At 40.3% G+C, this 271,792-nt stretch overlaps 2 protein-coding genes across 5 annotated transcripts in view; one reads left to right on the forward strand and one right to left on the reverse strand.

Annotated features, from left to right (window-relative positions):
* The window catches only part of LOC126202874 (serine/threonine-protein kinase Tao), a 233,712-nt gene extending 218,217 nt beyond the window's left edge, over positions 1-15,495 (forward strand). For all 4 annotated transcript variants that reach the window (XM_049936910.1, XM_049936913.1, XM_049936911.1 and 1 more), the window contains 3 exons: positions 7,638-7,820; positions 7,998-8,116; positions 8,239-15,495. In XM_049936910.1, coding sequence (XP_049792867.1) covers positions 7,638-7,820; positions 7,998-8,116; positions 8,239-8,359 — 423 coding nt within the window. In that variant the 3' untranslated portion in view covers positions 8,360-15,495. The remainder of the gene's footprint in view (positions 1-7,637; positions 7,821-7,997; positions 8,117-8,238) is intronic.
* A 93,591-nt stretch (positions 15,496-109,086) lies between these two features.
* On the reverse strand, positions 109,087-235,129 carry LOC126203714 (ataxin-2). Its single transcript, XM_049938089.1, has 13 exons — positions 234,917-235,129; positions 234,538-234,640; positions 213,759-213,966; positions 213,167-213,291; positions 212,931-213,055; positions 212,140-212,714; positions 198,693-198,970; positions 185,132-185,264; positions 182,836-183,272; positions 172,126-172,276; positions 153,686-153,849; positions 132,942-133,590; positions 109,087-112,377 (listed from the first exon to the last, which is right to left on the reverse strand). The coding sequence occupies exons 1-13, from the start codon at positions 234,952-234,954 to the stop codon at positions 112,325-112,327; spliced, it is 3,039 nt and encodes a 1,012-aa protein (XP_049794046.1). The 5' UTR covers positions 234,955-235,129; the 3' UTR covers positions 109,087-112,324.
* Positions 235,130-271,792: the final 36,663 nt, after the last annotated feature.

A 271,792-nucleotide genomic window follows, 5' to 3' on the forward strand; every position in this document is an offset into this window, starting at 1 on the left:
CTGGCTCACAGTACAGTGTTGCACTGCTTAATAAGTTCTTCATTAATATGAAGAGTCAAATAAAAGGGACAACTGATCTGGAAGAAACAGGAAATAAACTGGTTAAACTTACAGATAGGGAACAAGACTTACTGGCTTTGCTCTCCCAGAAAGGTAATCCTGTTTTTAAAAAGGTTCCAGGAGCTATTTCTATTGGTGTTAAGACATGATAGAAATGAAAATCAGAGGGTAATGTCATACACAGGTATGTGCCCAGTTGTTGCTCCTGTGACATCAAAATCAACAACCTCAACACATATTCCACATATGAAAGCCCTTACAGCGTATGAAACTGAAGAAACAAAAAACTTACCTTTATCACAATGTCAGAGACTTGTATTGTGAAACAACTGGAATTGCAGAATCTTCAAATAGAGAATGAAAAGAAAAAGATATAAAAAGCTGCAGAGGACAAATCTACTCAAATATTGTATTCTTAAATGTTTTGTATTAGCATGTTCATTTCTTTATTATCTGAAAGAAAGAAATAAAAATGCAAGTTGTTCATTGTTGTTGCTCTCTTGTAATTAAACAACTATTACTTATAATTACATTACTTACATGTTGCTTATTACAGCTAAGTAAATCTGAGCACTTGCAGCCGCTTTAGTTCACCACAAACATTGTTTCCACTGCTCTCCAGCTGTCTGTTGGCAGGCTTGTCTTCATCAGGAATCTCACCTCCTTCTTCTTCTTCTTCTTCTTCTTCTTCAGTAGCAGCATATCTCCTGTCCTCCACTGAAAGTGGTATTTCGGGTGCTTAAAGATTTTGTGCAGTACAGCCCATGCTAATATTAGGTTGGGGACACACACTAAAACGTTTTATACATTTGTCAATATTCAGGAATCATTGCTTCAGTTAACCAAGGGCTCCTCTCCATTATTGCTCTCCCTCTGGTGTCCAGTAAATTGAATTAACACTGATCAGTATTTCCTGCTGGCTTAAGTGGAGTGATTAACCAAGGAGATATTTCATACCATGAATTGCCAAGTCAGCAAGTAAACATCCGCATTGTAGCCTGAAATTATATTTCTAATTGGACTACATCACCATATTGTAGCATGTGCATGCCATTCTGCACTTTAACTAGTAAATTTCTCACCAGCATCTACAATGGCCTGCACATTAACAGAAGGCATAACTTCCACAATTTGTGTGTTCATCACTATGTAATGCTGGTTTTCTAGCATTTATTTGGTTGCAATTTGGAGTCTGTATAACAGTTGGCATTTAAAATATTTTTTGCCATTCTAGCTTACCTGTGTTAATTTCCTGCACTTTAGACAGGAATCAAATCCAGTTGTGAGCTTCCAAAACTATCTGATCCATAATGTTGTTCACTGTTTTGCATGCTGTTGTCCAGTCGACTCCAAAACCCTTGGCCAAATTGGTCTGGAATCCCAACAAAGGATTTCCAACCATTTATGGGAAATCAGGGTTGCATCTTGTGTTTCATGGACGTACTGGTTTAAATTCCAAGTTAAAAAATCTAAATTTTCAATTTCAGAGTGAAACAGCCCTTTAGGTTTACTAACGTCCCTCCAAATCTGATAATATTTCTCACGTCTGACCGGCAGGAACATCATCACACCAGAGACTAACGAACAATGATGAAGAGCTAGCATACCTTACCACTGTCTAATGATTAGCCTGGATGTATCTTACAAGGAACCCTTTAAGTGTGAGATCGCATCTTCAATCTTTTAGTAAGGCTCATGCGAAAATGTTGTGTCAACAATTGTGACAGTAAAAATATTTTATGCTAATGACTCATCATGTACATCTGGAGGGTGACAGAAAATGAGTGTCCCTTTGGTGCAGAGATCAACCTTCTATGGGATATATGTATTATATGTATTACACTTCACAAAATTGACATCGTCAGCATTCAAGAAATGTTCGAAACGACTCATTAACTTGCACCATGAACACCAAATGAAAAATGCGTGCCACAGTGATTACAAAGGCTTGGACCACCAAGATCGCAGGTGTACTCCTTGGGAGTTAAAAACGATACAAGGTGTTCAACTAGGTATCCACTCTTAAAAGAATGTGTATAGAATCATATTGGTGTAACTGAGTGATGAGAGTTGATGGAATGTGACGACATGGAAACAGTCTATCATGGACATTACCATGAAACTGGTTGTCCTTTAAGGCGCAGCTGCAGATACTGCAATAATATGTTTTATAGGCACAGAAAAAACAAGCATCCAGAGGCTGAATTTGACCATTGGTTTCAGGTGGTACGAGTTGCAATGTCATTCACTTTTCAGGAGGGATAGTTTGCTTTAAAAGAGTATGATTTTTATACACAGACCAGGAATCAAGTCATGGCAAGTTGTTTTGATCATCTGTTGGCCAAAAGCAGTGCCCATGGCATAGTTCTAGTTCTCTTACGCCCATTTTCCCACTCTTGCTTGCTGTGACATAAATATTCCTTACTGCTCTTGCAAAATCGTGCACACAAGAATACTGTATTTACTCGAATCCAAGCCGCACCTGAAAAATGAGACTTTTTGCTTTGACCTGATAAGTGCCGTTCTCTTTGTTATAGGTGTTTACGTCACTCTAAGCTGAAACTGCATTATTTTAATGCGTCGTGCGTTATTTGACGCATTCTGACATTGAGTGGTGCCCAGTCCCCGCCCAGAGAAAACCCCCAACCTGGCCAGGAACCAAACATGGGGCCCTATCATCTAGAGGCAGCAACACTAGCCATTAGACCACGAGCTGCAGATACATCCCATCCTGGATTTTCCCTTGTTTGATTGTTTTTTACACCTTGGACAATGAATGTCCTCTACTATGTTTCACTGGAGATGGGATTTGTGCCTCTCTGCCCAACAAGGATGATGAACTACATAGCTCGACATCTATTTCAGTATTACTTTCACTTATTTAGCACATATCGTCATCATTGCAGTCCTCTTGTGCATTATCCACACAATCGAATGTATATGACACAACACATTCCACTAACTCATGTTACAGATAAGCAAATATTTCATATCCCACTTCTTTCTCCCTCCGCGAAATTCCTTGGGTTCTTTCTGGTGAAATCTAAACTGTAGCAACTACTGTTGTAGATATAATTCATTGTTTGCTCTGTTTATTGTTCCACTTTGTATCAACACCACCAGCACTGTTGTGAGTTACCTACCGACCAAGCAGTTCAACTATGCTCTGTAGCCTCATGCTGTGCTCACTATCAGGTACCCCCTCCCCCCCCCAGTCCCACCCCCATTGCCACCGCAGGGGGCTCGCCACGCTTTGGTGGGTTCATGCTTGGCTACCACGGGACCCCAGCCTTTGCAGCATCTTTTGCCTTCCATGGCGAATTCTATCCTCTAGCTATTCTTTTTTCCCAACGTTGGGGAAAATGTCTGGGATGTTGTTGGAAGTGTGTTCTGCATATTCAGTCCCTGATATCACAACAGTCTCTCCACTGTCTTTCGTTCCTTCTTTCTTTTTTTTCATTATCCTTCTCCTATCCTTCCTCCTTCCTTTGCTCCAGTGTTGAGGTTCCTCATTTTCTTCTTACTCCCTGTTCACTCGTGAAGGCTGGCCCATGCGTTTGACACGTAACAGGTGACGGGGTAACGTGCAATTCTCAGCCCCTGGTTGACATGTAAGTTTCGCACACACCCCCTGATAAAGGCCATTCTCAGGGAGGGGTGATTGCCTCAGCAGCTACCTTCCTAAATTGGCAGTTGGCCCTTCTGTCGGGTGCTCGGGAGGTCTTTTTTGCCATCATTGTCTATCAAACATAAACGAAATGAGGCAAATGATTCAAAGACCCTTCCAGCTGCACCACAGTGCTTCACTGTTTCTCGTACTGAAGACAGTCAACCCTTCGCAATGGTAAATTCATTTGTTATTCAGAAAGGTGTTGATCTAATTGCTGGCCCTGTGAAATTCTGCCCTCGCTTATGAAAAGGCACTTTGCTTTTGTAGACTACTTCTGATTCTCAAGTGCAACAACTGCTTGCAGCTTCGTTCCTGTATGGCTATCCTCATTGTGCCGAGGCCCATCAAATGCTGAATTCTTCCTGTGATGGCTGCTCAATGCCCTCACTGAGGCACAAATCCAAACATACCTCTCTGATCAGGGTGTCATTGCAGTTTATTGGGTGATGAAAAATTAGATGCATTCTTCGTGCCCACGGGTACGTTTTTCCTTACTTTTGGTGGAGTGGTTCTTCTGTCAAACATCAAAGCAGGCTTTGAGGTTATCACATTACAACCACACTCGAGAATCCTGTCGACACCCGGCCAAATGTGTAACCTGTGGTAAGGATGCGCATGAGGGCAATTGTCTGCCTCCTTTTCCCCACTGTATCAACTGCAATGGCTACCGTACTGCCTCCTACCAAGATCGTCCCATGTATCTCGATGAGCGGGCTGTCCAGGAGGCTGGGTGAATAAAAAAAAATGCCTTAGCTGGTCGCTCACAAGTTGTTGACTAGTTGGAAACCTACGTTCTTCCATCTGGCAACTACAGTACTGTTCAGTTACACCTCACTCCATGAAGGATGTGGCCATGCAGAGATGCGACGTCAAATTTAGCACCGCGGTTGTGAAATTGAACAGCATCGTGATAGCATCCCTATCTCCTCCTCCAGCTGTGCAACATGTCATCAAACTTTCGCAGAAGCTGATCAAGTACCGCTGTCTTATCAGTGACTTTTTTGTCAGCAAATATGCATGTTGTTTGCCTGTCATGTATGACCACTTATGCAATGCCTCCTCCTTCGATGACTCCTTTGATCGCCAGTATGGGGCATGTCCGTCTTCTCTGTTGCCTCCTGGAGTTCAGTTCTGGCTCTTGTTCCGGCAGCTTAACTTCACACTACCTGCCACTTTTCTGAGGGATGTGAACCCTTCAGCACCTTGGCTCTGTGCAGTGGCCTGTGTTCACCTTAGCCTTCATTTGCATCTTAAGGACACTACTCTTGCGTCACTCTATCATCTTCAGTTTCAGACTTTCACACTGTAGTGGCGACTTCTGCCACCGAATGTATCAGGATGACCAAATGTAGTGGGAAGACAGCAAATGTAGTGGATGGGTGCCAGGAATTGCCATATTAAAACTTGTCGAACTTTCAAATGATTTATTAGTTTCCACTACAGTGCCCTGTTCACCTCAGTCTGCGTCACAGTGTCCTACAATGCTGAGGCCATTGCCCCAGCGCAATGCGCTGCTGTGTGTTGGCCTTGTAGGACTGCGTCGTCAGGGCTGCACCTGCAACGGGCTCAGCGGTCTTCTTTCCCATTGACTCAGCACTGCTCTGCTGGGAGCCGCCGAGCAGCCTGCTGCTTCCTTCCTCACTGGGGTAGCTGAAATCGCGGCAACTGCAAGCGCCTGCGATCCGGCGCTCAAATCTGGCGGCCCTCATCTCGGGATGTCTCCGGCGTGTGTCGGGATCCGAGACGACTGCCCACGCGAGCTGAAGAGTGGCCTGCCGCTGGCTGGCTGTGGACCCCACGTCGGCCTCAGAGGGTCGAACCAACGACCCACAGTGGACTGGGACACTGGCGCCCCATCTGTTGCTGCATGTAGCCCGGCAGTGTGACACACCCCACCATCCAGGAGAGCTGCCACACTTGAATGAATCTAGTTAGAAACGCACACCTATTTATATGCGGCTGTGCGCCTCCGTTTCACTAAAATGCCGCTTTGTGTCACGTATGCGTAACATGCTAGGTTGGCCAGTGGCCCCCTTCTGCCTGTGAGTTGCGCCATGCAAACTGCTGGGTGTGCCGAATCTGGCAGTTCTACACCCCTGTGGCCTCTATTTGCCTTTGCAACTGCTGGTATGTGTAACTCACTGCAATCCGGCCCGCACATGGCTGTAACGTGTGCCGCTACAGCACAGAACTCTGCAATTGTACATTTGTGTACGCTGATAGTTCTCGGACTGACCGTAGTGTTAGGTGTACCTTCGTCAGTGGCACCTATGTTTTTCGATATCGGCTTCCGGAACACTGCTGAGTATTTACAGCAGAGCTCTTCACCCTGTATCAGGCCACACAGTAGATCCAGTGACAGGATTTTCAGTCGCATCATCTGCTCGCTCTCTCAGTGCCCTTCAAAACCTCTGTGTGCTGTACACTGTCCATCCCTTAGTGCTGTAGGGCAAGGAAAGCTGCCACGTGATCAGTCTTGAGGGAGCCCCTGTGATGTTTATGTCGGTTCCTCGCCACATCAGTCTGACAGCAAATGAGGTCTCTGATGCTGCTGCTGAGGCTGCAGTTCTCGTACCTCAGCCCGCTAGTTCTTACATTCCCTCCAGTGATCTCTGTATTGCTGTCTGCCAGCAGGTGGTGTCACTTTGGCATCATTACGGGTCCTCCCTTCTTGGGAAAACGTTCCAGGTTATTAAGCCTCTCCCAGTGGCTTTGACAACCTGCTCTCGGCCCTCTCGCCATGAGTGGATTATTTTAGCTAGGTTGCATATCGGGCACTGTCTTTTTATGCATGATGCTCCCCGACTATTTTGTGTTCATTGCCCTCAACCTTTGATGTTCTGCCATTTCCTGATGGCATGCCTTTTTTTACCCACTTATGTTCTCAGTTGTGCTTGCCATGTGAGTTACCGGCCATTTTAGCAAACGACGCGCGGGCTGTCAAGCATGTTTTACTTTTTATCCGTTGTAACAATATGGTGAAGGGCATTTAATCTTTAGTTAAGGACCTCTGTTTCTCTGTGGCATACTTTGTAGACCTTTCTTCATGTCCCTGTTTTCTCTTCCGTCGATTGGGATTAACATGTAATCGTTTGTAATGCCACTCTTTGTCTTCACATTCTACAGTTCTGACATGGGTGCATATGAACCTACTTGTTTTTGTACCTAAAACAAAGCAAAACACGACCTGTTGCTATTAGTAACTAATATTAGGCTGCATAGTAGTAAATATGTGGGGGTGTCGAATACCATAAACATCATCAGCCTTTTGCAATCTCACTGTCGAGGGTTCCTTGTCAGCATTAAAACTTGACTATACTCTTTATTGACTGCTTAAATCCAGCCTGTCCAGAAAAGCCTAGGTACATCTTGGCATAACACTTCCATGTGGTGAGTAGCAATCTATCATTTTCATAATATTGCTTATCTGTGATGATGAATACAGGCCATTGAGATTTAATATGGCTCTGAAACATATAATTTTGTATGGTTCATAATATTTTTGTTATTCCTTCCATGAGTATTGGCGGTAGCAAATATTTTCTTCTCCAGAAGTAAAGTACTTACAACATTTTCATCTTATATTTTTTAACTAAGCTAAAAGTTTCAGCTGTGGAAATTGACTTTGTTGAAATTTGTCTGTTGCTCCTCATCTGCTGTTTATGTGTGGGCATACTTAACAGTTAGGTATTTAAACACAATGTAGTATATATTTTGTGTCTTAATGGCGAGGACTCTTATTTTAGTGTGCGTGCACGTATTGGTACACATGCACGTGTTAATCAAATTTTAATTAAAGGTAGCAGTTTGTGCAGTTTTATTATACAATTCATAATGTTGGATATTTTCCTAACATATCAGTGTTTTGGCAATATACTTACCCAATGATGTAATTGGTTTGCTGCAGATTCGGCTTGATGAGTCTCAGGAGGTGGAATGCCACCATTTGAAAGAGCGTCTACACTATGAGCTGGAAATCCTAATGGCCTACCAGTCAAAGAATAAAATGCAAGCAGAGGCACAACGAAATAGAGAACGAAAGGAACTGGAAGATCGTGTGTCCGTACGACGAGCTTTACTTGAGCAAAAGGTTTGTAACTTCAACACTGAAATTAATTTTTCATCGCTTTCCTATGATGCATTGCTACGACAGGTCGTGTTTGAAACATTGGAAACAAGACAGACATATCTGTACAACACATCATGTAAACTGGTCAGAAATAAGTTTAGTAGGGAATGGGATAATAACTCTGTGTCTTCTTTTTAGATGGATGTGGAAACTAGACAGTTTGAGCAAGAAAGAGATGAAAGGATTAGGTTGTTGCATGAACGACATGAGAGGGAACTGGAACAGTTTGATGAGGAGTCTGCTCGACTTGGATTCAGGTGAACATTAGTATAATAACTGTCCAATATGTTCATTGGTTCTGAAACCCTTTAATTCTCCTCCATTTGTAATACAACAGCTTGTGATACTATTAACTAATTTATTTATTTTTAATTTACAGTGCTCTGGCAATAGCAGAGGCTCCAAAGGAAGCCTATCCTGATGAAGAAAGTCTTTCAGGTAGCATGTTGAGCCTTGCACACAGCAATAGTTCAACATCATTCCCACCTGGAAGTCTCTAGCATATGCTTGATCATTTCCCTTGATCATTCATAAATCCACCTAAGCTCCTATCTGCCACCCATTTAAGTACCCACCTTTGCCCTGTGCCAATTGGCTGTTAACAGCCAGCACAGGTAAATAATTTAATGAGCAAAAAATGGCAGTGGTATGAATTCAGAGAAATGCAAGCTCAGGTGTTGGATGTAGTTAAGAATTTGACTGACAGTCTCGTATTTCTTATAATAAGAAGCATTGACGGTTTCCCCGTGCTCTGCCAGTTTTACTCTTTGGAAATTGGTTATGAGACTATTTTATTACTTGTGTTTATTTAATTACTGGGCAGTAGCCTTGGCTATTGAAAGCTACTGAGCATTTTGATTATACAGACTGCATAGCTTGTAATGTTCTCTTATTCCAATTGCGCATTCAGTTTACAGCGCATTTGTTTGATAAATAATTATACAGACGTATTTGTACGATACCGACAGTGTGGTTGTCCTAAGTTTCATTGTGTCAATTATTATAAAAGCAGTGTAACATTCCATTTGTTCCAGTAATAGACTCACAAGTGCTTACAAAACTGAAGAAGTATAGCGGCTTCTATAATTTTTTAATTCTGTGAATTAAACGGTACTGTTCAGAAAGAATTTCTCTGTCACATGCTGATTAAGTGTATTGACACATTATGGGACTTTAGAATCAGCCTAAAATTGTGGAAGATACTGAACCACCATATCTGGTATGCAGTATTCTAAGTCAAAAATAAACAGAATTTGTGTCTTGTATTATTATATAGACTTCCTGTTTACCTTTTTCTTCTCTCCCTTTCCTTTACGTCTAAGGTAAACCAGAGGAAATCTTTTATTGTGCTTAAAAGAGTATGTGCAACATATGCATGTAAACAGCTTATGAGAGATTCTGGTATACCATTACTTCCAGTTATGGTACTATGATTAAGTCTCCTTTTTTTGTGAAATTAGTATTAATTTGTATTGTTCAGTTGTACAAATGGAATCCTGAATTGCATGTGAATCGAAATTTACGCGGTTGTATGTCATATTTGAAAGTAACAAAGAAGTTAACATAATGCAGATGCATTGTATTGGGGAAAGAAGCTTCAGTCGTTCAGCAGAGAGAGGTGGCAAGGAAAAATATGTAACTGGAGATTGTAATCATCTTTTTTAGAAAAAAAAAATTAATGTTAATTTCCCCCATAATGTTTCCCAAAAATGGTTTCTTATTGGACAACATAATATTGATGTAGATTTAGGCCCATGTTGTATTGAAACTTATTTAATTCTCCACTTTATTTGTTCAACGTTGACTGTTTTTAAAGCTTTGCATTAAAGTATCTTCCTGTAATGTAAGAAAGCTGTAGGGTTTGATGCATACCTGCAGAGTACTTGAAGGTGGATTAAATAGTTATATGAAGCATAATCAAAAAGAAATATCATTGAACACCCAGTAACACTATGATGAAAACCTTAAACTGGTGTAGCGGTGACAGAAAATTGTTGCTCGTAAAAGTCAACAGGATGTTGAAACAATAATGACAAATTTCTAAAAGCCTTTTTATTGCCAGTGGGCGTGCTGAAGTTGATGTAAAAATATTCAAATGTCACTAAGTTAGTTACCAACATTTTATCACTTTGTATTACCAATGTGTGATGATATCTTGTGCAAAGGTAGTATATTTGCAGAGCTCTTAAGTTTTATTTATTGTATCATTTTCCATGACACATAGCTTATCATAATTTTTTCTGTCTTCTGAAATGAAATGTAATCATTGAAATAACATACAGTGATTGACACATGCTAATATTTGAATGTTTTTCATATGTAGTCATTCACATAGCCACTTTGTGGCATAAATTCACTCAGCAAGACATATGCTGTCCTCATCTGCCATGTAAAGATGTACATAAGTAAATAAAGTACATAATTTTTAAATAGATTTTGGTGCTTACTACAATTTTTAACTATTGTTGGTTGTCTTGGGATCAACAATTTTACAGAAAGCTCAAAAATCCAGTCATTGTATTAATTTTCTGAGAGAATAAGTAAATTCAAATTTTGTATGTCTATTGTTTTATGCATATATCAAAACGTATGTGTTTCTATCCCTACAGCATGATCATATCCTTGAGCTTCGTATTTGGGAGACTTTTTTAGTGGGGGTGGGGTGACATCGTTTGTAATCAGCTATGAGTTGTGGCTGTATCTTTGCCACAGTTGCAATACCTGCCAAAAAATATTGTGGTTGACCTTCTAAAAGATGTGATCATAAGCATAAGGTTCATTTCCTAGCAGCCATGTGTTTGCTCAAATATAGTCTTTGATTATTTCATATAATTCCCTTATAATTCTGTTCATTTGATTGACACTTTTATTTGCGGACGAGCTGTGTAGTTTGTGTACAGTTTTTTTAATGTAGCTACTTAAAATGCATGCCCTCTTTTTCTTACTGATGCTAGTTATTCATGAGAACATTGCACTTGTCCCATTTGTCCAGGTGGAGCTATATCTCAAATTTCACAAGAACTGGGAAGATAGTGTGGCACTAACAAAACTGTTTGCTGGATAGACTTTTCTGTAAAAATATATACTTTCATTTATTGCATACATTTCATAAATTATCAAAATAATGTTTCCAGTTTATATAATTAAGCTTTGAAAAAGATTATCTGACAATGGACAACAAGTCTTCTGTAATTTTCTGGCTCTCTCGTATATTTGGATTCTTATAATGAAAAATGGCATACTTTTCTTCACTAAATTCTGTGTAATAGTTAAGGGACAATTCAGGGAACATGAATCACCAAAATATGGAAATACATTGTTGTACTTCATGTACAATTCATTATGAAAAAGTAACTCTATGTTTTGAATTGATCAGTGTTTGGTGTGCTTGTTCAGAATTCACATGTTGTCAATAGAGGATAATTCTTTTTCACTTCCAGAAGTGCATTTTAATTTTGTGGTGGTATTCTCACAATATTCACCTTCTTCTCTCCACCCAATTGCAACTGGCTGGTCTATGTACGCAACAGACTGGAGTTTTCTAATAGTTGTAACGTGGCTGGCAGGTAGTTTGTTTTCCAAGTAATTTTTCTGTCGTCTTCATTGGAGAAGTTCAAATACCTGAATATTTTATCCGTAGTAGAAATTTACAGAATACATTGCTTTGGGAAGAAAGTTAATATTGTCAAGGGTTTATCATAAAGTCTTGTACAGTACTGACATAATATTTTCACCATAGTATGCCAAAGTAAAATAGAAAACTAGAGCAAATTGTAAAACAATTGCATGCACTTATTAATTCAATTATAGGGCATTGAAAATATTGCACAAGAATAGGGCATTCTTAAGGCCAGTACTAGAATATTTCAAAGATTGAATAGGCTATTATTTTCAGACCAGGTTATTGTAATTAAGGCTTCCTGTTATTTTCTTAGTGTAAAATCATGCAGAAATGAGAGTTGTTAATTAGCATTACAAGTTTATTTAGATGGTTCCCTATATTTGAGCATTCAGACACAGTTTTGTTGTGTAACTGCTTTGAAACTGATAGTAAGAGGTCAACACAATATTGTTAGGTGGAACTTGGGTAAAAACTGAATAATTATTCACAACATTGTTTATTTTGGTGTAAACAAAAGTATTTTGTCTGGTCAACACATTTGGGATTAGATTGGGTTGTTGCTTCAATAACACCTTTGATGTTTTGTAAAGTTGTGGGAATTGTCAGTTTGACAGTTCCATATTTTTAGTGTATAAGTAAAACTGCCACCCTAGGTAAATATATCTGCAAAATCCTTTGTTCTAGGGTCTCTTGGTAAGAATTGTCATCTTTACAATTTTTAAAATTTGTTTAGAGAGAGATTGGAACAGTTAGGCAAAGTTCAGAATTCATCTTCAAATGTCTCCACATTTCTGTAAAATTGCATGTAAGAGATAGAGAAAATAATGAAAATCATATGCACTTTCAATTATTTTTCAGTGTGTGTCATTAGAATATTAGGCTGTTTGGTTTCATTATTGAGAAGATCCCATGTAAAAGTTTGTTAACAAAGGGAAACTCAATTAAAATGTGATGAAAAGAGCTGAGAGCATTTTTAATAAGAGATAGCAAGTACACATTTTCTGTTTGATACAAACTGCAGTGAATTGTGAAAATTATTCAGGTTCTCCTGTGGAGGATTTATACCTTTCCGCAAGGGAATGTCACAAGTTTAGTATTTCAGGTTACCTAGCAAACAGAAAGGAAAGCCTGAAGCATAAATTACATGCAGTGAAGAAGGATGTGCTTAAAAGATAAGAATAACTGTGTTATAGTGTACATTATTCTTGATTTTAGTAGGGAACACATTTTAGTTCTTTATATGTTTACATGACTGTAACAGTTTTTCCAGAACCATCTAATTACACTGAAGTTGTTAGGATTTGTTTGCACCATTTACTGCTTCTGGTTCCATTATTAAATCATTAAACACTGCTTAATAAGTTACAGAACACATGAATTTTAAATACCTTACAACAGTGCAGCAGTAAGTGAGCTAATTCTTGTTAGCTTACAGCATAAAATTGCTTGAACCTATAGCTGTAGTCTTCATTAATTTCAGATGTGAGCAGCATTTGAATTCTTCTTATCTTTATTCTGTACAGTGCTATATGATTTGAGACTGTTTTGTGTCTTATCTTTACTACTAGTTCCTAATGTTTCAGCAATTTTCCCCTCTATTTAAATATAATTTATGTAGTTTTACTGCAACATCCACCTGACTACTTTGTTTGCTACACTCTTGAATATCAGAAGCTAATTAATATTGAAATAGCGAGTACGTCACTCATTGCATAGAAAAGATAATTTCACTTCGTAGCTGTAAAAAGAAATGCCCTATTGCCAGAATTGAAGAAAATTTGATAAAACATTGCTGAAGTACTTTTTGTGTCAGCTCACTTACAGATAAAAGCACTTTCTTTGCGATTTCCCACTGAGACAGAACTAGAGACAGTGATTTTGTGTGTGTGTGTGGGGGGGGGGGGGGGGGGGGGTCAAAGGCATAAGTGTACAGCAGTCTTTTCAATTTGCCTGTCTGCGGCTCGATGTTTCGGCTACAAGATGAATAGCAGTCTGTCTTTTTCGTAATCTTGTTTCTTTTTTCAATCCTGGACTTCGCATTATTTGACTAATTTAATAGTGTTTTAGAAACATAATTTTCCAGTGTGTTATCGAGTAGCTCTCGTGGCTGTCAGTTTTACTAATTACACAGCTCTATGTTTCACACAACAATTATGAAACATAAGACTTGCAAAATATTTTTTTTCCAACCAACAAATATTCAGAATGAATTATTTTCTTTTGTCTACAGTCGCAGTTTTATTTTGTCTACTGACCTAGAGGCAAAAGTGTGACTATAGACTGAAGTTAATAATTAATTGTCTTTGTGTTGGTTGCTTTTCAGAAAGTATGTTGGGAATATGCCATATATTCAGCTAAAATTCTGCTGATGTAAAGATGCAGTGTTTTAAGATTGCAAACCATAATGCAGTAGTAAAATTTCATTACCAAAGAAGACAGTTTCGATAATTGTTACAAAAAATCAAGTTACATGAATACACTTCTTGATCCATGAGCTAATGTGATATAGTATACTGCCTTTGATTTATTTGGCACTGTATGTTGAATTGAGAATGAGGAATGTTACATAATTAAAAAAACTTGTAATGTGGTGTAATCTGTGATAATGTCACTTAAGTTTTATTGCCTGTGCGACACTATCTAGAAAAAGATCAAATAAACAGCAAGATATTAAATATCGTAATATAATTCTCTCATCATGATTGTAGATTTCCATTCAAAAGAAATATTTTAGGCAGATATTGGTGGAAATGATTTATTGCTTGTGTGCCGTATCATAGTGTGGTTGTGATGTTTTATCATACAGTGCTTCCACATTCGTCAACATATTATGCATGTGAAGTGTTGTAATTACATGTTGTGAGACAACTGTGACTCGAAGTAATTATGAGTTATTTCTATTGAACATGTTTGTCAGTCAAATTCAAAAAACTCATCCTCTGAGAATCTCCGGAACAATGTAAAGTATTAAGCTTTGTAATTCGTGAGCTCTTCATAGAACATATTGTTTTATACGAACATGTGATGCAGTTCCTTTTTAATAAAAAGGAATAGATAGGATTTATGATAAAATCATTTACACAATTTTCAGTATTTTAGCTGCTGAAGTCTAATATTTTTTGAGACCAGGGGAACATCATTTTTTGGATATTTCCTGGTTAAGACTGTTTGTCTTCTCATTATTTTGAATCACTCAATTGGGAAGGCAGCTGTATGGATAGTCATTAAAAGTAAAAGCTTGTACAGTTATTTAAACATTTGTGTTAGATGTAAATGTTTATTTTATTCAAAAGCATAACAAATCAAAAATGTACAGTCATCTATGCTTCCATTAAAGTTTTATTGTTATCTTATGGTTATGTTTATCAACAGTTGTAAATTTTCCCTTTAATACTGTTGGTGTCATTTCAGTTCTTCACTGAAAAATCCATTTGGTTACTTACTAAGAATGGACTATTGATATTTACATTCAACAAACTGAGTATGCTTTTTGATTAAATGAAAGTTCTTACTTAATCTTCTTTCATGAAAAATATTGCAAATAGATTTTGTTGTTTTCTATAGAATTCACCAAGAAAAGACGACAGATAAAGTGCTTAACGATTTCTCATTGTTACATGTCCAAAAAACTGCATTAAAGTAACCAGATTTTGTACAACAAGAGTTTGTAATATTTTAAAACCAAAAAATGTTACAGAGTGTGAGTAGTGCTAAAACCTTTTTGACTGTCACACATTGCAATGTCTTACACATCACTGTAATGTGAAGATGTCAGAATTAGAACTCAGATGAAAATAAAAGTCAAATCTTTTTTATTGTAAACTTTATTGTATAATTAATTCGTGTATAACTGTATTGCTACATATTACACAGTGATTAAAAAGATAGAGCCATGAGTGATTATTGTAAAGAAAGTTGTTTTTATGAGTTTTATGCTGTTTTATAAGCATCCAACAGTATCTCACGTTTTGAGCATGTGATCATTGTCTTGAAAGATATATATTAAAATTATAGAAAGCCAATGATAAATAAAAAATCATTTTTGTTTCTATATTTTGTTTGAAATTTAAAAGAAGCTTAAATAATTTCAGAACACGACTTGCATGTTGTTACTTGTTTACCACTGTGTCCTTTAAGCTTAAAATGTGAAAGATAGAGCCGACCATCCTGAGTGCATCTATTTTGCATTTGTGTCCTTTAAGCTTAAAATGTGAAAGATAGAGCCGACCATCCTGAGTGCATCTATTTTCCATTTGTGTCCTTTTATTTCTTATATTTTAGCTTATTGTTTGTGGTATTGACAGCTGTATTGTCCATTGACAGGAACATTATGTTAATACCAGAACTACAAATTTTGGTTTTACTGGCAGTGCTGTGAGCCCAGAGTAAGTAATATTACAAAAGCACTCAAAGCAAATTACTTGTTTCTGCCTTGACCAGAAAAGCCATCTCTCAACTAGTGTTTTCATCTGGCTGATGGAAAGCAACCCAAATTTCACAGTACTTATATTGGAAGAACTCTTGGTTTCTGTGGATGCTAACAATCATATTGTTAATTCACTCTTAATCGTAGCTCTGTTTTCATGGTCAACAGTACTCGAGATACCACAGATCTGCATGCTAACATGTGCCAAACTTTTCTCAATTTAAGCATGTAATAATGATTAAGAACTATATTGCAATAATAATAGACTTGCTGATCTTTCAACGTACACCACATAGATCTCCAGTGTAAGGGTTAAGAGCAAGAAATTTTTATTTTTAATGCAGCATTCTTTTCCTCACACAAATTTATTTGTAAAACATTAATGTTATGATCACTCTAGTACTACTAAAACCATAAGAGAGAATTTATTAATAATAATTGTATTAATTACTTATTCACAAGAAGAATATCTCTCTCGCTCTCGCTCCCTGTGTGTGTGTGTGGGGGGGGGGGGGGGGGTTCAGTATCAGTTATTGTGAATTAAGTGTTTCAGTGATATTAATGTTTGCACCCCCCTCTCCCCAGCCTCCTCCCCATTCACCCCTGCCCCTCCCCCCTTGCCTCCCCCACCAAAAAAAGAAGTAATCATATAACAGTTATTACTGGAAGAAAGTTACAGTAGTTGTTGCCTCTTTGTTGTTATTATAGTTACTTTTACAGTCAGACAAATTGATAGGAAGCTGTTTGATTTTTACACTTCTCCTTACTGTTGCATCATAGAGACCCCATAATCTTTCTGTAAGAAGAGTGAGTCTCCCTCAGTGTTGATGCTTTGGGATTCGCACAGTGTTTGTATGCAATGAAACAACCAATTCTGCCAAACCTACGAAAGATGACACAGTGGTTAAGGTTCTGACTCATGTTTGAAAGTAGTTGGATTCAAATTCCTCTCCAGTTATCCTGGTTTAGAGTTAAGTAGTTTCCTTAAATCACATTAGACAAATCCTTTCCACATCTTTGTTCATTCTGAACTTCTGATCCATCTCTAATGACATTATCTACAGCCTCATTATGGTTGATCATTTGACACATTATGAATATGTATAAAGTGAACCATTCTGAAACGTGGAGGATGAAATGTAAATGTTACATTTTTAGAAGATTATTAAAATTATATAATTTTCAAGGTTCTGAAGCACTTAACATATAGCTACAGATTTACGTTTCGACAATGAAACTAAAGAAAATGTATGAAATGCAGCTATTTAAATAACCTATAAAGCTATTTTACGTAATGAGTGGCAAAGCATCAACAGTGATACTTCTTGTAAAGATGTGTGTAAATATTTAAGAAATGTTTTCAAAAGTTCATTACTTTCAGCAAACAGTTTTTTATTGAGTCCTTGAGGTGCTATCACTTCATGAATGCAAAGATTAACATGGTTGTTCTTCTGGCTATAATATTTTGAAGCTGTTGTTCCCAAATCGGTTCTTCATTTACAATTTTGTTTCAGGCTGTGTGTTTCCCATGGAATACTATTGTTTTCATTATATTTACTGCAATCTTAAAATTACTATCCTTTCCAATTAAGTTTGATTTTAGTAGGTCATCCTCAGAATTTGCTGTTAATATCATGTCATCAGCACATAACAGTAGCCTTCATTATCACCACATAACGTACCTCTTATCAAGATGTTTTGTTCTTCTAGAAGTAGCACTTCTGTAATAATCTTTAACCTGTTGTTTAACATGCCTGAATATATTTCATAGGCAGTGTTTAACATACTGACACCTCTAAAATTGGGGTTTTGCTGTGCTCCCCCCCCCCCCCCCCCCCCCACACACACACACACACTCTCTCTCTCTCTCTCTCTCTCTCTCTCTCTCTCTCTCTCTCTTTAAGAAATATAACGACAACGCTTTTGCTGTAAACCAGTTTTCTGGAATTTTTGTGTTTAGCCAGCAGGTATTGGGCAGATATAAAATTCTTAGTTTAAGCAATAATCTAATGAGGACCTGTGTATTTCTTGCATTTTTGTATTTAATTACATCTTCAATCAGTTGCAAGGTAATTAAATTTGTGTTGACACAATCAGTTAGTCTATATTTTCATAGTGACTACTTGCCATTGGATTATACCATAGATTTGTGAAGTGTTCTGTCCATTGTTCCTGATTTATTACAGTTATCCATGCTGTATCTTCCCAGATATATTTAAGTGTCTTAATAATGAAACCCTGCCTGCCATATACATCATGTTGTACCTCTTGTAGAGATTTATTAGTGGGTTCATTTTATTTCTCATGAGTCTGTAGTTTCCTCTTGTTTGGTCACTGGGAGATTGCAGAAACAACTTGTATGCTCTCTGTTTTTCTTTTCATTATTTCTTCAGTTTCTTCATTCAAAATTTAAGCACATTTTTCCTTTGCCATTTAGATTGCTTTCCAACAGCATCACCTGTTGCTTTATTTATACAGTATTTGATGTTTTCCCATTCTGTGTTCATATAATTTTGTGTACATGTGTTTATTAAATAATTTTCAATCTCTGTTGATGGAGGTCTAAAGTTGAAGGATCGTTTAACAATCTTCCTTTAAAAATCCCCTCCCCCCCTTCGTCTGCAGACAATGAGTCCTCGAGTCTCTTCCACCTTGTTAATTGCGCTGTTTAGGCCATAACCAAAAAATTGTCACTGAAAATATCATGTCCTCTGAAAATGTTAATGTCTTGCACTAAAGAAGCAGCCTTCTCACTTGCTACAATATAATCTGTGATTGATATTGTGCTTTCACGTAATTAATAATTTTACTTGTCATTGGCTTATCACCCAGGGAAGATAAAAGAAAACTGAAAGCTATGCTACATCTACATAGATATCCATACTCTGAAAACCACTTTGAAGTGCCTGCAGAAGGTACCCAGCATTGTATTTCTTATTAGGATATCTTACCATCCATTTACATACCGATTGTGGTAAATAACACAATGAGGTTGATTTCTGGAACTGTTAAATCAACGCCCACGTACTGGTTACCGGTGCTATGTAATATCCTGCCCCCGGACCTGCGTAGAAAAGCGGCCCTACTGCACGAATTCGGAAAGATTGAGACAAAATCAGAACTACCAATTAAAGAAGAATTCTCACAACTGCGACACACTCGATTGAAATCAAGAAAGCCACCCATACGCACAGCTGAGCAGCTTCAAAATAATAACTATGACCACATGAAACAATGGAGACTAGATTGGAACCAAAAGACAAATGACCAACTACAGACCTGGTTTGAGAGCTACAACTGCAACATCTCTGGAATGGAACTAACACGGAAAACATGGCCCGCATTAAACCGAATACATACTGGACATGGCAGGTGTTGCGGATTCACTACACAAATGGGGAAGAGCGATGTCACCAGAATGCGACTGCGGTGCCCCTAGACAGACGATCCAACACATCCATGGTGAATGCTCCTTGCGAGCATATGCAGGGAACTGGTCCGACTTCCTGGAGGCATCCCCATCGGCTCTAGAATGGATCTCAAACCTCGATATAACCTTTTAACTGGCCAATATAAACATAAATTATATTCATGATTGTTATAAGATTTTAATGTCTTAACACTTGATGTATTAATGTTGCATGTATAGCCATACGCTAAATAAAATAATGTGGTAAATATGAGGTTTAATCTTAACCTGTGATCACTACAGGAGAGAGATGTACAAGGCTCAAGTATATTTCTAGATTCTTCACATAATATTGGTCCTTGGAACTCTGTAAAAGGACTTTTGCAGGGTTGCAATAATTGTCTGGAGAAACTCCGAATTTTGGAAAGACAGAATGTTTCTCTGACAGGTAAAATTATAGAGATTTTAATGCAAAGCTAACTGAATAAATTTCATGTACAAATTGAAACAATCCAGGTTTTAAATCTTTTCTGTAACAGTAAACTAATGAGATATTAAAATCATTACCTCACATATTCGCACACTCTGACGTTCAATGTTGAACTGTAATGTGATAACTCATCATTTTACCAAGCAGCACTGACCAATAAAAAAAGTACTGTGGGAAATGGAGGGTCACGGGGATCATTTCGACTTGTCCACTCACAGACTTAAGTTTGTTCATTGGCACAAATTCTTTGTGAGGTTTGAACTAGGTCTCTTACATGTAGTGGTTCAATGTACACCGATTAAAAAAGTGTTGCATCACCTCAGTTACAAGCTCTCCTGATCACTGATGCTGAATGTGTATATTGCTTCAATATTGCAGTCCCTCGGATTCCTCATAGGTGTCGCTCATCCCACGCAAAAAAGTAAACAACTGTGCACTCACAGTGCCTGTGTGACAGTGGGTAAGACTGTCACTCAGTTCCAGTCATAACATGAGGTAAGCAGTACACTACTTGTGTCATCTGTAGTTCCGCCACATCTAGAAGGTCAATTCAAGTTTGATTGTATCCACATTATGTTGTGTCAGGAAGGTCTCCCATCGAAGCAAGTTTCAATATGTCTCAAAGTCAACCAAAACAGTATTGTTCAGATGTAGAGGAGGTACAGAGATAGGAACTGTCAATGACTTGCCTCGTTGTCCCTACCCAAAGGCTACTACAGCAGCTGATACCACTACTTACAGATGTCAGCTGGGAGGAATCGTGAGAAAAATGCCACCCTGCCGCATAATGATTTTCGTGCAGGCAGAACATTTTGTTTTGACTAAAAGTGTAGTAAATAGGCTGCATGATGTGCAAGTTCACTCCTAATATCTGTGTCGAGGTCCAACTTTTGACACCTATACATAGTGCAGTGCAGTACAGATGGATCTGACAACATGGTGAACGGACTTGGCATCAAGTTCTATTTGTAGATGATATCCCCATGTGCCTTCACACATAATCATCAGAGACATTTGTCTGAATGTCTTAGACACATTGTCCAGTGAGTGCAGCAAGGTGATGGTTCCTGATGTTGTGGGATGGCATTATATGGGGCTGACATACATGACGTGGTCATTGAAGGCAGTCACACAGCTATATGATACAGTGATGACATCCTCTGATGCATACTGCAACCATATCGGCAGCATTTTGGAAAAATTCTCGTGCTCAGTATGCACATCTTGTGAATGTGTTTCTTCATCACAATGCAATCACTAGATTAGAATTGCCAGTATGTTCTCCAGATGTGGATCCTATCGAACATGCCTTGGATACGTTGAACAGGGCTGTTTTTTTGGCAAGAGGACCCAACAAATTGCTGTTGAGGAGTGGGACAATCTGGGCCAACAGTGCCTTGATATGTAGTGGACAATATTCCATGACGAATACAGGCATGTATCAATGCAAGAGGACGTGTTACTAAGTGTTAGAGGTACGGGTGTATGCTGCAATCTGGAACACAAATTCAGAAAGTCTAGATTATTATTCTACAACTTGCACTTTTTTGTTTTCATGAACAGTAACGAGAGCTGAAATGTTGATTTTGTATATCGCTATTCCATTTTTACATAAAGGGTCAGGAACTCCTAGAACTGTGGTGATGCAACACTTTTTTGATGTGTGTCGGTGACTGTGGTGAGTATGAAAGTGTTTATGTTGATAAAATGTTCCTCATCTATTGTACCATTTATACTGTGCATTATGTTGTTAACATAAGTAATTAATGTTATAGACCAATCACTATGAGAAAATGCAGCTTCTGACACTATTGAGGGAAACTGAAACTGGCAGTCTTAAGGGGCTCCGGAACGCCCTATACTTGCAATGTTAAAATAACGCTTATAAATTACATCTTTCCTCACAAAGTATTTGAGGTAGGAAGTTGAACTTTTCACAGATTATTTACTGGAATATGGGCTACAACTTAACACAGGGATTTTACAAAATTTTAGTTCAGTTATTAAAGATGATTTTTTTTTTCAATTGTAATGAAAATTCACAACATTTTTTTGCAATTTTTTATTTATATATTCAAAAATATACAGTTTTTTGGAAAAAGGCTGTGTTAAATTATGCAGAAGGTACTGTGTAACATTTACTGAAAGTTTGAAACAAATATGTTTGGAAGATCCTTAGAAAACATGTAATTAGTATGAGAAAATAAAAGTTTTGGGAATCGAGCGACAAAGATTGGATTAACTTTTTAGTGCATTCCAGGTCCATAGGATGGATTATCTTCATCCTCTGCAAACTCCTCCTCCAGCTTCCTCTTGCTTGTATTTCTAGACTCTTTACAGCCCTGTCTGCAGCCTGAAGGCGTTCCTTGTCTAAAGCAAGCATCGCTCGTACCATGTTAGAACCTATCTTCATTCCCATATTTCTAAATACCTTGCACCTTACAATGTTGCCATCATTGAAAGTCGCAACAGCATCATACACACCAAAGTGAAGTGTTTCTATTCCAACAAATACAGTCTTGGGGATTCTCGACCATATAACACTATTTACACTTTCATTGGGGTTTTGAGTTTTTCCGTGAATACACTTTTTCAACAGTTCAGGTGCTGCTAAGTCTCTGAAAATAGATTTTATCACCTCCATTATTGCATGAGGCAGACTATGCTTGTGAGTGTACACTTCACCAGTTAGCAATCCTTTGTTATATTTACACCAACTGTCTTCTTCTTTGGGACACAAGCTATGTTGGGGATTTTCATCGTCTTTATTGTTTACAGTAATAACACATACCTTTGGCTTTCCAACATTTCTCCTTTTCTTAAAAGCCTTCAGAGGATTTCTAATAACTTTACTTTTACTCATTATTATACTTCAACAAAACAGAGACTCAAGAAACAATTAATTACGAATATTTTCGAGATAACGACAGAGTAAATAAACATGAAACAATCGACAATCACACCAGCGATATATATTGAACCATCACAGGTTAGCCACAACACCTACTTTATCTCACATCACTAAAATGTACCTGATAAACACGGACGTTAATAATAACACCATTTGACAGCAGTTTAACAGCGCAACAGTGGGTCACGCCCATGTAGAACACATTTCAAAAAAAATTCAAAAATAGTTGTAGTCTTCGGAATTGAATAAATTATATATCTATTAAAAGGTAATAGTCTGCAGATTCAGAAAACGCAAAAAAGTAAAAATTGAACTTTTCATGATTTTGAGCCTTTCCGGAGCCCCTTAAAAGAATATATTTCTAGTAAAACTTTTACAGGTGAAACAAAGTGGTTTAGAGAGCAGATGGAGCACATTGACTTCCGTTCATCATTTTCTGTAGATCCCGTCAAGAGCAAGAACCTTCAAGGATATGAAAAATAATCAAAGTATATATTAAGAAAAGACGAAGACTGAAAGCCATATGAACTTAATCTGTGTTTCATATTATTATTCACATTTATGCCATCTAAATTCAATTGGTAAGGAAGTTGCTCCTTTGAAGGAAAAAAAAAAAAAAAAAAAGGTACTGCCTCCTTAGTTATACTCTGTAGCTGCTATTTATCTGCTATTAGTTGCATCATATTTATATGAACACAATGGTTTTTTTCAAATAAATTATTTACCCACATCTGTAAATACTGAATCTTGTGCATTGCTAATTGTCATGCATTTTATAATAAGCAGTGCTACTTGCCATTTAGAACTTTTCAATCTTTGATTCTAGGTATTCATATAATTTTTTGAAAGAGTGGCTGATGAGATGCGTGGTTTTGCTTGTTGGACTGGAACTTGTAGACTATCTTACCACCAGAGTGCATAACTCCATTATGAGCCCTCTGATTCTGATCATACCAACAAGATCATGAACCCTAATCTTCCTTTACTGCAGTTTTATTAGCCAGTTCCACAACACATGTGGATATTTGAAATGGTGGGTATAGGAAAAGGAAGAAATTTCACAGTAGTTCGTAGTTCATAGATTTTCCCCGGGCATAAAGAATAGTAAATATGGGATGACATCCAAGTACTTCCATGAGCTGTGTCATCAGCACCCTACCCCTTTTGATACAAATATTTTTGCCATTCTGCATGCTCATTCTTGTTTTTAGTTCTGTCTAGCTTACATTGCAGAGTTCCTTGTTAAAATTTGAACTCAACTTTTCTTTTCCTCCAGGCTTGTATGTCTCTGGTCTCTTCCGTGCTTCTGCCATATTTGCTTACTCAGTACCAATCTCATGTATGTTAACTTGTACACCTTACAACTTTAGACTTTATTTATGATGTGTCTCTCTTGAGTGGGTAGTGCATTCCCAACCAGCTCTTCTTTTACCACTGTCTCTGGAATAAATTGCCACAGCCGTACAAGTGAATAAACGAGCAGTGTACAAAGCCACCTACTTGGAATAGGGTTTGAAGATCTGTACTGTCCGTTTAAGCACTAATTAACGGAAATTTTTGTCAGGTAATGATGATCAAAACCAGAGACGGTAAATTATGTTTAGCTATGGCATATTACCCATTGTCAGATTTTCAATAGGAGAAGACTGAAACAGTAGGCTACCAATGGAAACTAATTCTTCATGCTGCAGCTGCATCTAAGAGATACCATTTGAAAAGTACTGAGATTGTGCATTGATTTGGTGATGCTTGACCTGCACTGCTATCTCTGTCTTCTGTCTTCCCCTTTACACAGACCTTGCAGTTAGTCAGGCTCTCTAAGCATATTTCTTGAAAGGCATTTGTAAAAGCAGAAACAAAAAAATGATCCCACATTAGACATCGTATTCCAGTAATTGAGTCATAGTGGTTAAGGCACTGGATTCTCATTTTGGTGGTATAGGAATCAAATTACTATTCATGTTTCAAATTTAGTTTTGCCTCGGTTTCCATGTATTGCTTAATGTGAATGTTGGAACTGTTCCTTTGAAGAAGATACAGCCACTCCCCAGTCTAGCTCAACTCTTACTTGTACTATGTTTTAATTACCTTGTTGGCAATGAGGTGATAAACCATAATGTTCACTCTTTTGCAGTTCACTGCTTCTGGAGGACATAATCAGTGATAGATAATGAATCAATTTTCCGTGTAAATATCTTTCTGCTGCTTCTCATTACAAAGTTTTAGCAAAACTAAATATAAAGGAGAAATGTTACTTTTATACTCCTTGTGACCTATAGGCTTTCATTTTGTCGGCTGTAAAATTGGGTGAAAGGAAAATTATCTGATTTGTTATTAATGCGCCATATCTCAGCCTGTCATTTCTGCACAGAAAGGGTACATTCGTACAAACAGACTAGCATTAGAGAAATAAACTAAAACATGAGATAGATAGCACCAAATACTCCATCTTGGTGTGCATAATATATTTACAACACAAATTACCAAAAACAGTTTTAAACCTTAAATGTTTGCAAGTAACTTAAGTGTGCTGATCAAGTTTCCCTCGCTATAGGTAGCAGAAAACTATTAGATAATTTCTGAAAAGCCTTGTGGTTCATTACTAGCCAGTCTTAACTCTTCTAGTCTTACAGACTGAACTATGGAGTGCAGAAATTTCAGAGAAATTTGTGTGTGCCTCCAGTTAATGCTTACCCCCATGGAAGGTGGGTCTTTCCAAATTGAATTATTCATATTCCATTTCTGATTATTTGTTATTATTATAAAAAATAATTAAATTTTTATTTAGTAAATCTTTTCTTAAATATTATCTCATTGTTTACGTATAGTTCTCAAAATACTTTGAAATAATCATCTTTTATAATCACATAACTGATTGTTTGTTTATAAGCTAAACTTTCTTGCAGGGGTGTTTATTTTACCAATTGCACATTATGATAAGACAAAATACTTATGGTTATTTCAGTAATCAACAAAAGTCAGCATGTTTTTTGCATCACCCATACAGTCAGCCTCAGAACCATAACAAACCACTACTATGTGTTACATACATTTAAACTGAACTTCAATCAATGATCTAAATGTATTAACATATTAGTGTATTATAATGTACAAAAATGGTCTTTTCCTATATTCTTATTTGACGCTCTGTTGTAAAATCATGTAGAAGCTTATACACTTGTATGTCTTCTGTTTCTAATGTTTGTTGGTGAAGCATTTCCAAAGGTCATAAGGTGCTGTATTAGTTTTGTAGATTCTTGATACCTTTGTGGCAACCAAAGAAAATGCAATTAACATCTTCCTCACGGCCACTTTCACATGAAGCTGATGCGATCATGTTGAGATGGTAGAGATGTTGCCGGAATTTCCCGTGACTGAATTGGAGTCATGCCATTGTCACTACAAAGTTTGTGATGTATCTGCAATTTTGGTACCCAGGATGTGACATAATGTCTCCTTTTAATTTCATAAGACCATTGGAGGTTTTCATTCCATCAGGCACTGATTATAGTCAGGATATGAAGATCATCAGGTGATACTTTATCAAAATTCACTGAACCAGTCCCACTTATTCTTCATATTGTAGTGCCCCCGAAAATGCTTTGTTTTCTGGTGCTCCTGCCCACCCACAACAACTTCTTTGTGCCTGGTAACAGTTTTACACTAGGAAAACTCATCTTTCTTCTCCTCCATTCACTCTGTTCCTGAGGAAATATGTGTGCCCGTACCATTTCTGCCTCAACATTTGCAACACAACTACCAACAAACTCTTGTGTATTCCCAGTAGTATGTAAAACAACAAAATGGTCTGCAGTTCCACACTGCACATGGCAAAAATCACCGACACATGCACTTCACAGTGCATCTAGCCCACAATACTCATTATTAACCCAGTGGGGCAGATACTACTGCATTTAAATCGCCCATGTTACTGTCCCCACCCTTACTTTGGTGCAGCTCATACACATTCCGTCTGGCACTACAACTACCCCAGACTCCCATAATTTGACACAATATCAGAGCTGGTACTTCTACATTACTTTTCTTAACTTCAACATCATCATCATCCTGTGCCTCACATAAATTCCCAGTACCTTGCCTTTTGTCACTGTCTACAACTCATTTAACTTTCCTGGACCGACTAGCTCAACTACATTAATGGTAGATAGCTCTTCTGCAGAAACAGGTAAACTGTTTACAAGCCCTTTCCCCTCCATTTCAGCTTCCTCCTCCTCCCTTCTTTCTGCTTCCTCTTTTTTTCCATAATCAACATATTCCTAACATCCCGATGTCCATTATCCATTCCTGATGCTCTCTCTGCATCTTCTCCCTATACTCTGGAGTTTTGTGATAAACTATTTGCTTTGCCTCAGTGTAAAGTGCTTCTAATCTGTTACTACACTCCACCTTTTCCACTTGCAATTTATCTACATCGCCTCTTAAAATTCTCAATACTTCTGCTGTGATAGTCCCTTGCAGTACTGAAAAACCCTGCTCCCTTTGGTGTTGACCATAACATGATTACCTCCTATCAGCTACACAAATATAAATGAGAAGGAAAAAAAAACACTTCAGCATATCACTATCCTGACACTACCCAATTCCTGACATGCTTAAATACTGAGCCATACTCCTTGCTGTGCAGAAAACAAAATCAAATTACTATCATATTTCTTACTGCATCTTAATAACACTGGCCTTATGGCTGCTCATATTTATTATTATACACAAAAACAATGGCTAAACTTAACATCACCTCCCGAATAACTACTCATGAAATGCCTTATATACTAATAGACAATGAACATTCTCATATTACCTATATCAACCAGATGAAATCTAACAGCAAGTTATGTCTCCTCAAAAAAATGCATTCCCCTGTCTTACTCTGAACGTACAAGTGTGATTCAATCCCTAATAAAAATACGTGAAAAAGACTGCACTCACGTCATAATGATTTGACAAAACTGGGCCCCTGTAGTAAAGTCATTCTTCATCCACAGATTGATTTGTTGTAGGCATTATTTTCTATCTCCAAACGGTTTGGTAGTAGGCTCAGAGATTCCCTCTTGACTGCATTCTGAAGGGTGCAGTGGTGGTGGACAAACTGTTAACAGTTAAGAATGACTTTTATTGACTTCAGTACATGACATAATGAGGTGACCGTGCACCTGTCTGATGCCGACGAGCGGGCGGCGACTTCTTGCTTGCTTTTGAGAGTTGGTACTCTTGTGTTGCTCACAGAAAGCCAGTGTTAGCAGCAGCCTTCAGAGGCCACAGCTGTTGACATCAGTGGCATACTATTTTCCTCAGCATTGAGGGGGCCCAGCAGCCCCTCACCCTACTTGCATCACCCCAGTGGCGCATGAATACAGCTGTGAACGGGATACGATTCACTGCTCTCTGGAGGCAGACTGCAGTTGGTGCTGTGACACTGAGGCCCCATAGGAACTCTGCATCAGCGGCAGCAGGATGGCATGTCAGCAGGGCTGTGGCACCTAATCCCTTGAAGGACTCAGTGCTGGTGGCAGTCACATCCCAGTCTTGGACTGGTGGCTGCAGTTGTCAATGCCCCGTCATCTCACTGTCCCATGTAGCTCTGACCTCTGAAGTCACATTGGTGCTGCTGGTTTCCGGTGACAAGAAGTGACCCCTTGCCTCAAAATTTAGACTTATTTAAGTGGTATGCATTTGTTTCACTGAAACTCAGCACCTACTCATGTCATCAACAACAAGAAACTTGCCCCAGTGTGATGACATCACCCTGCTTGCTATGCAGTTGCTGCTGTATGGTGCAGATTACTGGTGTGCTTAGCTACCCTTGCCTTGCAATCCTTTGCATGTCTCTTATTGTGACCCACACATCACCGCACAGGCGACTACTGGCTCACGGCTGTTAATGCAATGCTCCACATCAGCTTCTATGATACTTCTCATTACTTTTGCTCGTAAGCTCATTCAATCTGAAAGCTACTGAAACTTTCGCCACAAGATGCAAAACCATACCAAAACAACTCTAGACTAGATAATTACCAACTGTCTCTACCAGTCCATAGAACCTTTGGATGTAAGAATTTACAGAAGTGAAAGTATGAAAACCTTCAACAATTTTCTACCTTCAGGAAAATTGATGAAAATATATGAAGCAGATGATATAGATTTCTCTACTACTTCAAGATTGCTATTCCTCTCAAATTGAAACATATTAAATGAAAAGGATCTAAAAGAAAGCCATGGGTAACAACTGGCATAAAGATTTTCTCCAAAAGGAATAGAGGTCTTAAAAAAATAACAATCCCAGCCCCCCCCCCCCCCTCTCAAGTGAGACACATTAACAGTATGTCACAATCCTTAGAAAAGTTATAGCACAAGCCAAGTGAATGGCCATTGATGACTACATGGCAACAGGAGCAAAGACAGTAAAGCAAATCAGCTGCCTCATGAACATGGACACCCAACCCTGACTCTTAATCCACGAGAAGATGCAAATACACTCCTGGAAATGGAAAAAAGAACACATTGACACCGGTGTGTCAGACCCACCATACTTGCTCCGGACACTGCGAGAGGGCTGTACAAGCAATGATCACACGCACGGCACAGCGGACACACCAGGAACCGCGGTGTTGGCCGTCGAATGGCGCTAGCTGCGCAGCATTTGTGCACCGCCGCCGTCAGTGTCAGCCAGTTTGCCGTGGCGTACGGAGCTCCATCGCAGTCTTTAACACTGGTAGCATGCCGCGACAGCGTGGACGTGAACCGTATGTGCAGTTGACGGACTTTGAGCGAGGGCGTATAGTGGGCATGCGGGAGGCCGGGTGGACGTACCGCCGAATTGCTCAACACGTGGGGCGTGAGGTCTCCACAGTACATCGATGTTGTCGCCAGTGGTCGGCGGAAGGTGTACGTGCCCGTCGACCTGGGACCGGACCGCAGCGATGCACGGATGCACGCCAAGACCGTAGGATCCTACGCAGTGCCGTAGGGGACCGCACCGCCACTTCCCAGCAAATTAGGGACACTGTTGCTCCTGGGGTATCGTGGAGGACCATTCGCAACCGTCTCCATGAAGCTGGGCTACGGTCCTGCACACCGTTAGGCCGTCTTCCGCTCACGCCCCAACATCGTGCAGCCCGCCTCCAGTGGTGTCGCGACAGGTGTGAATGGAGGGACGAATGGAGACGTGTCGTCTTCAGCGATGAGAGTCGCTTCTGCCTTGGTGCCAATGATGGTCGTATGCGTGTTTGGCACCATGCAGGTGAGCGCCACAATCAGGACTGCATACGACCGAGGCACACAGGGCCAACACCCGGCATCATGGTGTGGGGAGCGATCTCCTACACTGGCCGTACACCACTGGTGATCGTCGAGGGGACACTGAATAGTGCACGGTACATCCAAACCGTCATCGAACCCATCGTTCTACCATTCCTAGACCGGCAAGGGAACTTGCTGTTCCAACAGGACAATGCATGTCCGCATGTATCCCGTGCCACCCAACGTGCTCTAGAAGGTGTAAGTCAACTACCCTGGCCAGCAAGATCTCCGGATCTGTCCCCCATTGAGCATGTTTGGGACTGGATGAAGCGTCGTCTCACGCGGTCTGCACGTCCAGCACGAACGCTGGTCCAACTGAGGCGCCAGGTGGAAATGGCATGGCAAGCCGTTCCACAGGACTACATCCAGCATCTCTACGATCGTCTCCATGGGAGAATAGCAGCCTGCATTGCTGCGAAAGGTGGATATACACTGTACTAGTGCCGACATTGTGCATGCTCTGTTGCCTGTGTCTATGTGCCTGTGGTTCTGTCAGTGTGATCATGTGATGTATCTGACCCCAGGAATGTGTCAATAAAGTTTCCCCTTCCTGGGACAATGAATTCACGGTGTTCTTATTTCAATTTCCAGGAGTGTATATTCAGAGACTAATATGAAAGCATCAACAAACCCATACCCAATAGACAAAATTAAATAAAAACTTCCATAGTCATATTCTTCTGTGAAGCTGTTGCTGAGAAAATTATATTAAGCACAAAGAAACTTAAAAACAAACTATAATGTGGAATTGATGACAGGTACAGTTCCTGACTGTATGAAAGTAACACAAGTTATCTGATCCTTAACAAATCTGAGAAAAATAATGTGGAAAAATACAAACCTATGCGATTATTAGCCATGTTTTGTGAATTTCTGGAGAGATTAATTTATCAAAAAATAATTTATTTTCTGGAAAGGAACAAACTCTGTTTTAATGTTCAGTGTGATTTCAGAAAGAATAAATCCATGACTGCTGTTGTATACAATTACATACATTCCACCCTAGGTGCTCTACACAAAAAACAAAAAGCAGTTGGGATTTTCCAACGTTTATCAAAAGCAATTGATGTCATCGGCCACAAAATTCTTGTAAGCAAACTGCAGTCCTATGACATTAGAGGTATCCCTCTGGACTGATTCAGCTCATACCTCTCAAACAGGAAACAGGAAGTAGCAATAAAACGAAAGGACACATCGAAAATTACTACTCTGATTGAGGAACTATTGCACATGATGTGCCCCCAAGGTTCAATATTTGGACTAATTCTGTTCCTTCTTCATATAAGCCAACTTACCATTAAACATCAGTGCCACTACCAGTATACTCTTTGCAAATGGTACCAGTGTCCTGCTTAACAGTGGAAATGACCATGAGCTCCATCCAGGAGGCCATAAGTGAAGATAGAGATGAGTTGGATGATTGGTTTGACAGAAATAACCTGATAATTAACACAAATACAACCACCTTCCCTGGCTTTTATCTGAGAATCAAGAAATATGTACAATGTGAAAATACATGGCTCTGAAATATCTCCCACATCAGGAACAAGATTTGTATCTTGGACAACTGAAACCATCAAACACACAGCAGGAAAACTAATAGAACGCTGAATAAAGTGTGCTAGTGCACACACTTATTTGCATATTGCACAAGCACAGAGACTGTTGACATTGTTTACCATGAAGAATTTCATTGTGTAATACAGTATTGTATCATATTCTTGGGAGAAGCTCCACATGCTTAGATATTTCCCTCAGGCAGAAGAGCTGTGGGAGTAATTAACAGTCCAAAGCCAACTGACAGCTGCAGACGCTTCTTCCAAAAATCACTCATTTCATCCCTTGGCAGTTTCTGCATATTAGAAATGTGTAAATTTGTAAAAGGTAACACTATAAATAGTGGTACTAGGCAGCAAATGAAACTCCATGTTCAAAGAATGCACAATTCAATTCGCCATTTAACCAAGGCATTCAACTTAAGAAGTCTACCAACAGAAATGAAAAATACATGAAGTCTCTGTCTGTTGAATAGTTACCTGTTTGATCACTTTTATGCTGTGCCTGGATTTTTGCTCCATACATGTGCAATGAAATATGAAATCAATTTCAGGAATGATTTTTGTAAAGTAATACACTAATGTAAAATATGCATAAAATTGTGTTTGTACCCTCAGTAACTATGCAAATCGTGTGCTTTATTTTAGGTGTGTGTGTGAGAGAGAGAGAGAGAGAGAGAGATGATCAACTCTAATAGCCTTGTAGTAAGTTGTAATTTGTAACTGAGTCAACAAAGTACTTATTTAGTACATGTATGAGTGAGATATGAAAGTATAATAACATCATAATAAATAGTAACTATGTAAAATCATGTATTGTAATTTCTCATAGCATCACCTCATGTCATCAACCACATGATACTATGACTCGTCCAATATCATAATGTGTGTTTAGTGCATTGCCATGCGCATGTCTTGTACAAGAATTATTCAAAGGACAAATGAATAAATAAATGAACAGGTGCTTTTTAATCTCTGTTTGTAAGTATGTAATGTAAATGACATGCATGTAATAAAAATACATGTGACCAGGACCACATCCTTGTATTTATGCCATTAATGAACTTATGGAATAGGTTTGAAAATAAAATATCAACAATAATGGTCATCTAGTACTAGGAACAGAAAGCTGGCTGAAACTAAAAGTGAATGGAAATGAAATTTACCTGATAAACAGAATACATACTGAAACTATAGGATAACACACATTGTGGCAAGCAGATACAGTTAATAAACAAGTATGTTGGTGCTCCGAATATCTCCAGTATTTCTGTAAGAGTCAATGATAAATCAGACCAGCCAGAACAAATGAAAGGGCATTCATGTGGCTGGAATATAGCTAGTTAATATATCCAGTTAACTGGCAAGTAAATCAGAGGTTCTGACTAATGTGCTACCTCAGGTATGTCTACAGTGCTACCATAGGAGGCAATGAGTATATGGATGAGGCGATCGTTTGCTGAAAGACTGTGAACACACATTGACACAGTATGTCCTATTAAACTTTACATACCAGCAAGATGGTGCAGTTGTTAGTACAATGGACTTGTATTTTGGAGGATGATAGTTCAAATCCACATATGACCATCCCGATCTAGGTTTTCCAGGAGTTCCCCAAACTGTTTCAAGCAAATGGCAGCATTTCTGAAGGGGCACAGCAAATTTTCTTACTCAACTTCCCTTAATTGGAACTTGTGATACATCTCTAATGACCTCATTGTCAATGGTATGTCAAACTCTGTACTTACTTACTTCCTTATACTTTACATATCTAAATCTACAAACTTATTCTGCAAGCCACCAAGTGGTGTATGGATGAGGGGACCTTGTACCACTACTAGTCATTTCCTTTCCTGTTCCACTCACAAATGGAACAAAGGAAAAATGACTGTCTATATGCCTTTGTATGAGCCGTAATTTCTCTCGTCTTGGCTTCACAGTCTTCATGTGCGGCGGCGGTAGAATCTTCCTGCAGTCAGCTGCAAATGCTTGTTCTCTAAATTTTCACAATCGTATTTTGCAAAAAGAACATGATCTTCCATCCAGGGTTTCCCATTTGAGATCATCAAGCATCTCCATAGTACTCGTGTATTGATCGAACATAACCATAACGAATCTACTAGTGCACCCTTGAATCACTTCAATTTCTTCTTTTAATCTGACCTGGTGGGGATTGTAAGCTCACAAACAGTATGCAAGAATAAGTCACATTAGTGTTTTATATACAGTCTCCTTCATAGGTGAGCTATGCTTTCCTAAAATTCTCTCAACAAACAAGTCGACCATTTGCCATCCCTACTACCATCCTTACATGTCCATTCCATTTCATACTGCTTTGAAAAACTCCTAGATATTTAATCAGTATGACGGTGTCAAGCAACACATTAGTAATACTGTATTAGATCATTACAGGATTGTTTTTCCCACTCACTTGTGTTAACGTACATACAGAGACAGGAAGTTTGTTTAGATTCGCAGATTCTTCTTGAAAAAGTTCATTATTTGAGAATATTGTATGTATTTATAACTGGAAAACTCCTCCTCTCCCCATGAATTATGTAACTTGTTGAGGTGGGAACACTGGTGTGTCTCAATGATACAGGCAACTGTAGGTGCAATGACAACAGAGGCCAGACCAGTCTGTGGTTTCTGAAGAGGGGCAACAATGTGGATGATTGACTGATGTGGTCTTTTAACATTAACCAATGTGGCCTTCCTATGCTGCGAACCCTGGGCATACACCTCAGCTGTATGGCTTACTGGTGATAGCATCCTCTTGGGAAAATATTCTGGAGATAAAAAATTCAACAATTCAGATGTGTGGATGGGGCTGCTCAGGAGCATTGTCATCAGGAAAGGAAAAAAACAAAAAAACACTGGCTTTCTTGTATGGGTTGGAATATTAGATCTTCTAATCATGTAGGTAGGTTAGACAATTTAAAAAGGGAAATGGATAGGTTGAAATTACAATGGGAATTAGTGAAGTGTGGGATTTCTGGTCAATTCAGTACTGGGTTTTCAACATGAAGTCAAATAGGTATACAACAGTAAGCCTAATAATAAATAAGAAAATAGGAATGTGGGAAAGCTACTATGAACAGTATAGTCAATGAATTGTAGCTAAGATACACACCTAGCCAACACACACATTGGTAGTAGGAGTCTGCATGCCAATTAGTACCACCGAGTATGAAGAGACTGAAAGAATATATGATAACAGAAATTATTTGGATATTTAAGGGAGACAAAAGTTAAATTGTGATAGATGGAGCTGGAATTTGAGAGTAAGAAAACAGTATGAGAACATGGACTGGGGGAAAGGAATGAAAGTGGAAGCTGCCTCACAGACTTCTGCAAAGGACATTATTCTGTGGCTTGGTTCTAAAAGGGCTAATGTCAAGAATATTAGTTTTAAGTTATAAGCTTCTGAATATTTTCTGACATCTATTAACAATATATTTGGAGCTATTTGTTAATATAATTATAGTAAATCAATTTAACTAAAGCTTATTTTTAAATAATAAATTTCTATAATTTTCAACTTCCAAATTAAAGGACTTACGATGACATTGGCCATTTTTAACATAATTAACTCTCTTAACTTATTTGACTTTGGATCTTTGGACATCAGGGTCAGGTACACAGAATAACCAGAAACAGATAATTGTAAGATAAATATTTCCTTGTACTCATTAATTAAACACTTTATTCATTCCTCAAGAACTTAATAACTGATAGCAACTGTTACGTGTTCCAGAAATCGCTTTTTATCACCATAAATCATGAAAACATTGTTTGATCCCGCAATTGGGGGGGGGGGGGGGGGACTGTTCATTCACATTTCTACATTTCTTAATATCAGACAAATAATTTGCATACACTATGGTTTATACTGTAAAAGGGGAGAGAAAAAATACATCACTCATTTCCCTCATCATCACCATCCTCATCCTCCCCTTCATAAAATATGTTTATCTCTTTCATCTGACTGTGTATTAGCTCTCAGGTGATTGATGAACTGCATGTAGAATGGACGACTGCTTACACTGATGTATGGAAGGAGGTCCCTTAAGTCCTTTAATTTATTTTCTGAAATGGGTATGATGGCATCAGAAATAGATGCAAGTTTTGGCATAGACTAGTGTCAAGTTTTCTTTCTGTTCAGATCTATCATCTTGAACGGTTCTTCTGAGGAGTAACTGTGTTTATAGGAGATAATTCCTAGCATACCTGACTGATACTTCATCCATTTTATCTTGTTCCTAACAATAGGATTCCCTTCTGTGTTAATTTTCTTGTGCAGATAATGACTTCTCATCAAGTCTTTAAAGTTGTAGAAGTCCTTTTGTTCCAGCTCTATTGCAGTTATTGGTGGTTTTCAGGGAACCTTGCATATTAATTTTGCACAGTCTCTTGGCTGTTCTATTTCAATAGTTGTTGTTTTCTTTGTCTTCTCAATGTCCAACTTCAAGAAACTTGTGGTTGCTTTCCAAACGTCTTCCCTGAATAATAAATTCTTCCTCTACTCTCAGAGACACAATGGCAATAAAAATATTTCCGTTTTGTCCAGTGCACGAATAGCTGTACAGGTGTACCTCAACAATTTCATCGGCCAGTTTCATCAAATAATCATACAGACAAGAAACTATTTCTTGGCCACGTCTTCCTGCCACTGTTTCATTCCAAATGTAACATACTGGAGAACATTCTCTATGTCTCTTTACATAGATGGTCATGTTGAAGGTCCAAAGTTATCTTTTGTAAAATGCCACACTACAGCATAGAAAAGGAGTGGGTAGACATTTCTGCAAATCAAAGGCCAGGGTTATTACAATGGAATTCTGTCAGCTTTCTTTTTATCACTGTCTTTCTGATCGTAAGTAGCCTGGGCTAAATCCAAATGTGGCTGTCATTCCATTTCAACCCTGCAATGTTCAGCACCATCAGTACAATTCTTGAGTAACAGTATGTATTTGTCACATTTTGCACAAGTGTCAGTCTTCAGTTTGTGGAAGCAGGTCACAAAAACTCTTCAATAACGTGCTTCACTTCTTGGCTTCATACCTTGGTTTGGCAAAATTCTTGATAGAGCTGGTATATTGCTGAAATACTCAAGTCTGCAGATAAATATTTTTTAGAAGAATGAGATCGAGAATAATGGCTGTCGTAGGAAGGAAACATGTTATTGTGTTCCTTTATTAAATCAGTGTCATCAGATGGAACTTTTGAATGATTAGAATGTTTACCACATCCATCTTCAGAACATACTCCTCCTTCAGAGCCCTGTCTTTTCTCCTCAATTATTCTTACCTTCTTTTGTGTTAAAGAAAATGTACTAAGAAACATATTCTGATGTGCTTCTATCTTAGTCTCCAATATAAAGAAAGTACTTCCTGGAATATTTTTGCCTGCTTGCAGTTCCTTCGTGGTTTGTTCCTTAAATGCTCCACATGTTTCTTTTCCTCAGACACATGATTCGCTATGAATTGATTTTGAGCTTCTCGGGACAATTTGTAATATTCTATGAACATTTTCTCTCTCTCATCGTCATTTACTTTTCCTCTGCAATTTTTCCTGCACTTGCTTGATGATTTCAGAACTTTAGCAGGTATAACTTTCCCTTTCGACATCATGTACTTGTTTCCTTCAGTTTTCAATTCTTTCCTCCAATTTTTCTCCCATAATTTTTCGTTTCTTTTTTCTTTTCTGGATGAATCCTGTGGATAACATTTCTTCCTCCCCCTTCCACTGAACTTTGTTGTTTCATTGCCAGACTGCTTTTGAATTAGACCAATTTCTTCAATCCTTTTAACTGTCTTTTGTACAGGTATATTCCCTCTGTCATTGCTTTCATCACGACTTTCGCCACCACTTGGAACATATTCATCAGAATCATCAAATACATCTTCATCAGAACTCAAAATCACGTCTGCCCCTAATGATGAACATGCATTTCCTTCTGGACTGGTACTGGAATGACCTTAAAAAAATAAAAATGAAATAAATTTAATAGGTGGTTGATAATATTTTAGAATGTCATGAAGTAGAGATACCAGCCAATGTATGGTCCTGTGTTGGAAAAATTAGGGATAAATGCTCCCGATGCCACTTTGTTTTAATAAACTTACCTTCAAGGCAAAGTGACAACTTCAGCATTGATATTTCAGGCGCATTTTGTTCCTCAGGCTCTTCCTTATCGCCTCTGTGAAACATGATGTTTGTACCTACCAAGACTGTCTAGACTCTTCACTAACAATGTGCTGGATGGTTAGGGGAATTGATAAAGGAACAACTCTTATTATTGCATATTGCTGCCAGATTTAAGTCCAATGTCACAGCACAGTTTCAGTTGTTGAAACTGTCAGCAAAAAAGGCCAATGTTGACATTGGCCCTTCTTACAACAAGTGTAAAGTAAGAGGGAAGGCCAATGTCAAGATTGGCCCTTTTATGCTGATTGGAGACTTGATAAAACACTTTGGGGCTTATATCTTAAAACCCCAGTATCTCTCATCCTACGTGGCTTAGACATTGGCCGTTTTAACATTGTGAAGAGCAGCGATAAAACCAGTTTGACAAATATTGACATTGTCCCTTTTAGAGCCAAGCCACAGAATTATTGCTAACACTTGGTTTAAGAATCAAGAAAGAAGGTTGCGTAAGTGAAAGATGCCTGAGGAGACTGAAATGTTTCAGATTAATTATATAATAGTAAGACAATAATTTGAAAACCAGATTTTAAACTCATTTTCAGGTGCAGGTGTAGACTTTGACCATAATTTACTGGTTATGAACTGCAGACTAAAACAGAAGAAACTACAAAAAGATAGGAAAATAAGGAGTTGAAATGTGGATGAAATGACTAAACCAGAGGTTATTGGCAGTTTCATAGGGAGCATGAGGTAACGTTAGATTGGAACAGGGGATGGAGAGAGGAGCAGGGGGGAGGGGGGGGGGGGGTGGAAGGAATATTAAAAAGTTCAAAATAAAATTATGTAACTCACTAACAGAAAAGTCATCTTTCAATATGGACAATGCTGATTTTAATATCTAAGATTATAGCTGTACCATTTAATTTGCCCACACAGCTGTATCTGCATATGATGAAGCCTGTTTCATTTTAAAAAATCCATTGTGAATTAATAAATAAAGATTGAAGATAGAAAATGAATGGGTAGTGGAACCACCAGTTCCTGTCAGATCACCAAAGTTGAGCACTGTCTGGACTGGCTAGCCTTAGGATGGGTTACCATCTGGGTCTGCTGATTGTTGTTGGCAAATTGAGTGCATTCAGCCCTTGTGAGGCCAGTTGAGGAGCTACTTGATTGAGAAGTAGCAGCTCCAATTATGAAAACTGACAAAGGCTATGGGAGTGGTGCGCTGACCACATGCACCTCCATATTCACATCCAGTGACACCAGTGGGCTGAGGATGACACAGTGACTGGTCATTACTATTGGGCCTTCAAGGTCTGTTAGGGTGGAGCTTTGGGAAATGAAACAGGGAATGCAGCAGAGCATCACATGAGTAAAAAGACAAGGCCTAGTGTAAATTCTTGGATAACTCAGGAGATATTTAATTTAACTGACCAAAGGAGAAAATATAAAAATGTAGCAAATGAAGAAGGGTATAGGAAAGAAAAATGTCTAAAGAATGAGATTAACAGAAAGTGCAAAATGGTTAAAAGGAATGGCTAGAGGACAAATGCAAGTTTATAAAAACAAGCATAACTATGGGAAAGGTAGATGCTGCCTACTGGAAAATAAAATAGACCTTTGGAGAAAAGAGAAGCAACTGTGTGAACATCATGAGGTCACATAGCAAGCCAAAACTAAGCAAAGAATGGAAAGGTAGAAGAAACGTATAGAGTGTCTATACAAGGGGAACAAACTTGAAGACAATTACACAAAAAAGGAGTAAGTAAAGATGAGATGAGACATAAGGTACAGCAAAACGAATTTGACAGAGCACTGAGAGATCTAAATGGAAACAGGCCCCCTGGAGCAGAGAACATTCCTTCAAAATTACTGAGCTCCATTGGGGAGCCAGCCATGGCAGAATTATTCTACCTGGTGTGCAAGAAATATGACAGGCAAAATATTCTCATACTACAAGAGGAATGTAATAATTCCAACACCAAAGAAGGCAAGTGCTGACAGGTGTGAATACTACTTAAACATTAGTTTAATAATAGATCATGGTTGCAAAATAATTATACAAATTATTTACAGAGAAACAAAGAGGTTAACCCTGGGGAATATTGATTTGGGTTCCAAAGAAATGTAGTAATATGTGAGGCTATACTGAATCTATAAGTTATCATGGAAGAATGGTTGAAGAAAGGCAAACCTATATTTATAGCATTAATTGTAGATTTAGAGAAAGCTTTTCAGAATGTGGACTGGAATACACTTTTTGAAATTTATAAGGCAGCAGAGATAAATGACAGTGACCAAAAAGTTGCCTACAACATGTACAGTAGTCAGGTTTCAGTTATAAGAATTAAAAGACATAGTTGAGAAGGCAATAAACAGGGTTATAACCTCTCCCCTATGTTATGCAGTATTTACATTAAGCAAACTGTGATGAAAATGAAGAAGAGATTTGGAAAGGGAATTAAAGTTCAGGAACAAGAAATAAAACCTTCAAGATTTGTCAGTGACATTGTAATTCTGTCAGAAATGAAAAATGACTTGGAAGGGCAGTTGAACTGAATTGCAAGTGTCTTGAAAGATGTGACAGATGAACATCAAAAAAAGTAAAAGTATAGTTTTGTTAGATGTAGGCATGATAAGACAATGTGGGAATCGTTACTAAGTGCCTTCACTAAAAACAACCTATAACAGATAGTTCAGAACCTCACCCATGATGGAAATAGATTAAATGGCAACAAACAGACTTGGCTTCTTTGAGGAAGTTTACATTGAGACTGGTTCAGTGACCATGGGGCAATTATAGCAACAATGAATGCAATACACAAAGAGCAACTAAAACAAGCAGAAAGATATACATCTTGAGCAAACTAGCCAGAGAAACAATAGTGTCATACCTCGATGAGGAACTTGAAACTTTTGACTCAGGACAGCGGCATGTAGAGGAACTGTGGCTCAAGTTTAAAATAATAATTGATCATGAACTGGATAGATATGTACCCAGTAGGTCAATTCGTAATGAGAGATATTCTTTATGGTATACAGTCACGACAAAGAAACTTCTAAAGAAACAGAGACTACTGTGGCAACAATGTAGGAAAAAAGAGACTGCTACTTACCATAAAGAAGACATGTCAAGTTGCAGGTGTGTGTGTGTGTGTGTGTGTGTGTGTGTGTGTGTGTGTGTGTGTGTGTGTGTGTGTGTGTGTGTGTGTGTGTGTGTGTGCGTGCGTGCGTGCGTGCGTGCGTGTTTCTCTCTTTACTGACAAAGGCTGTGGCCCCAAAAGCTACATGTGACTGTCTTTTAATCATGCCTGTCTAAAATGTAACATGTCTTCTTTACGGTAAGTTGCAATCTATCTTTTCTTACATTGTTGGTATTCCTACATGGAGTATCCATTGTTTGAGAGACCATGGTGTAATAGGTATAAAACAAAACACAGGGCTATAGATAGAGAGATGCTGAATGGAACACATTTGGCAGTAAAGAGGGCAATGTGTGAAGCCTTCAGCGGCTACTGTAGCAGAATATTGAATGATCTTTCACAAATCCCAAAGAAATTCTGGTCATACATAAAGGCTGTTAGTGGCACCAAAGTTAGTGTCCACTTATCCATGGATAAGACTGGAACTGAAGTTGAGAGTAGCAAAGTATAAGCAGAAATGTTTCACTCTGTTATCAAATGTTCCTTCACAAACGAAAACCCAGGAATATTGCCCCAGTTCAGTTTTTGTACCACTGAAAAGATGAGTGAAATAGGTATTAGTGTCAGTGGCATTGAGACACAGCTGAAATCGTTAAAATCGAACAAAACCATAGGATCTGATCGATTCCCTATCAGATTCTACACCATATTTGAACCTGAGTTATCCTTTATGTTAACTATAATGTAATGTAGATCCCTCAAAGCGAAACCTGTGTCCAGTAGGTAAAAGAAAGCACAGGTCACATGTGTCTACTAGAGGGGTAGTAGAAGTGACCCATAAAACTACAGTCCAATGTCCTTGACAATTATTTGTTGTGGAATCTTAGAAAATATTCTGAGCTCAAACATAATGAGAAGTCTTGAACAGAATGACCTCCTACATGTCAAAGTAAACCAGGTGGTGCTGAGAGAATTAGATTAGGAAATGAGACACTAAAAGTAATAGATGAGTTTTGTTATTAGCAGAGTAAAACAACTGATGATGGCTGAAGGAGTGAAAATATAAAATGTAGACTGTCCATAGCAAGAAAATAATTTCTAAAAAAGAGGAAGTTGTTTAACATCTAATATAAATTTAAGTTCTGGGGAGTCTTTTGAAGGAATTTGTATAGAGTGTAGCCATGAATGGAAGAGAAATGGTGGATGATAGGCAGTTGAGACAAGAGGAAAACAGAAGCTTTTGAAATGTGATGCCATAGAAGAACACTGAAGATTAAATGGGTAGATTGACTAACAAATTAAGAGGTACTGAATCAAATTGGGGAAAAATGAAATTTATGCCACAACTTTACTGAAAGAAGAGATCAGCTGATGTAGCCCATCATAATGCATCAAGAAATGTCAATTTGAAAATGGAAGGACTTGTGAGAGATATAAAGTGTAGAGGGAGACCAAGGCTTGAATATGCAGGTTCAAACCCAGAGAAAAACAGGGCTGCACATGGTAGACTAACATGGAGAGCTGTATCAGACCAGTCTTTAGACTGAGGACCACAACAGCAACCTCAACACTGGGAAAAATAATATGTTTTAGATATTTCACAGTGGAGGAAATGTCTTGCACTTTTGCTCTTCTGGCAAGTTAAAGTTTTATGCATCTCTCAACACTATAATGCTTTGCCAATCAGAACATGCTCAATTAATTGTGTATTGACCTTTCTGAGACTTGAATGAAGTATAAAGGAATCAAAGTCTGCATAGCTCAGGCATGTTGAGACATACACCATCATTCATTTAATTTATGCATCTCATAAAATATTTATTATTGTAGCATTATTAATTTATAAAAGCATTTTAGATCTACAATGATTTTTAGTAATGAAGAATTAGCTAACAACATACTAATCAATGAAGATTATGTAAAGAGCAGCAGAATTAATCTAGAACTAGTACTCTGGAATACAAAAACTGCATAGTTTCATTCAAATAAACAAATTTGAGAGCTACATATAGGTGGTTTACAAAGTTACAATAACATGCTGTTCACTGTTCTATACAGTCACAGTGACTATTCATCTAAGTGAAATTAGATTATTAATATATATTGCTTATCAAAAGCTATATAAAGTGAAGTAGATGCCTCATCCTATATGTGGTACCACAATGCTACCCTTGAAATTATAGAGGCTGATTATTTGAGATTTCCCCACTACTTTACTCAGTCTCAGCAATTCTGAGGCTGTGACTGAAATGGCTGAAAACCTTAATCTCTGGGAAAACTGGTGCAATTGAAACCTCATGAATCCATGTTGACAGTTACTAAGAAGCTGTCTAGATTCTAAGACGCAGACATGATGATGGCTGAACCTCTACTCCAAATTCTCACTGACACAGTTGGTGAGGGCATCACCACAATAAATACTAGGTTTGAGGAAGGGAATGAATGGCTTCTTCTCATCAGTCAATGAATTATCCCACTCCATAAGTGAAGTAATACAGCTTAATGATTTTCCTTAGCACTTGTAATGCCATATCAGAATCAGCTTCAATCCATTTTATCATGCCACTGTGTTGTGTTGTGTAACAGTTAATGTCAAAATTAGATTCCAAATAGAAAAAGGATATTGTAGACTTTGTTGCTTACAGAACTGAAGCTCCTACTGGTCTTCTCATCAGTTGATCACCAGCAGCAGTACGTTGGATCCTGGCTGGCATTAATAATAATTTGAGCTGATTGCTCCACCATTGGATGGATTATGTACTCTGTGGTAGCCTGGAGAATTCCTTCCCTCAGCATAGCATTAATAAGGCACCTTGTACCCCTTAAAATGTTTGATAGAATTCAAAAATTGTTGTGACATTCCCCTATTGCCTCCTCCTTTACTAATAAAACAGCATGTTTCTCTTGCTAACTGAAAGTGAGAAAATTAAACCATGGCAGGGCCAAATTTCCTGGCAGATTAAAATTGCATGGTGGACAGAGACTCAGACTCAGCACCTTTGCCATTTGCAGGCAAGTGCTCCCAAACACGGCTCATAACCCATCTTCACTGCTTTACTCCCACCAGTACTTCATCTCCTACCTTTGAAACTTTGCAGAAGCAAAATCAGATAATGGGAAGTCAAGGTAGGAATAGCAATGTTATCATGAAAATGATAGACTGCTACTCACCATAAAGACAATATGTTGAGTTTGTAGTCAAACTGGTCTGGCTACATGTTCTATGCACCAAGTGTAATTTCTGATACAAGGTGTTTTATCACACATTTTGTGACACCCTTTTTTCATTGTCATAAATTTTGTAGATATTTCTTATAAAAAAATTGTCTTCATTATTTTGATAAATGTAAATATCAGAGAGGTATGTAAGCATGGAGAAATTTAATCATATTTGACCAATGTGTTGTTATCTATGTATTTAACAGTCTATGGACTATCAGTGGGTGAAGTAAGTGAACTGCCGTGGCGTAGTTTGTCGAGAGAAGTTGGGGTATAAGTTGGGCGAGTGTTGCCAATTATGTCTAAATAACATTGTTAAAAAGCACCTTTGTATAATTGTGAACCACAAAAAAAAACATTTTTTTAATTTGTGAAATGATTTCAAGAACATATCAACAAAGTGAAAATTGAAACATATTCATTATTTAGATTAGAATTGATACAACAAGATCAAACCTGTGACCTCCTGCAAATCCAAATATTTTGTCAGTATTTTGCAGGAAAGTGAGAAAGAAGACCCAGAGACATGAACCACAAGAAACAATGCACAAGAATGTACCACCTAAGTACCAGTTACTTTGATCCATCAATATTTCTGAACTTTCTGCCCTATTTGCTCAGTGTACCATTATGAAGAACTAAGTATGTGTCCTGAAAATCAGCAGAGACAGAAATTAAATAATTTCATGAATTAATTATAGGATGGGAGGTCAAAATATGGGCACTTTATAATTTCATGCAATAATTATAGGGTGATAGGTCAAAATATCGGGACTCTAGTCCAGGATGTGAATGATCAAACAATACTTTTCAGGCTATGCGATTGTTGATATTCTTTCTGAATGATACCACAAAAAATATATGTTATTCCAACTTGAAGGAAAATTTAATCTGAAGGACAAAAACCAAGGAGAATGAACCAGAATTAACAATCATCAGCACCATCAGAGAAGACAACAGCAAGTAGAGTATAAAAGTTACTTTTTTTTATCTTCTTTTCTTTGAAATGGACAGAAGGGAAAATGGTCCTTTTAGGCCCTAATTAAAATTCAGAATGGTGGGGTTGGGTGGGGGGATGGTAAATTGCATAGCAATGGGGACAGTGAAATATTTAATAATAATGCGCAAAGACAGTGTAATGGGGAGATTTGAACAACTGGGACATGGTAGCAGTGAGAATGCTGATTTAAAGCAATTAATCCTAGATGTAGGCAGATAGTTAAAAATTAACACTTAAAAGGTGGACCATAGTAATGAAATTAGATCAAATATCTACTAAAATGGACACAGTAGAGGTACGCGTGGATGCCCTTGAGACACAAGTGGAGGAAGTTGATAAGGACCTTACCAAAAAAATTGAACAATCAACAGACAAACCCATTAGTGATAGGGAGAAAAATAAAAATACCTTTGATAAAGTACATTTGAAAATCACTACTGTCAATGAAAATCTAGAGAAAAATATTGACATTGTTGAGAAAAATATGATTGTGAAGCTAGTTATTATTACAAGTAGCATAGAACAGAAAGTAAAACTGGTAGACAAAAAAGTTCTGACCTATCTAAAAAAGTAGAAAATCTCAAGGCAGACATTGTCAGTAGAAACCTGATTAATAATACTAGCGTGATGTGGTCTATACACAAGCAAAAATCTTGTCTTATAAAGGTAGCATGCATCCTGTAGATTTTATGCAGCACTGTAAAGATAATTTTATGTTTGTGTGAAAATTATGTTCATTAAAAAGTTTTTAGAGGATGAAGAATTGTCATGGGGAAACCAAAATTTTTGTACTGAGGAGTTATTTGAAGCTTTTGAAAAGAAATTTTTAGAGAAATTTTGGTCAGGAACAGAGCAGTTGCAAATCAAAAGTGAATTTTTGAATGGACCAAGGTACAGGGAAGGAAGAGACAGTATAGAGCAGTTTAGAAGGAACTGATATGCAAATTAGCACATATTAGTAAACCTTGTGATGAACTCACAATGACTGATGCTTTAAGACATAGATTACCAGCTGAAATTCAGTGGGATCTGCTTTATGAACCAGATGACCAGATGACACACTTGAACAGTTTTTAAAGTATGTTGACAAGTTGGATAGCACTTTGGAAAGAATACGAAAACACCACCATAGTTACCACAATTTTGCACACAAAAATGGGTATCAAAATTGGGAGAATAATAATTAAAGAATTACAACAACTTTCCACCAAAGTATCACTGTAGTTATGGTGAAAACAATCAGTATCAGCAGAATGGTTATTTCAATTTCAATTTGTTTGTAACATATAATTCTACACGCATGTGCGTTTTCAACTAAGTATAAAATTTTTACAATTACAATATTTTAGTTTACATTATTTCTTATTACATTGTAATGAATGATAAATTCGAGTTATAAGGGCATATTTGGACAAGCCACCACTTGACCTGCTTTACAAAAGTATCCCCCGTCAATATCTTAACTTCATTTGGTAACAAGTTATTAAAAACAGCCCCTTTGACATAGGGACTTTTCGCTGTTAAAATTAATCTTCTGTAAACCATATGAAAATCTTTTCTATGCCTTGTACCATAGTTGTGAATATCCATGTTTCTTTTTGTGATCTTAGAGTCTTCTTTCACTAGCATTATACACATATCAAAAAAAGTGTTCCATCACCCTGGTTCCCAGAACTCCTGAAGATAGACGATGACTCTGGATATTGTATCACAGACACAGTCCCTTTGACTGTTCAGAGAATGACACTAAACCCACCCAAAGATGTAAACAACCATGCATGAGCAGTGCCTATTAGATGGAGGGGGGCAGACAGCTGATCAGTTACAGTCATTCCACCAGGAAGCAGGCACACAGCTCGTGTTGTCTGCAGTTCAACGATGCCTAGACAGTCAATACCATGGTTCAATCATGTCCACATTGTTACTTTCTTTCAGGAAGGGCTCTCAATAAGGAAAGTGTCCAGGTGTCTTGGAGTGAACAAAAGTGATGTAGTTCAGACATGAAGGAGATACAGAGAGGCAGGAACTATTGGTGACATTCCTCACTCAGGCCACCCAAGGGCTTCTATTGCAGTGGGTGACCGCTACTTATGGATTATGGCTCGGAGGAACCCTGACAGCAATGCCACCACATTGAATAATGCTTTTCGTGCAGCCACATGACGTTGTGTTATGACTCAGACTGTGCACAATAGGCTGCATGATATTCAACTTCACTCTGACGTCCATGGTGAGGTCCATCTTTGCAACCACAATACCATGCAGTGCGGTACAGATGGGCCCAACAACAAGCTGAATGGACCGCTCAGGATTAGCATCACGTTCTCTTCACTGATGAGTGTCACATATGCCTTCAACCGGAAAATCATCGGAGACGTGTTTGGAGGCAACCCAGTTAGGCTGAACGCCTTAGACACACTGTCCAGCGAGTGCAGCAAGGTGGAGGTTCCCTGCTGTTTTGGGGTGACATTAAGTGGGGCCAATGTACGCCACTGGTGGGCATGGAAAGCACCGTAACAACTGTACTATACATGAATGCCATCCTCCAACCAACAGTGCAACCATATTGGCAGCATGTTGGCAAGGCGTTCGTCTTCATGGATGACAATTCACACCCCCAACATGCACATCTTGTGAATAATGTCCTTCAGGATAACGACATCACTCGACTAGAGTTCTCCAGACATGAATCATACCAAACATGCCTGGGATAGATTGAAAAGGGCTGTATATGGATGATGTGACCCACCAACCACTCTGAGGGATCTACGTAGAATTGCCATTGAGGAGTGGGACAATCTGGACCAACAGTGGCTTGATGAACTTGTGGATACTATGCCACAACAAATACAGGCATACATCAATGCAAGAGAACGTGCTACTGGGTATTATAGGAACCGGCGTGTACAGCAATCTGGACCACCACCACTGAAGGCCTCACTTTACGGTGGTATGACATGCAATGTGTGGTTTTCATGAGCAATAAAAGGGGTGGAAATGATGTTCATGTTCATCTCTATTCCAATTTTCTGTACAGGTTCCAGACCTTTTGGAACCGAGGTGATGCAAAACTTTTTTTGATGTGTGTAGTTACTAGTATATACACGGCATAAACTGTGGGAATATTGTGTATAATGAATAAGGGTTTGCAAGAAGTTCCTGGCCTTACTTTTGCTATGATCCTCACGGCTCTCTTTTGCAATATGAAGACTCTTTTCATATTAGTTTGGCATGTCTCACCCCACAGTATTAGTCCATAAGACAAGAAAGGATACACAAATTCATAATATACAGTCTTTAGGGTTTCAGAATTAAGATATGGTGACAATCTTCTTAATACATGTAGACAGTTCCCCCCCCCCCCCCCCCCCCCCATTCATAGCCACCTTCCTAGAATTTCATCACTCACAGTATTTTGTTTGTTTGGACCACTTAGTTTAAAATTAATAATATTAGTTTTTTCTATGTTTATTTTAATATTGCTGACTAGAAGAGAATCAGAATCTTCATTATTCACAGTTAATTGAACATTATTAATTTCAGTTTCTGTTTCATTGTACCATATCTGATTTTATTTACAATTGACCAGCAAGTCTTTGAAATGTTATCTGAACGTTGCATCTTTCTTATTTTAATCTCCTGACTTCTTTGTGGTACTTGTATTTGTGCTGTTTGTAGAGTTCTTTATGTAACTCTGAGTTAGTCAGTCTGTGTAAGCTATACATGTTTCCATTTTTTCTTTCAGATCTTTTGTTTTAAAATATAATGGCAGAGGTTTTAAGTTTGAAGGCTGGTTTTTCTGGATACTCACTTTTTTTTTAATGGCATGGCTCTATTTAAGTGCTCAGTTTGGCAAAGAAATGAAAATAAAAATTTCAAACACAGCAACAGTCATTAACAAGATCACCACAATTCTAGAGAATACCTAGGTGCATCTGTACATTAAGTAAAAGAAGAAGAAGAAAAATTAAGTAGGGCCATTGTCAGTCCACAAGTTAGGAGCAGAGAAATGTAATAATAAATACACCAACCAACCAACCTAATTATCCGCAGCATACAAAGTTATCTGATACAATAAATAATTAGTTTAAGGAAGTGTATTATCCACTATGCACCATTTCTGTAGAGAAGAATGAATGTCACACACCAAAACAAAAAGACACAATTGACACAACATATGATAACACTGAACATGAAGTAGAAATGAATTCAGTAGATTTTTATGAATTGGAAAAAAAAAAAAAAAAACTTTTATCAGAACAGGTAACTGAAGTATGTAATGATTTTGGACTCAGTCAGCCATCTTCAGAGTGAGCTGAGGTGACTAACATTCCAGCACTTGCTCCACCCTTTTAAACTCGAAGACCAAATCACTACTGAATTTTTGCGGCTGCATGCCCAAAATTTTATGGAACAGTCTTTACGCTGCAAGACGTGAAGATGCACTTCTAATCTATACTTTGAAGTGTGACATGTGCCATACTCATAAATTATTCTTTTGCACAATGAAATTTTGGACATTTCTCCACTAGGATGACAAAGTAGCTCTTTTCAGATTGAAATGCTGAGAAACTATCTTTAAATTGCCGAAGATGAGATTAATTTGTTAATGATAATCCTTATGAACTTATATTGGTTTTCTACATGCAATATCACCATTAGAAATCTCAGATATTGTTTGTCATAAGAGCAATCTTACTGGCTAGTGCCACCAACCAAAAAGTCTCAGAAGTGTCCTCAGGGCAAATTCTGTTTTTCAATCCTTACTGACTGACTTTGCTGGTCCGTACTAGAATTGGGGAGAAGAGGAATTTGTGGCACAACTTGACTAGAAGAGGGGATCAGTTAGTAGGACACATTCTGAGGCATCAAGAGATCACCAATTTAGTACTGGAGGGAAACGTGGAGGGTAAAAATCACAGAGGGAGACCAAGAGCTGCATCAAACCAGTCTCTGGACTGAAGACCACAACAACAACAACTAAAAGAAACCTTTAAAGCCACATAATTATTCTGTGAGTACATGTTATTCTAATTTATGTCACTACTTCTAAGAAGCCTCAGAACTGAGTTCTCAGCAAGTCTTTTCCATTTATGCATCTGACCTTAAAACAGGTCACTGTACGCTATACACTGCAAACCATGTACTTGTATATATATTTACCCCTTTGAAGGGATTTGCACTATTTAGTATTACAATTTCTCATTAGTGAAAACATTTATTTTTTGCTATATAATTTTTTTTCCTCATGTATATTAGTAAATAATGAAGAATGAACAGTTTGAATATCTGAGAAATTCTCAGAGCTACATAGCTAGCTATGAAATTTGTCTTCACTACTGCTCTTATTATTATGGGTTATTAATGAAAATCCATTTCTTTAATATTTATCTTACTACAGTGTTTTAATATTTTATTGCAATTTTTTCTCTTAGTTAACTAATGAACAATTAATTAGTGTAAAACATGTTCCAACAAAACACATTTACTTTATTCATAAGTAATGAAAAGAACAGTATTTGTCTCATTGTGTACAACATAACATGTTTAATACTGCTGCAAATGACATGCATAAGTAATGAAAAGTACATTATGCGTCTCATTATGTACAACATAACACATTTAATATTGCTGCAAATGACATACATTTATTTAAAGTACTCAAGTAAAGCAAATTAAATTTCTGTTCTCTAAGAGGATCCACAAGGAATCAAAGGTACTGATATATTATGTTTTAGTGAACATCATATAAGAGCTGTTGAAATGTTGCAGGTGAGTGGTTACTGTATAGCAATACGTTACTCTAGATCTAAATCTCTAGATCTCTAGATCGGAAAAAGGTGGTGTTGTAATTTAAATTAAAAAATAACATATCTTACAAAGCATTGGATTTAAAGAGTCACTGTATAGAGCAAGATATTGAAATATGTGGAACAGAGATGGGGGGGCCTACTACACAGGACTTGCCAGTTGCAGTGTTAGCACTTTACAGAGCTCCTGTAGGGAAGATTGACGTGTTTCTGTGGCAGCCAGAGTCTCTTTTATCCCAGCTGCATGAGTCCCAGAATTTAATAATTGTAGGAGATGTTAATATCAATTTTCTAAATCAGAGCAACAGTAAAGAAGATTTACAACATCTAGTAAAGCTTTTTAACCTGATAATAGTAGCAGATTTTCCAACTAGGATTACTAATAACTGTCATACTCTGATTGACAATAAATTTGTAGATAAGTCAAGAATCAACAATACAAGTGTATGTTCAATTGTTTATGGCCTTTCTGACTATGATGGTCAGTTGCTTACATTCACTGACATCAATCTGTGCAACAGGTTTGACCATTCTTGGAAATCTTTTAGGATAATAAATGATGAACTTCTTAAATATTTCAAATGCAGCCTCCAGGAGATAGACTGGAGTCCAGTTTTCAGTGAAACAGATGTGCATAAAAAGTATAATATATTTCTAAATGAATTTATGTCTCACTTTGAGGCTAGCCTTCCCAAAACAATAATTAGAAAAAACCATGTATGCATTGATAAAAAAAATGTAGCTCACTGTAGGAATAAAAACACCCTGAAGAACAAAAAGGCTGCTATATAGGTCTCTCAAAACTTGTAATAACGCAAGGAAATGGCAAGATGACAACTTTACTGTAGCAGTCTAAAAAAGGTTATAAATAAATCTAAGAGTATGTGCATAAAAACTGAAATTGAGATATTAGAAAACAAAATAAAAACAATTTTGAATGAGATAAAGAGAGAAACTAGCAGAAAAAACAGGAAACAGGACACAGATATAAATTAAAGAAGGTGACAATGAAATAAAGGAACCCAAAATAGCTGCAGAAATATTAAACAAGCATTTTCTGTCCAGAGCAGAGAAGGCAGACTGTAAATAATCTGTGGACAAAGCAACAGCTCTTCTGAGAAAGATATCTACAACAGAACACCACAAATATACTTACTTCTGGTTACATTAAATGATATTGAAAGAATAATCAAGTCATTAAAAAAGTCTTTTGGTGTGGACAATATTTCCAGTAAAATATTGAACTATTGTTATAAATATAAAGTCCAGTCTTGTACAACATATTCAATCCATCTTTGCAAGAAGCAATTGTCCCTGACAGACTAAAACTGGCTGTAGTTATATCCCTCTTTAAAAAAGGTGACAAAAAGCAGTGTCACAAACTATTGCCCAATTTCCATTTTAAATATCTTATCAAAAATGTTTGGAAAACTTGTGCACAGATTGATCGTCAATCATCTCAGCTTCCACAATATCCTCAACAACACTCAGTATGGATTCCATGCTGGTCTTTGTACTGAACAAGTGATATTCTCCTTTAATAATTAAGTCTTGGAAACCATTTAAAAAATGTCTCCAGTAGGTATTTTTTGTGACCTCTCAAAAGCCTTCGATTGTGTAAACCACCAAATTCTTTTGAAAAAGACAGAATATTATGATCTAGGTGGTACTGTTGGTTTGTGGCTTCAGTCATACCCAAAGGACTGAAATCAGAGCATAATGCTGAATGGCTCTTCCAGAAAATCTTCCTCATCAGAGTGGGGTACAGTAAGTTTTGGTATGCCCCAGGACTCAATAGTAAATCTGCTGCTGTTTCTTACTTTCATTATTGAACTCCATCTTTATTCCAAAACAAAGAGTAAATTTATCCTTTTTGTAGATGATACATCAATTTCTATTGATGAACTGCCTGATGATAATCTTGAGCAAACTACAAAGTTTTCTACAAAGTTTTATGTTGGTTTTCTGCAACTGGGTCTCTTACTCAACACAGTTAAAACCCATTCTATGATGTTCCATGTGCCAGAAAGTAATCCTGAAGAAATTAACATAAATTATAGAGATCAATCAATACAAAAAGTTGAGGATATAAAATTCCTGGGTGCCTACATAGACAGCAAATGTAATTGTTCTACCCACATCCTTCAGCTTGTGACTAATAAATTTTTCTAATGATTTCACAGTCAATTTTGTGCTAGGATTGATGTGAGTTACTTGTTTCACACTTCTCCTTCTCTTATACTTTTTGTTAGGAATTATGTTGTATTATGCAGTTGACTCATTGATTGTGATAAACAGGCATCCATTTTATACTAGTAGCTACACTGCAATAAAATGACTTGATGTTTTAAGGACTCTACAATGTTTGATATTATGAAAGGAAATGAGCGGAACTGTTTTGTTCTCTTTAAGGTTACATGATACTTGATGTTCTTATAATTTTCGGGGTTTATATTGCACAAGCCCTCAGAGGGACTACACTCTTTCTCTGTCATTTGCTTGGTGAACACAGGGTCTCGAACAATGTACAAGGGTGCCAATTCCATGGGTGCTCTGGTGCTCATGCACCTTCACCCCTCCCCCTCCCCACCCAATATGTAATATGTTTTGAGAGAAGAAAACTAAAACAGAATGAATCAAACAATGGAAACTCCAGGTAGGAGTACCAACAATGTAGGAAAAGATAGACTGCTAATTACTGGAAAGAAAACACATCAAGTTGCAGACAGGCACAATAAAAAGACACTCATGTGTGGCTTTTGGCCACAGCCTTCATCAGTAAACACACACACACACACACACACACACACACACACAAAGGAGGGGGGGTGGGGGGGGGGGTGGGGGGCAAGCACACCTCATGCACACACAACAGCTAACTCCAGCATCTCGGGCCGTAATGCTAAAAAAATAGAATAAATAAATAAAAAAAAACACAAAAATTGGAGAAAAATTTAAAGCTGTCAATTATACTAATTCTGACATTGTGCTCTCACATTGGCTCATGCAGCTGCGGCCAAGAATCTCTCAGCCCTCCCAAAACAACTGACAAGTACTCAGTGCACTCTTTTGCAGAAATACTAAGAAAGTTTCTGAATGTTCTGTCAAGCAGGCAACGGCATGCAGAGAGTTAAACCACCTGTTTGCATTGATAAATATTCATTCACTCACTGCCATTCTTCATAGAGCAGTAAATTTTAGTTTACATTTTTTATTGTGTAACAATATCATTTACAATTACAATTTACTTCATTTATTTTTTTGTTGTAGCTGGTTGTTGTAAAGGATAAAGTCAATATTCATTCATTAATCTTGAAAAGTGATTAGGCTGCAACATATATAGATACTGCTTCAGATGGTTCCAGTCCAATTTCTGTATCAAATGAAACAAAGAAAACTGGTCATGTTGGTGGTGGCCACACTTTTCAAAAACAGAGGAAAGGCAAATGCCAGGTGAGTATAATTAAACTGATGTCATTCCAAGTGTTGCAGAGCAGGCTTTATACATCACAGGATGTTGAAACATTGTAAATATGTTCATTAATTGGTGCACTCATAGCGTATTCTGAAAAAATAATAGTTCCAGTTTCGGCCACCAGATGAAAATGTGGCACTGTAAGCAGTCAGAATGTGGTGTCTTTGCAGGAACAGGAGAGGAACGATCAAACATGTGATAATGGTGATACTGGCATTTTTATTAAGATATAGTACAAGTTACAACATGTATTCAATATGGTCTTCCGACTCAGCAACATGCTGAATCTGTAACATGGCATGGCCAACAGTTGCCCACAGCATATCCAGTGTAGTCATAATGATATGTCATTGTATGCTATTCTTTAGATCAGGAAGAGTCTGGATACATCCCTGATAGACATGATCTTTCAGATCTCCCCACAACCAGAAGTCACATAGATTTAGGTCAGAGCATCTGTAAGGCCACACACCTTGAAATTGCCTAGAGATGATGCAGTCATTACATAAGGTTTCTCGAAGCAAATCTCTCATCTGGCAAGTGACATGTGGCATCATCCCATCCTGCATACAAATTGTGGTACTGTCACAGTTATGTTCTTGCAAAGCTGGAGTCATGCGTTGTACAGGGAGGTCCTTATAATGTGCAGATGTCAGTGAATGTCTAACACAGGCACAAGAGTAAAGTGTGCCTCATCCATCCAAAGAATATTTTCCAGTCATATGTCATCCATTTCCATGTGTGCCAAAGAATGAAGGGTGAAGTCACAATGTAGCTTATCTCTGGGACTTCATTTGGTGCACATTCTGAATCTTGTAGTGATAGGCGTAAAATGCACCACAAAACCTTTTGAACAGTTGTCTATGGGATAGCCAATTCCCATAACACAGCTCGAGCACTGGTTGCAAAACCTGAGGCATGTGCTGCACAGTCAGCTACAGCTACAGCTACTTCATCAACAGCCTGGGAATGAGCTGCCTCCCTCTTCCTGCTGCAGTACCTAATTCACCTGTTTCTTCAGGTTTCTTATTCATATTCTTTAGCCCATTTATTGATATGGGTCCCCTTTGTAACTGTTTCTATTGGCAAAATAGTAGTAGTTGCCATTCGAGTAACACAACTTTACCAGCAGTGCATGGTCTTTCTTCTTAATAGCCATTGTATTATGTATGGAAAACTTCAACCTTCTTAACCCTTTACACCAACAGTCACTCCACAGAAGAAATCAACATGCATCACCAGGCAACAAACAGCATACTGACACCAAAACAGAAAACATTTCACATTCTGACAGCTTAAAGCACCATATTTCACTTTAAGACAGAAAGTTGAACTATAATTTTTCTCAACTTTCTCCAAGAGTGCAGTGGTTAATGAACATACCTATGACATTTATCACCCTACAATGTGTACAGCCCATGCTGTACTACTCGCAACACAATCAGTTTAATTGTAACCACCTAGTATACGTGGATAATGTAGGAAAAGATAGATTGCTACTTGAAACTTCCTGGCTGGTTACAACTGTGCGCTGGACCGAGACTCAAACTCAGGACCTTTCCTTTCGCAGGCAAATGTTCTACCATCTAAGCTACCCAAGCACAAGTCATGCCCCATCCTCACAGCTTTACATCTGCCAGTACCTTGTCTCCTATCTTCCAAACTTCACAGAAGCTCTCCTGCGAATCTTGCAGAGCTACACTCCTGCAAGAAAGGATATTGCGGAGACATGGCTTAACCACATCCTGGGGGGATGTTTCCAGAATGAGATTTTCAACTCTGCAGTGGAGTGTGCGCTGATACAAAACTTCCTGGCATGATAAAAAATCTATTAAATCTGAGTACAGGAGGGTAATAAGTAAGTAAAAAATTGAGAAATTCAGGAAATTGCTCAAAGATATGAACTGGATAGATGTTTACAATACTTCTGACTCAAATTAAAAACACAAGGCATTCATTAATAAAGTTACCTTCTCTTTTGAAGATTGTTTTCCCTTAAAGGTAACTCAAATTACACAGAAGTCAAAAAGTAAACTGTGGATTACACAAGAAATAAAGATATCATGTGGGCCAAAAAGGAGACTGTATCTAATATCCAGGAACAACTCTCATGGTAGAATTGCAATGTATTACAAAGAATACTGCAAAATATTGAAGCAAGTAATTCAGAAATTGAAGCAGCTTTATTACATCAGGTAACAAAATAAAAACTGTCCGGGATATAGTGAAAACAGAGATAGGTTGAGTCAAACAGAAAGAGGAACAGATAGCTCTAAAAATAAATGAGACTTTGGTAACAAAAGCATGAAGTGTTGCAAAACTTTTAAACAGATACTTCATTTCTATTACTGACAGCTTGGGGTTATCAGGTTTGGTGAACAGTGCAATGGAGTATCTAAAACCAGTCTTTAAAAATAACTTAAGTAAAATGGAAATGACACTCACATCTCCCAAAGAAGTGGCATCCATCATAACATCCTTAAAAATCTAAGAATTCCAGTGGGTATGACATCATATCAATGAAGTTAATCAAAGAGTGTTCATGCGAGTTGAGTTCTATCTTAAGTTATTTGTGTAATCAATCTCTTATCAGTGGAACATTTCCGAACTGGTTAAAATATGCTGAAGTTAATCCTCTTCACAAGAAGGGGTATAAAGACATACCATCAAACAACTGACCAATTTCACTTTTGCCAGCTTTCTCAAAAGTATCTGGAAAGGTTCTGTTCAAGTCTCTCCTTAAGCATTTGACTGTAAATAATACATTGTCCAAGTCACAGTTTGGATTTCTTTAGGGTTCTGATATAGAGACAGCTATTTACACTTACAGTGAGAATGTACTTAATTCGTTATACAATAAATTAGAGGCTACTGGCATTTTATGTGACCTGTCAAAAGTATTTGACTGTGTGAATCACAGTATTCTGTTAAGTCAATTAGAATATCTACATCTACATCTACATTTATACTCCGCAAGCTACCCAACAGTGTGTGGCGGAGGGCACTTTACATGCCACTGTCATTACCTCCCTTTTCTGTTCCAGTAGCGTATGGTTCGCAGGAAGAATGACTGCCGGAAAGCCTCCATGCGCGCTCGAATCTCTCTAATTTTATGTTCGTGATCTCCTCGGGAGGTATAAGTAGGGGGAAGCAATATATTCAATACCTCAGTCATAAACGCTCCCTCTCGAAACCTGGACAGCAAGCTACACCGCGATGCAGAGCGCCTCTCTTGCAGACTCCGCCACTTGAGTTTGTTAAACATCTCCGTAATGCTATCACGGTTACCAAATAACCCTGTGACGAAACGCGCCGCTCTTCTTTGGATCTTCTCTATCTCCTCCGTCAACCCGATCTGGTACGGAACCCACACTGATGAGCAATACTCAAGTATAGGTCGAACGAGTGTTTTGTAAGCCACCTCCTTTGTTGATGGACTACATTTTCTAAGGACTCTCCCAATGAATCTCAACCTGGTACCCACCTTGCCAACAATTAATTTTATATGATCGTTCCACTTCAAATCATTCTGCATGCATACTCCCAGATATTTTACAGAAGTAACTATTACCAGTGTTTGTTTCGCTATCATATAATCATACAATAAAGGATCCTTCTTCCTATGTATTCGCAATACATTACATTTGTCTATGTTAAGGGTCAATTGCCACTCCCTGTACCAAGTGCCTATCCGCTGCAGATCTTCCTGCATTTCACTACAATTTTCTAATGCTGCAACTTCTCTGTATACTACAGCATCATCCGCGAAAAGCTGCATGGAACTTCTGACACTACCTACTATGTCATTTATATATATTGTGAAAAGCAATGGTCTCATAACACTCCCCTGTGGCACGCCATAGGTTACTTTAACGTCTGTAGATATCTCTCCATTGAGAACAACATGCTGTGTTCTGTTTGTTAAAAACTCTTCAATCCAGCCACTCAGCTGGTCTGATATTCCGTAGGCTCTTACTTTGTTTATCAGGCGACAGTGTGGAACTGTATTGAACGCCTTCTGGAAGTCAAGGAAAATAGCATCTACCTGGGAGCCTGTATCTAATATTTTCTGGGTCTCATGAACAAATAAAGTGAGTTGGGTCTTACACGATCGCTGTTTCTGGAATCCATTTTGATTCCTACAGAGTAGATTCTGGGTTTCCAGAAACAACATGATACGCGAGCAAAAAACATGTTCTAAAATTCGACAACAGATTGACATCAGAGATATAGGTTTATAGTTTTGCGCATCTGCTCGATGACCCTTCTTGAAGACTGGGACTACCTGTGCTCTTTTCCAGTCATATGGAACCTTCCGTTCCTCTAGAGACTTGTGGTACACAGCTGTTAGAAGGGGGGTAAGTTCTTTCGTGTACTCTGTGTAGAATTGAATTGGTATCCCGTCAGGTCCAGTGGACTTTCCTCTGTTGAGTGATTTCAGTTGCTTTTCCATTCCTTGGACACTTATTTCGATATCAGCCATTCTTTCGTTTGTGTGAGCATTTAGAGAAGGAACTGCAGTGCCTTCTTCCTCTGTGAAACAGCTTTGGAAAAAGGTGTTTAGTATTTCAGCTTTACGCGTGTCATCCTCTGTTTCAATGCCATCATCATCCCGAAGTATCTGGATATGCTGTTTCGAGCCACTTACTGATTTAACGTAAGACCAGAACTTCCTAGGATTTTCTGTCAAGTCAGTACATAGAATTTTACTTTCGAATTCACTGAACGCTTCACGCATAGCCCTCCTTACGCTAACTTTGACATCGTTTAGCTTCTGTTTGTCTGAGAGGTTTTGGCTGCGTTTAAACTTGCAGTGAAGCTCTCTTTGCTTTTGCAGTAGTTTCCTAACTTTGTTGTTGAACCACGGTGGGTTTTTCCCGTCCCTCACAGTTTTACTGTCTAAAACGCATTTTACGATTGCCTTGAATTTTTTCCATAAACACTGAACATTGTCAGTGTCGGGACAGAAATTTTCATTTTGATCTGTTTGGTAGTCTGAAATCTGCCTTCTGTTACTCTTGCTAAATAGATAAACCTTCCTCCCTTTTTTTATATTCCTATTTACTTCCATATTAAGGGATGCTGCAACGGCCTTATGATCACTGATTCCCTGTTCTGCGCTTACAGAGTTGAAATGTTGGGGTCCGTTTGTTATCAGTAGGTCCAAGATGTTATCTCCATGAGTCGGTTCTCTGTTTAATTGCTCGAGGTAATTTTCGGATAGTGCACTCAGTATAATGTCACTCGATGCTCTGTCCCTATCACCCGTCCTAAACATCTGAATGTCCCAGTCTATAACTGGTAAATTGAAATCTCCACCTAAGACTATAACATGCTGAGAAGATTTATGTCAAATGTATTTCAGATTTTCTCTCAGTTGTTCTGCCACTAATGCCGCTGAGTCGGGAGGTCGGTAAAAGGAGCCAATTATTAACCTAGCTCGGTTGTTGAGTGTAACCTCCACCCATAATAATTCACAAGTCTATCCACTTCTACTTCACTACAGGATAAACTACTACTAACAGTGACAAACACGCCACCACCAGTTGCATGCAATTTATCCTTTCTAAACACCGTCTGTGCCTTTGTAAAAATTTTGGCAGAATTTATCTCTGGCTTCAGCCAGCTTTCTGTACCTATAATGATTTCAGCTTTGGTGCTTTCTATCAGCGCTTGAAGTGCCGGTACTTTACCAATGCAGCTTCGACAGTTTACAATTACAATACCGATTGCTGCTTGGTCCCCGCATGTCCTGACTTTGCCCTGCACCCTTTGAGGTTGTTGCCCTTTCTGTACTTACCCAAGGCCATCTAACCTAAAAAACCGCCCAGTCCACGCCACACAACCCCTGTTACCCATGTAGCCGCCTGCTGCGTGTAGTAGACTCCTGACCTATCCAGCGGAACCTGAAACCCCACCACCCTATGGCGCAAGTCGAGGAATCTGCAGCCCACATGGTCGCAGAACCATCTCAGCCTCGGATTCAGACCCTCCACTCGGCTCTGTACCAAAGGTCCGCAGTCAGTCCTGTCAACGATGCTGCAGATGGTGAGCTCTGCTTTCATCCCACTAGCGAGACTGGCAGTCTTCACCAAATCAGATAGCCGCTGGAAGCCAGAGAGGATTTCCTCCGATCCATAGCAACACACATCATCGGTGCCAACATGAGTGACCACCTGCAGATGGTTGCACCCTGTACCCTTCGTGGCATCCGGAAGGACCCTTTCCACATCTGGAATGACTCCCCCTGGTATGCACACGGAGTGCACATTGGTTTTCTTCCCCTCTCTTGCTGCCATATCCCTAAGGAGCCCCATTATGCGCCTGATGTTGGAGCTCCCAACTACCAGTAAGCCCACCCTCTGCTACCGCCTGGATCTTGCAGACTGAGGGGCAACCTCTAGAACAGGGCAAGCAGCCATGTCCGGCCGAAGATCAGTATCAGCCAGAGACAGAGCCTGAAAACGGTTAGTCAGGCAACCTGGAGAGGCCTTCCGTTCAGCCCTCCGGAATGTCTTTCGCCCCCTGCCACACCTCAAGACGACCTCCCACTCTACCATAGGTGAGTGGTCAGCCTCAATGTGGGCAGTATCCCGGGCAGCCACAGCCGTAGTCCAATCGGGGGATGCATGGGACGAGCTGGCCGTCCCCGACAAGCCCCCATCCAGACCCCCACAGTGATGCCCATTGGCAACAGCCTCAAGCTGTGTGACTGAAGCCAACACTGCCTGAAGCTGCAAGGGAAGGGATGCCAACTCAGCCCGCATCTGAACACAGCAGTTGCAGTCCCTATCCACGCTAAAAACTGTTGCGCAAAGAACGTCTGAACTAATCTACAGAGAGCACAACAATTCCACACAAAATTTGAACGGTTATTAAAATACAAGATTACCTAGTAAATGCAGTACTGCTCCTACTTGCGTACTGCTGACACACTGCTCGGCGACGGAAGGAGACTACGTGATTTTACACTATTCAGGTACTAAAGCGCAATGCCACAACTCTCAAATACTATAATATGCCCGAAATTTATGAATTAAACAATGCAAGTACCCAAAAACACGCAAATAAATTAAGAATTAAACTATGTAACAAATAAGTGAGCTAAGAGTATACGACTTGCTGCTGGCAGCTGCTTATCCAACAGCGGCAGGGAGCACAATATCATGGTGTCAGCAGCAGTGCTGCAAAATGGTTTGAGTCTTATTTATCTAACAGGAAACAAAGGGTGCTGTTGCAAAATACCTGTGCAGTAAGCAATCAGTTTTCATGTGATTGGGAATTGATTACATGTGGTGTTTCTTGAGGTTCCATCTTGGGTCCATTGCTTTTTCTTGTGTACATTAGTGACCTCTCGCGTGTTACATTGCTAAATGCTAAGTTGGTTTTGTTTGCAGATGATACAAACATTGCAATAAGCAGCAAGTCAAGTACAGATTTAGAAATATCTGCTAATCAAAATTTCACTGACATTAATAAATTGTTTAAAGCTAATTCACTGTCATAAAAATTTGAGAAGACCCACTATATGCAGTTCAGAACCTGTAAGAGATTTCCTTCCAGCATGTGTATAACATAAGAAGACATGCAGATCAAACGGGTTGACAGTGTTAAATTTCTGAGATTACAGCTCGATAATAAATTCAGTTGGGAAGGGCATACCACAGAATTGCTGAAGTGCCTAAACGAGTCTGTAGTTGCAGTGAGAATGATGTCAGATGTAATAGATATAAAAAAAAATTGTGTACTTTGCTTACTTTCATTCTGTTATGTCATATGGGATCATATTCTGGGGTAACTCATCAAACCAAGCAAAAGTTTTTAGTGTGCAAAAGCATGTGATAAGAATCATTTGTGGTGTAAATTCAAGAACATCATGTAGAAAACTGTTCAAGGAACTTTGTATTCTAACCACTATTTCTCAGTATATTTATTCCTTAATGAAATTTGTTGCAAGTAATATTTCTCTATTTTCAACCACTAGCTCAATACATAGTATCAATACTGGGAATAAGAGTAATCTACATAAAGACCTAAAGTCACTTACCTTGGTCCAAAAAGGGGTCCAATATTGAGGAACACACATTTTCAATAAATTGCCAGCAACCATTAAAAACTAGGTTTCAGATAAAGCACAGTTTAAACAGAGTTTAAAATACTTTTTGATAGGCAACTCCTTCTACCCTATAAACGAATATCTTAACAGAGACTATTAAGCCAACTTAAGTAAAAATGTCTGTTAGATTTCAACTTAAGTAAAAATGTCTGTTAGATTTCAGTTTTGACAGCACTTGACCACAACAGTCAAGATTAGGTATTTTGTGTATGATAAATTTATTAATAATGCGTAACAATGTTTCATTCTGACAGTGTGTTAACTATGTAACTATCAGCTGTTCCAATTTACCACATTGTATTCAACTATTTCGACAATCTCCTGACAAATGATCAGGGTGGTAAGTGTTATATTAAATTGTTTTATGTTTTTATGTTATACTTACTGACATGTTCCACACTCACAAGAATCATCTCATTTTTTGGGTCTATGGAACGAAAACTGTATCTAAGCTAACCTAATCTTGAATTAAAACTGTGTGCCAGACCAAGACTCAAAATCAGGACCTTTGCCTTTCGCAGGCAGGTGCTCTACCACTTGCCTGCCAAAAGCAAAGGCCCTGAGTTCGGGTCTCAGTCTGGTACACAGTTTTAACCTGCTAGGAAGTTTCATATCAGCACGCACTCCACTGCAGAGTGAAAATCTCATTCTGGCTTGAGATGTTAGAGTTGGCAGTTTTGTGTGTGTGTGTGTGTGTGTGTGTGTGTGTGTGTGTGTGTGTGTGTATGTAAGTGAGGTGAGCTTGCTTGCTCGTGTGTGTGGGGGGGGGGGGGGGGCGGTGTCTTTATTGATGAAGGCTATGAATGACTGAAAGCTTGAGTGTCTTTTAATCGTGCCTGTCTGCAACTTGATGTGTCTTCTTTACGGTAAGCAGCAATCTATCTTTTCCTACATTGTTGATATTTCTACCTGGAATTTCCATTGTTTGAATCAGTATAAACGGATGTTATATGATGAGATATGTTGTAATGTGTTTTGTTCTGTGTTCTGTGAGTAACTAAATGAGTTCTTTTAGTGAGCCTTTTGCAAAGAAAATTAAACAAGATGAAGATGTGATAAAAGCATGAATTGAAGTGGGTTTTCTTCTTGGAACAAAACATTTCAAAGGTTTGCTTGTCATGGAAAATGAAATTATCATATGTCTTTCTATAGTAGGAAAAGGGCAATTGATAAAGATATTAACATGCAGTGTTTAATGTCTAAGAGTAAGTGCAGAGTCTTGAACCACAGGAAGCAAGGGGGAAGATGATGTTATGGGTGACTGGTATCATCTTTCTACAACGCAAATGCACATGTGCATTAACACAGTTCTTTATTTACATGAACTGTAAGTTTTTACTTAACTGAAATAGAGTCCACGTGTTATGATACAAGCTCATAAGTAATAGTCCTCTTGAAGACAGTATTGGGAATCTTGCTATTACACTAATCTGATCGCTATGTACTGTCAGAGCCTGAGTGAGTCAGTGACTCAGCCCCCACTGCAACTAACTGACAGACGCCAAACTGGAGTGTGAGTCAGTGGGTCAGTGAGTGAGGCCCTCTGGTCAGTGGTGACAGCCTAAATACTTGCTGTTGAGGGGGCGTTGGCGGCATGTTGCTTGCGGTGCAACTCTGGCCTCTCTTGTGTTAGAAGTGCTTGATCCAGCTGTTATTACTGATCTTCACGCTGTGTCTTTGCCAACCAGTGTGCTGGTGACAACTTATGCCAGCACATCCCCCCCCCCCTCCCTGAAATGCTGCATTGTTGTTGTGTAGGGAAGATGTAAACATCAACGGAGAGGGAGGCAGGATGTTGTATGTAAAGATGAGCCAGGAGCCATGACTGTGTAGGGCAGCGTACTCCCAACCATACACTGCCATCTGGCTTGAGAGGCAACAGGAACATCTTCCAGAAAATTGCTGCCACGACACACTTCCAGGCCTGAGGGCATGTCCTGGGGCAATGATGGTTGACAGCAACGATGACAGCGACACTGGGTCCACGTCTGTCGGGTCAGCGAGCAGGGATGGCGGGTGCAGGAGCGCATTGTCCATGCGCTCCTTCTCGGGTGCCCCAGTGGCACCAGCAGGTGGCTGCGAAGGCCGCATGGTCCCACGAGGCCATGAATCTGGGGGAAGGAAAGCAGCAGAATCATGGGGCAAATGACACACGCTAATTTGGTTCTGGTGGCGGCACTGCAAATATCAGGATCTGCAACCAAGTACATGAAAGAGCCTTTGCATTCCTGGATCACACCTCTTTCCATGCACCCACAGAGCCATAAACCCTGAAAATAACAAAATTGTGTGTCATAAAGCAATACTTGTGAACCATTGGCGGCACTGGATGCTCGGTGGGTGTAGCAGCAAGTAGAGCAGCGTCCAATGGCAGCGGCCATGCAGAAGTTCCACCAGTGATGGTCCGTCTTGTGGGTGGGAGTGATAGAAGGCGAGAAAGAGTTCCAGCACCTGTTCCCATGTGTGGGTGTTGCAAAGCATGTCCATCTGTTGTTTAAAAGTGTATACAAAGTGTTCTGCTTCTCCATTGGACTGGGCATGAAATGGAGTGCTGGTTAGATGACGAATGCCTTTTCATTCACAAAACTGTTCAAAGTACTTCCGGCAAACCTTCTATGCAAAATATGAAGTATAATGCTTCAATGGTGTTATGTGATGTGGTAGAAGCCATAGGCACCACAAATGCAAACTTGCTAAAAGAGTCATCCACTATGAGCTGAGTGTTCCAAAATGGTCCTGCAAAGTCTATGTGCACTCATTGTAATGGCAATAGAGTGTTAGGTCAGGTGGAGAATGTCTGTGGCAGAGCAGATTGGTTTTCCATGCATGCACAACACTGTGATGTCATCTGTTCAACGTGGGCATCCATGCCCTGCTGAGTATAGTACCATCGCACTAATTGTTTAGTGCGAACAATTCACCAATGTCCTTGGTGGAGCAATTGCAACACATCCTTTTGGAACACTTTGGGAATAAAGCACATGCGTTTGTCCATCGTCATTTTGAGTGAGAATCACACCCTGTTGAACTGAAAGGTTATGTAAACATGCAAAATATCAGTGCAAAACTGAGTTCTGGATACTGTTTAATGAATGAGGCCAAGATGTGCAAATGGTAATGCAACAAAATCTTGAGATCTGGCTCTGCTTCTGTGGCCTGTGTAATTTTTCTGTAGTGCAAAGGAAAAGGTTCCAGCAATTCAGAATTCTGCGCACTGATGCAACAGATGCATCAGAATCAGTCTGAGCCAATCGGAAGGCAAGGTAGGGTGTCTGAATTGCCATGCTTTGTTGTAGGACTGTACACAATATCATACTGATACTGCGAAAGCAACAAAGCCCAATGTCGCAATTTTTGAGCAATGCATGTAGGATCCAGCTTTGACAAATGAAACAAGGATGCAAAGGCTTGTGATCTGTCACTAAAAAGAACTTGTAACCACACAAATAGTGATGGAATTTGGTCACACCATACACAATAATGAGAGTGTCTTTTTCTATTTGAGAATAATTGCACTGAGTTTGAGTTAACAACATCAAGACAAAAGCAACTGTTTTGTGCACCAGTTCTGTGCAGGGTCAAAATGATCTAAAAGTCTGTCACTAAGCAAAGCAGTTTTGGGTTTCTAAAATGCATCTTGAAAATCTTCAGTCTACACAAAAGGTACACTTTTGTGATGCAATGGAGCCATGATCTGAGTGGCGTTCAGTACGAACTGAATGTAGTATGTCATCTTGCCTAGTACTGACTGCAGTTCAAGACACATTGCAAAGAACAGGCAGATCATGGATTGCAAGCAAATGAGATTGGAGGGGGTGCACACCCTGACTGTTTATCATATGACCTAAGTACTATAGTTCAGTTTGAAAAAAGTCACACTTTTCAGGATGACACTTGAGTCCTGCTTCTGATAACACTCGAAAAAGAGTATGCAAATTGGCAATGTGTTTCTCTGGTGTATGACCTGAGACGACAACATTGTCAAGATAGTTTGAACAAAATGGCACTTTTGCAGTCAGCTGTTCCAAGTAATGTTGAAATACGATGGGTGCGGAAGCACTGCCGAAGGATAAATGCAAATACTTTAACAGTCTTAAGTGTGTATTTACAATAAACACTTTCTGTGATTTCCAGAATGAAATTTTCACTCTGTAGTGGAGTGTGTGCTGATATGAAACTTCCTGGCAGATTAAAACTGTGTGCCGGACCGAGACTCGAACTCAGTCCCGAGTTCGAGTCTCGGTCCGGCACACAGTTTCAATCTGCCAGGAAGTTTCACTTTCTGTGATTCTTCATCCAATAGATATTTGCAAGTAAGCATCCTCCAAATCTATTTTAGAAAAGTAATGTCCTGCACCAAGCCTGTCGATGAGTTCCTCAAGGCAAGATAATGGCTAAGTGTCAACTACTATCTGCATGTTGATGGTAGACTTGAAGTCAACACAAATGCAAATGCAACCAGAAGGCTTAGGCAACAAAATTAGAGGACTTGCCCATTGACTAGCTTGAATGGGAGCAATTACACCATTATCACTACAAAGTTGGTAGCTTTTCCCATTCCTTCTGAAAATAATTCAGAAAATTCTTTAAGCAAGCCAGCTACACTCTCTTTCAGATTAACAGCAGTCACTGAAAGTACATTGTCGTGGATGCTAAGTCGAAACAAATCAAAGGCATCTAACCGAATATGTTCTCACTGTCTCTTGATTTCAAAACAGTAAAATTCACTGTCCCAGTGTGAAATTTGTAAGTGGCAGGAAAACTACACTGTCCAAACCCTGGAATTTCCTGTCTGTTGTAAGCCATGAGGTGCTTGCTAGATTTAGAAAGGCATGGTGAACCTAACTGTTTGTACATGGCATGATTAAGCAAAGTTACTGAGACACCTGTGTCTAACTGAAAGTTCACACAATGGCCAGCAATTCATAATGGGGCAAATAGTTTCTTAGAATGTCATTGGACAGCAGTAGAGTGAGAAGCAGGCACAACCTAAATCTTGGTTTTGTCAGAAACTGTTGTTGGTTTTGAAAACACAGCATTTGCTGCATGTGCAGGAGTCTGTTTTTTTTTCTGGGAGCAGTGGCATTTTTATGCCATTACAAACAAATTGCTTAGACATGGCCTTTTTTCCCACATGTGTAACAAGTTGGGTTATGTGATGAGCAATCCTGTCTTTTATGGCAAGCAAAATATTCACGGCAAGACTTCAATAAATTCACAGGTCTGTTTACATATCTATGTTGCTTTGTATGTGCTCATTGTACTGATTACTTGGGGTGGTCATGAACAAGGGATGACTTGAGCCGACAAATCAGGGCTGGTCAAATTCATTGGTCACTATGGCACCCGAATTGTATTGGTCTAAGATTTGCAGTACTTGGGAAAGTGATGGATCAGAGTACTTTAAGATTGTCCTCATATTCTACTATTTGGGACATGGAGTGCTATTGTATCACAAATCACTAAATCGCTGTAAAATTTACCACAACTAATTCTGTATACTACTGGCAGTACATCCGTTCTGGCTTTTTCTGCAAGCAAAGGAACTGATACCTACACTGCAAGAGCCAAAGAAACTGGAACATTGTCCTGCTGGAATTGCCCAAATGCACCAGACTGCACAATTGACATGAATGGATGCATGTGATTAGACAGGATGCTTGCGCATGTGTCACCTGTCAGACTCATGTCTAGATGTATTAGGGGCCCCATGCTAAGTCCAAACAAATCAAAGGCATCCAACTGCACATGCCCCACACCATTACACAGCCTCCACCAGCTTGAACAGTCCCCTGCTGACAGGCAGGGTCCATGCATTTATGAGGTTGTCTCCTTACCCATAATTATCCATCAACTCGAAACAATTTGAAATGAGACTCATCCGACCAGGCAACATTTTTCCAGTCATCAACAGTCCAATGTTGATGTTGACAGGCCCAGGCGAGGCCTAAAGTTTTGTGTCATGCAGTCATCAGGGTACTAGAGTGGGCCTTCAGCTTCAAAAGTCCATATCAATGATGTTTCGTTGAATGGTTCACATGCTGACACTTGTTGATGGCCCAGCATTTAAATCTGCAGCAATTTGCAGAAGGGTTGTGCTTATATCACATTGAATGAGTCTCTCCAATCATCATTGGTCCCGTTCTTGCAGGATCTTTTTCTGGCCACATGAATGTTGGAGATTTGGCGTTTTACTGGTTTCCTGATATTCGTGGAACACTTGTGAAATGGTCGAACAGGGAAATCCCCACATCGTAGCTACCTCAGATGTGTTGTGTCCCATTGCTTGTGTGCTAACTATAACACCACATTCAAACTCACTTAAATCTTGATAACCTGCCACTGTAGCAAGAGAAACTGATCTAACAACTGTGCCAAACACTTATCTTATATATGCGTTTCCAACCGCAGCGCCATGTTCTGCCTGTTTATATATCTCTGTATTTGAATAAGCATGCCTATACCAATTTCTTTGGTGCTTCACTGTAGCTGCAGCTACTTGGACTTGCTGGTCATAGTACTGAGTTAATGCAGCTATTACTTGGTCATAGGTGAGTTCATCAGGAGAGACAGTTGGGAACAGTTTTTGTATTAACCTGAACACTGGGGACCCCACAATCGGAAGGAGGTATTGTAACTTTACAGTACCTTGAACACAATGAACTTGACAATGTGTTTGGAACTAAGTCAGGTATTTGAGCTATTCCTCTTCTGTGTCCTGAAATTGCTGGAACTTTGATATACTGGTCGGTGGCACTTGTTGGGCTGTTTGTCTAGTCTGTTGTGCGGCTGATGCAGCTTGTGCAGTGAGTACTTGTACCATTGTCAGTAGGGTAGCAGTTCTTTGATTCTGAAACTGAAAAACTTGTTAGATCCATCACACTGATTATCTGTAGCTGAGATGCAGTGGCAGGGGTGGGGAATTCATGGTTTACACAAATATCTTATAGCAAAAAGCAAGCAAAGCATCTGAAAAGAGAAATTTGATTAGTTCTGCAGCTCCCCTCCTGGAATACAAGCAAGAACACAACAACAAAGTATCAATTAGAAAAATGATCACTCCTGAAAGCTAAAACACGAGAGAAGCAAGCAAAATCTTTGGCCAAGTTGATTAACTTCAATCGCCACTGAATTATCCTCATTACTACGGTAGAGTCTTGTACCTTGGGAAGCAAAGGAAAGGATGTTATTATGGGTGTCCAGTATCCTCCTTCTAAAACTAAATGCACATGCACACATGAATTAATATGATTCTTTATTTACATGAACTGTAAGTTTTTACTTAATTGGAATAGGGTCTATGTGTAGTGGTAAACACTCATTAATAATAGTCCTCTTGAAGACAATATCAGGAATCTTGCCATTACACTAATGTGATCACTATGTACTGTCATATCCTGAGTGAGTCAGTGACTGAGTCTGCACTGCAACTAACTGACAGAGGGGTCAAACTGGAGTGTGAGTCAGTGAGTGAGGCCCTCCAGTCAGCAGCGGCGGCCTAAATACTTGCTGTCGAGAGGGCGTTGGCAGCTTATTGCTTGCGGTGTGGCTCTGGCCTCTCTCGTGATAGGTGCACTTCATCCAGTGGCTACTGTCAGTCTTTGCACTACATCTTTGTTGACCTGTGTGCTGCCGACAGGTTACGCCAGCACAATATGGAGGAAGAAATGAAGTCTGCAAGAGAAGCTCTGCTGAGAATGTCATCTTTTCACTCCTTTATCTCATTGTGCAGAGTTAGCAATCCATGGTCACACAGATGAAAATTCTAATTATAGTGGATTGTTAGAGTTAGTCATCGAAGATAACACTGATTTGTCCTCTTGACTTTGGCAGATAAATTACAGATGGATTTCACATGTCATAACAAATGAAGTGGGTTCTATTGTGCCCAATGAAGTTTTGCACAGTTTGATAAAGTTTGTAAAATATTCCCAATATTATTCCATGTTAATGGATGAAACTAGCAACATACATCAACATGAGCAAGTTTCAGTTTACTTTCAATGTGTCAGCCATGATAATTTTCAAATTAATTAATTATTTTTAGATGTCTGTAATAATGAATCTACTACAGTTGTAGTATAAAACAATGGGTGTTCTCACTCATTTTTCTAGAGCTATCAGTTCGTGCAGAAGTATTGCTACTAGCAAGTGGTAAATATAACTGGTGCTTTTTCTGGGTTGCAAGCAAAAATCGGAGAAATTAAGCCATGAATTCTGCAAAATGTGACTATGGTGAGAGGCTACCTCTCAAATGTGAATCAAATGACCAATTTTGTATGCAGGTCCCCCAAGCGACTAGCAATATATATGAGTCTCTGCAAGCTGCCCAAGGTGCTAGCTTTTTCTCATGCAGTAGCTCTTCAGCCCTTTGTCTTGTCATGTGGTGTTGGAGAATAAGTTTGTTGAAAATTATTTTCCAGAGTTGTGAACACAAGCTGAGCTCGAAAAATATGATGCCAGTGCTGAAGCTAAAGGTTTCATAAATTTTCTGTTTTCTTTCAAATTGATTTTTGTCACTACGCTTCTTACTAAAATTTTAGTGTTATCTGAAATTTTGAATGCTTTTCTGCAAAATTCCTTTCTACTGCTCCAAAAAGCCATGAACAACATGAATAACATCTGAGATGTTGTGAAGTTATCTTGAACTGATGAAAGTATCATGAAATATAGAGCTCTTCTTGGAACTGACCAAAAACTTTGATGCCGAAGATCCAATTCTCGAAAGCTTGATGATAGCATGGTATCCTATGCTTTTGCCAGCCCCTGTGATTATTACCAGAAAATTTATTTTGCAGTTTTAGTGGTTCAGTGTTTCAAGGATTGATTTTCTAAAGCTGCTATAACTCACTTCAAAGATACAGAAACATTATTTCTTTCCAAAATTAAAGGTTGCAGTTATGTAATAGAATTTTATAAGGATCACTTTGACCCAAAAAGATTAACTTTGCACAGAAATATGATATTAGATATGTGTAAATATAAAAATTATTTTTTTAGATATATGGAAGATGTAGTCTGCTTCTTTTCCTCAAATATGCAAATCGTCAAACTGATTCCAGAGATGATGAAACTGATAAAGATCACTTTGACATTAACAGTATCTCCATGTACAGCAGAACATTCTTTCTCCACTCTTAGAAGATTAAAAACTTACCTGTGCAACATCAATATTCAAGAGAAATTGAACGACAATGCTGTCATACATATCCATAAAAAAGAGGCAAAAATCTTGAACCTTGATTGTGGCAAACAGTATCAAAAGATCCTTGTTTGTAGGAACACATTGTTTATGATTGGGAATTGTGTTACACAAAGATCTGAAAAATAAGGTAATTCTATGTGGATTGTGAATTGCTTTTTGTATTAATTAATTAGTGTGAAAAAAGGACACAATAACCAATAGTCTGTTTACCTTTATCAGGCATTGCTCATTCAAAAATACCTGAAACTGGATTTTCAGGAGGGTTGGCCTTCAACCTCCGCGAACTGTGATTGAGAGCACCCACATTGGTCATCAAAGCTGGCACCCGTAGCCAAGTAGCACTGTTTTTGTTTTCTGTATAGCATCTTCCTTCTTATGTCCTGTCAGTATATCAAAACTATCTCTCACTGACATTTCTATCCACTCTGTTAGTTTGTAGTCACAAGTAAATTATGTTAAACTGATGCAATCTATTCTTTGTCATTATCCCATCCTGGAGTTTCCATCATTTGGAACCTATCCTTTTGAATTGTAACAGTTGTGTTACTAAATGTGACACTTCTGTCACTAAATGTAACTGGGTTTTCTCTTTTGATGCAAGTCAATTGTCAGGATGAGCATTCTAAAGCATTCTGTCAGGGTGAAAATATTAAATAAATCAACTTTTCTCTCTTAACAACATGTGGGCAGGATGGGTTCTTCCTTGGCTCGGGTATGAGGTCGAATGAAACATCATTTTTACATAAGACAACTTTTATTGAAGATTTGTACAACTGTATCTTACGGAATGTTCTGGTTCGGAGAGCGGCAGCTGTGTTGTTTGTGAAGTCTTCTGCTGCGGCAGCGGCGGCGGCGGCGTCATCGTCGTCTGATTACGCGTAGCGGTGTGTATCTCGTGTCGCCATCTCGCCCAGTTGACTGGAGACGCGCAGTGCGAGGTGGCCCGTTTAATTATTGCGAGCGAAATCGTGCATCGGATGATACCTTGGGTGTGGCGTCCCAGTGTTTCTCTTCTCTAAGCGGCCGCGTGTGTTGTGCGTCGACCAGCGGAGCGGCGCGGCGGGGCAACGCCAGTGTCCCGGACTCGAACCACGGACTCCCGCTTGCCAGTCTTCGGCTGTCAGGTCTTCATCCCAGCTCACAGGTGACTGCTGATGTGAGGCCGTCTCCTTCCCGTCCTCACGAGTCACCCGGGTATGTAAAAATCCGACTTCAAATACCTTTTAACTTCTGTCTTCTGCCGCCGCGACTGCTGCTTGCTATTCGATTACAGCGGCGGACTTGGTGCATCTGAGCATGATGTAGACTCTTCTTGCATGATGGTCTACAGCACCGACACTGACTGAAAACTACTGCTACTTCTTCGTCTTCTTCGTCTCCGTCTCCGTCTCCCTCCGTCTTCATCTCTGTCTCCGTCTCCGTCCCCGTCTTCCTCTTCATCTGTCTGGCCCACTGCGTCTCGCGTATTTATTCACTTCAATTTACTGGAGGTGAACGACTTCACGGTCATTGCCTCTTCTGTCACGTTGAGAAGCTCCTCGAAGAATCTTCTTAACGTCGGTCATTGGCTCTTGGAATGTAGGCGAGGGCCTTTGCTCACACGCGACGACTGAGAAACACGTGAGCCGGTCATTGCCTCTGCTGTCACGTTGAAAAGCTTCTCGAAGAATCTTCTTAACGTCGGTCATTGGCTCTTGGGATGTAGGCGAGGGCCTTTGCTCACATACGACAACTGAGAAACACGTGAGCCGGTTGGGCGATGCCCTGACGGCTGAATTGACAGCGCCCGCTTATGTGGAACTTGCTGACTTCACTGTCATTGTCTCTTCTGTTCTGCTGTTCGGCCCGCTGTTTGCGAGTATGTAACTCTCTAAACTAAACCAAGTTTTTCATTTATATTCTAATTTCTAGTTCACTTTGATTTCACTAATTTATTTACTTAAGTACCACTCAACATTCCTCCACGCTTCGGAGAAATTCGCCCTCGAATTTACCACTCAACATTCCTCCACTCTTCACACGGCAAAAGCACTAACACAAGCAATGAAAACTCTCGACTTAGAAGATTACACACGTTTCACATTAAGTATGTTGAAAATACTTTATCACTTTACAGAAGCAATGTACGCTCATGAATCACATAGTTCACACATAAATGGTTATAATAAGTGTAACAAATCTTTATGACAATGAATAGACAAAAATAGATTATTCACTTAGAAAGTTACATAGCAACACCTGTTTAATCTACCCTATACTAATGCAAGAATATCTATTCTACAGTATTGTTTACTTTAACATAAGACTGTTTAGTAAAGAGTGAAGTACAATAAACAAAATTAATACACTAATGCTGAAAAGTAACCATTGAAGTACACCAGTTAAGAGTGTGGTATCCAGTGAACAGGGATTTGATGAAATGGTATATTATTATTTGGCTTATTTTTTCGTCTTAAATAAAAGAAAACTGTACAAAGCAGAAACACCAACACAAAGATTCCAGATATACCCGTTCCTAGCATTATAATTTTATTTTTGTGTTCACCTTTTAATTTTAAGACATGTTGCATCATAACATTGGCATCAATTTTGCCTTGCTGTGAGTTTATGAACATATCTAATGACTTCAGAAGGTAACTGTCAAGGGAGTCATTGAGGTAGGACAGGTTTTGTGTAGGAAATGTTTGCATGGCGTTTTCTGAAAAAAGCAAACAACATGGTTATGAACCTACCAATCTCGTAAAAACAAAAACAAAGAAATGAAGGAATACATTGTTAACTACAAGATCTACATGTTTCTACGTTCAACTTTTTTTTTCTTAAAAAAGAAACCATTATCATTTATTAATTATTTACATATGTATACTATCCACAGTCTACTGAGATTCCACTAGGACATTCGCACTCTTGGTCGAAGATTGTATGGTGCCATGTCTGCATGTTGTGCTGGCGTGGCCACTCTTTTTTCCTTTTCGGGTACTTCCTCCACCCTTCGGAAAAGCAGACACTATTGTTGAAGGAATTACATCTGGAGCGCCCTTAAAAGTTTTTAAACGACTTGCATGGACAATAGTAGTTCGGGTGGGCAGTTGCAGTTTGACGTTGACTGGTGACGTGATCTCAATAATTTGATAAGGACCTCTGTAGTTTGTTACAAATTTCTTCGTTTTTCCTCTTGCAACATATGGAGTTGAAAGCATTACCCACTGACCGATTTTGTAATTTGGAGATTTAGCTTGGGTATTACCTAATCTTTCCTGTCGTTCCAAAGCCTTTGTATTAGATTTTTGAACCTTTTTCCATACATCCTTCATCATTCGACTGAAATCTCTTACTGTTTCTCCGACTTTTCCATTTTTATGCCTGATTACATCAAAAAGGGACGGCATTTTTCTGCCATAGACCACTTCAAAAGGTGACATGCCAGTTGCTTCATGCGTTTTGGCATTGTATACCGACACGATTATTGGTAAATACGTATCCCAATTAGAATGTTGTTCGTTAATACACTCCTGGAAATGGAAAAAAGAACACATTGACACCGGTGTGTCAGACCCACCATACTTGCTCCGGACACTGCGAGAGGGCTGTACATGCAATGATCACACGCACGGCACAGCGGACACACCAGGAACCGCGGTGTTGGCCGTCGAATGGCGCTAGCTGTGCAGCATTTGTGCACCGCCGCCGTCAGTATCAGCCAGTTTGCCGTGGCATACGGAGCTCCATCGCAGTCTTTAACACTGGTAGCATGCTGCGACAGCGTGGACGTGAACCGTATGTGCAGTTGACGGACTTTGAGCGAGGGCGTATAGTGGGCATGCGGGAGGCCGGGTGGACGTACCGCTGAATTGCTCAACACGTGGGGCGTGAGGTCTCCACAGTACATCGATGTTGTCACCAGTGGTCGGCGGAAGGTGCACGTACCCGTCGACCTGGGACCGGACCGCAGCGACGCACGGATGAATGCCAAGACCGTAGGATCCTACGCAGTGCCGTAGGGGACCGCACCGCCACTTCCCAGCAAATTAGGGACACTGTTGCTCCTGGGGTATCGGCGAGGACCATTCGCAACCATCTCCATGAAGCTGGGCTACGGTCCCGCACACCGTTAGGCCGTCTTCCGCTCACGCCCCAACATCGTGCAGCCCGCCTCCAGTGGTGTCGCGACAGGCGTGAATGGAGGGACAAATGGAGATGTGTCGTCTTCAGCGATGAGAGTCGCTTCTGCCTTGGTGCCAATGATGGTCGTATGCGTGTTTGGCGCCGTGCAGGTGAGTGCCACAATCAGGACTGCATACGACCGAGGCACACAGGGCCAACACCCAGCATCATGGTGTGGGGAGCGATCTCCTACACTGGCCGTACACCACTGGTGATCGTCGAGGGGACACTGAATAGTGCACGGTACATCCAAACCGTCATCGAACCCATCGTTCTACCATTCCTAGACCGGCAAGGGAACTTGCTGTTCCAACAGGACAATGCACGTCCGCATGTATCCCGTGCCACCCAACGTGCTCTAGAAGGTGTAAGTCAACTACCCTGGCCAGCAAGATCTCCGGATCTGTCCCCCATTGAGCATGTTTGGGACTGGATGAAGCGTCGTCTCACGCGGTCTGCACGTCCAGCACGAACGCTGGTCCAACTGAGGCGCCAGGTGGAAATGGCATGGCAAGCCGTTCCACAGGACTACATCCAGCATCTCTACGATCGTCTCCATGGGAGAATAGCAGCCTGCATTGCTGCGAAAGGTGGATATACACTGTACTAGTGCCGACATTGTGCATGCTCTGTTGCCTGTGTCTATGTGCCTGTGGTTCTGTCAGTGTGATCATGTGATGTATCTGACCCCAGGAATGTGTCAATAAAGTTTCCCCTTCCTGGGACAATGAATTCACGGTGTTCTTATTTCAATTTCCAGGAGTGTATAATAACTAAGCATCTTGCCAATTGTCCGATGAACTCTTTCTGTGGGCCTGTTGCACTGAGGGTGTAACGGAGTTGTGCGTAATTTACGTATTTTTAGTAAGTGGCATAGCTGTTTCATTAATTCAGACATAAAATTAGATCCCTGATCTGTGATAATAGCTTCAGGTACGCCAAATTTAAGTATCCAGTTGTTAACTAAAGCTTGGGCAACTGTATTTGCTTGCTGATCTGGGAGACTCACCATAGCTAGATAGCGTGAAAAGTGATCTATAATTGTAAGGACATACTTATTACCAGCCGGTGTTTTATGAAATGGCCCGTAGAGATCCAGTCCACAGATTTGAAATGGACATGAAGCCTCGGGGAGCCTTTGTAGGGGTATTTTTGATCGAGAAAGTTCAGCTCGTTGTGCGCACGTAATGCAATTACGAACGTACTGCGCAACATCCTGCTTTCTGGTTTGCCACCAAAATCGCTCTGCTACACGTCTTTCGGTTGTCCGCTGTCCACCGTGTCCTGCAAGGATATGATCATGGGCCTCTGCCATTATTTCTTGTCTAAGGTGTTGGGGAACAACAATTCGCGGTCCAAGTTTTGTTTTACGGCATAATACACCATCTTCAAAGCAAAATTGTTTTTGAGTTGCGTATTTTTTGCATTCTGTATCCTCATCTTGTGCCTTTCTCCAGTCCTCAGTATCTCGGCCTGTTGCTTCCAAAAGTGCTATTTTCCGACTTAGGCAATCTGCATTCGTGTGTTTTTTCCCTGGTTTATGGATAACTTCGAAATCCATTTCGGAAAGACATAGGGCCCAACGCGTGAGATGACTAGATGGATCCTTTAATCCAAGCAACCATTTTAAAGCTGCGTGGTCTGTAATGACCTTGAATTTCCTACCATACAAGTAGCATTTAAAGTATTTGATACCATAAATAACACTTAACAATTCTTTCTCCGTTGTGGAATAATTTCTTTCTGCCGTTGTTAGTTGTCTCGAAGCATAGGCTATGGGGTGTTCCGCGCCATTAATATTCTGACTCAAAACAACTCCTACTGAATGACCACTTGCGTCACAGGATAAAATAAATTCTTTATTATAATCTGGGTAGGCTAATACTGGACTGTGTGTTAACTTATCTTTAAGGGTTTGAAATGCTGATTCACAATCTTCAGACCAATGAAATTTTGCACCCTTTTTCAATAATTGGGTTAAGGGTCAGGCAATTTCAGAGAAATTTGGAACATATTTCCGGTAGTACGATGCGAGACCAATGAAACTTTGTACTTCCTTAATGCGTTGTGGTGTTGGGAAGTCCTTAACTGCCGAAATTAATCGAGGATCTGTTTTAATTCCTTTTTCACTAATGACATGCCCTAGGTATGTAACCTCTGTCAATGCAAAAGTACATTTTTCCATATTTAATGTTAATTTAGCTTTTCTAAGTCTCTGAAAAACATTACACAGACGCACAGCATGTTCATTAATGTCTTTGGAGAATACAATAATATCGTCTAGATATACACAACATTGCTGAGTTTTGAGTCCTCGCAATACTCCATCGAGTAGTCTTTGAAAAGTTGCTGGTGCATTTTTCAAACCGAAAGGCATTCTTTTAAATTGCCAATGGCCTCCAGGGGTAGAAAATGCTGTTTTATGCCTACCTTCAGGTGCAACTTCCAATTGATGATATCCGCTACATAGATCGATTGTTGAAAAGTATTTACTGTTACCCAAACTGTCAATGATATCTGTAATGTTTGGAAGAGGATAAACATCTGAGATAGTTTGTTTGTTAAGGTGTCTGTAGTCACAACAAAATCTATATCGTTTCGTACCGTCGGGAGACTTCTTTGGAATAATTACGATATTTGAATTATAAGGCGAATCAGAATATTCTATAATTCCATCTTTTAGATGCTGTTCTATAAATTCATCCAGTACTGGCTGTAAGTGATGCGCAACTCTATAAAGCTTCCTATAAACTGGGGGGCTATTTCCTGTTGGGATCCTATGCTGTGTGATATCTGTTGCTGGCAATGGACCTTCTGCATTAAATAAATCTTGAAACTCAACTAAAACTGCTTCTATCGTGTCTCTATCATTTCCTTTCAAATGCTCAATCTTCTGGCGTAATGCGGTTTTATAGGCGTCTGGTTTCTGACCATCATTAATATCTGACCAAATGAAATCTTCTTCTTCAAAAGTACTGACTGTAGCTACTAATATTCCCTTGTGCAACTCTTTGTCCTCCACTCCGAAATTGTCAATATGTACCGGTACTTTTCTTTCTCCCTCAACGTCTTGAACCCATACAACACTTCTACGTACAAAACAATGTGATACATCTAATTCCTCATTTTCCTCTAAAGGCTCTATTAGACACACTGTATCTGTAGGTACTTCGGGGTCAACGGTCATCCAGAAAAGTTTTCCTAAGCCAGATGGTATCTGATCCCGCGAATCAACCTTCAAGGACGTTGCACGCAGTATAGTTGATTTCGCCTTCCGGTTGGGGAAATCTTGCAGCAGCGGGCCCTTTGCAGCGGTGTCATCTAGCTGAAACACTATTCCGCTAAGTTCTACAGTTTGCTGTCTGAGGTCGATTTTAGCGTGATGTTTATTCAGGAAATCCAGTCCTAGGATCGCGTCGTACCCGTCAGTTACTTTTGTTACCACTTCTACATCTTCCTTAAATTGTACACCGTGAATATAGAAAATCAATGATGTACATCCTAATGACTTCACTCTACCTCCTCCTACTCCACTCAATCTATACCTGGGAGCGTCATATTTCTTTTCTCTAATACATTCATTACTTACTATTGATACGTTTGCGCCTGTATCCACCAGTATCCTTGCCTCTTTATCCTGTATGGTAGCAGATAACCAGCATTCTGCCTTCACATTCGCCTTAATGGCATGAAATTTTATTGGGAACGCCTGGCGGCGGTTCCGACATTCCCGTTTGAGTTTAACTGATTTCTATTTGCACAAGCTTTCTTAGACCTGCATTCCTTGAATGTGTGACCTATTCTTTGACAATTAGTGCATTGAGGTTGTCTGCAGTTTTTTGCTATATGTCCCTGTCGATCGCACCTAAAACATCGTACTCCTGCTGAAAATACATTTCGCTTCTCCTTGTATCTGGTGGCAATGTCAATTTCTTCAAAAGCCGTCGCCACAGATACAGCTTCTGCTAAATTTTTAGGAAACTCTGCCCTGACACGACGGGACGTTTCAAGAGGTAACCCACGTAAAAATGTATCCAGAGCTCTATTTTCTGCCTCTTGTAAAATAACTTTATTTGCTTCATCACTAGTTGTCAACTGATAGGTGTTAATATTAACTTTTCTAATCCTATCTACAAAACTTTCTAACGACTCGTTTTGCCTCTGAGTGATAGTGTTTAACTGTTCCCTACAAAATCTACAGCTGTTCTGTTTTTGAAAACGTTTAAGCAATCCTTTCTTCAGTTCCTCAAATGTTGGAGCATTCCGTAATTCTTCATGGTATAATACGTGTGCTTTAGCCTCTCCTAGCAATCTTAACTTTGTCATCTGTAAGAGCTGTTCATCTGACCATGATACTAACTTTGCAGCTGCTACTAAATCATCAAAAAAGGCTGTTATGTCCTCGCCAGGTTTACCTGAAAAAGGAGTTACTAAGGCTGCTGCTGAGGAATCTAGGGTGGGAGGGATTGAACTGGTTTGCCTAACCTCACACAACTGCTTAAATAATGCATTATTATCATTTTTAAGCTGTGCTATTTGATTAACTAAGCTCTGAATAGCTTCATCAGTAGAAACCGCTTGTGGTGCTGACTCTGACTTTGTACGATTTCGTGTCATCATTTTACAAACTATTAGTTACACAATATTACCACACTGAATTCAAAAGATGTTTAAATATTTTCGACAAACTCTTAAAATTATGAGAGAGAATACACTTCTAAATAAAGAAAATATTACGACTGCTATGCAAACCTCTGTCCTTTCACACATTAAACAATACTAACTGTGGACCTTTAGTGACTGTCACTCACACCTCATATTGAGCCAAGGGTTTTTTCCCTGACACCAAATGTAACAGTTGTGTTACTAAATGTGACACTTCTGTCACTAAATGTAACTGGGTTTCCTCTTTTGATGCAAGTCAATTGTCAGGATGAGCATTCTAAAGCATTCTGTCAGGGTGAAAATATTAAATAAATCAACTTTTCTCTCTTAACAACATGTGGGCAGGATGGGTTCTTCCTTGGCTCGGGTATGAGGTCGAATGAAACATCATTTTTACATAAGACAACTTTTATTGAAGATTTGTACAACTGTATCTTACGGAATGTTCTGGTTCGGAGAGCGGCAGCTGTGTTGTTTGTGAAGTCTTCTGCTGCGGCAGCGGCGGCGTCGTCGTCGTCGTCGTCTGATTACGCGTAGCGGTGTGTATCTCGTGTCGCCATCTCGCCCAGTTGACTGGAGACGCGCAGTGCGAGGTGGCCCGTTTAATTATTGCGAGCGAAATCGTGCATCGGATGATACCTTGGGTGTGGCGTCCCAGTGTTTCTCTTCTCTAAGCGGCCGCGTGTGTTGTGCGTCGACCAGCGGAGCGGCGCGGCGGGGCAACGCCAGTGTCCCGGACTCGAACCACGGACTCCCGCTTGCCAGTCTTCGGCTGTCAGGTCTTTATCCCAGCTCACAGGTGACTGCTGATGTGAGGCCGTCTCCTTCCCGTCCTCACGAGTCACCCGGGTATGTAAAAATCCGACTTCAAATACCTTTTAACTTCTGTCTTCTGCCGCCGCGGCTGCTGCTTGCTATTCGATTACAGCGGCGGACTTGGTGCGTCTGAGCATGATGTAGACTCTTCTTGCATGACGGTCTTCAGCACCGACACTGACTGAAAACTACTGCTACTTCTTCGTCTTCTTCGTCTCCGTCTCCGTCTCCGTCTCCCTCCGTCTTCATCTCCGTCTCCGTCTCCGTCCCCGTCTTCCTCTTCATCTGTCTGGCCCACTGCGTCTCACGTATTTATTCACTTCAATTTACTGGAGGTGAACGACTTCATGGTCATTGCCTCTTCTGTCACGTTGAGAAGCTCCTCAAAGAATCTTCTTAACGTCGGTCATTGGCTCTTGGAATGTAGGCGAGGGCCTTTGCTCACATACGACAACTGAGAAACACGTGAGCCGGTCGGGCGATGCCCTGACGGCTGAATTGACAGCGCCCGCTTATGTGGAACTTGCTGACTTCACGGTCATTGTCTCTTCTGTTCTGCTGTTCGGCCCGCTGTTTGCGAGTATGTAACTCTCTAAACTAAACCAAGTTTTTCATTTATATTCTAATTTCTAGTTCACTTTGATTTCACTAATTTATTTACTTAAGTACCACTCAACAGAATATTAAATTAATTTCACAATTGCGTTTTCTTATTAGTTATATTTCTAGCTGAAATGATAAATAGTTTGTGACAGTGTTTTATATGGTTTGTTAGTGACTTTTGATGGGTTATTTGGGTCACATTCAAATAATTATTACATTGTGGTTAAATAAGTTGTATTTATGGAAAAATTATTTAACAGGAAGACAAATGGGCTCATACTTGTTGTTTCTGCAATCATGTCATAACTGAATTTTATCCATAGTGGATGCAGTTGAACTCCATAACAGTTCTGTTACAGGGGCAGAATGATAACCGCCACCAGTCACTATAGAAGGTGATCTCATATAACACACAACCAATTTAGGCTTGTGCTCATCATCATGGGTTTACATTCATTTACAGGTTTTCGCACTCAATGTTACAGTTCACTGTTTAAATAAAAAGCAAGTAAAGTGATGATGACTAAGTAGACACGACTGAAGCAACTGGAATGTCTATTTAGTCATCATACATTATTTGCTTTTTATTTAAACAGTAAGCTCCAACAGTGGGTGTGGAAAAAGGTAAGAATGTAAACCACCTGAAATGAGCACAAGCCTGAAACTGGTCATGTGTTAAATAAAATCACCTTCTAAAGTGACTGATAGCAGTTATTATTTTACACCCTAGTAATGTCATGGATGTAAATCCTCTGGATAAATACGAGGGTTGGAACTTAAATAGTGGCAACTATTTATTCACAACCGATACAAAAGAGTTACATGTTTGCATCTGTTACTTTCCTTCAAAGCAGTCACCAGCATTGTGTAGAACCCGTTGCTAGCGATGTGGAAGGTGTAGTATTCCATTAGCAGAGCCTGTTCTGTTGATGGTGTGAATGGAGCAGTCTAAAGTTATGGTGATTCTCACATATGACTGTGATGGTGTTATCCTAACGTTCCTCCACAGCAGACTGTCAATGCACAGTGTTACTGTTCATTTTTGGAGCATCACCTGCAACCAGCTTTGCGAAAGGAGTGGTGCGCAACCCACCCATCATTTTGCATGTGCAGGTACATACAGTGCAAGCTGTGGCTGCTCTGTTCAGTCAATGGGACTGGGAAGTACTGTACCATCCACCATACTCCCCAGACTTAAGTCCTGGTGACTTTGATTCGATTCTGAAGATGAAGGAATCACTTTGTGGTATTCGCATTAAGATTTGACAGGCAGTAGACAGCTCCATTTGCACCATCATCAGAACAGGCTCTGCTAACGATATACTATGCCTTCCATGTCCCTGGCAATGGGTTCTACACAATGCTGGTGACAGCTATGAAGGACAGTAACAGATGCAAACTTGTAACTCTTTTTGTATCGGTTGTGAATAAATAGTTGCCACTATTTAAGTTCTAACTCTCGTATTTTGGTGCAGCAGATGCACTATTGAACTTTATATTGAAAATATAAATCTGTGTGGAATAATTTCATGTAGAACAGATTTTAAAAATTATTCCATTCATACTTTGAGGTATTTGTTAACTACTAAAAGAGGAAAACATTATGTGTAAAGTTAAACCATGTAAAGTAGTGGAAATTTAGATAGAAAGAAGTTAAGCACATTCTTATCACACTCAGGACACAGTAATTTCTTGCTGTACTCATGGGAGTGTATGTTTAGGTGTCTGTGTGTGTGTGTGAATGAGTATAGTTTTACAAGAAAAAAACAGCAACAGCTCAAAAGCTAGTGTGAACACCGTTTTCTGTTACATGTTTCTACACTCTACACAGCTATCCACTGAAGGTGAGTGGCTTCCTTTCCTTTATTTTACATAAAGTAATGTTGAATATGCATCATTAATAATTTGAGAATGTTTTGTCTATAGCGAAGTTTTGTTGAGACAGATAGTGATGCACTATTTCCATGATATATGTGAGATGAAGTATTAGGATTTATTAAGAAATACTTAGAATGTATTATGATAGGATTATAATTCTTTGTAGATATGTCACGTTATGGCACATTATGAAGTATTTATTGAAGTATTGGGTGGAATATGATGACGAGTTAGGATTACGGGTTAATTGTCATAAACTATAGGAAATTTAGTTAACTAAGTCACGGGAGATGCATTTATGGTAACCTGCAAGTAATTTGTGAGAGTAATTAACAGTATGGTCAATGACAAGATGAAATGTAATGTGATAACTGCAGATCTGTTGGTCTTGTGATGAGAAATAGTAATAACACTTGATTTAAACTTAACTTTTTTGTGGCCAGTAGGACGTGTGTCCCACATACAACATTGTTTACCTCAGTTAGCAGGGATATGAAAGTCTCACATCTGTGTGATGCTGTGGGCTAATGTTGAATGTATCAACTGTCTGGAGGCAACAGGCTCATTGTATGGCAGCTAACACATGAGACATTTCTTAATTATTTCAGTGGTAGATTCTGCACCTTGTGTTTTCGCAGTTTTATGTCATTTTTTTTCCATTCTGCAATAGATAAGCTCAGTAAAGGTAGTTACTGTCTTTCTTACATTGTTTGCTAGAATATAAAGATTTGTGTACATATTTATTGATAAAACACTTTTAAATTGGTTTAGTGGCTTTGCCTTATGGCCAGCGTGTGTAGAGAACTTCTATTGTGCCTTTTGTTCATATCTGGGTCTTAATTTGTACGCTTATATTTTATTCAATGCTGTAATACTATTTTATTTCCCTTGGTTCGATACGAAATGGAAATCTCCACAAACTCCTCATTTGTTATTTGCGATGGATGCTTGCCTTTCCCTTCTTTTTGTATTTCTCCCAGTTCAAAGTTGCCTTACAAAAGCAAGGCGAAAAGAAAGTTGATTTTCCTCCATTATTGCAATGTCACATGATGAAACTGTTTACTATAGCAACGTCCAAAAGAAAACAAGAAAGATGAATCCACCATTTGAGTGCCCTACTGCCAATAGTATACCTTTCTCTCCACTAGTCGAACCTGTCAACAGCTCTCATTATGCAGTCCTCTGCTATGGAAGCAGGGCAGGTTGTACCATTTTCTCTCATGGCGAATTTTATATTATGGGTGGTAATCAGTTGACAAAACTGTAACTGGCTTATCTTGGAATTTGCTTTGCATAATGATGGTACTATTTTTCTTCTTTTCACAGATCCTAATCCCTCATAAAAAATTATTTTAAATCGGATCTACATGTCTCACTGGACTCAAGGAAGAATACATTTAGGGAAGCATTTATTCCTCCCCAGTCCAGCGGGGCATAAACATAATTATAGAACTATAAACAAGAGTTGAAATTTAGAAACAAGTCCTCAGACAGTGTCCATTCCAAAAGCAACCAACCAATTTTTTACTGTAATATGCAACATTTCAATTAATTCAGTCATGAAAGGGTTAATATTGATTGCAAGTCTGTGGGATAATGAATTAATAATAATTACTCGCATATTTAATGATGATCAAATGAGATGCTTCTAGATGTACCTAGCTTAGCACCCGCTGCTTAAATTGCGTAGACTGTATGGCCGGCAGAGATTGTTTTGATTTTTATTTAATCGAATTTTTATGTTGTTTCCTGCTAATTAAGGACATACACACCTGGAAATGGAAAAAAGAACACATTGACACCGGTGTGTCAGACCCACCATACTTGCTCTGGACACTGCGAGAGGGCTGTACATGCAATGATCACACGCACGGCACAGCGGACACACCAGGAACCGCGGTGTTGGCCGTCGAATGGCGCTAACTGCGCAGCATTTGTGCACCGCCGCCGTCAGTATCAGCCAGTTTGCCGTGGCATACGGAGCTCCATCGCAGTCTTTAACACTGGTAGCATGCTGCGACAGCGTGGACGTGAACCGTATGTGCAGTTGACGGACTTTGAGCGAGGGCGTATAGTGGGCATGCGGGAGGCCGGGTGGACGTACCGCCGAATTGCTCAACACGTGGGGCGTGAGGTCTCCACAGTACATCGATGTTGTCACCAGTGGTCGGCGGAAGGTGCACGTACCCGTCGACCTGGGACCGGACCGCAGCGACGCACGGATGAATGCCAAGACCGTAGGATCCTACGCAGTGCCGTAGGGGACCGCACCGCCACTTCCCAGCAAATTAGGGACACTGTTGCTCCTGGGGTATCGGCGAGGACCATTCGCAACCGTCTCCATGAAGCTGGGCTACGGTCCCGCACACCGTTAGGCCGTCTTCCGCTCACGCCCCAACATTGTGCAGCCCGCCTCCAGTGGTGTCGCGACAGGCGTGAATGGAGGGACGAATGGAGACGTGTCGTCTTCAGCGATGAGAGTCGCTTCCGCCTTGGTGCCAATGATGGTCGTATGCGTGTTTGGCGCCGTGCAGGTGAGCGCCACAATCAGGACTGCATACGACCGAGGCACACAGGGCCAACACCCGGCATCATGGTGTGGGGAGCGATCTCCTACACTGGCCGTACACCACTGGTGATCGTCGAGGGGACACTGAATAGTGCACGGTATATCCAAACCGTCATCGAACCCATCGTTCTACCATTCCTAGACCGGCAAGGGAACTTGCTGTTCCAACAGGACAATGCACGTCCGCATGTATCCCGTGCCACCCAACGTGCTCTAGAATGTGTAAGTCAACTACCCTGGCCAGCAAGATCTCCGGATCTGTCCCCCATTGAGCATGTTTGGGACTGGATGAAGCGTCGTCTCACGTGGTCTGCACGTCCAGCACGAACGCTGGTCCAACTGAGGCGCCAGGTGGAAATGGCATGGCAAGCCGTTCCACAGGACTACATCCAGCATCTCTACGATCGTCTCCATGGGAGAATAGCAGCCTGCATTGCTGCGAAAGGTGGATATACACTGTACTAGTGCCGACATTGTGCATGCTCTGTTGCCTGTGTCTATGTGCCTGTGGTTCTGTCAGTGTGATCATGTGATGTATCTGACCCCAGGAATGTGTCAATAAAGTTTCCCCTTCCTGGGACAATGAATTCACGGTGTTCTTATTTCAATTTCCAGGAGTGTATAAGCGTGGTCTCTTCCAAATGTACTTTTAAGTAAAAAGCGATTCTGGTAACCTGAATCTGAAGTTTTTATTAATCATGCCTTTTGCATATTCTTCTGGAGATATTTCCATAGCAACTTTCATCCTCTAATAAATATTTCCTTATGTTTAACACAGAAGTGAAATATCAATTTTCATAAATTCAGCTTTAAATTTTTTAATGAAATGAAATATTTTCTTAAAAATTTTCATCCCCTATTGCATTACCTTAGAGGTTGAATTTCCAGAAACACTAAAACACTTCTTTTTTAAATTTCTAACCAAAGAGTGAAGTACTAATTTTCATAGATGTAGCCTTAAAAATCCTTTAGTATTTCTTTAGTAATTATTTATTTTCAAAAAAATCTTTCACCCTTTATTTTACCTCCTTAGTGGTTGAATTTCCAACAATGCAGAAACACGTGTTTTTTATTTTCTGACTGAGAAACCAAATACCAATTTTCACAGTTCTAGCTTCAAAATTCCCTTAATAGCAACATACATTCAAAAAGCCTTTCATACCCTTAGGAGTGGAATTTCGGACAATCCCTTCTTAAATGAAGCCTACAGTATAAGATCAACACCCTCTCAAAACTTCAAGTTTCTATCCTTAGCAGTTTGGGCTGGGCAATGGTGAGTCAGTGAATCAGTCTGATTCTATTTCACTCCCTTAAGGGTTGAATTTCTGAAAACAGTGAAATATGTATTTTTTCATCTCTAACTGAGAACCGAAACATCAATTATCAAAGACTTAGCTTTAAAAATATTATTGCAATCGCCTTAGGCGTTGCATTTCCAAAAACAGTGACATGCAAATGTTCTATTTCTAACACAAATTTTCATAAATTTAGCTTCAAAAATGCTTGCACAATGAAATATTTCTATAAAAACTTTCATCCCTCATTTCACCCCCATAGGGCCTGAATCACCCCCCCCCCCAAAAAAAAAAAAAATAAATAAATAAAATAAAATAAAATAAAAAAATAAAAAATAAAATAGAATAAAATATATATTTTTTTATTTCTGACTGAGAAGCCAAATTTAAATTTTCATGGTTTGCTTTAAAAATGCTGCCATAATAAAATATTTTCATAAAAAATCTCATCCCCTATTTCACCCCCCTTAGGGGTTCAATTCCAAAAATACTGAAACACATTTTTTTTTTTTTTCTTATTTCTAATTCATAGATGCGAAATACAAATTTTTATAGATTTATCTTTTTTTCATAGATGTATCTTTAAAAATAATTCAGTAGTTCTTTAATAAAGACTGTGCTTCTACAGTCTTAATTAGCATGAAAAGTTTAGAGCGTTTTGCAATTTGTGATCAACATAAAAATTTGATTTAAAAAAAATATGCAGACAGAGCAGCAGGTGGTGAGTAGTATTTTATATATATCTAGGATTTACCTTGCACAAATTATCTTCAGTTAGTTCATACATGCATAAAAAAGCAAACAAAATTTTGAGACTACATTTCAGTGTGTTATGTTCATCAATCTTGTTAAGAATTAACTTCTGTATGTGACAACAAATGAGGGAAAAATTCTCAACAAAAAATGTATAGAATATGAAGGGGTATCAACCAACTCAGTGTCTAATGTGTAGAATAATTATCATTTCTCTTTCTTTGTTATCAACAAAAATGTTAATCAATTATTTTATTTCAGTATGTTGGTCTGTGTACATAGATGTTCAGTAATTTTTGTAGTACTTATGAACCTATTCCAGCACCACAGTAAGAATGCTCATATGTTACAGAGGTGCTGTCTAACTGAGCGATTCAGGTATCATCAAAGTTTAAGATGTCCTGTAGATAGCATGCATATCATTCCTGAAAAATGTCTTATTGCTCACATAAAAAGAATACAACTAAGGAAAAAGGACTTGAAACACTGCTTATGTAAGATGTTGAGTTCATTTTTTCATCGCCATACTTACATTTGAGTCCATTCAATGACGCACTTATATAGATTTTTTTGCGAACACATATTCAATTACTAATTACCATATTACACAACTAGATGAAGTTTTATTTGAAATATCTGAATGTGTACATTGTCGTATATACCCACCCAATATTAACTGTTTTTTTACTGTATATTTTATGCCACAAGTTTGATGTCATACTAATTATGTCAAAGATTCATGTAAAGGAGCTGAAGATGGAAGACTGGTTCCACAAGACAAGAAACAAGAAGGAATATGAAACTATTGACAGGATAATCAATGTTGTTATATCACATACATTACTAACACATACACAGTTAGTTTCTTTTTTAATTTTTTTCTTCTAAATAAAACAAACAGATACTCTTTGCAGACAATAATTCAATTTGGCCAGTGTCAAAACAAATTCTGACATATATAAATCTTTTGGATATGTTTTTTCCTCTTGTGTTACATTAATATACTGGCAGAATCTCATGAACAAATTTTATACATAAATTTCTTGGGGAGGGTTAATGTGACAGGCCATGACTCAAATTTGGTAGTATATGATATATCTGATCACAATACATTCCGATACACTCTAAAATTTTTATGTGATTACATTTTCATGATCATGCCTTAACTTTCCACTTATATTAAATATTATGTAACAACATGTGAAACAATATACTACATTATATAATACTTTAACAGTATTTTTGTTCAAGCATAAAATGACATAATCAACTATTCATAATGTAAACAGCTGTCACACTACTAGCCTTCAGGGCAACACGGTACACTGTTTTATGCAGTGCTTTGCCACTGGAGTTACCATGGTTGTGAGGAGTTGAAACAATTTATTTCTAATGGAAATTTACATAACTCAATATTAATTTTAAAGAGACTTATGTTACAAAACTTTGCATTCACAAAATAGTTGATTGAGAATATATTTCTATTTTCTGCTACACATATGAAAAGTTATGTACAAATCTTTCTCCGGGGTAAATCACGTGAAATATTACTTGTAATAATATGGAATATATTGTGCATTGTTAATACTCTAAGCCAATCTTAGGCCAAGGATTAGTAGTTGTTGTTTGCAAGAGTTGTTAAAGTGCAGTTGAAGTTTGTGGAGCAATGGTTGTTAAAAGTTACATAATGAAGATGCTGAAATGGAAATTCTAAAAATAAATAAAGAATGTTGTGAAATTTTGATGCAACAAGATTATTTAAAGACATCTGCTAAATAAAGGGTATGGGTACAGTGCAATATATGAGCTGAAACTCTCAATTAACATACATCACATATGTGATCAGGAATGTTTCAAGACCAATTATAGACTTGATTGTTTCATGAGATCAGTAGCACCTACAGCACCTTTACTGTGCCTTGGAGTTGCCCATGTGGCAGCACAAAAAATTTCTGTGAGTGATGCTCACAAATTTAAGAATTACTTTAGTCAAAATTCATTTATTCAAGGACAGCCACATTTTGTTCATCTCGGTTCACTGACTACAAATGTAGCAAAATCATCTATAAATTCTTCTGCATGCCAGTGTCCACACTAACAATGGATATTCGCACAGGTTGACACCTGGTTCCATTAATTTACTTCATGCAACACAAGTAAATCTCCACTGCACATCTTTTAATTAACTTTCATATAATAATAATATACCACATATTACTTATTCCCGACATACCTTCAGCTGAAACAATGACAAACACAGAAAAAAAGCATTTGTTTTAGTCTATAGTTGCAATTTTTTTATTTTGCCTACTGGCTACCGATTTTGATCACAGTAGCAACCTGACACCATCCCCTGGCATGCATTGCCTCACTCACTTCCCAAGTATGTGTGTCAAATACAAAAATATACCCTCTATACAACAGCTTCCTGCATTTATGGAACACCTTAACTCCCTCCATCCCAGCATTTGCTTCACTGTGGAAGTGGAGAAAAATTGAGACCTCCTGTTACTAGATGTCTTGGTCCAGAGAAAAAGAAGATGGTTCCTTGGGTCACAGTGTGTTTTGCAAACAGACGTGTGTAATGCATTTAAACCTGCATGCACTAAATCTCAAAAACAGTCAGAAGAAACAGAGAAATCTGTGAGGGTGGTTTTTCTACCATACATTGGTGGCATTTCCTTTAATATTGGCAGGCTGTTCAAACAACATCAAATAAAATGTATCTTCCGCCCTACAGCACGAGTTCAAACTACGACGAGTCCTGTTAAAGAGAACCTAGGACTAAGGAGACCACGGGTATATCAAATCCCATGCCAGTATGGGAAATCGTACACTGGCCAGATGTGTCGCACTGTTAAGGATAGAAAAATTTGCTGTGGCCGAACACTATCTGGACTGGGACACAGCATGAACTACAGAAAGACAGAGATCCTTTCATGCGCTTCCACATACTGGGACTCCATTATTAAACAAGCAGTTGAAATTTGTATAAGTACTGACCTGATCAAAGACACACAGGCTTTCAGCTCAGCAAGGCATGGGAACCAGCATTGGTGGTGTAAGGTATCGTGTGCCACCGATGAACGAATCCGAGTCAACACAGACTGAGCATCAAAGTCCGCACACTTAAACTGTTCACCAACACGCTGCCCACACATGCATTGGGCCACTATTTGCGGCGTGCTTTTCTTGCATCGCGAGTGCGAAGACTATGTCCCGTTTCTCCAGCAGAGGGCACTGGATGTCACCGTGCTCTAAAATTCATCTACAGAGATGTTACAGCCGCAGCTATCGGTGCCAGCACTTTTCTTCTAAGTCAGTATATACAATGGCAAGCAATTGCAGCAACATGTCAGTAAGTCCCTGAAGATGATAAGCAGTTGTCTCGTTGAAATATTGTACAGCTTCCACAACATTATCTGATGTGATGCCCGTCAACCAATAAAGCAGCTTAAATACTTCCCACCTCTTTCATGTGTCCATTTCCTGCCACACTATTCCCAGATGTTAATTTAGCTTCTAACTCCCAAAACCATTGCTGACTGTGGATGCTAGGTACCACAGCTGTTGTCAGCATCACACAATTCCCCAGCTGCCAGAAAAAAAGAAACAATAAAAAATACTAGAAGGAAATGGTCACAGGTTAGTACATGCTAAGTCAAAGAGTACAAGTGTATGAGATACTATACTCTAACAATCTTCCCCACTCTGATGTGTATGTCATTATTATCCTTTAACACACTGAATGCAACAAGGCTGGTGACAGACACAGCAGTGCCTCATGCCTGATGCTGTGTGTCTGCCAGTGGCCACAAGCTCCACTATGTTTAGTACACTAGATCTTCAGATGGTGTGTTTGTAATACAATCACAGTCACATGCGGCTTATTGTTGAAACATTTACTGTGGATGAACATGACCTGTAAATGCAATCTTGGGTTGGGGAGGTATTATCAGTTTAGGTTTGTTCGCAGTTGTAGCTTCTTATGGTTCTACTTGCTGTAGACTTCTTGCAGCCCTTGTAATCAATATAACCAACACAATTATCAGTGTCATTGCTGTCACTATCAGTTGTGGTTTTGTCATAAAATTTTGATAATGCTGGACCACCAACATCAAAATCTGATTCTTCCAACACCCTCAGCAATTCTTTACCAGTAAACCAGTCATTTTTCAATATTTATAATGTTGTGCCACCCCACCGATTTGTGGTATGGAACACATTTCAGCTAAAGTCATTATTTATGCTTGTATCATACAATAAAGCAGTTCTCTTTGTTTATAACAAAATAAATTAGCAGCAAATGTTATAATGAATGCAGAGTGGTGTTGAAATTTTGTAATGACTTAGTAATCAAAAATCAGTTGAAGTAGGGGGGGGGTGGAGGGGGGGGCAGATGAGCATTGAACATGGTATTGTACCTTATTACCTGTATACTGGCATCAACTCAATCAAAAGCACTCAGATTAATGCACAGAACTGCTCCATGTCCTGTAATAAATGGAGTGGAGCATGTAGCTGCTGGTGGACACAAGATGCCAGAAGTGGGGCTCTGCTGTGTCTGCCAGTGGCCTCAAGGCAGTCATCCTGTTAAAGTGCATTTTGTTTTTACCTGTACTAAGTCGGGTCTTCATTCTATGTAAATTTTATACAGAACTGCAGACACTGCTGCAAACCTTACCCCTGGTATCTCTTCCCCTTGATTTCATCACTGTTCTGAATTTTTTGTTTCTTAAATGCTTCTTCAGCATACAAGGGACATAAAAATGACAATAAGCTACAACCTTACTTACATGATTCTCATTTCTCAGAACAAAATTGTCTGATTAATTTTAAAAACAGCCACTTGCCTTTTAATAATTATGTGTCTTCTACTATAATTAATCTTGAGATTATAACATTTTCTTCCTCTTTAAGCATAAGACAATCATGTCCGAAAGAACAGATACCAATGACAATACAGTGAATTCAGACCATTAGCTACTTACGGGAATCGGTAGATTGACTGCCATGAGTAATGAGTTAAGTGGGTAAGGGCACTACCGATGTAGTGTGTGGATAGTAAGTTGGAAATGTGGGTCTCATGGGGAATATGCCAGAGGTAATTCCCTGCAGGCGTACTATCCTCTATGTCCTTGATGGCTCAGTCACATAGAGCGTCTGCCATGTAAGCAGGAGATTCCAGGTGCGAATCCCGGTCAGGACACACGTTTTCAACTGTCCCCATTGATATTTATCAATGCCTGTAAGCAGCTAATGGTACCAATTCATTTCAATCATGTAAGTGGTCAGCTGTTGGCGTATTTTTCACTGAGAAAGTGTACTATAGTTGAAAACTGACTCATTCCACACCAAAGTGAGAACACAATCATGACCCACGGAGCAGATGAAAAATGTTACTTTGTTTAAGGCTCTCTACATGCAAGAATGCCACAACAGTATCTATTATAAAAATGAGAGATAAAAATTGCTTTTCAGGTACCTCCACTTCTCCTGAAGTTGACAGGATTTCAATAAGTAATTGACCACATTTTTTCCTCAGCCAATTCCAGAAGAAAAAGTTTGGAATTTGTTGTGGGATACCCTGGAAAATTCCTGCTTCAGCCCCTATAGTTTCATGATGTTCTGATAGGTCACAGCACTATATGGAGCCTTCAAAATGGTGCCTGTAATGGAGGTGTGTTCCAAACAGAGAGCTGTAATTGAGATTTTCAGATATTCATAGGAGCTTGCAGAATGTCTACAGAGACTTGGCAGTGAACAAAAGCACAGTGAACTGTTGGGAGAGGCATCTGTCATCAACACAACAAGGTTGTGCAAACTTTTCCAACCTCTTGCTTGCTGGCCAGCCGTACACAGCTGTGACTCCTGCACTGTTGGGATTGTGTGGACATTCTCATTTGAGGTAATTTATGGATCACAAACACCTAGCTGCACAACTGGACATCTGTGTTGGCAGTGCTGTCACACTAGTCCGCCAGTTGAGTGCTCATAGGTGTGTGCCCGGTGGGTTCCTTGCCACCTAACAGTAAACCATGAAAAGCAACAGAGGACCATCTGTGCAGAATTGCTTGCATGTTACAAGGCTGATAATGACAATTTTTGTCAAACATTGTCACAGGTGATGAAGCATGGGTTAATCACTTCAAATGAAAATCCATGTAAGTGGCGCTACAACACCTCCCGGAAAAAAAAAAAAAAAGTATGTTCACAGCCTCCCCCTCAGCCAGTAAAGTCATGGTGATTGTCCTTTGGTACTCTGAATGTGTTATTCTATTTGAAGTCCTCCCTCATGGTGCAACAATCAACTCTGGAGTGTATTGTGCTACCTTCATGAAACTGAAGAAACGACTGTGTGTTCATCACTGTCAAAATGCTAATAAATTATTTCTCCTCCTTCATGATAACACAAGGCCTCAAACTAGTCTTCATTTCCAAGAGCAGCTTACAGAATTTCCTTGGACTGTTCTTAGTCATCCACCCTATAGCCCAGATCTTGAATCTTCCAACTTCCATTTCTTCGGTCCAATGAAGGATGCACCCTGCAGGAAGCAGGGCGTGGTGAAGGGGAGGATGCTGGCACCACTGATTTCGACCAGTGGAGTGGTACCATGCAAGCATACAGGCCCTCCCAGTAAGGTGGCATAAGGCCATAGCATTGTACAGAGATTTTGTTGGTAAAAATAGAGTTTTGCAGCCAAAAGAGTTGGAAATAATATGAAGCATTGGATTCCTGAATAAAACCAACCTGCTTTAAGAAAAAAGGTGTTGTGATATTTACTTGACATCCCTTGTACACATCTAAAGCATTTTGTTTATCAAATAAAATACGACTTTCATCAGAGGTTTAGAAGTGTGGCACTTCCCACTCTGTTCTATCTTTAATCAAATGTAGTTTTTCTCTAATATGATGATTACGATGATAATGCTTCTCTGCAAATCTTATGGATGCACAATTACAGGCACTCTGGACCTCTATAAATTTTATTGGTGCATGTTACAGACACTCTGGACACCAGAAGAAATAAGTTGTGAGTTCCTATATCTTCTAAGTTTAGTAGTACCGCATGTACCACAATTACTGCTGATCAGTTCCCTATCCCATTGTTCAGTGCCAAGAGAGTACAAAGGATATGACTGCAAGACGGCAGGGACACCTCATATTAGTTCCATGTCCATTCCTACTGGGACACACTGCAGGCACAAGCAAAATTTTCTTGCTTGTCACCTTTCTTTTTGTTACTATTTTAATGGCTACACTGAAAATTCTGGAGAGAAAAATTGTTGCATGCTAGATGATTTTCTTTTCCAATTTCTTTATAAATCTCTAGTTAATTTAAATATTTGTCTCTACACTTTCCCACTAAATTTCTCACCTATCTACATTATATATTTCTAACCTCAACTTCTGAAATCTTTCCTTTTTGATCTGGTAAGAACCATTTCCAGAGTCTGCCTCTGCTGCACCTATTGTCATCCTTTAAATTTACTCCTTTCCTACACTATTTTCACAACTCTTTTTACTAGTCTTACTTAAGTGTAGTCTATTAATCCAATTGTCACAACCTTAGAGGATTTAGAGTTTGCCTCTTCCCTAATGCTCCCTCTCTTCTTTCATAGAAGGGCTAGGTGAAAAGTTCATAGTTTGGCATAAACATAATGATGTCAATATTGTTTTATTTTGTTATGTTATGTTTCCATATTATTGTGCTACATATAGTATAATTTTCATCTACAAAACTTATTAACACAGTTTTTTTACACTCATACATGTCATTGGTGATTTTAGTAATTTTTGGACAGAATTTGTTTGATACAGTTAAAAGCAACTTCTGAACTAATTTCTTAACAATATCTGAATCATTTTAAAAACTATTCAATGCTTTTTTCCTAATTCATGAATGTTGATATACCATGATGTGGGGGCAGGGGGAGGGGGGGGGGGGGAGCATAGAAGTAAAGGGCATGAGCTGATGGTACTGCACCTACAAATGGAAAGTTGATTTTGTGCACCAGAATGATGACAGCCAGTACTTCCTGGGACACAAAAGGGATTTTCCTTGTTGTTTTACACTTTGCTAAGATGAGAAGAGTTAATACTACCCATTATTTCAGACCTAAGGATGGATGAAAAGTTCATAAGATGCTGGGTTTGAAAACAAAATGTTTCAACACACAAAGATTCACACACAGACAACTCACACACACATTATCACTGCTCTGACTGCTGAGGCCAGACTACGTACAGCAACTGTACCTGATTTGAGAAGCAATCAGTGGGTGGTGGCAGTAAGGAGGAGGCTCGGTGGAGATGGGAAGCAGAGTACGGTAGGGGTGGGGTAAGAGAAAGTGTAGTGCCATCTGTGGGAGTGGGGAGAAGGGTGAGAGGAGTTGAAAGGAGAAAACTAGAGGAGGGGTAAAAAGACTAGTGAACGTATTGTTGGAATCTAAGAGTGGGTACTGTTGGACTGGGAGCAGGGAAGAGGGTAAGTAGATGTAGGATAGGGACTAGTGAAGATTGAGGGCAGGAGGGTTATGGGAACATAGTGTATATTGCAGAAAGAGTTCCCACCTGCACAATTCAGTAAAGATGGTGTTGGTAGAAAGGATCCAAATGGCATAGGCAGTAAAACAGTCATTGAAGTGAAGCGTGTTCAGCATCTGGGTGATTCCACTGTCCTGTGGCCAATGTTTGTTGGTAGGCATTCATGAGGGCAGACAGATTGTTGGGTGTCATGTCACTGTAGAAAACAGGTCAGCCCTGCCTTTGATGGGACAAGAGATGCCTGTGACCAAACAGATTAGGTGTAGGTGGTGGTGAGATGAATGGGACAGGTCTTGCACCCAGGTCCACTGCAAGGATATGAACTATGAGGCAAACATTTGGGACCAGAGCTCGAGTATGGACAGATAACGATACCGTGTAGGTTCAGTGGGCAGAGGAATACCAATGTTGGAGGTATGGGAAGGATAGTGGGTAGGATATTTCTCATTTCAAGGCACGATAGGAGATAGAAAAACCCTGACAGAGAATGTGATTCACTTTCTCCAGTCCTGGGTAGTACTGACTCACGAGGGGAGTGCTCCTTTGTGGCCAGATGTTGGGTATGTGCGGTTGGTAGGTGACTGGAGAGATGAGGCACGGGAGACCTGTTTCTGTACAAGGTTGGGAAGGTAATTTCAGTCTATGAAGGCTAAGTGAGGCCCCTGGTGCATTTGGAGAGGGACTGTGTCACTACAAAAGCGACGGCCGTAGATGGCTGGGCTGTATGGAAGGGACTTCTAGGTATAGATGGATGGCAGATGTTAAAGCACAGATTTTGTTAATGGTTGGCAGGTTTGATATGTCACCTAAATCTACATGCTTACTCCGTAAGCCACAGTAAAATACAGTAGGTGCGGAGTGTACCCTGTATCACTATTAGTCATTTCATTTTCTGTCCCAATTGCAAACAGAGTGAGGGAAAAGCAACTGTGCCTCTGTATGAGTCTTAATTTCTCCTATCTTCATGACCCTTATGCAAAATGTACACTAACAGCAGTAGACTCTTTCTGTAGTCACTTTCAAATGCTGTTTCTCTAAATTCTCTCAATAGTGTTCCTCGAAAAAAATGTCGCCTTCCCACCAGTGATTCCCATTTGATTTCCTGAAGCATCTCTGTAATACTTGCACATTGTTCGAACATATCTCTAACAAATCTAGCAGCCTGCCTTTGAATTGCATTGATCTCTTCCTTTAATCTGGCCTGGAGCAGTTCAAAAACATTCAAGCAGTATTCAATAATGGGTTGCACTAGAGACCTACATGTGGTCTCCTTCACAAATGGACAACACTTTTCTGATATTCACCCAATGAACTGAAGTCGAGCATTTGCCTTCCCTACAAACCTTACTTCCTTGTTCCGTTTCGTGTTGCTTTTCAGTGTTATGGCTAGGCATTTGATCAACATGACTGTGTTAATCAGCCCACTGCTAATGCTGTATTCAGACATTACAGGTTTGTTTTTCCTACTCATCTGCATTAAATTACATTTTTCTACATTTAGACCTAGCTGCCTTTCAACACACCAACTAAACATTTTGTCTAAGTCATCTTATATTCTCCTATAGTCACTCAACAATGACAGCTCCCCATACACCATAGCATCAGCACCAAACCGCTGCTCACCCTATCTGCCATATCATTTATGTATATAGGAAATAACAGCAGTCCTTATGAACTCTCATCTCTGATGAGCAATCACTGTTGAAGACGGTGTATTGGGTTCTGTTACTAAATAAGTCTTCGAGCCACTAATATCCGGAAACCTATTCCATCTTGCAGTGGACCACCTTGTAAAATGCTTTTCAGAAATCTAAGAATATCAAATCTGCCTGTTGCGGTTCAGCCATAGTTCGCAGAATATCATATGAGAAAAGGGCAAGCCAATTGTGCACAAGCATTGCTTTCTAAAACTATGCTGATTCATGTACAGAAAATTTTCTGTCTCACAGTAATTTATTGTATTTGAACTGACAATATGTTCAAGAATTTTGCTGCAAACCAGTGCTAAGGATACTGGCCTGAAACTTTGTGGGTCCATCCTTTTACCTTTCTTATATAAAAGAATCAGCTGTGCTTTTTTCCAGTCACACACTTCACACTGGGTGAGAGATTCATGATAAATGCAAGCAAAGTAGAGGCTAATGCCACAGAATACTTTTTGTAAAACCAAATTTAGATTCCATCCAGGCCTGGTGACTAATTTGTTTTTAACTTGTTCAGTTGTTTGTGCAATGGTCAAATGACAGTATGTTTGTACAATTCTCCTGCATGAACAATTTCTTAAGTATGCGATTTAAAACTTGGGCTTTCATTTTGCTATCTTCAACTGTCACATCACACTGTTCAATGAGTGAGTGGTCAGAAGCCTTTGACCCACTTAGAGATTTTATGTAGGACCAGAATTTTCTGTTTCTTGACAAAAATCTTCTGCTAAGGTATGACAGCAGTAGTTGTATGCTTTGTGCATTGATCTTTTTACAGACACTTCAATCTAAATTAATTTTCGTATGTTGTCACTTGTGTGTGTATCTTTTGAACTGAGATTACAACAGCCTTTGCTTCCTGTTTTGAATTCTCCTATGGACAGAAGCACTGATCTACCCATCCTTGAAGGGGGATCAACATCGACAAAGTTGAATTGAGAATATCTGGTGAAGTGAATGCGGAATGTTGAGTTTCTCGAGGTATGTGAAAAGGTTGTCCTCAATCTCAGTCCATGTCGCAGAGATGCCTTCAATGAATCTGAACCACGTGAGGGGTTTGGGATTGTGGGTGATTAGCAAGGATGGGAGAGGTTATAGTTGGTCATGGTGACCAGGAAGGAGACTGTATATTTGAAATCAGTTGGGCTTTGGGAACGGTAGTGTTCAATAGTGGCAAGGCCATGGGCATTAGGGATGTTAGTGTAGACAGATGTGGCATCAATAATAATAGGCACGATACTGCGTGGTAAAGGAACTGTGAAGAGTCTTTCCTTATTCCGGCATGCACATACTAACTATACCTAATCCATTTACATCAGTTGTCCTCTCTTTTCACATATATCCACCCACTGTACTGCACCCCACATTTTTGTCTTTTTATGAATTATTTAGGAATAAAGAGACGGCTCACCTAAAGGCAAAAGTGCTGCACCATCGACAGAGTCATGAACAAAAGGTAGAGAGTTTTGCTTTGCTAGCTTTCGGGATGAAATGCCCTTCTCAAGCTGTAGGAGAAAAATGCACGCACGCACCCTGTCTCCCTACATTGTGCTCTCTTCGAATGCCAGCTTGTTCCCACTCTTCCATCAGGCACTTCCCCCCAACCCCCTCACTGCCTATCTCTGTCCCTCACCCTGCACTCCTGGCACCTTGGGCCAGGAAAGAGCTAGCAGTCAAATGAGCACAATGTAGGGAGACAGACGTGTGTGTGTGTACATGTTTCTCCTACTGCTTGAGAAAGGAATTTCATTCGAAAAGCTAGCAAAACAAAGCAATGTTGTGTACCTTTCGTTCATGTATCTGTCAATGGCACAGCAGTTCTGCCTTTCGGTGAGTCGTCTCTCTATTCCTAAATAATTCATTATTCTCAACCAGAACTTTCAGTGCACTATTATTGTCTTTTTACTAACTTTCTATTTGATTTTGCATTTTCAAATTTTAGTTCGTTTTCACCTCTCACTATTGACCCTATACCCTAAGGTTTCACATTTATTTCACCCATATTCATCTATTCCATCCTTTTTGTGACTTTATGAGTCTTTTCTCACATATTTTAATGCTTTTATTATTCTCCATCATGGATTCTTGCTCCTTCCATGTGTGCCAAATCAGAAAAGTTTCCTGAGCCCTAGCCAGAACCCATTACCATATACTGTTCCTGTGTTGTTACCTAGCTTGTGGAACCCTGCCCCCCTTCCCAACACAAAGTTGCCTTGTCATCAAATTATCCATCTCTGGTTGCAATCCCTCCTTCCACAATGACCTGTTCAGTCAGTCCATAACCCTCACCAACCTAGTCTTGGAGAACCATGTAAATCAGTCCCAAAGCACCTTGAATGCCTCCTGTAAAATTACCCTGCTCTGCAGTCCTAAATTCCCGCATCCCATCTCTCACATGGAAACTCTTGCCCTCCAGGAACTAGATCAGCATGCACAACACAAACAAAAAAGAATTCTCCAACGTGTTCACCTCCTACTCCTGTCTTATCTGTCGCTATCTACTATCTCTACAATAGCATTCAAACTGCCCCCACATCCCTTCATGGCTGGCAAACCCTGCCTTGCAGACCTAATATATTTGCTACACCCTCAGAAGCTCGCACCCTGGACTATACAGAATCCAGAACCTAGACAGATCCAAAACAAAGTCATGAACCTTTCCTCCAAAAGCCTTAGTCCCACAGAGGTATCAGTCCTTTCAAAAAGCACTGCCTTTTCCTCCACTTCCAAACTCCATCATGCTGGACATGTTAATAATTCCAGACATATGACACCCTTCCTACTCACCTTAATCAACTTTATACTTACCAAAAACTACTTCACCTTTGAGAGGCAGACAAACCAACAGATCAGGGGTATGGCCATGGGAACCAGGATGTCTCCTTCCTATGCCAACCTCTTCATGGGCACTTGGAGGGGTCTTTCCTGGGATCCATAAGTCTTCAGTCCCCAGTTTGGTTCAGATACATGGATGACATCTTTACCATATGGACTCGCGGTGAGGCAGGCCTGCTGAAATTCCTGGAATCTGAATACCTTCTCCCAATTAAATTTCACATTGTCCTTTTCCGAATCCCATGCCACTTCCCTTGTTGATCTCGTCCTCACCGAAGACCAGCTACACACTTCCGTCCACATTAGACCTACCAACAAACAACAGTACTTACATTTTGACAGTTTCCATCCTTTCCATGTCACCGTTCCCTCCCATACAGCCTTGGAATCTGAGGCAAACATATTTGTTCACATGCAGACTCTTTACAGCAATACACCACCATTCTCACCTCAGCCTTCACTGCACATAATTACCCCACCAGCATGGGTAAAAAGCAGGTTTCCTGGGCCATCACATCCAATCCTGGTACTGCCAATCCCAAAAAAGAAAACTTCTAAGCACACCATTGAGGACTCAGTATTATCCTGGACTGGGTTAATCAGCTACTTCAACAGTGCCACAACTTCCTAAAATCATGCCCTGCAATGAGATCCATTGTGACTGAAATTTTGCCCACCACACCTAGAATAGCATTCCATCGCCTTCCCAATCTCTGCAGTATTCTTGTCAGACTCTATGCTCCTTCTGCATCCATCTCTCTACCCTATGGCTCCTAACCCTGTCACCATCCCCACTGCAAGACTTGCCCTATGTACCCTCCTACCACCAACTATAACAGCCCTGTATGTGGCAAAGCATATACCATCAAAGGGAGAGTCACCTGCAAAATGACATGTCATGTACCAGCTGTTACGTCAACAGTGTTCGGCCTTCTACATCAGCAATGACTACCACTAAATTATCAATTAGGATGAATGGGCATAGGCAAAGGATATATACTGGCAACTCGCAATATCCTGATGCAGAGTATGCTCTACAACATGACATTCATGATCTCATCGCCTGTTTCACCATCTGGATTCTTCCCCCAGACATCAGTTTCTCAGAACTCCACAGATGGGAACTAGCACTACAACATGTCCTTGGTTCTTGCCACCCACCTGACATTAATTTCTTCCATTGCAGTATTTCTTCACTGCCTCTACTCTCGGCTTCACTCTGTTTTAGTGTTCTACATCCTTCATTGTCTTTACCATCTATTTTTCATCGCCCCCTCCTCCCACCTATGTTACGTACAATGCACTTAGCTTTTCACTCTTATTAACTCATGCATTATCTTTAAGCAGTAATCTGTGTCTACAATTACCCTGTCTTCCACCTTTAGGCTCTCAGGTTTTCAAATCTCATCCAATGCAGTCCCCAGTCAGTCAGTCTTTCCTTCTCATCCTATATGATAAATCTCCACAGACCCGCAGTTCTGGGCAACTTTCCTGAAATCCATCCCTTTTCCTAGACCTCTCCATTTCTTTTCCTTCATCCCTCTTCCTTCCCGTTCAACCCTTCTGCCTGAAGGAGGAGTCACTGGCTCCAAAAGCTTGCCGATTGCAAGTCTTACGTGTGTGTTCTGCTTTCGCTTGACGAGTAGATTTTTTTAACCATCCAATTAAATATTTTTTTCAATAACTAATTGTTTTCATTGTTATAAAACAATGTTGAGCAGCACCTGACACCGGTCACTCCTCCATCCAACCATGATCCACCCCTAAATCTCCTCAACAACATTCCAGAATTTCTCAGCCTCACACTTTGTCTCGTCATTCCCAAAATCCGTCAGCCTGGCAACTAGCATAACACCCACATGGCATCACCTAGAGGAATCCATCCTAACCTAACCACGTACAATCTCAAACCTGTCACCTGGTTTAGATTCAGTGATAAAATCTGCACGATATGGACAGAGAGAGAGAGAGGACACCTTATCCTTTCCTCCCAAAGCTCACTACTTTCTCCTCCATTCGCTTCACCTGGTCCTCCTTAAGTCAACAGGCAAGCTTTCTTGGTGTTTACCAGCTCAAGGATCGCTAAATCGGTACTTCTGTCCATATGAAATCTACCAACTATCAGCAATATCTCCACTTCAACAGCTGCCACGATTCCGTCCCCTCCATACAGCCGAGCCACCCATGGCTGTCCATCTAGTGACAAGTAGTCCTCTTCCAAATACACCAAGGGCCTTCATAGACCAAAATTAGACTCCTAACCTTGTACAGAAACAACTCTTCCATCACCTACCACCCTCACATACCCACTACAAAGGGGCACTAAATCACATATGGATATTTATGCAGACCTCCTAGAATCATCCTTCAGGGACAGAATCATCTCATTGAAAAATATTACACAAAGGACATAGACACATGTAACTGCAGTTGCCATCTGAAACAAAGCTTACTACAAGATTGCCGCCAGACACAGCAGAGACTCCCACATAACACCTTGCACCCACAGCAGAGCCTCCCTCACACCTAGCACCATGTGCCAACTGGTGAAATGTCCATCACTATGCACATGGCATTCAGTGCCAGATGGTGTTTGTTATATTTATTTCAGCCTATGGTGCTCCTCTACCACCAAATTTTGATCTGAACAGATATGTACTGATGGGCTTTCTCTGCAGTCCAGTGTAGTGCTTAAATATTTTCTGCCCTGATGTTTTGTTATTGATTCATATCATCCTGCATATCCCAATATTTTCTTCCATTATCCAATACATCAATTTAGACCTCAAGAATACCACAACTGTTCTCTGATTTCCCCAACAACTGTGGTTCCTATCCTTAACACTAAATCATCAAGAATATCTTTTTTCATCTTTAAAAAAATTTATTCTTCGTCAACTTTACGATACATTAACTCAGCTACATAATCAGTTTTGTGCAGCTGAAGATGATAAAATATGAAGAAATCTAGAAAGAAACCATCTACCAGTGTGTGTCACATGACTGATGATAATCATGATCATAATTATCCAAACTTCTACAATGGTAGCCCAAGATGACCATTTCAATTCAACACTGTTTAAGTCTTACTATAATACAAATTTATATCCATGATGTTTCTAACACATTTAACACCATTCTCTCATAATACAGTTGGTACATTACAGAAGCATTCCATTTAAATTCCCTGTACCGAGAGCTATATCAAACCATTCTCTCCCTCTACAGACCTCCATCTGCCCCCCAAGCCCTCCCCCATTTTCCACTTACTGCACTACATTCAATCTCTTAACATACCACACACTGGTTCACAAAAAGTTTAACTTGTCATGTTCCTGATACAGTCTTGAAAACTGTCCTCATGGAAAGATCAGAATGAGTGACTAATTTACCTTCTGAATTTGGAGTAAAGGCCAATTTCTTGAGGTTTTAAAAGATTACACAGACTGTGGATACACCATGGATCTTTAAAGCACCTCTACGTGTCTTTTTGCATCATATGCAGCTTACCACTGCATATTCTTCCACCAGTAAATTCTCCCCCCCCCCCCCCCCCCCCCCCAGAGACTAAAGGGTGCATTGAACCATAACGAATACACTTCTTGTAATTGCAGCTGGCAGAAGAAACAGAAGTCTCTGGACATGAACACACATTTTATTCAAAATCTTAGCAATGTCCACAGCTAAACCCAGGATGCTGAATAATATTCACAAAAACACTAACTACAGTGATGTGACAAAAATGCACTGAACTTTGGGAAAAAACCTAATTTATTTAATAGTTTTTAATAATGAACAGATGACTGAATAGATGACCTTTGTCTACCCTTGTCCTCACTGCAAATTGGTCCCCCAAGTGATCTGCTCTTAGTTTTTAAACTCTCCTACCCGAGTTAGAAACTATTAGTTCTGATAGATACGTCAGTATCACTTTTGTATGTGAATGGGGAGTATTAAACGTGTCACCACTGGACAAAAATACTTAAACACTGGAGTGGAGATACTAGCCAAGCTTCCATGTGGCACTGTTGTCTGATCACAAATAACACCTATACAATGTTCTCAATATGTTGCAAGTGTCACTCATAGCCAGAACAGTGTACTGTGTAGTTTTCGGTGCATTATGTTGCAGCTAAGTTAATTCAAATGCAGTCAAATTGTAGGTGATCTTATGGTGGATGCTTCCATAACCAAGGTAGCCTAAGCGTTTGGTGTTCCAAGAGGCCCTGTGTTGTAGGTTTATACCACATACAGAGAAAGCAGATCATCATCATCATCATCATCCACTAAGTTGCAATGCAGATGGAAGTGTGTATTCAGTGATCATGTTGGAGCATTTCTGGACAGCTGCAAAAGTCACTGTAGAACTGCATGTTGCACTTGCGATTCTGTCAACACCAAAAATACATGAGGGGAGCTCTTGGGACTTGCAGGGCAAGCTGGAATTCCAAAACCACACATCAGTCATGAACATTTCCTTAACAGCAAAAAGTTGTCCTGATCCATAAAATCTGGACTACGGAGCAATGAAAGAATGCCATTTGGTCAGATGAGTCTTGTTTCACACTGTTTCCAACTTCTGACACAGATTACTTCTCACATATCATTCCTGGCCTACAATGCACACTGTGTACTGGCAAGAGGTGTAGGCTACGTGATTATTTAGGCAGCCATATTGTGGTACTGCACGGACCCCAAGGTTATCTGCAAAGTTGCATTACTGCCGAGGACAGAGGTGACCATTCTGGCTGATCAGGTCCATCCCATGGTACAATAGTAATTTTCTATTGGTGATGCTGTGTTCCATGACGACAAGCCCCAGTTCTCAAAGCTCACATCACCCAAGACTAGTTTTGTGAGCATGCCTATGAATTGTTGCATCTTCCCTGGCCACCAGTCATCAGATCTCAATATTACTGAGCCTTTGTGGTCTACTTCAGAGAATGCTATCCGTTTCCATCATTGTTACCTAACTTCTGACCATTTTCCAGGAAGAATGGTATAAGATTCCGTTGCAAACTATACAAGACCTATAATTATTCATTCTGAGATGACTGGAAGCTGTTTTGAATGCCAGCAGTTTCCTTACACCAAATTATGCATGGTAATGTTTACGTTTTTTGGTGCTTCCATATATTTGGGCTTATGCTGCAAGCATTTCTATCTCATAATTTACTGTCATTTCTAAAACACTGTTCTTTGTTTTTTATCCTTTTCATAAGGAAGATGCCAACAATAGTTTATAAAATACCATATGTTTATAAATTCTTATTATTTTCACAATGTTGAAGCATGAACTGATTCTTGGGTGTCTGAAGCACTACATACAACAATATCATCATAGTATCAGGAAACAAACCAACATGCAAATGCATGGCATTGATAGAAAATAAAGGGGAATAATGTACAAATGGGTTAACATAAAACGAAACATTTGTGGAAGTTTGGGAATATAGGGAAATGCTTAAGCACAGAAACAATGGAAGGAGGCATTTAAAAATAAACAACAAGTAAAACAGGTGGGCATTGACACACCAGCGCACAATGCCATTTTATTTGCATCTTTAGCTGCTTTTCAAGTATAAATTTTATCTAAAGCACAGCACAGGCCAGTGGGCTCACATACGGCACAATCATGCCGACATCTTTTTACTGTAGCACAAACTCACCTTCCTGCAACACGTGAGCATGAGCAAGTGAAGTTCTTAGACTGGAATGGCAGTTCTTTGAGGGAATACTTAAAAAAGGTCACCAACATTAGAACAGTACTAAATATTTCTACTGGTTATTGCAAAAAGTGAAAATGTTGTAGAATGGTCTTATCTCCACATTATCACAAAACACAATTACTGTGATCTCTACACGCTAAAACCTATGCTCTGCATATTCAAGGAAATATTCTGATACCTGTGTGCCAGCAAAAGGGCCAAAATTTTCATGTTGTTTAAAAAACCAGATTGATCAACATCCAATCTTAGTGTTTCGTGGCTCAGAGTAGATTTGGTAACAGTCTTCCAATTAAAAATGATGCTCACCTGGATGTACACGTGTTTTCGCAAGTAATTACACTTTGTATCCAGTACCAGTGTTGTTTCTAGAAAGATAACTAATTACTGAGAATTTAAGACAGAAAAAACATTTCAGGCATCTACAAGTCTTGGTTCATGATAAACACTAACTCCACTAACAAAAGAATTAGTAAAGAAATATAGTGCAATTATTGTGCTACAAAAATCATGTGATTTTCAAGGTTATGACAATTCCTTTTATATTGTTAATATATTTCAGACATTTAACAGCAAATACAATTAAAATAAATTTAAATAACATATCAACCTCTGCAATTTGTTGAACTGAAATGTTAACACTTTCAAATTCATATTCTCTTCCTAGTAGGGCACAAAGCCTACAAAGATATTTCATATTCATTACAAATTACATTTTTTATTTCCACAATTTTGTAGAAACATGTCCATCTTCAAATCACTCCATAAAGTAATGTGGATTTTTCGTACAGATATCACCCTGTCAGCAGGAACAATAACAAATAGTTTTCTAAAAATATTTGCCACATTCAGCCAGTTCACTAAAGAAAATTAATAAACAGATTAACAGCTGCTTTTACAGATGCTAAAATAAAATCATGTAATGAAGAACATTTAATTTTGATACTAAAAAAGTGGCACATAACTGTGACAGATGACATACATGCAGCAGCAACAGTATAACAGTAGAGCCAGTGATTTTGTTTACTTTCCCTATTAAGAAAATGAGAGATCACATACCTTCACTTTTTGATCAAATGTATGGCTACATCAAAATAGACACTAATTTATATACCATTGCAGGCATTATTTCATGTAACAACCTTATGGGATCCATTTTAAATGCTTGCATGCTGTAATACAATCACTGACAATTAATGGCAAATTTGATCCACATGACCAAAATTATGAGGACCTCACAAACACATGGAGCAGTGAACTATTTCCATACATTTCTACACAGTGATAAAATATTCACTAGTTTACACATCTTACAAGTTCAAAGGTTTACTGGGATTTTCTTTAGTTCTTACTATCCTACACTGAATGTTACTGACCAAGAACAACCGACCTCTCTCATTATTATGTTTCGATTAATTGTATTTCTAGATTTTAGTTAGCATCTGGTACTGAAATAAAATTATGCAAAGGTATTGCATTCAATTTGCCTGTTTCTGATAACTGATTCTCCACACTGATATGGGCAAATGATCCAGGAAGCAATGCTGTAAGGATAGTAAAATTTTTAAAGAGCTAGGTAGCTAGATGGGAGAGGTGCATTGGACCTAAACTCAAATGAGATTGTAAGAAGACAGATTACCATTAATTCAGTTTCACACAGTTTTGGCCTGGCCAGAGGAGAATGGAAGTTCACAACCAGACCCTTCTCTCTCTCTCTCTCTCTCTCTCTCTCTCTCTCTCTCTCCCCCCCCCCCAAAAAAAAATCAGTCACCACCACCACCACCACCACCACCACCACCAGCCAGCCCCCCCCCCCCCTCTTCCCCCCAGGAAAGAAAGTGCTGCCAAAAATAATAGGTGCTATTTAACTTGCATCTTTGAGTTAACATTTTTCAGTTAACTGTTCATTACATAACATGACTCTTAATTCAAAATGTACACACACAAAATACAAGGTGAAGAGAAGTGTTTCATATGATGTCTTAAGAACCATTAAAGACAAGGCGCAAAAATACATGTACCCAAGAAACTGGAAATAACTGTACTGTAGAAGATAGTGCTCATGATTAGGTAATAAGAAAGAATAGGCATTGAAGTATGAATGCTATGAACAAACCACTGCAAAGAACATGAAGTAGCTACAATTTTAAGAATAAATTAATTATATACTGAGGAAAAGAAATGTTGCGACAACTGCTACATGCCTGTTAAGGAAAAGAACTTGGTTTTATCAGTACATTATATAAATAGAAACAATTACTCAGCAATGGTCGGAGTTTGACCGCCACTAAAGAATTAAAATGTCTTAATTTCTTGCACTCCCACGCATATGGTGTCCCGCTCATTTATCTGCTGCTCAGTAGCACGTTATATACCAACAATTGAATGAAAAACTCCACAAGCCCACAGAATAAGTCACTGTGCTCGCAGTTCATACAATTATTGCACAAACCACATTACTTGAGGAATTATCTAAACCCATAAAGCACGTGTCTGTTGCGCATTGAAAGATGCCACTAATTAATTTTAAGTGCACTGAAAATAAAAACCTTTGTAATTGGAATTTTTTTAAAAAAATTACCTACTGGGATGCATACATGTTAACAGCACTGTAACATACATGTTCAACACACTAAACACTTTCCAATCAATATGAAACATCGGGTGTCATTGCAGAGCGAATGGCTGCCACTAATTATTTAATTGTGGTCCAATAAAAGTACACTCAATCAATGATAAAAATAGCATATTTTTTAATAATAATATTAACAACCTTAAACGAAAATTTTGATTATTTTTCACCAAAATTCATTATGGCATTACCAATACAATCCTAGGGAGAATGAATGAAATGCAGTAAGACTGCATAGGTACAATTTTGTTTGAAACATCTAACATTCATCTCTGCAAGGAGAAGATACCAAATTGTTAATTTCATTGTTTGAAGATTTCTAGAGTATTTTTTTCACAATGTCATTTTTTGCTGTAATGTCCTGCAGTGTTTAAACATTGGACTTAACATATTCACTTAATATTCATGTTAAAAAATACATGACAATGACAAGAAAACTGGCTATACGTGTAAATAATTTAAACAATTAGGAGGTGTATTCAGCAGACAAGGGAAGTACAAAGTAGTTAAGTATTACTTACAAATAACACACTTTACCCTCCATACTGTTCTTCCTAAGTGAGAGCTTTGTGTAGATTAAATGCTTAATGTTTTAAAAACTGATTTTTTAATCTTTACAGAATCGCAAATGTTTAGTACTTTAAATCTAGAAAAAAATGTAATGCCCACCAACAAATGATAAATTCCCAAATTACAGCAAACACTTATCTCAGGAAATTTGAGGTAAGAATACCTGTTGTACTGCTCACGAACTTTACCAACACAACAAGCAACAATTACAAGATGACAGAGGTTGCTATGAAAACCTAGATATCAAAATTAATAATATATCTCAACTGAAAAGAGGCAGTTATGTGCTGATGGTCCCAGTATTTTATCACTTTTCATACACCAGGATTTTCAAAAGACAGCAACATGGAACAGCTCCCCCCCCCCCCCCAACACACACACACACACACACACACACACACACACACACAGACAGACAGAAAATGTATTTAAGAACACACATGACGACCATCTTCTCTAGAGATAGGTATTTACATAGGAAAATACATGAGAAACCTATAGTAAAATATAAGTATGTATAAGAAAAGAAAGCAGCACAAAATTGAACACATTTCAAGGTTTGTTAAAAAACATGTATGAGAAAGCTGAACATCAACTCCCATACCACTTTACGTACTGGTTGGGGGATTCATCACAAAGCATGTAAGGACACTGCTTTATGGAATATTCAATATCTGCTACTATTTTGCGAAATATGCGGAAAAATACTTTCAATTTTCTAAACTGTAACACTTTTCCCATAAAGACAAAGAATTAAATATAATCGTGAATTATGTAACGCTTTCATAAGAATGCATGCCATCACATGAACATAGTGATGGACAAAATTTTCTAATACTTGTTTGAAAGACAACTTTCTGACTCTGCTTCATTGATCAGATACTAATTGCAAAATCCTGAAACTAATAAATGTTATTGTAAAACGGTATATCTCACTCCTAGTAACAGCTATTTGAGAAATTCAGACTTATGGAAGACACATCCTTCACATGTCTCCTATATTTTCCTCCTACTGCTGGAGTGATAGCTACACCACTTAAAACACCACCTCAGATGAAGTAGTGAACTCTTGCTTACCAATGAAAATAATAATAATAAAAAAAACAACCTTAAAAGTCAACCACGATGATGAAAGTAGGGAAGAAAATAATACAAGTAAATGAGTTCATTTGGGTACATGAAAGTACACGATTAACTTGCCTTCTGTGAGAAACAACTGCTTCAATATATGACACAGCAAAAACTGCTACCATACTGTTTATTTTGAATTAGGGCCTCAACAACTGCACTACCAAACACTGTAGATGCTTCATCACACCTTCAGTTAAAGTTACAAAAGTATGAGGTAAATAAAATACCTCATGTAAGTTTTGCATTAAAATCTACAAAGTGTAAAATGAGCCACCTCAGCACTCTGCTGCTGCCTCATTATGAGGCGTCATCATTAGAAGCACCATCATGAAATTGTTGCATAAAATATATCACAGGCACCTTATTTGTTTGAGTATCCATTCTCTTTTCCTTGCTCCATCATCAATGTTCTTTGTAACCTCCTCGTGGAACATACACAAACCACAGTTATTGTTTAAGCAATGTATTGTGGGATGGAAATGAGAAAGATTAACTTAATCACAGATGCAAAAGGTGGGAGCTTTTTCCCTGTTTTTGTACGTCAAAAGGAATCTTTATATAGTTTGCTCATGTGTAATCTCTCGCATCATATGCACACGCTCAACTACTTCCCTCAAAGCTGCCATTCCATAACATTGCCACCAGTACTCATTTTTACTTTTAACTCCAACTGCACTTGCAATTTTACTTAATAATTAGATTATCTACTAATTTCTGACTCCTTGTCATTGATTGTGTGGCAGAATCACTTGTATAGGATGTGGTTGCCCACTGCCAACTGGAAAAAAAAGAAAAAAAAAATATGTTAGTCTTTTTATATAACAAAAAGAAATAGAGTTTGCACATGCATTTGACATTAAGTGACAATATGCTAAAGAAGACTGTAAAATTACAAGTATATAGAACAGCTGACCCGTAGGTACTCCACGAGATGAAATTCCAATTGCTGTCAATTTTCTTTCTACTTCCCAATGTATTACTTGCCTTAAAGAACTGTTCCTTCCTCAGTGAGGATGAGGGGTTGGTTCGGTCAGGCTGGAAGAAGTGGCAAGCAACTCAGACCCCAGGCTGCAAGGGACCCCCTATGTTCTAGACATAAGATGTGGCCAGCCATCCTGTCTCCTTGTAAATTTATGATAAAATAATTCATATGTGAAATTAATTGAGGACCCTGAGCTCAGAATTGATCTACCACAAAAATGATATTAAAACTGCAACTCCACTGAGCAAGGAATTTTACACAGTTTTAATTTGTACAAGATTACTTTAGACACAAATAAATGCTAGCAGTTGCCTGGAGTGATAGCAGTAGTAAAAAGAATAATATACACTAAAAACCATCAGGATTCTTTAAAGTCCTTCCCTGCCTAGCGGTCTAGAGGTTCCCACTATCACATACTCTGAAAAAACTTTTTTTTTTGTTAATTTTCACACACGTTCCCAATACACATTGCTTAAGTTTCACTAAATCAGTTCAATAGTTGCAGAGGCACAGTAATTTATTTGATCCCACAATGCAGCACTGAACAATGTACCCTGAGTTTTCGGCAACTTTGAGACATAATTAATATCTCTGACAAAATTTTCTTTGAAGAAACCAGCCCCTCTTGAAGAACTTTTTACACTCTCATATAGTAACGGGGGGAAAGGAAAAAAAAAAAAACAAAAACAAAAACCAAACTATTTTCATACAAATAATTTGAAAATAAATCTGCAGAAAAAAGAGCTGCTTGAAAAATGTGAAGTTTAGCTTTTTATATCCACAGAAGTAAGTATGTGATGAGTCTTAATCTTTGCATGTACTAACTTACCAACACAAAGTTTAAAAATATAAATTTTCATCTTCGACTGCTTTCCAATAGTTTACAAACAAAGGCAAAAATTCACAATTTTTGTAAAAAAAATGCTAAAAATGAGTATTTCAGCACACTTTTACAAAAAAGTGCATTCTGCAAATGCTTTTAAATCACATTCATTAGAAAGACAATACAAACCACCTAAAAAAGAAGGTAGGTCTCTCTCTCTCTCTCTCTCTCTCTCTCTCTCTCTCTCTCTCTCTCTCTCTCGCTCTCTCTCTCTCTCATTTGCAATGCCTGTGCATACAGTCCTAGTGATGACGTAGTGAAAATGTACCTGTATTCTATTGGTACTCAAATCTGATCTGTCTGATTATGTTTTACAGATTTTTACCACACACTGGGTAAGCTTGAGTCATAAGAACTAGAAACACTACAGGAAAAGTAAGACATTTGTCATGACTCCTCGTAACATATTTCTGATAGCTGTTCTGCTGTGATAGTTACAGAATCAAACTAGTTGTAAACTTCACAATTTAACTGTGTATTACCAAGGCACTGGAGATCACGGCAATAAAATTGTTGCATAGAACTGTAAAACATATTCTTTATGTTTTACTCAATTGTCACACTGTATGAATTTTGATAAAGTTCACTACAATCTGTCTGAAATTTTTTTGATAAGGTTTCATGTTAATGAAAAAATTGAATGTGTGCCTTTATTTTGCAATGCTACAGATGAGCTAGTTTAATCCCAGTCTGAAGTATAGCATATTTTGTGTTCTCATAGTTTTCTGTTTATGTGGAGCATAAATGCACTGATGCAAGGACTGTACAAATCTGTTGCTACATTACATCGTGGCTCCATCACTGATGGTTTCTTCCAAAGTAAGAGAACCATCATCCCCATCACCATAGGGTCACACCTGAAGCTGTGCAGCAGCAGCCAGAGGTAGGTTTCTTTACCACAAGATTCCAAACCTGGTAAGATTCTCTTCATACAGAACCTCATCAGGCCTGATAAGGGTTTGTTTCCACAGGGTGCCAAGCCTGGTTATGTATTTCTTTAAGTGTCCCAGGTGTAAGATAGAAGAGTTCTCTCTCAGGATCATAAACCAGTGTTTGCTTAAAGGTACTTTAATTTTTTTATGGGTTTCATTAATGTGCTGTTTAATATCCCCAGGAAAAATATACTGCTCACCAGATGATGTTCTTAAATGCTACTGACCTGAATTGTTTTATCAGATGGCTAAAAACAATTTCCTCTAGTTCCTGCTAAAGTATCCCCATGTTTAAACTTCTCTTGTACAATTTCCTCTTTGTGGTTGGAAAAAAATTGACATTAATGCTCTAACTGCAGAAGTGAAACAGTTCTATAAACATAAGAATCTGTCTACCAACTGACTGTTGCAATCTTGCTCTTGCTGCTAATTCTTTTGTTGTACCTCCAATCCCACCACAAGGTGACTTTACATGAAACATAGCAAGAAAAATTCATTCTGTCATTGTTCCAAAGTCTCTTATGATGGCACAAATTGTGAAAATATTGTATTGGGCACTGGAGCCATGACTGAAATAATGTATGTGGGAAATCTGAGTAGATTGTCTTAACATATTTGGTCAACTCCTTTTATAAAAACATGAATATTAATTCCTGACAGTCAGTAGATGGAGACAAGTGATCGAACTATTTTCAAATAGATTTTTTTTTAACGTTTCAAAAACATGAACAGTAATTATGTCCTGTTGCAGAAAATCACTGCTAACACAAAACTCAGATCCCACCTTCTTATTTTGGCAAAAAGAGATAACAAAGGATGTATCATTGCTTGAATATTTTCACTGCACTGTGTCTTGAATTATTAATGAATAATTTTCAGCTAAAGCCATTAGTATATGAAGCTATAGAGCGATCCACAAATGATAGCGGTTCGTGCATCTTGAGGTATGGACAGGGATGGCATTGTTAACACATGCGCATGCTTTCCACCTGAACTAAACATATATCCTGCAGATTATGTTTCTCACTCGCTTATACAGAATTTATCATTACCACCACCTCTAGCGATAACAACTCGCAACAAGTGACATAGAAATTCGCTAACAACTCACTACGATCACGTTTAATGCTCGCATTGGTTACAGCAATAAGAGCAGAGTGCTCCAAAGAGTACTGAACCGCTGTGGGCTGTCTTGAGTAAGAGTGATGTAGGTGCACAGAATAAGCCTAAACTCGACAGCCATCGTTCTTGACTCCAACTACAGTTTTCCTTTATGTCACATTTAGGGGCTTGAAGTTGCCAACTTGGCAATGTTTTGATTTGTGTGTGTACTACGTTTTGTTATTGGAAATGGCACATTTCCTCTGCAACTCATGTTTTATTTTGACTTTCTCTTGTTCATCTGTTATTGCTGCAGTATTACCTTGCAGCAGCTGCATACAGTAAAATTCTTTGTTAGAGTATCATTTCTTACCAGTCAAAATTACAAAAATTTAACTGAAAACTAACACAATGAAAAATTTCACAGAATTCTAAAAAATTCCGGAGTTTTCTTGGTTTTCTCCTGTTTTGGAAAAGTCTCTCAGGTTTTCCCCGGATTCCCTAGGATGTATACACTCTTTTATTGTTGTAGGGTGTATACACACTGTTATTGCTGTCAGTAGAAAAGGTTTTACTTTCAAAAAGATTATGACAACCCTGGACACCGTACCACATCAACAGCTGATGACAATGCGAATGTAGGAATGAAAAGGGTCATCCCATGTCAATTCAATGCAGTCAAGTAACATTTTCAACCTGACCATCTCAGATTTCTTTCAAATTTGGTGCGTTCAATGGCCCAGATAAGAGATGGAAAAATACCAATTTGCAGGTGTGTGTTACAACTGTGAAGAAAGTTATAGGTCTGTAAAGTTTGGCATTAGTGCGAAATTTACACGCATATGTCGCAACATAAATGACTGTAATTCTGGTTCTAATTCAGTTACAGCAATGAAAATGGTACCATTGGAAAGCTAATGAATAGACCTTTACATTGATATGCTACATGGAGAGTTTCTGAGAATTTTCATACTAAAGGTCATTATTTTGTCAGCATCAACATACTACCGAGATGAAGACAGTAACACACATATATGAAACACAAATTATGATAAAGTACAATCCATAAGCAATATTGTACAAAAATATGGTATACCTTATTCTAGTGGTATTATGAATTATTTACATTACATTACATTATTTACATTACAGTTGTAATGAAAAGGCAATGAAAAGATATTACATCTCTCCTCACAATTTCCCAACTAAATTGTTAATGTTCGCGAGATCTGATGAAGGGAGATTGTATGTCCTTCCAGTTGGTGTCACTGGATCCACTCTTGTGATGTCATATTTTCTGATGACATAAGTGTCTGGTTTGGCAGGAAACACAAATGATGGAGATGGTCCATGTGGATGCAAGAAGTTGATCTTTACTTCATCTGTTTCTTCACATGTCTGCAAGACATATGCAACCCACCAATGACTGTCATACATACAGGCAACAAATGTATGTATATTTGTTAACAGTGCTTCATTCACCATAGCAATCAGTCACTCTTCTCTACTCACTAAAGAAGCAGAATATGTCTTTGACTTCACTAAACCTTTGTTAACGGGTATTACACAATGAAACTTATGGGTACCTGGAATCGTCCTTGTAGTTTTGAAACATTGTTTCAGCTTGGCTGTATCTTCATCATGATTGGAAACTGATGTATGATGGAAAACACATGAAGGAATATTTTCCTTGCACCACTCAAACAACTGTCGTGATGTCAAAATATGATTTTCGTAAGATCGCTTGAGGCTGGCAAGTCTTGCTAATCTCTACAGTTCCTGCTACCCCATCACAAGGTCCTTTACCATGCGCTGTAGCAAAAAAATGCCATTCTGCTGTAACATCAAAATCTTATTGATGGTAGGACAAATTCATAAAGTTCTTTCTGTTTTTGTATTGGGCAGCACATCCATCCAAAAAGTAATAAATGTGCTTTGGATTTGACACTGATATTTTAAGAAATTGATGGAATCTGTCTACAAAGAATAAACATGCACTGTATTATGCTGAAGGTAGGCAGATATTTCCATGTATGATACATGTCATATTTCATTAGTGCTTGAATCTCTGTAGTAAGCTATAAATGGGTGAATTGTAGCCTGTGAATTATTCCAGTGGAATCCTTGTACCTCATCCTGAATGGTGAAGGAGCAATTTTCTGCAAAGTCACAAAGAACATGAAACTCATTTACTTTGAGACCTCCTTTAATGATTTTACAGAAATGTGACTACTGCTGGGAGATAAATGAGTGTGGTAGGAGCTGTTGTAACCTCGATGCAAACACCTCAATGAAATCATCTGTTGACTTTGTTATAGCCTGTAGAGCTACCCTGGCTGTAGTTAACCAACACTTATATGCAATTTCATCTATGCAGTTCTTACCAAACAGACCATACAGATAATCAGTCTTGTCACACCTGGACAACAGGGACATGAACCTAAGAAACATCTACGTCTACATCTACATTTATACTCCGCAATCCACCCAACGGTGTGTGGCAGAGGGCACTTTACGTGCCACTGTCATTACCTCCCTTTCCTGTTCCAGTCGCGTATGGTTCGCGGGAAGAACGACTGTCTGAAAGCCTCCATGCGCGCTCTAATCTCTCTAATTTCACATTCGTGATCTCCTCGGGAGGTATAAGTAGGGGGAAGCAATATATTCGATACCTCATCCAGAAACGCACCCTCTCGAAACCTGGCGAGCAAGCTACACCGCGATGCAGAGCGCCTCTCTTGCAGAGTCTGCCACTTGAGTTTATTAAACGTCTCCGTAACGCTATCACGGTTACCAAATAACCCTGTGACGAAACGCGCCGCTCTTCTTTGGATCTTCTCTATCTCCTCCATCAACCCGATTTGGTACGGATCCCACACTGATGAGCAATACTCAAGTATAGGTCGAACGAGTGTTTTGTAAGCCACCTCCTTTGTTGATGGACTACATTTTCTAAGCACTCTCCCAATGAATCTCAACCTGGTACCCGCCTTACCAACAATTAATTTTATATGATCATTCCACTTCAAATCGTTCCGCACGCATACTCCCAGATATTTTACAGAAGTAACTGCTACCAATGTTTGTTCCGCTATCATATAATCATACAATAAAGGATCCTTCTTTCTATGTATTCGCAATACATTACATTTGTCTATGTTAAGGGACAGTTGCCACTCCCTGCACAAGTGCCTATCTGCTGCGGATCTTCCTGCATTTCGCTACAATTTTCTAATGCTGCAACTTCTCTGTATACTACAGCATCATCCGCGAAAAGCCACATGGAACTTCCGACACTATCTACTAGGTCATTTATATATATTGTGAAAAGCAATGGTCCCATAACACTCCCCTGTGGCACGCCAGAGGTTACTTTAACGTCTGTAGACGTCTCTCCATTGATAACAACATGCTGTGTGCTGTTTGCTAAAAACTCTTCAATCCAGCCACACAGCTGGTCTGATATTCCGTAGGCTCTTACTTTGTTTATCAGGTGACAGTGCGGAACTGTATCGAACGCCTTCCGGAAGTCAAGAAAAATAGCATCTACCTGGGAGCCTGTATCTAATATTTTCTGGGTCTCATGAACAAATAACGCGAGTTGGGTCTCACACGATCGCTGTTTCCGGAATCCATGTTGATTCCTACATAGTAGATTCTGGGTTTCCAAAAACGACATGATACTCGAGCAAAAAACATGTTCTAAAATTCTACAACAGATCGACGTCAGAGATATAGGTCTATAGTTTTGCGCATCTGCTCGATGACCCTTCTTGAAGACTGGGACTACCTGTGCTCTTTTCCGATCATTTGGAACCCTCCGTTCCTCTAGAGACTTGCGGTACATGGCTGTTAGAAGGGGGGCAAGTTCTTTCGCATACTCTGTGTAGAATCGAATTGGTATCCCGTCAGGGTCAGTGGACTTTCCTCTGTTGAGTGTTTCCAGTTGCTTTTCTATTCCTTGGACACTTATTTCGATGTCAGCCATTTTTTCGTTTGTGCGAGGATTTAGAGAAGGAACTGCAGTGCGGTCTTCCTCTGTGAAACAGCTTTGGAAAAAGGTGTTTAGTATTTCAGCTTTACGCGTGTCATCCTCTGTTTCAATGCCATCATCATCCCGGAGTGTCTGGATATGCTGTTTCGAGCCACTTACTGATTTAACGTAAGACCAGAACTTCCTAGGATTTTCTGTCAAGAAACATGCTGGACAGACACAAAGTCTGTTCTTCTTGGCATCATACGGCTCACTTCATGATCACAGTGAAAATCACGGACACACTGAACAGTTCTCTCACATAATACCTTACCTGGCTTTGGATTTGGTGTCACTAATAAACCATGTTCTGCTACTGTTTTGCTCTCCGTACCATGTAATCTGAAGCAGAAAATTCTTTCATAGTTTTCGTTATACTCCAACTCCTTGGAAGTACAGTTAGAATTTGTGTTTTGTCACACATACAGTCTGAACTGTGAAACTTATCTTTCAGCTGGGTGATAATTTCACTTTCTCCAATTTCACTCTCTTCTTTTTCCGGTTGTGCCACATACGTATGCTCCAACACAGAGGATTTTTTTTTTTTTTTGGGTACTTTTTCTCACTCTGAAGCCTCTTTCTTCACAGGGGATTCACCTAAATACTTAAGGCTATTATTTAAAGCATCGAGTGCCAGATCTGATACTACTTCATATTCACTTAAATAATCTCTGGAAGTACATGGCACAACTGAGGCAACATCTGCAGTGATTGTTGGGTTGTGTGATATTTTTTTCTACATTTACTGCAAATTTTTCCACCTAACAATACATTAGGATATTTGTTTATCATCCACTCCAGAACATTCCTTAAATTCTTTTGCACTCTTGAATGACCTTTCCTAAACGGATTACAACAATACGATTTTGACTTTAAATCCATTTTTTACTAAATATTACGACACATTTACACTGCACTTTGTTAAACAAGCCACAGCCATAAAACATACGAAACAAAATTTGCATAATATATAGAGACCAGTGGACTAATGGTGACTAGTTGAAATAAGAGTCTCACTGATTGGTTGGTTTAAAAGAGGGGGAAAGGGACCAAACTACGAGGTCATCGGTCCCTTGTTCCTAATAAAACAATGCCACAAGTGTGAGAATAAAACAGATGAGACATATAACACAAAACGGAAAGATAGGAAAGACCACAAGAATGAAGGAAAGACAACAAACACTAAAAGGAACAAAAGAGGACAAGAAAACAACAGAGATGCAGGAAACAGAAGAGAGTAAAACAAGGAAGCAGATTACAGTGGCTGGCCAACCACGAAAATAAAAATGAAAATCCAGCTACCCTGGAACACATTAACACTTCCACCCTAAAAGAACTAGGGTGGAGGACACAGAGAACAAAGGACATGCGCCAAAACTCTGATCAAATGATGAAACCCACCCTCACGGATGAAATGTAAAACCAAATCAGCCAGTGAGGTGTTGTCTGCTAAAATCAACGATAATGAGTCCGGCAACTGGAGATTAGGTCGCAGAGCAGCCAGAGGAGGACAGAAGGAGAATATGGGCCACTGTCAACCGGGCGCCGCACCTACACTGGGGTGGGTCTTCACAGCATATGAGGTAGCCGTGGGTCGCACAGGCATGGCCAATGCAGAGCCAGCAGAGAACCATGGAGTCCCTGCAAGAGGCCCTCATCGAGGACTTCCATACTTTCGTGGTCCCCTTAATGGCTCGCAGTTTGTTGTGCATACTGAGATGTTGCCATTCCGTCTCCCAAAGCTGAAAAACCTTGTGGCATAATAACGAATGAGGGTCAGTTGTGGGGATGCTCATCTCCTGAAGTGGTTTCCGTGTAGCCTGTTTGGCCAGCCTGTCAGCAAGTTCATTTCTTGGTATTCCTACATGACCAGGGGTCCAGAAGAACACCACCAAACGACTGGACTGTTCCAGAGAATAGGTGGACTCCTGGATGGATGCTACCAAAGGATGACGAGGATAGCACTCGTCGATAGTTTTCAGGCTTCTCAAGGAGTCAGTACATAAAAGAAAAGACTCCCCAGAGCATGAACAGGGATACTGAAGTACATGAGAAATCGCCACCAGCTCTGCAGTGAATACACTGCAGCCATCGGATAAGGAATGCTGGTCAATATGGCCACCGTGAACATACACAAAGCCAACGCGACCATCAGCCATCGAGCTGTCTGTGTAAACCACTTCGGAGCCCCGCAACACGTCAAGAATCTAGAGGAAGTGACAGCGGAGAGTCGCAGGGTTAACAGAGTCCTTAGGGCCATGTGAAACGTCCAGACGAAGTTGCGGCTGAGGCGTACACTATGAAGGCGTACGTGAGCAGACCTCAAGTAGAGGTGGTAAAGGGAAGGACTCCAGTTTAGAGAGAAGGGACCGCATGCGAACCACAACTGTTAGCCCCAACCTGGGTCACCAATGCACCGGGTGAGAAACGGAGATGGTAATTCAGATGCTCGGGAATATTACGAATGTGTGCAATGTAAGTGGTGAGCAGTTGTGCACGTCTGATTCGCAATAGAAGGACCCCAGCTTCCACCAGTAGCCTGGTTACCGGACTTTCCCTAAAGGCTCCTGCTGCTGGCCGAACCCTGCAGTGGTGCACAGGGTCGAGTAAACACAATGCTGAGGGCACTGCCGAACCATAAACCACACTCCCATAGTCAGTCCAGGATTGGACAAGGGTTCTGTAGAGCCGCAGTAGCATAGAGCGATCTGCACCCCAATTGGTGTTGCTCAGGGAATGGAGGGCATAGAGGTGCTGCCAGCACTTGTGCTTAAGCTGACGTAAATGAGGAATCCAAGTCAATCGAGCGTCGAAAACCAGTACTACGATTTGATATGTCTCCACTACAAAGAGTGGATCATCATGAAGGTAAAGTTCTGGGTCTAGATGAACGGTACGATGCCGACAGAAGGGCACAATACATGACTCTGCGGATGAAAAGTGGAAGCTGTGGGCTAGAGCCTATCGCTGCACCTTGTGGATGGCTCCCTGTACGCGACGCTCAGCATCACCAGTACTGGAACAGCAGTACGAAATGCAGAAGTCTTCTGCATACAGAGAAGGTGAGACAGAGGGCACGACAGCTGCTGCTAGACCTTTAATGGCCGCTAAAAATACAGAGACACTTGATACAGAGCCTTGCAGGACTCCTTTCTCCTGGATATGGATGGAACTATGGAAGGCACCATCTTGGACACGGAAAGTATAGTGTGACGGGAAGCTTTGGATAAAAATCAGTAGTGGGCCCCGGAGGCCCCACTCATACAATATGGCAAGGATATGATGTCGCCAGGTCGTGTCGTGTGCTATACGTAAGTCAAAAAAGACCATCCAGGTGTTGGCATATGGAAAAGTCTGTTAGGATGGCAGACTTGAGGGACAAAATTATCTGTGGCAGAGCGACCCTGGCAGAAGCCACCCTGACATGGAGCCAGTCGGCCACGTGACTCCAGGACTCAACCCAACCGCCAACATACCGTAAGTTCCAGCAGCTTACAAAGAATGCTGGTGAGGCTGATGGGCTGATAGCTATCCACATAAAACGGGTTTTTACCGGGTTTGAGCAACGGAATGATGGTGCTCTCCCGCCACTGTGACGGAAAGGCACCATCGCACCAGATCCGGTTGAAGAGGATGAGGAGATATCGCTTGTAGTCAGATGAAAGATGTTTATTCATCTGGCTGTGGATCCAATCAGGCCCAGGGGCTGTGTCGGGGCAATGTGCAAGGGCATTGAGGGGCTCCCACTCTGTAAATGGGGCATTATAGGATTCAGTGTGGTGAATGAGAGGACATTCCCTTGCAGCCGCCATTTGAGAGTGCGAAAGCCTGGGGGGTAATTCTCCAACGCAGAGGCTCGAACAAAGTGCTCGGTAATCGCATTTGCGTCGGTAGATAACAAGCCATTTATGGTAACACCAGGAGCACCTGTTGGGGTCTGGTACCCAAAAACACATTTGATCTTTGTCCAGACTTGGGAAGGTGACGTATGGCACCCAATGATCTCCCAACACTCCTCCTTCCGTCCTTTGGTAAGTTGGCGAACACGGCCACGAAGCTGTTTAAAACGCTATGAGGTGCTCCAGGGAAGGGTGCTGTTTATGTCGCTGTAGACCTCGCCGACGCTCCTTAATTGCTTCAGCGACTTCCAGCGACCACCAAGGGACTACTGACTCCTTTGGCACCCTAAAGAGCGAGGGATCGCGTTTTCTGCTGCAGAAACAATTGTTGTAGTCACTTGCTCCACCATGACAAATGTTACCGTGTGGGGGAGATTCAACAGTGACAGCAGAGGTGAAAGTTTCCTAGTCCGCCTTGTTCAAAGCCCATCTAGGTAGGCGTCCGTGGGCCTGACATGAGGGCAGTGACAGGAAGATGGGGAAGTGGTCACTACCACACAGGTCATCATGTGCTCTCCATTAGATGGATGGGAGAAGTCCTGGGCTGCAAATTGATGAATCAATAGTCGAGTGACTACCATAAGCCACACTGAAATGTGTGGCTGCCCCAGTATTTAAGAGGTCGAACTGAGACAGTGAAGTTTCTACATCTCTGCCTCTAACAGTAAGCACGGTGCTACCCCACAAGTGGTTATGAGCATTGAAATCTCCAAAAAGTAGGAAAGGTTTAGGGAGTTGATCAATCAGTGCAGCTAATACAATCAGGTGTAGTGCACTATCTGGAGGAAGATATACGTTGCAGACAGTTATTTCTTGCGCCTTTCTTATTCTGACAGCCACAGCTTCAAGAGGGGTTTGAAGAGGCACAGGTTCACTACAGACTCAATTTAGGACATAAATGCAAACTCCACCTGACACACTATTATAGTCGCTACGGTTCCCGTAATATCCCTATAGCCATGGAGGGCATGGATCCACATTGCCAGGAACCAGGATTCCTGGAGGGCAATGCAGATAGTAGGTGTAAAGCTTAACAGATGCTATAGCTCAGACAGGCAGTGGAAAAAACCACCGCAATTCCACTGGAGGATGACATTGTAAGACTGGGAAGACATGGAACATTCAATGAGGCAGTTTACACCTCAGAGTCACCTGCTGCCACCGACTTATTGTCTGAGCAGTCTATATCCATTGTGCCTGAGGGTCTGTTGAGATCTAGGTCCTCAGCGGATGCCAAAATCTCCACCCCATCCTCAGACGCAGAGCTTGTAGGTAGTGGTGGTGGTGGTGTGAGTGCCACTGCAATTTCCTTGGACTTAGGGGTTTTCTTTTTGGGTTTCTCTGATCCTTGGGTTTCCCTGGATGGGAGGACTTCACCGGCTCAGTCTCTGGGACTGAGGATGAGCGTGAAGCCCTATGACCAGCTGCTTTTGGAGTCTTCAGCCACTGGTTGGTGTCATCTTTCCTGCTAGCAGAAACCTGGGAAGGGAGTGACCCAAGGGATCCCTTCCTAGCAAGAGAAGCTGAAGAAGACTTACACTTCTCCGGCTTAGAAGTGGAGACGGACGTCCCCAATCGTAGGGGGGGATATTGCTCCCGAAGTATGTGGTGCAGGAGCAACATGGAGGGAAATGCACCCCACCATCAAGGCAGCAGGTGTAGTCTTCTGGCTCTCAGAGGTGACTGGGGTCGGCAGAGCTGATGGTGCCAGAACTGTTGTAGCGGCATAAGACGATGCCATACACACAGGATGCAGGCGTTCAAATTTTCTCTCAGCCTTAGTGTAGGTCAGTCGGTCCAGGGCCTTGTACTCCACGATTTTCCTTTCTTTCTGGAGAATCCTGCAGTCTGGCAAGAAAGGCGAATGCTCTCCGCAGTTGACACAGATGGGAGGCGGGGCACATGGCGTATTGGGATGTGATGGGTGTCCGCAATCTTGACATGCGACGCTGGAAGTACAGCGGGAAGACATATGGCCGAACTTCCAGCACTTAAAGCACCACATTGGGGAAGGGATATACGGCTTTACATCACAGCGGTAGACCATCACCTTAATCTTCTCGGCCAAGATGAAGGGACTGGTGGCAACCTGATTATTCCTGGACCCTGGTGGACACGCCGGACAAAATGTACACCTCGCTGCTCTAAATTGGCATGCATCTCTTAGACTACAAAAGAAGGTCCCTGTGAAACATGATATCCTGGACCACATTTAAGCTCTTACGGGGCATGATGGTTACAGAAACATCCCCCAGCTTGTCACAAGTGAGTAACGCCCGTGACTGGGAAGAGGACGCTGTTTTGATTACGGCTGACCCAGCTCTCATTTTGGACAAGCCCTCCACCTCCTCAAACTTGTCCTCTAAATGCTCAACAAGAAACTGAGGCTTCGTTGTCATGAAAGATTCCCCATGAGCTCTCGTACAAGGTATCACGGTGAATAAGATCCGCTGCCATCCTTAGCTGGACGTTCCTCCCATGGTGTGGCCAGGGAGGGGAATGATTTTGGGTCGTACTTCTGTGCGTTGAATTGAGCTCGTGAACGTTTAGAGACTGCTGGTGTTTCATCACCACACCAGCAGGAGATGATTGACTACGCTTCATTGTGTGTCATCCGCCCTGATGCCACCCACTCCAACCAGGAGTCCTCCCCACAGGCGCCACCCAGCCACAGCAAAGGCCACCTGGCAGTATGGTCATTGCCGGGAGTCCCAATGCCCCAGGGGGATGGGAATCTACCCCTTGGCATACTTGGGAGTCAATGGTGCAGGCACCAGCAGAGCGATCCCTGTGTGGTCAGGGGGCTACAACCAACAGGTCACATGGCGGCCCCACCACAACGAACTGGCTACCGTGCTGGATATCAGGTGCAAAGAAGTCCATGTTTATAGTCTATGCAGAAATCTACAGTGCATGGTGGAAAATGCTCCCAGGAAGGTGTCCTCGCCCAAGAGATCAAGAATGAGTGGGACAGAAATGCGACAACGAGAAAGTGGACTAAAGATCTCTATGCACGATGGACACAACGCACCATGTAAGGTGCCCTTCCCCAATTGGCTTGCTCTTCGGGAAAATTTTGAAGAATGTTGGTCAAACCCGATGGGGGACCATCACATAAAGCCCGATAGGTGAGAGTTTCCTTTTAGTCGCCTCTTACAACAGGCAAGAATACCTCGGGCCTATTCTAACCCCCAGACACGCACGTGGGTCTCTGATTGGCTGTTCACTAAAACAGGCTAATGTTGATTGGTTGAACTAAAAGTCTCTCTGAATGGCTGTTCACAGCTAGAAATATTAAAGAACTGGTCTGGATAAAAGTAACTGCTATTGGCTGGTGTTATACAAAAAACTGGATACATAGCTGCTTACTGCATATTGATGGTGTAAGTTGACAAAATAATTTTTTGTCCATGATGCCTTTAGTGTGCTATCTTGATATTTACCATATTTATAGTAACATACTGGACCAATTAAATATATTTTTTTCAAAGAAATTGAAGATGGGGTGCTTTAAGATTTCAAGGTCAAAGGTCAAGGTCAATGACCTTTAGTATGAAAATTCAGAAAACTGCCATCTGGCACATCAATGTAAAGGTTTATTCGTTAGCTTTCCAATGGTGCCATTTTCATTGCTGTAACTGAATTAGGACCAGAATTACAGTCATTTATGTTGTGACATACACATGTAAATTTAGCACAAATTCCAAACTTTCCAGACCTATAACTTTCTTAACAGTTGTAACACACATCTGCAAATTGGTACTTTTCCATCTCTTATCTGGGTCATTGAATGCACTAAATTTGAAATAAATCAGAGGGCATCAGGTTGAGGTGCATTGAATTGATATGGAATGACCCAAAATGGTTCAGGAAAATCGCCAAGTCACCATCAGAGAGGTTGCTGATGATGTCAGTATATCCTTTGGCTCACGCCAATAATTTTTTCAGACATTCTGGGCAGGAATGTGAAGCAGCAAAGTACAAGACGTGCACCACCAAAGTTTGTTCAAAAATTGTTGAATTTTAACTGAAAAAAGTGTCCCATACACATCGCTCACAAATTGCTGAACAAAGTTTCCAATGGTCCAGAACTTCTAAAGAACGTTATAACAGTGATGAAATGACTGGAAAAAAGATCAAGAAGTTCAATCACATATGAAGGTTATTCTCACTGTTTTCTTTGAATATAATGGGATAGTGCACCATGAGGTTCTGCATTATCGCTGTACGGTCAATAAAGAATACTACATGGAAATTATGCACTGTTTGCATGAAGCAATCCAAAGAAAGTGACTAGAACTATGTCAAAACCATTCGTGGAATCTGCATCATGATAATACTCCCACTCATACCTCAGTGCACGTTCATGATTTTTTGGCAAAAAGCAAAACCGTGATCTGTGATGTTGCCTCAGCCACCATTTTCACCACACACGGACCCATGTGACTTGTTTCTATTCCCGAGGCTGAAGACAACCATGAGAGGACAGCATTTTGACACCACTGGCTGAAAGAACTGAACACCATAATGAACACTGAATTCCGCAAGTGTTTCCCAGATTGGGAAAAGTGCTGGTACAAGTATAGTCAGTCTGAGGGAGACTACTCTGAAGGGGACACATTTGATGTCGATGAATAAATACAGATTTGTTAAGAAAAACAGATATTCCCATTATTACTTTTTGATCGCACTTTGTATGTTCCTTTCTTTGTAGAGTCTGTCGAGAACCTCTCTGTTCCTTATTAGTTCACCTAATATTCAACATTCCTCTGTAGCACCACATCTCTAACATTCTCTTCTGTTCTGGTTTTCCCACTATCATACAATGCTTTGACCCAATCTAGGACAGTTGATATTTTTTAAAAATATTGGGAATGCGAAATATGGATATTTAAAAAATACCATTATCAACCCTCATGGTATCGAGCAAAATTTTTGAGGTACCAGTCTATAAAAATATCTGCTGCACATTATAAATACACTGCCAGTTTTTGAACTGTATACTTAAGTACTGATTTATTATTAGATATTCTGTACTTATCAACAAGCTAGCAGCCTTCTCATCCCCCTTAAAGCAAAAACTGAAAGGAAGATAATGCATGTGCATGCTTTTCGATAACCACTTTGTCAACAATGGTAAATGCATGTAAGTGGCAGAATAAAAGGTGTCCGATGGGTCCATTGTTCAGTTTCGTCATGTATTGGATTTGTCCTGAACACTTCATGTCGACTTCCCTGTTTTTTATTTCTGCAGACACCAGCAACCTAGCAGTTGCAGTGTCAAAATTTCATGGTGAAGTTAAATGTTGCTGTTTCTGTTGGTAGTGCTAAGAGTGAGTGCATCAGCATTTCCCCACCACTCAGGCAACGACCAATCTTTTCATTTAGATTTTTGTTCATTTTCAGAAACTGTTTTTAAAGAATGCCGATGTGGAGAAATAGCACTTTTTTTTTAAACGCAACTGGTATGCTATTTCTTCACATCGGAAGCCTTGTTATTCCATTTTCATAGGTATTCGACATAGTGCCCTAGAAATGCACAGCATATGTCAATGTGGTATTCAAAATGTTCCCACACTGCAGCGAGGACGTCTTGAGTTACAGCGTCCACAGCTGTTGTTATGCAATGTCTCAGTACATTCATTGTTGTTGGTAATGGAGGCACATAAACATAGTCTTTTACAAACCCCCATCTTTCCATTTAAATGGAATGTTTCCTAGTCACTAAATGCTAAGTGTGGAAGTAAACCGTCACCCTCCATCTTGCCAGGAACAAAATTACAGAACTCCACATGTTGTTGTGTGTCACCTTCATGAAGAGCTTGCAGTAGTTGAATTTTGTATGGTTCCATCAGGGGCATGTTGAGCTGTCGAGCTGCACGGCGAAGAGATTTCTGCGGACTCCTTGCAAAACCATGGGGGATGCGTTCAATGTCTGTGTTAGACACTTGGGGACAGCCCAGTGATTTGCCTTTACACAAACAACCTGTTTCTTAGAACTGTTCATGCCATCATCTAACGGTCTGTGCTGTAGGAGGATCCACACCATACCTAAGTGAAAGTCGTGCTGAACAGTTATTACTGACCCACACTGCACAAAATATACAACACAAAACACTTTCTGTTGTCCCATTTTTAGTAGAACTGAAGTGTGCACACACTGCTGCTACCTAGCAGGAACCATGTAAAACTCTAGAGCGCTTGTCTACTTTGTGATAATCAATTATGGTAAGTTTCTAACTTCTCATTTCTCCTACTTCTCATTACTTTTGTTTTCATCCAGTTTACTCTGTCTATATTCTGTATTTATTATGCTGTTTATCCCATTCAACAGATCTTTTAGTTCTTCCTTACTTTCAGAGAGGGCAGCAATGTCTTAAGTGATTCTTATTATTCATCCTGAATTTAAAGCACACTCTTGGATATTTCTTTTATTCCCATCACCACCGTTTCTTCAACATGTAGACTGTAAAACAGGGATGCAGTCTTTCACACTATTGTTCACCCTTTTTAATCTGAGCACTTCATTATAGTTCATTATTAACTCTCCGTTCTTTTAACTACTGTGTCACCTGTCTTAACCCGTCTTTTCTCAGAATTTTGAATATTTAGCACCATTTTGCATTGTCAAACACTTTTTCTAGTCCGACAAATCCTATGAGCATATCTCGATTATTCTTCAGTCTTGCTTCCATTATCAAATGCAACAGCAACACTGCCTCTGTCTCTTTGCTTTCCCTGAAGCCAAACTGATCACCACCTAACGTGTCCTAAATTTGTTCTGTATATTATTGTTATTATGTATATTATTCTTATAAGCAGTCTGGATGCATCAGCTGTTAAGTTGGTTGTGCGATAGTTCTTGCTATCTTCGGAATCGTATAGATGATATTTTTCCAAAAGTGTGGTACATCACCTGTCTCTTGGAATTTACACATCGACATGAATAGCCACCTAAGTTGTGACTTCCCCAATAATTTTAGAAATTGCAATGTTATCTATCCATTCTGCCTTATTCAATCTCAAGCTTCCAGAGCTTTTCAAAATTATGACTGACATTGGATCCCCTCCAATTTCTTCTACTATGTCATCAGTTAAGTCTTTTCCCTCATAGATGCCTTCCATATATTCTTTCCATCTACCTGCTGTTTCCTCTGTGTTAAATGGTGGGACTCCCACTGCACATTGCAATATCCGCACCCTCAGTGAACTTCAAACATATCCCGTCATTCCTTAGTACTTCAGTATTCCAATTTCTTCCTGATGATTCTCTTAAACTTCAGTTTACTTATCGTTACTAAATCGTGATCCGAGTTTATATTTGCACCTGAGTGCACCTTACTCCAATATCTGTTTTTGAAATCTCTCTCTGACCATGATGTACACCAACTGGAATTTTCCCATGCCTCCACCTCTTTTGCTAGTACACTGTCTTCTCATGGAATTCTTGAATAGAGTATTCACTATTACCATACAAAATTTACTGCAATACTCAATTAGTCTCTCTCCTCTTTCACTCCTACTGTGAAGCCCGTTTTCTTCTCCTTTAACCCTTCTATTCCTTCCCCTAAACCTGCATTTCAGTCCCACTTGGTAAGATTTTCATTTGCGTTCAGAGCATACAAGTTGGAAAACACATTTGCTACCTGTTTGTCATACATTTTTGTGATTTTGTACTTACCTACACACTATGGCACTCAGTTCAATAGATCTCAACAATAACTTAATAAAGTCTAATTATACCCAATATTGCTGTACTTTATAACGATTTGATGCCAAAATCATGATAGTAATATAAAATAAAGAAATTTGTAGAGTCAAATAGCAGAAATATCATTCAAACATGGTTGGAATTGGTCAAACTCTTACTAATACCTGCATTCTTAAGTGTGTGGGACCCGTACCAAATAGGACTAACAGGGGACACAACATGAAGGGCAGCAAAAATGAACACATGTTTGGTTGACCCATGGGAGCGCATCACAGAGGTGCTGAAACAGCAAACTAGATGAACAATAGAAGAAAGAAATTATCCCATGAAAGTCTACTCATTTTGTTTAAAGAACCAACTTTAAGTGATGATCTAAGAGTGAACTACAACCCTCTATGTAATAGTGTCACAGAGCAAAACTGTGCAACGCAAAAGCTCTACCACCTTGGCTTTATGGATTACCAATGATCCATGAGAATAATGTTCCATTAAGAATGACTGTTAGCACTCTGGCTCACCGACAAAAACTGGCAGAACACTTGGACCCTCTGCTCCAGCAGCTCATGGGAAAGACTGACACATACATAAACAATTCAGGACATTTTGTTGAGAAGCTGAGGAAACGAACTTGGACAAAACCACATCCTGGTCAGCTTTGATGATGTTTGTTTGTTTACAAAAGTGCCTCTCAGTGACACTCAGGAGCACATCACTTCCATTTTACATAAGACATTACCAAGCTCTTTCATATATGTTCCACCATGAGCTATGTGGAATGGGAACGTCTTTGAACAAGTGGAAGGCATCACCTTGGGTAGTCCACTTGACCTCCTTCATGAAACATTCTGAAGCACATGCACTGTACTTAGCACCTCGTAAATCTAAGGTGTGGTACAGATACATCAATGACACCTTTGTTGTGTGGAGGCATGGTGAGGAACAGTTTGATGACTTCCTAAGACACTTGCACAGCCTCCATGCAAACATAAATTTTAACACAGAAATACAAAAGGCCAGCTACCCTTTCTAGATGGGCTGGCCATGAGGGATGGTGAAAATCTGGGACACATCATGTATCGAAAAACGACACAACAAGGACCAATACTTACAAGAACTGTCAAATCGCCACCCAAGCCAATTAATATGCTCTTGATGTGAGCAAGACAAACATGTGAGCTGCACCACCTCAGACAACATGTAACACCTGGTGACTGTTCTGAGGAGCAATATAGTAAAATTTGCTGACACGGAAGTTCATTCTGTAGAGAAGAGCTTGTTCAGAGACCCTACAGAAATACACAAACATGACAATATCTCCATCAAGAAAGAAGAAAGTCTCAAGATGAATGGATAATGGATTCCCAGGCTGCAGTGATGGACTGTTGTAGGTATCAGGGGGAGAATCGCACAGGAGAAGACCACAGAAAAGACCTTGGACGTTGGCACGCCAGGTACATAAAATCAGCAGCCGTGAACTTGACTCCAGCATACCAACAGCAATGGAGGGCGATACTTTTGCAATTGTCAGTCACTAATGCTGACGAACCATCAGGAAAATCATCGAACAAAGATCAGCTAAAGAACCCGACATGGAAGGCAACAGGCAGTTTGTCAGTCTTATAGTGATTGAAAAGACAATATTAGTCTCACTAAAATATGCACAGAGGTATTTAAGCAATCATCATTTCCTTTACTCCATACTTGAATAGAACACAAACGGGCCCTAGTAGCTGGTACAACAGGAAGTACCATCTGCTATGCACTTGCTGAGTATGGATGAGGATATAGATGTGGAACTTACCTGCAGCTGCAGGGTGTTGGTGGTGGTAGGCACCCTGGTGTTGATGAATATATTGAACAGCAGCAGCAGCCTGTTGAACAGCACCCGCCTGCTGCACGACATGGTGAGGTGCATGGGCATGTGGGGGTCCCAGCTGCTGTGTAGGAAGGATAGGGCACACCACAGGAAAAGCATGTGGTGGCGGTGGAGGTGGTGCCGGGCCCGGAGGGTGGGGCCCCTGAGGAGGTGGGGGCGGACCCTGCTGGTATCCCGCGGGGCCGCCAGGAGTTCCAGCTGCTGGTGACCCTCCAGGATGGTGGTGGTAAGTGGGCGCGCCCTGCGCAGCAGCGGCTGCTGCCGCATGTGCATGTGGAGGCCCTCCTGGGTTGCCGGCTGCCTGTGCAGGTGACGGGGTGCCTGGGCCGCCGCCCGAAGGTGGCGGCGGGGGAGGTGGCGCATGGTGGTGAGCGTGGTGGTGGGCGTGGTGCGGGTGATGCGGATGATGTGGGTGAGGTGGTCCGACAGCTGCCGCGTGAGCGGCCGGCACATACTGCAACTGGGGACCAGGTGCCGGCTGAGGTCCCGGGGACTCGTGGTGGTAGCTGACTGACGTGGGAACAGCTCCTAGGGGCACAACACCACCTCCGTGTTGTGCCACCATTCGAACCATCTGCAAAATATTTTGTCTGTTTAGTACTGATACCTAAATTATGTCATTAGTTGTTTATTCAAACATCAGCAAATGACAAAATGATGGAAATTATACTACTGTTACAAGTCCCCTCCAAAAATCCACTTATCATAATCACCTGGTTCCTTACTTACCACTTTAAGCTGGACCAAATTGAGCATGTGCATTTCGTCTATACCTTGTAAACATAATAGGTGCTTCAAAGGATGCCATGTGAGATAGGGCACCCACTGATGGAGCTTGAGTCATGTCATAGGTGTGGTGTGCGTGTGATCAACGCCAATAAAAATGATTCGGTGTTAGTAACTTTGCAGTATTTCATCTTTAGAAGATGATGTGGCTTTACTCAACGTTAACTGACATAAGTCTACTAAGGTGAACAAACAAGGCCGTATGAAGTGTTTAAAAAGTTAAATGTGTATACTGCTTTCCTTTTATTTTTTCGAGGAACACACTACCATCCAAAGTGTTGTGGCTGAAATTTCATGTGCAATAAGGGAATACCTGCAGACTGAATATTTATGATTAACTCAATAAACCTGGGGAGGGGGGAATCAGCTGATCATTATAGGAAATAATGGAATCTACTAAACTGTACTGATAACATTGATGGAAAGTGCATCAGCATAAAGATAATGATAATTTAGAACAACACATTATTTTTAGGTGCTTCAGGTGCAGAGGGATTATTTTTAATGATAAAAATTAATGTTGGAAGATGATGATTTTAGGTGATGGGCGCTCAACATCATGGTCATCAGCACCCTGACAAAAAGTCAGCACACCAATCTCATAGGTGGGAACAAAAGCTGTCTCCACATGTAGATTAGTTTATAATGCATTCAAGTCTGCCTCAGTTCCCCACCAAATGAGGGATGATGACAGTTCACAAAATTTCACCACTCCTCTAACACTGGAATCAGTATTGGTGAGGACGGTGGGCCGATCTCCATCGAGACTGAGGGCTTCCCTAATGTCAGTACAAAAGACACATGTTGCGAAAAAAGGCACACCACAAACCTCACAGAGTGGTGGATGCTTCCACCAGAGGAGAAAGCCATGTGTTAACAGGCTATGACCAATGTGTAGCCTGGTAAGCAGAACCTCCTTCCAGTGGTGAAGCTGACATGAAGTCAACCTTGCTTGTGTGGTTGATTTCTGTGACCACAGTTTGTTTTTTGTCACCTTTAACCACTCAGTCTCCGACTGATGCATATGCATCTGTCAGAAAATGAATGGTGGTGTGCAATGGCATGGAATATTGATGGACAACACCATCCTGACATACTTTCTTGGCTGCTTTGTCAGGTACGTCATTTCCCTGTATCCCGATGTGGCCAGGTACCCAGCCCACCTGAGCCGCTGTAAGGAGCCATGGATGACCTGAATCAGCTGATTTACTGGATATATTTGGTGAAGTGGAAGAAATGCCATTGATAGCAATGGTGAACAATGTGACACTAAGCACACTGTGCTGGGGACCCCATTCTCTTGAACATAGCAGTCAGACAAGGCATCAGCAATGCGATATTAAAAGCGGTGGTCCTCGAGGAAAGATTGGATAAGAAGTGCCAGACATCCTTTTAGTTCCCATATATGAAGTTGGTGAAGGATGCAATGTACCTCAAAGTAGCGCTGTATGCTTTTTACAGGTCAAAGAACACACATGGCTCCAGTATTGCCATCTCTAGCAGAAATAAGTTGTCAAGGGTGAAGCGGCTCAGGTGATATTGGGATTCGCGCAGCCAGACGAGGCGTCAGTTGACCATACATTCAAGAGTTCTCCCCATACCACCGGTACTACAGTGCTACAGTCCTTGCCTGGTTTCCATAATGGAATTAATATTGCGCCCTTCCAAGTTGTACAGTATTGTCCGTCAAAGCAGGTCTGATTGAAACGAGAGGAGCTGTCCTTTCACTTCAGGGCACTAATGACTACTGAGCATGGCATAATGAATCTCATCTGGCTGTGGACAGAGCCGATTTCAATTTTCACATGGAGAATGGAAGGTTGTGGAATTCCTCATTATGTGAGAAAAAAATGGAGCTTCCATATCTTCGCAATCCTACGGAACACCTGAAACGCAGAAGATTGTCTGGATGATGCAGTGACTGTAAAAACTTATTCAGCTAAAACCTGAGCCATGTCTTTAGGCACTTCCACCAAGATGCCCTTGCCTGAAATCTGCCTTATTGATTCCCAAACTTGCACAGCAGAAGTGGACCGATTAATGGAAGTCGTGAATTCCTTCTAAAGATCCCTCTTCTGATCTTTTATCACTCGCCTCGCATGTGATCTTGCAGAGCTGAAGGCATGAAGGTTTTCTGTGGGTGGATTGTATTTGAAGTTCCGCAGAGCTGTTTGTCTGACTAATTGCCAAGTGACAGTTGGCATGCCACCAAAGTACAGGCCATTGTCTGAAGTGGTTGCTAGACTGGGGGATGGACTCTGCGGAAACCTGTTGGATCCAACAAATGATATAGGCCACTGTCTCCTGTGCAAAATCCTTTTGCTCCAAAATATCCTGTCGACCACCATCTGAGTCATTGGAATGTAAATCTGTAACCACTTCCCACTGAACCAAGTCTGCAGTAGCTGGGAGGCAAAAACAAAACTCAATGGCTGAAAAAGATCCTGTCACTGTGGAAAAGTGTGTCATCTGACCTGAGTTCAAAAGGCAGGTATTCTCAGAACGGATGAGTGGCTCAATAATTCGACCCCTGGCTTAATTGGTAGCTGAGCCCCGCAGCACACGGTACACATTTAAGTATTCCACAAGGAGGAAGGGTGCGAGAGTGACTGGAAGAGTTCTGTCAGTGTGTCTGCATCTGAAGGATCATGAGTGAAAGATATAAAGAACACACTGTGATGTACAATGGTGCTAGAATTTCCACGGCAACTGCTTGTACGGCTGTAGTAAGAAGGAAAGGAGATGAGTGGCACCTGTTATCAATGGAAACAGCCACTCCACCTTTAAATCTGTCTCCAGTAACATCGTCCTTCCTGTAAGAGTTTTAACCCCTTAATGCAGGTGTATCACTGACTAAAATGAGTTTCTTGTACGCAGATTCAGAATGGTTTCTCCTGAACCAGGAGCTGTAATTATTCCAAATGTGATTGGTATCCATTTAAATTTCATTGCAACCCAGAAGTCCCTATGGGAGCCATTGATTAGGGATGGTTGGTGTTTTCTTTCTCCCACGGAGGCGGTGAATTACCCAGATGGTCAGGGGCAACATTAGCTGGCGCCCGGGCCTCCAGTTCCTCCAAGTGGAACTTCATACCCTCAAGAGTAAAGACCCCACCTGAGTGGAAGAGAGCTCGTCAATCCTAAAGTTTAACTGCCACTTTCTTCGACTTTGAACTACTTTTTGAGAGACTTTTTCCTCACTTATGGAAGGAGTTGGTCATTTGGGTTGAGGGAATGGCTTAGTAGGCTTCCGATGGTGGGCAGCGGTATGTGGCTTAGGTCATAAGCCCATTACTGATGGCTTCCAAATGATTTCTGATTCAAGTGTAGCTTTTCCGTCACAGGTGTATATGCCCGTACTTTAATCTGTGGTCTGAGTTTTTGTGGAGGCATCACACTTGGCAACTGGCTTCTTAAGGGCCGAATTTAAAAAAAAGTAGCAAACACTGGAGGTTGCATAGCTCTGAAAGCTTTTTTAGCTTCACCACAGGATATGCAGCTCGTGACTTTCAACTCATAATTTTCCTTTTTCAACGTGAACCTCAAACTTTCTGCTCCATACTGGGTGATCTGTGGAGAAATTTATACGCTTTGGAGAAAGTACAAGACTTGCCTATCTCATGAGCTGAGCCTTCACAACTGCCACACATTGCCCTCCCATTACATCCCATAGTGCTATAGCCAAATCTTTGACATCTGAAGCATCGCATTGGGTTAGAAACAACCTGGCGAAACTTAAGATGGATATAGCCTGCAAGGACTTGTTCAGGTAATTCTGGAGTGCTAAACGTTAGAAAAAATGTTGCAGATTTTTCCAATGTTGCACTGACTCTCCTCTCTCCTCATATACACTCCTGGAAATGGAAAAAAGAACACATTGACACCGGTGTGTCAGACCCACCATACTTGCTCCGGACACTGCGAGAGGGCTGTACAAGCAATGATCACACGCACGGCACAGCGGACACACCAGGAACCGCGGTGTTGGCCGTCGAATGGCGCTAGCTGCGCAGCATTTGTGCACCGCCGCCGTCAGTGTCAGCCAGTTTGCCATGGCATACGGAGCTCCATCGCAGTCTTTAACACTGGTAGCATGCCGCGACAGCGTGGACGTGAACCGTAGGTGCAGTTGACGGACTTTGAGCGAGGGCGTATAGTGGGCATGCGGGAGGCCGGGTGGACGTACCGCCGAATTGCTCAACACGTGGGGCGTGAGGTCTCCACAGTACATCGATGTTGTCGCCAGTGGTCGGCGGAAGGTGCACGTGCCCGTCGACCTGGGACTGGACCGCAGCGACGCACGGATGCACGCCAAGACCGTAGGATCCTACGCAGTGCCGTAGGGGACCGCACCGCCACTTCCCAGCAAATTAGGGACACTTTTGCTCCTGGGGTATCGGCGAGGACCATTCGCAACCGTCTCCATGAAGCTGGGCTACGGTCCCGCACACCGTTAGGCCGTCTTCCACTCACGTCCCAACATCGTGCAGCCCGCCTCCAGTGGTGTCGCGACAGGCGTGAATGGAGGGACGAATGGAGACGTGTCGTCTTCAGCGATGAGAGTCGCTTCTGCCTTGGTGCCAATGATGGTCGTATGCGTGTTTGGCGCCATGCAGGTGAGCGCCACAATCAGGACTGCATACGACCGAGGCACACAGGGCCAACACCCGGCATCATGGTGTGGGGAGCGATCTCCTACACTGGCCGTACACCACTGGTGATCGTCGAGGGGACACTGAATAGTGCACGGTACATCCAAACCGTCATCGAACCCATCGTTCTACCATTCCTAGACCGGCAAGGGAACTTGCTGTTCCAACAGGACAATGCACGTCCGCATGTATCCCGTGCCACCCAACGTGCTCTAGAAGGTGTAAGTCAACTACCCTGGCCAGCAAGATCTCCGGATCTGTCCCCCATTGAGCATGTTTGGGACTGGATGAAGCGTCGTCTCACGCGGTCTGCACGTCCAGCACGAACGCTGGTCCAACTGAGGCGCCAGGTGGAAATGGCATGGCAAGCCGTTCCACAGGACTACATCCAGCATCTCTACGATCGTCTCCATGGGAGAATAGCAGCCTGCATTGCTGCGAAAGGTGGATATACACTGTACTAGTGCCGACATTGTGCATGCTCTGTTGCCTGTGTCTATGTGCCTGTGGTTCTGTCAGTGTGATCATGTGATGTATCTGACCCCAGGAATGTGTCAATAAAGTTTCCCCTTCCTGGGACAATGAATTCACGGTGTTCTTATTTCAATTTCCAGGAGTGTAGTTCTGTACTTCCGTGATGCTAATATATTCCGACAATATTGTACAGCGTCATTGCAGCTGCAAGAATTGCAGTCATATGTAATAGAACATTACTGGCCACTATAGCCCGGTAACGGTTGTGGCAATATGTTCCTGGTCCAGAAAGGTATACAAGGGCAGCAGAATTGCCACAAAATGGAGCAACAAGAGTTAGTGAAAGTGATTGCACCTTCCCTCCTTTTACATTACATAAGGAATAATGCCTGAAATAAGAGAAATTGGACTTTGTGGATGTGTTATTTTTTTTAAAGTAAGATAAATGCTTCAGAAATTTTAACTAGTGGAATAATGTTGGTTACACACTTGTTCTAGAATTTCACCAGATTGTCAAAACACCATTTTTGGTCTAAGAACTGCAAAAACCAATAGAAATATGAAAGTATATATACCAGTTACAATTCAACTGGCAATCAATCACCTTTCAGTTTCCAGATTCTGGTGATACATACAAAAGTTTAATGTACCTATTTAAAGTTCAATATTCATTATTAAGTTTCATAGTACTAAAAGTATGCAATACTGTGGAAGGAGTGAAATGTTTCATTAGAGGAAGTTTGAAGTAAGAACTGTTTACAATATCCATTACTGCTTCAAGCATGTCTCGATGTAGTATGAGACTCGTGGCATCAAATACAAACCATATGAGGCAAGAGCCACCTGAGCTTCCACTCTTCGTATGCAATTTTTTTTGCCACACATTTGGCGTTGGTTCAAAGACCTCTTAGGTTTTTCTCTATGTTTCATCAAACATGATTTCGACTCAGACCCATGACTGTAGCACTCCTGATAAGAGAAGTAGGAAACAAGCTGAGAGTGAGAGGGGAGTATTTAAAGAGATAGACACTGCCCTGTAATACTAAATACTTTTCACCCTTTATTGGAAACACTAGTATTTCATCAGCAATGTGACAGCAACTGCCTGCTGCAACATCAGTGATACTGTCCATCCATTCTGCAAAATTGCCGCCTACTGCAGCCTCATTGTGGAAATGCTGATGGCAATGCTATTGTGGCCAAATATTGCTGAAGAATATGGCCTACTTAAACGCACCTTAAGTCACTCAGCAGAATAATGTAGGGCATCTTATTGAGAATTCACTTCAAAAGCAAGAAAACCAACATGAACCAACAAACATTGCTATGGAGTTGAGAAATCTGTTCTGTAATTTCTTTCACAGCCCAGGAGGAGCATTCTCTTTTCAGAACAAAGTATGTATGTACGAGTACATAGCTACATGACAGACACCAAAATGATATGATATTACATTAGATCCAGCAAAACAATTTGTTCACGGGTTTTAAGGAAAATCGTCTTATTTTCTTCTTCTTCTTCTTCTGCAAATAATTTAAATAAATTTAGATTATTGTACCTGCCTATTGTACCTGTTGCTACATTCAGCACTAAAGTTCGCGTCATGTAGGAAGGTGGCCATATTTTCAGCCTTTCAGCCATTTTGGAGACTCAAGAACGAACTGCAGGAACACGTGTCGGCAAGAGAACTGTACAAAGAATAGTAAACAAAAGTATCGGAGCTGTAGAAACCTGAGGAAAACTTGTTTTCGTGTGACCTGGAAGGTATCAAAATTGCAAGAAACCTGCAATACAAATGGATGGTTTTGACTACGATATTTTAAAGTGCTCAATGTTTGAAATGTAAATAAGCAGGGAATACCCAGTATCACAAAAACTTGTTACAATTATGCCTGAGCGGATTGGCTTTAAAGGTAGCACTTCGTCAATGGAGACGTTGGTTTCAAATATGTTAAGAACAGAGCTTTTAATTGAAACAAGCGACATAAAAGCAACACGAATCATGCCCCTTATAAAGGAGCAAGATACAAGAAGGGGAGGTAGTTCTACACTGATGTAGGTCAGTAGACTCAGAACATACAATTTAATCTCCTGTAAAAGTTTCATGTCAATGGCTACAGTGGTTCCTGAAATACGGGGAAGCCAAGTCACTAAATTTAACATTGTCAGGATAGGGTGTTCCAACTCCCCTTAAGATCTTTGGGAAGGGTATGTCACAAGGGAGATGACAATGTTGCCACAAGTTTCCCCAAGTGAAATTCCCTGATATTTACCTGATTTCCAGAAAAGTTTTTGAAATGCCAAAATGTACTACAATAAATAAAATGTCTATAAAACGGCACACTGTACAATGTACTTGTGGTGAGACAGTCGCAATTCCTGAAATCCATCACTCTGGCCTGCCGAGGAGTATCGCAGTCTTGGGTCCATCGATAAACCATGAAAATACCCTGCGTTACACCACATACAAACAGACCTGACCTGCGGACAGATCAGCGAGACTAGATCCAACAGGTAGGGCCTGCACATTAGTGGGAAACGACAGTCTGCAGAGCGGCAGGCCGGATCTGTTAAATACACGCGCAGAAATGGCCTGCGGTTTTTGCCCATCGTGGAAATCCACTCATGTGGCCAGCTACTCATGTGTTACAGATTCAATGTTGATGAAATGAGGCTGCGGTGATCAATCCATGCAACAGATATAACTTGCGCAAATACTCCGAGAATCAATACTAATGAGAACAGGTAGCAACTCTCCATACAGATGATTGCTGAGCCACAGATAGGCATGTAGAAAAGACAATCACACTCTCAGAACTAACTTTTGGGCCATACCCTTTGTCAGAAAATGAGAGCACACACTCATTCACACAATCACACAAACACAACTCATGCACACGTGACTGCCATCTACGGTTGCTGCATCAACAGTCTCTCAGAATCAGATCCAAACAAACCACTCTGTATGCCTCCCTGCCACTCATTGGCAACTGGTAGGCTAGCAGCAAGAAGTGGTGGCAGCACTGACTGCAAGCTGAGGGGAGTGGAAGGAAGGGGAGAAGCAGTAGGAATGAGTGAGTAGGGAAGCAGTTCCTGTACGCAGCTGTGCCCAGCCAACGATGATGCATGACATGTCAGTAAACAAACCATTTCATCTACTGAGACAAAAACAAGATTTTTCCAGTGTTTTATTCAAATTTCCCTGATTTCCCGGGCATGTTTGAAATTTCCTGATTTCCAGAACTTGTGGCAACCCTGGATGAGCACGAGAACAAGATCTAACAACAAGTGAATTTGTAACATTCAGAATATGGAATTTCAGAAGTCAGTGAGTGGTAGGGAAGCTAGATAATCTGAAACAGGAAATGCATAGACTCAATTTAGATACACGTATTCTTCTATAGCGTCACATTTCAAAAACTATTCTCTTCTTGTCAGAACTGCTTATAGCCACATCAGACTTCCTACAAGGCTACACTACACACAAATACTCCCACAAGATACTTCCTAACACTGCTATTAGATGTTAAAAGATCACTCTTTCTCAAAATTTTTTCCTTGCTGTTGATAGTCTGGATTTTATATCCTTTCTATTTTGACCATCATCAGTTATTCTGATGCACAAAAACTAAAAGTAGCCTACTTTTAGTATCACTTCCTAATTTAATTCCTCAGCATCATCTGACTGACCACAATCTATTGTCCTCATTTTCCTTGTGTCAATATTCAACTTATTATATCTTTTCAAGACGCAACCCATTCTCCGTTCAACTGCTCTTGCAACTCCTTTGCCACCTCTGACTTTTCCCAATGATACTACAATTCTGACAAAGTTCTTATTTCTCCACCCTGAACTTTACTTCCCTTTCCAAATTTCCACTGGTTTCCTTCACAGCTTTATCAATATACAGATTGAATAACATCAAGGGTAGGTTACAATCCCTTCTCAATTCTTAACTAAAGCTTTCCTTTCATGTTCTTCAACTCTTACAACTGCAGTATGGTTTCACTCCCTGAATTTTATCCCTGCTACCCTCAAAATTTCCAAGTGGATACCCACTCAACATTGTCAAAAACTTTATCAAAATCTACACATTCTACAAACATAAGTTTGCTTTCTTCAACCTATCTCCTATGTTAAGTCCTCTCATCAGCAATGCCTCATATTTCTACCTTTCTAAGGTATCCAAACCTATTTTCCTTCCTCAGGTCAGCTTCTAGCAGTTTTTCCATACTTCTATAAATAATTTGACCAGTATTTTACAACTATGATTTATTAAACTGATAGTTCAGCAGTATTTACACCGGTAGGGGCTTGCCTTCTTTGGAATCTGAATTATTACATCCTTTCTAGGTCTGAGGGTATTTTGCCTGTGTCATAACTTCAACGTGAGTTGGAATAATTCTGTCATGGCTGGATCTCCCAAGGCTCTCAGTAATTCTGAGGGAATGTCATCTTCACCAGGGTGCCTTGTTTTCTTCACTTAGGTCTTTCAGTGCTCTGTTACATTCTCACAATTTTATTTCCCTCTCATCTTCACCCATCTACTCTTCACTTCATTTTATTATTTACTTATTTATTCATTCATTCATTCAAATAACTCTTTTGCAGTGTTCGATACATCAATTTTGGTTTTGCTTTATGTTTAATTTTCATTGCTCCCAGATTCATCCTTTGAGAGTGGCACTCCTTTTCTTCCTAGATCCACTTGCTGCCAGTTGAAGATAGCTCTCTTTCCTGAACACCTACCTTCTTTGTTGCTTCTCTAAAAGTATTCTGTTATTTATTAGATCCATTTTCATTCCAGAGTTGTTCTTAGCTCTGTGGGTTTAGTTTGGCAAGTTGAAGGTCTACTTGATTAGTCTGTTATCCATTTTGTATGTGTGTCCATAACACTAGCCTCTAGTCTCTCCCCCCCTCCCCCCCCCCCATTACATTAGTTAGCTTTCAATTTTCAAATAGAGCTCTTAATTTGTATTTAGTACTATTACTACTACTTTTAGAACTCGGTATTTTCCGTTGTATTCTTCTTTAAACTTTATTCACAGTACTCAAATCTTGTTAGTTTGTGTGTTTTTGCTGCATAAAGTGTTTCAAGGCTTTACCACTATTTGCCAGTGTCTTAGTTTTGCGTTCCAGGACAAAGATTTTTTGTAACACAGTATAAACTCATTAGCAGAAACTCTCTCAAGGCAAAATCACCATTAACATGAGGAAGAAGAAAAAAAAAAAAAAAAAAAAAAAAAAAAAAAAAAAAAAAAAAAAAAAAAAAAAAAGGGCTCCGGCAGGAGTACATTAGTTCTTATGGAAAATTTTGTTGGTGAACACAAATTTTGGTTGAGGCCAATTACAAACTATTTTTCAGTCCCTAGGGTAATTAAATTTCATTGTAGTTCAAGCTTCTGATGTTACAGTATTTTCAAGTGTTCGTTTTTTCTGAGATGAATGCAAGAAATGTAACTACACAGCTAACTATCCATTGCTGATTCATTTCTAACATTCTGTAGGTCGGCAGATATGATTATTACCTCAACAATCAGCGTGTATGGTACATTTAAAAACATTCAATAATGTGTGCATTAACATTCAGAAATGTATTCAATGCTAGGAGTTCTTTTAGTTTTAACCAAACTGAGTTAGAACACTGATTAAAGATCTACAAACAGTAGCATGCAACACGTGGCAAACAAGCAGACAGCTCTAAACATAAAAGTAAAGCTCAAGTCTTGACAAAGTGGTTTATGATACCAAGAAACAGCAACTACAGAGCAGTTTGGAATTTCCAAATATACTTTATTTATGATAGTTAAGAATCAAGGGAAAAAAACCATTCCTGCGGCAGCATCAGATTCTGGAAACAAATCTAAAGTATGAGGACACTGAGATGTTACTGCTAGGATGATTCAGTCATGTGTGAGCATCTAACACATCTGAAGTGGCCCTATGATTCAGTCAACAGCAAATAAGATTGCCAAAAATATAGGCATTGAAGACTTCAGTTGTTCTGCTGGGTGAGTGCAGCGGTTCCAAAAGGGACATTCAGTTTCATCTGTACAAATTTGTGGTAAAACACAAAGTTGAAGAAAGTGCGAACAGCTGGTTGCATGAATCTGACCAAGTGAGAGAAAAATATGCCTCTTGTGATATTGTTCAATATGGACAGAAACTAGATATATTTTTTTTTTTACAACTTTTCCCAAATTGCACTCTGGAGATAAAAGGTGATACATATCATAGTGAAGCATGCAGCAAATGATGTATAACTGTTGCCTTTCTATGTAATGTGGATGGCAGTGAGAAGTTTCGTCCTTGGGTTATCGGTAAGCCTGAGAACCCATGCAGTTTAAAAAAATAAATACCAACACTTTACCTTGCAGCTACTCTCACTATAAGAAAGCTTGGATCGACGGCACATCATTTCGCAAGAGGCTTCTTCGTTTCAATAGTGTAATGTTTGCTCAAAACAGACATGTTTTGCCGGCCGACGTGGCCGTGCGGTTAAAGGCGCTGCCATCTGGAACCGCAAGACCGCTACGGTCGCAGGTTTGAATCCTGCCTCGGGCATGGATGTTTGTGATGTCCTTAGGTTAGTTAGGTTTAACTAGTTCTAAGTTCTAGGGGACTAATGACCTCAGCAGTTGAGTCCCATAGTGCTCAGAGCCATTTGAACCATTTTTTGAACAGACATGTTGTTTCCAGAATGAGATTTTCACTCTGCAGCGGAGTGTGCGCTGATATGAAACTTCCTGGCAGATTAAAACTGTGTGCCCGACTGAGACTCGAACTCGGGACCTTTGCCTTTCGCGGGCAAGTGCTCTAACAACTGAGCTACCGAAGCACGACTCACGCCCGGTACTCACAGCTTTACTTCTGCCAGTACCTCGTCTCCTACCTTCCAAACTTTACAGAAGCTCTCGCAGGAGAGCTTCTGTAAAGTTTGGAAGGTAGGAGACGAGGTACTGGCAGAAGTAAAGCTGTGAGTACCGGGCGTGAGTCGTGCTTCGGTAGCTCAGTTGTTAGAGCACTTGCCCGCGAAAGGCAAAGGTCCCGAGTTCGAGTCTCGGTCGGGCACACAGTTTTAATCTGCCAGGAAGTTTCAGACATGTTGTTCTTACATTGGACAGACGTATTGCCCACAATATATAGGATTTGAACATAACCAACATAAAGGTTCGGTTTTTTCCCACCAAATGCAACAAGCCACCTTCAGCTCTTGGATCAAGGCAACGTCTCTCTCATGAAGAGCGCTTTGACTTCATTAAGAGCTGCAATATGTGCTGCTGGAAACAATACTGCAACCCCAAATTAAAATCTGCTTGATGCAATTATCTGGAGAGACAGCAACACTGGAGATGTCCATGAGTTAGACGATGCCATCTCATCTGATAAACATACAGTTCTGCAAGTTGTTGGGCACCCTGGGATTAGTTTTGAGGAATTCATTAGTGCAGACGGAGGTGTTGCTGCATGTGCTTATGTGGAATCTGCTGTCAAATGCTGTGTTTGAGGTGCAAGAAGGGTCACCAAAAGAAAGTGAGGAGGAAGAGAATACAGATACCATTCCACATACCCATCAGGAGAAGTTTACAGCCTTGCAGGGTTTAGAACAATTTGCTTCAGCATCCAACAACACAGATTGGTTTACAGACACTATAGTTACAAGTGGTTATGAAATTATACTGTGTTTTCATTCTCATGAATGTCAGTGTACCATGCTTGAATTTTTTCCAAGAAAATGGTGTAATTTGTGAGTATGTGTACTTTTACAGTCACTTTATACTGTTATAAGCCTATAGTAATGTAAAGTGATTGGTGCTGTACTTTATTCCACATTTCTGTACTACTGTACATGTATACACGTTAAATTACATGTTTTCATTTAAAACAAAAATTTTTTTAACACAACCTCTTGATTTTTCAGCTCCTTTGGATTCATGTTAATGAGGTCATACTGTACATGTTTCCAGTCATATACAATACCATTCTCATTTTATGAACTCTATTTTCTACTGCTACCTTTTCTTCCGTATTGCTCTTTATCCAGTCTGCTCAGAATTTACAACTGTTTGTTGTAGATACTGTGATATGAATTTCAAGATTTTTAAGGGCATCATTCATATTTCTCAAACTACACTCCTGGAAATGGAAAAAAGAACACATTGACACCGGTGTGTCAGACCCACCATACTTGCTCCGGACACTGCGAGAGGGCTGTACAAGCAATGATCACACGCACGGCACAGCGGACACACCAGGAACCGCGGTGTTGGCCGTCGAATGGCGCTAGCTGCGCAGCATTTGTGCACCGCCGCCGTCAGTGTCAGCCAGTTTGCCATGGCATACGGAGCTCCATCGCAGTCTTTAACACTGGTAGCATGCCACGACAGCGTGGACGTGAACCGTATGTGCAGTTGACGGACTTTGAGCGAGGGCGTATAGTGGGCATGCGGGAGGCCGGGTGGACGTACCGCCGAATTGCTCAACACGTGGGGCGTGAGGTCTCCACAGTACATCGATGTTGTCGCCAGTGGTCGGCGGAAGGTGCACGTGCCCGTCGACCTGGGACCGGACCGCAGCGACGCACGGATGCACGCCAAGACCGTAGAATCCTACGCAGTGCCGTAGGGGACCGCACCGCCACTTCCCAGCAAATTAGGGACACTGTTGCTCCTGGGGTATCGGCGAGGACCATTCGCAACCGTGTCCATGAAGCTGGGCTACGGTCCCGCACACCGTTAGGCCGTCTTCCACTCACGTCCCAACATCGTGCAGCCCGCCTCCAGTGGTGTCGCGACAGGCGTGAATGGAGGGACGAATGGAGACGTGTCGTCTTCAGCGATGAGAGTCGCTTCTGCCTTGGTGCCAATGATGGTCGTATGCGTGTTTGGCGCCGTGCAGGTGAGCGCCACAATCAGGACTGCATACGACCGAGGCACACAGGGCCAACACCCGGCATCATGGTGTGGGGAGCGATCTCCTACACTGGCCGTACACCACTGGTGATCGTCGAGGGGACACTGAATAGTGCACGGTACATCCAAACCGTCATCGAACCCATCGTTCTACCATTCCTAGACCGGCAAGGGAACTTGCTGTTCCAACAGGACAATGCACGTCCGCATGTATCCCGTGCCACCCAACGTGCTCTAGAAGGTGTAAGTCAACTACCCTGGCCAGCAAGATCTCCGGATCTGTCCCCCATTGAGCATGTTTGGGACTGGATGAAGCGTCGTCTCACGCGGTCTGCACGTCCAGCACGAACGCTGGTCCAACTGAGGCGCCAGGTGGAAATGGCATGGCAAGCCGTTCCACAGGACTACATCCAGCATCTCTACGATCGTCTCCATGGGAGAATAGCAGCCTGCATTGCTGCGAAAGGTGGATATACACTGTACTAGTGCCGACATTGTGCATGCTCTGTTGCCTGTGTCTATGTGCCTGTGGTTCTGTCAGTGTGATCACGTGATGTATCTGACCCCAGGAATGTGTCAATAAAGTTTCCCCTTCCTGGGACAATGAATTCACGGTGTTCTTATTTCAATTTCCAGGAGTGTATTTTGTCTGCTTCTTTCTGCAGTTCTGTGGTTTGTTTTGCTGCACTACCCAGTGAATCAGTAATTAATGCCATATCACCTGCAAAGGCTAGACACTACGGTGATTTTATACGAGTTTCTTATTAGTAGCACACCCTCAGTATTGGCAGATTTTCTCCAGTCTCTCACTACCTTCTCTGATGTGCAGTTGAAAAGTGTAAGTGACTACAGACTATTTCAAAAGCCTTTGACAGTTCGCCATAAATTCCATTTTTGCTGGTGTCTTTGTTAAAGTTCTTTTAATTAATTATTTTTTTTTTAAATGGAGTACAAATTTATTTATAATGTTCACTGGGGTATTTCTATCAATTGAGTCATAGGCCTTTTTAAAATCTACTGAAGTTATCACATATTTCAAGTTTCTGATTTTCCTCATTTCTATTATGTTCTCCGCAGAAGACTTTCCTTCCAAAATCCTGCTAGGTGTTCTCCTAGCGATAGGTCAAGTTTTCCTTCGGCTCTCTACAAATGCGCCATGGAGAAGATCTCAGATGTCACAGCCAAGAGGGAGATTCCTCATTAATTATTAGGATCTGTTTTCTTTCCTCTTTTATGTGGATGTGTTAATGCCGTTGTCCATTCTGATGGTAATCTGTCTGTTATCCAAATTCCATTAATGATTTCTGTTAGACCTGCATAATGTTGTAACCAGGATGTTTCCATAATTCAGCAACTATACTGTCTTCCCCTGATGCTTTGTTATTTGTAAGCTGTCTCGACATTTCTCTGATTTTCTCTATTGCTGGTGTCTTCGAGCCTGGTTGAGATTTTGGGTTACAACAGGCACACCAAAGAGACTGCTAAACATGCGAGCTTTCAACCAAAAGACCTTCTAAAGTACACAACACACACACACACACACACACACACACACACACACACACACACACACAACCATTATCTCTAACCAGAGGTCAAACTGGGAGAAGCAAACTGCATGGTAGGGGTAAGGTGGAGGTTGGGGAGTGGGGAGGGGAAGGGATAGCAGTGTAGGAGTGAAGTACAGTAAGGTGCTGCTTGTGTGAGAATGCTGGGACATGTTAGGATAAAGCAGCTACGTACAGTCTGAAGGTTAGACTGTGTGTGTGTGTGTGGGGGGGGGGGGGGGGATGTAACGGCAAAGGAGAGAAGTAGAGGAGGGAAAAGAAGTAGTGGAGGGGAAAAAAGGAGGGGGAGGGGGGGGGAGATATACTAGTGGCTGTGTTGGTGGAATAGAAGGCTGTGTCATGCTGGAGTGGTAGCAGGGAAGGGGATGGGTGAGCGAAAGACAGCGATTAATGATGGTTGAGGTCAGAGGATTATGGGAAAGTAGGATATATTTTGCAATTCAGAAAAAGCTCGATTTGGCAATCAAGATTCAGATGGTGCAGATTGTGAAGCTGTTACTGCAATGAATACCGTGTTGAGCAGCGTGCTCAGTAACTGGGTGGTACAGTTCTCTCTTGGCCACAGTCTGTCAATGGCCATTCATGTGGACAGATAGCTTGTCGGTTGGTTAGACACCCTACCACCACCACCACCACCACCACCACCACCACCACCAACACCACCAACACCACCAGTACTGTCACAAGCATTACCTATCCCCTCAAAGGCAGGACTAATTGTAAAATCAGTCATGTGATCTACAAATTGAACTGCAGCAACTGTGTTGCGTTCTACGTGGGTATGGCAACCAACACCCGTCTGACCACATGAATGGCCACTGGCAAACTATGGCCAAGAGAGAACTGGACCACCCAGTTGCTGAGCATGCAGCTTAACACAACATTCTTCACTTCAATGACTGCTTCACAGCCTACAGCATCTGGATCCTTCCTACAAACACCAGCTTTTCTGAATTTTGCAGGTGGGAACTGTTCCTGCATTGTATCTTATGTTCCAGTAAACCCTCTGGCCTAAACCTTCGTTAGTCTGTGTCCTTCATCCATCTATCCCCTACCCTGCTCCCACTCCAGCACTACACAGCTTTCTATTCCACCAACACACTCAAGTCTTTTCCCCCTCCTCTACTACTACTACCACCTACTACCCTTTCCCCCTCCCCCTCCCATCTAACCTCACAACTTCACCTAACTGCCCCAGCCTGTCGCCGAGCGAGGTGGCACACTGGACTCGCAGTCAGGACGACGACGGTTCAAACCCATGTCCGGCCATCCCAATTTAGGTTTTCTGTGATTTCCCCAAATCACTTCAGGCAAATTCCGGGATGGATCCTTTTGAAAGGGCAGGGCAACTTGCTTGCCTAACTCGATGGGACCAATGATCTCTCTGTTTGATCCCCTCCCCCAAATCGACCAACCATCCTAGCCTTTCACTGTAACATCCCTGCATGACCCCACAAGCACCACTTTATTGTCCCCCACCCTTACCTTGCTATCTCTCCCGCTTCCAACATCAGTCTCCCCTTTACCCCAAGCAGGCAGATTGCTTCTCACACCATGCACAGTTGCTCAGCCAGAGATAGTGGTCATGTGTGTGGGTTGTGCTTGGATGAATATATGTGTTGGCTACTTTAGAAGAATGCCTTTTGGCTGACAAAGCTCACATGCTTAGCAGTCTTTTTGGGGTGCCTGTTTATGAGTCAACATCTTTATATTGTGAGCTGCAATCAGTTCTTTTCATAACACGTGATTATTTCAGCCAATATTTTCCATTCCTTGTTATCAAAATTAAATTTTTCTTTTCGTGGCTTGCAGTTTTGTAGTTAGTTGAAGTAGTCCACTAGTATTCTGCAGTTCTCTGTTATATAAAGTCTATAAACTGTAAAATTGATGGCTTCTTTATTTTTGAATGTTTTATAAAAGTCTCTTGTGTTCCGCTTTAAGCAAGATTCAACTGAGAACTGATCTTTTATATGCAGTAACCTGATCTTTTTGAGACCTTTTGATGCAAGTTTTCTGACCTTTATAAAATTTTTGTTGTTCTTATTTTTGTGTCCAGCAAGCTTGTTACCTATTTTCAATTAACTCATCACAATAATCATTCAACCAGGCAAGTTTTTGTTTCTTTTTAGGAGGAATAGTTCCTCCTGCCATCTTTATAAAATCTTTTTGAAGTTATTCCCTACCACATTAACACAAGTCTATGTGTGAACTAGTTCCACAGATGAAGAGAATGAAAGACTGTATGATGAGTTACGGAATATTATCCAGTTAAGGGTGTAATGGGTCACTGGAATTCAGTAGTAGGAAAAGGTATTGAAGGAAAAATAAATGTGGACTTTGGTGGTGGTGGTGGTGGTGGGAGGAGGGAAACAAAATAAGTAGTAGTTCACACAGAGCATAACTTAACCATTGCTAACACTACAATTAATGCATTCATTCACTATGCTTAACTTACCTGCGTTACTATTTTCTCATAAGCTACTAGGTGGGCCAACCCTACTCCTGGTTCTCCTGTCGCTGCACTTCACTAATTCCCAACCGATGCATTTCCCTTTTGTAAATTCTCTACCCTACCTACACGATTAAGGGATCAAACATTCCACTCTTTGACCCACAGAATGCCGATAATAGCAAGTACATTTTTCAAAAACAAGAGAAGAAGGTATCCTAGGGAGAGGCCTGGAGACATGGGAAGATAATAGATAGAGTACATAATTGCAAGAGAGCGATTCCTACATCATATACAATTTTGTGAAGAAGAGCAGGCCTCAGTTTAAAGCTAATATGTCAGGAAGAAGCAAAGGGAAGTGAGGTGGGATGCTACAGTACAGAGAATAATGATATTAATTTAAAGTTCTCAAAGGCTTTAAATACTGCAATAATTCATACCGAAGTAGGCAGTTCAGTTTAAATGGGACGGACATCACTAAAAAGTGCAATCACAGTAGTGAAAAGTACAAGGAAAGTAACCATGAAGAAACCTTGGATGACAAGAGAAATTGTTTCAACTGATTTAGGCAAGTCGAAGAGATAGAAATGTTCAGGAAAAGAAAGGAATACAGGAATGTAAGTCACTCACAAAATGAAATTAATACTGCAAGGAAGCTAACGCAAAATGCCTGCAGGAAAAACAGAGAAGTTTTAAAGGTAATGGTTGTTGGAAGCACAAATTCAGTTCCGAGGAAAGTCAGAATAACTTTCAGTGCTATTAAAAACAAGGTTGTCAACATTAGGAAAGCAAAACGAACCCTAATGTTACAATAGGAGATAGCTTCCACCATGGGAGGAAAAGCCTGCTGACATGACAGAGGATCAGATGTCTACCTGGAAGACAGAGTGTCCAGAGTCTGACAGAGTTATGGATTACTTGCCATCAAAAAGAGCAGAACAGAAGATAACATACCTTTAGAATGTCTAATATCATTTGGGGGATGGCAACCAATTATTAAAGATAGTACCTAGATTTTATAAGACTCTTGGAAGAATATCCACATAATCCAAAAGATAGCGAGAGACGGTAAACATGATAATTTTGTTGTGTCTTTTTGTTGTGCCTGTCTGCAACTCAGCATCTCCGCTATACAGTGAATAGCAACTTTCCTTCTCATAATATTGTTAAATGTGAGAACTACTGCACAATCAGTTGGGCATTTCATGGAAGTTACTGTCTACAGTAATATGCAGACGAATGGAAAAGAAAACTGATGATCTGTGAAATGACTATCACTTTGAGTTTAGAAACAGTAAAAACCACAGATGCAGTTCTGAGGCTGTGCTTGATAAGGCAAGCAAGATTAGAAAAACTTTGAATTAAAAACACAATGGACAACTGAATGTGGTGATGCAAGATGTTTGAAATTCTCAGAAAAAATAGTGATGTGCTACTGGGAAATATGAGAAACATACAATACGTCCAAGAACAAAGAGGGGCCAATAAAAGTGGAAGACCAGGAGAGAAGTGTTCTGAAAGGGTGTGAGTAATTTAAACAAAAATCGGTCTCAAATTAGCTGCCAAACAGTACTCTTCTTACAAACAATGAATTGTCTGGGAGGCATAAAACATACATTTTACACTGTACTCCACATTCTGTAACTTAAGCTATTATTTCAAAATGATTCAACGTGTGATACGAGATTCACTTTAAGCACTACTTGAGGCTGAAAAAACTGCAGCATGGTACATGAATCTTCTAAATAATGTTGCAATTAAAGACTATTTTATTGGACCAACTATAATATTATGCACTACTCTACTTGATGTAATTAACATTTAAATACCTGCTGCTGATGGTATGGCTGAGGTGTCATATGACCTGGAGGAGCATACGGCACTGTAAACTGCGAATGCATCGGGGCAGGTGCTGGGGCAAGCAGCGGCTGCCCTGTAGCTGCTGCTACCGACATCTGGGATGCAATATCATTCCGGTGCGGCATCACCTGGACTGTTTGGACAATACTTATTTTACTTAATTCTGTACTCAAAAATCTGATTTTCTTTTTAGCACCTAACAGCTGCACACACAACATTAACTCTTCAACATAATTTTTTTATCGAGATAAAGCTAAAACTATCTGGTTCAGGATTACAATGCAGCAAAAATCATCTTTCACACTCTTCAAGGAATATAAAACATCAATAAACCATTTTATAAGTTGTACTGGCCCTTAATTTGAAACTTTTGGTTCTTAAGTTTGATATTCCATGATCACATTATTTTTTACTTTACGAAAACACACAATTCTCTGTGTGTTTCAATTTCTTCTGGTGAGTTTTTCTATCTTGTTTTCTAGATCATAAATATATTCAAAACTTTTGATGTGTACATAAGCAGCAGAAATATATTTCTTTATATGTCCACTGCCACATTTATTAAAACTTAAGAAGTAGTCCAAAAGTGACAAAGACATGGATATGTAAATCATGAAACTTGCTACATTATACACTTTTTATTAGAAAAATATTTGAAATATTAAGTTGAGCAACAGGTAACGAGCAATTTTACTGATTATGTAAGATACTGGAACCAATCACAGAACTGTGTTCAATAAACATCATGACATTGGATATATGAAGGTATGTGGTGGAAAAATGATGTATAATTCTGTAGGACATAACAGAGTGAAATGTGCTGTCAAGTTTTAGCTGTGTTGCTATGTCCCAACCTAACACACACACACACACACACACACACACACACACACACACACACACACACACACACACACACACACCAATTGGGACATATTTCTAAAGAAACAAGAAAAAGAGTTTATCAATCACAATTGTAAATATCATTGCTGTCTGTTAACTTGGAACAATTTGAGGTATACTTCTAGCTCCTACATTAACCAGAAGCTCTGAAATCAATACATGTTCTTGGAGGTGAAGGGAGGGAAGAAACTTTATGCCAAACACAACTGGACAATATCTCCATGTAAATCAAAGTTATTACATTTTTTACAACAATATGAAAAGTATAGACTACTATTCACATCAAAGAGGCAACGTACAGTTGCAGAAAAACACAATGGAACGACTGCTGTACTTCAGCATTCGTAAAAAAGCCTTCCTCCAGAAGCTGAACACGCATGCACACAAGTGCACTACTGCCTATGGCTGCTTGGACCCAAGTGAAAGCAGGCAGAGAGAGAGAGAGAGAGAGAGAGAGAGAGAGAGAGAGAGAGAGAGAGAGAGAGTGTGTGTGTGTGTGTGCTGCCAAAGCCAAAGTTTAGCAGTCGCTTCATTGTGTGTCCTACATTATACCTCCTCTATCACCTTTTCGTATTATTGTTATTTCATTGTTCATTACTGCATTTTTTTCAACATAGCTTACCAACAAATCCCATGCACTTCATACATTTTATGGAAGATGTGGCACACCTGCAACAGTTCAAAACTAGTTAATATTGTACCTGGAAGAGGTGCACCACAGCTCCTGTTTATCATTTCCAACATACCTTCCGTTTTAGCTACGATTTAATACAAAAAATACTATTTGCCAATGTAATACAAAGAATTTGTTCCATTTTCTTCTGATGACTTTTCACATCTTGTTTTCTAGTTCATAAAATATTCAAAAGCTATGGCATGTACATCGGCACCAGAAACTTACTTCTTTATATTTTTTCTTTTTGCTTTGCTTCAGGACACAAAAACAGCTATGATCATATGCACCCATGTCAAAACTGTAGAACACGAAGACAAATAGAGGAGTTAAAAATGAATACACGTCAATCTCAATCAACGGAAGAAAAGACAGTTAAAAACGGGGACATGGAGAACGGTCTATAAAATATGCCGCCGAGGAGCTGAGGACCAGAACTAAAAAATAAATGGCCTTCGCCACATTGCTACAACGATAAACGTAAAATGCCATTGATAGACCATGTATCGTTTGCTAAAACAGCCCATAACTCAGATGGCAAATACTAATGGGAACTTAAGAGGTTAAAAAAAGAGCATTCTGTCAGGAAATGGTGGACAGTCAAAAGTTGCCACAATGTGCACACAGAGGTGGGAGAGCACCATTTAAATAGTGATGGCTAAAAGGACAGTGTCCAATACACAACCTAATTAAAATGATCTCCTCATGGCGGCAGGGTCGGGAGGAGGTCATCCAAGCTGCTGCGAGACACTTAATAACCCGGAGCTTGTTCCCATGAAGGGAGAACCATTGGTGATGCAAAGTGATACTTTTGTATCCCGCCTTGTAGGCGGCACGTGGGTCTGCTTCTGTAATCTGAAGGGTAGACCGAATGTAGGAAGTGAGTATGAGCAGGAAAAGGTTAAATGCTTAGGTACTGTGTTTAACTTTATAGAACATTTAATAGAGAATAGTAGTCAATGACATAAATAACTTTGCACTGATGAGCACATAGGTGTGAAGCAGGATACGCATCAATGCTAACTGCTACTAGTAGTTGGACAAACTATAATTGAAGTAACTGAAGTAACAAAGTCTGTAATGGCCCCCTATGAAGTAGAAATAATGTTGCTAGGTTGCCTCCTTGGAATCAAATGTGCTGAATCCGGAGCAGCGCTCTTAGAGCTGCACAGCACCGGCTAGAGGGCGCTGTCATCGGTGTCTTAGTGCCAACCTAGCAGAGCACACCTACAATGGGGCATCGTAGCTATCGATACCACAGATACCACCTACTGACATACAGCAACACAAAGATCATCGGAGGGAATGTAAGAATTAGTGGGCTGAGGCACAAGAATAGCAGCCGTGGCAGCAGCCTCATTTCCTGTCAGACCGACGTGGCCAGGGATCCATATGAACATAACAGTGGCTTCATCAACAGTGAACAAGTGAAAGCTTTCCTGGACCCATACACTAAGGGATAGGCAGCGTACAGCACGCAGAGGCTCTGAAGGGCACAGAGAGTCGTATCACATAAAACAATTTAAAAGCATGTGTCACCAGATGTACTGTATGGCCTGATACGTAGCGAAGAGTTCTACTGTAAATAGTAAGCAGTGTTCTGAGAGCCGATACTGAAAAGTGTCCGTGCCAATGAAGAAGACACACCCAACACCCAGGTTGATTTGAGAGCCATCATTGTATACACAAAGGTACTATCGCGAAGTTCCGTGCAAAGGTCAAGAAACTTATGGCAACAGAGCGAGTCCTTAGGAATTGAGTGAAGTCCTTTGGTAAACACAGGCTGGTGCACGAAGCCAAGATGGTGAAGGGCTCACACCCATTGGGAAAGTGGTAAGTAGCATGCAGTTTAGCTGCCGGAGCAATAACTGAAAGGAAACTCCAGGAGGTAACAGAGAACAGGTACAAGCCCCAAACTGGCAATCAAAGGAGTCATCCAAGAAGAAGCCATAGGATACGCAGCCACACATAGCAGACAAACGGCATGCATACCTGCTGAGAAGAAATTCACGGCGGTAAGACAGAGGTAGTCCGGCAGCTTCTGCATACAGACTCAACTGAGCTAGTGTAAACGGTGCCAGCAGTCAAATGGATGCCACGATGGTGTATAGTATTGAGACAGTGTAAGAGGGAAGGACGTGCAGGTGCATAAACGAAATACTCATAGTTCAGTCTCGAACGGACAAGGTACCGGTACAAACGGAGGGAGGGTGGTTCAATCTGCAACCCAGAATGTACCATTGAGGACACACAGGTCACTGAGGAACCACACACAGCGGGCTGCCAGGTAACGGTCATGGGAGGACCAAGGAAGTTTCCTGACGAGCATGAGTTCCAGGAATTTTGAAGTTTCAACGAACGGAAGAGCAACAGGCTCAAGATGGAAAGACGGTGGAAGAATCCAATTGCACTGCCAGAAATTCATACAAACAGTTTTGCCAGTGGAAAAACGAGAGCCACTGTCAGTGCTCCATGAGTAAAGACGATGAAGACATCGCTGACGACGCTGTTCAATGAGACAAGTGCGTGGAGAACAGCAACAGATGGCAAAATCGTCAACGCAAAGGCAGATGAAGATGCCTGACAGGAGACAGGCCATTACAGGGTTAATTGCAATAGCAAAGAGGACGATGCTCAGGACGGGATGCTGAGGCACCCCGTTTTCCTGGATGAAGGTGTCTGTCAAGGTAGACTCCACACGTACCTTGAAAACTGTCTCTTAAAACTTGTAGAAATGCCTGGAGGAAATGGGTCATGCAGCCATGGAAGCCCCATGTGTACAGAGTATGAAGGATACCAGTCCTCTACCAGGTGTCTTAGGCTTTCTCCAAATCGAAAAACACAGACACAGTCTAGGATTTATGCAGAAAACCATTCGTGACGTGGTGGACAAAATGACGAGATGTCAGCTACAGAACAGTGCACTCAAAAGCCACACTGTGCAGTGGTGGACTCAAGCCTGCCATACCAGCCGGACATGAGTCATATGTTCCATCATTTTGCAAACACAGCTGGTGAGAGAAATGGGGCGATAACTAGAAGGAAGTTGTTTGTCCTTACCAGGCTTAGGTATGGGTATGACAGTGACTTCACACCAGCGTCTGGGAGAAGTGCCCTCTGCCCAGATGCGGTTGTACGTATTAAGCACAAAGTACTTGTCCACAAGAGAAACGTGCTGCAACATCTGAATGTGAATAGCGTCTGGCCCTGAGCAGAGGATCGGGATGAAGTGAGAGCATGATCTAGCTCCCACATAGTTAAGGGGCATTGTAGCACAGACGATTCTGAGAAGTATATTGCCCGAGTCTCCTCTGCTCGTTTCCGAAGGAGCAAGGCAGGGTGATAGTGGAAAGAGGTTGTAATTTCTGCAAAATGGTGGACCAAAGTGTTGGAGACAGCAATTGGATCCACACGATGACATAGTGTCAGGCCGGAAATTGGGAAATGGATCTTGGTCCCAGAGAGCCATGACAGAAGAGGGAGTGGAACTGTTAAAAGCACTAGTGAATGAAATCCAGCTAGCTTTTCTGCTATCTCAAATAATAATATGACACTGTGTACATATCTGCTTATAATGAATGCAGTTTGCCATCTTAGGATGGCTGTTAAAAATGCAGAGAGCACGACTCCACACACGAACTGTGTTGCAGCATGCCTCAGTCCACCAAGAGACTGAGACACGGCATGGTAAAGAGGAAGTACGGGTAATGGGAAGTTCTGCAGCATAAGGATAACGTTTGTGAGATAGTCCACCTGGTCATCATATCTCAGGAAATCTTATTTGTCGAAGGTCACCAGGAAGTGTAAATCCGACAGTCGGCCTTAGTAAGCTGCCATTTGGGTGTGCACGCAGGTGGGGTAGGAGTCAGCCAACAGATAGCACATAGGAAATGATCGCCCGAGTAGGCGTCAAAAAGAACAGGCCGCTCGAAATGATGGGCAAGCTGGGCAGTGCAGAAGGATAGGTCCAGATAGGAACAGATGTACATGGAGTCGGAAAGGTATGTGGGTGCTGCTGTGTCAAGACGGAAGAGGTTAAGTAGATTAAGGTCTGCCAAGAGGGCACCTCTCTGACAAGTTCTGGTAGAACCCCAAAGAGAATGGTGCGCATTAAAGTCACCGAGCAGCAGGAGAGGAAGGAAAAGGCGAACTGCAAGAGCTTGAAGACAGGTAGTCAGGGAAATAAGCTGACTATGAATGTCATCCCTTATGAGCAGCACGACTCCTACGTGAGATGGAATGCTGACCTCAGGTGAAAGGTCAAAATGGACTGGGAAGAAATGCAAAAGCTCAAAGTGGTCATGAGGATGCAATTTTGCTTTCTGATAGCTGAGTACAAGGGGACGCTGCAATTCTAAAAGCAGCCGTAAATCCTCTTTTATTGGATCAAAGGCCGCCAACGTTCCATTGGAGGAGAGTCATGACAAGTAAAGGAGAGGAGGGAAAAAATGAACGGGTGTCACCTAGGAGGCTGCTGAGTGCCAGCCTGCATAGACTCACTGCTACAGGGCACAGAGGCAGGAGGATCCTGTTCCATTAGGTCCACAGAAGCATCTTGTGCTGTCGGTCTCCTGAGCCCAACACAGAAAAACGGTTGGCAGTGCACACCTATGAAACGGGGGCCATCCGGGCAAAGGTATCAAGTGGCGACACCGTTGAAGAGGATCTTCAAGTCGGCGAAGGAGATGATGGTTCACCTTTGTTGGACTACTTTGAGCCTTTCTGGTTAGCAGAGGAAGACTCAGGTGCTGGTTAGATGGAGGGACATAGGAAGTCTTTACGGGCGTAATCCTCCTGTCCTTTCCAGCCCGCTGGTTGTGTAGCTGGGGACCTAGTCCCTTGAGGCGAAGGTTGCACAGCTGGACGAGGGGCCGGTGATGCTATTGTGACACTGGGACCATTTTACAACCTCAGAGCTGAATTTGAGGGTGCACATCTCCGTGGCCGTTTCCTTCATGGAGCGAGACAGCAAGAACAGTACTGTAAGTGTCAGACGGTAGAACACAGGGTTTGTTATTAGCAAATACCTTGTGAGCGACTGGGTAAGGAACTTTTTCTTTTACCCGGGTCTCCTGGACAGCCTGATCATCATGATACATGGTACAATTGCAAGAGGATGCAGCACGGCTGCCACTGCAGTTGATCAACAGGGGAGGAGGAGTCAGACAATTGCTCTCGGGCACATTCCTACCACAGGTTATACATTTTGCCGGGTTTTTGGTTCTGTTTTGCTTTAGGGCACAATAACAACTGGGGTCATACGCGCCCAAGTCAAAACTATAGAACACGAAGCCAGAGGGGAGTTAAAAAACGGCTATACATCAGGCCCAATCGACATAACAGAAGACAGCTGAAACAGGCACGTGGAATAAGAGCTAAAAAAGACACCATACAGAAAGGGAGGTCCAAAACTAAAAATTAAATGGCCTTCACCATATTACTTTGGCAGATAAAAATTAAGATGCAGTCGACAGCCTGCGTGTCATTTGATAAAATAGCTAATTCAGGCGGCAATTGGAAACAGGAACGTAAAAGGTTAGAAAATGGACAGTCCATCTGGAAGTGGCAGACAATGCAATATATACAAAGTGGTGGGGTAGTGCCAGAAAGCAAATGATGATGGCTAAAAAGGCAGTGCCCAATACACAGCTGAGTTAAAATAACCTCCTCCTGGCGGGAGGGCCGAGGGGAAGTCGTCCAAGCCGTTGGGAGAGGCTTAATAAGCCAGAGCTTATTCCCACGAAGGGAGGACCATTGGCGATGCCAAAAGGACACCAACCACCTCCTGACAGAAGGCAACACAGAGATCATCGGAGGGAATATAGGTACTCACGGGCTGAGGTATGAGGACTGCAGCTTTGGCGGCAGCCTCATTTCCTGGCAGACTGACATGACCAGGAACCCACAGAAACATCACACTGGCTCCATCAAGAGTGAGCAAGTGACAGTTTTCCTGGACCCGCTGTACTAAGGGATGAGCAGTGCACATAGACTTTGAAGGGCACTAAGTGAGTCTGAGCAGAGGATACAATTGAAAATGCTGTATCCCCAGATATACTCCGTGGCCTGATACAAGGGAAAGAGCTGGCAGTAAATACTGAGGAGTGTGCCGAGAGCCGATATTGAAATACATGGGTGCCAACGACAAAGGCACACCCGACCCCATGGTCAGTCCGAGAGCCATCAGTGTGTACAAAGGTACTATTGCGAAGTTCCATGCAAAGGTCGTGAAACTGAAGACGATAGACCAAGACTGGAGTAGTGTCCTTAGAAAGCAAATGAAGACCAAGGTTAACATGGGCTGCTTCCCAAAGCCAAGGTGGTGAATGGTTCACACCCACTGGGAAAGGTGCAGGTAGTGTGAAGTTAAGCCGCTGTAGCAAGTGCCGAAAGCGCACACCACGAGGTAACACAAAAGAAGGATTAGCCCCATAATGACGATCAAAGGAATCATCAAAGGAGAAGGTACAGGATGGGTGACCACACACGGCAGAAGTGACCTTGGCTTCGTGAAGCAGCCCATGTTAACCTAGGTCTTCATTCGCTTTCTAAGAACACTACTCCATCCTCAGTCTATCGCCTTCAGTTTCATGATCTTCACATGGAACTTCGCAATAGCACCTTTGTATACACTGAGGAGATAGTCACGGCGATAGGACAGGGGTAGTTCAGCGGCTTCAGCATACAGACTCAACTAGGCTAGTGTAAAAGCCACCTGTGGCCAAGCGGATGCCACGATGGTGGATACTGTTGGGATGGTGTAAGAGGGCTTGGCATGCAGACACACAAACAAAGCACCCATAGTTGAGTTTCAAAAAGACAAGGGACTGATACAAACAGAGGAGGGTGGTTCGATCGGCACCCCAAGCAGTATCATTGAGGACATGTAGGACATTGAGGAACCGCGAACAGCGGGCTGCCAGGTAAGATACATGGGAGGACCAAGGGTGTTCCCTATAGAGCATGAGCCCCAGGAATTTCGTAGTTTCAATGAACGGAAGGCCAACAGCCCCAAGATGTAAAGTTAGAGGCAGAAACCACTTGGGTCCCCAGAAATTTATACAGATGGTTTTGTCAGTGGAAAACCAAAAGCCATTGTCGATGCTCCAGGAGTGAAGACGATCAAGACAGCGCTGAAGATGCCACTCAGCGAGACAGGTCCGTAGAAAACTGCAATAGACGGCAAAACCATCAACAAAAAGGAAGCCGGAGATGCCCGGTGGGAGACAGGCCATGATAGGGTTACTGGCGATAGAGAAGAGGGTGACAGGACAGAACCCTGAGGCACACCATTTTCCTGGATAAATGTGTCCAACAAGACAGAACCCACACGCACCTTGAAAATTCAAACTTGTAAAAATGACTGAAGGAAACAGGGCAGGCAGCCACAGAAGACCCACGCATGAAGAGTACGGAGGATACCAGTTCTCCAGCAGATGTAATAGGTCTTCTCCAAATCGAAAACATGGCCATAGTCTGGGATTTCTGCAGAAAACCATTCATGACATGGGTGGACAAAGTAGCAAAATTGTCAACTGCAGAATGTCGTGCTCGAAATCCACATTGTGCATTCATCAGTACATTGCGAGACTCGAGCCACGATACCAGCCGGGCATGAATCATACATTCCACCACCTTGCAAATGCAGCTGGTAAGAGACATGAGGCGGTAGCTAGAAGGAAGGTTTTTGCCCTCACTGTGCTTAGGTATGGGTAAGACGGTGGCTTCATGCCAGCACATACGGGAAATGTGCCCTCTGCCCAGATGCGGTTGTACGTGTTAAGCAAAAACTGCTTGCCTGCGAGAGAAAGTTGCTGCAACACCTGAATGTGGACGGCGTCCGGCCCTGGGGCAGAGGATCGGGATAAACTGAGAGCATTATCTACCTCCCTCATAGTAATGGCAGCATTGTAGCACTCACGATTCGGGAAAGAGAAGTATCACCCAAGCCTCCTCTGCTAGTTTCCAATGGAGTGATGGTGGAAAGTGCTCAAAACTTCCGCAAAATGGTGGCCCCAACGTGTTGGAGATAGCAATAGGGTCCACGATAACATCGTCTGGAAATGGGGGAATGGATCTTTGTCCCAGAGAGCCATCGGAGGTTGGCCCACACGACAGAGGAAAGGGTGGAACTGTTAAAAGAACAGTGAATGAAATCCAGCTAGCTCATTTGCTATCCCGAAGAACGCAACGACACTGAGCATGTCTCCGTGCACGAATTGCATTGCGGAATGACTCAGTCTACCAAGGGACTGGGACAAGGCACGGTAAAGAGGAGTGGAATGTTCTGCAGCAGTAAGGATAACGTAGGTGAGAGAGTCCACCTGGGCATCGCAACTGGGGAAATCTTGTTCTTTGAAGGTCACCAGGGAGGAATAAATATGCCAGTCAGCCTTAGTAAGCTGCCATTTGGGCATGTACGCAGATGGGGTAGGAGTCAGCAAACAGAGAGCACACAGGAAATGCTCACTCAAGTAGGTGTCAGAAATAACGGACCTCTCAAGACCACGGGCAAGCTGGGCAGTGCACATGGAGAGGTCCAAATGGGAATAGGTGTGCGAGGAGCCAGAAAGGAAAGTGGGTGCTCCAGTGTTAAGATAGAAGAGGTTAAGTTGATTAAGAAGGTCAGCCATGAGGGCACGTCTGACAGGCCCTGGGAGAACCCCAAAGGGGATTATATGCATTAACGTCATTGAGTAGTAAAAATGAGGGAGGTAGCTGCCCAATAAGCTGAAAGAAGTCTGCACTGGTGACAACAAACAATGGATGTACATAAATGGTACAGAGGGAAAAAGTCAGTAGGCAAACTGCAACACCTTGAAGACAGGTAGTCAGGGAGATGGGTTGACTATGAATGTCACTCCATACAAGCAGCATGACACCCCCATGAGACGGAATGCCGACCTCAGGGGGAAGCTCAAAATGAACGGCAAGTAATGTGAAAGCTCAAAGCGATCGTGAGATGCAATTTTGTTTGCTGAACGCATGAGTACAAGGGGATGTCGCGATGCTACAAACAGCTGAAAATCCTCTTTGTGGGACCGATGGCCGCGAATATTCCATTGAAGGACAGCCATGAGGAGGAAGAGTGTAGGTGGTGTCAACTCGGCAGCCGCCGAGTGACAGCCGGTGTCGATTCACTACTATAGGGCACAGAAGCAGCAGGATCCCGCTACGTGAGGTCCACAGAAGCATCGGCTTGCTTGTGCAGTCGGTCCATGGAGTCCAATGCTGAAAAACGGTTGGTGGTGCGCACCGGCGAGACACGAGGCTGGCCCGATTAAGGTACCACACGCTAACAGCGTCGAACTGGATCTTCGAGTTGGCGAAGGGGAAGACCGTCTGCCTTTGGTGGACTACTTCATGCCTTTCCGGTTAGATAAAGACTTGGGTGTTGTTTGGCTGGAGGGACGGAGGAAGTCTTCATGGAAGTATCCCTTCTGTTCGGTTGTGTAGCTGATGACTTCGCCCCTTGAGGCGAGAGTTTGATGGCTTGTTGCACACCTGGACGGGGAGGAAGGCAAAGCTACCTTGACACTGGGCAATTTCCGAACCTCAGAGCTGAATTTGAGGTCGCATGTTTGCGTGGCCATATCCTTCATGGAGCGAGGGGTAACAGGAACAGAACTATAGGTGTCAGATGGGAGAACACAGGGTTTGCAACTAGCCAGCAATTTGCGAGCTACTGAGTAAGGCACTTTTTCCTTTACCTGAATTACTTGGACAGCCCGCTCATCGAGATACATGAGACAATCCTGAGAGGAGCCGGTATGGCTGCCATTGCAGTTGATACAGTGGGGAGAAGGAGGCAGACAATCTCCCTCGTGTGCATCCCTACCACAGGTTACACATTTGGCCGGGTGTCGACAAGACATTCGATTTTGGTTGAAACAATGACACTTGTAGCAGAGCATTGGGGTCGGAATGTATGGTCGGACTGTGATAACATCATAGCCTGCTTTGATCTTTGACAGAAGCACCACTCTATCAAAGGTGAGAAAAAGAGTGCATGTGGGAAGATTTCAAAGTTCAATGGGCACATGAACAGGATAGCTGTGGAGAAGCAAAGTGGCAAGCTGTTGTTGCTTGAGACTCAGAAGTAGTCTCCAAAAGCAAAGTGCCATAATATAAACGAGGGCAGGGTTTCACAGGGCCGGCAACTGTATCAACACCTTTCTGAATAATAAACAGATTTACCGTTACAAAGGACTAACCTGCTTCAGTACACGACACCACAAGGAACTGTGGTGCAGCTGGAAGGGTCTTTGAATCATTAGCATCATTCCGTTTACGTTTCGTAGACAGTGATTGTGAAGATGATTGGCTCATTGCGAGAAAATCCCCCCGATTGCCAGCGTCTCCGATGGCAAGCTCTTTTCAACTGGGGGCCCTCTTCACAAGGGCGCGCAACTGCCTTCGGTGATTGTTCACACCTCAGGTCACGCCTCCCGAACACCTGATAGAGGGACCAATCGGCAATTTGGAAGGTAGCAGCTCAGACAATCAACCCTCCCTGAGCCTGGTCTGTCCCAGGGGGTACATGCAAATCCTACCTGTTGACCTGGGCCTCGGAATTATGCATTACCCAGTCACCTGTTATGTCAGACGTGTGGGCCTGCCTTCAGGAGCGCACAGGGAGGAAGGATAGGGAAAAGCAAACACAGAAAGGAAAAGGGAACAAAAAACAGTGATGAGACTGTTCTTATGTCAGTGACGGAAAATGCGGAACATTCCCAATAACACCCCAGACAAGGGGAAAAGGAATGGCAAGAGGACAGATATGCAGAATGGAAGAGAAAGGATGCTGCTAAGGCTGGGAACCTGTGGTAGCCAAGTATGAACCTCCCCTCAAAGAGTGTCAAGCACCTTGGGCAGGGAGGGGAGGGGGCGCCAGCAGCACGAAGTTAGCTACCAGAGCAATAGCTGAAAGCAAATTCCAGTAGGTAAAAGAGAAAAGGGAAACAGACCATACTGGGATGAAGGGGTCATCGAAGAAGGTGGCACAGGATGGGTGGCCAGCCATGGCAGACAAATGGGGTGCATACCCACTGGGGAGAACATCACACCTTTATGACAGCTGTAGTTCGGCAGCTTCTGCACAGATTCTCAGCTGGGCTAGTGTAGAAGGAGCCGGTGGCCAAATGGATTCCATGATTGTGAATTGTATTTAGACGGTGTAAAATGGACAGCCAGCCAGATGCATAAATGAAACACCAGAAGTCTAGATTCAAATGGACAAGGGAGGTCTGCTTGGCTCCCAGGGAAGTACTGCTTAGGACATCTAGGACATTGAAGGGCCGGGTATAGCAGGCAGTCATGTAAGATACATGGGAGGACCACGAAACTTTTCTACCAAGCATGAGCCCCAGGAATTTTATAGTTTCAGCAAACGGAAGAGCACCAGGCTCAAGATGTAAAGATGGTGGAAGAAACCCACGCACTGCCAGAAATTCATACAAATGGTTTTGCCAGTGGAAAAGCGAAAGCCATTGTTGATGTTCATAGAGTAAAGACGAATGAGACATCACTGAAGACGCCGATCAAGGAGACAAGTCCATATAGATCTGCAATAGCTTGCAAAATCATCGATGAAAAGGGAGCTGGAGGTGCCTGGAGGAAGACAGGCGATAACGGACTTAATGGTTATAGCAAAGAGGACAATGAGATGTCCAACAAGGCAGAACACGCACATACCTTGAAAACTCTTGTCTTTTAAAAATTCAACAACACCAGAGGACCTCCGAGTCAGAGAAGACCGTTTGCCTTTCTTTGATTTCTTAGAGGCATTACAACTGGTAGATGAAGACTCAGATGTGTATTTGCTGGAGAGATGTAAGAAGTCTTCGCAGGAGTATTCCTTTTGTCCTTTCTGGCCTGCCGGATGTGAAGAATGGGATTTTGTGGCCAGGGATGTAGATTTAGTGGCTTGTTGTACAGTCAGAATAGCAGGAGATGGGGATGCTACCGTGATACTGGGGATGACAAGTCTGCGTGGCCATGTCATTTGTTAACACGAGGCACAGCAAGAAGGGTACTAAAAGGATCAGATGGTAAAACACAGGGCTTTCAACTAGCCAACAACTTGCGAGCAATAGGGTAAGGTACTTTTTCCTTTAGTCTGATCTCCTGTATGGCCCACTCATCAAGACCCATGACACTCATGGGATGAGACGACATGGTCCCCATTAGCAACACATCGGGTTTGGAATGTACGGTCAAACTGTGATGATTTTATAGCTTACTTTGATCTTCAATGGAAGCACTAATCATTCAAAAGTTAGAAAAAGAGTGCACAAAGGAACTAAGGTGCCATCAACAGTTTTCATTACTCGATGGACAAACAGGACTGAAAGCCTATGCTATACCAGTGTCATTTTATGTCACCTACAATGGTTTTCCCCATGAGCATTGCTCCATTAAGTGTTAAAAGTTGGGAAATTTTATAATTATGTAAAGAAAGTTGGGTGCAAATTAATATTACCAACATAGGAAACCAGATGGGACAAATTCTGCAAAGAGTAAGAAAACTTCAATTCTGAGAATGTACTGTAATACAAATATGAATCAGATACAGAATCTCAAATAAAACTTTACAACTGAGTAGTTTAAATAAGAGTCTTTCATGAGTCAAAACTAAAGTCAGATTCTTCCTTGTGTGTTCATTAAGCAATGTCTCAAGCCCTTTAAACATTATCTTCGTCAAACATTTCTTTCCTTATGAATTTTAGTCTGTCTGATCACTGACCGATATACATGCTGCAAGCTCAACTTATGGAAGATAGCAACCCTGTCATCACTAAGAAGTAATAATGGAACAATTAGTACCACTGCGAATTGGTGGGTATTCTTGTCCGGGAAAAAAGCAGTTGTTGGCCATGGAGCAATGCACCACTTTCTTCTGTCTCAATGGTTTGGAGGACATGAAAAAGCTTTAATATTGGGCATTATCACTTACATGTTCTTGTTCATTACTCTCATCAGCTGTTTTTCCAACTGGCTCAACTTTCCTTCTTGCCGGTGAGACAAAACATACAAGGGGATAGAATCACCTGTGCTATACCTTTGGTTCCTGCAAACATTACAGTGTGAATCATGATCCGATACCTACGAGAAAAATACATCTTTCCCTTGGATTTGAATGTTCAGGAAAGTGTCTTGAATGTTTTGAATCATTCACTATGTTGGATACATTTTCACTTGACGGTACAGAGTGAGCTAATGTTATATTTCCTGCTACAGTGACTTATCCTTTCAAGAGCCTGTTGGATAGTGTAAATTTCCAAGTCATAAATTACACATATTGGGGACACTGAGCTTCAGGATCTTATACGAAAGAATAACCATTTGACATTTTTAAAAGCAGATTGGGCTTTTTAATTAGCCAGTGTGGCTACTTGAGTCACTCGATTCGGAGCTTAATATTTGCCACTTCTCAAGGCATTCTCGTTCCTGAATTCTGAATTGTTTTGTTGCACGAAGCCCTTTTCTGAACTACCAAGCAAAAGACGGATCAGCAGGTTTACTGTACATAAATGACTGCGGTGGTAACATGTCTCGGTCCTCAAAATGCAGTCACTCATCAGTCTCGGAACATTGGATACAGGGCTAGTTTCATAGATACTATTTGCTAACCAAATACCCTTATTGTGGGCAACAATACCTTTAAATGTCTACTTTGGAGAGCTATATAAAGTAAAGCTGTGTTCAAGCCTGGACTTTAGGATGTTTCAAATTCTTGAGATCAGTAAGCCTAGACCAAAAATTAAACAGTTGCTGAAATTTTTAAAACGGTAGCTATCATGCCAATGGCAAGAAGATAAAAAGATGTGGAAAGTTAAAAAACAACAAAATGGGTTCCTTATGAGAATTTAAAATCAATTTTTGTATCCACTGTTTCGTCGCCCTAAGCTTATGTTGCTGTGAACAAGCTCAGACTGGAACAAGAGCAGGAACTTGAGAAATATACAATTAATAAGTAGAGTTCAACTGGACTGCTTACTTTGGATGTAATGCTATTAATGGAAATGGCGAAAGTGATGCTAAGAACATTCCCTTGGGTACACTGCTCTCTAGCAGTATTGACATGATATAGCATGTGTCTGATTCAGTAACCTAAACTGCAATGACACATGAAGGCTAGTGCAATAAGGTGAAGATATTCTTATTTTCCCCATTTATGAAGTTGTTAAAACATTGGTTCAAAATGGCATTTTTGAATAAGAATGTTGCGAATGTTCCACTCAGAGTTTTGTAACTTTTGGACTCTTGTATAATCTTAGAAGCTCTGATGTTCCATATCACAATTGTTAGACAATTATTATTTGAATTTGCTTGGAAGTTCCTACAATGGTTGATCACTGGAATCCCGTGGGAATTCAACTCACTCATCCACTTTTCCTAATGTCAATTTTACTTTAAGTGTGCCATCTCTTAGGCCTCAAAACAACTATTTCTAGGTACAATTCATTCCTGCTGTCACACAAGCTGACACTTTCTCACTTGCTTTGAACATTTGTGTTTCATTGGTTGAAGTTTGGTCCCTCAATTTCATCCTGTATTTACTGAAAAGAAACACCCTCGAACTAAAGCATCTGTCCAGGAAGTTCTAAGACAGATTTTATTCTTGGCTTACATCAGCATGGTAATTACAGGTGCAGCTTGAACTAACAACTGTAAACCTGATGTCCATTCAAGCAGGCAGTGTTAAATAATGAATGTGTGGCCATAATGTGTTGACGTTGTTGCACAAATCATAATGGAGTAACATCTCTAAATCAAGTATGTGCAGAATCTATGCCATACAGCTTGATTCCCAATCAAAAGCAATGACTCGTCACACCTGCCATGACTCAACAAATGCCAAATGCAGAAAGTCTTTTCTGGTGGAAATCATCCCAAGTGACAAGATTTGGCATTATCAATTTAAACCTACCAGAAAACAACAAAAGTGCAGAAATTCACACCAAGGATCAACACTGTGATGACATAACTGACACTCGAGTCAATGTGAAGTGCGAGTTAAAACAACATCCCACAGGACTTTTCTGGCAGTTTCACTTTGTTTTATGAATATTCTGCGTGTTTTACTCAAACGAAGTAGGGGGGGCTAAAACCACTATCTCAACTTTTCTCTTTTTTTTTTTTTATTAATCCAGTCTAAACTTTTTGTATGCACTGATGGGGTACTGCTGAAAAATTATTAAACACTTTATATATATCTCTGGAAACTCCAGGTAGGAATATCAACAATGTACAAAAATACAGATTGCTATTTACCATGAAGAATAAGGATTACACATTAAGTTGTAGACAGGTGCAATTAATAAGACACTTACACATAAGCTTACAGTCCCAGTCTTTGTCAGAAAAAGACACACACATGCCATTCATTCACATAAACAAGCACAACTCATGCACACATACCACTGACTTCTTCATCTCAGGTCAGAATTTCTGGTCCTCATTTCACGCAGCACGCATACCGCCAACTCCGGCACGGCAGGCCCGAGCAGCTGGAGTTGGCAGTCATGTATGCGTTATGTGTACTTGCTTGTGTGAATAAATAATTTGTGTGTGTGTGTCTTTCTGACAATGGCTGTGGCCAAAAGCTTATGTATAAGTGTCTTAAATGTGCCTGACTGCAACTTAACAAGTAATCTTTACAGTAAGTATTACTCTGTCTTTTCCTAAATTGTTTGTATATATGTTTATAAGTAGAAATAAACTAAACATTTTGCCTCCTGAAGGTAAGTTCTGACCAGCAATTCTGTATTTCAGTTTCTCTTGACTGAATTTTCCTTTGATGCAGAAACTTAACTGTTTCAGCCAAGTGATGTTTAAATTGAGGATACACGTAAGGAACCTGCAGCTGATGAAGAAACAGATTTCACATTTTTTATTCATGTTATTACTATTCAAGGGGGGAATGGGGAGAGGGAGAGGGGGAGGGAGAGGGAGAGGGAGAGAGAGTGCAGGGGGGGAGGGGGAGAGAGAGAGGGGGGGGAGAGAGGGGGGGAGAGAGAGGGGGGCGGGAGAGAGAGAGAGAGAGAGAGAGAGAGAGAGAGAGAGAGAGAGAGAGAGAGAGAGAGAGAGATTGATTTTTTCGATAAATATGAATGAAGAAAAGAGCCAACTCCACTGTGTATTCAGTAATGTTCACTACTCTTCAATATAACGAGAAAATGAATAATTACATCAAAATATAAAAAAAGATCTAACATACTAAACAACACTGAATGCATAAGAAGACTAAATGACACTACTTACTCGTGTTTCTTCCTACCTGACTGTCCTTTTAAGATCAATACAGTTTTTCCACGTGTTACACTATTACAGTTTCACTAGTGAACTGATAACTGATGATTATGCTACACACTTAGTCTTATTTTCATCTGAAGTGTTTCTTTTCTCTAGTACTCCTTAAGCATTCAGTAGCCTACTTGCAGCCTACTTCCTTAGTTGCACTGCTTAAGCTCTTCTGCTTTAAGTCTGAAATCCATGGATATCTTTAACACTTTTCCTAAATGTATTTCTAATTTTTGTGACTCAGAAGTTCAACTTCTCCAGATCTATCTTGACTTGCTTCATCCACAGGATTGTTGTTGTCGTCATTATTATTATTATTATTATTATTATTATTTATTACTGGCCAATACTATAATGCCACATTAAATCAATGCTAAGCCTTTCAAGTCAATATTAGGTACAAAGACATTCCAAAATATAATACCAGCTGCAAATAATGTTTTATTTATTACTATACTTTTGTAGAATTCCACAATCACCAACAAAACAAAAAAGTAATTTATGAACAGCACAAATAAATTAACTTACTTTTACGGAAGCGGTTTCCTTGGTTAGGATTTGTGAAAGCAGGTTGGCTTGTTGTCACTACATATGTTGGAACCACCATTGCCATACCAGCAGCATATTGTGGTGTTTGTGGGGTATGAGGTCTTGATGGTGTTGGTGTACTGGGTGACCTCTGCAATAAGAAAGAAAATCTTGCAGTTCTATAAAACTATGTTGAAACCTATTAGAATTGGAGTTACAGAATGGTATGATATTTTTAGACAATACCAACTCAAAATAACCATGCTATCATGGCACTCAGTGCAAACACTGGCAACAGACACAAGAAACTAGATTGCTACAGATATATATTCATTTGTTAACGTCCCTGTACTAGTCTACAATTTATACATTATTCACACTTTAAAGGCATTGTTTTGGGAGAGATTACAGCTACCTTGTTATATGGTAACAACTTGCTATCTTGTCCAACAGGGAGGAATTACATACGTGAGAAGTATTACTGGTCTTTAGCTACATAATATTTTATTTTCAATACACGAACAGGGTATTTAACACACTGCAAGATTCTTCAAATTTCTCTTCTGGTATTAATTCTGGAGTTACCCCAAACAAGTACATTTAATGCTATGATACGTAAAGTTTAATAAATGACTATGAATGTCACAAGAACTGAATAAAGAAATGTTAAGAGTTAAGTATCTATCAATAACATCATTAATATGAAAGGGATAGATTGCTGATCACCTCATGGAGGTGGTGTTGAGTTGCAGACAGGCACAATGGTGAAGCCTGGTAACACATAAGCTCCTAGATCTATCTCTAGACCCTGTGAATCACTGAAGTGCATAATAAAGGGTACCTCCCACTGTACAGTTATTAGGGCTTTTTCCCATTCCACACACATGTCGAGAGCAATTCGGACAAAGTCGTTCCTCCAACTGCCAGTTGGGTTCCGGTGCCTGGAGATTGTGGTAAAATATGAGCGAGTTGTGCTTGTGCGTGTGCGCGCATTTGTGTTTCTATTTCAGAAGCAGAATTTTGTTTGTAAGCTTAATATTTTAGCTGTCTTTTCATTGCCTTCTTTATGTGGTAGGCAGCAATCCATCCTTTTCATATTATTGTAACAATATTATAAAAAGGAAAGCTGCTACTCATCATATAGCAAAGATACTGAGTTGCAGATAGGCATAACAAAAAGACTGTCACAAATAAAGTGTTCGGCCAGTAAGGTCTTCGTCAAAAATAGATGACAAGACACACACATACATGCTCACGCAAACGCAACTCACACACACGACTGCAGTCTCAGGCAACTGAGGCCACACTGCAAGCAGCAGCACCGATGCATGATGGGACTGGCAAATTAGTGGGGATCACGAGGAGGCTGGGACAGGAAGAGGAGGGATAGTAGGGTAGAGGTGGCAGACAGTGAGGTGCTGCTGGGGAGCACACAAGAACGAGGTGGAGAGAGGGTAGGGCAGCTACATGCAGTCAGCATGTTAGATGAAGGGCAGCATGGATGTGGGGAGGGGGCTAGCAGAAAAGGAGAGAAGTAAAAACACTGGGTGCGATGGTGGAATGAGGACTGTGTAGTACTGGAATGGGAGCAGAGAAGGGGCTGGATGGAAGAGAACAATGACTAACAAACGTTTGGGCCAGGAGGGTTACAGGAATGTAGGATATATTGCAGGGAAAGTTCCCACCTGTGTAATTCAGAAAAGCTGGTGTTGGCGGGAAGGATCCGTATGGCACAGGCTGTAAAGCAGACATTGAAATGAAGGATGTCATGTTTGGCAGCGTGCTCAGCAACAGGGTGGTCCACTTGTTTCTTGGGCACAGTTTGTTGGTGGCCATTCATGCACATAGACAGCTTGTTGGTTGTCATGCCCACACAGAATGTAGCACAGTGGTTGCAGCTCAGCTTGTAGATCACATGAATGGTTTCACAAGTTGCCCTGCCTTTGATGGGATAGATGATGTTTGTGACACGATTGGAGTACGTGGTGGTGGGAGGATGTATGGGACAGGTCTTGACTCTGGGTCTACTACAGGGGTGTGAGCCACGAGGTAAGGGGTTGGGTGCAGAGGTCGTGTAGGGATGGAAGAGTATATTGTGTAGGCCTGATGGATGGCAGAATACCACTGTGGGAGGGGTAGGAAGGAGAGTTGGCTGGACATTTCACATTTCAGGGTATGACAAGAGGTAGGCGAAACCCTGGTGGAGAATGCAACTCAGCTGGTCCAATCCTGGATGGTACTGAGTTACGTAGGGAATGTTCCTCTGTAGATGGATGGTGGGACATTGTAAGGTGGCGAGAGACTGGAAAGATAAGGCACAGGAAATTTGTTTCTGTACAAGGTTGGAAGAACAATTACGATTTGTGAAGGCTTCAGTGAGACCCTCGGTATATTACGAGGGGGATTGCTCGTCACTGCAGATGTGATTACCACGGGTGGCTAGGCCATATGGAAGGACATCTTGGTATGGAACAGTGTGGAAGCTGTCGAAGTGGAGGTACTGCTGTTGGTTAGTAGGTTTGATACGGGCACGACGAACGTACGGTTATAGCATTCTTTGAGGTGGAGGTCAATATCTAGGAAGGTGGGCTGTTGGGTTGAGTAGGACCAGGTGAAGCAAATGGGGGAGATGTAGTTGAGGTTCTGTAGGAACGTGAGTGTCCTCACCCTCGATCCAGATTGCAAAGGTGTCATCAATGAATATGAATCATGTGAGGAGTTTAGGATTCTGGGTGTTTAGGAAGGATTCCTGCAGATGGCCCATGAATAGGTTGACATAAAATCATGCCATGTGGGTGCCCACAGCCGTACCCTGGATTTGTTTGTAGGTAATGCCTTCAAAGGACAAGTAATTCTGGGTGAGGATATAGTTGGTCATGGTGACTGGGAAGGAGGTTATTGTCCTGGAATCGATCAGGTGTTGGGAAAGGTAGAGTTCAATAGCAGTAAGGCCATGGGCATTAGGGATGTTAGTCTAATGGGAGATGACATCAATAGTGATGAGCAGGGCACTGTGTGGTAAACGGACAGGAACTGTGGAGAGTCGGTTGAGAAAATGGTTGTTATCTTTTATATGGGAGGGTAAGCTACGGGTAATAGGTTGAAGGAGTTGGTCTATGAGAGCAGAGATTCTCTCAGTGGGGTCACAGTAACAATGGGACATTCTGGGTGGACTTTAGGAAGCATGCAGAAGAAGTGTATTATTGTTATTCCATCCAGGACTTTCCACTGTATAACAGTATTCTTAATATAGCCCAGTCTGACAGGGATGAGGGTAGAATCCACTTAACTTTCATCAAGGCAGTTCAACATTTCATTCAGTGATGGACATTACACATGACCACACATGCGTGACCGTATGAAGAACTTTACCCCACCCTGCGAGAAAAGCACTCTTTCACTTTCCCAAATCTCTCAGTTGTGGACAAAAGCTGTTATTGAGACTAGTATACAATCTATAGTGGACTACACTATAATCTGATGGAAATTTTTCAATAAAAATCATGAATGGCACAGCAGGCTAATGTGTGATTAAAATAGCTTGTGATTTTTAACAGCCTAACATCGAGTGAGCAGGACGTGGGGTGTAGCATTAACACAGACACATACCAGGAATGTATGCCACACAGACGTAACCAATACTCTATAAAATATACAGCTGTTTACAGCGGGTGAACAATGGGGCCAACTATACCGATCCAACAGTTAGTGGCACAAGAGGGAGGATGACTCACTGTGGACATTACAAAAGTAATAGCATCATTTCCCCTCCTGCGAGTTGATACCTCAAAAGTAGCAAGTTACATTAGGCTAATCACATTCTACTATGACAGAAATACATCTGAATGCTTACAATATTACAGATATATGGATCTCAGTGAAAGTATTGAGCATAGCTGGGGTTCTTATGCTACTGTCTCACCTCCATGAAACAAAAGTAATAATGGTATCCAATCTAATCTAATGCTACAGTTATAAAAACTGTTGGAAGATATAAGGACATCTATTGTTATGAGAACACTAACTGCCATACACAAAGATTCAACATCTATATTTCTACTGATTCAGTTTTAAAGTAGTCCAGAATTAGTGCTTTGAGAAACTGGATTTGTTACTGGGAGCTACTCTCTTCCTATGGCCACAGTACTTCATTGGTTCATTGAATACAGACTGTACAAATTCTCTTTCAAGTGGAAATCCAGCTTCCCACACAAGACTGTGTTCTCACTAGCAAGTTGCACGCAGCAGCACAGTTAATACAACAGAACTGACATTTGCAGTCACTCTTCTCCAGTTCTAATTCAATGCTGTTTACGTTGTAGATAAAAGTAACAATTACTAAAGTTTTCAACTGAATTCAGTTAAGAAAATCAAAACATATTTCATATCATTGTTAGAGGCTAACCTAGCAGCAAGGTCAAGTGCAATGAAGCACTGTAGTGAAATTTAGTTCAGCAGATTGGTTGGTTGGCTGGTTATGAGAAGGGACCAAACTAGATGGTCATCAGTCTCTCCGACATTGGAATAACTAAAACCGATAAAACCTCACACTATAAGAGGGAACTACAATGACCATAAAATTAAAAACGATTGACCGAGAAGGAAGGAAGAAGGCAGAAGAAGAGAGGGAAAGAAAGTGACGAATGACAGGAGCATGAAGGAAGAAGCACAGGTAGACAAGATAGACACCCAGGATAAAACAGACCCCATAAGGAAATGAGTGGGAAGGCAGAGGACGGGGGTGAACCACCAAGCCCAGTCAAAGCCTGTCCAATCGTGGCGAAGGGTGGAGCAAGATGAGGCCTGCCATCCCACCCTTAAAGCGATAAAAACCCTAATCTCGAAGAAACTGTAAAACAAAATCAGCTGCTGAGGCACTGTCAGCTAACACCAGGGGTAGCAAGTCAGGAAAGCTAAGAGTCCGTTGTAGGGTGGTGAAGTTGGGACAGTCCAGTAAGAGGTGAACCACAGTCAACATCGATCCACAACAACATGGAGGTGTGTCCTCACGATGGAGGAGATAACCATGAGTCAGCCAATTATGGCCGATGTGGAACCGGCAAAGGACAACAGAGGCCTTATGAGAGGCCTGTAAGGAAGACTGCCACATAGTTGTAGAATCCTTTATCGACCTGAGCTTGTTCGGCAAAGAAAGAGTGTGCCATTCTGCATTCCAAAGTCCCAAAACCAGACAACATAATGCTGAGAGAAGGTCTATTTCCAGAATGCCAATAGCAAGAGGTGGCCTGTTAGTAGCCAATTTAGCCAGTCGACAGCAAGTTCATTGCCAGGGATCCCAACATGGCCTGGGGTTCAAATGAAAACCACTGAGCATCCATGTTGATGAAGGAGAGAAAGGGAGTCCTGGATAGCTATGACCAACGAGTGGCGAGGGAAGCACTGGCTGATAGCTTGCAAACTGCTCAAGAAGTCACTACAGGTAGTGAAGGACAGTCCTGAGCAGAAGCGGACACGGTCCAGTGCACGCAAGACGGCTACCAATTTGCAGTAAAAACACTAAAGCCATCTGGCAAGGAACGAAGTTCTGTGGGTCTCTCATAGGTGTAAGCATAACCAGTGTGACCAGCAACCATGGAGCCATTAGTATAAATCACTTCTGAACCCTGGAATGAACTGAGGAGATAGTAGAATTGGTGGTGAAGGGCCTCAGAAGGGGCAGAATCCTCTGAATTGATGGAGATATCAAGACAGAGCTGTGGCGGAGACACGCACCACGGAGGGGTATACGTGTGTGAGCCAAGAAAAGTGCTGGAGTTCACAAAAGAGCGACTGAATGCGAGCAGTCATGGTAAGCCCACATTGTGGCCACCACTGTGAGAGGTTGATCTCAGAGTCTGGATAGAGGAAACCAGAATTAGGGTGCAGTGGGGTGCAGCAAATGCGGAGAGAGTAAGGTATCAGCTGTCGTTGGCGCAAAACTCACAGCGGTGGAATCCCCACCTATGCGAGAAGGCTAATCATGGGGCTAGCCCGGAAGGCACCAGTTGCAAGTTGTACCCCACAATGGTGGATGGGGTCTAGTATCTAAATGTTGAAGGTGACGCAGACTCCCATAGTCTAAACGAGACTGGACCAGCGCTTTGTACAATCACAGGAAATAGAGCGGTCTGCACCCCCTGGTGATATTGTATCTAAGAACGTTGAGATGTAACCAGCACGTCCTCTTCAGCTGGTGAAGATGAGGGAGCTGTGCCAACTAGGCACTGAAGACCAGGCCCAAGAAGCAATGGGTGTCCACCACCTCGAGGGACTGGCCATTGAGGAACAGGTCCTGATGGGGATGGACTGTATGGCGACGGCAGAAATGTATGACATGACTTGGCTACCGAAAACTGAAAACATATGGGAGTAAGCCCAAGACTGCGCCCAGTAGATTGCCCCCTGTAGACGGCATTCTGCAGCGACCATGATGGAGGAATTGACGTAGGTAGAAAAATCGTCAGCATAAAAAGAAGGGGACACTGTCAGCCCAGCAGCCGCCACCAGTCCATTAATGGCTATGAGAAAGGGAGGGACACTCACCACGGAACCCTATTTTCTTGCCGATGCAAAATGCTGTAGGAGGAACCAACTTGGACCCAGAAAGAGTGACACAAAAATGTTACAGATAAAAATGGGCAGAGCGCCACGAAGGCCCCATTTGTGAAGGGCGGTGATGATGTGGCGGTGCCAGGTGGTGTCGTAGGCTTTATACAGATCAAAGAAGACTGTAATGAGATGTTGCCGATGGGCGAAAGCTGACCGGATAGAAGACTCCAGGTGGACTAAGTTATCCACCGTAGAGCGGCCACAGCGAAAACCACCTGGAGTTGTTGACAAAAGGTTGCAGGATTTTAGGATCCAAAACAGCCGCAGACTCACCAGTCATTCAAGGAGCTTACAGAGGGTGTTGGTAAGGCTAATTGGACGGTAGCTGTACAACTGAAGAGGAGGCTTCCCAGGCTTCAACACCGGAATAACAATGCTTTCCTCACTCCACAGACAGTTGAAAAGGGTCTGTATACGACAGTGACCAGCCACCGACAAACGTTGGAGCATTTGGTTATGTATCCGATCTGGTCCAGGAGCTGTGTTGGGGCAAAGGGCGAGGGTGGTGGCAAATTCCCACTCGCTAAATGGGGCATTATGAGGCCCCAAGCAGCGAGAAAAGAAAGACAAAGGCAGTCGTTCCGAGTGCCCTTACAGGAGGAGGAGGAACGTGGGTGGATACTGAGTCGATGTAGAGACTTGGGCAAAGTGTTGAGCGAAATGCTCTGCGACAAAGTCCAGATGGGTAAGGACAACACCATGCACAGAAATTCCTGCAATGCCGGTGGGAGGACAATGGCCAATGGGATGGGGGGGGGAGGGGGGAGGGGGGGCGTGCGGTCCTATGGCAACTACAAATCGTCTTCAGCAAATCCGTTTCTGAAATTTGATTAGGTAACGGGCCCGGGAGCGGAATCGTTTAAAGACCAGCAGGAGAGCAGAGAAGGGTGCCACTTAAAGTGTTGAAGAGCACGGCGCGGTCTTTTATGGTTGCAGCAATTTCCTGGGTCTACCAAGGGACCTCCTTCCGACAGGGGAAACCCGAGGAACAAGGGATGGCTGAAACAGATTCGGAAAGAATGGCGGTAGTCAAAGTCTGTGTAGACTCATGAATACTGCTGTGTGGTAGTACAGGGGGGAATGGCAGCAGAGAAGAAGGCACCCCAATCAGCTTTAGAGAAGGCCCACCTGGGAGGGTGGCGGGGCGAGATACACTGAAGGAAGGTCAAAACAATCGGGTAACTATCGCTGTCACACAAGTCATCATGGACACCCCACTGAATGGAGGGAAGAAGGCCGGGACTGCAGATGAAGAGGTCAACGGCAGAGAAAGTGCCGTGTGCCACTCCAAAGTGTGTGGCAGTGCTGGTGTTTCGGAGACAGAGGTCAAGCCCTGCCAGAATAGCTTCAACTGTCCTGCCCAGCGCAGTAGTCGTGTGACTACCGCAAAGAGGGTTGTGGGCATTAAAGTCCCCTAGAAGCAGGAAGGGAGAAGGGAGTTGTTGAAGAAGGGTGGTTAGGGCAAGGGATGTGGGCAGCGTGTCAGGTGGGAGGTAGAGATTGCAGATTGTGATTGGAGTGGCCAGATGGACCCTGACAGTAATTGCTTCCAGAGTGGTATGTAGGGGAACCCATTTACAAACAATGTCCTTGCGGACCAAGGTGCAAACACCAATAGAAACCCACAAGGGGCCAATTCGGTTCAGACAAAGTGTGGAACCCACAAAGGGTGGGTGAGTAAGAATTGACAAAATGGGTCTCCAGGAGAGAAATGCAAGCAGCAGAGTAGGTGGAAAGAAGGGGCTGCAACTCCAGGAGGTGATGCAAATATCCATTACAATTCCACTGGATGATTCTCAAGCTGGAGTCCAAATGGGAAGTGAACAGACCGGAGACGGTCATGCCACTGAGTCGCCATCCGTCACCGATAAGGATTGGGTAATGTTCATATAGGTGGAGACAGACTGTTGGTTCACTGTCTGGAGGAGGGGAAGGCAGCACCTCAGGGGGTACCAGAGGTGCCCTTGGTCTTGTGTTTCTGCTTCTTCTCTTGTAAAGGAAGAGAAGGGCAGACTGCGGCGAGGTCAGGCACGGAATTATACCTGGCAATCTTGGCGCCCACCAGCTGCTGACTGCGCGGCCGATGTGGAGCTACAGGTTGCCTTTCAGGGGGCTGCTGGGAAGAGGAGTCTCAGGAGGGAGCTCCAGCACCTGCGGCTGCCAAAGAAGAGGAGTGCTTCTCTGGCGGGGGAGGGGGAGCAGCACCCGATGGGGTGCGTGTGGGTACTGATGGGGAGGGGGAAGGGGAGTGGGAGAGGGAGGGTGAGGAGGAAGGTGTAGGAGCGAATGGGATGGGGCTGGGAAGAAGAGGGGGTAGGAGGGGGAATTGACGGAACTCAAGCAAAAGTAGAAGGTTTCACATACACCGGGCATACTGGCGAGCGTGGAGGATGCAGCGCATTACAATTTATGCAAACTGGTGCAGGAGCACAGGCACTCCCCTAATGGAGGGGGCACCCACAGTCACCGCAGAGGGGATCATGGGGGTAGCGGGAAAGACGTGTCCAAGACATATGTAAGGTTTTACATCGCACCAATAGACCATCACCTTGACCTTCTCTGGGAGGGAATGCCCCTCTAAGGCCAGGATAAAGGTGCCTGTATCGGTGCGATTGTTTTTAGACCCTCATTGTACATGGCGGATAAATCGAACTCCTCGCTGCTCAAGGTTTGCACGGAGCTCCCCGTGAGTTTGGAGGAGAAGATCCCGGTGGAAAATAATGCCCTGTACCGAGTTCAAAGATTGATGGGGTGCGATGGAGACTGGGATGTCACTGAAATGGTCACAAGCACGCAGGGCTTCAGACTGGGCAGCAGAAGATGGCTTTATGAGCAAAGAACCAGACTGCATTTTACTCAAGGATTCCACTTCGCCATGAGTATCTTCAATCGTCCACACGAAAAAGATGCTTTTGTTGCTTCATGTGCAAGGTGTCCACCCTAGTACCATCCACACCGACCAGGGGCTCGCCCCATGGGTGCCACACAGCCACAGCAAGGGCCGTCTGGCACAGCGGCTATTGCCAGGATTCTGATGCCCAAAAGTGATGACTCATTGGCATATACGAGGCGTTTACAGCTCAGGTACTACCAGTGTGATCCCTGTGTTGTCAGGGGGCTCAGCCAAGTGGGTACTTAACAGCCCCACCACATGGACTGGCTATCGTGCTGGTGACCTAGCAGGAAGGGGGCCAGGGTGTAAGGGGAAAGGGGGAGGGGGGGGGGGAGGAGCCTGCAACATGGAAACTAGGTTGGGAGTTCATCCCCAAATGGCTCACATGGAATGAAAAACGTTGGAAATGGAGGTCAAACCTCAAGGGGAGCAAAGGAATACATAGACAAAACACATGAATTTTTTGATGCTAATAATAATAAGCATATTGAAAAAGATCCAACCAAATAACTTCAAAATTTTTTCGATGTTTAAAAGTATACAACAAGTTGTGTGTGATGTTTAGTGGGTGTGACACTCTGCACAAATGGACCATAAGGAAACAAAGTCAACAAAATGAAGCAGAGTCTCACATATCGACAACATCACATAGGAACGACATAACAAACACAAAAAATGCACTTGAAAATGGGAATCATTTCCTGAAACACATCGTGCAAAAAATAAAGAAAATCGTGACTGGTGGCAGATGAGTTATTTATAAACAAACTTATTATTAAATATAATATTCACTGAATAGAACAACTCAGTTATTTTTATATACAAGATAAACAGAATAGTAGTTAAATATTGGACTGACAGTCTTCTCTCAGACTGTACATGAGAGTCTTTGTCCCAGACGTATCTTCAATCTGTAAGTGCCACAATTCTGAATCCTGAGATTTTACGGTAACGCTCACATGAATCTACCACCATTAAACAGAGACATAAAATAAAACAGCTGCGAGTTTCATGCTACTGCAATTCTGTTACAGTAACTGTTGGCTGGAACCTAACATATTCTAAAGCGATAATATATCTCTGGCCCAGCCAAAACTCTCAATACTCTCTGGATGCAATATATCTTTTCTGTGTAGCTTCCCATATAAATGGAGTATTTCTGGCAATGAAACAAACACATATAAATCATAAAATAAAACTTTACTTACAGGAGTAAATGGTTTGGCATTGGGATTATACACAAACTCCTTTGCGTTCGGGTTTAGTGTAGACTTCTTGAGGGCATTTGACACTTTGTCAGCACTTTCTCCCTGCTCCTTATGTTCTTCCGTCTGCTGTGGCAGCTGCTGTTGCTGCGGTTGCACTGCAGCTGGCTGCTGCTGCTGCTGCTGTGTGGGCAGTGCAGGTGGTTGTTGTTGTTGTTGCTGCTGCTGCTGTTGGGCAGAAGGTGCTGACTGTTGCTGCTGCTGGACGAGAGGCTGCTGCTGTGGCTGTGGTGTCTGAACCTGATGCTGCGGCAATGGTTGGGAAACAGATGATGGTGGAGCAGTAGAATTTTGGTGCTGTTTCCTGTCGGAGCTATCCACTTCAGCCAGTTTGAAGTCTTGTCCAAATTTCTTCAGCTCTGCCAGTTGTTCTTCCCGACCTTCGACAGAAAAAACTAGAAAAACAACTATTCTCTAATTGACTGTTCCACATATTATGCAAAGTTCATGGAAATAAATGTTGCACTACAGCAATGGTCATTAACCTGGTCCCTACCACCCACTTGTGAGCATTCCAACTTTCTTTGCGGATGGTTGGCGGTAGATGGTTGGGGGAGGGGACCAAACAGTGAGGTTATTGGTCCCAAGATCTAAGGTGGCATAAACAAGGGAGGAACCACACAAACAGAATAATAAAGTCAACAGGAAGGGACTATGGGTGTAGAAATAGGTAAAAATAAAAGGGCAGGGGGAAGGGGGGGGAGGGGGGTTTGTGCTTACAGTGAGAGCATGGGTGCCCCAGAAACAGTTAGGTGGTAGAGGTTTTAAAAAGATTTACATCTGTAAACTGAGTATAGCCTCTGGCTTTCCATTCCATGAAAATAAACTACAGCACAGAGAGATATTTAGCTGACAAATCTGCAATTCTAAAATGTATACAATGACAAACACCGATGCCTAGGAAGAGATGGTTCTCAATCCTTCCATATTTTTTATATTTAAAAATCAGTACTCTGCTTTCTACAAGTCATCATTTTAGTCTCTGTTGCTTGGTCTTAACACAGATTTTGTATCCATACTCTGTCCATAATGACTCAACATTTATATTTAGTTTTTCTTACTTTAAGGTAAAAAGCAAACATCAACCTCTGTCCACAAATCAGCACGAATTTAGAAAGCATCGCTCTTACACCCTCAGCTTGCCTCTTTCTCACACAATATCTTGCAAACCAGGAATGAATGGCAGACAGACAGACTCCACATTCCTAGATTTCCAAAAAGCGTTTGACATGGTGCCCCACTGCAGACTGTTAAAGGTAGAAGCATATAGAATAGTTCCCATTTATTTGAATGGTTCAAAAACTACGTACGCAATAGAACCCAGTACATTGTCCTTGACAGTAAGTGTTCAGAGACAAGGGTATCGTCAGCAATACCCAAGGGAAGTGTGAAGGGCCTGTTCTTTTTCTCTTTACATGCAATCAATATGAAAGACAGGGTGAGCAGCAGTCTGCTTTCTGCTGATGACACTGTGGTGTATGGGAAGTTATCGTTTAGTGAATCGGAGGACACACAAGATGACAAAATTTGTAGTTGGTATGATGAATGGAAGCTTGCTCTAAATGTAGAAAAAAAGTAAGCTTAACAACAGAAAGTTACACAAAGAAAATACTGTTGTATATAAGCTTTCAGCCAAAGCCTTCTTCTGAGAAGAAAAATACACACACATTCACATACGTATGACAGAATTTTCATACGGCTGGAATGTTTTTTTATTCTCTTAAGAAGGCTCTGGCCGAAAGCTTATGTACACTAGGCTTTTCTTTGTGCCTGTCTGCAAGTCAATATGACACGTTTACAGTGAGTAGCAACCCACCCTTCTCATGATATTGTTAAAATGTGTTAGACTAAAAGGCTCATTTTTAACAGTTGTTGGGGCAGCACCACAACAACTGTTGGAAACAAGCCTTTTAATCTAACCCAACTGTCACACATTATTACATTTTCCATGTCCAACTTGTCACATAAAAAACTGAAGCATGGCTGCCATTCAAGTTTAGGAATAATTAATTTTTAAAAAATTAAGTAACAGATGGTTCAAGTGATTTGGGAACAAATTTTCTGCGTCGATACGAGAAAAAAATTCTATACTTGTGTCAATATGTAAGCATGTAATAATATTTAACAAAGTTTCATTTAATCAAAATATTAGACTCCATAATTGCATTAGCTGCTAACTAAGGTAACTTGTATACAACAGGGAAATGAAATCTTTTATTCAGTAATCTTCAATATTTACCACGTCCAGCTGGAACCTTGCTTCGTGGCAGTGACCCTTGGGATTGATTAGGAGCTGTGGTTGGCAGAGCTGGTTGTGGCAGCTGCTGCTGTTGCTGCGATACAGAAGAGGGGGCTGTCTGATGATCTGCAATCTGTGGAAAAATATTTCCTTTGCTGATATATTCAAAAGTAATTGTTTTAGACACCAGCCACAAAAAATAACACAAAAAGAAAGATCAACCTGAAGCCAACTGCTGAGCAGTGTATATACAAAAACAACAAGAAATGTCACAAACTTCTGAGCTATCAATTTTCTAAAGCAGCACTAACATACACAACCAGACAATCGCCGAAATCCACCCATTTACAGTGACTATGAAGATGAGTAGTAGTTCCCCTATGCGTACAGAGCTTTCAAGTAATTTTGTCTTAATTTATGTTAGTCCTTTCACACACTATTCCTTCATTCATTATTACATTCTAAGTGTTGTCAGTCAACATTTTTTACTTATTTCAATATTTTATCACTTCTTTTCCCTTTTATTTTGCATTTCTTTCACTTTGACTGCCTTTTATTTCCATCTGCACTCCTGATTTCGCTCAGATTTCTTCAAACGATCAATTTTATTACATTATTAGTACCACACAGAGATTTCAAGCTGAGTTCTTCATCCATTTTTATTTTTATGTAAAACTTTGTTGCATCTTGTAACTTCCACAATTTAAACAGACTTTCTACCATCAATAACCTTTGTCTTTTTCCCATATTCTACATTTCAGCTTCATCGTTTTTCTAATAATTAAATATATAATGATGCTGAAAGATGTTAAATATCATCATCTGCAAGCATGTCAGCCCCCGCCATCTTTCCCCATTGCTACTTACCATACAGCGGAGATGCTGAGTCACTGATAGGAACTACAAAAAGACTGTCAGAAAGTGAGCTTTCAGCCAACAAGACTGGGGGCTCAGCAGCCAGAGAATGTGGTCATGTACATGTGAATTGCCCATGCAATGATTGTGTGTGTGTGTGTGTGTGTGTGTGTGTGTGTGTGTGTGTGTGTGCGCGCGCGCGCGCGCGCGCGCGCGTGCACACAACTCGGCATCTCCACTATATAGTGAGTAGTAATTATCTCCACTTTGGTCTTCACATGATTCTCTCTCTCTCTCTCTCTCTCTCTCTCTCTCTCTCTCTCTCTCTCTCTCTCTCACACACACACACGCACACACACACACACACACATACACACACACTACAGGTGCCTGGAAGAGGATTCTTAAGCAGAAACACTGGACACTTTTTCCCTCACCGTTATACCAAAGCACATAAACATTTTAAGTCTTACATGAAGGGTGGAAAAACAATGGACTGGTTTGAAAAGCATTAGGAACTGTTTCAGAACCTGTTTTATCACAAATAAAGGAAACAGCACAACATTCAAAGTTACTGTGTAGAATAGCTCTGTCAGCTACTGCTTCTGAGTGGAGTTTTTTGAATCCAGAGATTGACAAATGTTACTTGAGTGTAATCTTTAGTTTTCTGTCAATACATGAGAGTTTTGGTCAATAAAGGAGCAGGGACTTCAAAGGACAAAAACAGTTAACAAATAGAAACTATGTTCTGAATCCTAGAGAATCAAACTGTAAAATTCTTCCCTTTTAGTTGAGTTTCAGTCATTTTTGCTACAGTGATGATTAGGGACCTGAAAAATTCATATTTGCAATAAATGCAAATTCTGCATCAAAATATAAAAAAAATGAAATTACCTAATAAATGCTATTTCAGAGCAAATTATATCCAGATGAACTAATTTATTAGAAATAGCTTTATTTGCTGCATATAAATATTGAATATGTTACCTATTTTTGTGTACTGGTATTGCTGATCATCTGACAGCACAATTTGGAAAGATCATGTACACAAGAATGTATGTGAAAAATAAAAAGTGTACAAACACAGTGACACATCTATGCACTTGATGCTCCAGTACCACAATACCTGTGTACAGTAGTATGGTTTCTTATAAGATACACAAAACGTAATGCAACATGTGACACTGTTGTTTGACCCAGCATCTTAGAACAAAGAAAACACACCTATGTCTGCTAGCTAAAGTTGATGAATTGTGGTAATGCCGAAACTTTAATGAGGCAGTTCTCCAGAGATTGGGCCTGAACTACCTCGTTTATGACACTGCCAGGTTCAGCATGGAATTGTGTGGCAGCTGTTACTGAACAGCTTATGTTGTATGTTGCTCATTATCTTGCATTCTTATTTTGAAATGAATGAAGACACTGATCCTGGTTCATCACAGAGTTTGATTGTGACTCTCACAACACCAGAAGGGATTGGCAATCGCAATGACCATGTGTTAGTTCTACTTCCATAGAAAACCTGCAAACTGATATATGCTGGCTGCCCTATGAGAGAGAGACTGGCCTCCTTTCCCTGCCCTCCTCCTCTCCCCTCTGGTAGTATAATTCTAATTTGTTTACACTTTTGGCCAACGAAAGGTTTATAGTGTCTGCGTTCTGCACTATGGCAACTATAAAACAAAACCTGTCAACATACTTCGATCATGCCAAAAGTCTTCAACATGCAAACAGTTATTTTCTGCTCTACTCCTACACTAAATACCTAGTTGGTTCTAATGGCAGATTTATTAAGTATGGGTCGGACAGCTATGAATGCCCAGGAAAATTTGAAATCAATATTCCGCTGACTTTGTAATCATCATACTGGGTGGGAAAAGAAAAACAAATGTTGAGAAACATCTTAATCAGAGAAGTGCTCTGTTCACTGGCTGGAAAATTCCGCTGCTTCTGAATTAAAACAACCATTTGTTTTAAGTTTAAATATAGCCAAAAGGGGAAAACAGGTCCTCAGCAACGATTGAACTTGTATTCAATGAATTGTTTGTACTACTTTGGAAAACAAATTTTATTACTTCCTAAGAGACTTACAGGAAAGGTGATGTATATGTTGTTGTTGTTGTTGTGGTCTTCAGTCCTGAGACAGGTTTGATGCAGCTTTCCATGCTACTCTATCCTGTGCAAGTTTCTTCATCTCCCAGTACCTACTGCAGCCAACATCCTTCTGAATCTCCTTAGTGTACTCATCTCTTGGTCTCCCTCTATAATTTTTACCCTCCACGCTGGTGATCTCTTGAAGCCTCAGAATATGTCCTACCAACCAATCCCTTCTTCTAGTCAAGTTGTGCCACAAACTCCTCTTCTCACCAATTCTATTCAATACTTCCTCGTTAGTTATGTGATCTACCCACCTTATCTTCAGCATTCTTCTGTAGCACCACATTTCGAAAGCTTCTATTCTCTTCTTGTCCAAACTATTTATCGTCCATGTTTCACTTCCATACATGGCTACACTCCATACAAATACTTTCAGAAATGACTTCCTGACACTTAAACCTATACTCCATGTTAACAAATTTCTCTTCTTCAGAAACGCTTTCCTTGCCATTGCCAGTCTACATTTTATATCCTCTCGACTTTGACCATCATCAGTTATTTTGCTCCCCAAATAGCAAAACTCCTTTACTACTTTAAGTGTCTCATTTCCTAATCTAATTCCCTCAGCATCACCCGACTTCATTCGACTACATTCCATTATTCCCGTTTTGCTTTTGTTGATGTTCATCTTATACCCTTCTTTCAAGACACTGTCCATTCCGTGCAACTGCTCTTCCAAGTCCTTTGCTGTCTCTGACAGAATTAAAATGTCATCGGCGAACCTCAAAGTTTTTATTTCTTCTCCATGGATTTTAATACCTACTCCGAATTTTTCTTTTGTTTCCTTTACTGCTTGCTCAATATACAGATTGAATAACGTCGGGGAGAGGCTACAATCCTGTCTCACTCCCTTCCCAACCACTGCTTCCCTTTCATGCCCCTCGACTCTTAAAACTGCCATCTGGTTTCTGTACAAATTGTGAATAGCCTTTCGCTCCCTGTATTTTACCACTGCCACCTTCAGAATTTGAAAGAGTATTGCAGTCAACATTGTAAAAAGCTTTCTCTAAGTCTACAAATGCTAGAAACGTAGGTTTTCTTTTCCTTAATCTAGCTTCTAAGATAAGTCGTAGGGTCAGTATTGCCTCACGTGTTCCAACATTTCTACGGAATCCAAACTGATCTTCCCCGAGGTCGGCTTCTACTATTTTTTCCATTTGTCTGTAAAGAATCCGCATTAGTATTTTGCAGCCGTGACTTATTAAACTGATAGTTCGGTAATTTTCACATCTGTCAACACCTGCTTTCTTTGGGATTGGAATTATTATATTCTTCTTGAAGTCTGAGGGTATTTCGCCTGTCTCATACATTTTGCTCACCAGATGGTAGTTTTGTCATGACTGGCTCTCCGAAGGCCGTCAGTAGTTCTAATGGAATACTGTCTACTCCCAGGGCCTTGTTTCGGCTCAGGTCTTTCACTACTCTGTCAAACTCTTCACGCAGTATCGTATCTCCCATTTCATCTTCATCTACATCCTCTTCCATTTCCATAATATTGTCGTCAAGTACATCGCCATTGTATAGACCCTCTATATACTCCTTCCACCTTTCTGTTTTCCCTTCTTTGCTTAGAACTGGGTTTCCATCAAAGCTCTTGATATTCATGCAAGTGGTTCTCCTCCCTCCAAAGGTCTCTCTAATTTTCATGTAGGCAGTATCTATCTTACCCCTCGTGAGATAAGCCTCTACATCCTTACATTTTAAAATCTGGTTCGTAAATCTTTGTCTCACCATTATATGATCTATCTGAAACCTTTTAGTATCTCCAGGGTTCTTCCATGTATACAACCTTCTATCATGATTCTTAAACCAAGCGTTAGCTATGATTAAGTTGTGCTCTGTGCAAAATTCTACCAGGCGGCTTCCTCTGTCATTTCTTAGCTCCAATCCATATTCACCTACTACGTTTCCTTCTCTCCCTTTTCCTACACTCGAATTCCAGTCACCCATGACTATTAAATTTTCGTCTCCCTTCACTACCTGAATAATTTCTTTTATCTCATCATACATTTCATCAATTTCTTCATCATCTGCAGAGCTAGTTGGCATATAAACTTGTACTACTGTAGTAGGTTTGGGCTTTGTGTTTATCTTGGCCACAATAATGCGTTTACTATGCTGTTTGTAGTAGCTTAACCACACTCCTATTTTTTTTTTATTCATTATTAAACCTACTCCTGCATTACCCCTATTCGATTTTGTGTTTATAACCCTGCATTCAACTGACCAAAAGTCTTGTTCCTCCTGCCACCGAACTTCACTAATTCCCACTATATCTAACTTTAATCTATCCATTTCCCTTTTTTAATTTTCTAACCTACCTGCCCGATTAAGGGATCTGACATTCCACACTCCGACCCGTAGAACGCCAGTTTTCTTTCTCCTGATAACATCCTCTTGAGTAGTCCCCGCCCGGAGATCCGAATGGGGGACTATTTTACCTCCGGAATATTTTACCCAAGAGAATACCATCATTTAATCATACAGTAAAGCTGTATGCCCTCGGGAAAAATTACGGCTGTAGTTTCCCCTTGCTTTCAGCCATTCGCAGTACCAAAACAGCAAGGCCGTTTTGGTTAGTGTTACAAGGCCAGATCAGTCAATCATCCAGACTGTTGCCCCTGCAACTACTGAAAAGGCTGCTGCCCCTCTTCAGGAACCACACGTTTGTCTGGCCTCTTAACAGATACCCCTCCGTCTTGGTTGCACCTACGGTACGGCTATCTGTATCGTTGAGGCACGCAAGCCTCCCCACCAACGGCAAGGTCCATGGTTCTTCGGAGGGGGGGGGGGGGGGGGTGATGTATGGTAACAACTCCTAAGCTGACCACAGAAGGGAACCTGGCCACATGTTGTTGTGGTTGATTGCCACACACATCGAGAAGGGGGCATACTAATCACAAAAAACCATGAGAATGCAGTTTAAAAGATTCAATAATCAACAAATTTAAAATATTTAAATATTCGCCACTTTATGGACTTTACTGAAGTAGAGGATATTAAGCCAATTTTTATATTTTTTTAGAAGGCAACACAGTACGCTAAAACAGAATAAAGAAAGCCTGAAAACATTTTAGTGTATGTTTTTTGTGTGTATATTTTAGATTAAGTAATGTATCCACAGTTGGTAGGGCCAAGATCCACAGTTGGTAGGGCCAAGACCGAGACTTATCAACTGCACTATCACCTTGCTACATTCTTTCTGTGAAATTGTACTGTGTACGTAGTTTTCATTGTTACTGATGACTTTTTCTAGACCAAGCTTGCCAGGAGTTTTTGTTATGGAAGTAACCAAGCAAAATCTATTCAGCGATCAGCTTCACACACAGCTTGAGCCCATTTCTACTTGATCTTACTCCTTCCCTTTGTCTTTCTGTGTAATTCCAGCACCATTCTGTTATGGTATTGTACGATACAAGATAGGGCTGAGTACGGAAGTTTTACGGGAATCATCAAATCCACCAAAGTTACAATTTTCGGCTTATTCACCTACTTTGTGCCACACTTCAGCAACACAGCCAGCAAAAAAGGCACTTGTTCATGGCGAACTCAATGGATATTATGTAATACTCAGGCAGATGGGCATAATATTCATGCAAATCATGACTTCGATGCCAGAAATAAAATACAAAGTATCAGATTTTGCTAAAGCATATGGTTTCAATATTTGGAATCCATTTTCCAAGAAACCTTCCTCCCTATCATACAAAAGTAGAAGCCATAAAAACCAGATTGATCATATATTACTGTAGAAAGATGACTTTCAAATTGTTACTAGAAGACCATGTCTCACATCACTAACTGCTAGTTGCCAACTTTAAAATCAGAGGTTACAAGAGAAAATAGGGCACAATGCGTGCTTCGAAAACTTAACCTTCATGAGAATAAAAAGTTGGGAGATGAAGTTGCATTTCTGTTAATCAGCCTCGCTGTCAGTCAGCACTGTACACATCAAATATTGTTGCAGTGAAGACTATGCTTTATGTTACAATATTTGGCTGCAAACAAACAAAAAACACTACCGATTGGTGCTGTGGTGACACGAACATCAGGCACCAACAGACCAGATCCAGCAGCAACTCAAACTCGTGAGCCACATCACCAGACCACCAGAGGGTGGCAACAGGGGCTGGATCTGCATACAGACGTGTACACAGCTGCAACTTGTGTACACAGGCCAAACTATCTCCTACTGCTGCAAAAATCAACTGCAGCCAATCACACATTGGGAATCACTCTGCGAGGCAATTATTTAGGCTTGCGCACTGGCTTCAGAGGCCACTTCCAGTGCAATGAGCAGCTCTGGAGAGATTTCACGATGACATCACTCAACATGAATGTCTCTCCACTCTGCACATCACCAAGGAATTAGACTTTGTCAATGTAATGGTGTATTGCTGGGAGGCCTTGATATACTCTCTGCTTCTTCACCGCTTTGACAGTGTCGGACTTGGTGCTGGTAATATTTGTCCAAACAGTTTCTTTGGTTCTCTCATTGGGACTTTAGTGAAATACGACCCCACAAAATTCCAAATGTTGTGATTGCTTTACAACTTTTGGACTTTAATGTCTGCCTAGGACTCCACACTTTAAGTTCTGGTTCCTATTTCAAAACTTAAGTTTGTTCAAGTAATCGAGAAACTTTATGTTATACTTCAGATTCTGACCAAATTAAACTTATGAACTTTGATTTTGTGGAACTCTTTATTGTCAGTCACTCACTGCAAGAAGACTCGAGTTTGTTTCTGTGGAAGTTACTGATTGTGCTATATAGATTCATTGGCATTACCTGTGTGACATACTTTGCAATAAAATTTTTAATGGTGTGTGTGATATATTTTAGTGTGATATTTCCATTGGGACAGGACACATCAATTGGAAAGATCAGAGACATGAAAATATTCATGCCAAACAAACAATGGAACCAATTTACAAAGTGCTTACGGACATGAGAACTATAAAACAGCTCAAACAAAATAAGAAGACAGTACTGTTAAGACAAATGCACAACACTTTTAAAGAAACTTATGTTTAGTTAGAAACAAAGATTAGTGAAAGTCTGTACACCAACTTACACAAATGCCAGCACAAACACGTCCAATGACTATAAGACAATGATGATAAGAAGAAGGAGGAGGAGGAGGAGGAGGAGGAGGAGGAGGAGGGAGGGAGGGTGGGAGGGAGGGAGGGAGGGGGAAGATTCTGTGATCACAAGCCAACAACTGTCACACTCCCAGAACTACAATTATGGCATAAAGAAGGAATGATCAGAATAATGTCAACACACACACACACACACACACACACACACACACACACACACACACACACACACACACACACCACTACTACTAGAAAGTCTCAGCTTAATATAGCTACACCGCTAAAAAGATAGTGACATTAAACAGCAGTAAGATCTTGTTCCATAAGCTTTTCTTTTGGTCTTAATGTTCAGTCAGTGATCAAGCACACAGCCAAGTTATCATTAATCCTTTTTTCAAGTACTCAACTGAAAACCTTCCAGCCACTGCAATAGAACATAATGACAAACTTCCAAATCAAATGTGTGTTTAAAGTTTTAATGGTAAAATCTTAAGTGACTGCTACCAACTCCACAGACTTCAGCACATCAACTTCCAATAGACTACAAGTTTCTAGCCAATACCAAGCCCAGCGTGTGCTGACAAAAGAAGAGCATTACAACTATGGCTTTGGAATCAACAATCTTGTAGATAAATTAACTGCTGCTGGGTATGTTTGTCATTTCTTTGTAGACACAAACTACCCCACCATACATCATCCCTATCACTCATCTGTTGGCACTCCTAAGGGTGTGTAGCAATCCAGCTGTTGAGAGATTACATGTATTTTAACATGAAGCACTAGCAATACATGATAAAATTCAGTCTACATTTATCAGATTCACAAGCGGTCTTTGGCATTCAATGTCAATTTTACATGACTCACATCTGGATGTGTCTCAGGTATTTTAAGACAATCTGCACTGGCGCATTGCTTCAGATTCCATGTTAAGTAGGGGTTAATTACAAGTAACTCTGCCAAAGGCCTTGCTGCAGTGGTAATGCTGATTCCCATCAGATCACCAAAGTTAACTGATGTCGGCATTGGCTAGCACTGGGATGGGCCACTGTCCAGGTCTGCCGAATGTAGCTGGCAAGTGGGGTGCATTCAGGCCTCATGTGGCCAATTGAGGAGCTACTTGATTCAGAAGTAGTGTTTCCGGTCATGAAAACTGACAACGGCCAGGAGAGTGGTGCGCTGACCACATACCCTTCCATATCAGCATCTAATCTATTGACACCTGTAAGCTGTGGATGACACAGCAGTCAGTCGGTGCTGCTGGGCCCTCTGAAGCCTGTTCAGATGGAGAGGGTAAATTACTGTTGCGAGTCTTCTCAAATTAAACAAGGCCATAAAATCTTTACTGGGCCACATCTATTATGGTACACGACTCTTTGGGCTGTGTTTCTTGAAGCTTTCCTGGCCTTGCCGCAGTGGTAACACCGGTTCCAGTCAGATCACTGAATTTAAGCACCGTCAGGCTGGGCTAGCACTTGGATGGGTGACCATCCCCGTCTGCCGAGCACTGTTGGAAAGCGGGGTGCCCTCAGCCCTTGTGAGGCAAGAAGTAGCGGCTCTGGTCTCATAAACTGACATATGACCAGGAGAGCAGTGTGCTTGACCACATGCCCCTCCAACTCTGCATCCAGTGACGCCTGCGGACTGAGGATGACACAGAGGCAGGTTGGTACCGAGGCCTTCCAAGGCCTGTTTGGACGGAGTTATTTATTTCTTGGGAGTGCATCCAGGATATTATTAATTATTGTACCAATATTTCAGCTGTTTTACTCTCAGATGTGTAAAGTCTTATCTATGACTAACGTTCATTGCCAACAGTGTTATCTATGATGCATGCTAGTTTGCTCCACAGTATAAAGTGCTTTAAAAAAAACTTGAAAGTGCTCACCTTGAGAATCGTTGAAAGGTTGTCAAATGGAATATCGTTACAAGAGTTAATAATAATCTGGACGCTTGCCTGAAAAATAATGGTAGCTCTTGGGTTGGTTCTCATTTTACATTTTTACTCTGCAAGTAACAGGAATAATACAGACGAGTTTCATGGAATTTTACCAATAGAGACTGAGTGCTTCCAACACCAACCACTATCCTGCAGAAGTAGTATGACTTAAGTCTCTCCTGACAGTTTGTAAGTGCCAAACAAATTACCAGCCTGGCAGCAAACACACGAGAAACAAACAAAATACCTCATGACGTGAAAGAGTACAGAAGCTCTTACCTTCTTCAGTTCATACTAGCTTTTGAAAATATCTATAATAGGAGAGTGATTTAGTTGACATGGGTAACTTGCAGCATTACTTGACAGTTTAACTACAAGGGAAATTATGTCTTCATTATAATGAAACTTTTTGACACAGCAGTGTAACTGAACAACATTCATTCTTCAAATAGATCATTGAGATTATACACAAACCACAACACAATAACTGGATATTATCAGCACGAGTAACCCATCAAAGATAATTCTGTCTCCACTCATTTTGGCCACTGTATAGAACTCTCCTCATCTAAAGTTATAAATTATTTCTCCTTTCACTGCCTGTTCTACTTCTGTTACCCACTTCTGCTCTCTTGGCTGGAAAAACAAAAACATCTGGACAAAATCCTGAACCCAAAGAATTAAGAAATAGTGATCAACATAGCAGCCAAGAAAGTAGTGTTCAAGTGTGTGTGTGTGTGTGTGTGTGTGTGTGTGTGTGTGTGTGTGTGTGTGTGTGTGTGTGTGTCAAACACACACTTATCAAACTAAGAGCAAAATCTTGAAACTGTAATATTTCTTATCAGTTTAGTGCACTGCATGCTACCCCATCATCTAAGGTAAAAATTATCTTACCAGATTTTTGATACATAGTACTTTATAATAAGTAAAAGGCATATACATATGTTCAAGTAACACTACACTAAAATTAATTTTGTAGAATCTAGAAATGGCACAAGAGGTGCTGAATCAACAATATTTTATCACGCGGCTGTTTTCGGAACAAAGTTCAATCATCTGAAATAAAAATATCAAATCGCTTATCCTCACCCCCACTGCTGCCATGGAATGAAAGTTCTGTATCAGCAGAGTAAAAAGAGGACATAAATTCCACAAAAGCCATTCCCGCATGTGCCAAATCATGGCTAGTAAGTATTTACTATTGCACAGTTTTCCTATCAAGTGTTCCCAGTCAGGTGATACGAGGGGAATGGTTTTTATGGAATTTATGTCCCCATTTTTATTCCATTGACACAGAACTTCTGTTCCATGACAACAGTGGGGGGTGAGGATAACCTCATATGGTTAAGTGATATTTTTTAAACCACATGATGGAACTTTAAGTGTTCTGAAATTATGTATGCAATAAAATATTGTTGATTCAGCAGCCGCTGGGCAGTTTCTTCATTTTACAAAATTGACTTTTGTAGTTGCAGCTGCCCCATAAGATGCCCCCTTTGTACTAAAATTAATGGTACACAATATATAATAGTGTCTGTAAAACACACACACACACACACACACACACACACACACACACAGACTTCCTTCTCAGCCCCTCTCCCTCTGAATACTAGCTGATATCAAGAAAAACATAAAATCCAAAACCGATTTGTGTTCCCTGTTAACTTGGCACAATTTCAACTATTAAATTTCCTTGAATCTATAGAATGCTTAATAGCTTCACATTCTACTTTCATGAAACATTTAAATAATAAAGCAAAATAACAGTAAACTTAAAGTATATAATTAAAACACTGATCAACCAAAACCCTATGAGCATCATCTTAATAATGTACTAGCTCAACTTTGGAGTGCAATACAGCAGCATTATTGCATGGTATGAATTCACAAGTCCTTGATAGATTTCTAAAGCTATGTAGCATCAGATGTCTCCGCACAGATCACACTATTCCTATAAATTACAGGTTGCTGGTTTGTCGAAGTGGAGCTGGCATCCAATAGCATCCCAAGTGTGCTCCATCAGTTTCAGATCAGGTAAATTTGGTGACCAAGACATCAACACTAGTTCACTATCATGCTCTTCAAACCACTATAGCACGATTCTGGTCTTGTGACACAAACAGTTTTCCAGCAATCACCATCAGGGAAGACATCAAGCATTTAGGGATGCAGCTGGTTCACAATAATGTTTATGCAGTCCACAGCTGCCTCAAAGGAATCAACTACCACCACATAATGCAGCCCACATCGGCTTGCACCTGTGGCACAGTGTACACTTTGAGCAGTCTGTCACCTGGGTGATCGCATATCTGAATGGGACTGTTGACACTGTGTTATCAACAAAATTAAATGATTCAACCAGGTGACATTTCCATCGATTCACGGTCCAATCTCAATGACCCTGTGCCCACTCCAATTTTAACTGACAATGTTGTGTCAATACGGGAACAAATATGGGTTATCTGATGCTGAGCTCCAAGGTCAACCATGTGTGCTGAACAATGTGCCCTGAAACACCTGTGGTTGCACCAGAATTATACTCTTGTTATCTGTCACAGACTGGACAAGCCTCTGACCTCCATTTCTGTGATGAGGCATGGACACCCAACAAATCGTACTCATGGTTTCACTGTCATTACAACAGGTTCCCTCAACCTCACGATTAGCAAACTAACAAAAAATCTTCCTTGTGGGCCACAATGATTGTCCTTTTTCAAAGTCGCTTATGTCAGTGGATGCCCCATTTATGGCCACTACACTTGCTAGAAAGATTCCCATTTGCCTCTGCTCTGCATATATACTTTCCTTATCATGTCACATGTCTGCAGTGTCACCATAAGAAGTTCAATACTGTTTCGGCCCATCAGTGTGTATCAAACATATTGCTCTTCCACATTTTTCAACTGTTTATTCATACCATATTCTTCAATGCTGCTTCAAATTCAATTTATTCTACAGACATGCTCAATGACATACTACCACCAGCTACACAGAACTACCATATCCCTTGATGTAAGATTTGATAGTATACTATTTCTAAATACATTGTCATTATATCGATTTCTTACAACACTGAAATTAAAAATGTAATAATTTTAACTATTGGAAATATGCATATTTCAGCACACACTCTTCACAGAACTGCTCTATTTTACCCAACGGAACAGCAATACAATTTATCCTCTAAAACAATAATGATAATATAAAGACAGTGGAACCATGGAGCAACTTGCTCCATTGAGAACTGCTGAATCAGTGAAAAGAAAGACTAAAAAATCTAAAAATCTCCATCTACCCACAAACTAAAATTAGCATTTAGTGTCAAATTTGTCCTTATGTAACTTCATGGAATCTTATGTCGTCAAGTCAATAGTACATACAAATTCCTTTTACTGCACTAGAAGCGTCATACTATTAAGACATCAAAAACTCAAGAAATTGCACATTCAACTGCAAAAATATTCCATACAAATGGTGGGAAAAAATTACAATTGCCAAAGTCATTACCTTTGTGGTTGGAGCGGTCACAGATGGGACAATTCCAACCCCATCGTTTGCAGGAGACCGAACTGGGGATGGCGAGGCAGGTAAAGGGCTCTGTGCTTGGTGAACTGTGGCTAACGGAGCCTGTTGTGGAGGTTGACCCTGTGGAGGCACACTTGTCCCTGCTCCTGCACTCGGAAACGGTGCTGGCGGAACAGATGATGGCGTTATAGCCACTGGGTGTTGCTTTGTGGGTCCCTGATGATGTCCCTGAGATTCCACGTTTGTGAAAGCTCGAGTGCCTGTAAAATATCATTTAGCTAAAACACAGGAGTTCTTCAAATCATGTCAGTTTCACAAATGACTATGTCTGTCAAAGAGAAGTCACAGGTCAGCAGATGGAAAATGAGGATTCTCAAATAGTATCATCAGGCTGGTCATGCTGATTGACAAATCCACAAGGAGTATGAAGGATGATTTCTGTGAATGTCATGCTGTCCAACAGGAACTGTGACAAAGTCTACAACACAAACCTCAAGTCAATGAAATACCAGCCAAAACAGTAGGCAAAGCCAAGGTTACGAATTTTCCTCTCGTAATGGTAACACAGTTTACTGCACAGTGAATCCACTTAAAAAATAAATACAGCTAAATTTTAATTTTTCTACTATGATTTTTCACATTTATTCAATATTTCTTTTAATGAATAATTTCATTACTGGAAAGAGCACTGTGGCAGCTTTGGAAATAAGCATAATACTGTTACAATACTGGGGAAGAATGATATAATGTAGATTCTTATGACTAATACATTACTACAGAAGACATGAATAAGCAATCAAGGTAAAGTGGCAGTGCCAAACAATTTCCAGGAAATTGTCATTTATACACCAGTTGATGGCCCTACATCTGGTTCAATGACTACATCATCCTCCTGGCCATCAGTTTCTTCTCTCATAATCTGAATGATATCGTCACTGAGAATTTTGAATGTAGTGTCCGAAGATCACAAGTAAGCCTCTTGTCTATATCCTCTGCACCACAACCGGAATGTCCACATATTTTCAAAAGGATCTTTCTTAGGTCCTCAAGTGACACTTCATCCTCTGCTGCTTCTCTTTCTTCATCTCCCTTTTCATCCCACTCTGCTTCTCTTTCTTTATCTCCCTTTTCAAACTTATTCCTTTCATTTTTGGCTTTCTTTACCTATCTTTGGTGGAGAGACTCAATTTATTCCAACCTTTTATTACTGTGGCTGTCTTCAGCAAATTTCTTGCTTCCGCCACCATGTAAGAGCAGTCTTTTAAATTCAATTTTTGGTGATGAGCCTCAATGCCTTCGGTTTCATCTTCTGTTAAAGCATCCTCAACAGTTGTCTTCTGTAAAGTCAATTTAGATTTTTGATAACCAATTGGTCCACTGGCTGTGTGCTATCATGTTTCGATACCAACCCAGGGCATCTCAAAGTTGGCAACAGAATAGTAAGTTTCCTTCAGATGCCTGTAGCAGTCATGTGGGATGCAGCAGACCCAATGGTGCATGCCCACTGAGCCATGGCTTCAATGGGCCTGGACTATGAGTGCCCTCAACCACTGCAATACAGGACAGTCAGCGACCGCCACAGATCCCACTCCCTTGCATCCTTTTCGCTTCATGATGCTATGCCAACGTAGTCTAGTAATGGCTCTCACACTATTGTTCATGCTTTCATTCAGAGAGCCTCCTCATTGAAGCTAATGTACGAGGTGGACTATTTTTTGCTGCATAATTTGTAATGAATCTTTGCACACTTGGAGAAATACAATCTTCTGTTTTCTGTACTTGTTCGCTAATCATTTCTGCTCTTATCCGGCTTTTCTATGACGACAGCTGCTGCACCACTCTGTAGCCAACCTCTCCTTAGTGTTGTGTACAAAGTAGTAACAACATACCTGGCGACAAGTACTGGTATCTACATGAGGCCATCATAAAGTCTGGTTTACTTCTCCCTGTTCTTTTTCTTGTGTCCCCAGTGTTTGTCTTGCTTGTGGTCTTTATGTTCGAGGTTCTGAGGCTGCTGCTTTTGCACCCCTCTTTTTGCTTTCTCTGTGCGGGACAACTGCTGAATCGCTTCATGATGGCGAAGATGACTCCACACGAGACGCTGGATCCAACAGCAGTGCCACTGTCTATGTGCTGCAATGTCCTGAATTTGAAGACATGAGGGATGACTGGACAGAGTACCTGGCACAATTCAATGCACACATAACAGTGCATCACATACAAGGTACTGACAAACATTCTTATTTCTCGGGCATGGCAGGAACAACTGTTTATAAGTTGTGCATAAAGTTGTTTCCCAAGTCGCATCCTGAGATGGTACCATATGTGGACTTATTCCAGGCACTTACAAAGTATTATGAGGGCAGGGTACGAGTGGCAGCTGCCTGTTACAAAATTCTTCAAGTCACAAACAGCGTGTTGTGTGTTTTTGTCCAAAGTGTCACGAGTGCAATACAACAGTGTAATAGCTGTTCAGGAAATGATCCCAACTCAATCCACAGTGCTGCACGAGGTCAAAATTACTGGAAAATTGGTATATTTGCAAGTTGAAACTGGAACTTCAAAAATCGGTAAGACATTCCTGTCTTAGGCACATTTAGACTTCCTGCAACTTTATGAAATTTGTTGAAGGTAGTGACATTTACAGTGGTTTCCTCCTGAGGTCATAATATTTTTGGCCTAGGCACTTAATATTTGTTGGGTTAAGCATTCAGGATACTATACTTTCAGTTTCTTTCTGTGATCCTTGGGACAGTGCTGCTAAGTTACGTACAGAATTTCAAGATTTGTTTTCGGAGGGTTTAGGTAAAGCCAATAATTTTGTTGCCCATGTCACAATGAAGGAAAATGCATAGACATCTTTTGTTAGAACTTTTACTGTTCCTCATACTCTTCGAGAATAGATGGCTCAGTAACTTAGTACTTTGCAAGATAGTGGGTTCGTAGCATCCATTACTGACAGTCAATGGGCACCCCCTCTTGTTACTCTAAACAAGCAAGCCGGCGGAGTCCGATGGTGCACTGATTTTAAAAAAAACAATCCTCAAACCGCCGCTGACAGTTGTCCCTTGCCACACCTGGAAAAACTGATGGGTAAATTGTGTGCCAATCAATACTTTTCCAGAATTGATTTGTGCTATGCTTACTTGCAAATCTCTCTCTATGAGCAGTCTTGAGAAGTCTTTGTCATTAACACTCATCTGGATCTCTTCAAATTTTTGATATTGCTGTTCGGTAGTGCCCCAGAGATGCCATATTTCAGTGTTTTCTGAAGCAGCTGACTGCAAAAGTCCTTTTTGCTCAAATTATTTTCATGACGTTGTCTCAGCTCACACTACTGAACAACACATAAGTAATCTCTGCACTTTTGTTTCAAGTGTTGTCTGCAGCTAATCTCAAAAGTAACAGAGACAAATGTGTGTTTTTTCACATAGAACTTGAGTTTTTAGAACATGTTGTTAATAGCCAGGGTGTTCACATATTGCAGTTCAATCTATTTGCTATCCAGGGTGTCATCCGCACAAAGCAGTTGGCGCAATGTCATTGCCCTTGGCACGGTCTGGCTGCACGAACTGAACAACTGACTTCCCTGTGCCAAACCTGAGCTGAACATCAGTCAGCCCCGTGTCAGCAGTTCTTCAAATGGCCCAAACCGCAAGTACTCTGGGTACATTTGCACTTTGATTTCGCAAATCCTTTCTGGAATACACATCAGCTAGTCATCACTGACACTTTCAGCAAATTTTCTTCTGCAGTTCCTACACATTCTGCTATGGCTTGTTCCACAATCCAAGCCGTGTTGTCGATCTTTTGCGTTGAGGGATTGCCTGAGGTGACTGTGACTGACTGACTGGCAATGGACTCAATTTTGTTGCTGCCGAGTTTGAACAGTTTTGCAATATTTTAGGCATTAACCCCATCACCTGTGCACTGCTCCACCAATCCAACAATGAATATGAACACTTTGTGCAGACATATAAGAGATGGACAAACTTTGTACTTCCCACACACAGGATCAAGCTCTGTTGTTCTCGTCTTCCTACCATTCGTAGCCCCGCAACAGACCATCGCCGGCGGAGTAGTTATGATCGGAGCTACAGCACCTTGCTTCTGCCCAGATAGGCAAAGTATCAAACTAAAAATTCGGTCTTTTACAGATTGTATGGCAGACAGAGGCAAAGGGAGCAAGGCACCATTGTACAACTTCACACAAACAAATTTATCCATGTGAATTGTTTGAGCCTGCCGCATGCTTTGTACTTTAAGATTCTACGCATGCCTGCCTGGACGCCACAGCCATCGCCGCACCTGGCTCCTGCGGGGCCTGTCCTGTCAGCACCAGTCCCGGAGCCGATGGAAATCTATGCCCTTTCACAGTTTAGTTTTGTTTTGTTTTAGGGCACAAAAACAACTAGGATCATACACGCCCATGTCATAACAGCAGAACACAAAGACGAGAAAAGAAGTTATAAACGACCATACATTAAGCCCAATCGAAGGAAGGAAAGAGAGCTAGAAACAAGGACTTGTTGAAAGGTTCATAAAATACTCCATAGAGAGAACAGAGATCCTGAACTAAAGATTCAATGTCCTTCACCAAAAGTATAAAAAGTAAAATGCGGTTGACAGCCCACGTGTCATTTGCTATAAAGGCCAATAGCTCAGGCGGCAAACACAAACAAGAACATAAGTGATTAAAAATAGAGCATTCCGTCAGGAAATGGTGAACTGTCAACAGTCCTCAATGACCACGAAGTGGTGGGGGAGCACCACTTAAATGGTGATGGCTAAAAAGGCAGTGCCCAATACACCGCCTAGCTAAAATGATTTCCTTGGGGCAAGAGGTCGGCCAAGCCACTGGGAGAAATTTAATTCCCCAGAGTTTGTTCCTATGAAGGGAAGACCAGTGGTGATGCCTAAGTTACATCACCTGCCGACAGAGGGCAACACAGAGATCATCGGAGGGAGTGGAACAACTATCAAGGCACGGTTCAAGGACAGCAGCCTTGGCAGCAGTGTCAACAGCCTCATTTCCTGTCAGACCAATGCGACCAGGAGCCCACACGAGAATCACAGTAGCTCCATTGACAGTGAACAAGTAAAAGCATTCCTGGACCCATGCACTAAGGGATGGGTAGCGTACAACATGGAGAGGCTCTGAAGGGTACAGAGAGTCGGGAACAATTTAAAAACCTGTGTCGCCAGTTTTACTGCATGGCCTGATACAGAGCGAAGCGCTCCGCTGTAAATACTGAGCAGTGTTCAGGGGGCCGATACCAAAAGGAGTCAGTGGCAACGATAAAGGCACACCCAACTCCATGGCTGGCCCGAGAGGCATCAGTGTACACAAATGTACTATCGCGAAGTTCTGTGCGAAGGTCGAGAGACTTACGGCAATAGAGTGAGTCTGGACTAGTGTCCTTAGGAAGCGAGTGAAGTACACGGTAAACATATGCTGGCACATGAAGCCAAGGTGGTGAAGAGTTCACACACGTTGGGAAAGTGGTAGGTAGCATGAAGTTTAGCCACTAGAGCAATAGACAAAAGCGATCTCCAGGAGGTAACAGGGAAGAGGTACACACCTCATACTGGCAATCAAAGGAGTTATCGAAGAAGGCAGCATACGACGGGTGGCCAGGCAGACAAACAGTATCTACTGAGGAGAAAATCACGGCAGTATGACAGCAGTAGTTTGGCGCCCTTCTGCATACAGACTCTCAACTGACCTAGTGTAAATGGTGCCAGTGGCCAAACAGATGCCACGATGCAAGATTGTATTGAGGAGGCATAATATGGATGGACGTGCAGATGCATAATCAAAACACCCAAAGTCTAATTTTAATCGGACAAGGGACCAGTAAAAACAGAGGAGGGTGGTCCGATCCGCTGCCTGGAAGTTCTGCTGAGGACACGTATGACACTGAGGGACCAGCTACAGTGGGCGACCAGGTAAGACATGTGGGAGGACGAAGAAAGTTTCCTATCAAGCACGAGTCATAGAAATTTCAAAGTTTCAATGAACGGAAGAGCAACAGGCCCAAGATGTAAAGATGGTGAAAGAAACCAACTGCAGTGCCTGAAATTCGTAGTAACTGTTTTGTCAGTGGAAAAGCACAAGCTACTGTTGATACTCCAGGAGTAAAGATGCTGAAGAAGCCACTCAATGAGAGAAATCTGTGGAGAACTGCAATAATGGCCAAATAGTCAATTAAAAGTGAGCCCAAGATGCGCGGTTGACGACAGACCATTATAGGGCTAATTGCGATAGCAAAGAGGACAACGCTCTGTATAGAACCCTGTGGCACTTCTTTTTCCTGGCTAAAGGTGTGCTACAAGACAGATCCCACATGTATCTTCAAAATGCTGTCTTTTAAAAATTCCTTAAGGAGCATGCAGCTTCAGAAGCCCCACAAGTAGAGTGTACTGAGGATACCAGTCCTCCAGCAGGTATTATAGGCTTCCAACGAATCAAAAAAACATGGCCACAATCTGGTATTGCTGCAAAAATGCATTAAGGACACGGACTGACGAAGTGACAAGACAGTCAACTGCAGAACGGTGCATTTGAAATTCATATTGTGCAGTCTTTAGTAAATTGTGAACATCATCTGGCCCTGGGGTGGAGGATCAGGATGAAGTGAAAGCATGATCTCGTTCCCTTATAGTAAAGGCGCCATTGTATCACTCATGATTCTAAGAGAAGAGTATCACCTGAACTGCCTCCACTTGTTTCCTATGGAGGAAGGCAAGGTGATAGTGGGTGGAACTGGAAATTTCCACGAAATAGTGGCCCAAGCAGTTGGAGATAGCAATAGGGTCTACTATGACCATCTGCTATGGTCATGCCGGAAATTGGGGAATGGACCTAGGCCCCAGAGTGTCTCGGAGGTTAGCCCACAGGACAGAAGAGGAAGTGGAACTGTTAAAACAACTAGTAAATTAGCTTTTCTGCTGAAGAATGTGATGACAACTGTTTATAACAAATGCAGTTTGTATCGTAAGATGACAGTTAAAAAATTGGAAAGCACATCTCCACACACGAATTGCATTGTGGCACACCTCAAATCCACCAAGAGACCGGGACACTATGAGGTAAAGATGAAGTGCGAGGAATAGAATGTTCTGAGGTGGTAAGGATAACATTGGGAAGGTAGTTTAGCTGGTAATCACAACTAGGCAAATGTTAGCTGAAGGTTGCCAGGGAGGAGTAAAGTCTCCATTCGGCCTTAGAAAGCTGCCATTTAGGTGCACACCTAGATGGGGTAGGAGTCAGCAAACAGATAGCACACAGGAAATGGTTGTTAGAGTATACGTCGGAGAGAACAGATCACTCGAGACAATGGGCAGGATGGCCAGTATGCAGAAGGAGAGGTCCAAAGGGGAATAGGTGTGCATGGAGATCGCAAGGAATGTGAGTGCTCCCGTGTTAAGTTAGATAAGGTTAAGTCAATTGAGAAGGTCAGCCAAGATGGCACCTCTCTGACAGGTTCTGAAAGAACACCAAAGGGGACTGTGCACATTAAAGTCACTGAGCTGCAGAAAGGGGTGACGTAGTTGCCCAATAAGCTGGAGGAAGTCTGCTGTGTTGGCACTCAAAGTCAGAGGGATTCAGGATGTTTGGTTTGTTTGTTTGGTTTTGCTCTAGGGTGCAAAAAACAACTGGGGTCATACGAGCCCAAGTCAGAACTACAAAACACGAACACAGAGAGGAGTTAAATGACTATACGTCAAACCCAGTTGACAGAAGATAGCTAAAAACAGGCATGTGGCAAAAGGGCTGAAACAGACACCATACAGAAACGAAGGTCTAAAACTAAAAGTTAACTGGCCTTAGCCATATTGCTTCGATGGATAAAACGTATAAAACGGTCGACAGCCGGCACGTCATTCACTAAACAGCTGATAAATCAGATAAACCCAAGCTGGAATGTAAATGGTTAAAAATATGGCAGTCCAGCAGGTAGTGGCGGACACACAACATTTGGGTGCAATATGTATGAAGTGGAGGGGTAGCACCACTTAGCAAATTATGATGGCTAAAAAGGCAGTGCACAATACACAGCCAAGTTAAAATAATTTCCTCCCGGTGGGAAGGCCGAGAGGAGGTCGTCAAAGGTACTGGGAGAGGCTTAAGAAGCTGAACCTTATTCCCATTGGCAATGCCAAAGGGACACCACCTCCTGACAAACAGCAATGCAGAGATCAACTGAGGGAATATAGGTACTCGCGGGCTGAGGTACGAGGACTGCAGCCTGGGCAGCAGCATCAGCAGCCTCATTTCCTGGCAGCCTGGCATGGCCAGGAACCCACAGAAACATCACACTGGCTGCACCAAGAGTGAGCATGTGAAAGTTTTCCTGGACCCGCTGCACTAAGGGATGAGCAGTGTACAGCACAGAGACTTTGGAGGGCGATGAGTGAGTCTAAGCAGAGGACACAATTGGGAAGGCTGTGTCACTGGCCGTACTCCGTGGCCTGATACAAGGTGAAAAGCTCGGCTGTAAATACCGAGGAGTATGCCGGAAGCCGATACTGAAAGACACAGGTGCCAATGACTAAGGCATACCCGACCCCACGGTCCGTCCGAGAGCCATCAATGTATACAAAGGTATTATAGCGACATTCCATGCGAAGGTCATGAAACTGAAGGCGATAGACCAAGGCTGGAGTATTGTCCTTAGGAAGCAAATGAAGGCCAAGGTTAACATGGTCGCTTCATGAAGCCAAGGTGGTGAAGGGTTCACACCCACTGAGAAAGTTGAAGGTAGTGTGAAGCTAAGCCGCTGTACCAAGTGGCGAATGCGGACTCCAGGAGGTAAAAGAAGAGGAACGAGCCCCATACTGGCAATCTAAGGAATCATCAAAAAAGGAGGCATAGGAGGGGTGGCCACACATGGCAGACAAACGGCATGCATACCTGCTGAGGAGAAAGTCACGGCGATAGCACAGTAGTAGTTCAGCAGCTTTAGCATACAGACTCTCAACTGGGCTAGTGTAAAAGGCACCTGTGGCCAAATGGATGCCACGACGGTGGACAGGGTTAACATGGTGTAAGAGGGATGGGCGTGCAGACGCATAAACAAAGCACCCATACTCGAGTTTCGAACGGACAAGGGACCGGTACAAACAGAGGAGGGTGGTTCAATCGGGACCCCAGGAAAAACCATTGAGGACACGTAGGACATTGAGGAACTGCGTACAGCGGGCTGCCAAGTAAGGCATGGGAGGACCAAGAGAGTTTCCTATCTAGCATAAGCCCCAGTAATTTCATAGTTTCAACAAATAGAAGGGCAATAGGCCCAATATGGAAAGATGGTGGGAGAAACCATTTGCGCCGCCAGAAATTCATACAGACGGTTTTCTCAGTGGAAAAGCAAAAGCCATTGTCCATGCTCCAGGAGTAAAGATGATCAAGACAGTGGTGAAGACGCCACTCAGTGAAACATGTCAGTGGAGAACTGCAATAGATGGCAAAATCATCAACAAAAAGGGAGCCGGAGATGCCTGGTGGGAGACCGGCCATTATAGGGTTAATGGCGATAGCAAACAGGGCAAAGCTCACGACGGAACCCTGAGGCACACCATTTTCCTGGATAAAGGTGTTCAACAAGGCAGAACCCACATGCACCTTGAAAACTCATTCTTGTAAAAATGCCCATAGTAAACAGGGCAGGTGCCCGTGGAAGCCCCACGTATAGAGTATGGAGGATACCAGTTCTCCAGCAGACGTCTTAGGCCTTCGTCAAATCAAAAAACACGGCCAGTCTAGGATTTCTGCAGAATACCTTTCATGACACGGATGGACAAAGTAACAAGATGGTCAACTGCAGAATGCCGTACTCTAAATCCACATTGTGCATTCGTCAGTAAATTGCGAGACTCTAGCCACAATACTAGCCAGGTATGAATCATATGTTCCATCATCTTGCAAACGAAGCTGGTAAGAGACATGGGGCCGTAGCTAGAAGGAAGGTTTTTGTCCTTACCGTGCTTAGGTATGGATAAGACGGTGTCTTCACACCAGCATACGCGAAATGTGCCCTCTGCCCAGATGTGGTTGTACATATTAAGCAGAAAGTGCTTGCCTGCAAGAGAAAGTTGCTGCAACATCAGAATGTGGATGGTGTACAGCCCTGGGGTGGAGGATTGGGATAAACTTAGCATTATCTAGCTCCCTCATAGTAATGGTGGCATTGTCACACTCACGACTCGGAGAAGACAAGTGCATCGCCCAAGCCTCCTTCACTCGTTTTCAACGGAGGAAGGCAGAGTGATAGCGGGAAGAGCTCGAAATTTCCAAAAAATGGCGGTCCAAGGTGTTGGAGATAGCAATAGTGTCCACGATGCCATCATCAGCTACTATGAAGCCGGAAATGGGGGAATGGATCTTTGTCACAGAGAGCCATCTGAGGAGGTCCCACACGACAGAGGAACTGTTAAAAGAACTAGTGAATGATATCCAGCTAGCTCTTGTTATCCCAAAGAACGCGACGACACTTTGCACGCATCTGTTTATAATGAATACAGTTTGCCTGCGTAGGATGGCGGTTAAAAACACGGAGAGCATGTCTCCATCATGCACGAACTGTGTCCTGGTATGCCTCAGTCCTCCAAGGGACTGGACACGATGTGGTAAAGAGGAAGTGGTGGGGGGACACATTCTGCAGCATTAAGGATAACTTTTAATGGAAAATCTCCTATAAAGATGTGAAACAAATACTAACAAAGAGATAGAGGGGCTGGCCAGTACTTACCTCAGCTCAGTACAGCCGATAGATAACACAAAACAGAACAGAAAATTTACATTCCTAGCTTTCGGAACTTTGTTCCTTCATCAGGGAGGAGAGAGGGGAAAAAAAGGAAGAAGGTAAAATGGATTTAGTTACTCACAACCCAGGTTATGAAGCAACAGGGAAAGGTAAACAGGGAGAGTAGCAAGGATGGAGGACAAAAATGCTGAATTGCTTTGAATTCTGGCACAGAAGCCAACACGCCCAGTATACATGGTTCAACCACAATGAAACCCCTCATTCAAATTATCAAAGAAATAACAGTCATAATAATAATATAATAATAATAATAATAATAATAATAAAATGGTGTACATTCTTGAAAATAATGTTCTAAGCAAAAACTTCATGTAGGCTATTTTATTAATTTTGCTGATCATTAATTCAAAACCCTTGGTCTTACATAAGTTTGCAGTTTCATGCACACGTTCTTAGCCCCTATATTTTCATAAAGAAAACCCAGACTTGCAGGTTGTTTAAATGTCCTCTGGTAATTATTTTCTAAGGGGTTTTTAAGTTCATACATATAAGCAGCAGTCAAATGAAAAAGAGACAGATGGAAGAAAATAAGGAAACTGTTCATTATTTCAAAACCAATTGTCCTAATTGTTAATACATTTTTCCTACTGTGGACAAGACAGTCAATGCCTTCACGAAAGAATGTTTGGAGTTGTCTACAGAACTACAATTGTATCCAGCTGCATATCTCAGCCCAAAGCAAACTGATGGTTGCAGATGTCTTTCTTCAGGGCTCCAGAAATATGGAAATCACACAGTGAAGAGACCATGACAGTATGGAGGATATATAAGGGCTTCCCAGCAAAACTTGCCACCATATTGCCCACATGGCAAGAAATTTATAATTACACCAATGCAAAGGCAGGTGGAAATTAACACTGAAGGCAGGAAATTTGAAGGTGTTTTTAATGAAATGTTGTAAACAGCAGGAAAACATTTTCTACAACTTAGTAACTTTTATGTCAAGTCGTCTGAATGAGCTACAGGTTTATGGATTTAAATAAAACAACGAAGTTTATGATTTCAAAAACTGAGAAATCCCATGTGGAAAATGTGCATCAAATCACAAAACTAGGAGGCCAGGTGTCATCAGGGAGGTAGAGAAGAACACTCAGAACAATGAGTGAAAAATTATACATCTGAGAAGTAGCAGTAATAGTTCGAGCAGTGGAAAGTGATTTACAATTAGATGCTGACAGCAATGGGGGTGAATTTCATATAATCATAAATGCAACACAGTCGTGATTTTAAAGGAAAAGTCACAACGAACAGGCTAGCAAAGTAAGATTCATCGTTGGTTCCATGGTATGAAAAAATTTAATACTTGACAATAACAAAATTAACTAGAATGTCATTAATATAATTGTGTAGGCTTCCGTGGCCATGGGCAGCTGGCGTGGAAGTTTTCTGAGTATGGTACCACATCATACTATCATACTGTAAGAAACCACCATTATAGTGGTCTTCTTTTGGACCTTTTGTAGACCCAGATGAAGACCACTGTAATCATGGCCGAAATGTTGGTATCAGTAATAGATTTATACAATATGACATCATACGATGCCCAGAAAATTATCATGTAAAACGTTCTATATTACACAGATATTTTCGCAATTTCACATTTATGTCTAAATATAAATAATAAATTTCATATAAATAAGAAATTTCAGTATGTGAAGTACTAAACGGCTATTAGTTGTCTTTCGAATTTACTTGTTACGGCTTAAGATCATATGGAAGCAAGCTGTTGCAGCAAATTGTGCTCTCATCATTACAGCCAGCTCCAGTTCATTTTAACAAGAGACTTTTCTTTTTACGCAATGCCATATTGAATAACAGGAAATCTTACTTGGAGTTCTAACAGCAATTAACAATGTTTTAATAGACATTTTTAGTATGTTTTCTTCAATACTTGTTCATGAGACAGTTATGGGATTTAGTAAATAATGTGGTAGTTCTAACTCAAACTACGGAAAGTCCATAGTGGAATAACAAGAATCTGAAAAGGATAGGTTGTGACTATTCACAACATAGAGGTGGTGTTGAGTTGCAGACATGCACAATGAAAAGGACTGCTAAAATATTAAACTTCTGGACAAAAAGGTCCTTTACACACACACACACGGCCATTGCCTCCAGGTGCTGGGATAGTTACGCCCTGGTGCCCGGAGGCCGTGTGTGTGTGTGTGTGTGTGTGTGTGTGTGTGTGTGTGTGTGTGTGTGTGTGTGTGTGTGTGTTTTCTAATTGGGAGGATTTTCTTGTCTGAAACTCCATGCCTCCTCTGAACAGTGAGTAGCAACCTATCCACTCATGTAGGTGGTAATTCTAAAAACTCATACACGACCTAACCTGTGTTTCACAACTATTATAAATTCCTTCATTTAAATTGAGAAAATGTCAAAATTAAGCATTACTATATATCTGAAAAGCTATTAAATAAAAAAAATCCAAGTTTTCATGAATAAACAAAACACAGACATTTGCAGCCAACCACACCATCATTCCATGAAATTGTCCATAATTAATCTAATTTTGATTGTCACCTATCAAATGGTTTCTGTTCAATATCTGAGGGGGCCTACTACAAATAGTGCCATACAAATTTTAAGATTTTTCTTACCTCCCCTTATCTGTGGTGTCCGCTGAGCCTTTGGTTCCATTCCATTGACTTTGGGCTCTCTGATGCCCACAGGAACAACAGGGGAGCCAGGTGAAGGATGCCTCGGCATTGGCAGCTGTGGTGTAGCCTGCGGCTGGGCGGCCTGTGCCTGCGGTTGTGGCTGCTGCTGAGAAGATTGCTGCTGCTGTTGCTGCTGCTGAGAAACTGAAAATATTACCGAATGGTGATAGCTATTTGTTTGTGGGAGAGGTGGGTACGCCTTTGTGGAAGACGGTAACTGTGGCAACTGCTGCTGTTGCTGCTGCTGCTGTGCTGCTGCTGGCTGTTGCGACGGTTGAGATATTTGGGGCTGTGGTGGAGGGGTCGAACGCACGCCCTTGCCTGCAGATGGTGGTGCAGGGCCCGTCTTGCGCTTCTGTGGAGGCAAATATTTGCCTGCTTCACCCTGGCCATCTGGCCGGATAACTGCCGCAAAACGTTCCTCCTCGTCACCGTTCTCCAATTCGGCACGTGCTTTGTAATTTGGGTTACTCTCTATTTCACTTGCAATCTTTGCTGCTTTTGCCTCCGCGTCTCTGCAAGAAACATAATATAGCGTTCTTCTACTGACAGATTATTCAAAATACAAAAATACATGTTAAAGTAAAGCGAGGAATGATAAAGGAAGATGAAAAAGGATAAAAGCAATAGAGGTAAAGAAGGCAGGGTGTCATTTTAGTCAAAAATGCACCAGAACAAGGCAAGGAAGAGAGAAGCTTGTGCAGGTGCAGAAATTGGTATATAATTCTTACTTGAATTCTTTTGTATCTTTCTTCTGTAATGGCACAGTATAAGATTCCATTGATGGTTGAAACGACGACTGAACGCCATAGTCTCTCTCATTCTTGCGGAACATTTCATTAGGATCCCAACCGAGCTGAAACCCGAAGCGTTTATGAGAATCAAAGTTCTACGATAGCTCAAGTTACAGTTGGCGCTACTTTCAAACATACACAAAACATGCTAAACAGCCAAACAAATATCTTACCGAACTATTCGAATCAAGATCAAATTCATCTCCATTACAACCTGGTTCATCCCAAGGTTCGAGCTCACGCTCTCCACTTATATTGCCATTGAATTTGCTTATGGCAGTATCAGTCTGAAACGTATCTGCAAGACAAAACAGTTGTTACCTTCAGCTGTCACTAATGACACACATACACATAGTGTATCGCTTCAAAATACACAGAATTTGAAAGAAAACCAGGGGCTGTTAAGGGAAAAAAGGATTGAACAGCAGCAACAGAGAGAGATTTATATTGTGACAAAAACTACCCTTTTCCATTAGCACACAAAATTTAAGTAACAAAAGAGTACCCAAAGAGATCAACCATATTGTTTAGTAAAAGAAATCTAAAAACTCTCAGCACCTTACAATTAAAACATAACTATCTTACTAAGACAAATTTTAATCTGCAACAAAACACTAAATTTTATTTTTCTTTACACAACTAAACAGCACAAAATCCGAGTTCCTTTAAGATAAAAAAGGAAAAAAGAACAAGTAGAATCTAGAATTACAAATGTGATTAAGCTAGTGCTCTTTCAATCAATAAGAGAAAATAATAATCTGTTACCTCTTGTAGCGTATTCCAAATCACAATCTCTCACTTCAATTGTAACAATATCTTCAGGCTTGAAAATTAACTTTTCAACAACAGTATCAATATCAATTTTGCTTGGATCATCTGTATTAACTTTGTGTGCCATCTCAAGAACAACATCAAATTGGCTTGAAAATGTTCGGAAAACTCCTTCAAATACCGATCCATTTAGAGTTGATATCTGAAACAATTTCACTCTTATTTCTGAACAGCATATATAACGGTTACAGTTCATGTGAATACTAAACAATTATTATTATTATATAAAAATATGGCAAACTATGGAAGGCATTCACTCAACTGCTAAAATAACACACATTCCAAATACAATACATTATATAAACAACTAAGTGGACTCTCTCTGGTTAACAGACAGGAAGCCACAAGGCACCACACACAAATATATTATGGGTTCCAATTCTTACTCCTTGGGAAACAAAAGAAAATAACGGACAGTCATGGGAAAATAATGACAGCTTAAAACTGTGCCTGGTATTAGGATGCAAGCAAAATAGCAGCCTATCCCAGGCAGTAGGGCTGTGGAATGTCATCGCTCCATAAATTTTCTTTCCTGTGAGCATAAACATCAGCATGAAAGACTCCATAGAGGTTAAATTGGAATTATAAGGTTGAAGTTTTGTCTCCACACATCCACTCTGCACAGTAAGACCACGATTTGGATTTACTGTGTCGTACAGTTATTAGGCTGTTACTAAAGTCACTTTTTCAGCATTAGTTCAATTTAGAGCAAATATTTATTGCTGGAAAAATTTCCACTCCTTTTAAATTACACAGTTTAAGTACAGAAGTAGTTATTCTGCCTGCCTGAAAAACAAATTTGTTGCGCTTAATTTTCGAGGGTATTTTCTTTCAGCCTATTCACAAAGTAACAGTTTCATCTGGGTTCTTCTAAAAGCATTTTCCTTTCTATTAGCTATAGTGGTTTAGGAACTAAAGCTAATGGCTCTAAATTTACACTGAATTTATAGTCAAGGCAATGTAAGAAGATACCTGACAACTGCAGTGGGCTAAGTGCAACAGCTCTCCACCCACCTCAACCAAGCATGTAATGTTATTCTGTAAAAGTAACCATGGCAAAACCTCAGCGTTATTGCAGCTCTATAGAAGGCTGTTGTCTCACCTGCAGACATTTACACTTCATAACTGAAAGCTGACAACAGCAATTGTAGCTCTGAAGAATCTTCTTACACTGTCTCAAATGTAACTATTAGGAATTAGGTTCCTCAAACTACAAAATTATTTCAATACATAGACTGCAATCTGCTATTTCTCACCATCACCTTCCATTAAGCAAATTAATGTTGCACTCAATAAAACTTGCAGACTGGTCACTGTTTAGCTGAAAATCAATCTTACAGATAAGCTCTAACACCTGGTCGGAAACACTCCGCTCACTAGTCGAGATGAGGTAACTTTTGGTGGCTCCTTTAGTGAGACTGGCTGTGTAACCATTACACAGCTAAGCTCTATACCAGTCACACTTTAAGCACAGAATACGGGAAACCTGCTGTCTCAGCTGAGAGGAGAATAATTCGCTGGATAACAGTTTCTGGCGACAGAGAGGTCACTTGCTGCATGCTGTGGGTCAAGGGCCCTGGGAACAATGGACACAATAGATTCAACCCCTTCTCAGAAATGGGTGTCATGACACCTTGTGACCCCTGGAATTGTTATACAACCATAGCTCCCCCTGGAATCTCCAAGGCTATTTTGCAAACACAGAACAGATGTGTGTTGCCAGATGCCAAGTGTTACTGTCCCATGAAATGAAAAGCTGTGGTTTTCAGCCCAGAGTTATACCAGGAATTTCACCTGGGAGGAGCAAGAGGGGTGAGGGCATAGTAGGAAACTGAGTGAACAACAAGAACTTGTTGCAGTCATCTGTGAGACAGCCAGTCAAAAGAGGGTAGAGGCCAAGATACTTATATTGGGTTACATGAGCAAAAAACACAGCGAGGAGAGCCTGTTTTGGTCCAGAGTCAGGAATGCAGGCATAAGTGACAAGTGCTGTCTACAGTTTGAGGAGATGGAAGCAGCAAGAAGAAAGTGGGAGGCAGTTTGTCTTGGACTGGTGGAGGGTGGAGAGATGCATCCCTCAGTGACAAAGGTAAAATGCCATAGGAACCTTTCTATAGTTTTATTTATGTGCAGGAGCAAGAAATTCTAGTTGGTCAAAGACGGGAAGACATGTAGTTTTTCCATTTTACTATCTGTCAGGAAGGACTGCAAGTGTCTTACGAGTCTTACAGATGCTAGATGAAACCTTACTTCTCAAAGTAGAAAAAAGATGGCACAATTTATTAAATAATATGAATAAAACTGTTACCACTTTTAATTTATATCGCCATGTCCAATTTAATCTTTTACCTTTTCACCTGTAAATGCTTCTACATCTTATGTGCCACCTTTTTGTTTTCAGTGTACTCCTTATTTGCTGTGTTTGATAGTCTGAGTTTATGTATAGTTGTATGTCTTCCTGCAAAACCTTCCCTATGATTCAACAATGCATATGAACTGATGCTGGGTCTTTGCAACTGTCAGATGGGCCTGTGATCCTGTTTAAAGAATTACCCTCAACTCATGGGGCAAATCTTTTATAGTAAGGTTGTCGAGCCAATTATTTAGAGTTATCCATGTTTGCCAGACTGCTATTAAAGGCTGCAGAGAGTGATTACTTTATTTAGCTAGCACACTTAAGGGTGGTACATTCCAAGCTGCTTACAAAGACAGACCTGTCAGCAACTCCAAATGTAATTGATATCACCCACTTCAGGGCTTAACTATCCTAACTAATACACCCCAATTTGTAAAATGTAATTTGTGTTGTGCATGCTACCAGTATAGAACAGTTATACTCCCATAATTTTTACATATCTCTCAATTGTATTTTGAAGCTGGTGACATGAAAAAATTGATCAACATTATCATTAGCCATTTGGCACGCGCTGTTGGGTAAGGGTACCTCCACCCACTTTTTATGAATTGTACTCTTCTAAAATACCTATTTATGTTGCCTGTTCACATTTTCAAATATCATCTGCCCACCTTCTATTAAGTTATCACTTCTGACATCTTTTATCTTTGAATTCATCAACAAACTTCCTTGGCCCATCTACAATCCCCTCACCTAACTAAATGTTCCATCTCCATTTCATTATGGTCATTATTACGTCTTCCACTCCAGTCTACTGCCTGATTGATTCCATTTCCAATCCCTTCTTGCAATGCCCAACATGCACCTCTCCATCGTTCACTGCCCAACCCTCAGCTTTTTAATGCTCTTCTAATTAAAAATCCTGGTTTCACTGCCATATACCAAAATGATAATACACAATAAACATAAACTTACAGTTTCAGACACATCAAAAGCTTAGTTTTACAAACCTCGTTTAGTTTACAAAAAAGCAACTTATTGTTTTCAAAATCCCATTCATCGTTTCTATCACTGCACTGTTAATTTGTACTATTGTCTATCAGATATGCCAATCATAGATCATTTATACTGCTACGACCCAGCTGAAATGTTTCAAGTAAATATGGACATATTCATTTTAACCAACCTTGATGTAATGAATTCTCTGACTATCAATGAGGTAGTAACCACAATTAGAGAACTACAAAATTACAATGGATGTGATGAAGATGTAATCTGTAAACAAATCTAAAACACACATAAAACATGCAATCATAAAACAAAATGTGGCTTGCACACAAAATACTAGAGGACAGGATCACAGGAATAACCCATCCGTTATTCAACAAACAGTGATAAAAACAAACCCACGTAACTACAGAAAAGAAACCTCTCTGGACTACAAATACTAAATATTTTCCCTCATAATTTACAAAATCAAAAACACTTTGGAACCACAACTTGGGGAATACCAAGAACTATTTCGCCCATACAGGAGAAGCTGCCTGCAGAAATTTTCAGGCTGAAACTAATACTTAAATATCACAAGTACAGAAATAAATAGTTATTTATTTCAGAGATTTCAATTTGCAAATTAATTTGCAATATGAATGTAAAATGACTCGTTCCACATCATGACGATTTATCATGCAAAATGATCCGTGGAACATGAAAGTAACTAAAAAAAAACCATACATTTTAAACATCCTCAGGTCATACAGCCTCCATCCCAAATTAATACACATCACTGAACTTCAACCCACACAATTTTCAAGATAAAGTTAAGGGAAGAAATTGCAAAAGTTTTCACAATAAAATCTATTCTTAGGAAATGTGACATTATCCCAATGGAGCCCTCAAGTACAACATGGAGATTTGGCAAAAAGAAAACTCACCTAAAATTAAAATCTGAGCAAAAACCTCCATGAGAACATGAGAACAAAGAACCTGGTGTGTGCTAATTATTATCTCTTGACTTGGGACAAAAAGAAAAGAGAGAGAGAGAGAGAGAGAGAGAGAGAGAGAGAGAGAGAGAGGAGAAGAAGAAGCCGCCTTAAAACTAGTCTTTGAGACAAAATCACACCCATGAAATCCCTATGAACAAAGTCTTCATAAATAGTACTACAATTTAAATATCTTGGAGAAAACATCAACCAAGGATAAATAGAACCAATAAAATGAAAAACTTAAATCTCTCACCTGGTCAGCATATAACAACAAACATTTGTCCATATTTACTAACATCCAACACCACAAAAACTTAACTCTACTGAAGGCCACAAATACCCGAGCAACCCAGTTCCAAATTAAAAATGAAACAAGAACTGACAAGCTAATCAAAACTGAAAAAAGAATCATGGGAATGTTGAAAACCAGCAAACACCATAATTAAGATGAAATTTTTTTATAACAACTTGTTCTGTGAAAACTTGAAAGGAATATAGGAAGAAAATGGATCCAATTATTCAGTAAGATCTTAAAGCTGTTTGACTCCAGATAATAGACGTAGAGAACAAAGATAAAATTATTAATCTTCTAAAGAATCGCAATTTTTCAGCAGAAACAACATGTAGCAAGTCTTTAGAGATTTCAAATTAATTGAAAAAACTATGATCGGGAAGAATGAAATGCAACAGGTTGGATCAAAGGACTGAACAGTACAATCTGCAAAGAAAAATATTACATGGAATGAATCAAGTGGTCCAGTGTGGTCAATGAGGTTAATAATAACAACAACAAGAACAACAACTTATCTTATTCTACTTAATTTTCAAGGCCACTTAGAAGGTCCTCCACTCCTTGACAAAGTATGTGTTGAAGACAAACTGTATATTGGCATTAGCAAAATTTAAGTGATTTAGTTATTTCCATTAACATTTATTCCTCCTCCATTTTCCCAAGTCAAAGACCTGAAAACTTCCTCCAGAATAGTGCAGAATAATTCCAGTGATGAAAGAATCTATCTTTAAACAAATTTCTCACAACCTTATGAAGTCTAACGGAAACTACAGCATTGATAAAGTGCTTAAAAAAATTCTGCAGCACTATAATTATCTGTATAGCTTGTTTTTGGAATTGCAAACCTTTCTCACCAATATTTTGGCCACAGATAATCAATGCATACTTGTGAGATTCCAATTATGAATGGGACAATGCGGCTTGACTACGCTGTTCAGTCTGTCAAGGTATCTGGAGTGGTGTTTTCAAGTTTAGACGGTGAGTCCACTGTTGCTTTATGATAATAGGCGCGTCAGCTCGAGAAGTTGTCCATCAAACTGACATACACCACGCCACCATCATAAAATTGTATTATTGCCTTGAGATTAAAACTTTTAAGCTCAGCCTCACAGGTGTTACCTGCAGTCAACACCTGTCAATTGCCACTAAATACAAATTGTAGTCTGTAGGTATCCTGTGGACAATGTGACAGAGCTCACACTCCCTTTCTGGAGGTAACTGGAAGGGCTGTGTCAACACAGGCAGTACACATCTGTTTCCACACAATCCATTTCGCTTCCACTGAACTTAGACAAATGTCGTCTTGGTTCTCCGACTGAAATGTGCAGGTTTTGTCTTATGCTTGTTAACTGTTTGTCCAATGCCAGACAATCTTAGAAGGTTGTGCAGATGGCAAGATACCAATGTATGCCTCGGGCATACAGTCCAACGAGATCAGCAGGGGTATTTTAGACCAGTATGCCACTCTCTTCAGTGACAACATTAATCTGAGAGTTGTGCAATATCTACATATTAGTCCAACATTACAATGAACACAGATATTGGACCCATCTAGTGAATATCTTCCTTCACAAAACAGGAATAAAACAGAATGGCCTGAAGTATTTACAGACAGAAACAACTGAGTGTGCTAGGAAGAAGACGAAACCTGCACTGTGTACTCGTAGTAACTGTCCTCACTGGATGACCTCAGGAGGTCCATAAACAAATACTGCTGCAGGTTTGAATAACAACAAGTCTACCAACTTATGAAGAGCATTCCAAGGAAAATCCATGTACATTAAAATCCACTGCATGGAACACGAGACTGAATGTTGCTCTGCAGGATATTTTGTGATTTGACAAATGTGCAATTCTGAAAAGGCTGGCATTATGCTACTTATGGTTGTGTTTTTATTGTGCAATGATGTGATTTGTAGCACCATATGGCTTCTTTCACTTCCTGTTTCTGAAAAAAATCTCCCATGCTGCAGCTAAGCCTTGTCTCTACATCTTTTCTTCAACAAAGATAAAAAGTCAGTCATCATCTGCACAAGAAAATCTTTATTTGGTTCACTTAACCAGTTTCGACAGTTTAAACTGCCATTTTCAGAAGTGAAACAGAATCATATCATTGGTAAGCCCACATGAAAATAAGAATTGGACAGTTGTGTCCTTTACTACAGAGCAAAATGGAGTGACACCTCTAAAAATATGTGATACATGCAATGAGTGGCAAACAGTTAACTGTAAATTTCACATCATACATAAAACATGTGAAAAAAGTCAACCATCAAACAGTTTTGAAGACTACAATTTAAACTGTCTAAACAAGCTAAAGGTTTTTTTGTGCAGCTGTGAATGACTTTGCGTCTCTGGTGAAATATTCTGCAGCTGCTAAAAACTACTGCTATGAACAAAATCATAATATCCTTTCTTCCAGGAGTGCTAGTCCTGCAAGTTTCACAGCAGGACTTCTGTGAAATTTGGACAGTAGGGGATGAGGTACAGATGGTAACAGAGCTGTGAGTACTGGGCACATTTGGGTAACTCGGTTGGTTGACAGACAGATCCTGGATTCACAACCAGGAGCAGATACTGGTTCTCTAGTTTTACAAAAGTGTTTCGCAAAAAGAATGCAAGCTTTCCTACAGGGATTCTCATTTGAGTTCAAATAGCGTCTTCGTACCACTTGTTGATCGAACCTATTAGAAACAAGTTTGGCAGCATGCTTCTGGACTGCTTCAATGTCTTCCTTTAATTCAATCTGGTGGCAATTTCAAACACGCTATCGGTACTCAAGAATGGATCACACTGGTGTTCTACATGCAGTCTCCCTTACAGATGTGCTACACTTTCCTAAAATTCTCCCAATAAATCGAAGTTAACCATTCACCTTTCTTACTACTGTCCTTACATGCTAATTTCATTTCATATCGCTTTGCAACATTATGCCCAGATACTTAATTGACATGGCCATGTCGAGTAGCATACTACACTAATACTGTATTTGAACATTACAAGACTTTTTCTACTCATCTGCATTAACTTACATCTTTCTACAGTTAGAGCTAGCTGCCATTCATCATAACAAACAGAAATTCAATCTAAGACATCATGTATTCTTCTAGTCACTCAATGACAATACTTTCCTGTGTACGAGGGATTATCCAAAACAAACCTACACCCCCCCCCCCTCCCCCCTCTTTAAACTAATTCATTCACATTTTAAGCAGAAACCTTCAATCCCCTTCAAAGTACTCTCGACTTGCATTAATAAACTTGCCTAATCTTTTATTCCATTTCTCAAAACATTGGTTAAATTCTCTTCTTGTTTGGCAGCGGCTCTGTCTTTTTCTTTCACCTTAGCAACATCAACATAATGCTTTCCTTTCAGATCTCTTTTCATTCTAGGAAAAAAAAGAAAAAGTGCCACGGGGCAACATGGGGTGAGTATGGGAGGGTGAAAATTTTGGTTGTAAATTGTCATACAAAGCATGGTAGTGTGAGCAGGGGCATTGTCATGATGGAAAAACCAGTCACCCAACTGCCCAAATCAGACCCCTTCCACGGCACACAGCTGCGCAATCTTTTCAAATCTTCCAAGTAGAAAGCCTGGTTAACTGGCTGACCCTGCGGAACGAACTCTGAATGGATGACTCCTCTCACACGTGAAAACAAACCAGCATTTTTTAAATGTTTGGTTTCACATGGTAAGCTTTCTTTGGGAGAGAAACTTCAAGTCTTTCACTGACTTGACAATTGCTTTGATTCAGGATCATAAGCGTAGCACCTAGATCCGTCACCTGTGATAGTTTCTGAAAAAAGTTTGGATAATTTCAGGACTCTTCTTTCAAAGCACACATGCTTCCACATGACCTTGTTATTGTTCAGTAATCAGCAGTCATGGTATGAATTTGACAGCCACCCTTTTCATTACCAGATTTTCTGCTGCAATTTGCTCCACTGAACTTCCAAATAATCCATGACAACTCCACAATTTCTTCAATGGTCCGTCGTCTATCTTCATTGATGATTGCATGAATGTTTTCAACATTTTTGAGTGTTCGGGCCATGGATGGAAAACCAAAACAAGATTTGTCATCAATTGACATTGCCCCATTTTTTAAATGGGAAAACCACTCAAACACTTTAGTTTTCCCCGCAGCATTCTCCTTGTACACTGTTTTTATTTCAAGAGTTTCTGTTCCACTTTTTCCAAGCAAAATGCAGAATTTTACTGCAGCATGCTGTTTATGAAAACCTGCCACTGCAATAATGGCAACGGCACAAAACAGTTGTCACTATGAACTGTGCCAAAACTAGTCTACCTCCTCCAGTGACAGGATTCTGCCTACTAACTCTGCAATGTTCACACTATGGACTCCTAGAAGCAAAACACAATACTACAAAAGCTCTGCCCACCAAAAAGTAGTCTGGTTTCTTTTGGGCACCCCTTCTTACTATAGCGTCATCAGCAAAAAGTCACAGATTGCTGTCAAGGACAATGTATTGGATTTTATGAACAAAGAAGCCTTCAACCTATTCTGTAAGTGCAGATCTTCCTTAACAGTCCACAGTGGAGCACTGCATCAAATCCTTTCTGGAAATCTAGGAATATGGAATCTGCGTGTTTACTTTCATCCATGGTTCGCAGTTTACCGTGTGAGGAAGAAGCAAGCTGAGTTCACACAAGCGATGGTTTGTAATTCTTCCAGATTTTGGGACTCAAGCTTTTCTGTCTCAAGGAATATAAATAGTTTGGGCTTCCATGACCATGGGAATTTAGCGACCCCTCATTGTCAGTTCCGTACAACTTGCGATACTGGCACAGACAGTCTTTTCGCAGATGATGCAGTTATTTTCTTATCTTCTGCGAGAAAATGCTGTATGAATATTCAGTCAGCTCACAATAAGGTTTTAATTCAGTTTAAATATTGGCTACTCATTTTAAATGTTCATCAATGTAAAAGTGTACATTTCACAAAACAAAATAAATAGTATCCTATGACTACAATATCAATTAGTCACACTCTAAACTGGTCAACTCTTACAAATACCCGGCTTGAACAATCTGTAGGGATATGAAATGGAATTACCATGTAGACAAAGTCATACATAAAATAAGTGAAAGACTTGGGTTTACTGGTAATATACTAGAAAAGCGCAATCAGTCCACAAAGATTGATTATAAAACACTTTGTCGACCCACCCTAGAACACTGCTCAAATGTGTAGGACCCATACCAAACAGTGCCAACAGGAAGTACTGGATGTATGAATGGTCAAGAGTTTCTTTCATCCATGGGAGATAGTCAAGGAGATGATGAAACTTAATTGGCAGGCACTTAAAGATGCAAACTATTCTGAGAATTCCTAGTTACACAAAGTTTCAATAACTAGATTGAATGATGACTATGAATATCTACACCTCCTACATACTGCTCCCTTAAGGATCGAAAGGGCAGTATTCAACTGACTGCAGCTTGCAGAGCAGCGCCTAACCAGTCACGCTTCCCACACTGCATTTATGAATGGAACTTTGTCCAATGAGAAGAAAAGTGTCAACTTCACAACAGTTTGCAGAGTATGGATGTAGATACAGATTCTACTTTTGGTAGGGCATAGAGGGGAAAAAAACACACCAAGCTTGACTTCAAGCAATCTAGATACAAAGTGAAATGTTCAAGATGACACACACACACACACAGTGCATTTTTTATGTGGGGTTTTACGGCGCAAAACCTCTAAGGCCATAAGTGCCCAGTAAAGGACCATAGAATGCTGAGACCGCGAGGGTAAAAAACCATTGCGAGGTCCAATACAAAAAGGAAGAAGAAAAAATCTAAAACATCAAGATGTTACAGGAGATTATCTAAAAGAGGTCGACCATACACCAGAGTCACCAGGTAGAAATCAAATCTCTTTTGTCATATTACTGCTTTTTGAAAAACTTTTTAAAACGCGAGCCACAGCTCGCACGTCATGTGTGCGAATTTTGTATGTGAAAAACTCTTAGAGCTTTTTAAATAACAGAAATGTTATTAACATTCTACATCTTTATTCTTCAAGCTTACACATGTGCAGCAATCTGCCGCTAGAGGGATCCAAACTGTAGGGTGTGACAGGGCAGTGTATAACCTATCTATGTTGATGAGAAACAGCATGGTGCAATTGAGTTTCGAACCTGAAGAGTTCGTTTACACATGGAGCATTATCTCCTTTAGCATGACAATGCCAGACCACACTGCAACTCCTGCAACAGTCCAACACCTTGGGTTCACTGTCATTGATTATTCCCTGTAGTCCCGACTTGACCCCATCCAATTTTCACACACCTCCAAAACTTAAATGACACCTTCAAGGTCTTCACTTTGTTAGTGGCAAAACAGTGCAAGCAGAGGTGGTCACATAGCTACATCAACAAACTCAAACATTTTCCAGTGATTGTATTGACAAACTGGTCTCTCAAATAAGTGTGTTTGTCGCCAGGCTGACCGTTGAAAAATGAATATGCAGAGATGAAGAATAAAGCTGTAGAATGTTAATAACATTTGTTTTATTTAAAAAGCTTTAAGAGTTTTCATACAAACATATCTGAGGCACTACTATTCAACACATTCTCTTATGCTGTTTTGTCCAATTCTACAACTGCCCAGCCAGTATGTAACTACAAGTTATAATGATACAGGCTTCCCCCTAAGAATCTTGTGAAATGTCTGATACCACCTTTTTGTTATATGCATCTGGATAGTTATCTGACAAGTCAGTGCTTTCTAGGGACTTGTACATGTGTCTTTATATCATACTGTCCAATTTACTAAAACACTTGATATTCATTGTGAAAGCATACAGAATGTTCTGGAAAGACTTATATTATCATGATTGTCAGGGGGATTGTTGTCATTAACAAAATTATGTACAGGTGCTAAGTTAGATGTTTAATGAAGAAATTGAAGTGTTAAATATCTGGCGGCAAATATTAAGAGGCTGTGGAAATGTTGGCATAAGTGGTTGGCACCTCTAATTACCTTAACTGCAGTTGATTGGTGGGTTGACACAGATAACACCATTAACTTGAGAAACGGCTTAAAAGTTATTAGCAAGCAATGTATTTTCATTTGTTATCTATTTTTATGTCTTACTCTCATCATTTGTAATTAATATCCTTTGTAATTACATTTCTAATTAACTTTCCAATTGTTTACACCACACAACTTTCCGATTTTCAGAATTTAAGGCCTTATTTGTAAATTTTACGTTTGTAGATGGATAAAGCACAAGATTTGTACTGTCACTGAATGCTAGTAACCAAATCCAAACTGTAATTAATTACGTAACTAAAATAATACAAGAGACATCATTGTAATTAAAGTTCCGAGAGATTTTTTATATTTAAAACTACAGATAATACTACAAAATTTATGTAATACGATATTGTATTTTATACCTTATTCAGCTGTAACATCAGTTTCTTTACATTTTGTAAATTTTAATTGTAACATCAAAAATGTACAAAATTTAATAATGGGTTATTTTGAAATTTATTTTTAAATTCTATATAAAGCAAAGCAGTGATGCTGTGGGGTGATCAGTTGTTGAGTTGTTGTTTTGTCAGTCAGTCAAAGAGATCTGTGAAGTATGTCAGTCAGTGTTTTTGTTAACGTGACGAGTATGCAGTTCAGTTGTCAATAAATTTTGTGCAGTTGGAAACTGTTATATTCTTTCATCAAATGAACTCCAGGCAACATAGTTATGTTAAATGTAACGATCCGAGCGGAACGTTATAGTGTGGGTGTTTTGTTTTAGGGCACAAAAAACAACTGGGGTCATAAGCGCCCAAGTCAAAACTATAGAACACAAACATAGACACAAGGGAAATAACTATATGTCAGTCCCAATGGACAGAATAGGAGACAGCTAAAAAAAAAGCACATGCAAAAAGGGCTAAAAGAACATCACACAAAAATGGAAATCCAAAACTAAAAATTAAATGGCCTTCACCATATTGCTTCGGCAGATAAGTAAAATGTGGTCGACATCCCGCACGTCATTTGCAAAAACGGCTGATAAATCACATGGCAAACCCAAGCTGGGGCGTAAATTGGTAAAAAAAGAGCATTCTAGCAGGAAGTGGCGGACAGTTAAAATTTGGTCGCAATGCTTACATAGTGGTGGGGTAGCGCCACTGAGCAAATGATGATGGCTAAAAATGCAATGCCCAATACACAGCAAAGTTACAATTATACCCTCCCAGCGGGAGGGATGAATGAATGAGAGGAGTTCGTGCAAGGCACTGGGAGAAGCTTAATAAGCCGAAGCTTATTCCCGTGAAGGGAGGACCATTGGCAATGCCAAAGGGACACCACCTCCTGACAGACGGCAATGCAGAGATCATCAGAGGGAATAGAGGTACTCGTGGGCTGAGATACGAGGACTGCAGCCTTGGCAGCAAAGTCGGCAGCCTCGTTTCCTGGCAGACCGACATGACCAGTGGACCCACAGAAACATGACATTGTTTTCCAGCGTAGCGTGGCGGTTAAAAACACAGAAAGGACGTCTCCATACGTGAATTGTGTCACGGCATGCCTCAGTCCACCAAGGGACTCTGACACAACGTGATAAGAGGAAGTGCAAGGAATGGAACGTTCTGCAGCAGTGAGGATAACGTTGGTGAGATAGCCCACCTGGTCATCACAACTGAGGAGCTCTTGTTCTGCGAAGGTCGCCAGGGAGGAGTAAAGCTGCCAGTAAGCTGCCATTTGGGCATGCATGTGGATGGGGTAGGAGTCAGCAGATTGAGAGCACATGGGAAATGGTTGATCGAGTAGGTGTCAGAAAGAATGGACCACTCAAGACCATGGGCAAGCTGGGCAGTGCAAAAGGATAGGTCCAAAAGGGAATAGGTGTGCGAGGAGTCAGATTAGATTAGATTTACTTTCATTCCAATTGATCCGTAGTGAGGAGGTCCTCCAGGATGTGGAACATGTCAGAAAAACAACAATACATGACAAATATTTACAACTAAAACAAATAAGTTAATGTACCATTTCACAGGTCCCAAGTGGAATGATTGTCATTTTTTAATGAACACTAAGAGTCATTTTACAAATACTAATGCACTGAATTTAAAATAAAAAAGTTTTTTATTTATTTATAAGGTAATACAACTACTGTAATACTTATTTACAATGAACACATTACTGCACTGAAATGGTGCAGAAGTTAGTATAATCTCTCACACACACACACACACACACACACACACACACACACACACACACACACACAAATTTTCAATGAACACATTACTGCACTGAAATTGTACAGAAGTTATGTTGTACTTATATACAAATCAGTTGGTTTTACTAAGAAATTCATCAATGGAGTAGAAGGAGTTGGCCACCAATAAATCCTTTAGGCTTCTCTTAAACTGAATTTCATTGGTTGTTAAGCTTTTTATGGCTGCTGGCAAGTTATTGAAAATGCGTGTTCCTGAATAATGCACACCTTTTTGTACAAGACTAAGTGACTTTAAATCCTTGTGAAGATTATTCTTATTTCTAGTATTGATTCCATGAATTGAGCTGTTGGTTTGAAAAAGTGATACATTTTTAATGACAAATTTCATAAAGGAATAAATATATTGTGAAGCAGTAGTTAGTATCCCTAGTTCCCTAAACAGGCTTCTGCAGGATGTTCTTGAGTTCACACCACATATAACTCTCACTGCACGTTTTCGTGCCCGGAAAACTTTAGCTTGGCTTGATGAATTCCCCCAAAAAATAATCCCATATGACATTATGGAATGAAAGTAAGCATAGTATGCCAGCTTTTTCATTTTTATATCCCCTATTTCTGACAAAATTCGCATTGCAAACAGAGATTTGTTAAGACGCTTCAGCAGTTCTGTGGTGTGCTCCTCCCAGTTGAATTTATTATCAAGCTGTAATCCCAAGAATTTAACACTGTCCACTTCTTCTATCTTCTTGTCATCGTATGTTAGACATATACTCTTGGGACACCCCTTACAAGTTCTGAACTGCATGTAGTGTGTTTTTTCAAAGTTTAGTGACAAAGAATTGGCTCGGTCTCCAAAAGAAAAGTGCCATTCCATAAATGAGAGCAGGATTTCAGAGGGCCAGCAATGGCATCAACACCTTTCTGAATAATAAATGGATTGACCGTGGTGAAGGACTGACCATCTTCAGTATGTGAGACCATGAGGAACCGTGGTGCAGCAAGGAGGGTCTTTGAATCATTAGCCTTATTACTTTTAGATTTTGTAGGTACTGAGTGGGAAGATGATTGACTCATCATGAGGAAATCCCCCATGACTGCCAGCGTCTCCGATGGTGCACTCCTTCCAAGTGGAGGCCCCTGCACAAGGGGGCACACCTGCCTTAGGTGATTGTTCACACCTCCCGAACACCTGATAGAGAGACCAATCGGCAATTTGGGAAGGTTACAGCTCACGCAATCACCTCTCCCTGAGCCTGGCCTGTACCAGAGGGTACATGCAAGCCCTACCTGTCGACCCGGGGTGGGAATTATGCGTCACCCAGTCACCTTTTACATGTCAGACGTGTGGGCCATCCTTCAGGAGTGCACAGGGAGGAAGAAGAAAAAAAAAAGAGAATCCTCAAACGCCGAAGTGGAGGAACGAGAGGGAAGGGAAACAAAGAAACGAAAAGGGAGGCAAAAAGAAAGTTGAGACTGTTCGCAGGTCAGCATCAGAGTGCAGGGCCTTTTCAATAATACCCCAGACATGTTACCCAAGGGAGGGGAAAAAGAATAGCAAAAGGATAGGCAGACAGCATGAAAGGGAAAAAGTGCTACAGTGCTACAAAGGCTGGGGCCCCGTGGCAGCCAAGCACGAACCCCCCAAAGTGTGGCAAGCCCCCTGCGCGCGCTTTTTGTGTGTGTGTGTGTGTGTGTGTGTGTGTGTGTGTGTGTGTGTGTGTGTGTGTGTGCGCACGCGCATCACAACTGCAGAATGATTCACAGATTTTGAAACCAACCAGTTAAGCTAGGTTTTGGACGCCCTGATTGAAGGATTAGAAGAACGAATCTTCACAAAACTGGAGACACTGCAGAACTAGCCTAGCAAATGTGAGTTAGGCATTACACATATGCTAAAACTTGGCTTTTTCTCATGTAGGATGCTGGAAGGGGAGGAACTGGTACAATCTCATACTTCCCTTTCCAGTTGATGACATGTCTATTTCCAAGTTACAACTCATTTAAACTATACTTCCTATTTCATTTACATTGGCTGAAATCAATATTACCAATATACTCCAACATGTTTCTAGTGTCTATTCGAGAGAAAAAGTTTTTACATGATGTACCTATCCATCAATCTGGCTTAGAGGGCTGCACATGCAACAGAAAAAATTACTTACAAAACTTGTCCAAGTCATTCATTCTGCCGACTTAAAACTGCACTCTATTCCCACAAATCTTTGGAAATGTTTCGATGACTCTGGTACACTTCATCAACAAAGACATTTTGTTTATGAGTTAGGATTCATTGTTACAAGTTTTGTTGACACTATAGTTAACTAACTACCTTGGATTAGAGAACTTTAGAACTATGAAAGTTTTTATTTTGATTCCTCATTGAGACATCTATTTTCAAAATGTTTCAGAGTTTCCATTTGCGTACAGATGCCCTTTTCATAGAGTTGTTTTGTTTCGTTAGTCTTCAAGCAACGTACCATAGGAAATGATTGTTTCACTGTGCTCTGTAAAGTCAGAGAAATAATTTTCCTGCTATACATGGCAGAGTGTAAAAAGTATTCCAGTTGGATTCTACATCATTGTTCTATAAACTAATGGCAAGCTGAAATAATGACTGTCATCCCTTTTGAAGTCTCTCGCTCTAATTTTACCATTTTTAACATTATGTAAGTTAGACAAGGAAGTAACATGTTTCTCGACATTTTGCAAAAGAAAGTGCTCCGAATTGTTCAATGCATCTTCATGTAACGTGTTTGTAATGGAGCCTGCTCCATGTTAAGCATTACTGTGACACTAATGTTGTAATTGCTGTTGGTTTTCACAGTTTTTATACCACTGATGAATAACGCTTTGCTTTGAAAATTTATTCCTGTCTATGGTTCTGGTTAATAACAATAATCTGGCAGCACTTTATATAGGGGCTAACAGAGAAAGGAGTGATTTATAGAGTCATACTAAAGTAGCAACTTTTAGTGAATGCCAAAGATTTTCCTGTCTTTGATCTGTTTAGGCTTCTTCCATTAAACAACTTGGTAAGGACCTCAGAATGGCAAGAAATAATTAGACAAATGACCTCAACAGTGGCTGAATTACAGTTAGAATTATTCTTTAGATTAGCTTTGTGCCCTTCCGATACCTATTTATACGGTTATAGACCTTAAATTGTTTTGGCAGAATACTCCTAAATATGTGGTGTTTGGGACTGATTTCGGCACTTCCTAAGCAATGATGTAAACAATCACTATTTCTCTCATCTGTTTACATGCACCACATAACATTTGATTTAGCTGCCATGTTCATATTTGGAATTATGAAGCATGTAACAAAGCCAGCCAGCCTCCATTGGAAGTCCCAAAAACTACACTTCAAATTTGAACAAGGTTCTGCGAAAGTTCTTTCCTCATTTGAGAGAACTGTCCAATCACATTGCAGCATTCTTTGTTTTACTCACTTCTCTACTTTCGGCAGGTGTGTCTATTCAAACACAATGGTCTACTTCCAGGCCATTCTCAAATATGCACAATGACGCAGACACTTGCACACTGGTAATTTTAATTATAAAATATCCTACAGCAATAAATTTAAGAGTTTTCGTGCAGATACTCTTCAATGGAGTTGGAGATGTCCAACAAAGTTCTTTAATTCAGTCAAACTCTACCACATCATCCACCTGTCACATTAGTTTGCTTTGGGAGGTTTTTGAATACCTTTGCACCCATGTTTCTGACTTTCTATACTAATGTTGTCCCATTGAGTCTTTGTAGGGATTGCTTTTTGTGCTATAGCTACATTCATGTTTTTCAGTAATTATGAATTGTGAAAGAGTTTTCAAAATATCAAGCTTTTATTTTAAGTGGTATCGGTAGGATTTCAAGAATTATCACCAGATAGACCTAATTCTTATAACCTGGCTCTGTATTTTGAAAATACTCTCCCTGCGAGTGGAGCTTACCAAAAAATTATGCCACAATTCATTAGCAAATGGAACTATGTAGAACAAGCCAGGTTCTTCACTTTGAATGATCTATATCAGTCATACAAAGATGAACAATTCCACGATTAAAACAAAGTGAGTGACTATGTCACATCTGTCTGCGACATCCAGAGCTGGGCATTTCGTTTTGGATGTATTTACATGCTGCCTGTTGACAGTGCAGAATCAGGTTTGCTTAGCAGAGTGGTAACAGTCCAATCACTTTTCTATGCACTTCAACATCTAGTTTTAGACAAAGTCACATACAATTAACACACCAAATGCAGAAACACTACAAACAATTAAAACATATCCTAACTTATAATACGAGCAGGAAGTGTCACCTTCAACTGACTATGGGAACTGGCCCTTGTGGTAGCAGAGCAATATGACAATGGTGAACAGAATGGAAAGCATGAACAAGATTATTCTTTGATTTCTTCTTGTTATGGCAGCTGTCCTGTAAACAACTAGCTGTCAGTCACTTTGTTATTCTGATCGAGGTATAAAACACCTCATTAATTCTAAGTAGTGTGTTTTCCAAGTAAGGTTGTGGTCTGTAAAGAGGTACTACAGTTCAGGCATCCTGTTATAGTTTTATAAGGAAAATAATGGGGCCACAGAGAGGAAGTAATATTTACAAAACTGGCCTCACTGATTATAACCCAGCAAACACTTATAGAAGAACAAAGAATCTACAATATTGTAGTAACATAAAGAGTAAAATGTTTATCCTCATTCTGAACTAGAAGTGAAGAAATCGAGAAACTTTACCAACATATTAAGATCTGCATGTTTCCTCAACGATGAGATAGACAAAGCAACCATAGTTGAAGTTAGAAAACATCTTAGGTTGGGTGAAGAAACCTTAGCTGAGTCCACGTAAGATCCACGAGTTGCAGTGGACTGTGTGTGGCAGCCATGCAATGCATGACCAGTCATGCAATGCATTCTTGTTTACTGTCTCTACAGCAACACCCCAATATTGTCACAGCTCTATAGGTGGCATTATTTCCCCCTGTAGACATTTGCATTTCACAGTTGAAATCTGGCAACAATGTTGTTAGTTGGTACTCAAACACGATTATAGCCACAATAAACAGCAACTTAGAACAAAACAAAAGCAGATTACTACTAAATCACAATTTGAAGCTAATAACTGACTACCACAGTGACCATGTCTTGCCACTAGATCACTCCAGAGCACTGTCGTAATCTGTCCAAGTCACCACTGCAAGTTGCGAAGTGCTTCCAGATTACAATAACTTTCCTTACAGCCTACATTCCACTCATTGAGGAAAGTAACTATATCATCAGTAGGTACATGGATAATATGAAAGTTGTTGCACACTAATAGTTGATATTTTTTTAGAGTATGTGCCACATCTACACTACTGACCAACTAATACTGAGGACATAGCTGAAGAAAGAAATCATGTACTAAGCACCCTCACTATTCGAAAGCTTCTTCCAAAATTTATTCCTTGAAGTCCTTGTTGACACTACCTTCCTCATACTGCATGCACTTTTCTGAAAGTGTCCAACTTTTTCAATAGATTTGTATTTACGTGTAAGCCAGTTACCAGAAGGCAGCCGTTTGTTATCCGTTAGCCTTTGCTGCTGTTTTGATTTCCCCATTATGTATATTAATGCAAGACCACAAGCAAGACAGAACACTGTCAGAGTTAAAATTAGCAAATCCCACAATCAAGCAATAAAATTCCGAAATCTGCAAGTTACATAGATTTATTAAGTCACATTCAACCAACTCAACGATATATTAAGCTCCCAAACTTCATCACTATGCAGATTTTATGCTGCGACAATAACTTAATTCAATAGATCCATGACAATTGGTTACAAACTAACACGCAATTGGAATTGTTGTTCCATTAGAATAGTTCACAAATTTTCTCACTGGGATATTCTAAAACAACACGAATAAAAAAAGGTTAGAGGGTTGGACAGATTTGCAAAGAAACAAAGAGCATACAAGAAATGCTGCTAAGCTACGTGAGTGTACAAGATGAAAGCAAATCTATTACAGTGTGGATCTAAGATAAGTGCCACATTCAAATTGAGTATGATGCCTGTTTGATTTTTAATTAAATTTGATCTGGTGTGGTTATAGCAAGCCCATTATCAAAGCACCACTTTCAATTGCTAATTGTTGTGCAGAGTAATCTGATAAATCGACACTGTAAGAAGATGAGAATGGAGGGAATACCAAATCACCAACTTTAGAGAGTGTAACTTACACACACACACACACACACACACACACACACACACACACACACACACACAATGTTTAACAATCTATGATATCCAAAACCACGTATCTAGACAAGACCTCAACAAGTCTGAGGAGAGGATAAGCAAATATACGTTTACATGGATTCACTCCATATGAATGAAAAAGAACTAATTCCCATACAAGAACGAATTCCCATACAATCTTAATTCAAACAAACTATGAGCCTGTTGGCGCATAAACGCTTTTTTAAACTTTCCCCTGCGACTACATGTCAGTGTGTAAGGGAGATGTACACGCTGAAATAGTCTTCACAGATCTGACAACATTTATGAGCAGGATTTTACAAAACTGCTGTGTTCAGCCGACCAGACCCAAGGCTTGGCCTAATGCTTCGTATTCTGCAGCCACTGCATACAAACACAGGAAGACTGTAATAGACAGCATGACCCCAAGCGCTGAATATTCACAAACCATAATTAAAAGCTTACAAATATTTTACGAATCCAGAAATCTACAAAGCGTGCCTCCTATTTAACTACGAACTTCACAACAGAACATTACAAAAGGAAAAGGTATTTTATATACGACATGGCATGCCATGTCACGTCAGACATAAATAACCTACTTACCAAAACGTTATTGCCAACGTGACTAGTAATTGCGTGCATGAAATGTGGATTCTGGTAAATGCCATCAGCTGTCACGCTTCTCTCCGGACGTGTACGTGGAGACCTAAAGGAAATACACTACCGTCAATAAATTACATAACAAAAAAAAGCACTTCCGTCCAATATATGCACTTTACACTTCGAAATGATCTTGCAACACTTCATTCATGTCGAGATCTAATGACCTCCAAATGCAAGAAAAACGTTGTATACTGATTTTCACTTTCCCAATTCCTATCATCGATTTCATTTCATGTACACTAAAGCACTCAGTTGTTCTTTATTCATCGTCGAAACACTATCACTTTAATCAGAATGGAGCATGTAAACTAGAGCGTACCTTGAAGCATTCGGTCTGGTTTTCCGTTTGTTGTTCATTCTGCCTTCCTCGCTCCTGCCGGGGTAGGCGCCTTCACGTATTTTTGTAGGGACCGGAATTTTGGCAAATTTTATTAGCACCCACAAGAAGAAAGATAAGATATTTAAGATTATAAAAATCTTGGGAAGGTGGTTTAACGGCGATTAGATGCGCTAGATGCGAATCAAAGTTTTGTTCCCCCTTCCACAAAATTAATCACCATCCACAAACCTCGTCTCAATATGGCAGCTAAGATTGTGTACACCTTGTAGACATGTGACTCCTACACAATACAGCAGCGAACAAACAGCTGTGTCGCTGAAGACGCGAATTGGCAAACGTGCAAGAAATTCGATTCTTTAATATCGCTGATACAGTTGAGAGAATGACCAACAAACTTATACTAAAGCTAGCTGATCAGGACAAATACAAAATAATTGGTAGACATAACAATCACATTAATTTCCTGGAGTTACACATTTTCTTCCCGCGATGCAAAATATTTTCCACGTATATCTACGTACAGCTCAATCAATGTATTTTATCGATTGGTTTGAAATCGAAGAACCGGGTCTTATATCGCATAGTCGAATACGAATTCAAAAAGACTAACAATTGTTCAAGAAACCGCCAAAAATAAAAGTTATAACTAATTCTCAAGAGTTGAGAAAACCACTGCTTCTTTGGTGAAGCTCAAACGTTACGTCTATAATGATAATTGAGAAAATTGGTCATGATTTAGAAACTGATATAAATATTTGAATATGCAAGACAGAGTTAATTCCCACGGACAATACTTTAGTTAACACATTTGCTTTAACACATTCCTACAACCTATTTTAGAATGGTGAAAAGTGCATAGGATCTATGGGGTTTCGGACAGCAAATTACAAGCTTGAAGCCCATGAAGTAGCTATCAATGATCAGAAAATAAATGAAATTTCACATAAGAGATTTCTAGGAATACAAATGAATAATTAATGATGAGAGAGTGAACATTACCCGCTCAGGAAACACAGATCAGCATGTTTGCACTAAGAGCTATTTTGCCCTTTGTTGACAGGGAAAAAATAATTCTGTCATATTCCGCATATTTCCACCCCATGATCTGGTACAATGTTCTGGCGAAATGTTGCAAAAGTGGAAAAAGCTTTCAAAATACAAAAACGATCTGTGGGATTGATCTCAGGTGTTTCAAATCGTATATCCTGTAGGCACCCATTCAAGACACTTGAGACATTGACACTCGCAAATCTTACTGGAGTAAGAATTTACAGTGAGTACCTACCGAATAAAAAAAAAGAACATTGACAAATCTCATATATTTAAAAATAAACTGAAACAATTCCTCATAAACCATACTGTACATAATTTAAATGAATTTCTAGAATTACAAGACTTGTGTATTATATTATAAATTATGAAATCTGTATACTAATGTACATAATATTATATATATTTTATGCATATTGTCTGCAGTGCAGTTGGTTTTTTTACCATGAATATTAAATCGTATATCTTGTATTTGTATTGCTTCCAGTATTGTTTGTTTTTCTCTTCTTTTTGCCCATATAATAATATATTTATTGATTTGTCTTGTACTGCAAAATAGTCTGTATAAAATGTAATTTTACAGGGCCAAATAATAATGGGACCAAATGAAACCATACAGTTAGAACCAACAAGAAGTAATGGATGCATATAAAGAAGGGAGCATGAGAATTGACAATTTGTTTGATCTATGGGAGAGCGTCATGAAAATGTTGAAAAAAATGAACTGGCAGATGAGATAGACGCCAAATACCTCATGAAAGCTTGTTTAGAAGGTTTTAACAATCATGATGAAGTGAGAACCTTGTGAATATACTAAGCCCTCTATGTATTGCTCCTGTAGGACCACAAAGACCAGATTAGAATAATTACAGCGTTCACAGAAGCATTTAAGAAGTCAGATTTTCCATCTTCTTTATGCAAATGGAACGGACAAAAACATGAATATGTGCTACTATAGGTAATGTCCTATGTCATGGAATTTGCAGTGTTTGCAGCATATGGATATAGATGGAAAGGTTATAGAGTGAGAACTTAATATAAAAACTCAACACCCATAAAACTATTAACTTAGGTCCCACGAAGTGCAGATGGAAGTAGTTACAAATATAAATACTACAGTCTCAATAGTTGAAATATACAGGGGATTCACTTCAAATCACATACTGGAAAGTGTAAAAGGTGACCACAGCATGATCACTAATAAATTAGATTGATTGATTCATTTTTATTTGGCCTCATTTAGTTACATTATGTACAGAGTGTGTACTTGCGAGACAGGAAAGACAGTTTAATCTAATGCCTTCAAATAGTAAGCCTACATATTACAGTATAAAACATCGGATTGACAACAATGATAGGCTAATAATGTTGCACACATTTTTTCTTGATTAATATTTAGGTCTTAAAGTTACTCACATACTCTTTAACTCAGGTGACTACAGAAAAGATATAAAAAAATACATGGTGCTTGCAATAGAGTCAGGTGACTACAGTACACACACACAGGTAAAAATAGCATTCCTTCTTACTTGCATGTACAGTGTGGTGACTAATGTCATTGTACTACATCATGTATATGAAGACAGCGATGTCATTTGCACTCAGGAGATCCATCTGAAAAGGTTACCGACGCTATTACGGACATATGACAGGAATTATCAGTCTTTGAACGCAGAATGGTAGTTGGAGATAGACGCAGGGGACACTGCATTCAGGTGATCGTTAGAGAATTCAATATTTGGCCATCCACATTATCAAAAGTGTGCCGAGACCTCCAGATTTTAGGCCTACATCTCACCACGAACAATGCAGTGGGCGACAGCAGCAGCGTTTGCATGGAGTTGTCAGTGATCATAGAGAAGCAACACTGCGAAAATAATCGCAGAAATCGATGGGGGATGTACGATGAACATGCTCGTGAGACGAAATTTGGCGTTAATGGGCTACAGCAGAAGGCAACAAACACGAGTGCCCTGGGCAACAACATATCGCCTACAGTGCCTCTCCTGTACTTGTCACCAAGTCGGTTTTACCCTTGACGACTGGAAAGACGTGGTCTGATGAGTTCTAATTTCAGTTGGTGAGAGCTGATGGTAGGGTCTGACTGTAGTGTAGAACCCACGAAGACATGGACCTATGTTGTCAACAAGGCACTGTACAAGCTGCTGGTGGCGCCATAATGGTGAGGGCTGTGTTTACAAAGAATGGACTGGGTGCTCTGGTCCTACTGAACCGATCATTGACTGGAAATGTTTATGTTCAGCTACATAGAGATCATTTGCAGCCTTTCATGGGCTTCCTGTTTCCAAACAAGGATGCATCATGCCATCAGGCCAAATCGAGTGGTTTGAAGAACATCCTAAACAGTTCGAGCGAATTATTTGACCACCCAGATCATCCAACGTGAATCCCATCGAACATTTATGGGACATAATAGAGAGGTCAGTTCAAGCACAAAATCCTGCAGTGGTGACACTTTGTGGATTGTGAATTGTGGTTTATTAGTCTCATAACATACATAATCAAGATTATTTGATTTAGGTACAGGAGACACGTCAAAAGTTTCGTAAAATTTACCACATAGAAACCTGATGTTTACATACAACATCATAATAATAATGCAATTTTGTTTTATATACACAAAAGGTAGAGATAATAATAATAACAATAATAAAAATAGTATCTAAAGATCTAACACTAAATTACCCTAGCTCTAATTATCATATCATCCTCCAAAAATTCTTCTATCGAATAGTAGCATTCCTACACCAGAAACTGATGTAGCCTTATTTTTAGGATCTCTGGATTAATATTAAATATATTTTTGGCAATTAATTTGTTATATATTGTCATCCCCATATACTGTGGAGGCCGTTCATATAATTTCAATTTGTGTGTGGGAAGCATAAAATTATTTTTATTTTTGTGTTGTATGTGTGGTTAAATTGATTTTCCTCAAATAATTTTTGCCTGCTGTGTAAGAAAATAATAATTTCATAAACGTATATGGAGGGTACAATTAGGATTTGCAGTTGTCGAAATAATAGGTGAAAAGATTCTGTTTTCTGCACAGTACACATGTATCTGTGATTTTTTTCTGAAGTTTCAGAATACTTGAACTTCCCCAGAAAATTATTCCATACCTAATGACACATTCAGAATAACTATGGTATGCTATTTTTCGTTTATTCATGTTGGTAGAATTTGCAAGTATCTGCAAATGCAAAACTGTTTAGTTTATTTTATAAGGAGTCAATATGTGTGTCCACATTTAGTTCTAGGAGTTTGACAGTGTCAACTTCTTCTGTAAGTTGATTGTTGTGCTGTATTTTAAGCTCTGCAAATTTTGAGTGTTTGGTTTGGCCCCATATGGTTTTTTTCAATGTTCAGTTTCAACCCATTTAACTGGAAACAGTTGTCTAAGGTATCCAGTGTGCTCACAATGAAGCTTGGAATTCTTTCTTCATAACCATCTTCAATTAAAACAGAAATATTGTCTGCAAACAGAACTGACGAGGTATTGATATTTGTGGATAAGTCATTTACATAGAATAGGAACAAGATTGGCCCCAAAATGGAGCCTTGAGGCACACCTTGTGATACAGTACTCCACTTGGAAAAATAATTCAGCACATTTGAAGTGATAGTTACCCTTTGTTTTCTGTTCTGGAGGTATGAAGTAAGATATTTGAGAGTATTACCCTCAATCCCACATTTATCTAATTTGTAGATAAGCAAGGCATGGTTTACACAGTCAAAAGCTTTAGTAAGATCACAGAAAATGCCAGCAACTTTACTCCTCTGGTCCAGTGCTTTGCACATCTTTTCAATAAAGTTATTTACTGCGTCCAAGGTGTTTTTTCCTGGTTGGAATCGAAATTGATTATTTATAATAATATCATGTTTTACAATAAAATTTTATATCTGGTTTGCAGCTACTTTCTCAAACACTTTCGACAAGTTTGGAAGAATAGAAATAGGACATTAGTTTCCCATGTTTTCGCTCGACCCTTTCTTGAACAGAGGTCTGACTTCGGCATAATTCAACACATCAGGAAAGCATCCCTGTTCAATAGATTGATTAATTATTACAGTTAATGGATGTGCTATTATGTGATACACATTTCTTTGTTAATTTTTGGTAGTTCAATGAATAATACAGAGTGGTCATAGATTCCTAGATCTAAGCAAAATTTATGGACATCTCCAAATACATAGTTGGTTATGATATTATCAATACAGGTGGCTGACTGTGCATTTACCCTAGTGACTTGATTAAAGTTTACTTTGAAGCCAAAACTTTTTACTATGTCACTGAATTTCGATACCTCATTGCTTTCACCTAGGATATTAATGTTGAAGTCAGTAGCTATTACAACCTCTTTTCCTTTTTCTTTCTTTAGATTTTTTTCGCATGATGGGTGGCTGTAGAGGAGCAGTGTTTCTGCAGAGAACTTTCAACGACTTGTTGAATCTATACCATGTCGACTTGCTGCACCATTTGGGCACAAGGAGGTCCAACACAATATAAGTAGGTATGTCATGACTTTTGTCACTTCAGTGTACACTCTTCTGCACTACAAAATTCCTTTTCCATTAAATAATCCTTTAGAAGTTGCCAAAATGTCTATTCTTTGGTACTGTCCTGTAGGGCCGTGGGAAGATACTTTACGAATTCTACACCTGAGTGTTGATGACATGTTTCACCAGCTCTTGTTCTGTACTTCTTAACTGGTCTTTATTTTTCGTGTCACATGAATCAACATTTGCAGTTTTTCTACTCAGATACACTGATCAGCCAGAACATTATGACCACCAACCTACTATCGATACAAGCCTGTCCAGACATTAGCAGCGTCGCCTGGCAAGGAATAACTGCGAGTCACACATACACACACAAGGTGCATGTAGTACTGTCTGTGTGTAGAAAGGGAAAGGCAGGCTATCTATCAGAGTTTGACCGAGGGCAGATTGTGAAGGCCCAGAGGCTCAACACAAGCACTTCAGAAACTGCACAACTTGTCAGATGTTTGAGGGGTGCTGTAGTGAGTGTCTTCAACATGTGGCGAAACCAAGCTGAAATCATCATGGGGTTGGGCAGCCACACATCATTACAGATGTTGGATGTTGTAGACTGGGCAGACTAGTAAAACAGGGTAGGTAGCGAACTGTAGTGGAACTAACATAAGACTTTAATACTGGGTAGAGTACAGTTGTGTCTGAACATACAGTGCTCTGAACACTCCTAACGATGGCCTCTGCATCTGACGACTCACCACGACATCGATAACTGTGACTGAAATGGGTAGGTGACCATTGGCACTGGATGTCGGCGCAGTGGCAGAACATTTCATGACTGATGACTCCTGATACCTTCTTCTGCTGATGTGAAGGCGCGAATCTGTCGTCTTCCAGGAGATGCGCTGGGGATTCATGAGACCAGTGAAGCTCATGCAAGCCACTATGACGGCCAAGAAGTATCATTCACTGGTTGCAGATAATGTACATTCTTTATGTCAATCATGTTTCTCGACGACAGTGGCGTTTTTAAACAAGATAAGGTGCCATGTCCCAAGACAGGAGCGTGATGAAGTGATTCGAGGAACACAGTGGCGAGTTTAAGTTGATGAGCTAGTCATCCAACTCAACAGATCTAAACCCAATCGAACACAACTGGGATATGAATGAATGTGGCATCGGAGTCATTGCCCTCCTCCCTGGAATTTACAGGAATTAGATTACTTGTGTGTGCAGATGTTGTGCCACCACCCTCCAAAGGCCTTGTTGCTTCCATGCCATGACGGTTTGCCTCTGTTATCTATGCCAAAGGTCGACATATCGGCTATTAAGTATGTGGTCATAATGTTTTGGTTGATCAGTGTATTGCCTGTGAGTTAAAGATTTATTGTTCTGTACATATACATGGATGGAAATTTCAACAATCATAGATTGTAGGGGACAGATCTGCCTGAGTCTGTTTGTTTTGATTCAGAATGAGCCTAATTGTCTGCTTTTGAAACACAAAAATTGTTTTGTACTATTACTTCTCCAGTTTCCACAAACAGTAATTCTATACTGTAAGTATGATTCAAAAGGAGCATTGTAGAATGTACATAAGAGTTGTTTACTACCATGATATGCTGGTTGTCACAAGATAAGTATTATAGTGCTTAATTTACAGCAAGCATAGTCTATACACTGTCTCCATTTGAGCCGATTGTCAAATGTAATTCCTAAGAATTTTATAGATGTAACGTCTTCCAGTCTTGTTTGATAAATGAATCTATCTATGTGGTCTACCATTTTTACATTTGTGAACATCACGAATATTGCCTTTTTTATATTCATAATTAGGTTGTTCTGTATGAGTCACTGTAGTGTGTTAGTTGTTGAAATAAACGTGGGTATTTCCAAGTTTTCTACTCCATTTAATAATCTCATGTCATGAGTGTAAAGTATTTTTGATTCTTCTCACTGATTTCAATATTCTTCATAAAAAGGTCGAGCAAAATTGGGCAAAGTCCAGATCCTTGAGGTTAACTCTACTCACCATCCCTGATTTCAGATCTATACCCAGGCTCTGTAGTCACATAATGCTTTCTGCTATATGACTTTATCCAATGCACAGCATGTCCAAATGTGCTACAGTTTCCAAGCCTTGCAGTTAGTTTTTTTTTGGGTTATTCTGTCAAAAGCTTTAGACAAATCCATGAATGTAGCAGGCATCGATTTTCTTTTCTCTAAAGGCATCTATATCACATTCTGCTAGGCCTGTAGATTTCGCTATTTCTGAATCATGTTGTGCCAAAATCAGAATGCTATGTTTCCCTAGGAACGTATTCAACCTGCTACACATATGCATATCCTGTATTTTCGAGAAACCAGGGATTGAAGATACTAGTCTGTAGTTATCTGGATCATCTTTGTCACCTTTCTTGTATAATTGTACTACCTTACTTAATTTGAATTTTTCTGGAAATACACCTTTTCTGAATGAGCAGTTTGCATATCCAAAAGTGGTTCATTTATTTCTTCATTCACATGCTTGATTAGGTAATTTTATAGTTCATCATCTCCTGCAGACATCTTGGATTTTAGTATCTCACTGGTTCCAGGAATATTGAGTGGGATGGTCACCCAAGTGTTTCAGTATGCTTTGAGCACATTTGGTTTCTTCCACACTTAAATTTTTTACAGCATCTATGAAAGTGTTGTTGAGTATATTAAAAATTTTTGTTGCACCTGTAACTACAGTATTCTCAGTTTTCATTGATTAGTATGACTACACGTTTGAGTGTTGATTATGTCCCATGCTGCTTTACTTTTATGATTGGAATTTGTTATAGCTCTTTTTATTGAACTGGTTCTTGCTTCTGTTATTAATTGCCTGTACTTCTGATATCATTTATATATCTTCATGTTCCACATTGGTTTGAGTATCTTTACTCTTGTCCTGTTCAATTATGTTTTCTGGTAGTTCATTGCCTATACATTGACACAGCTTTTCTGATGGGTTATTTGTGTGAATACTACATGAAAATCATGCATCAGCGTGTTAAGAAATGCATCATACTTCTCATTTATTCCTTGTGCTTGCCTTTTTCAGTCCATTTTTTTTCCTCGATGGTATTTTAAAATGTTCATGATTTATAGATCGTTAATCTTGATTTCTTTCTTGCCTTGCTTGACTTCTCTTTTAGAGTTTTTTGTAGATACAACAAATTAATCCAAGTTGATTAGAGATAACTGTCTGCAGAACTTCTGCTGTTTTCAATATTAGCGGTAATGTTATCAGTGATGACCTGACTTTAATCAGTCTCCCTTGTAGGTTCATTTATTATTATTTTGATACTAAACTGTAATAACGTTTCTTTTAAATCTCGTTTTGGTTTTGTTTCTTTAGTCATTTCTATAATGTATTTCCCAGGTATTATAACATCTTTAATTTTGAACTTCATTAATTAATTTGTTCGTTTTTTTAGGAATGCCGCAATATTACCACTTGGTGACTTGTATACACAGAAACTTCTTAGTGCTTCATCCATTATGCTAATATTTTAAAGTATTTTTCTATGTGTGCTAATATGTTTATACATATTCAGTAGTCAGTGATTTGTATATTACCAATTTTTCTTCTTACATCTAGCAACACTCCCACTTTTATATTTTGATCTGCAGAAATAATTTATCAGCTCATAGTCTCTTTTTAACAGATTGCAGAGTTCTGCTACATTTAGCACATGCTAACAATGGCTTAATACATTTGGGAGTGGTTCGCTTGGAGAATTTCTATGGCCTACATGGTGAATGTGCACTACTTTAATGTTATTTTGATTTTTATGATTCCTGAGTTGTTGGAAATCAATTGTATTTGGAGACTGACGTGCACTACATTGTGTTCACTATTATTTGTCGTTTCCTCATCTTTTTCATTGCCTTGGAATAAAAAACCTTATGCTAAGTAGTGGGGAACTTGTCCTGCATTGGACGAAATCCATTTACCTTTCCTTTCTGTTTGTTCAAATTTTCTCAGTCGTGATACAACGTTAAATTGAATATCTCATCATACAGGGAATGTTCAAAATATATCTTTTAATGGAGTGTAATTACTGGATACACAAAAAGTGTATAAAATCAGTTTAAAACTTATAAAGATTATTCTCCATGGTCGTGTCTGCTTCGTTTATGTACTGAATGGTTGACCTCATAAGTACAACGAGCCTGAAAGAATAAATCAGAACCACCAAACACCAAAACAAGAAAACAATGCACTACAGGGGGATCCCATAAACCTGAACTACTTCAGTGGGTCATAATTTCCCTTCGAAAGCTTGTAGAGACAGGAAAGTTGTTTTAATGATTTCAGTGGCATGTGTGTGCAGTACACACTTGGAAAACGGGTTTTTATTGTGATAATATATTGGAAGGCAGACTCATTGTTTACAACACAGTGGGCATTCTGGAGAGAATTCAGTGTGTGCAATGTTCCAACAGAGGTAATAATATGATCGATTGTAAGGACGCTGGAGACAATGGTGAACTAAACAGTGATAGTGGTAAACATAGACCATCACTGAGTGCAGACGTAATTGATGGTGTTTGAATAGACTTACAGAGCTTTTCAAGGAAATCACTGCATCGCTTGAGCCACCAGACAGACATTTCATGTGACACATACCAGAGATCTGGGAAGAAATCGATTCTGTGACCATACAGAATGCACATGATGCAAGCATTGCATGAAACAGACCAAGAGAAAAGAATGTGTTACTGTTGATGGTTTCAGGGCTTCATTCATTATCCAGACATTCTCTCCATAAGCTGGTTTACAGATAAGGTATGGTTCCTTATATCAGGTTACATCAACACTTAAAACAGCAGGTACAGAACTGGTGTAAACTCCATATCATTCATGAACCACCACAGCTTGATGAAGGGATTGGAGTGTGGTGCATGGTGTCAGCTTCCAGGATTGCTGGCCCCATTTTCTTTGAAACAACTGCAGACATTATAGATTATATGTGCATCTTCAATAACTAACAAAATAGAGCAACATTTCAAACATCTAACGATTCCATGGAACTTATAATCATTTTCTTTGTTCACCAAATACTCTCAAAAATATGTGGCGTCTTCAATCAGCTGACCTAACCCCCTGAATTTTTCCTTATGGGGGTATCTTATAAGCAGAGTGTCCAAGAATAGGATACAGACAACTGGAAAACTCCACGAAGCCGCTACACATAAAATAAGCAATGCTGGCAAGGATTCACTTGACAAAAAGTTATGGGATATGGCGTCCCACTATTGATTCAGTTTTTATGACTCAATAAAGCTGCTCAGTGCACTTAGAGAAAGAAAGTTGCATGTGTGTGAAAATCAACTGATTACTAAACCAGTGGAAAAAATTCGCAAACATCTTATACAATGAAAAATATTACAGAGAACTCTGTCAGTGGAATAGCAAGTGATGCATATAAATGGAAAACTGTTACCCATAAAAGAAAATCAGAAGTGTAAGTCCTACAAAGAAAAGTGACAAAAATAATTTCTTGTTGATAACTTGTAAATAATTTCTGGAGATAAATTGGGATAGACTGTTTTGCTGAGGAATATTATCCCGAGGTAACTCGGACCCCTGATTTTCTCGCGTTCATGCGCCAGCATCGCGATTATGCTCGTTATTGTTCCATCCGCTGCCGCTAGATAGCGTGAGCGACCAGTTATAGTCGTTGTTCCTTCTACTGCCGCTAGTTGGCGTTTTTCGTGTTTTACTACCGTGTATTGCTGCTGGGTGTTGCCCTTTAAGCCTTTAGGAGACTTGGGAGTTGAGGGGTATTTTCCAACCAGATTATACTCGCGTCAGTAGCGTTGCTATTGTCGTTGCAACAATTCTGGAACTTTTATTAGCGTTTTGTCGTAGTTTTCGTAGTATTACGCCTGTTTGGAGTCATGTAAAATGAATAGTGATCATTCCAGTGAAGAAGAGCAGCGGGAAGGCAGCTATGTTTCGGAATCTAGCGATTTCTCTTTTGAAGTTTCGTCAAGTGAAGAAGAATGTGAGGAGGACAGACATATAGATTGGTCTCAGGTGAGAGTGTGGCATGCTGTCAATCCTAATTCGGAGTGTGCTCCTCCAAGATTTCCGTTTTCTGCTGAAACTGGTTGTACGATTCCTTTTGCTCATGATGAACTTCAAATATTTGAACACTTTTTTGATAGGGGTTTGCTGGGAATAATACAGGTGGAAACTGCTAAATATTTGAGCCAATGTGTTTCAACAACTGGTTGCAGCGTTCTGTCACCATCATGTGAAGAACTTCGAATTTTCTTTGCTCTAATTATTTTACAAAGTGTTGTACAGAAACCTGAATTGCAGATGTACTGTTTACAGCAGGCAAGCATATCAACTCCATTTTTCAATTACATAGTGTCCTACAGGAGGTTTTGCCAAATAAAAAAGTATATTTATTTTTCTGACAATGTAACATATGATGTCGCAAATCACCCAAACCCTAAGTTGAACCAAATTTTGCAAGTTTTCCAGCACCTTGAAAATAAATTTAAAGGCTCTTATGTCCCTGAGTTGGACATTACGGTAGATGTAAGATTACCTTTGTACAAGGGCAGATTCGTTTGGGTACAGTATATCCCGCTGAAAAGGGCGAGATTTGGAATAAAATTCTACATTGTGTGTGAATCATCTAGCGGATATGTGTGTTCCCTGATTATTTACATCGGAAAAGGGAGAAACCTGGATGCTGACTTCATGGACTTTCCAGTGTCGTCACAAATTGTCTTAGCACTTACAAAAAAAAAACTACTGTAACAAGCTTACTGTCTAACGACAGATAACTTTTACACGTCTCCACAGTTAGCAGATTTCCTAATTTTGAAGTCCACTGAAAGTTATGGAATAGTAAAAATGACACAGAGAGAAACGCCACAATCTCTCCGAAATCTAAAATTGCAGCTGAAGGATAAGGAAAAGTACTGGCTTTGCGCTGGAAAGACAAGAAGGACGTGGTACTTCTTTCAACTGTCCACCCAGGACATGGTGGAGATTCAGAAAAGATCGAAGAAAATAATGAAGCCAAAGCTTGTGCTTGACTACAGCTGTACCATGGGAGGAGTGGATTGCGCCAGTCAAAGAATGGCATCATAGCCAATACCCAGAAAGCAAGCCAAGAAGTACTACAAGAAAACTCTTTTTTCGTTTGCTGGAAATTTATGTGTGGAATTCGTTTGTTTTATATGAAAAATCTGGAGGGAAAAAAGACTCACTGGAATTTATGTTCACCTTCTCAGACAAAAATAATTGAGAAGTACAAAAGAAGTGTCATTTCTACTAAGCCAAGCCAACCAGGACGAATGCCTCACCCTCTTCAGTTGACGGAAAGACATTTCCCAGAAGTCATTGAGCCAACAGAGAAAAAGAGCAATCCAACACAAGTGTGGATAGTTTGTTCCAAGAAGCAGGATACACTTGGGAAGCGCATCCGGAGAGGAACATGGCACTATTGCCCCCAGTGCAAGGTCCCATTGTGCTTCTCACCACGCTTCAGAATCTACCACACATCAAAGGATTTTTAATGTGGTTGTAGTGTGTGATTCTCATCTTGTATATCTTATCTAACTTCTTATTTGTATTTTTTTAATCTGTGTGATAAATACCATATTTTAACGAAGATTTGTGGAGATTTTTGCTGAGCCCCAACAATCTTGGGATAATGCTGTTTAGTTACTCCAAACTGCAGTATCTCCTTTGATTTTCAAGATAAACGTAAAAATGAATTGTTGATGCAAAGTATTTTCGAGAGAGTGTAAAAATATCTAGAAAAAATAGATAAGATTTTGAAAGTTTTGTGTCATAAATAGGTATGGTAAGAGATTAAAAATGTTAGTTTGCCAAATGGTAAGACCGATGTTGAATCTGAAATTCTATCCCATTAGCTACACAAGCATTTTAAAATTTATTGTGACAAGAAATGTGGCTGAAGGTGAAACCACTGCTAGTTATAAAAAGAGTTTTCTCCATGTGGGCACAAACTCTAATTGCAACAACAATTAAATAGAAATTTTGAGTGAAATACAAAATCTGATTGCATCAGCGAAATCTGTGTAAACAATATCCATGTTGCAATAAGTAGTATTATTCACAGAACGTCAATAAGTGATAATTACATCAACAGAATAAATAGGGTCATTAGGGAAGCGTGTGGCAAGCTTGGGGCAATATTGTTTGAGTCAAGTAAGTTTTGAACAATAAATATCTGAGAAAAGATTGCCAATGCCTCAATAGGCTCTATGAACCTGAATTAAATGTTTATAGAGTTGAGGGAAATCCTATAAAGCAAGGGAAACTGATATATTCAGATGGGGTGACAAATCAAAGGTACAATTTGATAATGAAATGTGGTGATGATGAAGTGTATAAATATCAAAGGAAGATTTCACATCAAATCATAGTCAACACCATACCAAGAGCTGCTGACAACAGGTTTCTAACCTTTACTTAAATATCAGTCAGTCAGAAACAAATTAAATGAAATATATATCTTAAACACAAAACTCTGCCATATCTTCTGCATTTCTTCTGTATAAATGAGCACTGACTCACACTAGCTGCAACTTACTTGCTCATTCCTGTTCACATACTTACTGCAGGACTAAGATTAGCCATGGAGGAGTAACTGTATTTGTAAATAAAGTGTTTAAAATTAGACTTGACATATTGAATGTTGAAATGTTTCCCCAAGAGCAAGTTTTTGAAATTTTAGCTGCATTATTTTCTTGTATTAAGATAATACTTGTCTCTTTCTTAACCCACAGTCACGTGTTATTGTATTTGCTGAAAATGTTGACAGTCTTACTAATTACCTGGAAATGAAATATAGGGAACTTCAAAATTCCGTTTATTTTAAATATTTGTCTTGACTTCAGATGCAAAATTCAGACTGCGGCCTGCTTTTTGAACTTTATGGATAACTATCGAAAGTGTTAATTATAGTGTACAGCATCCCTCATATGCTTGTAAGTTCATAAGGTTAAAACAGATTACATTATGCACTTGATGGACAAGTTATCCAAAGTAAAGTGGGAAAGTCTGATTAACTATGACTGCACCAACAATACCTTTGTTATGTTTATTGATACTCTCCCTAACGTACTTGATAAATGTTGCCTCAAAGTAACTACAAGGGTTGAAAGCGACTGTTCACCAAAGAAACAGAATAAACTACACTGGTGTAGCCAGCACATTGTCTAAAATGACTCAGAGATGAACTTTTTGCGCTGTACGCCATAATAAAAGTTGGCGATCCTGTTATGAAGCAGAGATTCAGAGTTGGAAAAAATCATGGTGGAAATACAAGTGGAAAAGAAGAGAGTAAATGATAACTTCATTTAAAATAGCCACAAGAAACGCAAAGCACCCTTAACGGTTCTCTATAACATGGAAACACAGAATCAAGCAATTAAATGCAGTCTCACCTGAGGTGCTACACAAATTTTTCACACACTTAGCAAATCATGAAAAATCTGTTACCTCAGAAAGAGATGAAAATGATTCAGAAGATACTTTGGTCAGGATAGGCCTACCCTATTTGAGACACATTAATTACAAGTGGACTCAAGGTAGTTAGCAGATTGTATGTCAGAATGTACCTAAACTAGGTAGCTCACTTTCTGAAGATATCTATCGCTTATTAAATGACATCCAAAAGCATGTCATTGATGTTATAGTGTCTCCTCTGAACTTATCTTATAAACTGCGTGCTTCAGTCCGTAAAAGTCCTTACTCCCTTAAATCCACAATTGCTGACCCATTCTATTAAAAAATAGATAAAAGCAGACCTGCCAGATACAAGCCAATATCCCTCATTTCTGTAATATGTAGGGTCGTAGAACACTGAGTGAAAGAGTAACTACGCAGCTACTTTGAAAACAATAAACAGATCTCTTCTTAGCTATGTGGCTTTTATCCACCACTGAAATCTAAAAATCTCTGGTTATAGATGTTCTGAAATGCTTTGAAAGCAATTCTTTAACCTAAGTTATGACCCCTGATCTGAGTAGGGAATTTGACAGTGTTCCTTACGATATCCTAATATAAAAAACTTACAAACATGGGATCAAGGATAATCGACCATCACTACTCAAATAATATCCTTTAGACAGGAAACAAGTTATCACTGTAAATTACTTGTTGCCTGTTACTACAGGACCTCACATGGTGCTTTACTGAGCAATTTTCTTTTTCTTATGCACATGACTGATCTCCCTATAAGATATATACTTATGTCTCCATAGTAGTTATAAAAAATTTTCTGATATTAAATAAAGACAAAACAGAAACAATATACTCCACAAACTAAGTGAAAAGGTAAATGAGCCATACAGAAAGGTGGTGTCGAAGATAAAAGTTCGGATTGTGTCTCTCCACAGAAATGCGAATTTTGATCCAAAAAGAAAAGTGTGGGACTTGAAGAACGAAATTACCAAGATAAATGAACACATTAGTAGTTTGCTCTGAGAATGTATCTCACGAAACTTCAAGAAAGATAAGTGAACTGAACATGCAAAGTTTTATGCATGAGGATAGTTCGACCATTTCGGAAAAGTGGACAAAATTGAAGTTAAGCAACTGCAAAATATGTACAAAATCAAGTAAATTTTGCGAGAAAAGTAAGTTTTGTACACGAAACCTTCTTTCAAGTGTTACATACAATAGTTTAAGAAAGTGAAGTATGCAGTTACCATAAGCCATGTAAAAAGAAAATGTTTAGAGTGAGAAAGGCTGGACAAGAAAATCTGCTGAAGCAGACAAATACAAAATCCAACATAAATATGATAAATGAATTATTGTCGATCACAAGTTGTTCCAATGAATTATCGGCTTGTCTGATGAAAATAGGACGAAATAAACAGTGCAAAAAAGACACAAGGACAGCAAAGATTGGCCTACATATTCCAGATCCAAATCAGCTATTGAAATTGAAGTATATGCTGATAGCTAAAAGTGTAACATAGTAAATTATTGTAATAAAAGCAAGATGAACCCGACTTTCATAGTGAGACTGGGTGGAAAACTCTGTACAGCAATATTAATAAGTCACAAAAAATTTTTGCAGTAAATAACAAAGACTTTTTCCTTTTACCTGGAAGGAACAAACGATGTTGTGAGAAATGAGGAACGACATTTAGAGCTCTCGCTTAAAAGAAGACTATATGAGCTAGGAAATACTGATGTCATCGTTTTTCAGTTCCACATCATTACGATGTTGCGAGATGGTCCTGTATTAACAGAGAAATGCAAAGTGCAAATAGTGAGATTAATAAAGATATGCAGCCCATTTTAAAATGTGACTTCTGTACATATAAACAAAGTGGGAAAGACATTTAATACTAAAAATGGTTTCCATCTAAATAGATCAGAAAAAAGCTTTCTAATGACAATATTTTATAAGTAATAAACACAAAAACAAAAGCAAATTCCAGCATCTCAAAGGTCATTCCCCTCAAGGACACGAAGTATGTGTTTATTAGGATAATCTCATGTGCAATCTGCTGACAATAAAGCATTGACATTGCAAGACAAATATGATGTTCTGTTAACACAAGGAAACATCCCAAATGCTTGAATTCCATAAGGAAATATAGCATTTGTGGTAGAAACAACACCTGCAGTAACTGAAACAGCACCACAATCAACAACAGCAGCAATGGCAGCATCAATAACGTTAGCAGCAGCCACAACTGCAACAGTAAGACACTCACCACAGTCGAGTGACCGATGTATGAGGTGAAGAAAATCAGTCAATCTTAAGTATTTTAGGTACCTTGCCAGTACCGGGGATAGAGCATGACACCACAAAACGTAAATAAAACTGCAATCAGTTCTTATCCAACTCACTTGCAGATCTTAAGCCTAACATTCAGAGCCTCAGAAATAAATTATTATAACTTGAGGTAGCAATGAATGGTGCAAACACTGACTCCATGTTAATTATGGATCACTGGTGCAGACGTCTTTAACGTAGTATATATAAGTTGGCAAGGCAATGTTGTAGAAAAAAATGGAGGTGTATGTATCTTTACCAAATCAGGTATGGGTGTAAAAGAAAGTGTGATGCCCAGTCATTGAGTGTGGAAAAGAATTTTGAAGCAGCAACTGTACAGTTGTGAATACAAGGAAAAGTCATAGTTGTAGCAATATATGGATCAAATACTGGGAATAGAGACATATTTGGGGAAAAGTGTGTTACATTTTGTCCACATACAATAATCACTCGGTTATTAATAAAGAACAATTATTTGTACTCACATAAGATAATACAGAAACAAGAGTAAACAACTGGAACCATGCCGATTGTGACAAAGATAATTCTGTATAGTCAGTGATGGCTTCGTTCTGGGAAAGTGGATTTGGAATGTTGCCACATATTCGTTAATCAATTAGGAACAGGGCTTAATATTCTATTTACTGGAACAGCCTCTGTAATTGTGTGTGAGAACTACAGTATCAATCTTGTGAGGGGAAGTAGGCTAAAAGATAAGTTCTTTCAACTATTATATAGTTTTAAGCTTTTTTCACATGTGGATGAATCCTCAAGAATAACATATAGCACAAAAATTCTTATAGACAATATGTTTTCAAATTTAGGATCCTCAGAAGCAGAAGTAATAAATAATGATTTGGGATTGTCAGACCACAATACCCTTATCCTCAAAGTCTTAGCATACATTTTTTTCTGCATAAACTGTGTAGACCTTACAAACATCTAAACTAAAGAGTTCTGGATGGTTCAAATGGCTCTGAGCACTATGGGACTTAACATCTGAGGTTGACAGTCCCCTAGAACCTTGAACTACTTAAACCTAACTAACCTAAGGACATCACACACATTCATGCCCAAAGTAGGATTCAAACCTGCCACCGTAGCGGTCGCGTGGTTCCAGACTGAAGCGCCTAGAATCGCTTGGCCACACTGGCTGGCAGTTCTGGATGGAAGTACAGTCCCTAATAAATACAAATTACGCATATAAATCCTTTTCTTCAACTTTCATTCGATATTTTGAAATGTGCTTTCCAAAGAAGCTGTCAAGAATCAGATCCCACAGCAATATAGAACCAAATTCTTGGATCACAGCTGGCATCTAAACTTCTTGTGGGACTCTAAAGAGACTAATTTCTAAAATGAAAATGTCCACAGATTTACAGTTCACAGAATACATTAGTAATTGGAAGAGGATAATTGCTAACTCAAAATTTAGGAGCACTGACAGTTTAATAACTCAAAATAAATCAAACGTTATACAGTGTATCTGTGAAGACTGTAACAGAGAAGAGATGTGAAGGCAAGGCTATCATTCTCAAAAACGCACAAAATGTCAATATTAAAGAACAATGTCAGCCAAATTATATAAAGATTTATTTTATGAATCCAACAGATTCGTGAAGCTCTAAATTTACAAATAAAGAAAAACCAGAATGTTCAAAAGTTGCTTGTAGCACGGCATAGAGTCAACAAACGAACGTGAATTGTTAAAGGTGATAAAAAGATTGGAACCTAAAATGTCAGCGGGAGTAGAGGAGGTGCCGATGTCTATCATAACAGTGACAATTTCACAGATTACAAGGCCTTTGACATAAACAGCCAGCTTATTACCATTTAGTGAAGGCTGAAATACTCAAAAGCAAACCCCTTATTTAAAAACAGTGACAAGTATTAGGTAGAAACCTATCAGACAATATCATTCCATCCACCATTTGCCAGAGCATTGGAAAAATTGATGAGGCATCAAATCAGCAAATATGTAAATGACCCTAACTTACTGTACAGATACCAGTATAGTTTCCAGAAAGGTAAAAACACAGAGTCAGAAGTAATGTGTCACACTGAACAAATCATTTTAAAAAATCTAGAAAAAGACAATAGTGTATTGGGAGTAAATTTAGATCTCTCCACTGCATTTGGTACTGTCAGTCATAACTTTGTTTCACAAAAATTGGAAGTATTAGGTTTTTGTAAGATAGGAATAATGTGGTTCGAATCATACCTACAAAGCAGAACACAGATTTTAGTTCCAATGCCAGCTTACTCGACCCATAAAATCAGTTTCGTGTCAGATGCAAAAAAGTGCAAATAGGAGTACAACATGACCATATTCTAGGTCTGACACTGTTTCTTGTCCATATAAGTGATATTCACACTCAAATAGCGGAGCCAATTCCATATCACTCAGAGATGACACTACTGCGATACAAGTGTGGCAAAGCAATTGCTGCAAACGACTATTAATCAAGTCCTAAAGTATGTCCGCTTTTGGTTCAATGCCAACAGGTTGACAATAAATATAAACAAATAAATTGCACTTTGGAACTAAAAATGTAAGTTTTGATCTAAAGTTGGATGACAATGTCACAGATAGACACCTTCGAAGTTGCTGTGGATTCATGTTGCTGAAAACTTAACTTCAAAAGACCATGTGGTAAAATGTGCAGATATTTTTTTGCTCTTTGAATTATTGCGTACCTCAGAGGTTGCCAGGGTGGCATACTTTGACGGTATTCAGTATATTACAACATATGGAATATTATTTTGGGGTTCTTCCACTTGCCACCATAAGCAATTTTTTTCTTACAAAAGTGGGCTATCCAAATAACAGCACACAGTCCTTCACACACACACACACACACACACACACACACACACGAGAACAAAACTAACATACACACAAAGGCATATGAGTCATATTAAAGCAAAACTTTACAACATAGTGCCAGTCAACATCCGAAAGTTAGGAGATAAAAATAAATTTAAAGTAGAATTTAAAAAAGTTTCTCTTGAAACAATGTTCTTAGTCTGAAAGAAAAGCGGTCTTGGTTGCATGGGAAACAGTACTTTGACTGATATTTTTCAGTCTTCTGGGGCATCATCGCAAAATCTACAAGAAAAAGGAAATAATGTTCATTAGGGTATGGTCCTATTCTGCAGAGCATATTGTAAATATAAGAAGTTACTAGAGAACTTAGTTTAATATACTGTAAAATTAGCATTTGTCACACCTGTGGGGATCATAGCATAGTTCAGCTATTTAGAGCTACAGTGCAGAAAAACTACAAAAAAATCTTGCACACATTGTAAATCTTGTCTTGAACACACCATGGTAATCTGGCACGTAATCCATATTGGTATACATGGCAGCTGCTGGACCAGAAAAGAAGAACAACACTGCTTGCCCCAAATAGGAGATATTTACCTAAAGTGTTACACACACATCAATTTTATTATTTAAATCTAGGTTTAGGTTTCCTCTGTACTTGTTAAGTTTTAAGAAATAATAGTTAGTCATTTTAATTTTCTTACATTATATCTGAAGTAATGTTAACAATGCATGCGTCCTCACGACCTGGGGGAAGGTTACCTAGTAACATGAAGTGCATACAGTTTGCATTTTGCATCCAGCCTCGAAATGTCTGTTTGGACTGACCTATTGCTTAGTGTACAGATTACGCTATGTATTCTCAAAATCTGTAAGTGGGATTCTATGCCATCACAGCTTTCTCAACTGACTTTGGTGTGTTGAAGGTAAGGTTTGCAGTGTGTGTATAATTTTTTTTGTGGCTTTCCTCGCACCACAGCTCTTAATAGTTGAACTGTACAGTTCTTTGCCCCATAGATACACAGTACGGTATCCACAGATGTGATGAATGCAAATTTTGCAATATATTGAAGTAAGTTCTCAAGTAATGTTTTTTAATTTCCAGCATAGCTCTGCGGGATAAGACCATATCCTGATCAATATTTACATTCTTTTCATTATAAATTTTCTGATGATACCCCTGAACAGCATCAATAAAAATACTGTTTCCCCTCTAAACTGTGATAGCTTCAACAGACATGCCATGTAGTGGGAAGATTGTACATGTTTTTAATTGCTAAGTGACTATTTAGGCAAATATCAGTTTCTGATAACATTTATATTAAGGAAAATCGGAGAATACTGTCTTTCATCCATAAATTTTACATCAGTTTTGCAAATCTAGTGCAGAAATGTTGTGTGACATAAAATCTTTATTGAACATAAGCATACAAGTATATAAAGTTATATTGCTATATATTGTATGACCTTGTATTGTCTCGTTTGTAAACTTTTATGTACATATTTTTATGCTCAATTTCCTTCAAGTAGTCTCCATAACTTTATATGTCTGTATGTATCTTAATTACTCCTATGTAATATTCAAATATTTACAACATATCAGGATTGCTATACACTTTATTACTAATCTAAGGCATGACTGCGCAAAATAAAACGCAAAATACATCAACCAAAGGACAATTGCAAAACCCAACAGAATAAAAACTAACTTTGAGTGTGCACACATCACTCTTGTGGTGGCAGCTCCCACACAGTCCTCTCCCCCACCTTCATTGGGTAGAGTGGAGCTCCAGGGATGTACATATATTTGTGTGTTATGTGTTGTACAGCCCTAGAATGCCTTACATGTATCCGAGGCTTCACCTCCAGAGTTGTGCGATGTATGACCTGTGGCATGGTTCTTTCCCACATCGTTTCTTCTTTGTGTTGTTTCTGCAAAGCAGGTGCCATTTCTTCCTGTCGTCCATTCTCTATTTCCCTGTCTGAATTAGCACGTGCATAGGTTTCACCCAGTTATTGACATGGTTTGTCATTTACCATTGCACTCTGTCTGCATTGTAAGCTCACCTCTTGTCAACACCTCATAAGGTTCCGAGTACAGTGCTCACAGTAGTGGTCGTACTACTTTAATCCCTAGCTGCACGTAAGACCAGGAACTACTTTCTTTGTGTATGAATGGGCTGCCTTCACCATGACAGAATCCCATTGATGCATGGAGATTGACTATATGTCTTCACAACTGCTTTAGCATTTATGTAGCATGTTAGTAGTAGTGCAATAGTGGTTCTGAGCCATTTTGTTTTGCGCAGGTTTCATGTATTCAGGGGCAACCATCTCCTTCCCATGGATACAAGCAAACTTTTGATATCAAATTAATTGACTAATTAATTAAATCGATAAATTAATTAACCCTTCCCCCTCAGAGAAATCACCTGGCCTCCCTCCCTCCCCTCCCCTCCCAGAAGAAAAGAGCTGGTGGGAAAATCGCACAGTATATACTGAGCTGTTAGTGTGGAAGGTCGTATTCTTTATTTTTGGAAATTATGGATGTTATCCTGCTGGAAAATTTTCTCGAAATTGGTGGGAAAAGGCTATGTGTTTGCTCACCTTGATGTGCGAGGATCAACTTCGCTAGTGCACAATGCCACCACCAGAGGACATCACTCTCCCCATCCCTCATACCCCCACACCCTCCCTCTCACTGCTCCCACAAAAAATTGGTGGGAAAAGTCGCTGAGCTGGTGGTGTGGAAGGATTCCATGACAGGAAATTCGGTTACACTGAGGAGGCATAATAATAATAATAATAATAATAATAATAATAATAATAATAATAATAATAATAATAATGTATTGTTTATTTATAAAATTTAATTTGCATACCAATCTTTTATTTGATGGAAAAAGCTCATCATTCTCTGTAGTTTTAATTTTGGAAAATGCAGGTCTTGTTAAACACATTGAAAAAAAGTAATTACATACTTAAATATATAGTTTTTTTCCCTCATTGTACCAGGAATACCGTCACGAAATTGGCAAAACAACACTCACCACATGTAGTTACAGTGCTCACTTTCTTCCATGAAAAATCATTTGCGCTGTAGCTGTGATGTAAGACCAGTAGCAACCTGTTTACTTTGTAGTAGGAACACTGCCAAATTTCGACGGGAATTTTTGTCACAGTTATCGAATTCCCAATCACTACAAGTCTACTAAGCGTTTCTTTCTTTCTTTCTTTTTTTTTTTTTTTAGGCACTGTAGAATTCTTAAGCTAGTATAGGAGAATAACAAGGAGGAGTAAGTGTCTGTTGTGTTTTAGGGTAGAAACAACAACAACTACTTCTGCAAGACAATATCCACCAGACTGTATTGAGAAGCAATGAACACGTATGCTTAAACTACAATCCATCCCACTGTAACTGCCACAATTAGATGTCAGAGAATGTGGAAACTTCCTTAGGCTATCGCCGCACACTGACCACACCGATAGCTGCACGCTTATGTCCTGGCTTCCACACGTTGGCTGTTCTCGATGCTCAGATGTCGGAGAGAATGCCGCCATAACCACCCAGCCGTCAATCAATCTGTTAATACAGGACAGATAATTCTCAGGTGCAAACACTCACCATATTGTATCTTCTGAAATTTCGATGTAAAAATCGGAGAATACTCACAAAACACGCTATCACGAAGGCTGTCCAACGGATACTGCCTATTAGTTCTGTATTCATTCGCCCAGAAGACACCACTATCTCAGACACAGGCTACATTTTTTGTGGCCGCACATCCACCTAAACATTTTACAGCTACTGGGCAACACCGACCGCAATCCGGAAATCTTGCTAATCCGTAAAGAAAGCCTCAGTCACAGGCTACCTCTGAATGCGACAAGACGCAGAAAGGAGTCGTCAAAGGAAACCAGTCACATATGCATCAGTGTAGTAATTCAAAGTATTACGATTATGGCAGTTTGACAACGAGCAAAGTGCTGGATGTACCTGCTCATGACGACTGCAGCACCGTAAATATCAATTTCCCACATAATTTTATGATCTCCTTATGATTGCAGACAATTTTCGATGTAAAATCTATCATACTCTTTATGGCTATCGATCCATCGAAACTGCGATTTTCCACGTCAGATCCATATCTCTCCTACGACCAGGCATACCTCATCCAAGTAATTATTCTTTCGAGGTGACGACGATGATGACTATGTTTGATTTGTGGGGTGCTCAACTGCACAGTCATCAGCGCCTGTACGCATTCCTATCTGAATGTCATGGCTGGCTCTCCTGAGGCTATCAATTGTTCTAATGGAATGTTGTCTACTCCCGGGGCATTTTCTACTTATGTCCTTCAGTGCTCCATCAAATTCTTGATGCAGTAGTGTATCTTTCATCTCATTTTCATCAATGCCCTCTTCCATTTCCATAATATTGCCCTCAAGTACATCTCCCTTGCATACACCCTCTATATACTGTTTCCTCCGTTCTGATTTCCCTTCTTGGCTTAGGACTGGTTTTACATATGGGCTGCTGATATTTATACTGGTGATTCTCTTTTCTCCACAGGCTCTTAATTTTCCTGTAGGTGGCATCTATCCTACCTCTACTGATATCTGCTTCTACAGCCATACATTTGATATGTAGCCATTCCTGCTTAACAATTTTGCACTTTGTGTCGATCTTGTTTTTCAGCCCTTTGTATTACTTTTCGCCTACCTCATTTATTGAATTTTTATATTTTTTTCCTTTCATCAATTATATTCCATATCTCTTGTGTTACTCAAGCATATCTACAAGCCCTTGTTTTTTATGTACTTCATCCTGTGCTGTCTTCACTATTTCATCTCTCAAAGCTATCCATTCTTCTTCTGCTGTATTCCTTTCCCCTGTTCTTGTCAGTCATTCCCTAATGCCCCCCTGAAACTGTTATAGCCTGTGGTTTTTTCAGTTTATCCGTCGTCTTTAATTCCTAATTTTTTTTGCAGTTTCTTCAGTTTTAATCTGCATTTCATAACCAATAAATATTATTCAGAGTCTCCATCTGCCCTGGAAATGTCTTGTAGTTTAAAACCTGGTTCCGAAATCTCTGTCTTACCATTATATAATCAATCTGAAACCTTCCAGTGTTTCCAGATCTCTTCCACGTGTACAACCTTCTTTAATGATTCTTAAACCAAGTGTTAGGTATGATTAAATTATGCTCTGTGCAATATTCCTTCCTCTTTCATTCCTTTCACCCAGTCCATATTCACCTATTACTTTTCCTTCTCTTCCTTTTCCAGTCCCCCATCACTATTAAATTTTCGTCTCCCTTAACTATCTTAATAATTTCTTTTACCTCATGATCCATTTCTTCAATCTCTTCCTCATTTGCGGAGCTAGTTGGCATACAAACTTGTGCTACTATGGTGGGGAGTGGGCTTCATTATCTATGTTGGCTAAAGTAATGCATTCACTATGTTGTTCATAGTTGCTTATCTGTGTTTCTGTTTTTGTATTTATTATTAAACCTACTCCCACATTACCCTTATTTGATTTTGTATTTATAACCCTGTATTCACCTTACCAGAAGTCCAGTTCCTCCTACCATAGAACTTCACTAATACCCCCTTTATCTAGATTTAACTTATCCGTGTCTATTTTTTTATTTTTGTAACACTCCTACCCAATTAAGGCATCTGGTATCTCATGCCCTCATCTGTAGAATGCCAGTTACGTTTCTCCTGATAACGACATCTCCAGAGTGGATGACCTCATAATTTAACCATCACAGTACAGGTGCATGCACTTAGAAAAAATTACGGCTGTCATTTGCCCTTGCTTTCAGCCATTCATAGTACCAGCACAACAGGATCGTATTGGTTAATATTACAAGCCTAGATCAGTCAGTCATCCAGACTGCTGCCCTGCAACTACTGAAAAGGCTGCTACCCTCTTCAGCAACCACACGTTTGTCTGGGCTCTCAAGAGATACCCCTTTGTTGTGGTTGCATCTACGGTATGGCTATCTGTATTGCTGAGACACGCAAGTCTCCCCACTAGCGGCCAGGTCCATGGTTTATCCTAGATACTTTAATTTGTCTACTTTCAAGATTTTACCGAAATTGATGATTAACACTCTCAGTACTGGCCCAATATTTTTCCATGTCCACAGAATCTAGGAAATTTTAGCTGAGTAAAAGAAAAATATAAATACAAAATTAACGCTATTTTAAGCCCATTTTGTCTTCTTTAATATGCAGCTACGACTAAAATTCTGTCTGGTATAAGATGGACAAATTTGAGTTTTACACACACTGTTGTTTTCGTCAAATTAAAAATTTCATAACATTTATATAGGTAGAGTGAATGAGTTCATAAGTACACAGTGATCAGTATTGAATATCGTATTTAAATACAATAGCACTTTCTACATGGATTTATACTGCATTTTCATACAAAATATTTTAAAACAGGGTTCGATACACAGCACCACAAAGCATTATTTGCGGTGATAATGTGATCCTTGCGAGATGCTTTCTCATTTTATTTCTTTTATTTTGAAGAACAAACATAAAACACACAGGAGACAGATTTTTTGCTTGTAGTTGGTACATATTGCAGGAAATGTCTCTGAGCCAGTCAGCGTACAGGTCCATTTTAGTTATTTGGAGCTATTGGCAAGATTGGTAGTGAAATCAGTTACTGTAATGTTATTGTTCTGAAATGAACTGTCTAATCAAAATGCATTCGACACTCCTAGCAAGAACAAATGAAACAAGAAAAAAAGTTTCCACCACCATTTCACAGTTGTGTGCTGAACATGTTGTACTGCATTCACCGTCAAAGACACTTATGTCATATAAATCATCTTCACCAACTACAGCGTTGAAAATGTCTCCAAAATTCACCAAACCAGCAGATCCTTCACCCGATAAACCATGGCGCACCATTTATTTTACACAGAATACCAATAATTGCCTTATCGGCAAATTTAAACAATGACTCCTAACGAACAAAGTACCTTGAAAACAAGAAGCAGACTCAGACCATCTATCCATGAAACTAATAAATAACAGTATAAACATCGTATATAGATAGCAAGAGGTGTGGAAACAACACGCAGAGTTTTTTAATCAACAAAATACGCTGGCCTGTAGAATCTGAGTGTTTCTCGGTTTTGGAAGGGAGCATGGTCCATAGAATCTATGGGCCTCGCGCTGAGAGATTTGAAGGTTAACTGATGGGTCTTGAAATGACCTTTCCATGTAAGTCTCTTAATATATAAAATTTGGAGACAATATCATGGAATTCTTTACAGAATGGATTGCTTCTGGTCGCTTATTGCTGAGGGATCTAATATCATCACTTTCTCCAAAGGCAAATTGAACAGTAATGGCAATAATCCACCTCCTCATTTGAACACTATTTTGCTTTCAAACGGTTCAGAAATTCCTCCCAAAAATTTTATTTTTGATCTTGTATTGATAAGATTTTTTTATCTGTTATCTTCTTTTTTCTCACGTGCGAGTACTTCGAATACATTAAACAGTGATTGTCTATCTAAAGAACCATATGCCACTTTGAAATCAAATATGATTATTGTTTGTTTAGTTTTGCAAATTTGGAGGAAGGATGTCAGTTCATGATTTTCGATATTTTGACTGATATTCTCCAATTAAGTGGTCTGTTTGTTATTCTGACCTTCTAAGCACAGCTACAGAGACGATTTTATAGCTGGCTGAAAGTCAGGAAATTCCTCTATAACTGTTTGCAACTGATTTGTCCCCTTCCTTGTGAAGTGTGTAATTTAATGCACATTTCCATTGGGGATTTTTTCATTTGCTTTCAATAGTTTGGTAATTATTCTGTCTCTCCTGTGTCTTGCTGTTCTTCATGTTGCAGACTATTTCTTAGATTTCTTCCAATATTGGGTGAGCTGATTCTAGATTTGGGATGGATTTTTTAAAATTGAGTTGGGCCTTTCAGACTTCCACAATGTAGTAAATTTTGAAAATATTCTGCAAGACATCTACAGTTTTCTGTGCCACATAGTTTCAGCTTTCCATCCTGAGATTGCATCTATTGTTATAGTCATAGTTATTACTATTATTATCATTATTATATTTATTCATGTTTCTAATTAGCATAACTGTTTTTCTTATACTTACATAAATTTAACTGAGACACAAAATATAGAAAATTAAATGTTAGGAAATTACAGTTTTGTATTATGTATTTGATTTAAGAGGGAGTCTAATCTAAACAAGTTAAACAAAGGATTAAGTAAACAAATTTTGTAATGTAAATAAAAAACTGTATGATGTATATTGAGGACCTTTCTTCAATTCATTTGTGTTTGAAAAAGTAATAAAACAATGAATGATTCAACATATTTTTGCCATAAATATTTTCAGTCTTTCAACATAATAAGGGTAATCATAAACATAATTGCCATATTTCACCTTTGTTTGGATATTTCCATAATTACAATTGGGAATTAACTTTTCCAATTCTAATTAATATCTAAAATATGTTTTACATACTTTGATATTCTATGCAAACGTTTTCTGGTGCATAAAATGCCTAAATTGTGACAAAGAAAAAATTTTGCTTTATAAATGCACCAAGTTTGTTTAATAGAGTTATATAGTAAATCGGTATTAATGAATATAGAAATGAAATAAATGATGCTCAACTCCAAATCAGTAACCGTGTAATGTACTAGAAGATACCACTGTTTGAAATTTTTCTTGCTCCCTTAATACATAAAAATGGATATTTTTAGGAAAAATCTTTTGGTGTGAACTGATTGGGTAAGTTTTTGATTGGCAATGAAAATACTATGTATCTCCACTTCGATGAAACCTGAAGTCATACAGTCAACTAGCACTGAATCTCAATAGTTTTCCATTTGGAAGTCTAATTATGTTAACTGAGAGACTCTGTATTCTGTAGAAGATGAGATATATCATTCATTTGTACAGGGTTTGGGTCAATTTGTAATTTTTATGAACAAACTAATCTATGTTAAATCTGCTACTGCATGTTTTTGCCTATTGTTGTAAATATATAAAATAATGTGAGTTCTTAAAAGGTGGTTAATATCTTAAAAGTGTAAATAGATTTTGGAAAAGTATCCTATTATCTGTTTGTCAAAAATTGATAGAAAATTTCACAGTAACAGGCTGAAAATATTTTTTATAGATTCTATCAGGTTCTATGTTGAAAGATTTAGAAATGGATGACATTTTTCTTGTATTCTTAGTATTTACATTTTCAGATATGTTTTTCCTTAATTTTCTTGTGCTTCAAGCTTCAATTGTTACAGTTTTTTCCAATATCTTTTGTAAATATTAATCACTCTAGCAATGTTCCTTTTCAGTTATTTATGCATACACATTTTTCTTGGTTCTTATTTACACAATTTTTATCATATTTTCTCTTTCTTGTTTCAACGTTTCTTCATATTCCAAAAGTTTATAATTCAACAGCAAAAGCTACAATAAGCAAACAGGAATGTACACTCCTGACAGAAACGAAATACATTACAATAATATCAGCATACTTTCAACTGAACAAAACATCCAGTGATGTAATGCGTGAATTAGGCCAGTTGATCACTTAGAGTAAACATAATAAACCACCAATTATTGCCAGAGACTTAAACTGTACAATGGATGTAAAAAACTACAAAGCAAAAATAATAATGGAAAAGTTGCAGGAAGAACGCTTTATCCATTAAACAAACCCAGCATACCTGCATATACTTCCCACAATGGCCAAAGCACAACAGACTTGCATACATAAGAGTATCAACCATAATCACCTGTCTGAACTGCAGACCACCACTTTGGAAACACGTACCTCTAGAAATAAATATTCGCGGAAAATGGTGGAAAGCACGAGAAAAAGAGACAGAAGCACTTTCTAGAACAACAGATATTGAGAAAGTGGAAGCAAAGTCAGATGACGCAAAACAAATTGAAATCCGCAACTAGAGGAAGCAACAGAAGTGATAGGAGAACTCCTAAGAGAAGCTACCAATCCCAGGCACAAAAGAAGACCGAAAAAATAGTTTGACAAAGAGTGTTACAGGCTACTAATAGATGTGCTGGCAAGCCTACATCAACTAAAACAGTCTGCAGAGAAACCTACCCTCCTTAAAACTTATGCCGAAAAACGATACAATGGTATGAAAACTCTAAAAGGAAAGAAAAGAACATTCTGGGCAAATGGAGGAAAGAAACTAGTGGAGGAATCCACGATATATTGCGCTACGCCCCAGAAAACGAGCTGGCATACAGTATGTCGATTTGAAGGAATGGGAGATGCATTCGACAACATACTGAATGAGGAATGACTAAAAGGCAGACCAGAGGGCAGACAAGTCACATTGCCATAAACAATTACAGAATATTTTTGTATTTTGAACACTTCAACATGGTTAGCAATCGTGATAATCAAATATATAAAAAACTATCAGCCACGATTGCGGTAATGAAAGCAACTTTTACCTATGTTTCATTACCACAATCGAGGCTGATAATTTCTTATATATTAAATTACGGAATGGGTCCCGTTGGTCACAGAAGAGGTCAAAGATGCCATTAACAGCACCAAAAACAAGAAAACAGCAGGCCCTGATAGACGTTTTAGCGAATATTTAAAAGATACATCCCAAATACTAGCGCCACTGTGGACAAAACTCTACAATAAGTGCACAGGAATAGCCTCCATTCCAGAACAGTGAAGTCAGTCAATAGTAAAAGTGCCATATAAAGGGAGAGAAGACCCCAACAACCCTATCAAATACAGAGGCATAGCCTAGAAAACTTACCTTTCAAAGAATTCACAAAAATAATAACAGAAAGAATAAAGCAGACTATCGACGACACCTGCCCGAAAACCAAAGGGGCATCAGGAAAGGATGATCAGCTCTGAATGCTATAGAGCTCCTGCTAAAGAGCGTATTGGAAGCCCTTGAAGACAGAGAAAAGTTGCATGTAGTATTTATAGACTTTACAAAAGCATTTGACTTTATAAACAGAAAATTAATTACCAAAAAACTAGAGGAAACCCTAAATGAAAACAACATATGGACACAAATCATGTGCAGTACTGGGATAGAATGAAATAAGGATCTAGTAAAACCCCTCCCTATAGGAGACGATACTCCAATCAAATGGAGTACTTCAGGGAGACCCACTGGTTTCTCTGTTATTTATCCTTGCAGTGGAAGAAATTGTAAGAATACACCAAAGGGAGGATGTAATCTCATACATATATGCGACAATATTGTAATACGCGCAAGGATCATTGCAAAGTTAGAAGAAACAATAAATGACATGGAAGATTGGTGCATCGAACACAGCTCCGAAATAAATGTGTACCCAGGGTCACAATATAAACAACTGCAAAATGTTTCACAAAACATGTAACAGAGAAATCAATGCAAGCAAAATGACAATATATGAAATAGATTACATTGTATCACACAGCCTAGAGACAGCAGTGGAACTATTCAGAGGCAAAACCTTCCCAATGATGAAATACAGCATAGAAATTATCAGACCACATCTTACAGTGAAAAACCTAACGATACTGAAAGAATAAAGGCGAAATATATAAAGAAAGCAATTGGAGTGTCCAAAACAACACCATCCAGACTTGTATACCCACTGGCGAGGGAATCCTTCCTCACTGAAGACCTATGGACAAACCTGATACTACCCAACACCAGTGCTTCAGAAAGTCTACTACAAGGAAAAAAGCGAAAACCTACCATCACCATTTTACAGCACACGTGCCACGATTGACCGAACATGGACAAAGGAAAACTTCGAAATGAGACATGGGATCACCAGAATCGCAGTCCAAGGTTTCCACCACCTTATTTGCAACAACACGTCACATCATGAACCAAACACAATGTATGGGTGTAAACTGTGCCATCAAATATGCAAAGATTACTATATAGATCTCTGTACCAAAAGGACGCGGTCTATAAGTGACTATGCAAACCACAATAGGTAAAATTTATAATTTCACACATTATTATCATTGTACTTTGAACTTGTATCACTATTTGGCAACAATAAACTTATTATTACAATTCAATTTCTTGTAATGAAACAAGCTTCTTAAACCTCTATTTTATAAAAAAAACTGTGTGTGGCTGCAATAATTGTGTCATTTATTTTAGAGACCTACAGAAATTCATGGTCTCTCCTTTCAAATTTCTTTTTGTTTCATACAATGAAGAAAAGCTGAAATAAAGTGTAAGACACTCCTATTTTTATATAATTTTTTTATGTTATTGACTTTATATTGAGAATCTGTGAGAGTTAAAGTAACATTTTCTGCTTACTCCAAGTTCAGAAGACCATGTTAGAAAAAAATGATAAATTCATCTCAGAAGTATGAATAACAATTGCATCATTAAAGATTGTAAAATATTATATTGTATGCGATATATTGTTGCTCATTCCCCATTGGTCACCTCTTCAACTAGCATATAGGGAATGCTTGGTATGTCAGTGCTTTACTTATATGTTTCTGCAATCTATTCACCCCTTGTTACCTGAAACAAGTTACAGTTACGCTTACTATTCAAGATCTGAAGATGGTTATATGTGTTTTTATTTGCAATCTTGAATTTTAAAAGGCTTGGTGAAATTTTTTTAAAAAGTTTTTTGTAAACTAGTTGTCTGCTGTTGGTTCGTGCATGAGGTTCTGTGCTAGTTGTTGCTGATTTTGTGCAAGTGTTTCTGTGCATTTTTATTGAGTCTACTCACAAATGTCTGCCATTAAGAAAAAAAAGCATATCAAAGTGTATCAGGTGTGTGAAAAACCATTTTCAGTTGCCATACTTGCCAAGAACCAAAGAAACTGGTATAGGCATTCGTATTCAAATACAGAGATATGTAAACAGGCAGAATACGGTGCTGCGGTCGGCAACCCTTATGTAAGTGAACAAGTGTCTGGCACAGTTGTTAGGTCGGTTACTGTTGCTACACTGGCAGGTTATCAAGATTTAAGTGAGTTTGAACGTAGTGTTATAGTCGGTGCACGAGTGGTGGGACACAGCAAATCCGAGGTTTCGATGAAGTGGGGATTTTCCCGTACGACCATTTCATGAGTGTACCGTGAATGTCAGGAATCCAGTAAAACATCAAATCACCGACTTTGCTGCGGCTGGAAAAAGATCCTGCAAGAACGGGACCAACATGAACTGAAGAGAATCGTTCAACGTGACAAAAGTGCAACTCTTCTTCACATAGCTGCAGATTTCGATGCTGGACCATCAACATGTATCAGCGTGTGAACCATTCAAAGAAACATTATCGATATGAGCTTTCGGAGTCGAAGACCCACTTGTGTACCCCTGATTACTGCACAACACGAAGCCTTATGCCTCGCTTGGGCCCATCAACAATGATATTGGACTGTTGATGACTCGAAACATTTTACCTGGTTTGGCGAGTCTCGTTTCAAATTGTATCGAGCAGATAGGTAAGTACAGATATGGCGCCACCTCATGAATCCATGGCCGCTACATGTCAGGAGGGGACTGTTCAAGCTGGTGGAGGCTCTGTAATGGTGTGGGGTGTGTGCATTTGGAGTGATATGAGACCGCTGATAGGTCTAGATACGGCTCTGACAGGTGACATGATGTACTCATACTGTCTGATCACCTACATCCATTCATGTCCATTGTGTATTACGACGGACTTGGGCAATTCCAGCAGGACAGTGCTACACCTCAGACGTCCAGAGTTGTTACAGCAGTGCTCCAGTACACTCTTCTGAATTTAAACACTTACGCTGGCCACCAAGCTCCCCAGACATGAACATTATGGAGCATATCTGGGATGCCTTGCAACTTGCTGTCAGAAGAGATCTCCATCCCTCATACTCTTAAAGATTTAAGGACGGCCCACAGCATTCATGGTGTAAGTTCCCTCCAGCACTACGTCAGACATTAGTCGAGTCCATGCCACGTTGTCACATCACTTCTGCATACTCATGGGGGGCCCTACAAAATATTAGGCAGTTTCTTTGGCTCTTCAGTGTATATGTTAAATAAAAGTGTTGTTTAATTTGTGTGTGTTCCCTGCAATTTTTCCTAAGGAAGAGCCACAGATTATGGGCCCAGGATCGCCAATCTACAGCGACAGGAAGTGAGAGTATCATCAAATAGACTGCAGAAGAAAAATTAATACACCAGTAGTGGGGAAAAGACGTTATGAGAAGAGTTTTAGTTTATTCAAGATGGCAGAACCTTGCCCCCCTTGCTGCTGACCTCTGATCAATTAATTAACCTGCCTCCCTCTGGGAATCTTCCAGCCCATCAGGGGGTCCTTCCCCCTTCCGTCTCTGGGAAATCCCTAACTCTACCCACCCCACCCTCTCCCCACCACTCCACTCCCAGAAAAAGTGGTGAGAAAATCGCTGGGTGTGCTAAGCTGTTGGACTGGAAGACTCTCACAACATGAAATGCAAATCAATATCAAGTAAATTGCAGAAGCTATAATAATATGATGTTTATTTATAAAATTCAATATGTAGAGGTTGGATCTCTTTATTTGACAGGAAAAACTCATCATCCTCTGTTGTTTATTTACTTTTGGAAGGTGCAAGTTTTGTCAAATACTTTGAAAAAAGTTATCGAATTCTCAAAAAGAAATTACACTGCTACAGTTCGCAGTCCTAGCACTAAATATAGTCAGCCCAGACATATATAGCAAAACAAAGGTCCTTTTTACGGTAAATCATACATACCATGAAACAGTGGGTAGTTAAAAACGTCATCATAAGTGGAAATAATCACGAAAAACTGCGGGAAACTGAACTTAAATGCGCGTAGGAATCGGCGGGAAATCATACACATCACGAACAAAAGTCAGTTAAAAATTTCGTCACAGGCAAAAATAATCACAAAAAACTGCAGTACGCTGAGCTGACACCACTTTACACCAATGAAATGCACAGAAATTGATGGTAAATCACACATATCGCGATAAAACGGCAGTTAATAACATTGCAATACATGGTGCTAAAGATCACTGAAGAAAACACGTAATTACAAGTATTATGGAACACGCGCATCTTCCATGTAAGTGGAGCGCTCCCTGTGTGTTGTACACATCATGAAACTCATAGGTGCTGTGGAAGCGCCGAACACTGCGCACTTCCACCCTATGTCTGCATGTGTCAGAGTCAAGTGGACTAAAGATGTAGTTCTGTGAGCTGTCACCAAAGGACAGCACTGCATGGGTCGGATTGGGTGGCTGCCATGAGCCAGAAGGTAGCAGCACAGCTAGGGGACAAATCATTTATTTATTTTTACCTCAAAAGCCCACTCTTGTCTATGAACAGCTGTAATCCTCTAGAGGCATGCTCTGGTGACTTTCTTCTTTTTCAGTAACCAGCCACCTACATATCATAACATGTATTTTCCAAAACACAATGTTCGCTCAGTCAGTGGCTGCTTCAAAGACATCTCCTTCTTTCTGGACAGACAATGTCGTCCTATGTAGTGGACACAACCAGTCTTTGTGGACCATTCTTTTTTTTCCGGTTCCAAAAGCCCATAGTCTGGAAGCAGCAGCTTGTAGCCATTGATCTGTCTCCGTTTCATGCAGTTTGTCTGCTTTTAGCGATTGTGCCGGCCGGAGTGGCCGAGCGGTTCCAGGCACTTCAGTCTGGAGCCACGCGACTGCTATGGTCGCGGGTTCGAATCCTGCCTCGGGCATGGATGTGTGTGTTGTCCTTAGGTTAGTTAGGTTTAAGTAGTTCTGAGTTCTGGGGGACTGATGACCACAGATGTTAAGTCCCATAGTGCTCAGAGCTATTTGAACCATTTTTTGGAGCGATTGCGTCGAAGACATTTCCTGGAAGGAGTGCTCACTTAACGGCTCACTTCCTGCATTCTGTCTGAAGTACACTCTTACCTTGTGAACCACCACATCTCACTGCATGTTTGAGCCAGCAGGCCTGTAGCGGCAACTTCAAAGACCGACAAAGAATAGTGGGTTTCCTGTCGTCACACACAAGCACTTGCTTCAAAAGGTATCTGGAAAAGTAGTGTGACAAACTCCAGAATACAGACCTTGGTTTGATGTAGCTGACAACAGGTTTTCTCCAGTAGGATTCTTGAACTCTAATACAGACATCCCAGGAAGAAGAACTGGTTGTGTTTCACCTGCATTCTGTGGACAACAACACCTAATTTTTCTGAACCTGCTGACTAGTGTTTTCTCTTTGTCTAAGCATTCCTGTTGGTTCCCACCAAATTAGTGGGAGGAGCTTGAATCAATATAAAGCCTATTCTCTCCACAGTCATCTTCATTCTGCTCCAGTCTGTGACTATTTTCAGTTGTCGTCATCGTTAGTGCATCAGTCCCCCTCTTTTGTCGAGCTGTCGATGGTGTGTCTAACACTATGAAGTAATCAGCATCTTCAAGCAGTATCAACAGTGTCAGTGGCAGCGAGAAACGTCTGAGGTAGTACTTGGACGAACAGCCATGTGAGCGCCAATTGAGTAAACGTGAGCATAAAATGCATATTTACTTAAGTTGCCACAATGCCATTTCCACTGGCGGATGTTAGCAGAACATCATGTGGATTACTCTATTAGGAAACCGGTA

This window comes from Schistocerca nitens, chromosome 9 (genome assembly GCF_023898315.1).
Source record: "Schistocerca nitens isolate TAMUIC-IGC-003100 chromosome 9, iqSchNite1.1, whole genome shotgun sequence".
NCBI classification, from domain to species: domain Eukaryota; kingdom Metazoa; phylum Arthropoda; class Insecta; order Orthoptera; family Acrididae; genus Schistocerca; species Schistocerca nitens.

Coding starts and splice junctions, on each gene's coding strand:
- LOC126203714 (XM_049938089.1), bottom strand. CDS start 234,954: ATGAACAACAAACGGAAAACCAGACCGAATGCTTCAAG. Junction 213,967..234,537: donor ACGTTGGCAATAACGTTTTG/GTAAGTAGGTTA, acceptor AAATTGTTTCAG/ATATCAACTCTAAATGGATC. Junction 172,277..182,835: donor ATGCCAAACCATTTACTCCT/GTAAGTAAAGTT, acceptor TTCTTATTGCAG/AGGTCACCCAGTACACCAAC.